The sequence below is a fragment of the Bufo bufo genome, chromosome 8 (genome assembly GCF_905171765.1).
Source record: "Bufo bufo chromosome 8, aBufBuf1.1, whole genome shotgun sequence".
NCBI classification, from domain to species: Eukaryota; Metazoa; Chordata; class Amphibia; order Anura; family Bufonidae; genus Bufo; species Bufo bufo.
In genome coordinates this window covers 128887869-129131661 of record NC_053396.1, presented here as the reverse complement: position 1 = coordinate 129131661, position 243793 = coordinate 128887869, and the positions used below count along the sequence as shown (strand labels likewise).

The 243793-nt window shown below is 46.0% G+C and overlaps 1 protein-coding gene across 3 annotated transcripts; it reads right to left on the bottom strand.

The window, feature by feature from the left end:
• Positions 1-953: 953 nt before the first annotated feature.
• On the bottom strand, positions 954-172134 carry PAK3 (p21 (RAC1) activated kinase 3). Of its 3 annotated transcripts, none has more exons than XM_040442366.1 (15): positions 171977-172134; positions 64602-64795; positions 58534-58634; positions 33531-33684; positions 32784-32821; positions 30999-31127; positions 27860-28034; positions 18147-18210; positions 10862-10910; positions 10608-10720; positions 9784-9901; positions 8788-8887; positions 8386-8582; positions 7259-7396; positions 954-4065 (listed from the first exon to the last, which is right to left on the bottom strand). In XM_040442366.1, exons 2-15 carry the CDS (start codon positions 64771-64773, stop codon positions 3976-3978), a joined length of 1638 nt encoding a protein of 545 aa, XP_040298300.1. In that variant the 5' UTR covers positions 64774-64795; positions 171977-172134; the 3' UTR covers positions 954-3975. The 3 variants fall into 3 exon arrangements, with proteins under 3 accessions (XP_040298300.1, XP_040298301.1, XP_040298299.1); XM_040442367.1 differs by lacking the exon at positions 171977-172134 and adding an exon at positions 95858-95903; XM_040442365.1 differs by lacking the exon at positions 171977-172134 and adding an exon at positions 93514-93650.
• Positions 172135-243793: the final 71659 nt, after the last annotated feature.

The following is a 243793-nucleotide window of genomic DNA, read 5'->3' as shown; positions in this document are numbered from 1 at the left end:
TTCTGTTACAATTGTACCATTGGTCATATGTAGCAAATGTCTGCTAGTAACATTTGGCTCAGTATGATGCTGCACATATACAAAGTTCGGGTTACAAAAAAATCTGGATACTACAGGGGGCTTTCCCCCTATTTATAGGTGTTTAAATTATGGTTAAAACTTCAGGGGCAACTGGCTCAGTGACAGCCCTTCACACAGAGCAATATATTTATTAAAACCAATGTAAAAAATCAACTGAATTGGTCTCTTTTTTGGCCTATTTTCTTGCGAAGTGTAGTCAACCAGTAGCATTAAGGAGTTCTGCTCTCCAATATATCTTTAAAGGGGTTTTCAGAGATATTTTTACCGATGACCTCTCCTCTGGATTAGTCATCAGTATCTGATTAGTGCGGGTCCAACACCTGGGGCCCCTGCTGATCCGTTTGAGGGCACCAACGCTCTATGCAGTGCGGCGGTCTTCTCCAGCTTTTCCTAGGCCATGTGACGTCACGCTCACTGCTCACATACCCTAGGAGCAGCTCAGCCTCACTGAAATGAATGGGGCTGAGCTGCGATACCAAGCACAGTGACATGGATGGAGATGTGCTTGGTGAGCAAGGAGAAAGCCACAACGCTACTGTGAGTGCCGATGGCTTTTCAAACTGCTACTCACCGGGGGTCCCGGGTGTCAGACCCCAACCGATCAGATGCTGATGACCTATCCAGAGGTCATCAGTAGAAATATCTCAGACAACCCTTTTAATTGCAAGAACAGGAAGGTTTCCCTTCTCCTCAAGATAGGTTCTGTCCCAAGAGGAGAGAAGCCCAGGATGCATGTGTGCCTGGTGCCTAAATTATGAGAATAGACTGACAGTGCAATTGGATGTGTAAGACTCTTGCCTAGTACTTCATTAATTGGACCTAATATGATGTTAGGCATCTTATCTATAGTCCCATCTCTTTTTATAATTGACCTTCAACATTACCAGCATTTTACTGGTAAATAACCAATCTAAATGAACTGGAAACAGGCAAATTTCCAGATACAGTACCATTCTTCTATTTTTCTAAGTTTTATTACAACTTATCCATAAGGAACATCAAAGTGCTTTGACTGTTCCTGAGGTCTAGAATGTGGAAAGCAATATATTAAAGCAGATCTGTTAACAGCAATATTGGAACTGTTTAGATTGCTGCTTTCTTCACTTTCCACCAATCATGTCATAACTCCACATTTGTCGGGCTGTTAACAGTGATGAAACAGAAATCAGAACCTCTGGGGCGGAGAGAGCTGCTCACATGACTAAAGAATAGTGCTCTACCACAGTCATAGCGGGACAGGCAGGAAATATTTTAGAGAATTTGGTCTGGCTGCTTTCTCCTGCCCTTTTTGGTGTCATTTTCATTCTTTTGATTCTCATAGAAAGCCTGCAATCTATGTCGGAAATAAAAAAAATAAGCAAAGCCGAACATTCAAACAATACAGAACTGTGCAGAACATAGCATAATAAGAACCAAATAAAAGAAACATAAGAAAATAAGTCATAAATAAATATAGGATGAAACATCTGCGCTGCAAATCCGCAAAGTGAATGAGATGGAAAGAAATCACATTCAAGCATTGCGAAAAAAATCTGCAACATAAATTGACCTGTGGTGCAGATTTAAATCTGCACAGGTTGAAACTTGCAGTAAATACACAGCAAAACTCATGTGAAATGTGGAATTTCTGAAAATGAGGCAAAATCCACAGCAGCTGCTATGTGTGGCCATAGCCTAAAATGTACCGGTAGCAAATACGGTACACAAGTGGGAATATGAAGATTCCAGACAAAACGTACCATCCAAGATCTAAAAATCCTTTTTATTTTTATCTTTTTCATTTTGTACCGTCTTCAAGATATCGCTCACCTTTTTAAAACTGCCATGCTCTTCTCTTTGTGCTATTCCAAATAAAATTCCAGTATACCTTGCAGATTAACCCTTACAATAAGAGTAACTCCTTCTATGTTTCATTTTAACTGTAAAATATTACATTAAGCAACAATAGATTGAATTTTGTTCTACACTGCCCTAGAATAAAAAAATTAAAAAAAAAGGACCCCTTTACGCTATGACCCATAGGGGAGAGCTGCATAGCATCAACTGCTCCTGCGACCGTGGAGCGGGCCTGTCCATGCCCTGCCAAACTATACACAATGACGTTGTATATGATATCTACTATGAGCTCGTCTTCATTCCCTGCAGTACTGAATATGGAGATCGATTAACGATTATGGGACTAAATCCAGCTCATCCTTTTCACATAATGGTCTAAGTAACATCCGTCAGTTGAAGATGTTACAATTTTTTATTTTTACTGTAGCTCAATAGATTTTAAACTTCATCCATACTTGCCAACACATTGCTGTGGACATACCACTTTTTTCAAAGTCCATGCCCCTTTCCCTTGCAGGCTATGTCCTAAGGAGAGCTGCTTTCCAAGAGCAAGCAGCTCTCAATGCGCTATATACAGTAGGAGGACTTGCCAGTTCTTCCAGGAGATAACCCCTAGTTCTAGAAGCCTCCTGGATGACTTCAGCTCTACGTTCTGTCACTTATACCACCCACCTAATCATCTGGCAGAACTAACATGGCACTAATGGTTCCCCTACACATTACAGCTAGAGGTTAGTTGATGGTCGAAAAGCAGTTGAAAAAACATCTGGTGAACCTTCCTTTCACAGACATAGCCATAAATAGTTTAGTCCATGCTGGCCTTTACAGTTGTTCAAAGGCCCATACACATTCAATGAAACCAGACGATGGATGAACGATCTTTCTGGGAACATTCTTTCATCCTTGTATGATCTGCTGCAGTAGGAGACAAGACCATTTTGATACAGGAATTCCTCAAATTATGACAAAAAAGGTACAGCATTTCAGTAGGTGGATAATTACACATTTTTTAGCCTATTTTTGTCTTTGGTGCTTAATAAAAAAAAAAAAAATGAAAAGTAATAACAATTAGAGAATTTTTTAATTGCTGTTTAGCATGATTCACCAAAGAGTCACCTTCACACAATGCATGCAGCCTATACATGGTGTCGTCAGCCATTTTGTAACTTCACTGACCCACTTCGTGACTGGTGTGGTAGCGTATTATATAAATATAATTTCTACCCCTAGGCAATTAACAACCTGGAAAACCCAAGCCCAAGATGGCTGCGTCCCCTGAGTTTGTAGACTATAGGTGCCTATTGATTATCTTTTAAAAGTGAACGTTTGGCCACAAAAATCTTCTTATATGCTAAAACAACAGCACTAAGAAGGGTGAACAGTATCAAACTGAGCCACATATTTCCAGACAATATTTGTGCCATATTCCTTCCTCTTTATTAACCTCTGCAATGCTTCTTCGGAGGCGCAATGGTCTCCATGTTGTATGATCTAATCTGGCTGCGTCATGGACAACACAATGTACCTTCCCTTGTTGAATGGTTGCTCTTACATGCAAATTGTACCGTAAGTAAACAGACCCTGTGGTGAAAAACAGGAACGGGAGACCAGGAGAATAAGGGGGATTCGAGGCCTACAAAGACCATCAGACCTGTTACAGATGCTGCATATTTGGAGATGCAGAAACATTTTTTTTCAGTTTTTTTTTCTCTTTTAATACAAAGCAAAGAAGTAACCAGACAGAAAATGAATCGTCCGTTATGAAAGAACCCATCTACGGAGAGTTTCTGCAGCGGATTAACGTGCGGACGTGCAGCACCATTTCTTTGTAACGTGCCATGTAGAATTTTAAGTCCTGTTCCTACTTACAATAAAAAATAAAATTGGAGTTTGAGGAATCCAAGAGGGCAGGTAGAAGAAGACACGAGTAGGTGCATCATGGTGGGGTAAGTTTCCCCAGGACAGTAGCTGGTTAATCCTGCTGTGAGGGGATGAGGTTTGCAGATTCTGCTGAGTTCTGTGTTCTCACGTGAAGGCTACAGCTCGAGTCCGGCGTAGCTAGCGGCTGCTGTTCTTAATGGCTTCCTTTGCTGCTATAATCAATGGAGTCAGACTAGAAAGAGGCTTGGCTAGTTTTAAAAATGGATGCTGCAAGGCAATCAGAAAGAATCCTAGTTATACAATTGCAGTCTGGCTTTGGACATACCATAATTTGTGGTGAAGGTCCCACTGGCCCAAGAACGGTGTGCCAGCTATAGCACAAAAGTATAAGAAAAGTCCCCAAATGAAATGGAAGGTTTCATGAGACACTAAACTATTTTACAATGACTTTAGGAAAAGGTGCTGACTATGCCAACACAACACATTACTTCATAATTCAGCTTTTATGATTCCCATCATACTTTTACGGCATCCTGTCTTTAGATTTTATGACATAACAGCTGCTTGAAAAAGATTCAGTCCCACAAACTAAAAGAAAAGTCCTGGAGTGAGATCATAACTGTCCGCATCCTACTTTATTAAATACCAGCATTATATGCCTGGCAGATTAAACGTAGTAAATTCACCAGGTCGTACACTGGCATGCTGTCTTACATGGCTGCCCAGCCATATGTGAAGCAACCTGCAAAACTGACCTGACCTAGGTCCTTTTTTCCACAGAGCTGAAGCACAGTGTATCGGTGTAAGAGGGAGATTAGTGCTGATCTTGTGTTTGGTTCACAGAGCAATAGTTAGACCACAAGACTGTAATAAACCCCAAGGTCTCCTAGATTCTCAGCCTGGGCTATCTGTGCCCCAGGGGATACACATCACATGCCTAGGGGTCTCACAGTGTTTTACTGCTGTGTTTTGCAATAGGTAAAGCACAATACATGAGAGAAGCCCTACTGCAAAAACAAAAGAAAGTCAGTCACCAGTGAAAGCACATGTGTGGGTCGCCTTAGCTGAAATGACAAAAGTTCGAACAAACACAATGCAATAGCACTCTGCAAACATAAAATATATAAAACTAATGATATATTCACTATGTAGAATGAATATGAGACACTTTGCAAATATATTTGCAATCAACATTACTTGTGCCCATCCATCACAGCAAGGTGATCTCTTTCTAGATAGGATCTACTCTATGATCCCTCTCTCTCTGCCAACCAAAGGGCCTCCAATTAATTCAGGGAAAGCAGCTTCCATATGTATTCTGAATCTGCTGTATGTGACTCCTCTCTTTGCCAGCTGGTGTCAAAATTAATTTGAGGCCCGCTGGTTGGCAGAGAGAGGTATCATATAGAGTAGCTTCCCATCCATAAAGAGATCACTTTGCCGTGATAGATGGGCACAAATGATTTTGATCAAATTATATTTGCCAAGTACCTCATATAAATTTTTACAGAGAATATAGCAGCATTAATTTCATATATTTTATGTCAGCAGAGGGCCGTTGCATTGTGTTTACCTGTACTTGGCGTCGCACACCTACTCACTCACTTCATTATACAGGATCTGCTGATTAACTTTGTCTTTTGTTTTTGCAGTATGCATTTGGAGGTGTGGCTGCCACCATTTTGGTCATGCACACCTAGCAAACCCATCTTTTCTATAGGCCGTTTTCAATTAGTGCAGTAGATAGCTGTAGTCTGCTCTCCCTGAATTAATTTGAGGCTGACATTGCCTGATACTGGGACAGGACGAGAACTGATCAAGAATAAACACATTGATTGATGCTGGTTTGTTTTGGCCTACTACATAGGCCAATACATAGTATATTGGGAGGAAGGATTGATCTTTCCCCATTCAGTTGTATTCATGATCAGAAGCAAATTCCTGAGTACATCGGAAGGTGTGCTGCCAATAATCAATGTATACATGATTTTATATTAGTGGTTGGTGAAAGATGGAGGTTCTCTCAAATTATTGCTTTACTTCTCCCTGGCAGTGTCTCCACATGGACTTTCAATATGGTATATGGTATTTATGGTCTTATTATGGTGTCTTTTTCACACAAGTAACTGCTTGCCAGTCATAATGATTGGAATTTTGCATTAAGTTTTCCACTGTAATTTTGTGATAAAGTGAATAAGCAAGTATAAAATGTATGCTTTCTGTGCATTTTTTCAGTTGAATACAAGCTGCGTTGGCATAAAGAGTGCATGGACCTGTGGTTGGCTGCACCAGCAATGGCTTGGATTTATTGCTTCTAGATGATGACAATCTCTCCCGGTCATGTAGGGATAATACAGGGGGCACAGCTTGTTCAAGGCTGTGAAATGTGTACGGTAACAAGCTGTTCACAAGTCAGTACATGACCATGGACAGATTATCATCTGGAAGTAAACTATGGAGGTTCTCATACAATGGATGCAAGCAGAGATCTTTGAAACCAGGAGAAATTACACAAGCATAGACTTTTATAATACAATGAACAAGCTTTTGTAGGCTTGAGGAATCACAAAATATAAACTTTTGTATAAAAGGGGAGATCAGTGAATACTATTGGCATCTTATAACTAAGGCTACTTTCACACTGGCGTTTCTGGGTCCGCTTGTGAGATCCGTTTCAGGGCTCTCACAAGCGGCCCAAAACGGATCAGTTCAGCCACAATGCATTCTGAATGGATAAGGATCCGCTCAGAATGCATCAATTTGGCTGCGTTAGGTCTCTGTTCCGCTTTTGAGGCGGACACTAAAACGAAGCTAGCAGCGTTTTGGTTTCCGCCTGATGATGCGGAGCCAAATGGATCCGTCCTGACTTATACTGTAAGTCAATTGGGACGGATCTGTTTTCACTGACACAATATGGTGCAATTGAAAACGGATGCGTCCCCCATTGACTTTCTTTTGAATACAAGCGTTTGCATTATCGGTGTGGATCCGTCTGTGCAGATACAAGACGGATCCGCACCGAACGCAGGTGTGAAAGTAGCCGTAAATATTTGATGTCCATTACAAGAAAAGAATATGAAGCTTTTCAGCATAACCCCCACATTAATGACAAACACAAACGCTACCTTTACTGATAATGCAATGTCTTTGCAGCAACGATAACTGATGCTTCAATCTGCTCTGATAAAACCTACCTCTGGATATGACTGTGCAGAGCTCACACAAAGTAATATTTTATAATAATCTCAGATAGTGATGGCCTATACTGAGGATAGGCCATCAATTGTAAAATAAATGAACCTATCGTATGTACACGCTGAATGCCGATTTGATTAGCATGGCTGATAATATCAATTCATTTTGTTCCCATGCCACTTAAACTGCCCTAAGGCTGTGTTCACATGCTGCGGCCACAATGTGCGGTGAAATAATATCGGCATTACAGAGCATGCAATATCACCTGTAGAAGCTCCTTGGCAGAACCTCTTCTGTCCACATCCATCTCTAGGCATCGGTTGAGGAAATCTCTGAAAACAGCTGACAGTCTCTCAGGATTTTGCAGTTCTGGAGTTCCATTGGTTGCTATCAGGTACAACGCCTTTACACAAAAGAAACCAGTAGTATCATTAGAAAATGGAAAGTTTCCAGGAGGAACATCCAAGGCTGTGGTCACTGTGTTCCATCAGGGACATACTGCAAGCTAGGGGAAGTTCCTGATGTATACCTCTCACAGAAAGCTCCGCTTAGAGGGACACAATGGCATGTTTTAGCAACTGCTTGCTTTCCCCATGTAATAACTGGAACATCTATTCTTATGGCTCTATGTTGTGCCATTCCTTTATTATTCCTGCTAGAAGTTATGAATGAATTAGTAGCAGTCTGCAATGAAGGTCCAGATAAGTGTTACCAGTTTGGGGGGGGGTGTCCCTGCACAGTGTGGCACTACCCAATCAGTGCTGCCAGTGTCAGACTGTGTGTGGGCACCGCCCCAACTGGTAGCACCCATCTGGACCATCATTGCAGACTGCTAGTAAATAATTCTTAACTTCTAGAAGGAATAATAAAAGAATGCCACTACATACAGTCATAAAAATAGATGCTCCAGAACCTTTATTCCATGGGGAATGCAAGTAGTTGCTAAAACAGATATGTCAGAAGAGGTGACAGCTCCTTTTCAACCATGATTGAGTTTAGCAAATAGAATTAAATTATTTAATGTGTAAGAAAATGTAATGTTAGCATCAAAAATGCAGTAGGACTATACTACTTATAGACTACTCATATCTCTACTTCAAGTTTTTTTGGATTGATGGGCAGATATGTGAAGCTTTCTTTTTGTCAACTGGGCTGCTTCCATTTTAAAAACCTGTATATTCCAGAATTCCTCGGGTTTAGATAATATCTTCCTCTGCAATCGCTTGATCATGGTAGATCAACAAAGCCCCAACCCATCCTTTTAGGTATGTCCCAAGTGGAACCTATAAAAATCTGGGCCCCAAGTACTGACCTGTAGGGATTTCTCGGCAGCTGCCAAATGGACAAATTATGTGCAACAAACACAACAATGTAGTAATAAAGCAAACTTACTCGGAGAGGGTTTTCATTAAGGTAAGGCGGTTCTCCTTCAACCATTTCTATGGCCATTATTCCTAAGGACCAAATGTCCACTTTAGGTCCATAGGCTTTTCTCGTCACCACTTCAGGAGCCATCCAGTAAGGTGTCCCCACCATTGTGCTACGTTTACTTTGCTCAGGCGTAATCTGAGCGCAGAAACCAAAGTCAGCTGAAAATGAGACATAAAAAAAAGCACAAAATGTAAGTCCACTATGTCTCTAATAGCTTCAAAACTCGACTGCCACGTGTCCTACTGCATTTTACCAAAACGGCATCTCCTCATTAAATAAAAAAGAGAGCAAAATTGTTATATTTAGTCAAGCGACCTACATTTAAAATGTGTTTTCACTGGACACCGGGCATCTGATACTCACTAAGTTTAACTGATCCATCCATCCCAAGCAATATGTTGTCACTCTTGATATCTCGGTGTATAACTTGATTTGAATGCAAGAAGTCCAAGGCTTGTAGGCACTGAGAAAACGAACACACGTTAAATAGGCAACAAATCCAGTGTATACAAAAATTCATTGTGGAAAAAGCAATCGTGCTGTTTGCAATAGTCACCCCCAAGCCATAAAACACATTTGCATTTTCAGAATCCTTGCCAGTGAAAGGAAATATCTGCTCCCACAGTCTGAGTACCCCCCCTTCCCCTTCACTTTTCTACTAGCTATCTGCGCTTATTTAAAGGCTATGAACACATTTGAGGCAATTCTTTTTTATTAATTCTGCATTTTACTCATTTTGGGCTAAAAATCTTTTTTTCAAATGATGAAGTCAAGAGATAAGAGCAACACATGAGCCATCAGATGATGGGATTCAAAGAAAACAGAAACAGACAACCTCAAGATTGATTTTTAACCCTGTATTTAAAAACAGCTGAACATTATATATATATTTTTTTTATAAAGGCCAATTGAAAAAAATAAAAAAAAAGATTTTTAGCCCAAAACGCAATCATAAAATTGCCCCAAAGGTGTCCGTAGCCTTTAAGCCATATTCCTATTAGTTTGATAAGAATTGAGCTATAATGAAGGTTTATAGGGTCGGGAGATCAGAGATAAAGAGCTGTACATGAGCTGTCAGATGACGGGATGCAAAGAAAACAGTCTGCAAACAGGACAGATTTTTTTTAAACCCTCGTTTCTCAGAAATGAACATTTCTAAGAAAGACCAACTGAAAAAATTATTAACCCCCAAAATGAGTAAATTACAATTATAAAAAAATGCCCCTGAAGGAGTACATAGCCTTTAAGCTGTGATTACTGTGATGCAGACATGTTAGCTCAGGGATAAGGTTACTGGACTTTAGCAATGATACCACATAGAAAAATTTGTAAATTATAGAGGTTAAATCTGCATCTTACCTCTCGACAAACAGCTGCAATCTGTCCTTCATCCATACACGTTTCTGTTACGACATCAGTCAAAGAACCCCCAGCCAGGTACTCCATCACTACCCAGAGCTCATCCCCAACCAGATAACTGCAGCGCAACAATTATACAGGCAGTTAGAGCAGTCAATGCACAGATATTACAGCATTTCTACTGGTGTATCCTGCAGGTTTTTTTACTATGTATATTTAGTGTAAAACTACATTTTTAGGTTTCTTTCACACTAGCTTTAGGCATGCTCTGTTTTTTGTCCGGCTGCCTCTCGGCATGTTTGCCGTGCTGCGGCCGCATCTCCCGCCTGTCCCCATTATAGTGAATGGGGCCGGGCCGCACATGTGTGCAAGCGTTAGTACGGATCCGGCAGGCTGTTCCCCTGCCAGAACAGCCTGCCGGACAAGCCTAGCGCCAGTGTGAAAGAAGCCTTAGCCAAAGCACCGAGAAGACGTAAAAACTAGTGCAGCGTATATCATGTAACAAACATAAAACCCGCAATCTAATGCATCTTCGTACAGTTTACTACAAATCCCAGTTTTGCTTCGATGAAGCTGAAGGGTGCACATACCAGATACTAGAATGTGACTCTCAGAGCTGTCAGGCAGTTTTTGCATGTGGTTATAGTGGTCTCTCAGATGCTTTATAAGACCCTAGTAGCCCTTTTATGTGCTGTTTTGGCCATGAGTAGTAATGTAACATGCAGCCCTTACATATGGCAGAGATAGAAATGTAGTCCTGTCTGTCAGCTCTGCTCCATCCGTCATAGATATGGAAATTATCTCATTGAGGCACGGCCACTCACCTGTCTAAATAATTCACAATGTTAGGATTTTTATTTTCCCTCATGACCAAGATCTCATTAATAATTAATTCTTTTTTGGGCTGCTGTTGAAGGTTCATTTGCTTTATTGCTACCTGAGAGAGACAAAAGGGATAAGGAGCCTCATTAGCACATTGGATGCTTACAGACGAAAAAAACTGCCATAGAAAGGGCAAAATCCAGCCGCAAAATGGAGCTGCTCAGACACGTTCACCACTGTGTAGTGACCGGCTTACCTCTTGTCCTGTAGCAATGTCTATAGCTGTGTACACTGTACCAGATGCCCTGTGCACAGACAGAAAATCAGATAGTAAGTCTTAAGAGGAATCTAGTTAAAGTATACACGTGTACATAAGTCGTAAAATACAGGGCCCCAAACACTGGCAAAAGCATTTAGTTCACAGACAGGGGTTCATCACCTATGATATCACTGGTACTACAGGAGGAGTGCCTTGTATTTAGGCATTTCACAACCTTAGCCAATGATCGCTATACTGAAAGAAGCACAAGAGGCCATCTAACCACTTAACCACCTAAGGCCTCTTTCACACGAGCGTGTCCGGATAAGGTCCGGATGCGTTGCAGCATACCCGCGCAAGTAGGTACCCAATTGCAGTCAGTTTTGATTGCGTTCCGTTGTTCAGTTTTTATCGCGCGGGTGCAATGTGTTTTGCACACGTGTGATAAAAAACTGAATGTGGTACCCAGACCCGAACTTCTTCACAGAAGTTCAGGTTTGGGTTGAAAGGTTGTGTAGATTGTATTATTTCCCCTTATAACATGGTTAGAAGGGAAAATAATAGCATTCTGAATACAGACTGCATAGTACAATAGGGCTGGAGGGGTTAAAAAAAAGATAAATAATTTAACTCACCTTAATCCACTCTTCTGTCTTCTTCTTTGAGGAATAGGACCTTTGATGACGTCACTGCGCTCATCACATGGTCTATCACATGATCTTTTACCATGGTGATGAATCATTTGATGAGCGTAGTGACGTCATCAAAGGTCCTATTCCTCAAAGAAGAAGACAGAAGAGATGAAGGCTGCGCAAACAAGTGGATTAAGGTGAGTTAATTTTTTTTTTTAACCCCTCCAGCCCTATTGTACTATGCATTCTGTATTCAGAATGCTATTATTTTCCCTTATAACCATGTTATAAGGGAAAATAATAAAGATCGGGTCCCCACCCCAATCTTCTCCTAGCAACCGTGCGTGAAAATCACACAGCATCCGCACTTGCTTGCGGATGCTTGCGATTTTCACGCATCCCCATTCAGTTCTATGGGGCCTGCGTTGCATGAAAAACGCACAATATAGAACATGCTGCGATTTTCACGTAACGCAAAAGTGATGCGTGAAAATCACCGCTCATGTGCACAGCCCCATAGAAATGAATGGCTCCGGATTCAGTGCGGGTGCAATGCGTTCAACTCACGCATTGCACCCGCGCGGAAATCTCACCCGTGTGAAAGAAGCCTAACTGTTTTGCCCGAGTCCAGCTTGGGCAGTGGGAAAAGTAGCTAACTGGAGGGGGGAGGGGCTGCTTTAGATGCTGCTATCTCCTGAATGGTAGCAGCTAGAAACATGCAACTGGTCTTTTTTGAAAGCCGACAGTCCATGCTTTCCTACAAGTCCAAAATACAGCTAAAGTCCAAGCAACAGAGGGGAAATCAATGTTAGAAATCGAAACCTGCTTTTACTTTCACTTTCAGCTGCATTCACAGCATCCTGAATTCTATCAGTGATATCTTCCCCTGTACTGAACATATTGCTGTCATTCTGTATTGTCTGAAAGCTTGGAATGTCAGCTTTCAAACAAGACCAGTTGTATGTTTCTGTTACCATTCAGGAGATAGCAGAATCTAAAGCAGCCCTCCCCCCTCCAGTTAGCTACTTTTCCCAGTGCCGGATTTGGGCTCGGGCAAAACAGTTAGGTGGTTAAAGTGCACCTTTCAGCAGATTTGTATCTATGAAGCTGGCTAACCTGCTGCCTATGTACTTGGCAGCTGAAGGCATCTGTGTTGGTCCCATGCTCATATGTGCCCACATTGCTAAGAAAAATGATGTTTTAATGTATGCAAATGAGCCTCTAGGAGCAACGGGGGCGTTACCATAACACCCAAATGTTCAGCTCTCTCTGCAACTGCCGCGCCCTCTCCCCTTTGATTGACAGCTCCAGACAGTGTAAATATCATCCCACCTGGCCCTGTCAATCAAAGGGCAGAGTGCGCAGCAGTTGAAGAGAGAGCTGAGCCTCTAGGTGTAAGGGCAACACCCCAATTGCTCCTAGAGGCTCATTTGAATATATTAAAACATCATTTTTCTCAGCAGTACGGGCACATATGAACATGGGACCAACACAGATGTCTTCAGCTGCAAAGTGCACATGTAACAGGTCAGCCAGTGTCATAGGTAAAAATCTGCTGACAGATGTCCTTTAATAACCAACCAGGAGCAACAGAAGCTCGAAATCTACCTCAAACAGCACTTCTCCTGCTCTGTTATAAAGCCTCTAATGTACAAACCAGATTTATACTGTACACAAGTGCAATTCCTGTTACTGTACACAGCAAATTTTATTAGTTGCAATCTCCTTTTAGCCACTGGAGGGCAGTAAAAGGCCATATTAGACTGTAATATATTATAAACTGACATCATCCTCTGTCCGACTAGTGTTATGTGGCCTGTTTTTTTAAGATCCCACTAGTTGGACCCCTACTGATCAGAAAGTGATACGCCACTGTATGATGGGAGAATGAACCACAGCAGGCTTCAAGAGGTCTAGAAAAAGACCACCTCATCTGAAGCAGATCGCCTGCTAGGATCATTGGGGGTGATTTACTAAGACACCGGTCTTAGATTTACCCCTGTGCTGCTGTGTGCCTCGTCATAAATTGGGCAAATCTAAGGCAAGCCCGGGCCCCAGGAGAGAAAAACTACTCCAGCCTGAATGGAGTATTTTTTTTTTGCCAACATTCACACCTGTTTCCAAGAGTAAATATTCGTAAATTTGCCCCAGCATGCCCCCTCTCCAACTGCCGAACACAAAGTAAAACCCGGTGTGCGACAAAATATTGCCATACGGGTGGTTACAAAAAAGGGACTTGCGACTACTTTTATGACTAAAATAATCGCAAGTTCCTTAATAAATGACCCCCTATTACTTTTTGGCGTTAACACACAAACAAGTTATTCATTCTTTGACCCACGTGAGCAACAGTAACAGAAGAGTATGCAGTCCTAATGAGCGGAACATACAAGTGTTGTGCATCACTGTGGGATGGGTCATTAGGGTGACGCCCTATGGTAGGTATAAGCTACTCAAGTTTGGAGTGAAACTTTACAAAAAGTGATCAAGAAAAAAGAAAAAAAAACTTGTGGTTTTGTTTCCTCTTGCGCTGTGCCTCCTCACAAATTTGGCTAATCCTCTGGCAGCTGTGCGCCTGGCGGGAAATCTATGACCGCCCCAGGCTGGCGTGGTTTATAGCCAACGTGTACATCTGTTTCCAGGTGTGCATGTTAGTAAATTTTACCGGGGCCCTGACACGTTCCCGTCCCACCCAACTGTCGAAAACTTTTTGACACCAGCTGTGCAACTTGATATGGTCTCACAGCCGTTCAAAATGGGGACTTGATACTATTTTTACGTCTAAGATAGTCGTAACTCCCTTGATAAATAATCCCCAGTATCTTATCTCTTTCCAAGTGTGTATGCCACCGCTGTACCTCATCGATAAGGCACACAGTGAGGTCATGGGTAAGGCTACTTTCCCATCTGCGTTTTTGCTGAATCCGTCATGGATCAGCAAAACGCTTCCGTTAGAATAATACAACCGTCTGTATCTGTTCAGAACGGATCCGGTTGTATTATCTCTAAAATAGCCATGACGGATCTGGCACTAAAACCATTGTAAGTCAATGGGCGCCGGATCCATTTTCTTTTGTGTCTTGATCAGTATCCCATGACGCACTCAAAAATGCTGCTTACAGCGTTTTTCTGTCCGGCACGGGAACGTAACCAAACGGAATGCATTCTGGTGCACTCAGCTCCGTTCAGTTCTGTGACCACTGACAATAAATGGGGACAAAGCTGAAGCGCTTTCCTAGGACAGATCTCCATTACGGAAGCGAGGTACCGTATATACTCGAGTATAAGCCGACCCGAGTATAAGCCGAGGCCCCTAATTTTACCCCCAAAAAATGGGAAAAATTATTGACTCGAGTATAAGACTAGGGTGGGAAATGCAGCTATAATGCAGAGTGTATGTGTATATAATGCACACACTCTACATTATATACACACATCTGCAAGAGGGTGACTCAGATTGATGGGAGTCTGACTCTGACTCCCTGTATATAATGTAGAGTGTGTGCATTATATACACATACACTCTGCATTAAATACAGGGAGCCATGCACAGATCCCCCCCTAAACAGTGCCATTCACAGATCCCCCCTAAACAGTGCCATCCACAGATCCCCCCTCCCCTAAACAGTGCCATGATGGCACTGTTTAGGGGAGGGGGATCTGTGGATGGCACTGTAGGGGGATCTGTGGATGGCACTGCCATCCACAGATCCCCTTACAGTGCCATCCACAGATCCCCCTACAGTGCCATCCACAGATCCCCCTACAGTGCCATCCACAGATCCCCCTCCCCGACGCTCACAGCAGTATATTTAAACTAATCAGTAACCTTTAACTTTGGATATCTTACTTTGTCTTTGCTCCGGTAATAGCAGGCAGTGCGGGGAGCGGCGCTCACTCACTGACGTCACACGCCTGCTCCCACTAGGCGGCGCAGGCGCGTGACGTCAGTGAGTGAGCACCGCCCCCCGCACTGCCTGCTATTACCGGAGCTAAGACCTAGACTCGAGTATAAGACGAGGGGGCTTTTTGAGCACAAAAATATGTGCCAAAAAACTCGTCTTATACTCGAGTATATACGGTAAATATACTACCTGTGAGGGGACCGGGACATGGGGGGGGATGTTGGAGATATTGGATAAGTCTCGCCTCATGAGCATTATGGCAAGTGGCAATTTCCAACGTTACATAAAAATGTATAAAACTAGATAAAGCCATATGTTCTGAGCAGACAATATAAAACCAGGGTCTTCCGCTTCTCTTTCAATGTCATATTGCTCATTCCGTTAACCCGTGTGGTGGTGCACAGATAAGAAGTCTACCATTTATCAGTCTCCCATCCTACCCATTATATTGCCTGAGGATTTCCTTCATCTACATGACTGAAGCAGTGATTAAAGTGGAATCTCCATCCGGATCTCGGGGACTTCCTGATGAAAGGAGTCCTCATAATGAGCGTGTCCTTTGCTGCACTATATGACCACACTGAAGGCCGGCTCTGTGCCGTCCTACACTGGATGAAGGCTCCCGGCTTTCTTGAATACATTATTTCTTATGGCTTTAATAACAAACGATCTCCTATGGTCCGAGAGCACCGTCGATGAGGTGCTTCACATGGTGACATCTCTGCGGCTCTTAGTCTTCTGGAACAGACTCGATAAATCTGTTTCTAGATCAGCTCTAAATATACATCTTGGCGGTCTCACAAAACCTCATTACCTGCTTCACCCTGCCAAGACAGACTGCACAGGGAAAGCTCGAAGAAAGAGCTTGCCTGCTGTCAGATGATGCCGCATACAAGGCTAGACCGTTGCTCTATGGATAGTGACCGATTAGAATCATCAGTCTGCAAATTTTCTGAATTATAGCAGAATCATAAAATGCAGACAATTAGGGATAATGTGACCTGGTCATATACTGGTAAGTTGCAAGAATGAAAGCCTACCATAGTAAGACATCTTATAATTCCAGTATTCTGCACTGATGCAAACAACTCCTTTACAGTGGTACAAGCAAGATGATGGTACACAGACATAGCAGGGCTAAAATTAACCCCTTAGTGACCAGCGCGTGTTCGGCCTAATGAGATCTTTTTCATTGTCGCCTTCCAAGAGCTATAACTTCTAAGTAGCCATATGGGGGCTTGTTTTTTGTCGTTTTTAATGGCGCCATTTTGGGGTACACATAACTTACTTATTAACTCTTTCTGGAAGAGGGATGGGGAAAAAAACAGCAAAACTGCCACTGAGTTTTGCACTTTCATTTTCCAGCATAAATGGCACTATAACTTTTATTCTCTAGGTCAGTACGATTACAGCGATACTAAATACATATACTTTTTTTGCATAATAAAAAACTTTTTTTAAAGAAAGGGTTTTTGCATCACTGCATCCCAAGCCCCATAACTTTATTATTTTTATTGATTTTTGATCAATATATTGATTTTTGCAGGATGGCTTATAGTTTTCACTGGTATCATTTTGGGTACATAACTTTTGATCACTTTTTACTTCAATTATTTGCGTAGTGTGGGTTGCTACAGATGTGGTGATACCAAATATGTGGAGATTTTATTTTTGCAATGTTTTCCATTGGAAAGCATTTTCATTGGTAAAACTGTGTGCTTTTTTTTACTTGGAATTTTTTTTATTTAATAATTTTTTTTAACCATTTAAAAGCTCCTTACACTGCACCATGATATAACTGTACATCATGGTGCATGTAAAGGTTATAGACTATGGACACATTTTACATGGAGAAATATAATTTTTTTGTTGTTGCAGAGTGTGTTTAACTCCTTCACATAGCTGTATCTGCTGTTGCTTGTGACAGATCTGACAGCATTCCAGGTCCTCACAGCTCCTGGCTGTGTTCTTTCTGTTTTATTCTCCATTCTCTGTATCAGAGATATTAGCAAGAAGAGGAAGGACGTTGTACACGACAGATCAGAGATTGGAGAGGTGGAACATTTTCAGGGAGGAAAGAGAGGAGAGCATCCACTGAAGACTCAGCATGGGGTAAGATAGGGAAACTCACACACTTCTCAGCAATTTCCATAAGTCTCTCTCAGTATAAGGCTACATGCACACAAAGCTATTTTGTTTCTGTGTCCGTTCCGTTTTTTTTATTTTTGCGGATAGGATGCGGACCCATTAATTTCAATGGGTCCGCAAAAAATGCGGACAGCACACCATGTGCTGTCCACATCAGTATGTCTGTTCCGTAGCCCCGCAAAAAAATAGAACATGTCCTATTCTTGTCCGTTTGGCGGACAAGGACAGGCATTGTTACAATGGGTCCGCAAAAAAAACGGATGGCATACGGATGACATTCTTTTCTTTGCGGATCCGCAATTTGCGGACCACAAAACATATACAGTCGTGTGCATGTAGTCTAAGGTTACATTCACACTTGCGTTGGTGGATTCTGGCAGGCAGTTCCATCGCCGGAACTGCCAGCCGGATCCGGATGCGGATCCGTCTCACAAATGCATTGCAATATCGGATTCGTCTCTCCGGTTGTCATCCGGAAAAACGGATCTGGTATTTATCTTTTATCTGACGGCATTCCGTCAAGTGTTCCGGAGTTTTGGACGGAGAAAATACTGCAGCATGCTAGATAGAACTAGATAGAATTCTTTATATACTCACCCTTGGCCAATCTTTTCAAACCTCGTGTACTTCTTTTTGGGATCACCCACGCTTACAATGCTTCCTGCAGACAAATATTTTTTTTAAAAATTATATATATATTTTTTTTAAAAGTATAACTAAATAGATAAATGGTATTACTGATTCAATATGAAATGTAAAGATACAGAATCACAAAAACAGACAAACATCAGTTTCTGTTTTCCCCCAAAATTATACAAAATCTTTAAAGGCTATGTACACCTTTGAGGGCAATTTTTTTATTACTGCATTGTACTCATTTTGAGCTAAAAATGATTTCTTAAATTGGTCTTTATTAAAAAAGATGGCATCCTTTTTTCTGTACAGAGCTGACATGCTGCAGTGGCACCCTTTGTATTTTCTGTCTTTTCCATCAGACCAGGAGCTGACGGGCTCCTTATCTTTGCTCTCTGACCTCCTAAACACTCATTATAGCTCAGTTCTTATGTTACTGATAAGTATAAGTGTTTATGACCTCTCTAGTTTAGAGATCAGGGTTATTAGATGAGCGGCACAAAGTGAAAGTTAACATACCAGTCACACAACTAGAAAAACAGTTTAAAGGGCTTCTGTCACCCCCCAAAAGTAATTTTTCATTTTTGGGCTAATTAAAATCCTTATAGTGTGATTATTCAATATATAGGGCTCTTACCTTTTTCTGTGGTTTAGTTTCTTTAAAAACCGCACTTTTATAATATGTTAATTACCTTTCTACCAGCAAGTAGGGCGGTTACTTGCTGTTAGCAGCCGCATCCTCCTTTCAAAACGCCCCCTCCTCCTGTTGATTGACAGGGCCAGCGAGCGCTCTCCTCCTCCGGCTGGCCCTGTCAGCATTTCAAATCCCGCGCCTGCGCCTTACGCGTCTTCATTCGGCGCAGGCGCTCTGAAAGGACGCTCACTTCCTCAGCACTCCCCTCAGTGCGCCTGCGCCGATGACGTCACCTCTAAACCCGAAAGAGAAGACGTCATCGGCGCAGGCGCACTGAGGAAGTGCTGAGGAAGCGAGCGTCCTTCTCTCAGAGCGCCTGCGCCGAATGAAGACGCGTAAGGCGCAGGATTTGAAATGCTGACAGGGCCAGCCGGAGGAGGAGAGCGCTCGCTGGCCCTGTCAATCAACAGGAGGAGGGGGCGTTTTTTTGAAAGGAGGATGCGGCGGCTACCAGAAGCCCTTTAAGGGAACCTGTCATCAACTTTATGCTGCCCATACTAACGGCAGAATAAAGTAGAGACAGGTGAGATGATTTCAGCGGTGTGTCATTTATAAGTTAAAAGTAAGTGGTTGCCGAGAACCAACATCACAATCATTACAGACTGGGCCTGGAAAAGAGTCCCGGACACCTGAGAAGAGTCCTGGTTATCCATGAATTCCTGCTCTCCTGCTGATGACTGACAGTCTTCTACCTAGATTTCTCCCTTTCTCTCTAGGAGAGAACTGCCAATCAGCAGCAGACGGGTGAGAGCAGGAGATTATGAATAACCAGGACTCTTCTCAGTAGATTTGACTCTTTTCAAGGCCTGGGCTGCAATGATTATGTTGCTGGTTCTCGGCAACCACTTACTTTTAGCTCATAAGTGACACACCGCTGAAATCAGCATTTCTGTCACTATTGTATGCTGCCCTCAGTGAGATCAGCATAAAGCTGATGACAGGATGACTTTAACCCTTTGTGACAAAACGGCTCAACATTTTTAGTAAAGGATAAATTAAAAAATTTATTTTAGCCAAAAAATGAGTAAAATGCAATCATAAAAAAATTGCCTCCCAAGGTGTACATAGCCTTTAACACAGCCAAACCTGAGATAATGTTTGGCTGACAGCTATCTCTCACTATTCCCCCCCATGCACACGTATGGACGGGCACAGCAGGCATGAGTTGTCAATAGGAGAGCCCAGGAAGCCACAGCTAGAAACCTCTAGTAGACACCTTATCCTTCCAAGGACACAATAGACTGAGCATGTTGGAGACATCTACCACTGAGGTACAGTTGGGAGGCCGCCATACACATTCGATGATTGGGCATTCTCACCGAAATTGAATGGTATGGTTGACATACTTCTGGTGTTGGTGTGTATGGCCATCTTTAGTCTTTATCACCTGATTGTCCAGCAGCAAGAGAAACTCATCTCTCCCACCAAACATCACAAATTAACAGTGACTCTTATAGGAGGACAGGTGGCAGGATGGATGCAGCTCATAGCACTGATGATCATTAATCAATAGTCCATCCATCCCATACTTCTATAGAATGCACTGTATAAATGCACTGAAAGGGACAGCTTATAGGAAAACTATTAATGCCCACACTCTTAATCATAAGGTTCTTAAAGGGGTTGTACAGAATTAGAAAAACAAGGCTGCACAACTTTAGAGTGGCATGACAGTCATGTCCAAAATCATTGACGCTTATTTTACTTTTTTCTTATTTTTAAATGATTTTTGTTTGTTTTTACAGTAACTGTCCTGCACTGCAGCCTTCACAGAACCCCACAATACATGTAAAGGCACGTTTACAGCAATTTCTTATATTGTGCGCTTGCCATTCCCACAGCCATGACGAACAAATGAGCAGGCCTCCAGTTGTCATTACAGGAGCTAAGGCCCTATTCACAAGACAGATGTTACGAAGACAAAAACCGCCACGTATTCGCTGGCAGAAATCCCTCCGGTTTCTGCTGCAGTTTTTTGTGAATGTTGCAGACCTGCTCATTGATTTACTCCCACCGACTGCCCCATGGTGCGAAATTCATGCCAAAAAGCTCAGTCTGAACAGGGTCTAACATTGCCTGGGCAAAAATGTTCTACAGAGCAGGAAAAAAGTGTCATTCAAGAACGCTTCCCCTGTAAACTCGTTGGCAATCGTCCCTGTGGCACACACAGATCCTGCTTGTGAATAAAGTGGCCCAGTAGTACAGAATGATGTAATGTCATGTATTATACACCATGGGATAGCGCTTTTATAGTAAATAAAACTATAGGAATATGCATTTTCATTTAATAACATCATAATTTTTTTCTTCCTAAGCTCTAATACGGGACCCAGGAAACAAGCACATGCAAATCCACAGTTTGTCCTGAAATCTGCCTTAAATTACAGCATGATTTTGAAAAACCACATTTCATGTGTATTATAATGCTGTATGAGGCAGATCTACAGCAAAAAGGAGACTTTTGTATTACTTACCAGTAAAGTCTCTTTCTCCCTCTTCCTTGGGGGACACAGGAAACCATGGGTATAGCTCTGCTCCCTAGGAGGCGTGACACTAAGTGAAAGCTGTAAGCCCCTCCTCCATCAGCTATACCCTTCAGCCTGGAGAAGAGACTGCCAGTTGCGTGTCCAAGTAGTGAAAGATAACCACCAACCGGAAAAAAGAACTGTCGAGCCCCAACGGGGGCAACCAAGCCGGAACCACAACTGTAACCCAAATGAAGGGCGGGTGCTGTGTCCCCCAAGGAAGAGCGAGAAAGAGACTTTACTGGTAAGTAATACAAAAGTCTCCTTTTCTTGCCTATATTCCTTGGGGGACACAGGAAACCATGGGACGTTCCAGAGCAGTCCCAGAAGGGAGGGACCAGAACAAACTAGACCAACACCAGAGGCATCAATCAACTGCCGCCTGCAACACCAGACGGCCTAAAGCAGCGTCAGCCGACGCATGAGTATGCACCCTGTAGAACTTGGTGAAGGTGTGCAAGGAGGACCAAGTGGCCGCCTTGCAAATCTGCTCCGTAGAAGCCCGATTCCTCTGAGCCCAGGAAGCCCCGACCGCTCTAGTGGAGTGAGCGGTAACACCGAGGGACGGAACCTTGCCCTTGGCGAGATAAGCCTCAGTAACAGCCATCTTGACAAAACGGGCGATAGCAACTTTGGATGCCGCCATCCCTCTGCGCGACCCCTCCGGAACCACAAAGAGCGAGTCAGTACGCCTGAAAGAGCTGGTTACCTCCAGGTAAACCTTGAGCGCCCTGACAACGTCCAGGCGATGAAGCTTCCTCTCCCGCGGGTGGGAAGGGGAAGGACACAAAGAGGGGAGAACGATGTCCTCGTTCAGATGAAAGGCGGAGACCACCTTAGGAAGGAAGGAAGGGACCGGACGAAGAACCACCTTGTCCTGGTGGAACACTAGGAAAGGTTCCAGACAGGAGAGTGCAGCCAATTCGGACACCCTCCGAAGAGAGGTGACGGCTACAAGGAAAATAACCTTGCAGGACAGAAGTCGCAAGGAAACCGTCCGCAGAGGCTCGAAAGGAGAAGCCTGGAGCGCTGAGAGAACCAGGTTCAGGTCCCAGGGCGGTACCGGAGGGCGGTACGGGGGAACCGCGTGAGCCACGCCCTGAAGGAAGGTCTTGACAGGACCAAGGGGGGCCAGTGGGCGCTGAAACAAAATGGACAGCGCAGACACCTGACCCTTCAAAGAACTAAGGCCCAGACCTTGGGCAAGTCCGCTCTGCAGGAAGGACAAAACGGTGTGGAGAGAAAAGCGGAGCGGAGGAATCCCCAGATCGGCACAGAACCCCAAATAGGTCCTCCAGGTCCTATAATAGATCCTAGAAGAGGACGGCTTACGGGCGCGGATCATGGTGCGGACGACGTCCGCAGAAAAACCCCTACGTGTCAGGACGGTGGTCTCAACAACCACGCCGTCAAACGTAGGGACCTTAAACGCGGGTGGAAGATTGGTCCCTGAGAGAGAAGATCTTTCCTGGCGGGCAGCGGCCAGGGTGCGTCTGCCAGGAGCAGCATGAGGTCGGCATACCAAGACCGGCGGGGCCAGTCCGGAGCGACCAGAATCACCGAGACGCCTTCCGCCGCGATCTTCCGAAGGACCTTGGGCAGGAGTGGGATGGGAGGGAATATGTATGGACGCGCGAAGCCTCGCCAAGGAAGAACGAGGGCGTCGGCTCCGCAGGCTCCCGGATCCCTGGCCCTGGACAGATAGGCGGGTACCTTGTGATTGAATTTGGAGGCCATGAGGTCCACGTCCGGTATGCCCCAACGAAGGCAAATGGCCTCGAACACCTCCGGGTGAAGAGACCACTCGCCGGGGTCGACGGTGGTGCGACTGAGGAAGTCCGCCGCCCAATTGTCCACCCCTGGAATAAAAATTGCAGATAGGGCCGGGACGTGGGCTTCCGCCCAACGGAGAATGCTGGTGACCTCCCGCATTGCTGCAGCGCTGCGAGTGCCCCCCTGGTGGTTTATGTACGCCACGGCCGTGGCGTTGTCCGATTGCACACGAACTGGATGACCCTTCAGCAGATGAGTCCAGTGTCGCAGAGACAGAAGGGCCGCTCTCAGCTCCAGGACATTGATCGAGAGTTTGGACTCCGATGGAGACCAAATGCCCTGGACGGATCGGGGAGGAAACACGCCTCCCCAGCCCAAGAGACTGGCATCGGTTGTAACCACCAACCAGTTGAGCGGCAGAAAGGACCTGCCCAGAAGAGGGGACTGCAACCACCAGCGGAGAGATGACCGCACCGGAGACGATAGATGGAAGGGATGATCCAGAGACTCCGGCGATTTGTCCCAGGAGGAGAGGATCGCCCGTTGGAGAGGGCGGGAGTGAAACTGCGCAAATGGGATCGCCTCGAAGCAGGCAACCATCTGCCCCAAGACCCGCATGCAGAAGCGGAAGGACGGTCGACGGTGGAGAAGGAGACCCCGAATCGCCCGACGGAGGATCAGTCGTTTTTCCGAGGGAAGACGTACCTCCGCCGCTCCCGTGTCTGAAAGCATTCCCAGGAAGACCAGTTGTCTGGAGGGAGGAAGGGAGGACTTGGGGAAGTTGATGACCCAACCGAATCTCGCCAGAGTCTCTAGAGTGAGATCCACGCTGGCAACCGCTTAAGAAAGGGACGGAGCCTTGATGAGGATATCGTCCAAGTACGGTAGCAGAAAAACACCCCTGGAACGGAGTAAGGCCAAAACCGGGGCCAGGACCTTGGTGAACACCCGGGGGGCTGTTGCCAGCCCAAAGGGAAGGGCGACAAACTGGAAGTGGAGGTCCCCCACGGCGAATCGGAGGAAGCGATGGTGACACCGGGCTACCGGAACATGGAGGTAGGCATCCTGTATATCGATGGAAGACATGAAATCTCCCTGCTCCAGGGAAGCCACCGCGGAACGGAGGGACTCCATCCGAAACCGTCGAAGGAGGAGAAAACGGTTGAGCTTTTTGAGGTCCAAAATGGGCCGCACCGAACCTCCCTTCTTGGGAACTACAAAGAGGTTCGAATAGAACCCTTGGAACCTTTCCTCTAGAGGAACGGGGGTAATCACCCCCCTGTCCAGTAAGGCTTGAACAGCCGCGGAGAACGCAGCCGCGCTTTTCGGGTCCCGCGGTGGGCGGGAGCGAAAGAACCGATCTGGAGGGAAGGACGCAAATTCGATTTTGTATCCGGAGGACACAATTTCGAGAGCCCAGGCGTCGGAGACGTGAGCCATCCAGATGTCCCTGAAAAGGAGGAGCCGGCCCCCCACCCGGGTGGGTGGGGGCGCGCCTTCAGGCAGAGGACTGCTTTGCTGCGGGTGTGCGGGCAGCCTGCGGCCTGCGCCAGGAGGGCTGCGCCCGAAAAAAGGGCTTCCTACGCTTATCCTGGGGAGGGGCCGAAGCGGCAGCTGCGGGGGGAGCCCCAGAGGTCCTGCGGGAGGACCGAAAACGAGACGCACCAGGGCGTCCGCGGGGGGCGCCCCTGGCTTGGGGTTGAGGAAGATGGGTGCTTTTACCACCCGTGGCCTCCGAAATAAGCTCGTCTAGGCGGACCCCGAAAAGGCGGGAACCCGCAAACGGTAGCCCCGCCAAGGAACGTTTGGAGGCAGCGTCCGCTTTCCAAACCTTCAGCCAGAGCTCCCTCCTGACGGAAACTGCCAGGGCGGAGGAGCGTGCAATAAGGGCTCCCGCATCAATGGAGGCCTCACAAACAAAATTCCCGGCCCGAATAATAAGCTGGGCCAAGGAACGTAGGTCCTGGATGGGGACGTCCGAGTCCAACTCCTGTTCCAGCTGCGCACCCCAAGCAGAGATTGCTTTACCTGCCCAAGCAGAGGCAAAAACCGGTCTGAGAGCAGAACCGGAGGCAGCAAAAATGCCCTTGGAAAGGGTCTCCATGCGACGGTCCTCCGCTGACTGAAGAGAGGACCCGTCGGGAACAGGGATGGCCGTGTTCTTTGACAGACGGGCCACAGGGGGGTCCACCTTGGGTGGGGACGACCAGGTGGCCACGACATCGGCTGGAAAAGGATAGCAAATGTCCAGCTTCTTGGGATTGACAAAACGGGCGTCCGGGCGAGCCCAAGCCTTAGACACCACGGAGGAGAAATCAGAGTGGATTGGAAAGACTTTTGAGGCCTGCCTGGGTCTGATAAAGGAGACGCTAGCTGCGTCAGAACTAGGGGGGTCATCTTGCACCTTAAAGGTGTCACGAATATCAGAGATGAGTTGACCCATCGCTGAGGCTAGCTTGGACGGCAGGGCCGAGTCCATTTCCAAATCTGAAACCGCCAATTCACCTTCAGAGAGCGAATCCTTTGGAGAGGAGAGGCCCGTCTGAGTGCGCACGCGTGGCGGGGAGAGGGAGGCATCCGAGGAGGAGGCTCGCTCTACTCTAAGACGCTTCTGAGAGTGCCTAGCTCGGGAGGGGTCACTAAGAAAGGGTGAACCCGCTGCAGCGGCAGAAGTGGTGGACTCGGAGGGCGCGACAGTAAGAGTGGCGTCCTGCGGGGTAGGCGGCCTGTCTATTAGGCGGCCCACGACATGAGTGAGGCTTTCCACGGCCTGGGACAGGGATCTAGCCCAGTCAGGCGGGTCAGAGGAAGCAGGGAGCGACACAGCGGGCGACTGAGGCTGCGGTGGAGCTCGGCATGCAGGACAGTGCGGATCAGACTGCCCCCGGGGAAAGGGTTCCCTACAAGCAGTACAGGCATGGTACCAAGGCTTGGTGGCTGCAGAAGGGTCTGACATGGTGGAAAAAATGTTGCACTTAAAGTGGGAGACCCCAGGGCAAAAGCGGAACGGGGATTACACCCAAGCAACAGTACTGGTGGCACGGAGGGGGTTAACAGTCCTACCAGACCCGGATGATGCAAGCGGCAGCAGCAAGGGGAGCAGACTGAAGGAGGCTGTGGAGGAGAGGCAGCAGGCACGGAGATGAATAGCTTCAGGATCGGACGGCAGAGAGGATTCCACGCAGCACTATGAGATGTGGAGCCCGACGAAACCGGAAGTAGCGGAGCGCATGTAGGAAGCTCCACCCCCCCCTGCCGCGCTGAAGGAGAAGCAGAGCCGCGCGCGCGCGGCAAAATGATTTTAACCCCTGAGGTGGATGAAGTGCCGGCCAAGATGAAATGGCGCCGTTCGCGCCAAGTAAGCGGCCCCCGCCGCGCCTGGATGTGGCAGACGGCCTCCTGCCTACAGCCGTCCCCTGAAGGCAGAGTCCGTGCCCTGCCGCTAAATAAAGGACTTGCCCAGACAAAGTCCCCCCCAAATGATACCCGGTAAGGTTGCCGGTCCGATATGCCCATGGGGGGGGGGGGGGGATGTAGCAGCGGTGGGAGGAAGGAAGGGGAGGCTGGAGCAGCCACTCTCACCATACGCTGTCTTCGCCCTCAATCCATCCAGCAGGGTCGCCCCTTCAGCTACTGGCACCGCAGTGGCAGGAAGCCGGGGGAGGGACTTGGCGTGCGGGCGACCCTTGAGCTGGCGGGACGCAGGGGAGCGAGGCTGCCCTGGTCCACCTTGTCTTCTGTGGGGGAGGCGGCAGTGCGGAATTACCGGCACTGGCGCAACTCAACCCCGGGAGAAACAGAGGGGTCTAATGCGCCTCTGTTGTCCCTGTAAGTAGAAAAAAATCGAATTAAAACAACAAAAAACGCAAAAATAAAAAATTATAGGAAAACAACCCTGCATAAGCAGGGGGTGTCTTGCCTCCTTGGACACTAAGCAAAAACTGGCAGTCTCTTCTCCAGGCTGAAGGGTATAGCTGATGGAGGAGGTGCTTACAGCTTTCACTTAGTGTCACGCCTCCTAGGGAGCAGAGCTATACCCATGGTTTCCTGTGTCCCCCAAGGAATATGGGCGAGAAATCTGCATGTGCAATGTGGTGCGGATTCACCAAGAATTTCACCCTTTCTATACTGAAATTGGTGAAATTCAAAACAAATCCACTACAGTTTGAGAATGCTGTTGAAAATCTTGTAGCATGCCGGCTAATCCTTACAGAAAACGTGTGCACCATGTGGAAGCATGTTTAAAATCCCCTTCACTTGCCTTGTGCTGCAATCTGCTGCGGATTTTACCTCCACATTTCTGCAGGTAAAATCAGTGTGAGCTCTTCCTTAGGCCTCATGCACACGGCCGTTGTTTTGGTCCGCATCCGAGCTGCAGTTTTGGTCCGCATCCGTTGCGTGGTCCGCAAAAAAATATATAACCTGTCCTATTCTTGTCTGCATTTTGCGGACAAGAATAGGCAGTTATATTAATGGCTGTCCGTGTGGTTCCGCAAATTGTGGAACGCACACAGACACCATCCGTGTTTTGCGGAAACACGGTTTGCGGACTGCAAAACACACAACGGCCGTGTGCATGAGGCCTTACTGTGTTGAGATCTGTGAAATGTTCCTGCCTATTTTGTCTTTTCTTAGATGGTGTCTTTTGGAAATATAAAGATGACCTTGTGCCCAGGAAAACATACTTAATTTCTCCAGGATTTCTTCATCTGTCATCTTGGATTTTTTGCGTTGTCGGTCGGTATTCCTGTACAAAGTGCTCGTGCTTGAGTTTTCTGGTTGGGTGGTTACTGGGGAAGTCGAGGCCTCTTTAGCTGGTACAGGTACAGCTACTGGTTCAATTACAGACCGCGTATAAATCTGCATGAAAAGAAAAATATACACTTTTTAACTAAAAATAATAGTAAAAGAAGCAATTTAAAATGTATTAATGTGAAGAGAGCAAATGCAAAGCAGGAGGTTTATAGGGTAGAGATAAGCAAACTGATTTGTCTCATCAGCATTTCCTGCTGCTTCAATTATCCGAGAAAGGGCACGGGCTCGGCTTCGGCACAGGAGCCACTTTCTGAAAGGGTAGCAGCGCCTGCAAAGTCGCTGCGCCAAAGCAGAGCTTCTAACTTTGCTCTGCTAACTGAAGCAGCAGCGCAGGCAAGAAATTGTCAGGGCCGGGGTAAATGCGCTTCTTCCCCACAGGTGCAGAAGTCCTGCTAAGACCAATCAATTCGCTCACCTCTAGTATACAGTATGTGCTGATGTTGCCACAAAGCAGGTACAATACGAAGAAAGAGAAACACATTACAGGTAGGTAATACTTTGAAGTTTAGGAGAACGACTCCTCATTACAGAGGACCTGTCACCTCTCATGACACGTCTCCTACTTCCCCATGTAAAAAAAAATCTGGAACATTTATTCTTCGTCTACGTCTATGTTGTGCCATTTTTCTAGAAGTTTATGAATGAATTGCTAGCAGTCTGCAAGATAGGTCCATCTGGGTGTTACCAGTTTGGGGGATGTCCATGTACAGTCTGCACTGATTGCATAGTGCAGACTGTGCAGAAACACCCCACCAACTGGTAACCCCAAAATGGACCTTTATTGGAGACTGCTGGCAACTCATTCATAAACTTCTAGAAGGAATAAAAGAGAAATGGCATAACAGAGTTACATTAAATGATGCTCCAAGGCTGATCTCACATGTCAGGAGAGATGACAGTTCCTCTTTAAAGGGCTTCTGTCAACCCCAAAACACTTTTTTTTTTGGGGCTTGTTAAAATCCTTATTTAACGACTATTCCCTATATAGGGCTCTTACCTTTGTCTGTGGCTTCTTTTCCTTAAGAATCGATCTTTTAAAATATGCAAATGACTTCACTACCAGCAAGTAGGGAGTCTACTTGCTGGTAGCCGCCGCAAAAAACCGCCCCCCTCCTCCTGTTGATTGACAGGGCCAGCGAGCGCTCTCCTCCTCCGGCTGGCCCTGTCAGCATTTCAAATCCTGCGCCTGTCTTCATTCGGCGCAGGCGCTCTGAGAGAAGGAGGTTCGCCTCCTCAGCACTCCCTCAGTGCGCCGATGACGTCTTCTCTTTCGGTAACGTCATCCGCGCAGTCGCACTGAGGGAGTGCTGAGGAGGCGAGCCTCCTTCTCTCAGAGCACCTGCGCCGAATGAAGACAGGCGCAGGATTTGAAATGCTGACAGGGCCAGCCGGAGGAGGAGAGCGCTCGCTGGCCCTGTCAATCAACAGGAGGAGGGGGGCGGTTTTTTGCGGCGGCTACCAGCAAGTAGGGCCCTACTTGCTGGTAGTGAAGTCATTTGCATATTTTAAAAGATCGATTTTTAAGGAAAAGAAGCCACAGACAAAAGATAAGAGCCCTATATAGGGAATAGTCGTTAAATAAGGATTTTAACAAGCCCAAAAAAATAAAAATAAGTGTTTTGAGGGTGACAGAAGCGCTTTAAGGCAAACATTTTACTTTTAGGTTTTAAACCTAAAGAAGATAGATATTTACAGACAAAAAAAAAAAAAAGTTCTGAAATGCCACCACTGGCATCATCATTCACATAGTCGACATAAGGAAACGTGGTGGGAAATGTATTACTGGGATGTATATGTATTTACCAGGAAGCAGCAAGGGAAAAGTGTCTGTATGTTAATGGTCTTTATAATAAACTCTGAAAAAGCAGCCTAATCCCTAGATATTACCAAGCAGCTTTTCTCTGGTGTATCGGCCTATAGTTTGGGTTGAACACTGCAATAGATCATTTCGTATAGCTCATATATAAAATGCCTTAAATAGACCAATTCACAAAGCCTTCTGCCTGTAAGACATTCCCACAGGAGCAGCTATTCATATGCTGAAGTATCTCTACATTGTATGTATGCTTCTTTATTGAAGTCTTATGCTTTTGCATCAGTTTACTCTGACAACACATTGCACTTGAGTGGAGGACCACCTTTAAGATTATTTTACAGGCATTAGTACTTATTTTATCCGAATATATTACCAAAGTGTTTAGCTTTATATAGGAATGATAAAATCCTGAAAATAATGCACATTGGATTTATGGGCACAATAAACATGTAAAAGGCTGCGGTGAGTAGAAACTCCCCTAGAGCTGAAAGCCTGGGGGTGTCCATTCACAACAGAGGACCTTGTGGGACCCACGAACCGAGAAGGGGTCGTCCAAATACAATACATCTGTCTTAAAAGTGATGTTGTGCGTGCTGGTCCATATGAAAGGTATACAGCTACTTATTAGGAATTGAATGTCCTTGTATTAGTACACTGGATCAGTTTTGATAATTTAGCCGACACTACAGATCAAGCTTCAAGAATTAAAAAGACCCCCCTGCTCTTATAACCACGATGTAATCCCATTAGTTCCTTACTGTTAGCTGTGAATGGCAGCCAGCAGTCTCTAGGGGGCAGCCAGCAGTCTCTAGGGGGGCAGCCAGCAGTCTCTAGGGGGGCAGCCAGCAGTCTCTAGGGGGGCAGCCAGCAGTCTCTAGGGGGGCAGCCAGCAGTCTCTAGGGGGGCAGCCAGCAGTCTCTAGGGGGGCAGCCAGCAGTCTCTAGGGGGCCCGCCCCTTGAATTTAAAATTGCTGCAGCTCATAACTTTGACTAGACTGCTATAGAAGACAACTAAAATAAATATGTGCCACAAGATTTATCTTTTATTTAGAAACTCCTGCTTGAAGGCAGAACTGCTATGTGACAGTCATTTACAGTAGGAACAATGAGGCCCTAAGGTGTTTGATGCGTTATCTACGTGAACATCATAGTCATTATTTACAACCTGGAAAAAAAAAAAAAAAGATTCTTACAGATTTTGTATGTTCAGGACGTGGGGCTATTACAGGTGGGGGCTCATCCTCCTCCTCCTCTTCCTCTTCTTCATCCTCCTCCTCGGAGACAGGAGGGGCTAGAGGGGGCTCTGATGCAGTCTTTGTGTTCTGCAACAGAAGTGATGAAATAAAGAGGTCAATGTGCTGTTCTCTTTGCTTCTGGCTGTGACCAAGTAAACGGAGCAATAAAAAAAACAGCTCCTTCTATGCCCTCCGCTGAAAACAGTACACCAATTAACTGCGGCATCCTTAAAAAGTACCCATCATCATGGACTTCTTAATTACCATTACTGTATTAGGGTCAGAACTGTGTCTACAACATACAGGGTCCCAAATCTACTGAATAGAAGCAGTATACTTCCATAATTAGATGAGCAGGGAATTCAGAGCTAAATTAGAAGTCTACCTTCTGAAGGCTCACCAAATCGGACATCCATAAACTTCTATGGTATGCCTCCGATTTCATATGGAGCTATAGTATACAGAAAACAATGTGTGATATCCTTCATCAGACATAGTATTGCGGCGCTATTCTCCCACTCATATGGCACTGTACAGATCACTATATAGCACCACAAGTAGTGCCTATGGGTCTGTACTCCAGCACGTCGGGCGGTACAATTTTAGAGACCACTGCACAACACTCTCCGAGGATCATGACCGTACCATCATCTTACAACTATAATTACACCGTTCAGAGAGCAGGAGCGTCTCTTCACACGCTACGTCAGATCGGACAAGAGAATACACATGACATGAGGAGTGCTGGTCTTGGAATTAGATTGCTCTTCAGTAAATGCTTTAGGGTTGTATTAGACCTGCAGATAGTCGGCCAGATCATTACTAACAAGCATTCTTAGCAACACTCATTAGCGATATACCTGTATAAAAGTGCCGCTCGTTCCTCGGGCAATCGCATTTTTGACGCAGGCTAAAAAAATCATTGTTTGCCGGCGGCAGATCGTGCTGTCTAATCATGCTCTGCTGCCAGCAAACAATGATTCTGTATGGGGACGAGCGATGACATTAGCAATCGCTCCTTCCCATACTGTGGAGGAGATCGCTGCATGTAACAGAAGCGGTCTCCTTCACTGATGAGCAAGCGACTGTTGGGAAGGAACACTTCCTTCCCGAAAATCAAAATGCTGATCTGCAGGTCTAACACTGCCCTTATTCTCTCAAGGCCATCTAGCAGCTTCTTCATCAGGAACCTGTCTGGTGGGTACAACAGGCACTAACTCAAAGCCTCGACATGGAAGTATTCTGGTCAGTATTTTGCATCAGTATGTGGAAACCAAAAACAGGGCTGGTCTCAAACGTGGGAGGGGAACACATCTTTATGTTGTGTGTATTTTCCATTAACAGTTTGAAATACAAATGCAAAATAATGAAGGAAATACATGCATCTGTGGGCTTTTTGACATTAAGTCCCAGGCAGTTGCTTCCTTGCATGCTCTCGGTGTATATGTCGAGTCTGTCTATGTGGTATAATGCCCCATATGCAGCCTGAGTCCGGCCAGTGTGCGCCAAGTACGCTTCTAAAAGCAAAGGGATTCAGCAAAAAAAAATATATAACCTATACCGCAAAAAACTAGGCGCAATGCATGCAAGTGCCCAGCATACCGTTGCATGCGTTAAGGCCCTTGATTCCACATATTTCCCAGCATACACTCCACGAATGGAATAAAATGGGGCGTCAACTCTGCCTACTTATGTACTATTAAGCTATGTTTATATGCCATATTACGTTAATACTCTACTTACCAAAGAGTGAGCAGCTATATATCCGTGTGCGCTTTTGTCTGCAATAAAAAAAAAACTTGCAATTTCAGATGCAAAATATAAATGCATATCAGACAATAATCTGTACTTTTATGGTTCTGAACATATAAAAATCTAAGCATTTTTGTACACAAAAAAGTATTTAGACAACGGTACCAAAAAAAGGCTGAAGGCAATGGGCTACATTTACTAAGGTGACTGTGCCTAGACAGGGCCATAAAATGCAGAAGAATTTGATGCCACCGTTTGACTCATCTGTGTCTATCCAAATCATGTCCAATCCTCTGAATTTATCGTGTCGTGTCACGGCCAACTGCGCCTATACATATAGATCGCGACAAGTGCACGTGCAATTGGTACTAGTCAGCATTTTCTTTTATTCTTTTTGCATCTTGTAAATGTAAACCAACTTTGCACTTGAATTACATTGTTAGCCCAACAACAGCTCTGTAAGATGGATGGAGCAGAATTATTCAACAACTGCACACGGTTGGATCGTGTTTTGCGGTCCGCATTCGAGCCGCAAAAAATGCAGCTTGGATGTGGACCCAAACAAGGTTCGTGTGCATGAGGGCTTATCCTTATGCTTCCACCTCCTGATTTACATTACTGAAATACTGGACTTTTGCATATACACTACATGTTTTGACAAGCAATAAGGTCACTGAATAGTAAGGAAACTTGGATATGTATCCACGCAAAGAAAAAACGAAATTCTTGTTACTGTACCTCCAGATGTAAAGCTCATATACTTCTGGTTGTTCACAGTCTCTTTGGAATCGTAGAATTTGAGAACATCTAACACAGCCTGAGGATTCTTCTTCTGCTCCAGTTTGGTAATATTTGAGGTCTGCAGTAATCTAGCCCATTGCTCTGGGATTCCCTGTGTGACAAACGACAGAAAACAGTATTTGGAGTTGTCCATCATCAGCCACTTCGGTATGAAAAAAAAAAAAAAAAACACTGGAAGAAGGGTTGGGTTGAGACCTTGGTTTTGCTAGGAGTGCATTCATTGCCTTCATAAAAACAAAGGATCCCAGATGGAGACAAGAAAAGAACATTATGGTTGTGAGGGAAAGAGATGAATGAATCATGTCTGGTAATCAGGTCTTTTATGAAAGATGGTGGAGGGGTAAGCTTTACTTATGGTGGTCAGGTGCAAAACACAAATGACTACATACATAGTGGAGCTGAGATCTAGATATGTGCCCTTCTATCATCACCAGCATGGTAATATGGCATACTCAGCCTTGCCATTAGTAGGTATGGTGAAAGAGTTAAAGACCATGTCTAGATAAGGGGGCAACTAGTCAGCACAATTACTTTGTGTGAGGTCAACCTGTTGCCTAGTCGCAGTTTACACCTCTAAAAATAATATAGGAATGATAAAAGTGCCTTTCACATCTAGTGTAGATCCCTCGAGACCACATACACTGCAAGAAAGAGTGGCTATAAATGTTAGCCGGCAGAGCCGATTACTAGTATGTTCAAAGCAAATATGGAAATATCAAAACAGTGTACAAGTATCTGCTTAGGTTTCAGAATTTCATGGTATTAGCCTTTGAACAAGCAAGTCAAGAGAAACTGAAAACTGCAAGAATTCTTATCTCCAATTGTAAATGAAAAAAATAAAATAAAAATCACACACTGTAGTAATTACTACAAGCTATAATGCGATTGTTCACCTAAGGCCTTTCGGGAAGACCTCCCAGAGTTGTCGGACCTGCAGAGGGAATCCTACTTACCCAAACCCAACCACTTAGTTCCGGCCCCTTTGCTTCCCCGGTGCAGATCTCCAGTCTTCCCATGTCAACCTCCGCTTTGACTGGCCGCAGAGGTGATGTGTCCCCCATGCATCACTTGACCCAGTGACATAACGCATGGGGGACATGTCACTGGTTGCAGCCGCCACCCCTTGTCAAACTGGATGTTCACGAAGGGAGACGCGCAGCAGTGGGGAGGAGAAAGAGCTGGAACCCAGCGGTGAGGGATCAGTGAAGTATGATTTCATCTACAGGTCTGGCCACATTAGATTTCTGACCGAAAGACCCCCAAGGGTGAAAAAAAAATGGTAAATGAAAAATATTTGAAAATATCTATTTGGCAGTTCCCCTTGAAGGCTGCTTTCACATATAGTTTTTTTTTTTTCTGTGGTGTATCTCTGCACTTCTGCATGTTTTAAAAAAAATTTTTACAAAAAGAACATCAGCTTTAGACCGTTTTTAGGGTCCGCATCCGAGCCGCAGTATTTGCAGCTCGGGTGTGGACCCATTCACTTCAATGGGGCCGCAAAAGATGCGGACAGCACTCCGTGTCTACAATGGGTCGCCCATTCCGTTCCGCAAATTGCGAAAGGCACAAAGGGGCTTCAGTTTTTTTTTTTGCGGACCGCAATAAACGAAACGGTCATGTGCACGAGGCCTTAGATGTTAACTTAAAGGGGTTGTTCAAGTTATTTTTATTGATGACCTATCTCAATATCAGATCGACGGGGGTCAGATTACCGGCACCCCCACAGATCAGCTGGTTAAAGAGAAACACAGCACACAGAGTTTTTTGCTACTGATGTTTTTGCTAATTAGGTAGCGTATTTTGGTCGTTCTAGCTTCCTTTAAAAAACAAAGCATGGAGTTGTTGTTTTTTTTTTTTTTTTAAGAAGTTTTGGCATCACCATCTCTATAGTTGAAAAATGCCATGAAGAAAACGCTTGTGGTAAGACATCTATCAAGACAGGTGTTCCCACACTCCAGTCTTGATCCCTGTGTGCCTGAGATGCCTATTAATAAATTAGGCATATCTCTGGCAGTCCGTTGGCCAAAAACTGAAGTGTACGCTAACTAGGGGGCTGGCTCAGACTTCAGCTTTAACTTATGCTGGAAACTGGCGTAAATTACACTAAATCTGGCACAGGCCCTGTGAAGCCCACCCTCCCGCGAGAAGGTTACAAAGTTGCAAATTATGCTGCACAAATGGTGAGCGCCATAATCTGAGACTTCTTTACGTAACAAAAGGGGCAGAAATGCATTGATAACTGCCCCTCACTGTGTGCAGAAAACGTTAGAAATAAAAACACAAAAAACAGCAGCAAAACATAGAGGTGCCAAAAAATGTGTAAGTTACATTGGTTTATACAAAACATTTATTTTACACGTTTTCACATTCCTGTTAATGGATTTTTTGGCTTATATAGCTTGTATACAGAATTGCTGCTACTGAATACTCTCCTGCAACCAGACACTAACACATTGTTCATTGTTGCCCACAAAAAAAATAAAATAATTATAATTATATATATATATTTTTTTTTAAGTAGCAGAGAAGCCTGAACTTCATTAGAATCGGTAGCTACTGTATGGCAAGCGTTGATGCGATTTATTAATTTGGTAAGGCTACTTTCACACTAGCCGCAGCCTTCTCCGGCAGGCTGTTCCGGCGGATGAACAGCCTGCCGAATCTGTACTGCCGGAGGTCCGCTCCGGCCCCATTGCCTATAATGGGGGTGGGCTAGAGTTCCGGCGGCCGGAATAAAACTACGACATGTAGTTTTCACCCGCCGGAACAGCCTGCCGCTAGTGTGAAAGTAGCCTAAGTCTTACCCCACCGATGAAATAGGTCATCCCCATTCTTGTGGTGTGTAATAGAGTTGGCTGGTTCTCACGAGGTACAGAAGTATTAAAGAGGTTGTCCAGTCCCAAGATCAAAAAAATGTATGTGCTCCTAACACCCCTCACCATGCATACACATGCCCCTAATACCTGTATTTCATGTCTGAGCTTCTATTCCCCCCTGGAAGACATCACATTATCCTGGCAGATCTGTTTACTTTCTCCCCTTCTTGTTTTGTTGAATACATAACTTTATTGATACACAAGCCTGGCTGCAGCGCACAGAGATGAGTCACAGGCTGGACACGCCCCCCACTGCTCTGCCTGCAGCAGCTACTCCATCTATAACTCCTGTGTCTATCTTTCTACACCCAGACCGGAATCTACTTCTCACCCAGTGTCTAAATCCCATCACTGACTGTCCACATGCTCTGCCCTAATTTGTATCTAATCCTATCCTGTGTGATACAGCCCGCTGTGTATTTAATCCCATCACTGACCGTCTGCAGGCTCTTCCCTCACAGCTGGTTCAGACCTGAGCGTTTTACAGCGCGTCCCTAACACGCTGTAAAACGCTCAACAAGGAGAAACCAATGCTTCCCTATTGGCATGGTTCTCACCTGAGCGTTTTACAGCGCGTACGATCGCGCTGTAAAACGCCCAACGCCCCAAGAAGTTCAGGAGCTTCTTTGGGGCGTAGTGTCGTGCGTGACAACGCGACAATGGGCGTTCGCTTGTCTCCGCGGCGTGATTGTAAATGCCCGTACAATCGCGCATACAGAGCATACGTTCAGTACGCTCTGGTGTGAACCCAGCGTAACTATCTCCAGAGTGTTATAAACAGCTGGAATCAGCAAGCATATCCAATCACATCTGTATCTAATCCTATCCTGTGTGATACAGCCTGCTGAGCGGTGTATCTAATCCCATCACTGACAGTGCATAGGGTCTTCCTTCACTATCTCCAGAGTGTGATAAACAGCTGGAATCAGCAAGCGTATCCAATCACATCTGTATCTAATCCTATCCTGTATGTGTGCCTGATACACATGCTGTTGTGTGCGATACTGCCTGCTGATGTGTGTATCTAATCCCATCTTCTATGATACTGCGTGTTAAAATGTGTATCTAATCCCATTTCTTATGATGCTGCCTGCTGAGCTGTATATCTAATCCCATTTTGTATGACACAGCCTGCTGAGTGGTGTATCTAAGCCTATCTTGAATGATCCTGTCTGCTGAGCTGTGTAGCTAAACCCTTATGCACACGACCGTATCCATTTTGCGATCCGCATTTTTTGTAGTCCCATTGAGTTCTATGGATTTGAGGTCCTCATTTTGAGGACCAGAATAGGACATGTTCTGTCTTTACTGGAACTGACATATGGATGGAAAAAAACAAAAAAAAAAAAAAAAAAAAAAAAAAAAACACTGATGACGTCCATGTGCTTTCCACATCCGTATGTCAGTTCTGCGAAAGATAGAACATGTCCTATTCTGGTCCTTATAATGCAGATCTAAAACCCATAGAACTCAAAAAAATGTGAACCGCACACGGACAGTAACCTTATTTAGTGGTTCCGCGACTTGCAGACCGCAAAACAGATACGGTTCTGTGCACAAGCCCTATCACTTAGGGCTCATGCACAGGACAGTATGGCTTTTTCAGTGTTTTGCGTTCCGTTTTTTTACGGATCCGTTGTTCAGTTTTTTGTTTCTGTTGTGTTTCCGTTTCCTTTCCGTTTTTCCGTATGCCATATACAGTATACAGTAATTACATAGAAAAAATTGGGCTGGGAATAAACATTTTCAATAGATGGTTCAGCAAAAACGGAACGGATACGGAAGACATACGGATGCATTTCCGTATGTGTTCTGTTTTTTTTTGCGGGCCTATTGACTTGAATGGAGCCAAGCACCATGATTTGCGGACAAGAATAGGACATGTTCTATCTTTTCACGGTACGGAAATACTGAAACGGAATGCACACGGAGACACTTCAGGTTTTTTTTTTGCTGAACCATTGAAATTAATGGTTCAGTATATGTACTGCATACTGAACTCAAAAAACGGCCAGTATACTGAACGCAAAATACTGTTGTGTGCATGAGCCCCTATACTTAGCGCCCATAACAGTGACGTCCACAGTGGCCCCCATAACAGTGACGTCCACAGTGGCCCCCATAACAGTGACGTCCACAGTGGCCCCCATAACAGTGACGTCCACAGTGGCCCCCATAACAGTGACGTCCACAGTGGCCCCCATAACAGTGACGTCCACAGTGGCCCCCATAACAGTGACGTCCACAGTGGCCCCCATAACAGTGACGTCCACAGTGGCCCCCATAACAGTGACGTCCACAGTGGCCCCCATAACAGTGACGTCCACAGTGGCCCCCATAACAGTGACGTCCACAGTGGCCCCCATAGTGCCCCCCATAACAGTGACATCCACAGTGCCATCCACAGTGCCCCATAATAGTGCCATTCAATACCCCCTATTTGTCAGCCAGTGCCCCCTTGTGCCATGCATTGCCCCCTTGTACCATCTAGTGTCCCCTTGTGTCATCCACTGTACCCCAGTGAAATCCAGTGCCCTAAAGTTCCACAGTGCCCCCTCCCCATGTGACAGTCAGCGCCCCCAGTGAGATCCACAGCATAGCAATCAGCCACTGTGGCTGATCGATGAGCTGTCACTCCTGCACAGCGCTTACATCGCGCTGTGCAGGAGTCAGTACAGGCTTCTCCTGCTCAAGAAAGGAAGAGAGGACAGGAAGATAAGAGGACGGACTTCGGCCGGAAGCAAAGAAAAGCCATCTGGAGGGACCACGTGACCGGGAGGCAGATCCTAAGAACAGCTGCACTCTGGAAGGCAAGTATGGGATCAATAAATCTTTCTTCCACAGGTTAGCTTTTAATACCCAAAAAAAGGTGTCAGTCACCCGAAATTCATCTTGTTCTCACTAGTGGTTTAGTAGTCTCTACTTTTAATCATTCTGCCCTTGCCGTCATAAAAATTAGCTCTCCGTGCACTGACCAGCTTGTGACACGTGTTTACACACAGCAGCCAATCAGAGAAGACAGAGCTGGAGGGAACGGCAGCCTGAACCAATGAGGAGACAGGAGGTGTGTTTCAGACTACTTCAGAGTCCCCGAAGACACTGTAGTTTAGCTATAGTCACAGATTACAGCTCTGGCCTAATGTAGCTGAGCCAAAAAGCAGTCCGCGTCAGATCTAAGGAAACTACACAGCAGGCAATCACCCCCCTTTTACTTACATATAATTTTAAGCTGCTGGCTGGACAATCACATAAAAAAAACGAGAAGAGAATGGTTATCAGTTACATTTTTTTTTTATCCTTGTGAATCCTACTTTATTATTTTTTTTCTGCCATTTAGGATAGAAAGGGTGGGCAGGTGGCTCGGTGGTTAGCACTGGTGCCTTGCAGCGCTGGGGTCCTAGGCTCAAATCCAACATCTGCATGGAGTTTGTATGTTCTCCCCGTGTTTCCTCCGAGTACTCCGGTTTCCTCACAAACTCCAAAGACATACTGATAGGGAGTGTGAGTGATTATAACGTCTAAAGTGCTGCAGAATATGTCAGCGCTATATAAGCAAGAGAAATAATAACATATAAAGCCTACCCATAGAATACCCACATGTATCATGTCTATGTAATTGTTGCTACCACCTTTTTTAGCATCAAAGATTTTGTGTTGCTTTCTATTCATGTCTATTATTGCTGGGTAACCATTGTATTCATCCCCAACTCTATAAGCATATACCATTAACTAGATTTCCCTCTTTACTGAGCTAGCATCTTATGGCCCATTAGGCCACACTGTATAGGATCAATGAAAGAGGCCTATAAAACACCTTACTACTTCTCTCTTGCTAGTATTGGGCAGGAAGGGTGGGGGATGCATTACAATGGTCATCCAGGATTAGAAAAATGGGTGATTTTTTGGGGGAAGCATAGCCATTCTTGTGTATGGGCTGTCTGGTATTACAGCTCAGGCCCTTTCACCTGGAAAACAGCTGATCTGATGTTGTACATATAGCCCTATACCATGTGTGTATCGTGATTCTGCAAAACATCCTGTCTTCTATTTAGGTTTTCAGCTTCCTCAAACTATTTACGTACTTATGTCTTCAGGTGACCACACATAAGAACAAAGTTGATGAACCTGCTGTTTTCAGCAGGACCAGCTGACTATCTCATGTGCATAAGTGTGCGCCGACTCTACCCTGATGGCAGATATTGGGGAAAAGAAGGATCGGCCATAATGTTCTCAAGAGAGATAAGTGGTAGTGGCTTATTATTCTCTCCACACAGAGAACACGTGCATGTTTATCTGAACCAACCATGCATACGTATGGGAGAAGAGCTTAGGAGGAAGAGATATTGGGCAATCTTGGCCAACAGTAATTGAAGGTGTATAGTATGTATCTTGCTGGAAATCCTTCTTTCGCTTTCCTCTTCAACATAAGGCTGTCAATGCGTGCTTCAAGGAGAAATATACTTTGGTTTAGGATCCATTTGTGTGGCTTCCTCGCTAGCCCTGGCATTCCAAGGGTCTTCTCAAAAGCAAAAAGCTTTACATTTGTTATAAACATTATATTTCACCTTTTATTTCATCCTATAAGATGCAATCTTATTTGCTCATCATGTGATATAGGAAACAATTACCATAGATGTAATTTCTTCCCTTGAAGCTACAGTGAGGAACAGAAGTATTTGAACACCCTGCGATTTTGCAAGTTCTCCCACTTAGAAATCATGGAGGGGGTCTGAAATTCACATTGTAGGTGCATTCCCACTCTGAGAGACAGAATAAAAAAATAAAAACTTTTTTTTTACGAAATCACATTGTATGATGTATAAAAAATGTATTCGTCTTGCACTGCTGAACATACGTATTTGAACACCTGAGAAACAGCAAGAATTCTGCCTCTCAAAGACCTATTACTGTGTTTTTAAAACGTCCACCTCTACTCCTCTTATTAATCTAATTTAGTAGCACCTGTCCACCCCACAATCAGTCAGACGCCAACTACTACCATGGGCAAGACCAAAGAGCTGTCAAATGACACCAGAGACAAAATTGTGGACCTCCACAAGGCTGGAAAGGGCTACGGGGCAATTGCCAAGCAGCTTGGTGAAACTGTTGGAACAATTGTTAGAAAATGGAAGAAGCTAAAGACGACTGTCAGTCTCCCTCAGACTGGGGCTCCATGTAAGATCTCACCCCGTGGGGTATCACTGATGATAAGAAAGGTGAGGAATCAGCCCAGAACTACAAGGGAGGAGCTGGTCAATGACATGGAGAGCTGGGACCACAGTTTCAAAGGTCACTGTCGGTAGAAAACTATGCAGTCATGGTTTCAAATCATGCATTGCATGGAAGGTTCCCCCTGCTCAAGTCATCACATGTCCAGGCCTGTCTGAAGTTTGCCAATGACCATCTGGATGATCCAGAGTAGGCATGGGAGAAAGTCATGTGGTCAGATGAGACCAAAGTAGAACTTTTTGGTCTAAACTTCACTCGTCGTGTTTGGAGGAAAAAGAAGGATGAGTTGCATCCAAAGAACACCATCCCTACTGTCAAGCATGGGGGTAGTAACTTCATGCTTTGGGGTGCTTTTCTGTAAAGGGGACAGGACAACTGCAGTGTATGAAGGAGAGGATGAATGGGGCCATTTTTTTGTGAGATTTTGAGCAACAACCTCCTTCCCTCAGCCACGACCCATCTTCAATGCTCTGACTGAGTCTTCCAACATGACAACGACCCGAAGCACACAGCCAGGATAACCAAGGAGTGGCTCCGTAAGAAGCATATCAAGGTTCTGGAGTGGCCTAGCCAGTCTCCAGACCTAAATCCAATAGAACATCTTTGGAGGCAGCTGAAACTCAGTGTTGCTCAGCGACAGCCCCGAAACCTGACAGATCTAGAGGAGATCTGTGTGGAGGAGTGGGCCAAAATCCCTGTTGCAGTGTGTGCAACTACAGGAAACGTTTGACCTCTGTAATTGCAAACAAAGGCTTCTGTACCAAAAATTAACACATATTTTCTCAGGTGTTCAAATACTTATGTTCAGCAGTGCAAGACAAATACATTCTTTAAAAATCATCCAATGTGATTTCCTGATTTATTTTATTTTTTATTCTGTCTTTCAGAGTGGGAATGCACTGCACCTACAATGTGAATTTCAGACCCCTCCATGATTTCTAAGTGGGAGAACAAAATCGCAGGGTGTTCAAATACTTCTGTTCCTCACTGTATGCATCTCTGTAAATCCTAGGACCATGTGCTCATCAATAAATCCATCCAAGTGTTGAAATCACACACATTTTATTTCATAGATGCTTAAATGGGCTTTGTTGTTGCACACAAACTTGCATTTATCAATAGTACAGGCAAATATAAGGATCTTTGTAATACATATTATCAGAGAAAAAAAGCCTTGTTCTCCCAGTTATCAGCTCCCCACCTCCCCCCATCAAAAAGACAGCCATTATTTCACAGCTAATAATAATAATAATAATAATAATAATAATGTGTTATATCTCACTTCAAATGCTATATTCACATCTATACTGCTCAGTACTTAATAATATCCTATATGGCTTCTAAGTTAGAAGGCAGTACCTCCTGTCTTTATATGTAGCCTTAGGACAGTCATAATTACAGCTTGCCTCCACCCACCAGCTCATCAATAATTTAAAATTAGAGATTGAGCCTGTAGTGGAGAAAACTGCTAAAAAATTCCAGATACAAGTAATATAATAGTCAGATATTGTGCTATCACTCATGTGCACACATGGCTGCCTATGCTGAAACATCATCTGAAGCGATGGCTATGCTTTAAATAGTGTGCCTACAACAGATGAAATGTTAGCTTCCTGTCGTTCCACAAGAGTGTACTCACAAATGCTTTTTTTGCCAGGTATCTGCTATAGAACAGTGTAATCAGTAATTCCCTTTTCCTTCTTATAATTTTCTCTCTTTCGGACTCAGATTGTGATCTGGGTGTGCAAGACATTCCTAGATTCTCTTCCAGGAATATGTTTTGTCTGAAATAAATTTTATCATTTTATTATTATTTTACTTATTTATATAGCGCTGACCTATTCTGCAGCCCTTTACAGACATTATTATCACTGGCTGTCCCCAGTGGGGCTCACAATCTAAATTCCCTATCAGTATCTCTTAGGAATTTGGGACAAAACTGGAGCACCTGGAGGAAACCCACACAAACACAGGGAGAACAAAGAGACTCCATTCAGATGTTCTCCTTGGTCTGATTTCAACCTAGAACCCCTGCAAGGCACTAGTGAGCCAGCATGCACCAACCCATACCTACTGACTGCTTTGCCTTACCCAAAGACAGCATCTTCAGTGGTAGCTCTAGATCAGGCATGCCCAACCTGCAGCTCTCCAGCTGTTGCAAAACTATAACTCCCAGCATGCCCAGACAGCCTACAGCAGGGCATGGTGGGAATTGTAGTTTTACAACAGCTGGAGAGCCGCAGGTTGGCCATCCCTGCTCTAGATTATGTCTGGATTCTAAGAAACAGAACCCCATGGTTCAGAAGAGATGAAAATTGTACAGGACAGAAGACTGTTTTATGCGATAATCATATCTAATTAACTGGAATTGTAATGCCGCAGCGCTAATATTGCTATTTTCTAGCACAAGCTGACGATGAGGAGTCTTTGTTCTATTAGGTCTTTTTCACACATGAGTGAATCATGGATGTGCACTGTTTGTGTTCTCTACAGAAAGTACAAGTACCCACTGTGTTTAATGTGCGCATTCATACATCAGTGGTTTTCCACAAACTGTGGTGACACTATGGAAGCATTCCCTATTTTTGTCTGACATAACGGCTCCATCACGCACATTAGGGTCCATTCACACGTCCGCAAAGTGGGTCCGCATCCATTCCGCAATTTTGAGGAACAGGTGCGGACCTATTCATTTTCAATGGGGCCAGAATGTGCTGTCCGCATCCGTATTTGCGGACCTGCACTTCCGGATCCGCAAAAAAATAGAACGCACATTGCCAGAGTCTGTGTTTTGCGGGTCCGCAAAACACATACAGACGTGTAAATGGACCCTTATATGTAGTCTACAGGTTCATGAAACCACAGACACAACACGGATGCCATCCATGGTTTTTACAGAACATTGGTAGGAGATGTTCTGGCAGTGTATGTGGAGTACTGATGACAGAGGGCAAAAAAAACTAACACACGGACCAAACACATTCTCCATGGACATCTTCATAGATGAACCACTGACCATCTTGTTACTGAAGTCATCCCGAACATGTGAAAGAGGCCTCAATTTGATCATAACAGAACAAAACTATCTTTTAGAGTTGGTCAGCTGGAAAATTAAGAGAAAATGTACCGAATGGCATAAAAGCAAGAAGGAGCACTGCTGGATGCCTACATGGGTGTGAGAGAGTGACTGCTGTTCGGATGCTGCTCGGGTCCCCGATGATCTCTACTTCCAGCTCCTGTCTCACTGAGCAGCCTCAGTCAGTGATCGGCTGAGAGGGCATTGAGGCATTTGCTGAATGTGAAAATGGGAGTTCCAACTAGACAGCAGCGGGGATCTGGGCAGTGTTGGATTGGTGTGTGTGTGTGTGTGTGTGTGTGTGTGTGTGTGTGTGTGTGTGTGTGTGTGTGTGTGTGTTTGGACCGGGTGGTTGTTGTCTTTTAAGTTTTTAAGCCCCCGCTGCAAAATAGGTTTTGTTTCGCTGGAAAACCCCTTTAAAATCAAGAGACATTTAGCAGACGGAATAATTGCAGCGCACACTAAGGCTACTTTCACACTAGCGTTTTTGCTGGATGCAGCAGGGCTCAGCAAAAACGCTTCCGTTACTGATAATACAACCATCTGCATCCGTTATGAACGGATCCGGTTGTATTATCTTTAACATACCCAAGACAGATCCGTCATGAACTCCATTGAAAGTGGGGGACAGATCCGCTTTCAGAGTGTCAGAGAAAATCCCAGGACTGAAAGCAAACCGCAACATGCTGCAGTTTGCTCTCCGGTATGAGAATGGAATGGAATGCATTTTGGAGCGTTCCGTTCAGCGTTTTTTTCCGCTATTAAGACCCTATGATGAATCTCAATACCGGAAAATATTAACGCTAGTGTGAAAGTAGCCTAAAAGGTCTACTCAAAATAAATATTGTCTTTGTAACTTACTACACTAATATTTGTATAATACAGTGAAATTTAATTTTTTTAATGGATTGACAAATTTGTAAACTAATCTGTCACCGGATAAATTCACAGGTCAAGATCAGACTCTCTGATTCCTACCGTGTTGGATACTCCAAACAAGCTTCACACTTCTTCTTGTTGTTGTGCACACTACGGTGCCTTGCCTACTACACGCCAAATATATTTTTGTTTTAAGATCAACGTAATACTTTATAGCTAGTAGAAATGTAGTAGTATAATAAGCGGCAAGTGTAGACTAGATGGGCATGTACAGCACAAGGAAAAACATCAGGAAATCTCATCCATCACCACCCTCTAGAGAGGCACGATAGAGAACACTGCCACAAAGAACGTTACATTATCATTTTTTTTTATTTACCATGGTATTTTAGCGACATCATACCCACCTCTGCCATGAGGCAGGAGGACAGAAGTTTGCCACCATTCAGCCTCATAGAGCTATGAGGCTGTAGAACGGAGCAGGCGGTTGCGATGACCTAATTGCAACCTCTTTCTCTGGGTCACAGTCGGACGTAGGCACAAGACCACGTCATCACCCCGCCCGCGACCCGGCGCAGGAGGTCAAGGTGATGTCATCACCCCAATACAGTATAATGTCTCCTTGTGGCCCCATACTGTTTATGGTCTCCTTGTGTCCTGCTGCCCCATACAGTATAATGTCTCCTTATTCGTTATTGCAATAGATTTCTTAATATAGTTATCGTGGGAATAATTTTTGATATCGCCCAACCCTGGTGTCCTCCAAAATTGTCAGGTGCAGCCAATGCTTATTCCGAGTACATGGCCAGATTAAGTGGATACCATACACTGCATGCTGTGGCTTATCTCCCATAGGAAATCAAAAACACCCGAGTGCTCTTTCTTCCCAACACCTTATGCACTTTAGGTCAGGGCTTAAACTTTTTTTGCCATCCAGAACCCAGTATTACCCAGGGTAAAGTCAAAGCCAAAATTAATAACAATGCAATGCTCTATATCCTTTTCACCTGCATCTTAAAGGGAACCTGTCATCAACTGAGGGCAGCATAACATAGTGACAGAAATGCTGATTTCAGCGGTGTGTCACTTATGAGCTAAAAGTAAGTGGTTGCCGAGAACCAACATCATAATCATTGCAGCCCAGGTCTGGAAAAGAGTCAAATCTACCTGAGAAGAGTCCTGGTTATTCATAATCTCCTGCTCTCTCACCCGTCTGCTGATGATTGGAAGTTCTCTCCGAGAGACAAAGGGAGAAAACTAGGTAGAAGCCTGTCAGCCATCAGCAGGTGGGGAGGAATTCATGGATAACCAGGACTCTTCTCAGGTGACTCTTTTCCAGGCCCAGTCTGCAATGATTGTGATGTTGGTTCTCGGCAACCACTTACCTTTTAACTTATAAATGACAGACCGCTGAAATCAACTCACCTGTCTCTACTTTATACTGCCATTAGTGAGGACAACATAAATTTGAGGACAGGTTCCCTTTAAGGAATAAGTTTAGTTGCTCAACCAAAGATTTCTGTAGTCAGAGAAAAAATAATCCCATCAAAATCAAGTTCTGACAACTTTTATCCAACATGTCTGGTTAAAATTATCGGGGTTTTCGGGGAGTAGAATACTGATGACCTATCCTCTTGATCTACCACCAATCAGCTGTATAAAGAGTACGTGGGGCTCCAGCGCTGTACATTGTATAGTGGCTGTGCTTGGCATTGCAGACCATGCCCATTCACTTGAACAAGACAGAGCTACACATAAGCCACGCAGCCAGTGAATGTAAAGTCACTAGCCTAAGAAGAAGCTGCAGTAATGAGCGGAGCACTGAAGCCTCTTCAAACGGCTGATTGGTGGGGGTGCTGGGAGCTGAACCCCCACTGATCAGATACTGATGACATATCCTGAGAATACGTAATAAATGTTGTACTTCTGGACAACCCCTTTAATGGTTCCCAACACTGGACATTTATCACCTATCCAAAGCATAGCTGACAAATGTGTGATCATTGCTGAGCTCCTCACCGATCACTAGAATGAAGGTCCAGAGGTCACTAGTAGATCAAGAAAACACATGTTTGTACAAAGAACCTAAAGGAAAATCATCTGCTTGCCACCTGGATTGTGATAAAGGACACTAGTTGTCAAGAGTCAAGGCATTTAGTTTGATATTTCTGAATGTTGCATTCTGCATATCAATCATAAAAAATAAAAATAAAAGTACAAAGCAACAAAAATGATAATTCATCAAGTAACATATATCTGAATGCACTTTTATCATCCTGTGGTTACAGCGCTAGTCACACAAAATTCATAAAGTGGACAGTGAGGAATTTTAATCATGAGTATATGCTTCTTCTTTGGTGCCACCCCAATCTAGACATACAGTCTGTGCGGAATAATACGATTGTATAAAACAGATTTGGAATGAGTGACATGGGCCCCTGGAGTTTGGGATTGAATGACAAAAGGATGATCCAAGCAACATATCTACAGCACACGCATGAACTTGCAGCTGCAAACGCTAGGACATCTCAAAGAAGCACTTTTGATGCAAGCTTCTTTTTGGGCCTGTGACGCACCTCTGCGAGTTTCCCTGAGCCCATCTGTGAACCACAGAGATCTGGCTGCAATGGACGTAAATAAAGAAAGAAAAAGAAAAGTTAAAATAGGATGGGGAGAACTCAGAGGGTGGAAAGAGAAATGACCTTATGATGGGGGAAGAGGAGGGGGTTTCATGGTATGTGGCAGAAGAACACTATGAAGTGTCCAGGGGGCAGGGTGTAGTGCAGGTTGCAGGAGGACAGGTTTTGGAAAACAGGTTTAGTTGTCTTCTGCTCTAATACAATCTTGAATAGGTTCTAGATCAGGCTTAGGGAACGCTAGATCTTTACAATTGTTTCAGCCATCTTAGAGTACATTATTATAACCCTACATTTTACCATAACATTCTGGATTTTGCAAGTGTTTGAGCATGCATGTTTATATGTTTTAGCTCATGAAAAATGTCTGCATTTCATTAGTTTTCATCTGCATTTCCCTTTTAAGGGGAAAGGAAGCCAATAACAAAATAAGGGCTGCAATGTATTTTCAGTTTCTTGGGCTCTGTTCACACTCATAAGAAAGAGAGAAAGAAATTGAAATGGAATATGCAGCACATAGATTGAGAAAATCTGATCTAGAAAAGATATGTATTGCCTGACCTAATAGAGTGAAAAAAGCTATGCCAATGATATGATCAAATGACGCTACTTTGGAATGTGCTGGGCCCAATATATCATCTGATCATATGGACATGTTCAGCATGGTGAGGACATCTGCCAGGATGGATCCAGTCTACAGTATTTTCCATGGCCCCAGCAAAACAAAAGCCATGACACCGATGAGAACGTGAGCAGACCTATCAGTGGGGCTATAGTTCCTCTGACAAATCAATACAAAGATCTTAGAAGGCTGGTACAATAATCTATTTTGAGTAAATTTTAACTAAATGAAAAAAAAAAGGCTAAATCTTGTAGTTAGTAATATATTAATGGCATTTACAAAATTTCCATGTTCCCATATACAGTGACATAGCCACTTCCCACTTTTATTACCATTTAATGCGCAACTGAATAAGTGAGTATTGTATCATTACTTGCAGTATCTACAGGTGGCTGGTATCAAACAGATGTGTTATTCTGGAGATTTAGTGCTGCTGTTTTGACAATCAGGCTCATTTTCCAAAAACTAAAACTCCGGGGACATGCGTCTTAACATTGTGGAACAGCTCCACGGCTCCGAATCAAACTGAAGATTGGTTAGTACAAGCCGAGAGGTGCTGGCATGCAATGGTCAGTCGTGTCATGTGAAGCGTAAAAAAAGTCCAACTCAGGAGCCCATGCAGACTTTCCAATTGTGGCTCTATATTAATCTAGTAGCAAACACAGAGCGCAGCCAAGGTGAGGTGATAACAAAGGGATTACAGGGGGCGTATATGAAGTACATGTCACCAAAAGGAGCAGACAATTGTTATGGGAACTGGTGTAATTATTATCATAGGAAAAATCATCATACAGTGTTAGAAATCCCAATGGCACTTCCAAACTTTCCAGTAAGATAAAAGTGAAAGAGAAGGACAAAGTGGTCAATGAAGTCAAATTGTACAAGAAACCAGCCCCAGGGCCTCTCACATTAGAAGTCATTTACCATGCACCTGTTGCCTTCCGTACTGTAGTGCACAATAGGTATTCGGCGGGCCAAAGCACTAAAAAATGAACAAGGAACCAGTAACATCTCTAAGGGTTGCATTCAGTAGTGGCTTGGCGCACAGAATGACTTATGCCAGGCAACAGGTGCTGAGATGGCACAAACTGGTAACCAAAGAATTGGTTGCTATGCTTAGTGATATTGATCTTATTCATTTCTGTAAAATATGCAAGTCATGTATAAAACGGTCTAATTATTTTTATTCAAAAAGCCTAGATACACCTTTACAAACCATTTTTATTATCTCAATGCAAATAAGAAGTGAAGCAAATCCCAAATAGTCTTGATTAAAACGTTCTAAGCATTTTGTTTCTACTGCTCTTAAGCAGACGTGTGCGTCTCCGTGGTAACAGACTACAAACACTCTAGGCAGTCTGATTCTGTAGTCACACTCCCCCATCTGTTCCCTACTTGTCTCTAAAAAGTAGGCGACAAATGGAAGAAAAGATTTAGGCTTTAGGATAAATTCCTTAAAAAAAAAAAAAAAAACTGGTTTAAAAGGTGGATATAGCCTTTAAGTAACAGTACTACAGTATTATCATTTACCAAGCACAATAGAAGCTACAATTTTGGCCACTTTTTTTTTTTTACATAACTCAACTTTTATTTGAACTTTAGATGTGTAAACTATGGTCTCCTCAGATTTATACAGAGGTTTATGTTTGAGCATATAGGGAGTATAAAATGAACAAATATGACTTGCTAGAGCACAAAAGAACATTGCCAAGTTGGACCTTAATGTATTTACTGACAGAATTCCTCCTTAATTGAAAAAATATAGAAACAACTGCTCGTCTGGATTCTTTGCTATATTATTTTACTTTCATATATATACATTTACAGAAGGATGAACTACCAAAATAAGGCCAACGGTGTGATTTGTATGTCCCATGTCCTACTAGCTTTGTTGCACTTACCAACATGTCTACATGTTATCTTTCTTTGCCTCTAACAGTCTGACTGCTGGGACCCCCATCTATCGTGAAAATAAGGGTCCTATTCCCCAGTTATGATGGAATGGCAGGCCACACATGTGCCCTGGTGCACCTTCCATTCTCTATGCAACTACTGAAGATATCTAATCCCATAACCTGGCTATTTCCAGTGGCCCCATAGAGAATGAATGGAGCAGCAGAGCGTATGTACAAGACAAGGGAACAGGATCCCCGATCTCGGGATCGGTAGGGGTCCCAGCAGTCAGAACCCAATGAGTTAGTTATCCTGTATTCTGTGAACAGGGGATAGCTTGAAAACTTTGGCTCACTTAAAGGGGGTTTACCACAATTTATCACCTATCCCACCCTGCTGGGGGGTGGCGGATCCCCATCCCTCCTCACTGCACTACCACAGTAAGGAGAGCTTTGAACGGAGCGGTGGTCAAGCATGCACGTTGTCACTCTAATCAAAGTCTATGGGACTGATAGAGATAGCTCGTGGCTCCTGTTCCTGTGGATAGGTGATAAATGTCCATAATTGGATAGCACAATTAAATGGTATGTTCACAAGAGACACATTTGCAGCAGAAATTTAGCAGCTGAAGAGTCCATTCCATATGTCTAAATGGGTTTCTGCAAGCGCCATCCAGATGTACTGTAAGAGTACTTTCACATTAGCGTTTTTGCTGGATCTGGCAGGGTTCAGTCAAAACGCTTCTGTTACTGATAATACAGCCATCTGCATCTGGTATGAATGGATCCGGTTGTATTATCTTTAACACACAGCCAAGACGGATCCGTCATGAACTCCATTGCAAGTCAACGGGGGACAGATCCGTTTTCTATTGTGTCAGAGAAAACGGATCCGTCCCCATTGACTTGCATTGTGGGTCATGACGGATCAGTTTTGCTCCGCATCCTAGGATGGAAATCAAACCGCAGCATGCTCTCCGGTATGAGAACGGAATGGAATGCATTTTGGAGCATTCAGTTCTGTTCAGTTACGTTTTGTCCCCATTGACAATGAATGGGGCAAAACGGAAGCGTTTTTTTTCCAGTATTGAGACCCTATGACGGCTCTCAATACCGGAAAATAAAAACGCTAGTGTGAAATTAGCCTTAAAAAAACAGTTGCAGGAATTTGCTGCATATGAATCAACGCCTCAACTGCTGCAACATAAAAGGAAAAGCAACTGACTAATGCAATCTTCTAATTCTTCTTCCTTCTCAAAATGTAGAAAGAGGGGGAGTCGGATACATTTAAACAGCTGTGGCAGAATATGTCAGTCATACAGGATCGCTTGCAAGGCCTTCTGTATGTATGAACAAGCAGGGTAAGCTATGGATTCAGTGATCTTGTGATCAATGACAGGATAGATCTATTTAGACTTATTCATTACTTCACGGACTTCTAAATTGGTCTGTAAATGATCTTCACATTAATCTGTCAGAAACAATGGAAACTTGACTGAAAAGTGGGAGACAGTTGTCTCCCAATGATAACCTCTTTTGATATGCGCTATCCGTTCCATTAAAGGGGTTGTGCCAAGTTTAAAAGGGGATAACTAAAACTACCATTAGACGAGGCGATGATCGGTACGATTGAGTGACAAACGAGTCGTTTCTTGGTGTAGTGAACGTTTCACCAATGACCCTTTAGACGCGCCGATTATTGTTCACAAAATCGTAACTTCAATGATATATTCCATCGTCTGTAAAGCAGACTGTACATTTACATAAATGACCGATTCCTGTGAAATCGTTAACGTTCAACAATGATTTTTATGTCCACACAAACGATAGAACCAACGAGAAATCTACCGATTGTCAGTCTATCGTTTGCTTTTACAATAGCCGATTATCATTGCTTTTACAATGCTCAATAATCGTGCAGTTTCGCTCGATTTAACAATAATTTACACGATAACCGGCTTGTGTAAGGGTACCCATACTGATCACGGGCCAGTGACCACTGAGACCCCCACCAATCCCAAGGATCGGTGTCCCATTCCCCCGATATGATGGAGGGGAAGGTTGGGTATGCACCTTGCCGTTCCATTCATTCTCTGTGAGTACAGGCCATTTCTGGTGGCCCCATACAGAATGAATGGAGCGGCAGGTCACATGCCCGATCTGCTGCTCCATCGGATCAGGGGAACAGGATTTCCATTCTTGGGATCGGTTGAGGTCTCAGGTGTCAGACCCAGAGCGAACCTGTTGGTAGAAGAGGACTTCTAATCTTGGCACAATCCCTTTAACTCTGGGGGTCCTGTCCCACCATTCAATGGTCACTGTTATATTTTATAAAGTGGTATGTGTATGGCTGGCTGAAGTAACTTCCGATGATAACAGCTGACAGCCAGTGGTATCAAACCCTAAACAATCAGCTGATTGGCAGGCTGGCCTTCACTTCAGAGGTTGTATTCATCAGACAGCCCCTTTACTGGGGCATTGTTTACAAGGACTGTAAAGAGCATCTATTGGCATGATCAACCCTATTAAACCAGACACACTGACTGTTTTATAGAAATATACACTTTATTGAATATGTTTAATAGGTGTCCAGAGCACAAAGGGGTTGACCTAGCTCCTTGGAGCACCACTTAACCACCGCCGTTCTCCCTTAGCCACTCCCTCTCCTCTTTAGTGACAAAGCCAGGCAACCTCACTGCCTTTCTGCAGGGGCCTGTAACACTGACGCATGCACAGACTGGATCTCGGCATCATCCCCGATGCAGAGATCCAAACTGCGCATGCGCTGATGGATGTTGAATCGCAGCAGCCACAGTTCAGATCTCAGCATCTGGGAAAGCACATTTTGGTCTGTGCATGCACCAGTGAACGTGTCGGGATTACAGGGCCAGGAAGGAACACAGAAAGGATCCTGGCCCTTCCACTCAAGGGGACAAGGGAGTGGCTAAAGGTAAGGTAGAAAGGCGGTGGTCAAGTAGTGCTCCGAGGACAAGGCCTACCTCTCGATATTCAGAATACCTAATTACCATATTAAATAAATAGCACATTTCTCTAGAACATGGCCACAGATTTGAACTACTCAGTGATCATTTAACTCAGCATGATCAACCCTAACAGGCAGTATACCTGGTTTGATAATGTTGATCATGCTGACAGATGCCCTTTAAAATTTGCCTTCCTCTGGATCAACACAAAACATCTGCACCCAAAGACAAGTTGGCCTTACTCTGTTTAACCTAAGAAACACTATACAATCAGTTTAGATTTATTTTCTAAGGCTATAGGTATAGATAGAATATAGCAAAAGTTATCCAAAAGAACGTGCAACTGCAGGAACGAGAACATGAAAGACGTGTAAAGATGTTACTACAGAAGAACACGTCTCTTATTCTGCTGATGTATGGCTCTCCCAGTACAGAGGTGCAGGGCTGATTGATGAGCTCCAGGCATTTCTCATCTATAAAAATCCATTTCTCAAGTCATGTGTTGAAAGTCATGCGACTGGATATAAACTATACTCTGTACTTAACCATCAACCACAAGTCGGGTGAAGGATTGTGAGTGCGTTTTTACAGTTACCAGACCTGCTGATCTAAGCACTTTCCACTACTCGTTCCATCAAATAACATCTTCTACACAGGTACAGAAAAACCATCACTTAAAAGTAGCCTTTGTATTCCAGCCGGTAGGAACACTTTAAAAGTGTTAAAAAGCTACAAATTGCTGACAATTTCTTCAACTTTTTTTTATTGGTGTTAGCATATTACTTGCTATCTGTGTGTTACAGACAAGTCAATAGAAGCTTCATTTCCATCTTCTATGGATGCTACAAGGCTATGTACATTGTACAAAATGGCACGTACTTCTTTATTGGCAGCATCGCTTGGTGATGTAATGGACTAATGTGTGTGATTCACACGCCTAATACAACGCATAGCACTTTGTTCTCGGAGTGCGGTTCATTTTATAAGATGTTAGGTCACGTCTTTATAGACAGTTTGGTTTGTCCTATATAAACGGTGATGTGTCAGTGACTTTGAGACCATCATCATGAGACAGTGGACGCTTTCAACAAGCTTTTGGATCAAAGATTAGGAGTGCATCCAATTACAGTAGTGTCCTTCCGGAAGGACTGTGGAATTATTGTACCGCACCTGAGCCCCAGTGTTCCGAAACCCTAGAAAATGGTTTTATTTACCCATTTCTGCCAAGGATTTTTGGGGTTTGTTTTTACGCCATTCATTGTGTGCTAAAAATGGCATGACACCCTTATTCTGCGGGTCAGTACGATTACAGCCATGCCAAATTAATAGCTACACCGTATTATGTTTTACTACTTTAACAAAAATTTTAATCTATGAAAAAACTTTTTTTTTCTTTGCATCACTATTTTCCAAACTTTTTTTATATTTCTGTCTACAGAGCTGTATGAGGGCTTGTATTTAGTGGGGCAAACTGCATTACCATTTTGGGGCACTATTTGATCACTTTTTATTCCATATTTTTTGGGGGATAAGATAAAAAAAAATTTAAAAAAATCTCACTTTTTTCTCATTACGGCATACACTGTGCAGGAAAAATATTTTTATATTTTAATAGTTCAGACACTTTCAGACCGGTTATGTTTATTTTTTTATTGTTAATTTATTTTTTTATGTAAAACTGGAAAAGAGGGATGATTCAAATTTAAACTTTTTACATTTTTTAAAACTTTTTACATTTTTATTCCCATTAGGGGACTTGAACATGTGATCTTCTGAATGCTTGTCCAATAGACCACAATAGAAAATTATTGCGGTCTATGGGATTCTGACAGCTTGGCCTGAGAAGCCATATCATGTGCAGACACAGTTAGCCATGAAAGTCCTGGGAACTTCCCCAGGAAGTTGCTATTGACCACAGTATCTGATGGAGTTACATAATTAGGATCGGTGTCCTCACTAAATCCAGTCATTGTGGCCGGGTGCCTGCTGAATTACACAGCCAGCACCCACTGTGTATGCAACAGCCTCCATACACTCTCTACACTACACCACAATGTAACTGTACGTCAAAGCAGCAACAGTCTCAAATCAAAACCGACGACTGACCCTTCTAGTTCAACCAGCCATGATGTCTGTGTCAATCCTGAGGAAGGCAAAACAAATGTTTGATTCTCACCACATAAGGAGGTAAAAACAATAAGAGCCCTAGGATTCTCCATGTGGAACATAATTCCTAGGCCTGACAATATTGCCTATGCACTTTGGTGCTCATGTATTTTCTCATATAATAGTCAAAAGTAACAGAATAAAATTTGTCCTATACATTATAACCAACATCCACATTTCCACCACTGGAAATGTATCATATTAAATAAAAGCAAAACGGTGCTACCAATCGTTAGGATATGGCATCAATGTCAGTCAATTTCTTTCTCCAGGACGGACCCCCAAAGTGAAGAAGAGCACACCACACATGTGGCGTCCTCTACATTCACTGCTATGAGAACTCCAAAAATAGCTGAGTGATCATACTCTATTTTTGCAAGTCCCATAGTGGTGAATGGCCTGAACACCGCGCATGCACGGCCATTTTTCCATTCACTGCTATGGGATTGCCAGAAAGAGCCAAGCCATTTTTGGAACTCCTATAGTGACAAATAGAGGGTCACTGCGCTCTCTACTTCGGGGGATCCATGCTAGAGATAGAAGTGGGTACCAGAGATGGGACCCACACCTATTCAAGGGCTCATTCAAACAGCTGTATGTACGGGTCCGCATCCCTTCCGCAATTTTGTGGAACGGGTGTGGAACCATTCATTTCAATGGGACCGCAAAAGATGCGGACAGAACACTGTTCCATTCCGCGGCCCAGCAAATAATATAAAGCATGTCCTATTCGTGTCCGCAATTGCAGACAAGAACAGGCATTTCTACATAGTACTGGCCCTGTGCATTCCGCAACGCGCACTGCAGGTAGCCGTGTTTTGTGGATGCGCAAGCTGTGGACCGCAAAACACTTACGGCCGTCTGAATGCGCCCTAGCACTGATGTCAGGGAATCTGTCATAGATGAAAAAGCTGCATTAAACTGCTCCCCAACTGATAAATGTATGTCTATGTATACTGGGTGTCACCTGTTTTCGTGCACCATAACAACTCAGCTGGTTTACTTGCAGTTTTATGGAGGACTGCATATAACACAACTAGATATGAAATACTATAATGCTATACCCATAATGCCATATCCATATATTTATATAAAACAGTCCATATACTGGTGCACTTCACATGCCATTTACACTTTATGTCATCTGTTCATTTTTAGATTCTACTATTGCCACCTTCTTTCTATAATCTGCTTTCCTACAAGGCAAGGGAGTTGCAGGATAAGGGAAAATGTACAGTTACATAACCGTGCTCTCCTTTTAGAAGACTATACACAATCAACCAACTGATCAAACTTCTTGCTTATGTTTTTCTTAAAGGGGTTCTCCAGGAATTATTTAAAATGGTCACAAGCAAGTAGTCCTAGAATATGACATAGTGGGTTATTTATTAAGACTGGCGTTTGAGACGCCGGTCTTAATATCCACTATAGCTGCCGATGGATCCGTCTGAGTTATGTAGAGGTGCCGGTCTCTACATAGCTTCGGTGGATCCACCGCCGCTTCTAAATGTAAGGCAGCTTCCTAGCCGTCTTACATTTAGACCATTTTCTACGCCTAAAAACAGGCGTAGAAAATGATGAATGAGGCAGGCCGACTTCCCCGCCACGCCGCTTTTTTAGACCTGGCATGAGTGAGGAAAAGTTGCAGATTGTGGCGCAAAGGACCTTTGAGCCGCAATCTGCGCCAGAAGTACGCCTAATATAGGCGTATTTCTGGTTAGTAAATGACCCCCATAGTTTGTAAGGCTGAAAAAAGACATACTCCCATCCAGTTCAGCCTGTTAGCCTATAAGAGAAAGGCAAAAAAATAAAAAATTTGAGAAAAAAATGTTTTCCCGACTCCAATCAGGCAATCACATCTAGGACTAGTTACCTTCCACTTGCAGAGTTGCCTGACAGGGGGGCTCACTACACTTCCATTTACCACATATTGGTGAGTGTTCCTGTCAGGCTGCTCATCCATGATGGCTTATCATAGGAAGGATCGCTTCATAACCATCTACTGAAGGTGGTCAAACACATTAGATAAATGTTGGTCAAACATCTAATGTGTAAGGGGGTGTCCCGACTCTCCCCAAAGGCAGATATGAGGATGGAAAGAAGGATCAGGCAGATGGATTTTAAGGAAGACAAGCTGCCACCAGAGCTGTATGGAAGCAGCTTTTTCCTCTCTTCCTCCTGAGAATATAGTATGTGTGTAGGAAAGGAACAGCTGTAAGTCCATTCAGCCTTCTGCCAAGTTACCTAGTGTGTATTACAAAGAAAACTAGATGTCGTCATGAAGGTTTTTGTTTTGTTCAACTTCAAGCTCAGCAGGTGCTACTTGATGGCTCATAAAATGGAGGACAGCATTTTCATATGGGACCTATAATCTCAGAGAAAAGCAAAAGTAGCTAAATCCACAGGATAAATCCTCACTATGTCTAAAGCTCGCAATAAACCTGTCACCTCCGTCAACAGCTACATTTTTTTGGCAGTTAATGGAAAATTCTACAAAGCCTTGTATATTCTTCCCCTGAACACCGGCTGAAAATAGTGCGTTGTGTGCAGACTGGCAGGGTGTATATCAGCGGTACTCACAGTGAACTCGCCCGTCACCGCATCAAAGCCAACATGGATGGTGTGCTCAAAGTCTGAAGGGAGGGAGATCTCTGGACGCTCCTTCTCTTTCTTTTTGTTGGCTGGGGACAACAGTAACATAAAATACATATTAGGGTTTAAAGAACAATTATAATAAGGACCTGATTTCTTCACCAAGCATGGAAGATGGTAACCAATCTAATTCTCTACATATGCCACAGGAGCTCTACAATCCTGGTAAGGGACGGAATCTAAGGCCTCTTTCACACGAACGATACGGATCGGCTCCGGATGCGTTCAGCGTATGTTCAGTAAAACTCGCACCATTTTGGAAGCAAGTTCAGCGAGTTTTGTCTGCGATTGCGTTCAGTTTTTTCTGCACGGGTGCAATGTGCTTTGATGCGTTTTTCACGCGCGTGGTAAAAAACAGAAGGTTTACAAACAACATCTACAAGCAACCATCAGTGAAAAACGCATCGCATCCACACTTGCGTTTTTCACTGATGCCCCATTCACTTCTATGGGGTCAGGGCTGCGTGAAAGACGAAGAATATAGAACATGCTGCGTTTTTCACACAACGCAGAACTGATGCGTGAAAAAAACATGTACACAGACCCATTGAAGTGAATGGGTCAGGATTCAGCGCGGGTGCTATGCGTTCATGTCACACATTGCACCCACGCGGGAAAACTCGCTCGTGTGAAAGGGGCCTTAGGAAACATCAGGCACCTTCACATTGTACAGAGTAAAGGAGGTCCAACTTTTTGTAGGACATAAACCACTTTCGAATATGGTGGACTGGACATTAAAGGGGTATTTCCATCTAAAAAAAAAGTGATAACTGACACGGAGAAAGAAGGGGCCACAGTGGTCCTAGGCTATGCAGGAAACTGTTCACTTGAATAGTGCCAAGATCCAGTCTGCAGGGGCCACACAGCTGAATCCGCACTGCAGCCCATTTGTTCTCAGGATCAGTGGGGGTTCCACAGGTCGAACCCCAATAATCACAGCATTATGAGATGGGAATACCTCTTTAAAAGGGAACGGTCTATTAAAAGATACGACACTTACCGTACTTACTTACTGTTAACGGCCAGTGATATGGTTTGACCCTGCCGTTAAGTTCTAGTAAACCCACTGGGGGAGACTTATCTAAAGTGGTGTAAATGAAAACTGGGTAAGGCTACGCTCACATCTCTGGTAACCTGATCCGGCAGGCTGTTCACCGGACTACCGGACCCCGTAGACTATAATGGGATCTGGCCGAATCCTGGCACTCATGCTGGAAAGCAGATGTGAACATAGCCTTAGTTGCCCATAGAAAGGAATCCGATTCCACCTTTCATTTTCTAAAGGAACTCTGAAAAAGGTTATCTGGTTGCTATGGGAAACTAAGCCAGTTTTCCTTAACACTAGAGATGAGCGAACTTCATAACACAATTCTATGACGGAATGCCTTTAGAGGCATTCCGTTATTCATTCCGTCATAACAGAAGTCTATGGGCTGCGAAACGGATCCGTCCCGTTCCCGTTATGCAGGGGAGTCCTCCCTTATCTTTTGGACACTGGACGCATCCGTTTTGCAGCCTATAGACTTCTGTTATGCCTTTAGAGGCATTCCGTCATAGAATTGCGTTATGGTCGGTGGTAACAGATTCCATAACACAATTCACCTTTTTCCAGCAAGTGAAGCGTGAACGAATTTCAAAATATGAAAATCGCTCATCTCTGCTTAACACCCTTTTTGATAAATCTCCCCCGTTACGCTTACCACATTCATATGTCTGTCCCGCTAAAAGACAGAACATATCCGATACCTGGCCACAAAAGGCGGACCATGGAACTATTGATGTCAATGGGTCAGCAAAAAATGCAGGTGCAAAACAAAAACACAAACGGTATCTGTATTTTGGCGATCCTTAAATTGTGGACCACAAAATACATATGGTCTTGTGCGTGAGGCCTTCATCTTGGAACAATCACTTAAAACACAAAAAAAGTATACTGGAAAGTTTATGCCCATAGCCGGACATAATCTGCCAGGTTTTACCACAGCAGTCTGGACTTTAGGGATAATGTGTGTGTGGCAGCATGAAGATTTAGAGAACACTATTTAGTGACATTTTGAAGGGTAAGTCCAGATCATATTTTGCTTTATGGGGTTGGCACACATCTCCGGTGTCACCATAGTTGGCACAACAGCACGTCCATTTTTCCTCTGTAGAATATTCCCATCTGCATGGTAGGACCTCACTAGATTTCAGATGGTGCTCACATCTAGTGTTCCATCAAAGAGGTCAGATGAAACTCCAGAAACACTGCCACTCTTGTCCATAGGACATGACTGGTATTGCAGCTCAGCTTCATTCATTAGTGGGGCATCAATGGGAACATCAGACTTTTCTTCTAATCTCAAACAACCCCACAAAGCTTTTTGGGTTTTTGCACTGAGTTCAACTTTACGACACTATCCTAAATCCTGGGAATATAAACTTCACCGCTCTGTTCCCCAGTGATCCGTAAATAACCCCCAATGTGGTTGGAAAGTCAATTCCAAGTATATTTCCGTTGGGTTCGGCGCGGTCCCTTGGCACGTGCAAGAGGACTGAAATCTAAGCTGTTCTAATGAAAAGCAGCCTAGTAACGCTACACGTAATGGCAGATACCCCAAATTGTTAAAACATGTGGGTATGATTTACAAGATAACAAGTAAGACTAAGTAGACTGTGTTTCATTGCTTAGTCTGGAGCGATCCTTGTAGAAGGCATTTCCTTTCTGAGAGTCTGTTCCACATCATGGTAATTGAAGGTGCAGTCCCAGGCACTCAATTCACACAGGCGGAGGATTTCTCCCTGCATGCTTCATTTATACCGTTTTCATACTTTTCTCTAGATCGTTGGCCTTTCAGGTATATTATACACATTGCACAGATATACCTTGCCAACCCAAAGTGCTTGCACTCTTACACTTTTAAAGGGAATCTGTCACCTAGTTTGACTCCATGTAACCCTTGGCAATGCTATGTAGAGCTGCTTAACATAATCAAAAACATTCCGTACCTTTGTTAGCATTATCCTTAGTTTAGAACTCCAGAAATCGCAGCTTAAATAGTATTCTAATGAGGCCTCAAAGTGCCCAGCGGGGGCGTGAATAACAACTTGAAGAGCCAATGACCACCTTCAGCAAGAGCCTAAGACCGCCTCTTCACTAGATCCAAGTACCTCCACTCGCTCCATGCAGTCTGCCTCCTACTGCGATGCCTTGATCAGCATAGAACTCCTGCACCCTGGTAAATCGACATCACAGGGTTTGGCATATGCGCAGTAAGGAAAGTGAGGTCAAAGGCCACTGCAGGGAAGTCAATGTGCAAGTGCAGACAGTTTCCCCGAAAGACACGAGGACTAGGCAGGAGGAGTCCTATGCTGATGGGGATGTGGCAGAGGAGGGGGTGGACTGGATGGCACAAAGGGAGGTACTGGGATTGAGTGAAGAAGCCTCTTGCTCCTTTGGCTCCTGGAACTATTATTCATGCCCCGTTGGGCATTCTGAGTCCTCATAAGCATACCAGTAAAACTGCGATTTCCAAACCAAAGCCCTATTACACTGGCAGATAAATCGCTAAGATAATCGCTAACATGAAAGCTCATTAGCAATAGTCTGGCAGTGTAATACTGCCGCCAATTACCCGAAGAACAAGCAAGCGCTCGTTCATTGGGAAATCGGAGTCCTTCAGCATGTTTAAAAATAATCGTTTGCCGGCGGAAGATCGTACCATGTAATCAGCACTGTGCTGACAGGAAACAATGAATCAGTATGGGGCCGAGCGATGGCATTAGCTATCACACGTCCCCATACTGAGGAGGAGATCCATGCATGTAATAGCGGTCTCCTCCGCTAGCGAGCAGGCGATTGCCGGGAAGATTGCCAGGTGTAATAGGGCCTTAAGGTCTAACAAAAGGTATGTGTTTGATTATTTTGAGCAGCACTACATTGCAATGCCAAGGGTTAAATTGAGTCAAACTACGTGACAGATTCCCTTTAAAGTTGATCTGTGGTGGATTAATTTGTATGATTCTCAGCCTTTAGAGAAACAACTGCTACATCGCTCCAATAAAACTCCTACCGGATCACACAATTGTATACAGCAGATGGTATTCCGGCAAAAGGGTTGGTCCATGAAGGACATATAACACCTATCCACAGAAAAGGTGATGTCTGATCACTTGGGGCCCCACCTTGGTTTAAATCCCCCCTCACTGCAGTTATGCAAGGAGGAGGAACAGGGGGCTCAGAAGCCCTGGTTCTAGTGGAGTAGTGATCGAGCACACACCCTCCTGCTTTATCCATATGTCAATGGGGCTGACCGAACACCGCCAAGTACAACACTCGGCCCTATACACATGAATGGATAGGATGCGCGTATGCGTAACCTCTAGCCCATTCACTTCCTCCTCACTGAGGTGACGGTCACACCCAGTGATGCAGTGGATAGGTGATCAATACCTTTAAAATAATTTGTTCTATTTAAAGGGGTTGACTAAGTAAATACATAAAATACCTACATACATACACTAAATACCTTCAGATAAAAACCAAAATCATCATATACTCACCTGTTTGTTCCCCAAGGTCCTCTGTGCCTCCAGTCCTCCTCATCACAGTGTTTGTATACAAAGACTGCAGCAGTGCGTCAGACTTGGGAAGACAGTGACTGGCTGCAGCAGTGCGCAAGACTTGGGGGCACAGTGAATGGATGCAGCAGTGCGAGAGACTTGGGAGGAGAGTGAATGGCTGCAGCAGTGTGCGAGACTTGGGAAGACAGTGACTGGCTGCAGCAGTGTGCGAGACTTGGGAAGACAGTGACTGGCTGCAGCAGTGTGCGAGACTTGGGAAGACAGTGACTGGCTGCAGCAGTGCGCAAGACTTGGGGGCAGTGTTACTGGCTGCAGCAGTGCGTGAGACAGTGACTGGCTGCAGCAGTGCATGAGACAGTGACTGGCTGCAGCAGTGCATGAGACAGTGACTGGCTGCAGCAGTGCGTGATACTTGGGGGAGACTGTGACTGGCTGCAGCAGTGTGCAAGACTTGGGAGGACAGTGACTGGCTGCAGCAGTCATGAGCCATATACCTCGACATCATACCTGAACTCCCTGAATTAAGAGGTCCGTTGACACAGAGGTGTCAGAATAGGTTCCCATCCAGAAAGGGTCACCTTGCCGTGGTGGATGGGCACAATTGATTTTGATCCAAATATATTTGTTAAATACCTCACATTCATTCTATATAGTGAACACAGAATTAGTTCATGTATTCTTTGTTTGCAGGGTGCTGTTGCAATCCATTTGCTTTTACGTTTGTAGTGTCTGCCATGGCGACGCGCACCTGTGCATTCACTTTATTTTACAGGATGTGCTGACTAACCTTGTCTTTTGTTTTTGCAATGTACCTCTACATCACTGCTGCAGACTTTCTATACAGACACTAGGAGGAAGAGGAAGACAATTTTTTATTTTTTTATTTTAGGGACATATTTTATTTAGTTTCACAAGGGAAAATTTTAATCTACTTTAAAGAGCACCTGTCAGCAGGCTTAGCCCTATCAAACTAGACATACTGCCTGGTAGGTTTGGTCCTGCTGATTAAAATGATACCTGCCTTGTGACAGCGCCAGCTGAGATGATTATTCAGGAACCTGGTCCTGTGATTTAAAAAAGGAGAGGGAGGGGCTGACAAAGGAAGCAAGAGGAGCAGTGCACAGAGAGTCTTGGGCCCACCCACGGTGCACTTAACTGTTAAGCGCGGGGAGGGAAGAATCACTACTTCTTTGCTCGCTTTCTTTTTATGCTTCTCCTTATAGTAAAATTGTGCAACACCAATTAGCCGTGTATTACTTCACTTTGGAAATTCCCCAAGGATGTGTCGGTCATAGTTCCTAATAGAAACCACATGAGCCTCCATCTTGCTCTGTACAATATTGAAAGGCCACATAATCCAATAAACAGCATACAAGCAAATCAGGTCACTACAGCCATGACTCCTATTCTACTGTTGTACACAGATACTTTACTTTTATCCCCTCCTGGGAAAATAGAGCGCAGCCTGGCCTTCTTGTTCTTCTCCTCGGGTGCCATGGGTAGTGGTTTCGAGCAGTGATTTAACGCTGAAGAATCGCGGTTATTACTGTTCATTCTAAGAGGGGGGGCTGGAGGTTTCTCTTCAATATCCACACTATCGGACATCTTCAGCAGTCCTCACAGCCTCCTGTAGATAGAAAAATAAAAACCAATGATGAAAATGCTGATTTCAAGGAAAAAGTCTGAATAAAAGATGTGCCATCATAAACCATCCAGAAACAGAGAGAAGGGTGGGCATGCAAAAATAGCCATAAGTAAGGCTACTTTCACACTGGATCCGGCAGGGATCAGCAAAAACGCTTCCGTCATCATAATACAACCGTCTGCATCTGTTCTCAACGGATCCGGTTGTATTAGTCAATGGGGGACGGATCGGTTATCTTTTGTGTCCGAGAAAACAAATCCGCCACCATTGACTTATATTGTGTGTCATGTCGGATCAGTCTTTCTCCGCACCACATTGCGGACAGAAAAACGCTGCTCGCAGAGTTATTCTGTCTGCGATGGGGTCACGGCCAAATGGAACGGAATGCATTCTAGCGCCCTCCGTTTCGTTCAGTTCAGTTTTGTCCCCATTGACAATGAACGGGGACAAAACGGAAGGGTTTCCCCCGCTATTGAGATCCTATAACGGATCTCAATAGAGGGAAGGGAAAGCACAGATGTGAAAGTAGCCTAAGCTTGTCTATTGTTGGAAGTCTCATACCAGTGAATGTAAAAATGAAAATCAGATATCATATAGTACACAACACTCTCTAACAAACTGAGAACCAGCCCGGTACCTCACATGGATCCAGAGATCCCCCTATTCATTGCTGCAATTGTTCAGGCTGGCAGATCAGGGGACGTGTCCTTTCTGCTGCAGGATGGAACTGAGCATGTATGTAAACCTCAGTGAGCTGGACAGCAGGTGGCGCTATACAGATGGATTTCAGTGAATAACTTAGCGGCTATACTAAGTTTTTAATGACATACAATTACAAAAGTTTTCATATCCAGGTGCTGATTTGAAAAATGTAGAATATTTTCCGTGGAACAACCAACCCCTTTAAGTGCGGCCGACTCTCCATCAGTTCCAGAGGTGGGACCCTCAACTACCGGACATTTATGGCTCATCCGGTGGGCAACCCCTTTATGTGTCTTATTGGTGCGAGTCTGATTGCTGGGACCCCCAGCAGTTGCCCTGGGATGTTTAGATTTTGAGACAAACCCTTTAACGTAGACTTAACGAGGCCCTGTCAGCTCTCCTCACTTGTCTGTACAATAAGATCGTACTGGAGCATCTCTGTGTTGTGCCATTCCTCTGCCATTCCTAATAGAAATTTATGAAGAAATCGTCAACCGGGTGTTACCAATTGGGGGGCGCGCGTCCCTATACACTCGAATACCATCCAAACAAAGCTAACAGTGTCACACTTTGCCAAGGAAAAAGTGATGCCCAGTTGTCCATCCATTCATAAATGCCTAAGAGGAATAACAGAGGAATGACAAAATAGTCATTTCATGGGAAACACAAGAATTTATAAGACATGTCAGGACAGGCTTAAAAACTATTTCTCACACTAGTGACTAAAGTAAAAAAAAATGCTTGATACTTTAGCCTACTTAGCCCCAGGAGGAAGCATCTAGTATGGTCGGTGAGACCATAAAACAGGACAATTGCCCTACATTAGGACACGTCAGGCGAACAGTGACATGTACTGTATGTTGTAAGATACTAAATTACTGGATCATATTATTGGAAATCCATCCCGTCACAATCATAACGAGGATCCCACACTGGACCTACACAATGTTCCTTTACGTTGTCTTAGAGGAACATTAGGACACACAGTAAAAACGTACTCTTTGTATTCCAGGCTACAGGATATGCATTTAATAGAAGAAACAGAGATCTCTTGTATTACGAACGCCGCTTCCATTCATTAACGCTGAAGGTTACTCCATGTCGTTCCAGGTCGTCACGCGTTCTCTATGGAGACTCGAGTCATGTTCCTGTGACATTCAGCAGTAAGTCAGAGCTTTGTAGACCACGGAAGAATACAAGCCTCATTTGGCTGCACCCACCAATTACCGCATCCTAAATGGCTTCATTAGGAATAATGTTGGTTTTAGAAACGCCAGAAAGAAGCATAATGGCCCAATTCAATGATCTACGTCCAGTGTAAACTGCATAAGAAAATAGCAGCATCAATGTGGAAGTGAATCCCTGATCAATGACTATATTCACACACTTTAATTATGACCAGCCGATGCCCAATGAACAGTCCGGGTACGGCTATTCTCCGCAGTGGAGTGCTTGTGACGGTCTATAAAACACACAGGGGGTCAATTATTAAGACCGGCGTTTTAGAGACCAGTCTTAATATCCCCTATAGTTGGCGGTGGATCGGCCAGAGTTATGTAGAGGAGCCAGCCTCTACATAACTTCGGAGCATCCACCGCCGCTTCTAAATCTATGCCAGCTCTCTTGCTGGAGTAGATTTAGACCATTTTCAACATCTAAGACCGGCGTAGAAGATGATGACCGAGACGGGTCTACCGGCCCCTCCCCTTTTCCCACCACACCCACTTTTGTAGACCTGGCGTGTGCCAGAAATTCGCCTAATATAGACGTATTTCTGTTAGGAAATAACCCCCACAAAATTTAAAACCGGAAGTTTTCTTTCCTTCTTTTAAATAAGTGATATATTTGACACTAAAAGGGATTTCCCACTAAAAGATGTGATAGCATTTGGCTAGGATATGGTCCCTCTAATCTGCGCAGTAGAGCAGCTCAAAAGCCGTCCCCATTTAGAGAAAGTCTGCTCCCGTGCAGCAGACTACCTGAGTTCTCTCTGAAATGATTGGGTAGAGCACTCCGAAACTGTCTGATCATAGAGACAGCTGTGCAGCCATACAGCTACAGCTGCACAGTTCTCTCTCAGAATCATCAGTGATCAGCCTGAACAACAGAGGTGACAGGAGAGGTGAGTAACCACTGATCCCCAGTTTATGCTGCATTAATAATCTTTCCACTGCCACTCACCAGAAATCTAAAACAAGCATCTGACTGCCCACAATCGCCAGGACCCTCTTACTGCCCTAGACCACCAGTTATATTTACATTAAGCCCTTGAAGGTGTTGCCTCACTTCTGCAATTGGCATTTCACATGTAGACAAAGTAAATACAAAGACCTTACTAATGTACTGTTATTGTCCATATTGCTTCCTTTGCTGGCTGGATTAATTTTTCCATCACATTATACACTGCTCGCTTCCAGGGGTTACGACCACCCTGCAATCCAGCAGCGGTGGCCGTGCTCGCACACTGCAGGAAAAAAACAGCAGCCTTTCTTGTGACCAGGACCATGGGAGGACACATAGGAACGCATGCACAGCAGCTGCTGTTCCTGTTCTCGTAACTGCGTTGCAGTCGTAACCCCTGGGTGCAAGCAGTGTATAATGTGATGGAAAAATGAATCCAGCCAGCAAAGGAGGCAATATGGACAATGACAATACATTAGTAAGTGCCTTGTATTAACTTTCTCTACGTGATAAATGCCATTTACTGAAATGAGACAACCGCTTTAAGGAAGCAGTCAAGGGGGTCTGGCATAGCTGGAGCACCCTGACTGCTGACTATAAGACGCAGGCACTTTTAATTAAGAGTCTTATGGTCCAAAAGTACTGTCATTTAAAGGATGGAGTCTGAAATACATTGGTTGGCGAGGAAATGAGGGGAACTCAAATAAAAAAATAAAAAATGTCAACATTTGTCTTGCAAACCCACTTGCAGGATGCCGGCTGCGGTTTATGAACAATGCAATGGTATAACAGATGAATATACCCGCTAAAGCAGTAACTAATACAGTAATTCGAGAATTGCGCTATGTATTTTTATTTACAATTACCGTATATTAAATGCATTGCCCTAGTGAAATACAGTGAAAAATACTTTATTTTATTTAAACATTCTATAGTTTATTAATTTTTAATACGCTCCACAGTAATACGGACACAGCGGTCTGAGCGGTTCATCTGGCGGCACACTCCGTTAAACAGTAATCAAGTTTTTTGCAGCCAGTAAGAGCGACTTGTCCTTGAGTGAACTGCGATACTACCTAGAAAGGAGGGCAAGCGAGCTCCTGGATGGAAGGGGTAAGGCACAAAATGAAGAAAAGCCTTCCGGATGACATTCAGACCGGGACTCATCTATGAAAACTTATCATAGGAAACCATTCAGGTCACTCTTTCATTTTATTACCCATATTAGAAAAACGACAGCTGGAATGGGATTTATGCTTCATGCCGGCAACACTACCACTCATTTTATAAATGGATCTCATTGCAAACCACAGAGCTCCTTACTTTTGAGCCAGCTTTTCCCCAGCAAAAGATATTTGTATGGGAAAGGGGGCAAATAAGAATTTTTTTCTTTAAATGGTCACAAGTCGCTTTTTTATGCCACCCTCACCACATTTCCAACAGGGAACATGGCAAGGGCAAGAAGGGGGCTTGGCCAGCTGCAGGAGCAAATTTACCTTTGTTTACACCAGTTTTTTGGCGCAAATGAAATCAGAAATCTACGGCAGCTCAGAGCTGTTGTAGATTTCTGTTTAGGCGCATGGACTGCCGGAGGATGCGCCTAATTTATGACGAGGCCTTTAACTCATCCTAAATTAGGTGCATCCTCCAGTAGCACAGGGGGTATTAAGACTGCTGCAGAAAGCACTGGTCTCGATAAATCTCCTTCATCAGACAACTCAACTGGGCATCACATTTCTGCAGCTCTTTCCCATTTTGCCTCATAGAACAAGGTCATTGGCATCAAAAGCACATCACGCTATGAAAAAACCAGCAAAACGTGTGTGTTCATATCCTTTTCTCATTTATCCCTTTAATGTCACCTGATCTATAGCAAACAGACAGATGCCCTCTGCCGAGCGGGGAGTAAGTTACACAGTGGACAATGCCAATATGAATGGGTATGTGCAGCTCTTTTATATTTTGCTCCACTTTATCTAGGATAAAATAACAGTGTTGTTCAAAATGATTCAACCAATTTGTATATACAGCTCCTATGAAGGCTAATAGGGAGCCTGTCGCCAGAAAACCCTATTACACCAAGCACAATGCCTTGTATGGCTAGTTCAGCTGAATGTAACAATACCTTATTATGCAATCTCCTGCTTTCATCTGTTGAAAAAGTACTTTTAATCCATATGGAAATGAGCAGTTAAGTGCACTAAGGGTGGGCACCAGCCTTTGTGTGCACCCTTGCTCCTCCTGCTTCCTCTGTCTGCACCTCCCTCTCCTTCTTGATTGACAGGGGCAGGTTCCCGCATAGTCATCCCTCCTGGCCCTGTCACTTGAGTGGCAGGGGCTGGCAAAGGATGCAGGAAAAGCAAGGGTGCACAGAGTGGCTTGGGCCCACCCTCAGTGCACTTTGCTGCTCGTTTGCTTATGAATTAAAGGTACTTTTCCTCTAAAATAAAGCAATGTCTCACTACATGCAAAGGTATCACTGCATTCAGATGACAGATTTAAAGGGATTCTGTCACCTCTTTTTACCCTATAGAGATGCGGACATGCACGGCTAGATCGCCGTTACATGTCCGCAATATACCGGTCCCATAGCTCCGAGTGGTTTTATTAGGTGTAAAAAATTATTATATATATATTATATATGAATCAGCCTGGTAAGGAGCCCAAGGGGCTGCACTAACCATTCTGGAGCCCAGCCATGCCGCCCTGTGAAGGAGCCCAGCACCGCCTATATCCAGGAATCTCCTCCTTGCTCACGAAGTCAGATCGCCGTAATCTCGCGGTGCGCAAGCTTGCGCAGTTCCTTCCCCGAGGCGGATGCCAGCACAGGGAAGGAACACTATGCCGGCATCGTGCATTGCGAGATTACGGCGATCTGCCTTCGTGAGCAAGGAGGAGATTCCTGGTTACAGGCGGTGCTGGGCTCCTTCACAGGCGGCATGGCTGGGCTCCAGAACGGTTAGTGCAGCCCCTTGGGCTCCTTACCAGGCTGATTTACATATATATATAAAATCATTTTTTACACTCAATAAAACCACTCAGAGATATGGGACAGGTATATTGCGGACATGCTAGTCGGCGATCTAGCCGGGCATGTACGCATCTCTATAGGGTAAAAAGAGGTGACAGAATCCCTTTAAGGGCTCATGAACACGGCTGACAGCACATTATACGCAATCCACATCCGTAAGTCCATTACATAGCCCCGCAAAAAAAAATAGAACATGTCCTACTCTTGTCTGTTTTGTGGACAATGATAAGACATTTCTGCAGGAGTTTAAAAAAATAGCGGCGTGCACTTGGCCGGTATCCATGTTTTGCTGTGTGCATGAGCCCTAACTGAGAATATCCTGGTGACCGACTCCCTTTAAGTGCACCATGTTGATCCATCTGCTGCTCTAGGGCTATAGCCTGCGGCACAGTATAAACCATTATCTGTATGGTTCTCCTTGTTATTATTCTTCTATATGTTACATCACTTCAAAATGCATTAAAGTAGATTACGAATAATTTATTTCCATCCTCTGCAGATATCCTTTGAAGGTTCACTTCATTCTGATTATGTAACCTTAAAGGGGTTATGCCCAATCAGATCTGCAGTCATCCTTTATCCATAGGATAGGGGATAAGTAACTGATCGCTGGAGGTCAAACTACTGTGACCATTGATTCATAGACTGGGGGTTCTTTCCCCCTGATCTGATGAAGCTGCAGGTAGAGAATGAGCCCCGCTGCTCTATTCACTCTCTATGGGACTGCTGGAGATAGTACAGTGCTCAGGCTATTTCCAGAGAATGAATGGAGCTGCAGGGCCCAGGCTTGACCAGCCGCTCCATCAGATCAGGGGAATGGAGGGGTCCCAGAGGATCAGTTAGCTGGTAAATTGTCTGAAGGACTTCTGTCTTTTCAATCTCAGGATGGCTCAGAGATAGGACCTCCACCAATCATAAACTCTTGGCATTTCCTAGCAATATGCCATCTTTTAACAAGATGGCCATACCCATAAATAACAAAACCAACTTGGATCCATGAAAATTGACATACGCTGGCCAAACATTGCATCTTTTAGGAGTCCGTTATGCCACATGTTAGTTCTTTGAAGCAAATTTGATGGTGGTTTTTACAGAGGTCAATGGGAAAGCAGAAAAACCTCACAAAAACCTGTATTCAGCTGCTGATTGAACTATCCACCCCTTGTGACTTTTCTGCTGCCGATTTTAACATGTAAACCTAAATTTAACATCTGAGCATTAGGGTACTTTCACACTTGCGGCAGAGGATTCCGGCAGGCAGTTCCGTCGCCGGAACTGCCTGCCGGATCCGGCAATCTGGACGCAAACTGATGGCATTTGTCAGACTGATCCGGATCTGTCTGACAAATGCATTGAAATACCAGATCCGTCTCTCCAGTGTCATCCAGAAAAATGGATCCGGTATTTTTTTTTTGCATTTTTAAAAGGTCTGTGCATGCGCAGACCGGAACGCCACATCCGTTTTGCCGGAACACTTAATACCTAATACACTTCAATGTAAATGAATGCCGGATCCGGCAAGTGATCAGTATTTTAGGCCAGAGAGAAACCTGCAGCATGCTGCCATATTTTCTCCGTCCAAAAAACGTAAGAGGGACTGAACTGATGCATCCTGAACGGATTGCTCTCCATTCAGAATGCATTAGGATAAAACTGATCAGTTTTTTTCAGGTATTGAGCTCCTGTGACGAAACTCAATACCGGAAAACAAAAAACGCCAGTGTGAAAGTACCCTTAGTGAGATGCTCTTACATAATTAAAATAGTCTGTGTACATGGATCCATAAAATGGCTTAAAAAAATAATAATCTGCCATAGCGGCTCAGAACCAGCAGTCACAGACTCCGTATTTGCAGACAATAAAGAGCTCTTCAGACGCTGAGGATTTTGTTGTAGAATTTTCCGCGACTGAAAATCTGTTCCATTCACTTGAATGAGTCGTGCCGACCCATCCAGGTGGATGGAACTGATTTTCAGTCACAGAAAATTGTGCAGCAAAATCCCCAGCGTGTGAAGGCACCGTAAGAGAACTACCGGTGATTGTTTGTTCCTGATATCTGCCTGCTCTTCAGAGGGGGTGAGAGCTGCATTAACAGGTAGCAATCGCCTCTGCTACATGGGGACCATTAATTGCTACTATGATCGCTCACTGCCATAAAGAAACACTATTTCTGAGCAACAGATCCCTATTTACACAGGACGATCTGCTGCCCGGAAACTACTTTGAGCTAGTTCATTGGGTGATCAGCAGCATCTTTACACAGAGGAACATACCATATTGGCAGTGGTGGCTCAGTGGTTAGCACTGGTGCCTTGCAGCGCTGGGGTCCTAGGTTTGAATCCGACCAAGGACAACATCTGCATGAAGTTTGTATGTTCTCCCCGTGTTTTGGTGGGTTTCCTCCTACACTCCAAAGAAATAATGATGGCGGTGTTAATTCCAGCAGGCAATTCCAGGAATCGGCCGGACACAAACCACAGCGTGCAACAGTTTCTGTCTCCGCATTATGGCCGGATCTCTGCCAGACCCCATTATATTTAATGAGGCCAGCGGGCATTCCCTCTGCATCCGGCAGCGTCAGAACCGGTGAATTCCCACCACATGTGAGGGATGATAATCTATATACAGCGCTGCGGAATGTGTCAGTGCTATATACAGTTGCAAGAAAAAGTATGTGAACCCTTTGGAATGATATGGATTTCTGCACAAATTGGTCATAAAATGTGATCTGATCTTCATCTCAGTCACAACAATAGACAATCACAGTCTGCTTGAACTAATAACACACAAAGAATTAAATGTTACCATGTTTTTATTGAACACACCATGTAAACATTCACAGTGCAGGTGGAAAAAGTATGTGAACCCCTAGACTAATGACATCTCCAAGAGCTAATTGGAGTGAGGTGTCAGCCAACTGTAGTCCAATCAATGAGATGAGATTGGAGGTATTGGTTACAGCTGCCCTATAAAAAACACCCACCAGTTCTGGGTTTGCTTTTCACAAGAAGCATTGCCTTATGTGAATGATGCCTCGCACAAAAGAGCTCTCAGAAGACCTACGATTAAGAACTGTTGACTTGCATAAAGCTGGAAAGGGTTAAAAAAGCATCTCCAAAAGCCTTGCTGTTCATCAGTCTGTAAGACAAATTGTCTATAAATGGAGAAAGTTCAGCACTGCTGCTACTCTCCCTAGGAGTGGCCGTCCTGTAAAGATGACTGCAAGAGCACAGCGCAGACTGCTCAATGAGGAGAAGAAGAATCCTAGAGTGTCAGCTAAAGACTTACAAAAGTCTCTGGCATATGCTAACATCCCTGTTAGCGAATCTACGATACGTAAAACACTAAACAAGAATGGATTTCATGGGAGGATACCACAGAGGAAGCCACTGCGGTCCCAAAAAAAACATTGCTGCACGTTTACAGTTTGCACAAGAGCACCTGGATGTTCCACAGCAGTACTGTCAAAATATTCTGTGGACAGATGAAACCAAAGTTGAGTTGTTTGGAAGAAACACACAACACTATGTGTGGAGAAAAAGAGGCACAGCACGCCAACATCAAAATCTCATCCCAACTGTGAAGTATGGTGGTGGGGGCATCATGGTTTGGGGCTGCTTTGCTGCATCAGGGCTTGGACGGATTGCTATCATCGAAGGAAAAATAAATTCCCAAGTTTATCAAGACATTTTGCAGGAGAACTTAAGGCCATCTGCCCACCAGCTGAAGCTCAACAGAAGATGGTTCTCGCAACAGGACAACAACCCAAAGCATAGAAGTAAATCAACAACAGAATGGCTTAAACAGAAGAAAATACGCCTTCTGGAGTGGCCCAGTCAGAGTCCTGACCTCAACCCGATTGAGATGCTGTGGCATGACCTCAAGAAAGCGATTCACACCAGACATTCCAAGAATATTGCTGACTGTGATTGTCTATTGTTGTGACTTAGATGAAGATCAGATCACATTTTATGACCAATTTGTGCAGAAATCCATATCATTCCAAAGGGTTCACATACTTTTTCTTGCAACTGTAAGTGAGGAAAACAAATAACTACATATGGATATTTCCAGATTTATTCCCAATAACCGGCCCATGTAGGTAAGAGATCTATATGCAATTGTACAACAGTTCTGTCGAGGATAGCTGATCCATAACACAGTAAATGAGCACAATAGTATGCCCTGTTACATACCGGTATATGGAGAACAGTATGTTTTACAGCTAGAGGTACACTTTATATTACCTCTGGTTTTACTGGCAGCCAGTAAGCAGGTCATAGGCGGTTCTATGACAATATACAATCTGCCTGCTACATGTCGATGCTACGCAGCTTACCAAGGAGAACCCAGAGCAGGTCAGAGGGTTTAGTTCAGAGTACCGGTGGCGTTCCTATTTCCATTATTAATAATATACCTACCGTTAATTACAACTTATTTTATGCAAAGCGCCTTAAACCTGAAGCTACTCCTCTGGATTTACGTCTTACGGGCTGTAAATCCACAGAGAACACCTCACTGCTCACTAGCCCGGCCAGACTGGTTTTCTTCTGTCAGTGTCATTTCACTGAAAAATCCTAAAAGATTAACCCCTTCTATCCCCGGCCATTTCCGATTTCTGTATTTTCATTTTTGAATCCCTGCCTTCCTAAAGCCATAACTTTTTTTTTCATTTTTCCGTTCACAGATTACCGAGGGCTTGTTTATTGCGGGAAAAGTTGTATTTTCTAATGCAATCCTTTATTAATTATTCTATACAATGTAGTAGGAAGCTGGAAAAAAAAAATATTCCACATGGGGTGAAATTTAAAAAAATAAAAAACTATAATTCCTCCACAATTTTATGGGTTTTGTTTCTACAATGTTCTCTGTGCGGAAAAACTGACCCATGACCTTCATTTTCCAGGTCAGTACAATTACAGCGATACCCGATCCATGTAGTTTTTCTTGTGTTTTATTACTTAAAAAAATAAAATAAAAGTTTTTTTTACAGTTTTATCTACAAAGCTCTGTCATTTATACCATTTTGGGGTGGGTGACTTTTTGGTCACCTTCATTTTTTATTTTTTTTTGGGGGGGGGGGGGGAGTAAAGAAAAAAGAAAATGATGTATCGGCCAATTTGATGTTTGATGTTTTTATTTATTTTTATATTTTTTTCAGTTACGCCATTTACCGCATTTTTTAATCTGCACTTTATTGAATTTTTTTTGCGATAAAATCACTGACTCCAGATGTTAGCTGCAGATCTATTGGAAACACTAATTTTTGTTCACTAGGTGGTGTTTTTTGTCATTCTGGCTTCTTTTCAATAATGCAGCCTGGTGAAGCTCTTGATGTTTTTTTTTTTTCAGGCATTTTAAAATATCCTTCTCTATAGGGGAAAAATAACATTTAAAAAAAAACGCTGGTGGTCAAACACACGGCCGGCTCATTTCATTGAGAAACTGCTGTACACCTGGAGGCTGGTTGTGCCTCGTTTAGGCCTCATGCACATGACCGTGTGCTGGCCTGATCTGTGCTGTGGACCGCAAAATTGCGGTCCGCCACGCACGGGCACGACCCTGTGCCCGCTGTCTGTGGATGCGGACCCATTCACTTGAATGGGGTCCGCAATCCACACCACAACATGCACTACTTTTTTGCGGGTGCAGAGGCACGGACAGAAAACTGTCCAGCTTCCGATCTGTGCCTCCATTCCGCACCGCATTGCCTGAATTGTGGACCCATTCAAGTACGGTCGTGTCTATGAGCCCTTACAGCTATGCTCAAGTGAATGAGGTTGGATGTAATGCACTTTAAAGAGGTTGTGTCCTCTCAAATATTGGTAGCATATCGTTAACGGATGCCGCAGACAGATGCTATACAGTGGCATCTGTTCAGCATTTCCCAACGTGTACATTAAAGGGATGGCAAAAACATGATGTGAGCCCACCCTTAGACACTAAGCCCACCCTTAGACACATGTTGTGGAATATGCATGTTTTTTCCATGCAAATCCCAGTGTGTAAACCGCAGCGTAGTACAGTAGCAGCAAAGTGTATGAGATTACCCAAATCTTATCTACACTTTGCGCAGGTTTCCGTGCGGAAATTGACCTGCATTGCGGATTTCCTAATTCTCTAACTTTGGGTTTTGGTGCAGATATGCTGCAGAAATGCACATGATCTTATGCGTGTTCACCTGCAACTCGTGCGCAGGGGAATTCATCACGTTCTTTATGAAGACTAAGTCACAACTTTAGGTGCCTTGGGTGTTTAGGTGTTTTATTTGTGGAAAATGTTGTGATTTTTGGCCGTTTTCCACCAATCGACCCACTTCACTGAAAAGTAAGTGCGGTCTCGGAGAGGGGGCCAAAAACTGGTGTTAATTGCAGCTAAAATCTACAGCAGCTTCTAGCGCAAGGGGGCTTAGAGATATGCCTAATTTATTATGCCTCTCGCTCCAGCACAGGGGCTAAAGACTGGTATATCAAACATCCACTTTGATAAATTAACCCCTAGAGGTTCATGGAGGCGCCCTCCAGTTCTATGGGTGTGCATAGTTACCCAAACTATGTAAAAGGATGCATGTCATCTTGCAGTGACACACGCTGATGGGCAGACACCACCCTCCTCTGCCGGTCACAGAGACAGATTTCATTTTTATTAAAGGAAGACTTTTACACAAAAACAAATAGTCTTCGGATTTAGAAAATGACACATTGTAACAAAAATAAAAGCGCCATATCCTTTGGACTTCCGCCATACCTGTCAGCTAGGACCAGTTCTTCTCAATCCATAATAACAAAACTACCGCGATGAAGCGGTTAATCTGTGACAAGCCCTAGAGCCATCCATGTCAAATGTGAGAAATATGATGTGACACCGCCGAGAGCACAAATGTAAAAAAACAAAAACGCACACAACTGAATAATGCAACAGAAATGGTCTGTATTGCATCATCTTTGCTGGTCCGCCTATAATAACTCCAGACACCCAAAATTCTTAAAAATATGTTTACCATAAAAAGATGATGTAAATAATGGGTCATTTTCTGATGACGCATTCCCTTTGAAGGAACCTGCCACCATGAAGGCTGCAGGTTATAGAGCAGGAGGAGCTGAGCAGAAATGGCTGTCTGTCACTGAGCAGGAGCGCCCACATGACTCCTTAGCTCAGAACGAGCAGATATTTAGATAAAATAATTGCACGTTTTACTGAATATTTTCCCACAAAACTATTTATCAATCTGCTCAGCTCCTCCTGCTCTATAACCTGCTGCCTGCAGCTCAGACATCATGTCCAACGCAACAGGTTCCCTTTAAAACCAGAAGTTTTTTCCTTCCTTTAAGTAAGTGTTATATTCAGGGGCAGTTTGGGAACTTAAAGTGGCCCTAAAAACACAAACCTAAAAGTGGCCCCATGTTGTAGAAGTGTCTAAATTGACAGGAGGAGGACCAACATAAGTAGGAGGGGTCAGCAATACCATCTACCACAGTGCAGCACCATATATTGCCCCAAAGGCTGTCCCTTTGTGGTTGCCATCAGTAGCTGTTCTCCTCCTCCAGTTGTCTCAGATTAAGACATAAAGCGGGGGGCTTAGGAGGTGATCTGCCGGCCACAAGAGTTGAATTCAGGAGGACACATGCGGTCATTGGCTGGGTACATGAGTACTTGATTCTCACAGCGTTAATTACCGCTGAGAGCTCTTTATGTACCTGGCCAGCAGCAGAGAGGGCATCGGCCCACTGGAAAATTTCCCTGTAAGGTCTATAGCCAATTGCCCCCTGGATATATTTGACCCTAAAAGGTCACACTGCAGTGTCAAGGTGCCTTTAGGCTAGGGCTACAGGCACGCGGGGTTCCCTATGTCCTCCAATAGGAGCCTCTGCAGTGAAATGGCTTAACAGGAAGCCTGTCAAAATTCCATAGAATGCAATAGTATTCTATTCCAGTCTATGGTACCGTTTCCCCGAAAATAAGACAGTGTCTTATATAAATTTTTGCTCCCAAAGATGCGCTAGGTCGTATTTTCAGGGATGTCTTATTTTTCCATGACACAGGGGGATCAGAGGGGGGAATCAAAATGACACAGGGGGATCAGAAGGGGGAATCAAAATGGCACAGGAGAATCAGAGGGGAGATTACCATTTTAGTACCCCCTTCTGATCCTCCTGTGTCATTTTGATTCCCCCCTCTGATCCCCCTGTGTCATTTTAAGTGATCCCCTTCCCCTGTGCCAGCGGACAGTGGATTATTTAGTCTCTCCCCCCCCTCCCAACTTCACCAGACATCCCCAACCACTTTATCAGATATTTCCCCCCTACTTCAGTCACCCCTGTGTGTCCATGCTAGCCAGATTCCACACAATGTGCCAGACTCCTGCCCTGCGCGACTCACTCACTGTCTAATTGTGAGTCAGCCAGATTCCGTCAGGGCAGAGTGAGCAGAAGGCGGCAGCTTGTCCTGGCGGCGGCGCGGGCTCTCTGATTTAAAGAGACCTCGCACTGCCTGAACAGCTGATCAGTGAGCTGCGCGGCGGCGCCCGCCGCTACGGTCCATAGGAGTCAGACGCCTTACAGTAGCTTCGGGGGCCTTTTTATCGGGGAGATGCCTTATATTACAGCGAGAGGCAAAACTGGAAGTAGGTCTTATTTTCGGGGGATGTCTTATTTTTGGGGAAACACGGTACCTATGATCAGAAAATCACATATTCAAGATCCCTAAGGGGACTAAAATTACAGTAAAAAGAAAAATGTTAAAAACGCACCAATATTAAAAATGAAAATCACCTAATCTTTTTCCAATTTTACATATAAAAATAAATATACAATAAAAATCATAAACCTAAGGCCTTATGCACATGACAGTATGTGTTTTTAGATCCGCAAACCACGGATACCGACTATGTGCATGCCACCATTTTCTTTCTCCCTTCTGCAGAAATGTCCTAGCCCTGTCCACAAAAACAACATATAAACCAGAAATCTAAAAGTTAAGTCTGGTCCAGAAGGTAACTTCTTGCCATAGTGTTTTTGGCCTACATACACACTCTAAAAAGCCATGAAAAATGTGTCTGTTCTCACAGAAATGCTGATGTGTAAAACTAGCCGAAGGCCAATGCACACAACAGATGCGGTCTGTGCTTGACTTCAATGGGTCCATGGTCCATATTCTGACGATGCATTGCAGAACGGACATACGGATGCGAAAAGCATAAGGATGATCCACGTGCTTTCCGCATACGTATGTCCATTCCACAAAATGGTAGAATAGGCCACATACTTGTGAGAGGTACATAGAGTAAGCACAACATTAGCAGCCAACTTCAGGAAAGGTGGGTATCTAGGATGCATGTGCCCTGACAAAGTCACCATCGAGGTGACAAAACGCGTTGCCCAATAAAGCCTTCAAGCACATACCTGGTCATCTGGATCTCTGTCTATACTAACTATCTGGCAAGAGCTCCTCTACAGTTATCCCGATAATAGGTCATCAATATTAAGCCACTGTGCTACCAAAAGACCCTGGGTTTTCAGAACTATAAGAACTATATAATTACTAGAATTGACGCAAACCCTGGGAGGTCAAGTTGTACATTGCTGGCCATCTGTCAAATGTTTTCTATGTAGACATCAGCCATCTGCAATTTTGGGAGCTTTCTGAAAAAGGTGAAGATAAAAGGAAGATAGGCTTCGTTCACATCATCGTTCAGGAGAACGGAAAGGACGGATTTGGCACATAACTGAGCCGAACGGAACCTAAGGACCCGACAGACTATAATGGGGTGGGGTCCGTTATGTTTCCGCTCAGAGGAAATCATCTTCTGAGCGGAAACCTAACGGACCCCATTATAGTCTATTGGGTCCTTAGGTTCCGTTCGTCACAGTTATGTGCCGAATCCGTCCTTTCCTAAACGGAGCAGGAGAACGGAAAAGGCTGAACGGTGATGTGAACGAAGCCTAAAAGGTGTCATCCCATTGTCACTAATCTCTGGATTCGGACCTAGAAACATACCACCTCTGTATTAAAGTTAATTAACTCATACATCAATCAGTAATTATTTCAGCATTCTGTGTCTACAGCTTTCAGTACTGCCCACAACAGCTGGAGGACTCGCTATGACCCTGACTTGCTGCTAAAAAAAACACACAACCTAATTTCACATTCCGCTTGCATACAAGAAGGCGGCTATAATTGTCTGTTTAAGCCAATTTGTCAAACAATTTCGATCAAATTGAATTTTATCTCCAAGCAATCCCTGTGGAAGAAAATTAATAGCTATGAGCAATTCATGGGTAAAGCCACATGAAAAGGCCATGAGACAGAATGACGATCATCATCATGAGATACATAAGCTACTCGGTATCTGTATGATAGCTACAGCACACACTATGACAATGGGTCTGGGATGAAAAGCTACCAATGACATATAGTAGCGGCTACAGGATATTTAGGGTCTTAAGAAATATAATGATCGGCACATGACTTTATTGGTGCTGGCTTTACTTTTCTCCTATCTCTTGAAATGTATTCAAGGAAAGCATCAATTTTAGGACCAGTCATAAGGAGTCCGAGAAGCCAACTTGTTAAGGAATGCAAAACAATTTTCAGAATTTCATTTAAATATTTTCTAACATATGTTATTAGAAAAAATGCCTCTCTCTCTACTTATCAGACACTTCTTCCCCTGCCTCCTGCACTGATCATCTCTCTCATTGCAAAGCTAAAAATTGTCTTAGACAGATTATCAGCTCACTGATACATCAGGTTACATGCTGCTCACAGAAGTCTATGAGGGGGGAAGCTACAGAATCAGAACGAAGCAGAGACACTGGAAGGCTGCTGCTGGCTCCAGTGAGTATTTTACTGTCTTAATCCAGTGCTGGATTCACGGTTACACTGCTAGGGGAGCAGAATCTGCTCATTTCGGTGAACTGTGCATGGGAGAAATCATAGCAGGTAGTCTCTGCTCCCTTTGGAGATGTGCTCAGCAAAAGCGAACAATAAGGGATGGAGACTGAAGATGGGATTACTAGTGAACGGGCCATATAAAAGTCATATGATGGTCAGATATACACAGACACCAATGAACACTAGTTTTTTGCTACATAACACATACTTTTTCCCCCTCAAAAGTGGGGGGAAAATGGCAGTGCTTATTATGAAACTAATACTAATGAGCGCCTTCATTATGGAAGTGCTCATTAGTACACAGTAGGACTAGGGAGCGGTGAATATAGTGCTCCTGGTGCTGGCTTCACTCATCACTCCCTGGTCTGCTGCCAACGTAGTGCTGTACTTTGACTGCGTACAGCATAAGGACGTAGTGTACGCGCTATGAACTGATGCTGTGCGATGTCAGGTCACAGTGCAGCGCTGCAGGAAGAGTGTTCTGGATCTCCCAAGTGGCGACACCGTCTGGAGCAGTAGAGGTAAATTATTTTATTTTCTGAGGTCTGGTGAGGATTTGGGGTCTGTTCTGAGGTTTGATGAGAACTGGGGGCCTGATCTGAGGTTTGATGAGGATTAAGGGTCTGATGAGGTTTAAGGGTCTGATCCAAGTCTGATGAGGATGGGGAAGGAAGGAGGGGGGAATCGGATCTGATGAAAAAAAAATTTTTTTCTTATTTTCCTCCTCCAAAGCCCAGGTGAGTCTTATGGTTAGATGGTTACGTGTGTCTTATATAGCAAAACAAAGTAAATCAGAATACAAAGCAACAGTACCCAATAGTAAAGTTACCCCCAATAGATTTTAATAAGGTACACCACAGTTAGAGAAGTACTAACCAGACTGAGATATGATAAAAAAAAAAACACTAAATAGCTACCTCAAAATCAGACATTGCTTTTTCTTGTGACTTACCCTATACCTAATCTCACATGCTATGACAGTAAACTCTGTGGCATTCAACTATAGCAAACAAAAAAAAACTATTATAACATATTTAGTCTTTCCACTTTCTCACTAAAAGTTCCCCATTGATGTTTCTCTTCTCTTATGCTGAAGTTTTCACCAGTTTATAATCATCATGTTTAATTTATTGTTTTCTAGCTAAGCCAAGCTGCACAGTTCTAACCCAATCCGATTTTGGCAGATTAATAATGGCTGCACAATTTTGCAGGTAAAAAGCATTTTTACCCCCCAAAATCTGGAAGCCGCTATATAAGGGCTCATGCACACGACAGTATGGCTTTTTCAGTGTTTTTTGGTCCGTTTTTTACGGATCTGTTCCGTTTTTTGTTTCCGTTTTTCCGTTCCGTTTTTCCGTATGCCATATTCAGTATACAGTAATTACATAGAAAAAATTGGGCTGGGCATAACATTTTCAATAAATGATTCAGCAAAAACGGAACGGATACAGAAGACATACGGATGCATTTCCGTATGTGTTCCGTTTTTTTGCGGACCCCTTGACTTGAATGGAGCCAAGCACCGTGATTTGCGGACAAGAATAGGACATGTTCTATCTTTTCACGGTACGGAAATACTGAAACGGAATGCACACGGAGACACTTCAGTATTTTTTGCTGAACCATTGAAATGAATGGGTCAGTATATGTTCCGCATACTGAACTCAAAAAACGGCCAGTATACTGAACGCAAAATACTGTCGTAAAATACTGACGTAATACTGTCGTATACTGTCATGAGCCCTAACCCATGTGAAAACCATGCTAATTTGGTGTAAAACAGCAGTATTTGTCACTTTGTTGGTGCATCTTGGCAGCTTCAGGTGAAGACACTCTACAAGAAGAGCTTATAGGGCGAGAGACCAACCCTAACCCAGTTTTCATTTGACCAGAGTTTCACTTCAAATTTAAAGATGAACTGAGTTGTAGACAGAGCTGTGTAGTTTTAGTGTCGAAACTTGTGAAAACAGCAGATGGGTGGTGAAGCCAGAATTCGGACCCCCACCAGCCTGATAGTAATAACTTCTCCTAAGGCTGGTCATTGGATAGTACAAGTTGTCCGAAAAAAACAAAAACAAGCCCGTGTATGGCTATGTGAACAGGAAAAAAAAAAAAGTTAAGGTTTTTGGAAGGTGTAGAGTAAAAAAGGAAAATGGCTGCATTGAGAAAGGGTTAAACAGATTGGTCATAAGGAACCAGAGATGCTGGGTGTTGGGGTCAAGTTTTTTTTTTATCACTCTTTTAAATAAGGAGGCCCTGAGGCTCCAGGTCAAGGCTCCTTAATGGGAGGACCCTGTGGCAGGTCACTGATCAATGTGGCAGATGTTATGGTTTTACAGCCAGTTAAGATGCGATCATCCCAGTGCCTTTGTCTTTTTTCAGCCAGACCTTATCTTTGGATCTGGCTCATTACACCCTGATGTTAAAAAGCAGAGGGTGCTGTCTGGTTGTGAGAATAGCTCTGTGAGACCAGTACTTCAGATTTTTTATTTTGAGAAAGAATGTAACATTTCTATAAAAACACAGATTCATGTCAAAAAGAATTTTAAAAACAACCTAAAAAGGCAAAACATCAAGCAATAGGTGAAAAAAAACAAGCCAAACTTGATACCAAGTGTGTGGACACAATGCCCACTAGACCAGCATCAGGCAACAATCCCGACTGGGTTCTTCGTATCATGTTCAACTTCCACTTCTCTCTTTCCGTCCACAGTCAGCAAAACAGTAGTTAGTAATGTAAGTGCGGTGCAACACATATCCCAGAATACTGACTGTGTGACTGCTGCAATAACGTAGCCCTCCTCACAGTGTTGGTCAGCTTGTCACGGTGTAGAAACCAGCCTAGAAGATCATGTTGCCGGGCTGCAGTACAGAAACCACCTCCTATTGTTTTCAATGGAACACCGAGCTTCTTCCACGGTTCATCGTTGTAAATACGTCAAGAAAGGACATGGCCCTCCTTGGCGCGATCATAAAATATATAGTTTCACACCAAAAGAAGGCAGTTTCGGGACACTCATCCAGTGATTTTTTTGGTCCAGAATTGGCACCAAATTCAGCCTACAACAAACACCATGTGAATTTCACATAATGGAAAGTATTTCTCTTCTTCTCTGTTTTGGCCCACACATATTGATACAAAATGCTGACCAAATACGCAAATGTGAATGATGTCTAATGAAGATTTTTACTGTTTCCAATAATTTTCTATAATTTGGGATACATTATGATCATCCTCGTTTCTGCATGTGAGGGTCCGCCAACCCAGGTGTATTTTAACATCTGTATTCCGGCCACAGCACAGACCCCTGTGGTGCTATTTTGAAGCTAATGTCGGGTCAGGAGTGGATTGTAATGGGAGGGGAATTATAAGAAAAATTGACTTTTTATTTTTATTTTTTTTTATCCGGTCAACATTTAAAGGGCACATGTGAAAATCACCATAAAAGAAGTATAGTAGAAAGAGGAGTTTTAAGAGAAGAATATATTTTATGGGTAATACACATATTTACAAAAATAAAAAATAAAAAAAAAATCAGTAGAATGGATATCTAGCTATCTATCAATCCCACTCAGACCCCCAGTGATCAAGAAAATAGAGTTGCCAAAGTGCCTTATGAGAATGTAGTGGTGGGACGAATGCAAAACCACTGGTCCATTCATTGAGATGCGGCTCTCAAGTACAGCACCTGGTGTATCTCGAGAAGTCTCAGAAGTGATGGTCGTGCACGTGCACCACCACTACATTCTCATAGGGGGTCACGCACGTGCACCACCACTACATTCTCATAGGGGGTCACGCATGTGCATTACCACTACATTCTCATAGGGGACTTCAAAACCTCTATTTCTCTGATCACTTGGGTCCCAACAGATGTACCCCAGGCAATCAGATAGTTATCCCCTACCCTGTGTCCTGTGATCCTATAATGAGGAATGAGCAGTTGGACTTACAGGATACAGGGAGACCATCATCGATGAATTATTAGGATGAGAGAGAAGAGCATAGATGTGGATAGCTTCAGAGAGAAATGGGCCATTGTACTGTATGCAGCAATTGTGCCATAAACAACGGTGTTAATTAACACTTTTCCCAAATGCAGCAAGAGAATACGCTGCTACAGAAAGAAAGAAAATGGAGAAGTCAAGGACATGGAATCCCGTGAATTGTGAAGGGCTACAGAAGAGTGTCATCCATCTATAAAGCCGCCTTTGCTATACAGAAGAAGAACACACAATGAAGAGATGGAACGCCGCTCCTGAAGAAGACCATGACTCTAATGTACTCTACTTTGACGTTTAATCAAACCTGTTTGCCAAGCAGTTTAGAAACATTATTCCAGTGGTTGCAAATAAAATCTGTTGTAGATATAAATGTATCTATGCTCGGCTGAAATAGTGACCACAGAGTCAAGTGGGTTGCAAACAGGTATTCTATATTACTATGGCGTTTCCTCCTTATCTAAAGCAGGATCAGGGACAGCTAGAGACCTTCCAATGCAAAGACACTACTACAACTTCATAGATGCCTTACCTATTTGTCCTACTGCAAAGGCAAGAGGGACAATGGAGTTAAAGGTAATCTGTCAGGAGTTTTGACCATGCTAAACTGCTTACAGCACTGGGTGAGACTAATAACCTTTATTCTACCAGATTCTGCTCCTGCAAGCACCGAGGAGGTGGCACTTCACTGCAGGGTGCTCTCTACTCTGAGTGGCAGCTGTAGTGGTCTCCTGGTTGGATCCTACAGCTGTCACTCACAGCAGAGGGGAGGAGCTATGAGGCAGCTCAATGAAGAAGGCACTTGATAGTGAAGCTAAGTCTTTAGGACACTTGCAGGAGCAAAGTCTGGCAGAATAGCAGTTCAAATTCACACTACTCCTAATAATAAGTAAGCCCCACAAAAGGTATGTTTGTCTTGATCTCCCCTGCCTTGTGCTGTCAGCAGTTTAGCATGGTCAAAGTTGCTCACAGATTCACTTTAACTGTTGCCTCACTTGAATTTGTATGGTTTTGAATGGCGTAAGGCAACACTGAAAAATTGTTGCTGAAAAAAGCCTTTACTTTTAGTATTGTTTGCCCATTGACACTTGGCAGAAATATACTGGACCTTACAATGACCACCAATGCGAACCATTCACAAGGACACCGACCTGACAGCCCTCCTTGCTAAAGAAGAAAACCTTTGCATGTCTGCAGGCAGATAATGCAAGTCAGGGGATATTCCCGGCAAACAAAGCAAGCACTGGCTTCTGAATCTCTGCACTATGTGGAGCTAGCAGGGGCTGGGCTAAGCTGGCACTGTGGCTGGCTGCCTGTGATAAATACAGCCTGGCATCTAGACACTGCAGCTCCAACCAAGATTAGCTGCAGGCGCAGAACAGGTCAGAAATGTCACTTAGGAAAGCGTTGTTTAGCTGCCCTTTCCTAGAAGAAGCAAAACGCTTCCTTACTGTCTGGTATAGCCCTAAAGGAAGCAGGATCAGGGTTTTCATCCATCTCAGGGTACTTTCACACTGGCGTTTTTGTTTTCCAGTGTTGAGTTCCGTCCTCAGGGCTCAATACCAGAAAAAAACTGATCAGTTTTATCCTAATGCATTCTGAATGGAGAGCATTCCGTTCAGGATGCATCAGTTCAGTCCCTCTTACGTTTTTTTTTGACGGAGAAAATACCGCAGCATGCTGCAGTTTTCTCTCCGGCCAAAAATCCTGAACACTTGCCGGAATGCCGGATTCGGCATTAATTTACATTGAAGTGTATTAAGTGTTCCGGCAAAACGGATCCGCATGCGCAGACCTTTAAAAATGCAAAAAAAATATCGGATCTGTTTTTCTGGATGAACCGGAGAGACGGATCCGGTATTTCAATGCATTTGTCAGACGGATCCGCCTGACAAATGCCATCAGTTTGCGTCCGGATTGCCGGATCTGCCTGCCGGAATCCGCTGCCGCAAGTGTCAAAGTACCCTCAAGGGTTAATTATACGCCATCACATACATATTTCTGTTATCCTATACATAAGATCAAAGCACTAAAACACATCCCTCGTAAAATGCTAATTTACGTGTCAATATAGTGACTTTACCGGGAAACACAAGGTAGTCATCATGATGCTATGACTAACAGAGGAGCACCGGCTCAGACACCGATTTATCCTGTATTTGGCGCTATTCACACTAGAGCAATGGTTTCTGTTCACAATAGGTCACAATTTGATCAGTTATAGCTGCCATGTATCGACTTATAATTGCGGAACTTTAGGAATCCAGTATTTTTTTATGTTATTGGTGCTGCAGAATATGTTATTCTTACCATCAAAAATACTGGCACCTTGATGGGACGGTGAATAATTTCAGTGTGAACGGCGCCATTGCGCATGATGCTCCTCAACTGAATTGTTCATTAAAGGCGTTTCTGGGTCCGCTTGTGAGATCCGTTTCAGGGCCCAAAACGGATCAGTTCAGCCCCAATGCATTCTGAATGGATAAGGATCCGTTCAGAATGCATCAATTTGGCTGCGTTTGGTCTCCGTTGCGCATGTTAAACGGTCACTAAAACGCAGCTTGCAGCGTTTTGGTGACTGTCTGACAATGCGGAGTCTAACGGATCCGTCTAGACTTACAATGTAAGTCAATGGGGACGGATCCGTTTTTCACTGACACAATATGGTGCAACTGAAAACGGATCCGTCCCCCATTGACTTTCAATGTAAGTCAAGACGGATCCGTTTTGACTTAGACTTTTTTTTGAATGAATAATGCAAACAGATCCGTTATTAACGGATACAAGAGTTTGCATTATTCGTGCGGATCCGTCTGTGCAGACACAAGACGGATCCGCCCAAAACGCGAGTGTGAAAGTCGCCTAAAGGGGTCCTTTCTTCTGCCCTGTGGAAGAAAGAAAGTTTACTTACCCCTCCGTCTCTGCTGCACTCACGCAGGCTGCGGACTCCGCTGCTCGGGTTTCAGCCAGATGTGTGCCCTTTGGCTCCTGTTCATGCAGCTGCACAGGAAGAGGACACACACAGGGTCGGGACCCAAGCAGTCTTGTGCGAGTGCGGCGGAGACGGCAGCATCGGTGGCAAGAGTATTAACCACGGGGCAGAAGAAAAGATGGGGTTTGTAAAAAGTCCAGAGAACCCCTTAAAACAAGACCAGTCACAATTCAATCCTGATAAAACGTGTCGGGCACAGGTCCTCTCTAGAAAAGCCCAGTAGCACATGTGGTACAATGCACTGTGAGGACATCAGTAGTTTCCCGCAGCACAAAAAAAAGCTAAATTTCTAGTTTTAACAATCCCATCTCAATTCTCCAGAACCATCTGATGGTAGTGAGGGATCGCCTTTCCATCGCCCCATCTGTATTTTTTCCATGCAGAAGGTCACTCTGATTACTATACAACAGCGTACGGGTTTCCGAGGATCCATAGGGATCCCAGGGATTGGAGCAACACCGATACCATCTTAGGGTACTTTCACACTAGCGTTATTAGAATCCGGCAGGCCTTATACAAACTGATAGCCTTTCTTTCCGGATCCGTCTCATCCGGAATAACGGATCAGGTATTAAAAAAAATTCAAAGATTAAAAGAGAAAAGTAGCTATTCCTCTATCCCGGCGCATGCGCAGACCAGAAAACCGGATCAGCGATACGGCAATTTCCGGAACACTTGGTACCGAATCCGGCATTAATACATCTCCATGGAAATTAATGCCGGATCCGGCAACTGCGGTATTGTTCCGGGATTTGGGCTGGAAAAAATACTGCAGCAAGCAAATACCGTATAAGGGACGGAACAGAAGACATCCTGATACATACTGAACGGATTGCTTTCCATTCAGAATGCATTAGGACAGAACTGATTTCAATACCGGAAAAGAATAACGCTAGCGTGAAAGTACCCTAAGTGATATGCCATCCATTAACATGGTGGGAATTCCTTCAGTTACAAGGAGGAAGCCGAGCAGGTCAAACCCTGGGAGCCAGGTAAGGTTCGAAATCCTGATTTCTCTCACTTTTGGTTATCCTTTTATTTAACCTTTAAGGAACTGTATTATATAGTGTCCGAGCTTTCCCAGTTTACTCCAGTATTGATGTCACTGGCATCAAATTAATCAAAGATAAATTACCATTAGAAAGTTTTCATAATACAGCATTATATCGAGATTTTATAAAATGAAATCAACAATCATCAGAATGATAATAAACCTAGTTTAGCTGATCCATATTTGCGGGAAAGCCGAGTACATGTAGTCTGTAGTGGTAGATCTGACTATCCAAAGGGTGAGACTTATTAGGGTACAGCTACACGGCTACATGTGTTGCGTGACTTCAATGCAACATGCTGCGACGCTGTTTGAGGAGGGTGCAACACTATGGCCTCCTCACAGCGCCATACATTGTACAGTGGCTGTGCTTGGAATTGCAGCCGAGGCCCCTTCATTTGACTTGGACTTGGGCCATGAGACCAATAAACGTGACGCCATTGACCAAGGAAGAGGTCGCTGCGGCTACAGCGGGAGTGTCGGGTGTCAGTCCCACGCCAATCAGATATATAACACCTATCCTGAGAATAGGTCATCAATATAGGAGACCCAGAAAACCCCTTTTATAATTAGTATGCATAAAATGTACATCACATAGGGTTAGATCACAGTCTGTGACCCCTCCGGAGAGCTGTAATATTTGTATGTTACCATTCTCCACTCCAAAAAAATATTCCAACGTGACCACACGTGGAGGAGTTTTTGTCAAATCTCATACACTTGGCTGGTACCATAATACGTTGAGGATTTGCCCCATTTAAATTTACAGCTGCAAATCCACCGTGTTTTCATTCACCGTGGGCATACCCTAAGGCCTCATTCACAAGGAAGTTTTCAGAACCTTTGCAGTCTATAGCGCTATTCAAATTACCTTATTTTTTTTTATGGCCAGTGTATAGTGGCTGTCAAAAAATAGGACATGTGCTCTTTTTGGCCACAAGGATCCCACCAAAATCAACATGCCCGGGACATTATGAAAAAAATATAAAATAAAAAAAATACCACAGGTGTGTGTGGGAACACTTGCTCCATATTGGAAGCAGCAGGACCTGACGCTCCCAGCATTGTGATCAGGTCCTGCTGTCTCCAGTGCAGAGAATGTGTTCCCAGCATGCCAGAGATGAGAGGAGTACTGCATTTTATTTCGTTTGTTTGGAATTATCTTGTGTTGGGGGCCCCTTATATATATTGGGGCCGTTAAGGTGGCATTTACTACGCAGGGGGCACTATGGGGACCATTTAAATACTGGGGCACTATGGGGGCTTTTATATGTGCTTGGGGCATTATGGTGACCATTAAATATACTGAGGGCACTGTGAACAGACGCACGGAAGCAAACAGCACACCGTGTGCATCTTTTGCAGCCTCATTGAAATGAAAGTGTCCGCAACCAATCCGCAAAAAATGCGGACACTTTAATTTCAATGAGGCTGCAAAAGATGCACACAGCACACGGTGTGCTGTTTGCTTCCGTGCGTCTGTTCACAGTGCCCTCAGTATATTTAATGGTCACCATAATGCCCCAAGCACATATAAAAGCCCCCATAGTGCCCCGGTATCTGTGATAGCCACCATAGTGCCCCAGTATTTAAACAGTCCCCATAGTGCCCCCTGCGTAGTAAATGCCACCTTAACGGTCCCAATATATATATATAAGGGGCCCCCAACACAAGATAATGCCAAACAAACGAAATAAAATACAGTACTGAAGATATGGTCGTGTGAATGGTCCCTAACCGTTTCGTTAGTCTGCAGCACCACCACAGGAGACTTGTAGCATTACACATTTTCCATGCAAATGTATGTGTTGTCTGTGTAATGCAGGACAGGACGGGTCCTCCAGAGCAATAGACACTCTTTATAATCGCTCTCTACTCTGGCCAAGAGGTGAGGATCCTGATCAGAGGTCTCTCTTTTTATAAACAGAGAATTCACAGGCCATATAACAAAGCATTTTCTAAACTGTAACCCCTTTAAGGAGGTTGTCCCATGCATATGATCATCAAAGATGGGAAGGGGGGGCTCTCTATTGGGAACATCCTGTAGGAGCCAGATCGGCAAGACGCTAAAAAGTAGACTGTGGTCACCCATGTATTACATGGACTGCCAATCAAGAAAAGCTTGGCTGACTTGGGAGCTGGACTCATAGCTGATTGTCGCTTATAAAGGGGCCGCCTATAATAAAATGATAAGGGCATGGGCCCTTTTTTTTAATGAAAAAGAAGAATTTTTTGTACTATCAAAATGTGATTCCATCTATATTCCCCATGTATATGATTACTGAACTCTCAGAATTATTTATGGCCTCTCTGGATACATAACAGCTCCAGAAATGCAAAATACATCCAACCAAATATATCATCGCTTGGCACCGAGCATCTGCAGTATTTGTATGCATGAAGGAAGGTCCCACAGATTAAACAGGCACATTTGGCAGAATTGTCCCAAGGACAACAATAGTCACTGCTGAGATCTTTTGAGTCGGCAGGTTGATGACAGAGAGGAGGCCGAGTGTGTATAATGACAGCCCCAGCACTGGAGCAGGGAGCAGGGCTCGGACAAAGGCTAATATGCATATGGGGCCTATTACTGAGCTTCCCAGTCACAAGAGCAGGTGTCTTCACGGGGAGCACAAAAGGGGTAGAGGATAATATATGCAAAGGGGATTTATTGCCCTCACCAGCAGCATACAGCAGATGGCACCGATTGCAAGCTCTTTGGACAGTGAACCCCCCTCTTTCCATTTCTTTCTATCCCTATATTTCTAGGAACCACATAGCAATTATCAGTGAGGGTGAGTGGCCTTTAATAAGTTTACCATTCAAAGAAACCATAAATGAACCTCAGTCTGGATCTTCTGACCTTCATTATAGCGACACTCGAATGCAGGGCGCCGTCATACATCAAACAGCGTGTAAATATTAATAGCCACAAACACTCACAGTCAGCTCTCCAGCTACACCGCCATACGTCTCCCAAGGTATACACAGATCCCACTTCTAAGATATACAAAGCCCCATCCCTCCAGACGTAAGAGGTGCACAAATCCCGAAATCTACAAATGCAGATGTAAAACACAATGTACTATATTATAGACAGAAACATATATACCTCTACTACACAGAAGGTAGATTAGATAGATGGATATGAGAGAGATATCAGATGGACTGAATGATAGATATGAGATAGATAGATAGATAGATATGAGATGAGATAGATAGATAGATATGAGATAGATAGATAGATATGAGATAGATAGATAGATATGAGATAGATAGATAGATATGAGATAGATAGATAGATATGAGATAGATAGATAGATATGAGATAGATAGATAGATATGAGATAGATAGATAGATATGAGATAGATAGATATGAGATAGATAGATATGAGATAGATAGATATGAGATAGATAGATATGAGATAGATAGATATGAGATAGATAGATATGAGATAGATAGATATCAGATAGATAGATATCAGATAGATAGATATCAGATAGATAGATATCAGATAGATAGATAGATATCAGATAGATAGATATCAGATAGATAGATATCAGATAGATAGATAATCAGATAGATAGATAGATAGATATCAGATAGATGATATAGACCTGCATCCATCTATGTCACATGTAACATCCATATAACCAACAGAAAGGCAGTATAATCATTCCTCCAGCCATAACATACCAAGCGTGGACTAAAATCCTATATTCTAATGAAATGTCACCGCCACAACCCATCAGGCACAATCCTGCAGGCTGCGCTAGAATTGGGAGAGACCAGCACAGGCCATTGCTAGCAGGGCTGAACATAAGGCAGCATGGAAGATGGCATTACCTGGCACACACCCTGGCATGCTGTATCCTCTACGCCTTCTTGATACAAGGGAAGCCCTGGATTAGTCCATCTGCAGAAACGCTGCCATCCTTTCTCCAGGTTCTCCTGACCTCCAGTGCTCACATTAGTGGCTTGGATGCTTCAGCTGCCTCCTTGCTGTTCCCTAGCCCATGATGTCACCGTCCTCCTGCATCCCTGATTGGCCGCCAGGAGGCTGATAATACTACTACTAATAGCACGGGGAGGGCCGGGATAGGCAAATCTTTTGTTTCGAAGCAGGAAGTGCACAGAAACCTTTCAGAGCCAGAGAGGGAGGGAGCCTAAAAATGTGAAGCTTCACTGCCACCGACATAACCCTGTGCAGCACACACCTGGCGGCCCATACCGCAAACGTGTAGAATTATAACGGACATATAGGTGTTTGTTTCCATTTTCATACAGTAATGTACAGTATATTCCAGCATCTAAGCACATGTTCACACTAGCAATTCATTGCTGTTGAAGGGAACCTGTCATATTGAACATGGTGTCTGAGCTGCAGACGGCACATTATAGAGCAGGAGGAGCTGAGCAGACTGATATGTAGTTTTATTGGAAATATTTAGTATAACTCATTTTTATTATTTATTCATTTATTTATATTTCTGCTCCTTCTGGGCTTTGAAGTCGAGGGTTCGGTCCTATCAGTCACTGACAGCCTTCCCTCTATGACTGTGTATACAGAGAGCTGTCAACCCTTCAAAGCCCAGCACCAACAGGAATGTAAATGAATGAAACACAAGGTACGACTGTATCCGTTTTGTGGATCTGCAGAATACGGATGCGGTCTGTGTGCATCCCACACTTTTCGCAGGACCCACTGAAAAAATGCCTAATCTTGGCCGCAAAACAGACAAGAATAGGACATGTTGTTATATCATTCGCAGCTTGGCCGCACAGATGCCCGTGTATTGCAGATCCACAAATGCGGTCCGCAATACGGCAACGGGCATCAACACGAGCCCTTACATTGATTTTTTTTTTCCAACAAAACTATATATCAATCTGCTCAGCTGCTCCTACTCTATAATAAGTTGCCTTCATATTTTCATAGTGACAGGAGCAGAAAAAAAGAAAATCAACAGAAGTGCTGGATTTGGCACATAACTGAACCAAACCGGGCAAACCCCAATGACTGTAGTGGGATCGGTACAGTTTCCCCTCTGGAGGAAAAATGCATGCAGGACTTTGTCTGCCTTAGTGGCAGAATCTGGGGTGAGGCCCCCGAAGCAAATGTGAACACCCCTCAAACTGAACGTTTTACATAGTTTTCTATGACACTCTGAGGCCCTGTTCACATTGCCATATGCTTCTTGTGTATACATAAACCATATCCATAGGGCTCACCATACAGATGCCAAGACGGTCCTTTTTAAGATTATGCTATTCTATGCCAAGGTATCCGGTGAAAAAAGCATATAGCGGACAGTAAAGTAATGTCAGCGTATGGGTGACATATGCCAGAAAGGTCAAACATGATACAAACTGATTTTTGTATTGTATATCTTGATTACTGCGTGAAGGCAGGGGTTAATATCATGGAAATCATTCGGGACTTTAAATGGGTATTCCATGACATTATCCTCCATCCACAGTATGTGTTAGGAGCTGGTGCTAGTGAGACAGATATTAAAGGGGGGTAACTATCAGATCAGTGGGGGTACTACCGCTGGGATCCCCACCAATCACGAGAAAGGGGGCCCCCGTACACACTGCAGCCCTCCCTAAAATGAACAGAGCAGCCAGTCGGGCATGCATGCGGCCCCTCAATTCATTTCTATGGGAATTTCAGAGATAGCCAGGCGCTGTACTCGGCCATCTCCGGCACTCCATAAAAATGAATGGAGCGGCCATGTGCATGTGTGATCAGCCGCTTCGATCATTTGAGGGGGGCTGCAGGGAGTACAGGGCCCCTATTCTCTTGATTGGTGGGGATCCCAGCAGTAGGACCCCCACCGATCTGATAGTTAACCCCCCTTCCTGTGGAGGGGCGATAAATTCAAACTGCCAGAATAATCCTTTAATATCTGTCTTACTAGCACCAGCTCCTAATACATACTGCAATCTACTTTACATTGTAGGCCCTGTCTGGTTGGTAGGTATCGTACACTGCCGAAACCTGTATATATGGACAGTCCCATACAGCCCTCATCACACGCCCTTGGTAGTTACAGCACCCTCCCCAATATTACAGCTGACCCCAGCAGTTCTAATGTCCCCATTACACCCATACCACTGCCACAGTGACCACACAGTACCCCAATAGTGCTACCACAACTGCTCACAGTCTTACCCTACACCTTACCGTGCCTCATGGTACCCTGCCTCCCATTAATAACAACCACCAGCTATGTGGCTCCCATAGCACCCTCAAAGTGCAAATAGTGTTCCCTCGATAGTGAGAAACTCAAGCACACAGCAGAATGTAATGGCAAGCATTTCATGATTTCACAGTTTTCTCAACTTTTTTTATTGCCTTATTATTAGATATTTTTACTGTTTCCTGTATATGATTATTTGGGCAGCTATGTTGCCAAAGCAGTTAACAGCATATGGACATATGTTTTACAGCAGCTACAGGGGACATAGCCACAAGAGAGACTGTTCTAGACATGTTATGTGACCTGTGTAGAGGTCATTGTGCAGGGAGGGGGAGTAGGTAAGTTGTGACCATCACCTCTTGTGAATGATCCTATGTAAAGCCCCTTTTACAACCCCCTTTTAGATTTCTGTTGTTCTGAGCCATTAGAGGAGCAGAACTATGAAAATAATGGAAATGCAGAGTCTGCACCTAACTGAAACAGAGTAAGCTTGGGAATTCATTTTTTTTTACCTTTTCTTTGGTCTTTTTAATGGAATCTGCAATAGAACCCCCAAACTGAGTCTCCAACGCATATCTGAACTTGCCCTTATTTATACAGAGGTTTTTTTCTCCCATTGTAATCTTACATGTGATGATAAAGAGATGACTATTGAAAAGTCTTGACATGTTAATTAGGCTTCGTGGCCGATGCAAAAACATCAGGATTTTAGGATTTTTTTTCTAAATATAGTAACATGGAAAATTAAAAAACAAAATCATCAATTCTAATATATATATATATATTTATTTATTTTTTTTTTGCCTAAAAAAAAACCTTAATTTCAACAAGTCGTTTTCTGGTGTCACATTCCCTTTAATGCTCTACTACTGTATATAAGCCATACAAACTCTACACAAGTCTTATTTTAACAGATTCTATACAAACTGTAGAGTCCTTGCCCTGGTAGTGCCAGAATGCAGCACCCTGTTGCTCACAAAGCAAGGACGCCAACTGCTCAGGTCTTATGAACAGCCACCTTGCCATGAAGATCATTCACCAGTCCTAAACAGATCCACCTAATAAATGACCCCTAATGTGCTCCTTTCCCCACACCGAGAGCAATTATCTTACTGCAAAAGGGAAGTCATGTCAAGGAGTGAAACCACAACATGAATCTATGAGCGGAAGTCACAACATGACACCTAGCATTATGGAAAATGGATTAACCCGTTGTGTGCACTTCTCTGGGGTAATATCACATCTGCACATCTTTTTAGTGCATACTGCCTACCAGAACATGTCACCACATACACTGCTAATATAGGGATATCTATTTGCTTTAAGAGAGTTTGCTTACTGCCAGGAGACCAAGATACTCTATGGTAGTGATTCTCAAACTAATTTCCATGAGAGAACCCCTGGAAAGTTGTCCTACACCCAAGGGACCCCAGTTCTCATTTCTACCTAAAAGTGCTTACAGTAGGGGAGGGTGAAGCATTCTGTAATTCTAAATTGTAGCCCAGATTTGCTGACTGTTTTGCACTTTGGTAAGAATGTATAATACCAGTTTGCCATCAATACTGTAGAAAAAAAGAAAGAAAAAAAAAAAAGAAGGTACTTGTTGGTTGGGAACCATTGCCCTACAGTAACATGTACTGGACATAAAGGAGAACCCAAAGCCTATTTAAGCATTAAAGAGGTTGTGTGATTTCAGCAAAAAAGCATTTATGTAGATAAAGTTACTACAAGCCACTTACTAATGTATTGTGATTGTCCATATTGCTTCCTTTGCTGGCTGGATTCATTTTGCCATCAGAGTATACACTGCTCGTATCCATGGTTACGACCACTCTGCAATCCATCAGTGGTGGCCGTGCTTGCACACTATAGGAAAAACACTAGCCTATGTGCGGTCCCACAGTCCCAGCCACCAGAGAAGCCGACGCTTTTTCCTATCGTGTGCAAGTAGGACCACCACTGGATTGCAGGGTTGTCGTAACCATGGATACGAGCGGTGTATACTCTGATGGAAAAATTAATCCAGCCAACAAAGGAGGCAATATGGATAAAAACACTACATTAAGTGGCTTGTATTAGCCTCCTCTGCATGATAAATGCCCTTTGCTGAAGTGAGACAACCCCTTTAAATTATATTTTGAAAATCAAGTTACATTTGTAAAATTACTTTCCGTTACAAAAATCCTCCAGTTGCGAGAGATTCCCATTACTTCATTATAATGGGGCCTCCAGTGTTTAATCTGTATATTAATGTCCACTGAGGAGGTCGCACATGCTCAGCTCCATCCAGCTGTATGTACTGTTAGAAGCTGTGACAGCTACAGGGAGAGAGCTGCAGCAGAAAGGACACGCCCCCTGAGCTGGAAGTCTGAAGAAAATCTAGCAGAGCAATTGGAGCAATAAATAGGCAGAGCTCTGGATCCATGTGAGGTACAGGGCTGGTTCTAGCTTTGATAGAAAGAGATTGCCATGTACTATATAATGTCCGATTTTCATTTTTTCCCTCATAGCTCAACATTTTTCCATCCTTCTAGCTTAGGTTTAGTACCCTTGGTCTTTGTGCATTTTACAATAGTTGACAGAGTTATACTATACATTAATAATAGGGATGAGCGAATCGAGATCAGATAAAACATCCGAAGTTGATTCGCTCATCCCTAATTGATAACAATAATGGCTTGGTATGCCAGTACACAAAACAGCTTTAAGCCATTACCTATTTATATGGATTTAAATATATATGAAAAGACAATTTAGGGTACATTACGGGAAGGTGGACAACCCCTTTAGAGTATAGGCACATCTTGCCAGATGATGCTGGGAATAGACATTTAATAACAGTCAACAAGTAGTAATATCTCACAGAAATGATAAAAGCCTTTAGTCAGAACAGCAGAATGCTCAAAGGGCTGTCTCACTCAGCAAATGGCATTTATCATGTAGAGAAAGTTAATACAAGGCACTTACTAATGTATTGGGATTCTCCATATTGCCCCCTTTGCTGGCTTGATTCATTTTTCCATCCCATTAAACACTGCTCGCATCCAGGGGTTATGACCATTGCTGCAGCGCAGATACGAAGCGGCAGGGATGGAAGCCTATGCACACTCCCGTGGTCCTGGCCACCAGAGAGACCAGCAGTCACGACCACCGCTACTGGATTGCATTGTGGTCGTGTGATGGAAAAATGAATTGAGCCAGCAAAGGAGGCAATATAGACTATCACAATACATTAGTAAGTGCCTGGTATTAACTTTCTCTACATGCTACATTACATTTTATGAAGTGAGACAACCCCTTTAGGCTACTTTCACATTAGCGTTTTTGCTGGATGCAGCAGGGTTCAGCAAAAACGCTTCCGTTACTGATAATACAATCGTCTGCATCCGTTATGAACGGATCCATTTGTATTATCTTTAACAAAGCCAAGAAGGATCCGTCATGAACTCCAATGAAAGTCAATGGGGGACAGATCAGTTTTCTATTGTGTTTGCATTGTGGGTCATGACGGATCCGTTTTGATCCGCATGCTGCGGTTTGCTCTCCGGTATGAGAACGGAATGTATTTTGGAGCATTCCTTTCTGTTCAGTTACGTTTTGTCCCAATTGGCAATGAACGGGGAAAAAACTGAAAGTTTTTTTTTCCAGTATTAAGACCCTATGACGAATCTCAATACCGGAAAATATTAACCCTCGTGTGAAAGTAGCCTTAAACATTAGGAGAACACTGACGAATGGCTAAACACTGCCACTGGGACTTTCTTAATGGAAATGGTAAATGATTCTGGGAGAGGTGGTATGTGAGCTGTGCTCTGCACACTGCAATGTGGTCATTATAAATCTACAGCCATAGCTAGGTGACCACAAACCACCCTGGCAAATGATGGACGTCACCAACAGGAAGCAATTATGCCCTGCTGCCTCCGCCATCCACAGGCCTTCAGTACCCTGCGGAGCACAGGGGACCATCTATACATCCAGATTCTCAGGATGTCGGAGCAGATGGAGGAAAGGACCCCAACTGGTTTGGACCCCTCCCTGAACCTTTCTGTAAAACAGGGGTGTAAACTTCCCTGTCATGTCAATTTTCAGGACCCCAACACTTTGGGGATGTTGATTGATCCAGAGATTTATTTCGATTTCCATGTTTAGAATTGGAAGGAATTTTTCTTCAAACATGGGGCAATTGGTGACCACCTCATAGTGGGTTTTTGCCTTCTTTTGGATTGACACAGTAGGGCTACAGGTTGGAATAAATGCAGATTTTTTAACCTTATTAACTGTGTAAATATGAATATAATGTGCTGCTGTGGCTAAGATAGTTCATTTGGGCACTGTATGGCAATATTTGGTGACTATAGGTGGCACTACAGTAATCGCATACCTCAAGTCTGGTAAAAATGGCAATAATGCCATATTTTTATAAATCTCTCCCAGATAAGTCTGCAGAAGCTCTCTGCTATTTCTACCATACATACAGACAGGACTTAGGAGGAGGCCTGATCGCCCAGCTGAACAGATTCATTTGGTCCAGGTGCTCGCGGTGGTAACACAACATTCCCTGCTGCACATAAACCTTCAGATTAATGCACTGTAAAATTTCTTGGCAGGTTGCAGGTTAGACATGAGATGTCGGCAGTGAAAGCCAAGCCTCGAGTTCTCAGCGGCCGCCTTTACCATCAATGGTCAAGGGAAAAAATAAAATAGTAAGGCTGGTTGCTAAATAAGGCTACTTTCACACTCGCGTTTTGTGCGGATCTGTCTTGTATCTGCACAGATGGATCCGCACCAATAATGCAAACGCTTGTATCCGTTAATAACGGATCTGTTTGAATCATTCAATAAAAAAAAAAGTCTAAGTCAAAACGATCTGTCTTGACTTACATGGAAAGTCAATGGGGGACGGATCCGTTTTCAATTGCACCATATTGTGTCAGTGAAAAACTGATCCGTCCCCATTGACTTACATTGTAAGTCTGGACGGATCCGTTTGGCTCTGCATCGTCAGACAGTCACCAAAACGCTGCCTAAAAAACGCAACGGAGACCAAACACAGCCAAATTGATGCATTCTGAGCGGATCCTTATCCATTGGGGCTGAACTGATCCGTTTTGGGCCCTGAAACGGATCTCACAAGCGGACCCAGAAACGCCAGTGGGAAAGTAGCCTCAGACAGCTTCCACAAGAAGGGGAACATGGCAAACTTATTTAAATTGCAGAACTTGTATTCATTTGCACAATTACGGCCTCATGATGGGAAGAGCACATGCAATGCAGGAGACATTGGTGATATGGGATAATATCTATATAAAACAATATAAACTTGTCCCACAGCTATGAATAAACCTGCTGAAATATTCTACTCTGCCAAAATCAGCTATTTCATGTACAGCAAGTACAGTGAGACCTCTGAGACCACCATGCAAAACTGCAGTGAAAAATGGTCTTATGGGGAGGTAGTTCAAAGAAGGCGCCGATATAACCAGAAGATAGGGGAACTTACATTCTACTAAGCTAGATGTGGGGGGGTAGTCCTCCCAAAGAGGTGGTCTTCTGAAGAGATTTCACTGTATACTCCTCTCAGCTGCTTTGGATGCCAGGGAGTCTACTACAGAGCATCCTTCACCCAAAGTCACCAAAAGTCACCAATAAGGAGGTCCCCTGTTAACTAGAACAATCAGTAGAGCCATACTTTAACTTGTATGATCTGGACTACATGCAAGTGAAGGTAAGGAGAGCGCAGCGAGAAGCCGATGAATGAAATCCTGCCTCTCAGCTTTTAGTAGCTAAAAGCAGAAAATGGAGGCATCAAATGCCCTTGATATTTTAGGTTCCACATTTTGGCAATAGTTAACAAAAAGTGGAGTTTAACTTTACGAAGAGTAAAGCAAATGTTACAAAAACATTAATTCAGGAGCATTTAGACTATGCTAGTGACACAATTTCAAGACATTTGTCATTTTATTTGCACTTGCCATACAGCAGCGAAAGCATAAAGCGGAGAGTTGGCGTGACCGTCATGGTGTAAAGTGGGCTGCTAGAAAAACTGATGTCACAGGAAGTTGTGGGGGTGGTTACTAAACCAATTCTGCGCTTCCGCCGCAAACAAACGCAAAAAAATGCATGTATTACCCGCAACAACCCTAGTAGACAATAAAGAAGCAACAACAGAGTAATAAAAGACAAGAAACACCATACACGTCTCATTCTGCTGACTACTTGTACAGTTGTCAGGGAGGTCAGGTGGTTTCTGGCTACAGGACGGTTATGTTGAAGCATTTTACTCGTAAGAAATGGAGTAAAAGAACAATTGTGAAAGTAGTGTCTAAGTCTCTATTCACACGTCCGCACTTCCGTTTCGCAAAAAAATAGAACATGTCCTATTCTTGTCCGCAATTGCGGACAAGAACAGGCATATTCTATTAGTGCTGGCAATGTGCGGTCCGCAAAATGCGGAACGAACATTGCCGCTGTCCGTGTTTTGCGGATCCGCAAAACACGTTGCGGACGTGTGAATGGAGCCTAAGTCACCATTGGGCCTTCGTCCTTGGCAGCTTTCCCACTCCATGTGCAGGTAGTACAGTACATAAGGATTAACACTGCCTGGTGCTAGGCAATAACAAAAATTACAAAAATTAAAAATTATCTAAAAGAGGAAAAAGTATCCCAAACCAAGTCACAGAAAGTCTTCATTCTTACTGACACAACAGCCAACAGGAAAACTTAGAGGACCCTTTTAAATGGGTTTTCTGGGAGTTTAATATTTATGACCAATCCTGAAGATAGGTCATAATTATCTGACTGGTGGGGGTCCATCTCCTGGTACCCCTGACCATCAACTGGTTTAAGAGGCTATGGTGCTCCATTGAGTAGGTAGCTCAATTCTTCCTAGGCCAGTGACATCCATTCATCGTTCATATTCAGTGGCAGATTGGGAACTTAAAGGGGTCTTCCGGGTTCAGAGCCGAATCCGGACATACCTCCATTTTCACCCAGGCAGCCCCCGTGACATGAGCATCGGAGCAGTTCATGCTCTCCTTTGCCCTGCGCTAAATCGCGCAGGGTAAAGGTATTTTCAGGAGTTCCGATGACGAATCAGGCTCTCCATGGGGCTGCCATGAAGCCCAGCGCTAAAGCACGCCCATCAGAGCCGGTGACGTCACCGAACACATTGCTGGGTGGAAGCCTCCGCCCGGCAGCGTGTTATTGTAAACAAAAAAGCCTGTGCCCTGCGCGATCTGAGATGCTCCGATGCCAACATCAGGGGGGCTGCCTGAGTGAAAATATAGGTATGTCCGGGTTCAGCTCTGAACCTGGACAAGCCCTTTAAAAGGTGGCCCCATATAGTATGCAGGACCAACAGAAGTAGGGGGGGGGGGGGGGGGGCTAAAATACCACCGTGCAGCACAAAATACCATCCTAGAAGAACCAAATACTACAGTGCAGAACAAAATACTGACTCCGCAGAACCAAATAATACATTACTACTGGTTAGGTACACACTGGTTAGGTACATAAGTACCTGATGCTCCTAAATGAATGCCAAGATCATCAGACCATTATGTACCTGGTCAGCAGCCATGAGGGCTCAGACAGTCCCTTGGGCATCGGCCCACCAGGAAATTTCCCTGTAAGGTTTTATGGCCAGTTCAGACCTGGTCATATGACCAGGGCGCAGCTCAGTTCCATTAGAGAGCATGATCTCAAAAAAACACCAATCAGAAATCCCCAGAAAACCCCTTTAAAAAGGGGTTGTCCCACGAGAAATATTCTACAGTTTTCAAACAAGCACCTGGATCTGAATACTTTTGTAATAGCATATAAATTAAAAATTTCACATAGGCACTGAACTATTCAATATAATGTATCTGTACAGCGCCACCTGCTGTTTGTTTTTCTGGTTTATTTGACCTGCTCACTAAGAAGGCCGCACATGCTCAGTTTCATCCCTCAACTGCATCCTGAGCAGTGATTGGGAGAGCTGAGACACACCCCCTGAGCTGCAGCAGAAAAGACACTCCCCCTATCAATATTTGGAGGGTAAGGGTTACTGCTAACCACGCATTTTAGAGATAGACTGCCCAATATCCGATCTCCCCTCTGGGAGGAATGTCACGCCCTCTGCACTTTGACCGACAGGGCCAGGCAGTGAAAAAGTCATCATGCAGGGCTGGTCCTGTCCATATAAAAGTAGAGGGTGCAGCAGTTGCAGAGACAGTGGAGCCTCTAGGTGTAATGGTAACCCCCCCCCCCCCCCCCCCTTGGCTCTGAGAGGCTCATTTGCATATATAAAAAGATCATTTTTCTCAGCAATGCGGGCACATATGAACATGGGACCAACACAGATGTCTTCAGCTGCCAAGTACACATGTAATAGGTCGGCCAGTGTCATAGGGACAAAACTGCTGACAGATGCCCTTTAAACGATGCAAAAAAAATGCAAAGGCAAACGTTTACACTGACGCTTCAGCAAACCAGGTCAATATCTATTTCATTTTACTGAAGTAACACATTAACAGGCGGTATGCATGTTCTATACTGTTACCCAAGACCCTGTTCACACATTGGAGTCACAGCTATGTAATAATGTAGCTCATTCACAGACCGAGACCCCCGTACAGTAAACACACTGGAAAAAGCGTCAATTGAAGCAGAAAGACAACTGGCTGACGTTAGATCCCTGTGAAAGAACAGGGCCTACCCAGGCGGCAGTGGAAGGGTTAAGACTGCAGGAGCAGCTGGCGTTCTGCTGTGACATAAATATAAAGGAGCAGGAAGGGAACTGCAAACCAAGAATTAAGCTTTGGGCCCGGCTGGAATATGATGTCATAGTCTGCCAGCTCGCCTGCGATTGGCCCGGCTAGCCAGCATCTGCTGGGAGCTCAAGGCTGCCCATTTGCCCGAGGTACGAGGCTTTCACAGCGGCTCACAATCGTGCCTCGTTGTCCTGACAACCCCCGTAGTGTCAGCCCCTGATAACAGAATAATGAGGTAGTCTGGTGGAGTCGGCTGAATCGTGGCCTTAAAACATGTGTAATTATTAATACATCTTGGAAGGCACTGCTTTCAAAGAACCCAAACCCCATTCATAATGCATTCCTCCCACCGAGGGGAGGCTGGAGCCAGGCGGCAGGCTTACCACTGCATGGGCTAGACCGGTACATGGAATATGTACGCAGAACTAGATCAGGGCTTCTTTATAGGGCAGCCGTCAGCAGATTTGTCCCTATGACACCATGTGCACTTGGCAGCTGAAGGCATCAGTGTTGGTCCCATGTTCATCTGTGCCCGCATTGCTGAGAAAAATGATGTTTTAATATATGCAAATGAGTCTTTAGGAGCAACGGGGGCGTTGCTGTTACACCTAGAGACTCAGCACTTTAGGCAACTGCTGCACCCTCTCCACTTTGATTGACAGGGCCAGATGTGATGACGTTTACACTGCCTGGCCTTGTCAAAGTGCAGAGGGCGTGGCAGTTGTTGCAGAGAGAGCCTCTAGGAGTAATGGCAACGCCCCCGTTGCTCCTAGAGGCTCTTTGCACATATTAAAACATACATTTTTCTCAGCAATGCGGGCACAGATGAACATGGGGCCAACACAGATGTCTTCAGCTGCCAAGAGCAACAGGTCGGCCAGTGTCATAGGTACAAATCTGCTGACAGATGTCCTATAAAATACTCCAGCTCTAGGGCATTTGATATATCGGCAGCATGTTATAGAGCGGGAGGAGCTGAGCAGATAGATTTTTAGTTTTAAAGGGAAAAGATTCAGTACTGTATATTGTGTAATCATTTAAATCTCTGCTTATCCTGGGTTTATTAGTCCTGGGGGTGGTCCTCCATCGTGACGGACAGTCTTTCCTTACTATGCACACAGCAGTAGTTTACGAATCATTGAAAAGGACCACCCACTGGACTCCTAAGCATAGAAAGAGTAGAGGTTTAAATTAATAAATTACGTTATACACGTCCGGTTTCAGATAAATTGGACAACACTTGGGATGTGCCTGCAATAAAGAATAGATAATGACTTAAACTACTTTCACACTCCCGTTTGGTGCGGATGGAGCTGCACAAACGCTTCCGTTCAGATAATACAACAGCATGCATCCGTTCAGAACGGATCAGTTTGTATTATCTGTAACATAGCCAAAACGGATCCCTCTTGAACACCATTGAAAGTCAATAGGGGGGGGACGGGGACGGATCCGTTTTCTATTGTGCCATATTGTGTCAGTGAAAACGCATCCGTCCCCATTGACTTACATTGTGTGTCATAAAGGATCCGTTTGGCTCAGTTGCGTCAGACGGACACCAGAGCGGAATGGAGACAGAACGGAGGCAAACTGATGCATTCTGAACGGATCCTTATCCATTCAGAATTCACTAGAGCAAAACTGACCTGTTTTGGACCGCTTGCGAGAGCCCTGAACGGATCTCACAAATGGAAACCAAAACGCCAGTGTGAAAGTAGCCTAACTTAGCAGCTCCAGAAATGCCTCTCAGGCTCTGTGTTACCTGGCTGAAGCGGGGACGTCGCAATGATAGCAACTTACCACTGCAGCCAATCACTGGTCTCAGCGGTACACCAAAGAAGCTAGTGATTGGCTGCAGTGGTCACATGTTGTAGCCTGCAGCCAGGTAAACAGAGCCTTGACAGGAGAGTCAGAGTGGCTGAGCAGGATCTGCTAGGCAAGTCATCACAAAGTCCTGTTTCTTCCTGAAATTGGCTAACCCCATTCAGCACTTAAATACAAATCGGTCACTTTTATAAGTATCACTCCCCCCATCCCTGACGGAGTAGTAAGACTAAGAGTTTGTGTAAATGGGAAGAGATAAATTCCCACACGCAGGGCAGTTGTCACCATAATAAATCTTACCCTATGAGGATTGCCAGGCACACCTGACAACTTAGTGTAACCCTATGTGGGTTGGCAGGAGCACCTGACAACTTAGTGTAACCCTATGTGGGTTGGCAGGAGCACCTGACAACTTAGTGTAACCCTATGTGGGTTGGCAGGAGCACCTGACAACTTAGTGTAACCCTATGTGGGTTGGCAGGAGCACCTGACAACTTAGTGTAACCCTATGTGGGTTGGCAGGAGCACCTGACAACTTAGTTTAACCCTATGTGGGTTGGCAGGAGCACCTGACAACTTACTGACTACACATCACCTAAATTAATGTGGTTGTAGCAATAGTGACACTTATCATCTTAACCACAGAACAGAAGTGTGTCATTGTGGGCATCTGATCACTGAGACACCCACCGAGCCCAGAATGCCCACTGCCAATCCATCTCATGGAGACAAAAGGGGATGGAAGTGCAGATGCTCAACATGGGCAAAGAATCCTCCAATCTGTTTTTAGTAAATACTGTTGTACAGTTCCACTATTATTTCTACTAGAAATGAAATATAAAATAGAGAAATGGATGCTACCACCCCTCATCAAGTGGACGTGTCCCTATACATTGTGACATTGCCCAATCAGTGCGGACTGTGTCAGAATATGTAGGGACATACTCTATCAACAAGGGTAGTGCTGACACTCAGTTGTCAATTTATTCCTATATTTTAAGAAGGAGTTACAGAGGAACAGCACAACGCATAAATCCAAAGATAAAATAAAAAAATTAAATAAAATAAAGATGCCCCAGCATTGTTCTATTATGGGGGATACAAGTACTTACTAAGACAGAAAGGCCAGGAGATCTGCAGCATGACAAATTTGGGCACATTTATCAATGAAAATGGGTCAGTGTTTAGCGTACATACAATATGGCTTTCCGGCAGAGCGCTATCTGTGAGGCGCCTGTACCACTTTTTTTCAACACATTAGAACATATCAGAATAAGTGGTGTTGTGTCATATGCAATTTACTGTACTAAAAAAAATATGAAGCTAACAGACCTTAAAGGGTTATCTGGGAAATAATATTGATGACCAACCCAAGGCCGTTTAGGGATGCTGCACCGCTTATCGGAGTTCTGAGCACAGCGGCCTCCACATTGTATAGCAGCTCAGTCCCCTTCACTTCAATGAGGCTGAGCTGATAGTAGGCCATGTGACCGGTGTCCCAAGGAACACCCGGCCTCTTCAAAAACCTGATATTCATCACCTCTCCTGAGGATAGGTCATCAATATTGATTCCCAGATAACCCCTTTAATCTATGAATAAATCAGGTGAACTGAAGGGACTCTGCACTGAGAACACTGGATCAATGGAATGGGTAATGCCCGGGGCAAGCAAAGCAAAGGATCGGGAGGCCTAAAGGCTAAGCTCTGGCCCTGGATCAGGGAGGTCCTCCTTAGGACTTGCACTGATGTAAATATTACTGTAAATATTACCTACTGTACCTCAGAGAGAGAATGCACCTAGGGAGAATCGCTATGTGCCTTTAAAAGATTACTGCATGATATTATAACCTGTGTTGAGTGATTGCAATCGGAAGCCAGTATTGTAGATGTGTACATGCATCCTTACAAGTGTGTGTGCGCGCGCCATCCCACGGAGAGAGATAGATATATAGAGATATAGATAGATATATATATATATATATATATATACACACACACACACACAGTACAGACCAAAAGTTTGGACACACCTTCTCATTCAAAGAGTTTTCTTTATTTTCATGACTATGAAAAAATTGTAGATTCACACTGAAGGCATCAAAACTATGAATTAACACATGTGGAATTATATACATAACAAACAAGTGTGAAACAACTGAAAATATGTCATATTCTAGGTTCTTCAAAGTAGCCACCTTTTGCTTTGATTACTGCTTTGCACACTCTTGGCATTCTCTTGATGAGCTTCAAGAGGTAGTCCCCTGAAATGGTCTTCCAACAGTCTTGAAGGAGTTCCCAGAGATGCTTAGCACTTGTTGGCCCTTTTGCCTTCACTCTGCGGTCCAGCTCACCCCAAACCATCTCGATTGGGTTCAGGTCCAGTGACTGTGGAGGCCAGGTCATCTGGCGCAGCACCCCATCACTCTCCTTCATGGTCAAGTAGCCCTTACTTTCAAAGTTTTCCCAATTTTTCGGCTGACTGACCTTCATTTCTTGAAGTAATGATGGCCACTCATTTTTCTTTACTTAGCTGCTTTTTTCTTGCCATAATACAAATTCTAACAGTCTATTCAGTAGGACTATCAGCTGTGTATCCACCTGACTTCTCCTCAACGCCACTGATGGTCCCAACCCCATTTATAAGGCAAGAAATCCCACTTATTAAACCTGACAGGGCACACCTGTGAAGTGAAAAACATTTCAGGGGACTACCTCTTGAAGCTCATCAAGAGAATGCCAAGAGTGTGCAAAGCAGTAATCAAAGCAAAAGGTGGCTACTTTGAAGAACCTAGAATATGACATATTTTCAGTTGTTTCACACTTGTTTGTTATGTATATAATTCCACATGTGTTAATTCATAGTTTTGATGCCTTCATAGTCATGAAAATAAAGAAAACTCTTTGAATGAGAAGGTGTGTCCAAACTTTTGGTCTGTACTGTGTATATATACATATATACATATATACATATATACATACATACATACATATTTGTACAATAAAGTTTAAGTTTGCTGCAAAGATTTCTGTACCTCCGCCTGGCTTATTCTGCACCACCCACAGAACCCGAAGAGCGTGTCCGGGCCGCACACCGCTGGGTGACTGACTCACACACAGACTTTAACATTAGAATATTGTAATGCAGAAAGCACTTACAGCTTATTTCCAGTAACCGTATGATGAGAAAATGATGCTTTATAAAACTCCGCTTACAGGCTACAGACCTTGCCCAGTATTATACTGGACATTCCACTTAGGGCTGCGTTCGCACCAGTGTTGTTGTTTCCATTGTTCTGTTTTGTTAGAGGAGCAGAAAAATGAAAATAACAGAGGAGCCGAATTCAGCGCATAACTGACTTAAACTGATCCCATGGACTATAAATTTCCATTCAGAATCCTGCTTTTTTTAAGAGAAAAAAAATAAAAATATCCCACATGCAGGACTTTTCGCTCCGCTGCTTTTGACTCGAATGGAGCCTCCAACACAGATGTGCACAAGCTTTAAGGCCACCTGCACACGAGAGGAGGTGAACACACAAGATCCGCACAAATTTACGTGTGGATTTATGCGCATTTGGATTGGATGCAGCAAAATTCATTTCAATGGGCCTGCAAAAGATGCAGACAGCACATAAAGGGCTGTCCCCATCTGGAGTTTCGTTCCGCCGCCCCGCAAAAAAAAAAAATAGAACGTGTCCTATTCTTGTCCGTATTGCAGGCAGGGCTAGGACATTCCTAGAGCATACACTCGGTCGGGATCTGTGTTTTGAGGATCTGCAGTCGTGTGCATGAGCCTTAATGCAGGTTTTTGCTCACAACCACTGATGGAAATCACTGATCAGACAAGGCCTACAAGTAGTATTGCATGGCTGCCATCCAAATGAATACAGTACATGGAGTAATACAGTACATAGAGAGACCAAGTGACACTCTTTCAGCAGAACATCACTATCTGATTGGTGGGGGATTTGGCAACCAGGACCCCCGATCAGCTGTTTGAGAAGGCAAGGACACTGAGTGCCGCGGCCTGCTAAACAAGCACAGCGCCGTACACTGTATGGAATCACAGCTTAATCCCATTCAAGTAAATGAATGTGTCATCGCTGGCCTAGGGCAAGCTGAGAGAAGGCCACAGCACCCAAAAGGCACGGGCCTTCTCAGCTGATCGGCAGGGGTCCCAGGTGTTGAAACCCCACCGACCAAATACTGATGCCTTGTTCAGAGGATAGCCATCAGCTGAAGGGAATGTGTCATCAGAAAGTGACTTAGGGTTTTTATCATCATGTTTAACACAGGTTTGATGATATTTTACATTTTCCATGTCAATATTTATATTTAAACTAAAATCATAAAATCCTGCAGTTTTTGCACAGGCCACTAAGCCTTGGTCTGTACCAATCACTTTACTCTAGTTATCTTCTTATCTGTCATTCTAATCCTGCCTATAATGATATCACCTCTGTGTATAGATAATGCAGGATCCATCATTCACAATAGGTGATTGTCAGATCTCATCTATTCTTTCCTTGTACAGTGACCTCTGCACAGGTCACATGCCTAGAAAACTCTGCCATAGACATCAATGAGGTCCCCTATGGCCCATGGGCCTGGCGTAAAGCAATTTCCTTAATCCTTTCTAAATGCTGGAAAGAACAGCTCTGGCAAGATAGCCGCCCCCATAATCATCTTGTGGAAATCTGACATGGACTTACAAGATACCTACCTATATGAGCCACAAGAGACACCGTTTTCTTTCTTCTGGAGGAGAGCTAACTTGCATACCAGTAAGGCCTCATGCACACGACCGTTTTTTTTGCGGTCCACAAAATGTATTTCCGTTGTTCCATGACCGTTTTTTTTTTCGTGGGTCTTCCTTGATTTTTAGAGGATCCACGGACATGAAAAGTGAAAAAAAAACTAAGTCAAGTTTGCATTCAAAATGATAGGAAAAACGGACACGGATCACGGACGACTATCTTGTGTGCATCCGTGATTTTTCACGGACCCATTGACTTGAATGGGTCCGTGAAAAAAATAGGACAGGTCTTAATTTTTTCTCGGACTGGAAAAAACGGATCACGGACGTGGAAGCCAAACGGTGCATTTTCCGATTTTTCCACGGACCCATTGAAAGTCAATGGGTCCGCGAAAAAAAACGGAAAACGGAACAACGGCCGCGGATGCACACAACGGTGGTGTGCATGAGGCCTAAAAGAGGAGTTTTTTCCACTTTATCCTATAGGAATTGACACTGGTGGAGGTAGAAATCTTATAACATCCATCTCCTCCTAAAGATATTCTTAGTACAATGCTATCACCCTACCTTCTCAGCGCTAATGACAGTGTGCTGGATCTGCAGACAGATGGCACTGATTATGGTGGCGGAGACACAATCTGCCTAATTACCAAGTAAGGGGCAAATCTCAAACTTCTCTCTGATTAAAAAAAAAAATTATATAAAAAAAAAAATCTTCTAACAAAAATGATGTTAAAAATAGATGAAACCGACGACACACTCCAAGAATAGCATACGGAAACTACAGTACTGAGGTGTCCTATAATACTGCAGCGAGACAGCACATTGTCCAGGGCAGGGGTATAAGACTACAACTCCCAACATCATCTGCAGGTGTACACTCCATACTTCAACTTTTACGTAAAACTTGTACAGTAGCAGGTCTACCCTAAAGTGGGCAGAGCCAGGGTGTTACACTGCTGATCCCTCACAATATTAACGTGATCAAACCCGGTATAATTCTTTCTTAAAGGGGTATTTTCCATGTCAGACATTGGGGGCATATCGCTATGGCCACCTCTGGGACCCGCTTCCATACTTAAAACAGAGCCAGAAAAGTCCCGGAGGGCGCACCATGCTATTTTCGGAAGTCCCAATTGAAATAAATGGGAAGAGTACCGCACAAGCGCGGCCACCCTCCATTCATTCCTATGGGAGCAGTGAAAGTAGCCAAGCGCTGTCTGTTTCCATCAGCCCCATAGACGTGAATGGGGCGGTGGTCGCACTTGTGCGGTGCGCTTCCCATTTATTTTAATGGGACTTCTGAAAATAGCCTAACTATGAATGGAGGGCAACTGGGCATTCATGATGCGCCCTCCGGGACTTTGCCAACTCCGTTCTAAGCATAGGTTTGGGTCCCAGATGTAGGATTCACACCTATTAGACATTGAGGGCATATCCTAGTAATACGCCCCCAATGTCTGAGATGGGACAACCCCTTTAAATTCAACCACTCATATATGGAGCAGCAGCAGTCCTGCGGTAGGACCCCCGCCGATCTAGTATTCTATGGATAGGTTGGAAAACTCTTAGAAGGAAATTAATTTCCAGAAAGCAGAAGACGTGTGCAAGTGGAACTTTTCTTTCTAGATGTTGGGTATATAAGCCTCCGCTTGGGTCATCATATGGTACATGACAATCTCCTTCTAACATAGCTAGAACCAGCCCTGTACCTCCCATGGGTCCAGGGATCTCCCCATTCATTTATCCAATTGCTCTGCTAGATTCTCTTCAGGCTGCCAGCTCAGGGGGCGTGTCCATTATCTGGCAGCAGGTGAGGGATGTAATGGAGCATGTGCGACCACCTCAGTAAGTGGACCTGCATATTACCACACAGATTAAACATAATATATAATAGTATATATAGTACTGGAGACTTTTTGTAACTAAGTAAATTACAAAAAGGTATCTAGCTTTTCATGTTATCTCAAAAAAAACATTTAATGGCGGCACAACCCCTTTAAGAATAGAAAGTGCACAGTGCTGACTGGATCTCCACAATATAGTAGTAGAATAGGATTTTTCTTTCCATTTTATAATTCTGGCAGTAAAAGGGTTAAAGAGGGCCTTATGCAGAAGAGGGGGGGGGGGTCTGGCGGAGAGCCTGGCCTGTCCATTTCATAGCTATGGCATGAAATGGTACGGCTGCTGTTATGGGCAGGCTTCCCCTGCCCATAACAGCTGACCGGGGTGGACCTGGAGAGGGTCTGAGACTATGCTTTTGTTTTATAAGCGGTTTTCTTGGCGCCACATTGGTGAATAAAGCACATGTCACTTTATTGGAGGTGCCGCGGAATTCATATATATATTTTTTTTTTTGGGTGTTGGTGAGATGTTAGCGAGTCTGCCACCATGCCAGTCCACACTCAGTTCTGGGTCTAATGATATTGGGCAGCCGGAAACTACTATGTTTAATAGCAGCAGCAGGGGTCAAGACAATCCTCAATACATGGATCGATCCTACTCCCCCACCATTTAAAGTTATTATTAAACTCTCCTTCTTAATGAAGATGGACTGGGTAGAGGCATCTTTAAAAAAAAAAAAAGGGAGGCTCACGTGAAGCAATTTTTGGCGTGCTGGGAGAGTTTTATAGACATATTGCGCCTCTGGGTTAGGAGATGTATTCAGGAATGCTTGCAGCTCACCTCCTGGTACCAGACACGAATCCTATTAAATGACCCGCCTATATCAGGGATGTGATTTAGGCTACATGCACGCGACCGCGGATCCGCAAAACACGGATGGCGTCTGTGTGCGTTCCGCAATTTGCGGAACGGCAAGGACAGCCTTTAATGACCCACTGAAGTGAATGGGTCCGCATCCGAGACGTCAAAACTGTGGCTCAGATGTGGACCAAAACAATGGCCATGTGCATGAGGCCTTAATCTGAGTGCTTAATGGGGGTCCCTGCGCCGCGTGCATGTTTAGATCTTCCATGTACTGAATATGGAGAGGAGATGATTGAGCTGGGCTAATGTTATGTTTTATTGGCTCCGCGGTTTGCAGAGAATTTAGTTATGGTTCTTCCACCTCTTTTTCCCCACACCCATCCTTTCCCCCTCCCCTTCCCTCATTCCCACTCTAAAAAAACTGATGGACGTCGGAAGGTTGACGAAAGGACTTTTAATATATTGCTCTATTTACTTGTATTGGGACCATCACCAGAGACATGTCTTTAATAATACTGACAAATATTACTGCTCCTTAGTAAAATTTATGTTACTCTTTCTTATGTCAACCTAAAATAAAAACATTTGAAAATGATAATAAAATCAGACATTGCCGATGTGAGCAAATATGGTTGTAAAGGCCACAGCAAGAAGGCGTTCAGTAAATGTTCCCATTATTCTTCTGCCAGCACAGTCTCTATTACCCGGCCCTCTGCGTCTGTCACTAGAGGTATCACTTTGCCCAGTGACGCCATTCACGCGGCACTTAAATATTAAGCAAGCGACCCACTCAGCTGTCACATTAGATGCCAGTGTTGGTCTGGGTGAAAGGATGGGGTTACAGAGAAACTCACCAGATAACAAAGAAGTCATACCTGTGAAGCCGATATCTGCTGAATCATGAATACCATAGGAGTCATTACCGAGGGGACTAATTACTAGGTTAACCCTGTACTCCCTGGAAGGTACAGCGAGATTACAACTCGCAAGAAAATGAATAGCCCCCTAGCAAAAGTCACTGTACTGTATAACACCATACCATAACTCACTGCAGCCAAGTGTGGGGCAAAATCTCACGGCCATCATGAAAAGACTGCTTTCATATTGAAACCCGTAAAGACAGCAATAAAGCCGCAACGTCAGGGCCCAGCCTTTAGCATCAGATCAGGACACACATACAATTCATTCTGCTGTCTGGACCAGTGCACCCCCTCATCACAGAAAATCAGCACCCAAACATCTAAGGGGGTATTCACAGCCACAACAACTTTTATAACTACTGCATTGTAAGCAAATGTACAATAGAGTAGGGGGCCACATGCAGCCTATAATGCAATTTCGTGCAGCACCTAACCATCTGGTCATAGACATACTCATACCTATATGTGATGGCTACTCAAATGCAGCCAGAGAGGGGCGCTCAGGAGCAAAGGTGGTCAAGTACTAACGGGGCGCTGTGCAGCCATCTGGGGTTCCCCCATATATGAGCCGTATGGGGTCTCTTGACTCCTGTTTTGCATTACAGAAAGGAGTATAGGAGTTAGACCACGTTCACACAACTGTATTTTTGGTCCACATCTGATCTGCATAATTTCACACAAGAATTACTAGCGGTGGCAGCCTGCCAGAGCTCTCTGCATCTGGCATAGCCGATGTTACCACAATGCTTGCCCCATAGACTAGAACAGGATCTGGCCGCTATGGTTTTCATCCAGCTGAATCCCAGCATATTTACTGGGTAACGGCCAGATCACTGCCGGATCCTATTATAGTCAATGGGGCCGGCGGGCACTGCAGTAAACATTCAGCAATGACGGATCCAGAGAACAGGCTGTTCTGGCAGGACGTTAATGTGAAGGAGGCCTTAGAGGCAGCAGTCTATATATGTATGCGAGGGTCTCTCCATTGTAGCTTATGGGAGATGTGAAATACTAGGCTGTTGTGTTCTGAATGGGGAAACCCCATTTCCCATAGTGGGAGTCTTGTAAGTGGAACCTGTACCTAACTGACATTTATCAAAAGTAGATGCCAGAAATCTCTGCTAGGTGCTGGTTCCGCCTGCAGTTCTCCCCAATCAGCACTCATGCACTATGGGTGTGGGGGTGACAGCCTAGCATTTCACATCTCCTATAAATGCCTCAGATGGAAATATCCCTTTCGGTTATGCTGCTCGGACCAGAAAATATTGTGCACCCATGCAACAGATGGCCGGATTAGCGGAGCTGAAATTGTATATGAAATTATGCTTTCATTCGACACTTTCTGCCTCTTTTATTCTGTGCCGTCTTGTGTAATAACCGGAAGATATTTCCTGTCACTTTTACACTGCAGCGTAGTACAGTACCAGCAAAGTGGAGACACTGCAGCGTAGTACAGTACCAGCAAAGTGGAGACACTGCAGCGTAGTAAAGTACCAGCAAAGTGGAGACACTGCAGCGTAGTACAGTACCAGCAAAGTGGAGACACTGCAGCGTAGTACAGTACCAGCAAAGTGGAGACACTGCAGCGTAGTACAGTACCAGCAAAGTGGAGACACTGCAGCGTAGTACAGTACCAGCAAAGTGGAGACACTGCAGCGTAGTACAGTACCAGCAAAGTGGAGACACTGCAGCGTAGTACAGTACCAGCAAAGTATGAGATTAATCGGTGCGGAAACTGACCTGCCGTGCAGATTTCCTAATCCAGAGCATGTCAATTATGTTTGCGGGTTTTTGCTGCAGGTTTCACCTTTTTCCAATGAATGAAGGGTGAGATCTGCGGCAAAAAACACATCACCAAAATCCGCAATTACAAAGTGCGGATTTTGGTGTAGATCTGGTGTAGAAACGCACATAAATCCACACTGACATTTGTGCATTGACCCGCACCCTGGTGCAGGCGTCCTAAGGGTCCATTCACACGTCGGTAAGTGTTTTGCGGATCCGCAAAAAACGGACACCAGCAATGTGCATTCCGCAATTTGCGGACCGTACATCGCCGGCACTATAATAGAAAATGCCTAATCTTGTCCGCAATTGCGGACAAGAATAGGACATGTTCTATTTTTTGGCGGAAACGGAAGCACGGATGCGGAAGTGCGGATCCGCAAATGCGGATGCGGACAGCACACTCCAGCCCCAATGAAAATGAATGGGTCTGCACCCGTTCCGCAAAAATTGCAGAACGGATGCGGACCCATTTTGCGGATGTGTGAATGGACCCTAAGGATGCATTCACACGTGACAGGTGTCTTGCAGAAATGTTACATTCATCTGAAAGGGGCTTGCAGCGTGCCATGCACATGGGCAGAAACAACCCCTTTCACACGTTTAGAGCAGACTTTTCTTTAACATGTCGGCTGCATGTGAATGTGCCCTTGCAAAAAACAGGGCAAAATGGCCTAGAATATAAAAGTATCACAATATAATGGTAGTCGACAGTGAAACGGTAATGTCAAATTCAGCACTTCTACATCAGTATGCGTCTCTCCTACGGTTCTATGCTCCAGAAATGTCTCTATTTTGGGATTGTAGGCCCCGCGGGGGTGGGGGGTTCACGTTGTTTTGACTGGAGGAAAAACACTGCATGCATTAAATGTTACTGGTTGTCGTTCAGTGTACAGGTTGAGGCAGGAGCACTGCACCCATACAGATCTGCGATTTTTCTTCTAAATAAAAAAAAAAAAGTTGACCGCTGCATAATTAAATAAATGCATATTTAGGTATAATATTAATCAAAGGGCAACACTGAGACATGCCTGGAAGGATCTGTACCGCTATAATGAGGCAGCGCTTGGCTGGGACTTCCCTTTATCCTGCTCTCGAGCTTCTTCTGGCCTTGAACATGTCATTTTGTGTCACTGTGTTCAGTCTGCCACACTAGGCTATAACTAGGCAAGCAGAGCTGTAGAGACAATAGCATGATACCGGGCACACTGGAGATGAAAATTCTATACGACCAAGAACTTGTTAAAAAAGGGAGATGCCATGATTGATGTAAAAAATGAAAATCAGACATCAGACATCATACAGCACACGACAGTCTCTTTCTAGCAAATCTAGAACCGGCCCTGTACCCCCCATGGATGCAGAGATCTCCCCATTCACTGCTCCAAATATTCTGTTAGGTTTATTGCAGGCCGGAAGCTCAGGGGCGGATCCTTTCGCAAGGGGCGTGTCTTTTCTGCTGTAGCTCTTTCCCTTTAACTGCCGCAGCTTTTAACAGAATACAGGGCTGGTGACGGACCACTTCAGTGACGGGGACAAGAAAATAAGAAACAGCAGGTGGCGCTATACAATACCTTTTATTGAATAACTCAGTGGCTAAACTAAAATTTTAAATTACAGATTATTCAGATCCAGGTGCTGGCTTGAAAAACGTAGAATATTTTTTGCGGCACAACCCCTTTAATAAGAATGTGAAGGCTAGTAATATATAATTATAGAAATTGTTACCTTTCAAGTAATTGCTGCACGTGTCATGTTGCACAGACTCAACAGTGTCTGTTCATACTTCATTTAAAAAGGAATCTATCAGCAGTTTTGACCATGCTAAAATGCTGACAGCACTAGGTAGGAGCTGGGGATAGCCGCACAACATACTTTTTGTGGAGCTTTTATTGTGGTGAATTTTTACAGAACTTGCACGCGTTGTGGATTACAATTTTTCCCCGCAATGGATTCTTTGCAGAAAAGCCACGGTAGTTGTACAGTACCAGCAAAGTAAATGAGATTAGACAAAGCTCATGTACACGTTGCTTTTCGCTTTTCCTTCTTTCTATGCGGAGACTGACCTGCCGTGTGGATTTAGAAGTCCGCAGCATGTCAATTTTGCGGTTTTTGTGAGGATTTCACAAGGGTGAGATCTGTGGCAAAATGGCATCAAACCCACAAGTTACATATGCAGATTTTGTTCTGGATTTGTTGCAGAGGAGCTTCACTGTGCAGTGCTCCCGGCACTGAGCTGCTTCACAGCCCCTGCCCTCTGCTCTGTGTGACGGCTGTAGTGTCTCCTGATTGGATGATACAGATGTCACTCATATCAGAGGGGAGGGGCTGTGAAGCCGCTCAATACAGAGAGCACTTCAGTGAAGCTCCGCCTTCAGTGCACTTACAGGAGCTTAATCCAGCAAAATAAAAGTTCATGTTCACACTGCTCCTGATAATCAAAGCTCTACAAAAGTTATGTTTGTACTGCTCTCTATAGTGCAAATCAGAAGTTTACCACAATCATAACTGCTGACAGACTGCCTTTACTGGAAATTGTTACAAGAACAGACCCCTTTACTTGCAAAGGATTGGCAGGCAGGGATGAGCCTCCTTAGCATCGCGGGTAACGCTAGGGAGGCTTGTGTGTCCCCCCATCCCCCCCCCCCCCAAACACCGGATGTTTTAATCCGTGTACAGCGGTGGCGGTCCAGAGACCAGGAACGGGGTAAGTATATTACCTGTGAGGGGTCCGGCACATGGGGGGGGGGGGGGCTGTTGGAAACGTTGGATAACCCCTTTAATGGGAATCGCTCACCAGGTACCTCCGTCTCAAACTGTCTGCACAGACACATAGTTGCGGTTCACATGACTAAGACCACTTTCACACTTGCGTTGTTAATTCCGGTATTGAGATCCAGAAGAGGATCTCAATACTGGAATAAAACAGATTTGTTTGGATTTTGCACATGAGGGTGCATCCGTTCAGTTAGGATTTGGTTGTGTGAAATAAAAACAGGAAAAAAACGGATCCGTCACTAAATACATTGAAAGTCAATAGGTGACAGATCAGTTTTTTAGTCTCCATAAAAAACGGATCCATCACCATTGACTTACATTGTTTTCAGTGCCGATTCAGTTTTTTTTTGTTTTTGTTTTTATGACCGGACACAAAAACACAGCTTGCAGCGGAAGACATCCCGATGCATCCTGAACGGATCTCTTTCCATGCCGAATGCATGAGGACTAAACTGAAACATTTTTTCCCCCGGTATTGAGATCCTCTGCAGGATTTGAATACCGGGAAACAACAATGCAAGTGTGAAAGTAGCCTAAAACACAGTTTTTCTTCTGCTGATCCGAGGCTCCATTCCCGAGCTAAGATACTTTTTCTTACATGAGGCCTTTAGGCTCAGTTCAGACCTGAGCGTTCTGAAAGGAGCGCTCTGTATGCGCGATTGTACGGGCGTTTACAATCGCGCATACAGAGACAAGTGTACACACAGTGTCGCGCGTTCCCGAAAGTCTATGTACGGGAATGCGCGACAAGCGCCCAAAAAAACGCTCCTGTACTTGTTTGAGCGTCGGGCGTTTTACAGCGCGATCGTACGCGCTGTAAAACGCCCAGGTGAGAACCATTCCCATAGGGAAGCATTGGTTTCTCCTTGTTGAGCGTTTTACAGCGCGTAGGAACGCGCTGTAAAACGCTCAGGTCTGAACTGAGCCTTAGTCCACCACAGCCTCTACCTAGCAAGGTCACTGCCGCCTGCACAGAATACTGCAGTCAGATGTTTCTTTAAAGTTTATAGCAAATTGTTAAAAAGGCTACATAGAGTTGTTTTTGGCATTTTTGAGGTTTGTGTTTTGTTTTTTTTAAATGGCATATTTCTAGAGTCCATATAGAAAAATTCCAAAAAAAAGCACATTTTAAATGTTAAAACATAAATACCACCACCAAAGAAACTTACAAAAACCTATGAAACGCCTTGAAACTCACAGGCCCCGATTACACTGGTTCCCTCTTGTGATTTTTCTGTGTTCATTATAAGGCACATTATGCATAGGCCAATGTTATGTGTTTCAGTTTCAGAAATCCAGCTGGTTTTTGGGTGTTCCTATGGAATGTGTTGGTTTTTGGCCTTCCTTATTATAGGGAAAATCTCTGAAAATTTTTCTCAAGTGCTCTCCACTCCCGACATGCTGTAGCAAGTCCGAATGTAATCATTTGTGTACAGAGGTCACAATAATGCCTGTGCAGGTGTCAGAGGCAATTTTACTCTCTGAAGAAAGACTTTCATGCTCCAAAGTGCTGCATCGGCGCAGCCTGTCTGGCCTTTACATTCCCCAGCACTACTAAACCCGATGCGGGTGGCAGAAAATGAACAGGCCTTACAGATGCTGCGCTCATATAGCAAATGACAGCCGCTTCACTCCCTAGATGCCACAGTCAACACCACCGCGGCATCTAGGCAGTTAGAGGGAGGGGGCTCCCTGTCACAATCAGATCCCCGTGAATATAATAGTGGGGTCCCTACAAGATATCATTGGAGCCTCGAGCCTAACAAAAAAAAAAAAAAGCCCTCATATGGCTACAAAATCTTAGAAATGGGTTTGGACTCTTGGAATGCACAAGATGTGTTAGTACCGTGCAAAAGTTTAAAAAATAAAATATAAAACGCATAACCCATACATATTTTGTATTGACTCAGGATAAAAAGTAACACACTAATTATGCCACACGGCAATGTTGTAGATTTAAGGTGCACAATGGCAGAATTGTTTTTTTCCCCCATTATCATGGCAAAAAAGGTAAAAGTTAATATGTTATATGTACCCCAAAATAGTGGCACTAAGAAAGACAATTCACCTTGCGTCATATGGCTACATTGACAGAAAAAAAAAAAAAAAGTTATGTCCGGAAAAAAGAAAAACAGCCGCCGAGCGTCTTAATTTGTACTCCTCCATGACTAAAGTAATACTTAAAAATACCAAGTACTTTTACTCTTCCGGAAAATGTACTGGGACCTCTGGCTGTGCGGCAATTTCATAAATTTGGCGCACAGACCGTTACCTTGACACAAATAGACAAATGTGAAAAGAAACTTCAATTTGTCCCCTGTTAATAAATCAGGGCCATGGTGTATGTGAACGAGGCCTTACACTGCTGCCCCTTTATTCCTGACCCTGTGGAACCTCAGTGATTACTCACCGAACCCAATGTCCGACTGGCTTGAATAAGTACCGGCCTAGCCGTCTTCTGAGCGCTGCGATACTTCTCCGATAATGTAGTGAATTTACCGGATGTCCCGTGTAAAGCCACAAATGACATATTAGGAGACCACAATAAGCAGTGTTAACCCTTTTATAGTACATGTTATTACTGTTTCATAGGCTGAGAAGGCACATGCACCCAATGCTTTACCCTTACCTGGACATCTTGCAGACGCTCAACTTTTTGCCAATCCCCCCTTGAAAGCTGAACATATAGTCAATTTTTCTAACCTGTCCTGCATGTCTGAAGCAGGAAGACAAGCAGAATATGCTCAGTAACGTCGGTGTGGAGTTAGGGACCTCTAGTGGCAGACATACTTAAAGGAACCTGTCCCCGTCTTCTCTCCATTAGAGGCATAGTATCTTCTAATACCTACAGTAGCACCTATGGAAAATATACAATGGTGAGCTGCAAGGAGGCTCCAGTGCTCTGTGGAGTGCTGTGGTCTCTTCAAACAGCTGATCGTCAGGGGCGTTGGGAGTCAGACCCCCTAAAGGTTAAGCAGGGAGAAGACCGCACTGGAGCTCCAAAGGAGTACAATGGTAAAACACAGAGGGACATATATACCGTAATCGGCATCACACTAGAAAAGTGGGGTATAAAAGTGTTCTCTCTCGTTGTTTTCTAGGTGAAGGTTTCGGACGCCTGGTGCAGCGGCTGTATAGCAGCAGACCTGTTTCTGTCTGCCTATCTTTGGCTATGGACGCCGGACCGGCTATCGGCTCTGGCATTGAACGTCAGGGGACAACTCACCCTGGCATTTACACTTCATCTACCAACCTTTAGCTCTGTGAGGACCGCAAACAACATGGACGCGTGGCACTGCTGTAGTCTGCGGAGCGACGTGTCTGGAGAGGACACCGGTGACTCACCGCACACGGCTCCATCGGGCGACTTTTTATTTCTAACCGCTGTCTGCACAAATGCAGCGGTTGCCATGGAAACGCAGAAGGCTTGCTCTTAATGAGCGTATAACCTAAGGACGCCTAATTACTGTAAGTGCCAGGAACCTGTAAACCGGGCTGACTTGGCTTCGGTCCCCAAAGGCCAGTAACATGTTGGAAAATTATTCATGTACCTGCTAATGGCAGGTAAGTCACATCAGGCTCTGCTAATGAAGGACCTACCGCTACCAGCACTTACAATGGATTACATGATCTATGCCACCCAGTTCATGATGGTCTCCGATTAGTTTCATATGAATTAAGAGTGCATTCACAAAGCCAAGGAAAAAAAACGCGGATCCGCGTGACGTCTGTGTTGCGTCCATTTATTTTTATTTGCTGACCTGTCGGGACAATGCCTATTCTTGTCCGCAAAATGGACAAGAATAGGACAGGTTCCATCTTTTTTTGCAGGGCTGCGGAAAGGATGTGCGGACGCGGACAGCCACCCACTAAAATGAATGGGTTCGTATTCGATCCGCAAGAATATGTGGTCGTGTAAATGGGGCCTAAGTGTGCCTTCACACCTGGGCACTGAAAACAGCGTGGGCGATAGGTTCATGCAGATTTTGATGCACATTTTATTGTCGATTTCATGGTGGATTATGATTCTCATTGAAATCTATGGAGAAATTGGGCTTCCCAAAATGCACCAGAAATCTGGGAAGATTTATCAAGACCGGCATTTTCTACACCGGTTTTAATTTCAGCCGTGCTGTCAGAGGATGCGACTAATTTACGGCGAAGTGCAGGCCTGGTCACATATTAGGAGCATCCTCTGGCAGTCCTTGCACTTAAACTGAAATCTGTGGTAGCTCGGGGATGCTGTAGATATCAGTCTTCATTGACGTAGAAAACTGGAGTGCTACTTTCACACTGGCGTTTTGGCTTTCCGTTTGGGAGATCCGTTCAGGGCTCTTACAAGCGGTCCAAAACACAATGGCACACAATGCAAGTCAATGGGGACGGATCTGTTTTCTCTGACACAATAGAAAACGGATCCGTCCTCCATTGACTTTCAATAGTGCTCAAGACGGATCCGTCTTGCTAAATTAAAGATAATACAAATGGATCCGTTCTGAATGGATGCATGCGGTTGTACTATCTGAACGGGTCTGTCTGTGCAGATCCATGACGGATCCACACAAAACGAGAGTGTGAAAGTAGCCTAAAAAAAGATAAATGGCCCTGCCACCTACCAAGCGTAGAAACGACACAATTTTATTAATTTTTTTGCAGCAGTGGCATTTAAAAAGTCATGGTGGTTTGCAACTTTTTTTGGCCAGAAAACTGGTGTAGGGAGATAATGGGGGATATTTATCTAAACTGGTGTAAAGTAGAACCGGCTTCGCTGCCCATAGCAACCAATCAGATTCCACCTTTTATTTTTCAGAGCTCCTTTGGAAAATGAAAGGTGAAATCTGATTGGTTGCTATGGACAACTGAGGCAATTTTCCGTCACAACAGTTTTAATAAATCTCTCCCATTCAATCTCATTTATCAATACATTCCTATTAGGGCTGCACGATATATCGAAAAAATTATCGAATCGCGATAATCGCCAAATGCGATATGGCCAAGCCGAAAATGCTGCGATTATATATGAAGGGGACCCGTGCACATAACTGGCTTTGTGTGTAAAGTATTTTACTCCTGGCTGAAACAAGCTCTCTCCTATTGATAAAATGGCCAGCCTCTGTACTCACTTTCACGATAAATGCAGTCACTGCAGCGAGCGGCAGCGAGCAAGCCGGCGCGTGACTGACGTCACTTAGTCACGCTCCTGCTTCCTGAAGTGGGAGGAGCGTGACAGTGACGTCAGTCACGCGCCGGCCGGCCCGCTCGCTGCCGTGCATTCATAGTGAAAGTGAGTACAGAGGCTGGCCATTTTATCAATAGGAGAGAGCTTGTTTCAGACAGTAGTAAAATACTTTACACACAAAGCCAGTTATGTGCGCAGTTTAGGACACATGAGGGGACACATAGGGCCATGAGGGGGACCAGCATAAGATGCTTTATGTGTGTCTTATGCTGGCCCCCCTCATGGCCCTATGTGTCATAGCACACATCCCCCACATAACAGCGCCCTCCACAGATCCCCCACATAACAGCGCCCTCCACAGATCCCCCACATAACAGCGCCCTCCACAGATCCCCCACATAACAGCGCCCTCCACAGATCCCCCACATAACAGCGCCCTCCACAGATCCCCCACATAACAGCGCCATCCACAGATCCCCCACATAACAGCGCCATCCACAGATCCCCCACATACCAGCACAATCCACAGATCCCCCACATACCAGCACAATCCACAGATCCCCCACATAACCGCGCCATCCACAGATCCCCCACATAAAAGCGCCATCCACAGGGATCTCAAGTCTCCCGGAGGTTCAGGGAGTCTCCCGCTATTAGATAGCGGCTCCCTGACACGAGCATGTGAGACAATATATCCCCGGAAAGGTTTACTGATAGCAGAGCAGAGAGATAAGAGAAGTGACAGATGATACAGAGTTTAGATTACAGGTTGAATTAACCCTTTAGGGTCAAATTGGCTTCTCAAGGAGATATGTATGTTAAAGGCATCCCTTCTTCTGTCTCATTCAGTAGCTATAGAACTATTTAGAGAGATGTATTTTTTTTTTAATACATTTACACATTTAACCCTCCATTTTAATTATATTATTTACCCCAGTGTTAAATTCCCCCCCCTGGATGCTTGATTTTTTCCTACAGTGGGGTAGATAATTACACACAGGGTTTTAAAGAATAAACTTCCTGACTCAGACCAAGAGCCGACTCAGCGAGTCAGCAAGTGAATCGAAGCATCCGCGCATGCGCATTGCGCATTGCGCATCCTAAGCTTCGGTTCACTTGTTTCTTGTCAGCTCAGCGAATGAACCGATTCATGTGAAAGAGCCGAACCTTTCCGGCAACCTGTAGCAGTGTCCCCTTCTCGGCGCGTGCGCACAGTGCAAGAAGAAGGCGAGGCCAGCAGTCCGCAACGGCGCACCAGGCTGAGCCTGTGCGCACGTGCGGGATCTCAAAGCGGGAGGAGGGGGAGGGAGGGAGGGAGAGGAGGCACTGAGGAGTAGAAGGCGGCGGTGGGCACGAACGGCGATGCGTGCGGCCGGGCACCATGCTTCCACAGACCACCCCTGCTTGGGCACCTTAATTCAGTGATTGACAGGTTAGTAAAACCTGTTTTTCCGCAGAATAAAGCCACAAATAGCTTTTATAAGGCCACCTTAGAAATCAGAATGCTGCCCTGGACATGAGCATATGTTTAGCTCACAGGGCTGATAGGTGGTGACAGAATCCCTTTAATCATATACATAAATATGATAATTTGGGGCAGGGTAATGAGCCCAGTCATCCACACCATAGAGCAAAGTGTGCAGATACTGCATATGTTTGGAAAATGTAATAAAAAGTTTGTGAAAGAAAAAAAAAAGAAAACCTCCCTGAAATGAGAAGTGCACCTCCCTGAAATGAGTTTTTGCAGGTTGGGATGTCTGCATCCACAGATCCCCCACATAACAGGGCCATCCACAGATCCCCCACATAACAGGGCCATCCACAGATCCCCCACATAACAGGGCCATCCACAGATCCCCCACATAACAGGGCCATCCACAGATCCCCCACATAACAGGGCCCTCCACAGATCCCCCACATAACAGGGCCCTCCACAGATCCCCCACATAACAGGGCCATCCACAGATCCCCCACATAACAGGGCCATCCACAGATCCCCCACATAACAGGGCCATCCACAGATCCCCCACATAACAGGGCCCTCCACAGATCCCCCACATAACAGGGCCCTCCACAGATCCCCCACATAACAGGGCCATCCACAGATCCCCCACATAACAGGGCCATCCACAGATCCCCCACATAACAGGGCCATCCACAGATCCCCCACATAACAGGGCCCTCCACAGATCCCCCACATAACAGGGCCATCCACAGATCCCCCACATAACAGGGCCATCCACAGATCCCCCACATAACAGGGCCATCCACAGATCCCCCACATAACAGGGCCATCCACAGATCCCCCACATAACAGGGCCATCCACAGATCCCCCACATAACAGGGCCATCCACAGATCCCCCACATAACAGGGCCATCCACAGATCCCCCACATAACAGGGCCATCCACAGATCCCCCACATAACAGGGCCATCCACAGATCCCCCACATAACAGGGCCATCCACAGATCCCCCACATAACAGGGCCATCCACAGATCCCCCACATAACAGGGCCATCCACAGATCCCCCACATAACAGGGCCATCCACAGATCCCCCACATAACAGGGCCATCCACAGATCCCCCACATAACAGGGCCACCCACAGATCCCCCACATAACAGGGCTATCCACAGATCCCCCATAACTATGTCATACCCAGCCGCGTCAGCGGCTCATATGGGAAAATCCAAGCAAATAGACCTCTAGCGCAATTTTTAGGGCCCTAAACGCAATCGCACAAAATTACCATATTGTGCAGCCCTACTTCCTATAGAAAAATTAAAGGGGTTCTCCAGGCTTTTTCATATTGATGACCTATCCGTCGGGCGAGTGGGAGGAGCGAGAGGTTCGCAACACACAGGTCAGGTGACCGGGACGAAGTTTGGTGATGTGGAGGCATGAACATGTGATCGCGAACCGGATCTCGCCAATTCCCACGATGCTGGACTCACATGCAATGTTGCCATGTACACGCAGGAACGCTTTGTATTCTGACATGCGCGGTAGCGCTTGACGGACGCCAACAGGTAGCTAGAAATGTACCGTGACATTCCGCCATGACAACTCCTTTGAGGTAAGACCCCAGGTGCAAATCATTAACTATGCAAAGTAAGCATTGAGATTTCTACCCAATGAGAAATTTTTGGGATAGCAGGTATCTACCCACACACTGATGATTGGAGAGGATTGTTGGGGGCGGTATATGTGTTTTACTATTTATATGTGGGATCAATTGACTTGTATTGTATGCTTGACAAAGGCTGAGGAAAACCGAAATGTTGCATTGTCTGGTTGCACATATGCTTTGAAGGAGATCGCTGGAGATGCTGCTGTAATACCCTTTTTTTCCCTTTAATTATCCTGAGGATAGGTCATGCATATGAAAAAGCCTGGAGAACCCCTTTAAGGGTCCATTCACACGTCCGTAAGTGTTTTGCAGATCCGCAAAACACAGACACCTGCAATGTGCGATCCGCAATTTGCTATAATAGAAAATGCCTTTTCTGGTCCGCAATTGCGAACAAGAATAGGACATGTTCTATTTTTTTCAGGAATGGAATTGCGGATCCCGAAAAAACGGATGCGGATCCCGGCAATGCGGATTCACATCCATTCCAGCCCCATTGAAAGTGAAAGGGTCCGCAAATTGCGGAACGAATGCGGACCCAAATTACGGACGTGTGAATGGACCCTAACTGTCTGTACCCAAGTTCAACTTAAATTTTTTCTGCCTTAACCACCTCCCGACCGCCTAACGCAGGGATGCGGGCGGCCGGGATATTCCTCCTGGACGCATCGGCGCGTCATCTCGCGAGACGCGAGATTTCCTGTGAAAGCGCGCTCACAGGATTGCGAGGTAAACGAGTTGATCTTCAGCCTGCCAGCGGCGATCATTCGCTGGCAGGCTGCAGATGCGATTTTTTTTTTTAACATCAGAAAGGTATATCAGACGCTGTTTTGTTAACAGCGTCTAATATACCTGCTACCTGGTCCTCTGGTGGTCCCTTTTGGATCGACCACCAGAGGACACAGGCAGCTCTGTAAGTAGCACCCCATATAGACTCATTGATCATCCCCCTGTAAGGCTCCATTCAGACGTCCGTATGTGTTTTGGACACCGGCAATGAGCTTTCCGCATTTTGCGGATCCGCACATTGCCAGAACTATATAGAAAATGCCTTTTCTTGTCCGCAATTGCAGACAAGAATAGGACATGTTCTATATTTTTGCGGAACGGAAGTGCGGACCCGGAAGTGCAGATCCACAATTCCGGATCCGAGTGGGACAAAATCTGTCCCCATAGAAATGAATGGGTCCGCAATTCCGTTCCGCAAAATGCGGAACAAAATTGCGGACGTGTAAATGGCGCCTAAGGGTCCCTTATCACCGCCAGTTAGTTAGCCACTTGTTAGGTAGTTAGCGCCCAGCCCGCAGTCACTGATTAGTCGCTGATTAGCGTCATCGCTGTTGCTAATCAGCACTAGTACTATATAGTATCTGTAAGTGATCAAGACTGATCGCAATCAGATCTATATCAGTACATTAGGGTCACCTTAGGCTCTACAAAAAACGCAGTGTTCGCCCGATCAGGTCTGATCTTGTGCACACACACTTGCGTTCAGTCAGCCCGACCGCAGTGACAAATGGTTTTTTTTCTGATCACTGCAAAAACACCGTAAAATCGCTGTGACGCTATAAAAGATCACTTTTGAGCTTTTTGGATCTTTATTAGCGATCGCAGCTTTTTTTTTTTTTGCACATTTTTGGGCAGAGATTTTTTCATCCACATTGATCGATGCGAATGAAGAAATCTGTGCCGTTCATTTTTAATTTAAGCCCAGAGGCTGAACGGAAAATACAAATATCTCATTACCCGTATGCTCAATATAAGGCCTCATGCACACGACCGTGCCGTTTTTTAAGATCCGCAAACGCGCAAAAAACGGAAGGCGCCCGTGTTGACTTCCGCAATTTGCGGAACAGAACGGGCGCCAGCAATATAAATGCCTATGCTTGCCCGCAAAGCGCGGACAAGAACAGGACATGTTATATTTTTTTAGCAGAGCCACGGATGCGGACAGCACACTGAGTGCTGTCCGCATCTTTTGCGGCCCCATTAAAATGAATACGTCCAAATCCGAGCCGCCAAAACGGCGGCTCGGATGCGGACCCAAACAACGGTCGTGTGCATGAGGCCTAAGGAGAATAGCAGCAACTCCTAATGCTGGCCATACATGTAATGATTGCGGAGACCCTCAAATGCCAGGGCAGTATAAATACCCCACAAGTGACCCCATTTTGGAAAGAAGACACCCCAAGGTATTCGCTGAGGGGCATATTAAGTCCATGAAAGATTGAACTTTTTGTCACAAGTTAGCGGAAAGGGAGACTTTGTGAGAAAAATAAATAAAAAAAACAATTTCCGCTAACTTGTGCCAAAAAAAAAATATATTCTATGAACTCGACATGCCCCTCACGGAATACCTTGGGGTGTCTTCTTTCCAAAATGGGGTCACATGTGGGGTATTTATACTGCCCTGGCATTTTAGGGGCCCTAAAGCATGAGAAGAAGTCTGGAATCCAAATGCCTAAAAATGCCCTCCTAAAAAGGTACACGTTGGACTTTCGGCCCCTTTGCACATCTTGGCTGCAAAAAAGTGTCACACATGTGGCATCGCCGTACTCAGGAGAAGTAGGGCAATGTGTTTTGGGGTGTCTTTTTACATATACCCATGCTGGGTGAGAGAAATATCTCTGTAAATTGACAACTTTGTATAAAAAAAAAAAAAAAAGTTGTCATTTACAGAGATATTTCTCTCACCCAGCATGGGTATATGTAAAAATACACCCCAAAACACATTGCCCTACTTCTTCTGAGTACGGCGATACCACACGTGTGACACTTTTTTGCAGCCTAGGTGGGCAAAGGGGCCCAAATTCCAAAGAGTACTTTTAGGCTTTCCAGGGTTGCTCACAATTTTGCCCCGCCCAAAATGCCAGAACAGTAAACACACCCCACAAATGACCACATTTCGGAAAGTAGACACCCCAAGGTATTCACTGAGGGGCATAGTGAGTCTGTGGGAGATTTTTATTTTTTTTGCCAGAAGTTAGCAGAAATGGAAACTTTATTTTTATTTATTTTTTCTCAGAAAGTGTCATTTTCCGTTAACTTGTGAATTTTTTTTTAATCATACATAAACTCACCATGCCCCTCCGCGAATACTTTGGGGTGTCTTCTTTCTAAAATGGGGTCATTTGGTGGGTATTTATACTATCCTGGCATTCTAGCACCTCAAGAAACATGACAGGTGCTGCTTCAAAATGCGGAAATTCACATTTTTGTACCATAGTTTGTAAATGTTATAACTTTTGCGCAAACCAATAAATATACACTTATTGATTTTTTTTTATCAAAGACATGTAGCACAATAAATTCTGACACAAACTTGTATAGAAATGTAACTATATTTGAATTTAAGGAGATGGACATATTCTCATAACAAGGGATTTAATCCAATACGTGACATTCCCAAGCAGCCCCTTTTTTCCAACAGGCGGCTCGACTTACCATCCTATAATCCCTATCAGTTTGTTCACAGCAATACAGACACTGAATGCAACAACCAGGTTTGCTATATGTGTCAGATACTGCTCGTACATCAGAGCATTTTTCAGCAGTCCACTCCTTATATGAAATTTTGTGCTGATGTGCCAATAATCCATTTGATTTTATATTATCATTTACTCCATTTTATTTGTTCTATGGTATTTTTAGTGGAGTACAATAAATATTGATTTATAATATATATTGTTTTCCAGAGCTCTCAGATATTTGAGTACCCCTCATATACTAGATTTATTTTATTTTTGGAGTTGGGTGATTCCAGAGGAGTGCACCTAGTCCATAGGAGTCCCTCAGGTGAGCCTCTAATTTGTATATTCTAGCTTTACTTATTTAAATACACCATGGCAATATGACCTGGGAAGAAGGCTTCAAACATATTTTGCTCAAATGCAACCAAAGACCTTCTTGCCCACAGCACACATTGAATTACGGCACACTAATATCCTGTCCTGGGCAGTACAACGTTCTTGAAGGTTTGTACTGAACTATTCCGCTATCTGGTGTAACTAAGCTGGGACCTGAGCAGTTGATGGCAGCCGTCAGCTTTTCTGTCATTACCAGCAGCACCAATGGGCCTGAACAGATGACTTCCATAACCCACAGAAGAAAACTGCTCGTTCCCAAGGACAAAGCGCTATTCTGTTGCCCCGTGACCGCAAGTCTAAGGTAACCTGAGAAGAAACAAGAGGTTCTCTAGAAATAAGATGTCCATCACCATGGGCTATGGTGAAACTGTAACGCATCAACATCTGGAGTCAGCTGGAGAGATACAGCTATGACTAAAGGAAACCCAGTACACATTCCTAATCTCCAGCGAGCACCAAGCTTGTGGCCCCTAATATGTTAATCTGGTAACATCTCCTGCTGAATACTGCAGACACAGGAGTACCCTGTGGTGTAAAACCATTAATGGGGTTATCTGTGAATTCAATATTGAAAGCCCACCTTCAGGTAAGGTAATGAATATGAGATCGGTGGGGTATGACTACCGGCACCCCCTGTCATGAAAGGGTAGGGAACAGTGCAGCCCTGTACTCCACCCGCACCACTGTCCCTACCTTCTTGTACGATCTGTCCTAAATAGCAGCCCACAACGACGGTCCCTGACTTGACTAAGTACAGGAGCCTAAACCAAAATGGGTAAAGAGTAGTCGGACAGAAAGACGGTACCAGGATGGGAGCAGAATCCAAAATCTGTTTCAAATACAGAGCAAAGTGAGACGAGGAGAGAACATCAGAGATAGATGAAGTCAGCAGGTAAAGGCAAGGTCACAAACTAGCAGAGTCCAATACCAAACCGTGTCAAATATCAAGCAAGGTCAAATAACAGGCAGAGTCAAATGCCAGGAGGTCACGTCAAAGGCAAAAATCAGTACACAGAAAGTCATAAAAACAGGCAAAAAGTCAGCAATCCAGAGAAACTGACAAAAAACTAGTTAGTGAGGCAGGAATATCACAGGCAACAACTGCCTGTTTAAACAGCCCACCCTCAAGAAGCATGTGACGCGGCATGCTTGCTACCTGATAGGTCGACCAGCCCCACTGACAGTAGCTGTAGCAACAGAGCAATGCCAGTGGTGCCACCATAGTGCAGCCAGACTTGCTGAGGGAGCGCAGATGGGTAAGTACGTGACACCCCCATCGATCAGCTAGGCAAAGAAGCCACAGAGTTTCATGAGCACTTAGTCCTCTCCCTAGGCCAGAGACGTATCGTACATCGGTCATGAGTTCTAGGCGAAGCTCAGTCCCATTCAAGTGAATGGGCCGAGGCTGCAATACCAAGGGCAATCGGTATACTATGTATGCTGTGATTGGTAAGCAGAGAGCTTCAGGGAGTGCAACGGCCTCTTCAAACAACTGATCGGTGAGGTGCTGGGAGTTGGACCCCCGACGATCAGATATTGAAGACCTATGTCATCATGTCCTATCTTTTGGCGCATATTGTGGATCGTGGACCCATTCAAGTGAATGGATCGTGCCACAATACAGGATTCACACGGTCGGTGCCGTGCATTGTGGACTGCAATTTGCGGTCCGCACTGCGGGGCACACGTGGTTGTATGAATGAATGCTAAACCTGTAGAAGAGAAACAAACCATGCTACATGCTCCACAAAAGCAACGCTCCTCACTATGATGGTGAAAAGGGCATGATTTGGATGCCAGCTCTGGGTGAGATCAAGCACAATAATCTTTAATCAAGGAACGTTTAACCTTCCCTCACATAATCGCGCTGTTCATAAACCACCAAGGTCCGGAATAGAAACCTTTGCTGTCACAAGAGATGAACAGCGTCTCTGCACCTCTGCCAGGGGCAGAGCGGAGGAAAGAATTAGAATAACTGGCACAGGCTGAGTCTTAGCAGAGCTGGCATTGCCACACAAGGGAGCAGGCACTGTCTGATGATGTCAAGCAATTGTCTGAAAAGTAAAACAGACATGCATTGTGCTCTGCATCTCATGCGCTCGTCGCCGTGTGCCCGGGAACAGAAATCTCTTTTACTGACAGGACAACAGTGTACTTCACCTGCGCTGCAGCTGTACGCCATGCTTGTGAAGGACAGGGTCACCCCAAATCCATCCAGAAGGGTGGGAAAGATGAAAAAGGCTGTAGACACCACAAAAAAAAGCAAATCCTCAATAACATGAAAATTCTGCACAGTCAAACTAAGCGGAAGCCAATAACGCAGCATGAACGACCCTTACGGGCACAAATCACCATTGTTTGAGTCACCAATCACGGCTAACGAATCAGGGCGTAAGGTGCAGCCGCCGTACAGGAGATTTATCTCCAGCTGAAGGGGTCCAGCGTGTTCTGGTCAAATTCTGCACAAGAAGTACTACATTGAGGAACCAAAGAAAAAAGCAGCGGCTAGGCGACGCTCCCGCATATCACAGACCGCATCTCCTGCCCTCTGCCTTTTTTACATAACATCCTGGCTTTACCACAGAATTATGTAAAAATAATTTCTGCAAAACTGAGAACTGGCTTTTTAAGGAACTAGCAGACAGTATTTTTCAGCATTAGCTTTTGATGATCTAAGCCAGGGATCAGCAACCTTCGGCACTCCAGCTGTTGTGAAACTACAATTCCCAGCATGCTCCATTCATTTATATGGGAGTTTTAAGAAGAAAAGAGCAAGTAGGCATGCTGGGAGTTGTAGTTTCACAACAGCTGGAGTGCCGGAGGTTGCCTACCCCTGATCTAAGCAATTAGAGGGAGACCCTAACCCTAATGATTAAAGAGCAAAACAGCAGAGATTCACTTTCACAGTTCACCAGTCTGTGGCCGACTGTAAAGGCTGGCGGACAGTGATGGAAGGGCAGAAGTGCATGTCACAAGAGGGGCACCTATAACATTATACTAGCAACATCCAAATAGCAACATAGCAGTGATAAAGGGGTTATCCAGGTCTTATATACTCATGATCTATCCTCAGGTCGTCCGTTGGGTTTCAGGAAAGTCATAAGTATACACTGGTCTAATCTGCAACAGAACGCACCAAAGTAGTGTTGAGCGAACTTGTGTTTTAAGTTAGGTCCGTGGTAGCGGAATCCATAACGCGATTCTTCGATAGTTTAAAATCAATAGGCCGCAGCACGCTTTCCAAATAATGGCAGGGGTGGGTGCACGTCCGGGTTAAGAGTGCTACCAAAGAGATTAAGAAGACGAAGGATGAAATCACCACTTTGGAACATAACCTATTCCAGGAAACACCTACGGAAGAAGCATCATCAATTCGAACCAACCTCACCCAAAAGAATAATCACATTAGACGTAATCTAGAAGAACGTAAAACGTCCAAGTTCCAAAGAGATATCCAGGATTACACCACGAACCAGGTGTATCGTACGGTTCCCCGGAATTTTTCCACCTCAGGCACTGTCGCTGCACCTCAGGCTCCTCAAGTGCCAGTGATGCCGATTTTTTTGACACAGACGCCGCCAGGAACAGAGGCAGAGGCCGCCAAGGAGGGGGGGAAGAAACATAGGAAGAGGCGGACAGAATTACCGCTCACAATCACGGGAACCAATCCAGACCAGATCAACATACAGGAATTAGACAGTTATTCTTCATATTCTGAGGATCTAACCATAAACCTATCAAAAAGAGTCCTCTCAACGGATGAAGTGTCTGCACTGAATTTGGGGCTTGGCTTTGTTCTGACTAATTTTACTAACCCATACCTATTGGACAAAAATGTCTCGCTTCTTCCGCTCTATCAGATTAAGGGCGTATTTGGACATTGAGAAACCATCTTGGATGAATGAACTACCACCACTATCTTCACCATTCCAAGTACGGACCAAGGGATGCAAACCACCAAGCAAGTACATGCCACCGAAAAGATATGACATGATTGAGAAATATATATCGAAGGTTCAGGACGAGGTGAATAGCCTTGAGAAAAGACCATCTTCAAGAAAGGTGAGATTTAACCTGTCCAAGGGACAGAAATGCGCTTTAAAGAACCTTTCTAGTGATAGGAACATAGTAATTAAGCCGGCCGACAAAGGCTCGGGGGTAGTAATAATGGATCGCTCTAAGTATAAAAATGAAATTCTGGGACAACTGAGGGGACATGGGACTTATCTACCACTGGATCAGGACCCCACTAGAGAGTTCCTGACAGAGCCATCTGTGATTGTGGGAAATGCCCATAAAAATGGTATCCTGACCAGTAAGATGGTAGAATACCTGATCCCCCAACACACTCGTATTTATACCCTACTAAAGGTCCACAAAAATAAGAAAAAAAAAACCTGGGAGACCGATCGTGTCCAGGTGCGATTCTATGTTCCAGGCGGCAGCAAAAATGCTTGACAATCTGCTTAGACCCTATGCCCTGAGTGGTAGATCGTACATCCAGGATACCACAGATTTTTTGAATAAAATCCAAAAGGTCCAACTAGGGGATAATGCCCCATTTCTAGTAACCATGGATGTTACGAGCCTGTACACCAACATCCCTACGGATGCAGGAATTTAATGCGTCAAGGCCGCTTTGCTAAAACAGGTGGAATTCTCCCCGGGTGAACAGGAATTCATACTGTCCCTGTTGTCATTTGTCCTCAAACGCAATTACTTTCTATTCGAGGACCAATTCTATCTGCAGACATCCGGGACAGCGATGGGGTGTAACTTAGCACCTACGTTTGCCGTCATCTATATGAACTCCTTTGAACAAAAGGTGGTGTATCCCCATGCTATGTTCAATGATTTTGCCTATTGTTGGATCCGATATATCGATGACATTTTCTGTATTTGGCAGGGTACACAGGAAGATCTCCTTGTCCTTCATCAGGACATCAACTCTAGCGTCTCCTCCATCTCTCTCTCTGAGCTCCAGCCGGTCCGAAATCTCCTTCTTAGATGTCTGTCTTAAGGTAAGAGATAACACTATCATTACTGACTTATACACTAAACCGACAAACAGAAATAGTTTACTTAGGTTTAATAGTTTTCACCCGCCAGGCCTAATCCGGTCGTTACCTCGATCACAGCTGATGAGGGTGAAACGCATTGTTTCGGATCCATCGATTGTAGACTTAAGGTTAAAAGAAACGTCATCTAAATTTATTGCGAGGGGTTTCCCGGCCCATATCCTACACACATACTCAAAGTAACTGATATGTCTAGAGGTAATCTACTGACACCTAAACTACGTACTCAAACACCAACTCAGAAACGGATCCCATGTGTGACTACATTCTCGCACCAGAGTATGGATATCAAAAGAATTGTAAACAAATATTAGCATATTCTTACCAATAATTTTCACAATGTCTTCAAGGAGATGCCCCTAATGTGTTACAAAAGGGCCAAAAACATCAGAGACCTACTAGAAAAATCTGACCTTGGGAGCAGTAAGGGCAACTCCATTCAGACCATCATCACAGGTTCTCCTATTAATGGCACTTACCCTTGCCTCTCATGCGCCCAATGTAGCAATGTCACCAAGGGCCCGACTTTTACCCACCTGACGTCAGGTAAAACGTATAACGTCCAGGGCCATTTTTCATGTCAAACCAACTTCGTCATTTACCTCATTAAATGCCCTTGTGGGCTTGGCTATGTTGGTCAGACTATCCAGAAAATCAAAGAACGTATCTGCCAACACAAGTCCAATATCCGTACCAAAAAGACTGACGCTCCACTAGTCAAACACTTCATTGAACATAAACACGCCATCAGCCAATTACGATTTCAGGTAATTGACTGGATTCCAACTCTGAGAAGAGGAGGTGATCGCCAGGAGGTGCTGCGGGAGAGGGAGATGTCATGGATTGTGTACCTTACAATCGATTGGACTTAATAAGGATTATCTTTAGGATGATTAGTATTAAGCATTGCTTTTCAATGTGTCCTGTGTGTTACTAACATTTCTCCTGTTTCCCTTGCAGGACCAGAACTGTCCAGTAGCGGGTGGCGACATCCGTCAAGCACATTTTACGGTCCCAGCTTCCTCCATGGCTTACCATTGTTTTAAGCATCCAATGCGTCAACTTGAAGTGACCTATTGCTTATGTAGAGTGTGTTTCATACAAACGGTAGTGCAGTAATCTTGGCTCTTTCCATTTAGCCGTTTGCTCATATGGCCCTCGGCATTTCAACTGTGGCTGACCCTGGAGTTACATATATGATTATGGGAGCACTAATCATTATAACTCCACGGCCATACTAATTCATATGTTCCAATGATTTCCTCCTCTTATGTTGGCCCTGGAGCTATATATTTTTGCATAGGTTTTCATAAATAGATAGTTCCACGGTTATATACTCTCATCACATGTTTTTGCACTGATTTTTGTGTTATATCTAGTATTATTAGGAGTCTCTCCTGATGCCAGTAATTTGCCATATTGTAAGATGGCTGCCCATGAACTTCTTGGGGGGTAGCGTATGCGCCAAGTAGATATTTTTTGCACCCCGTGCACCGCTTTTTTGCACCCCGTGTTTCTAATTCTAATATAGGGCGGCATAACATTCATGCATAGTGACATGTCCACCGATATGAACTATACTATTTTTCTTAGTGGCACTCTGACAGACGCGTCACATATTCTAGTTGCCTCCCCCACTCACCAGTGGTTCCGCCTACCTGCTTTGTATAGGCGCGGTCACGTGACGGGTTAGTCACGTGGCGCGCACGTCACTTCCGATCACATGTCGCGCACGTCAGATCCCCCCTGCGCTAGCCACCTGCGTCCCTAGCCTCGGTTTGGGTATGGTACCGCCCACCAAGGGTGTCACATGCCGCTGAACCACCAATAGAGATCCTTTAGCTACTATTTAACATGGCGCCCCGCATCCCACAGCAGCGCCGGCTGCATACCAACTGTGGTCTCGATAGTGGTCAGCCTGACATTACTTACATTTTTCTGCATCAGTAGGGACTCATCTAGGTTCTATTTTAATAGAGTATTGTTTGTTCTTGGTCTCCTTTCGGTTTCTTTCCCATGCTTTGGAGCATCGCTCCATAAGTATGAGCACCCACTCCCAGGAGTCTTTTGCTATTTATTATTATTTTCTCATACGATTTCAGCCTGCCTTCAGTGATGTGGCTTAGTACTTCGAGCAGGCCTGAGGTAGGTTTTTGCCGCACGCCTGGTCTGACCTCTCATATCCACATGGATTACCCCATGGCCTGATCCTACAGCCTGTTCATACACTTTAAGGCATGGTACTATACTTAGGGCCCATGTACTGTCCTATTCCTTTGGACCCATTCCCCTGGACCCTGCCACACTAATCAGGTTCTTCATTTTGAATAGATACGGTATAATCATGTCTTATTGAATGTTTAATACTGTATCAACTATCAATTCATGTACTCTATGGCATACCATGATACGTGGGGCTCAACCTCCCCTGCTTTATACTTTGACTAATTAATTATGCCACATTGTTGTATGGATCCTTTTACAAAATTGTATAATCATGTTTCATGTATTTATGATGTATTTCCATCCTATGAACTATTTTTTGTATATTATGCTTTGTCAGCCTAATGAAGGGCATATGTTAGCCCAAAATGTTGCACGCAACCGATATACCACTGTCTCCGGCTGAAATAATATGAAATAAATCACTATTTATCATCACGGAGTGCTGTCTAAATATTTGTGCGATTCTTCGATAACCCGAACTTAAAACACAAGTTCGCTCAACACTACACCAAAGCTATTCAGTGAGTCCATAAAATCCCCAGACAGGACCTGGATGCCATCCAGGACCCTGATGCCTTGCATAGATAGTTCATTAAAAAGGGTTGTCTCACATCAGACATTGGCGGCATATTACTGGCATATGCCACCAATGTCAGATGGGTGCCGGTCCCACACCTATGTCTAGAACAGAGGGCCAGAAATGAAGGAGAGTGCACCACGCATGTGTGGTCACAGCTCCATTCACTTCTATGGAACTGTCTGGGCTATTTTAGGAGATTAGCGAGGGGGTGAGACTCCCAACAAATCAGTTGGATGAAGAGGCCGTGCCACTGTGCGAGTGCTTAGGCTTCTTCCTAGGCCATGTGACATCACGTTTATCGGTCACATGGCCCAAGTGCAGTTTAGTCTCATTCATGTAAATGGAGATGAGCTGCGATACCAAGCACCAATGGGCGGCACTGTGCTTAGTAGGCTGCCGCACTCCCAGAGCTCCGGTAAATGCCGTGGAGCCTGCAATGCAGTAGTGGTGGTCGTGCTTGCACGCTATAAGAAAAAAAGTCAGCCTATAAACGCGCATTTTCCATATGGTGTGCAAGCACGACCACCACTGCTAGATTGCAGGGTGGTCGTAACCCCTGGAAATGAGCAGCGTATAATGTGATGGAAAAATAAATCAAGCCAGCAAAGGAGGTAATATGGAGAATCACAATACATAAGTACGTGCCTTGTATTAACTTTATCTACATGATAAATGCCATTCGAGAGAACCCCTTTAATGGGCATGAGGCATCTGCAATACTGCGTGATCATTAAAGACACAGAACAACTTAAGTGAGGTCCTAATAAAAGCATTATACAGTAATTTAGATTGATGACCCATCATCTGGATAGGTCATTAATAGACTGGCAGGGGTCCAACAGCCCCCACCCCTTCCGATCAGCTAGAAGCGGCCAGCTCTCCATGAGTCATGGCGCCTCTTCCTAGGCCGTGTGACATCGCCGTACATCAGTCACATGGCCGAGTTGCAGCTGACGTGAATGGCGCTCAGCTGCTATACAATGTACAGTGCTGGCCTTGGATAGCTGCCTCAACAGAGCTGCGGTGAGAGCGGTGGCTCCCTGTAACAGCTGATGTCATAATTAGAGATGAGCGAATTTCCGCTTATGAAATTCGTTCACACTTCGTTTGGTGGTAAAAGGTGAATTGCGTTATGGATTCCGTTACCACGGACCATAACGCAATTCTATAACGGAATGCATAACAAAATGCCTTTATAGGCATTCCGTCATAATAGATGTCTATGGGCTGCAAAACGGATCCATCCCATTTCTGTTACGCAGGAGAGGACTCCACTGCGTAACGGAAAAGGAACGGATCCGTTTTTGCAGCCCATAGACTTCTATTATGACGGAATGAATAACAGAATGCCTCTAAAAGCATTTTGTTATGCATTCCGTTATAGAATTGCGTTATGGTCCATGGTAAACCAAATTCATAACGCAATTCACCTTTTACCACCAAACAAAGTGTGAACGAATTTCAAAATAGCTCTAGTGATAATGATTACCTACAGTAACTGGAGGATAGGTAAATATATTTACCTGGATAACCCCTCTCATTTAATCAGAGCCCTCTGCTGTCGATACGGCCATGTAGAACTCAACCGCAGTATGGCGACTGTACCATGTGGTCATACCCTAAAAGGCAGATTTATTTATATTTAAAATTTAGTTCCCTTCATTTGTAGATTTAAAGGGGTTATCCAAGGCTATAAACTGCCCCCCGCCACACACACTGAATATACTTACCTGGCTCCACGCGACCCCACAGCTGCATCTCCCTGTACATGCAGTGTCCAGGGGAGCAGCCAATGGCAGGCGGTGAGGGGGACGAGCCTCCCTAACATCTCGGGTGACGCTAGGGAGGCTCCCGCCCCCCCCCCTTCCCCCCGACACCGGATGTTTTCATCTGCGCATTAGGGACCAGGAGCGGCACAGGGAGCGGGGAGCCAAGTAATAAGTATATTCAATGTGAGGGGCCCAGTATGTGAAATCACATGCAAGTTTATGAAGCAATTTAGCAGTAAATTCTTGCTGCGTGATAAATCTTAAGGATAGTAAAAACCTCCTATTATAACAATTTCCTCTCTACTAGCAGCACCTTCTCACTTCTGCATTCTTGCTCCAGCTCATCTGCTATTATAAGGAACTTAGTGGCGGTTGTGAACCATCTCCTGCTTATAGACTTCCCTATACAATACAACAGATTGGTCAGGAGACAGTACCCTGCAGTGTGCAGCATCTTCTAGCCCCCTGATTGTAGTGACTGACAAGGTTTTCATAATAGGTTAAAGGGTAACTGTCATATTTTCATAAAATAAATTTTAGCATATGTTACTGCTGCAGCAGCATTATGCATAAAGCAATCTTTAGTTTCTTCACTTAGCATAGTTTTTCTTGAGTTTTCCCCTTAGTTACAGCTGTTTTGAATCCTACATTATGAGGATCTTCTCAAGATGGCTCCTCTGCCAGTTCTCTGAGGCCAAAACTGCATTCCCTCAGGTCACATACAAACTTGCTGTAGCCAGCAGCTTCCTGCCAGCCAATCAGATTGGATTACTGAGAGACACGCCTCCTCACTCTGAAGCCTAATGCAGGCATGCAGTGTGAAGGACCGCCCCTCTGTCTTCCTAGCCAGAGACAGATGAGCCATAGCAACGGTCTTTTAAGAGGAGCAGTGGAAAGGGACAGGAGACATTAATGAAATCTATTATTATAAGGTAATTACAGATCTTTTGGCAATCATTGACAGACTAACTCAAGTATACATGCCTAGCTGTAATTAACCAGCAAATAAAATAAAAAAATGTCAGTTATCCTTTAAAAGGACACAGGTCCATCAAGTTAAACCTCTCTCACATCAATTATACAACATTAAAGGGGTTTTTCGGGCATTCAATATTGATGACCTATCCTCAGGATAGATCATCAATATCAGATTGGAGGGGTCCGACACCCAGCAACCCCACCGATCACCTGTATGAACTTCCTGCTCGCTGCTGCTATGTCTATGGCAAGCAAGAGGAGAGGAGGGAGACAGCATGCGTGCGCCTTCCCATCATACAGCTGATTGGTGGGGGCGACAGGTGTTGGATTATATATTGAATGCCTGGAGAACCCCTTTAATTGCTGGATTAATTATAAACCTCAATGCCATTTGATATTAGATAAGCATCCAGTATCTGCCATTACTACCTCTTGGGGCAGGGTATTCCATAGTCTGACAGATCTAACTGTAAAGAACCCCTCCACGTGTAAAGAACGACCCCTGGTCCTTTGTAAATTCCTTGGAATGAGCAAATTATGTCCTGGTTCTTTGGACTGACTACACATGTATTTATCATGTAAATTAGATCACCTCTAAGGCGTCTTTTTTGCAGCTGCTGTTTGGCATTAATAGGGTTGTCCAATATGGCCATTTCCACAGCAAGATGGGACTAAGTGCCAGCCCCAGGTGGCCAAGCTTACAGAAGCAGCCAAGCGGGCTAGCGCTCCACTGTTACGGAAAGTAACTCCCATTGTAGCGAATGGGAGCCATGTGTAGCTGAAAGTTACAGAAGCAGAGTAGCGTGTTCTGCTGTGCTGTATGATGGGAGATATGGAAACAGTGGAGCGCCTGCCCGCTTTCCCGTCTCCGTAAGCCTGGACACCAAGGTGTGGCGAGTGTCGCATGTCCTGCTGATGTGAGGACATAGCTCACTGTCCTAAGGCATGATGGGGCAGAAGTCACATGACAAACCAGGAAGTAGGATTTAAGCAAGGGCGATAAGAGAAAACTGCAAGTGAGGAAAAAAAAAAAAAAATTATTAAAAATAAAATATATCACAATCCAAAGAGGAAATAAACTACTTTTCATTCTAAAGTGTATGGCACAACCCCAGTACTGCTGCTTGGTTTAGGCTATTTTCACACTTGCGGCAGTGTGATCCGGCAAGCAGTTCAGTCGTTGGAACTGCCTGCCTGATCCGCCGATCTGGATGTGACTGAAAGCATTTGTGAGACGCTTCCGGATGCGGATCCGTCTCACAAATGCATTGCAAAAATGGATCAGTCTCTCCGCTTGTCATGCGGACAGACGAATCAGTCTTGTATCTTTTTTTATTTTACATTTTTACCGGTCTGCGCATGTGCAGACCGGAAGGACGGATCCTGCATTCTGGTATTTTGAATGCCGTTCCGGCACTAATACATTTCTATGGGGAAAAATACCGGATCCGGCATTCAGGCAAGTCTTTTTTCGCCGGAGATAAAACCGTAGCATACTACGGTTTTATCGTTTGCCTGATCAGTCAAAATGACTGAACTGAAGACATCCTGAACGGATTACTCTCCATTCAGAATGCATGGGGATATGCCTGATGAGTTATTTTCCGGTATAGAGCCCCCGTGACGGAACTCTATGCTGGATAAGAAAAACGCAAGTGTGAAAGTACCCTTAACTGAAATCAAAATACCCAAACTATTCTCTTCTACATATATACTGTAAATGTCAAATCTCCTAAATTACCATTCAGTAGGACAATGTTTCTGATAATATTTTGGAATTGACTTTCAATGGCCTAGAACTGCTGAAATGAAATAGAAAAACTGCCCAAAATTTTGAAAACCATAGCATTCTATGAACTGGAGAATTTCTAATAAAAATGCACCAAAATTCTGGTGCAATGTGCATCAACAAACTGGCGTACATGCTTAGGCCTCATGCACACGGCCGTTTTGGTCCGCATTCGAGCCTCAGTTTTGGCAGCTCGGATGCGGACCATTCACTTCAATGGGGCCGCAAAAGATGCGGACAGCGCTGTCCGCACCCGTTGCTCCATTCCGTGGTCCGCAAAAAAAATAATATATAACCTGTCCTATTCTTCTCAGCGTTTTGCAGACAAGAATAGGCAGTTATATTAAAGGCTGTCCGTGCCGTTCAGCAAAATTGCGGAACACACACGGACACCATCTGGTCGTGTGCATGAGGCCTTGGTAGAGGATTTACTAACCTGTTTTAGTCATTTTTTTGCCCTTTTTTACAACCTGGGTGAGGGCTTGAGAGTGAAAGTGGGCAAAAAAAAGTGCCAAAACTAAAAGATTAGCCGTGGGCAGCCAGTTAAGGCTCTGTTCACACTTTGTTTTATGAACTCTTCTGGCATAAAGGGGGTCATTTATTAAGACTGGTGTTTTCCACACTGGTCTCATGAACCTCTGCGATGCCAGAGGAAGCGCCATGTTAATGTACAGTAGTATACAATCGAGACAGCAGGAAAAAAGGAGGGTGGCGTGTGACAGCTGGCGTAGAAGAGTGCAGTGCATGCTGGGAAATATACTTCCAGTATGGAGATGACACTACTGACATTCACCCCGACACCACTGGGATGTCAACAAATGACGTATGTTAGAGAGATGGATATCGGCGGAAACATGATTCGCAACAAAAAACGGTAATGAGCATATTACAGATGTTGTTTTTTTAAATCAGCCCTTAAATAAGATATTGATGATACATCCATAGGACAGTCATCAGTTCCAGATCGGTGGAGGTCTGGCACCCGTCACCCCACCGATCAGCTGTTACCTGCAGTTGCAATTCCAGGAAGTAAACAATGTGTGCAGCGGGAACAGCACAGCGCCAGACACTGTGAAGTGGCCGCTGTAAGGTAATGCAGCTCAGCTCCTATTCACTTTAGTTGCCAGTAGAAAACTGGCACCCTGGCTACCTGCTCTTTTGAACCATCCAGGTTCAAATCTATGCCAGTCCATAGTATTCTGCCATAAAATTATATTAAAGGGATATTTTGGTTGTGACAAGTTACCACAGGGGACTGGTTGAGTTTCAACTGCTTGGACGCCCTCCGATCACTAGAACAGAGACCCTGTACCCCTCAGGACCCCTAAAATAAACAAACAGAGTGACAGGACAGGCATGCACACGTAGCTCTATTCATCTCTATAGGAGTTCCCAAAAAAGCCAAGCCCTCTACTCTGCTGTCTCCTGAACTCCCATAGAGATTTATTAAGGAGTAGTGCACATGCTCAACATGCCACCCCGGTCACTTCAGGGGTCCCCGAGGGGGTATCGGGTTTATGTTCTAGCGATCACGGGGGTCCCAGCAGTAGGACCCCCACCAATCTAACAGTTATCCCCTATCCTGTGGATAGAGGATAATTTGTCTCAACAAGGATATTGCTTTTAAGGGGTTGTGTCACTTCAGCAATTAGGATTTATTATGTAGAGAAAGTTACTACAAGCCACTTACTAATGTATTGTGATTGTCCACATTGCTTCCTTTGCTGGCTTGGTTCATTTTCCCATCACATTATACACTGCTCGTTTCCATGGTTATAACCCCACTGCCATCCAGCAGCGGTGGTCGTGCTTGTACAGTATAGGAAAAAGCACCAGCCTATGTGAGCTCCCACAGTCCCGGCCAGAGAGGCGGCACTTTTTCCTATAGTGTGCAAACACGACCACCGCTGATGCATTGCAGGGTGGTCATAACCATGGAACAAGCAGTGCATAATGTGATGGCAAAATGAATCCAGCCAGCAAAGGAGGCAATATGGACAATTACAATACATTAGTAAGTGCCTTGTATTAACTTTACCTACATGATCAATGCCACTTGCTGAAGTGACACAACCCCTTTAAATATGTCGGGCCAACACTGGCCCAACTACTTATGCCAAGCATGCATTTTGTAAAAGTGAAGCGAGCAGCAGAAAACCATCAAAAGTCACCCATTTTTTGCAGAAAAATGCTGATTGTGCAAATGTACTGATGTTGCACTGCAGTTTTCTAGCCTATAAGAGTCGCAGACATGTGTCACAATGTGTATCAGACGGTGAAAGTTTCACCTGCGTTTTTTCAGGTCGCCGGGCGGCCCCTGAACGGCAGGCCCTAAACAGTGTAGCTCCGTGCCAAACTGACAGTCAAGAAAGATATTGTCAAATATTTTCTGCTTCACAAAAAACGCAGAGCAAAGACAACTTCATAGAAAAAGGTAGTTTTTGTAGGTCAATGAAAAGTGACAGGTTTGTCTCTCTGCGAGAGTCTTCAAGTATTACCACCGCGGTCCTCATTCATCACAATGAGCCCAAGAATGGAACAGTCACTTTCAATTTTCTCTCGCCCACAAAGCAAATGTATTGAAGGGGAAAAAATAAAAATGATCGCTATTATACCGCAGAAAAAAGTGGAATATCATTAACAGGGGTCACAGTTTAAATTGTAAAAAAAAAAAAAAAAAAACTCTAATTAGAGTTTTCAGGTCTTGGAGATATTATTAATGTTATCATGAAAAGTTAGTCTTCATTCACACGTTCGTGATGATCCGTGACAAGATGGCGAGTGGTTCAACCGTGACCATGGCCGTGAAGGACCCGTGTATCCATGTGTCATCCATATTCCATCTACACAGCTTCAATCAAAATTTATTTCCAGAGCATATCCTACCATTGGACAGTGAAAACCACGAACCAAACAAAGATGGCATCCATGCAGAGTCTGTGGTCTTCAAGAACCAATAGACTATAAATGTGTATGAGGGACATAATAGGGCGTGCTTCTGTGGCGTCAACACTGACCCCCAGTCCACGGAAAATCACTGATGTGTGAATCAGACATTAAAAGTCAGTGGGTAGGTGTGCTGTCCTTGGAGACCACGGACAGTGCACGTCTGTGATTGACTGACGTGTGAGAGGCCTTATGCAACGTTCTACTAGATGTGGTCTCAAGGTTTTTCCTCATCATAGTTCACATTTGATAGCACCTTTTATTATGCCACAAGTACCACGGTATGAGGGCTCATCCACACAACCGAATCAGTTTTGTGACCCAATTTTCTTTTTTGCAGGGCCGCAGAACGGAAATGCAGATAGCACACGGTGTGTTGTCCACATCTTTTGTGGCCCTGCTGCAACGAATGGGTCCGCATCCGATCTGCTAAAAATGCGGATAGGATACGGACCAAACATACGGTCGTGTGCATGAGTCCTAAAGGGTAGAGCTGTTTTTCTACTAGAGCCCAAAATCCTGACTCCCCTTCGGGTGCCTTCCTATGTGGCAGACAAAAAAAATAATAATGAACCAGAAAATACACAGTTGCAGATCTGTACGAGCGGATAAGGAGGAGGATTTCTTTGTAAATGTAATTTTTTTTACTTTGCTTTAGAAAAACTGCAACACGTCATTATTTATGCAGCATGTGCCACCTGTGAAATCCGAGGCACAGTAGACGTGCACCCGTAGGGCAGCCCTTTTACCGTTCCTGGTATTTGAACGAGGCACGTGAATACAGCATCAAAAATCATTTCTCAAACCTCCGGACCGCAGCATATTAAGCCAACTCAGCATAACAAAGGATTACCCTGAAAATAATGAAGAGGAACACATGAGGGGGTAACTAATTCCCTTCACTATGACAACTAGAATACACATCTGACCCACGTCCCTTCTCTATTACAGTCAATGAGAGGGACTGAGAGGAGTCGTCTCACCTACAGCATGGAGAACTAGGAGCTTCACAAGTATAAAGTAAGGTGGACACATGAAGCTCCTCACTTCAGATGTGTAGGACATAGGATGGGGGCACACGAACAGGGACCTGCAGCTCTGAGGCCTTGCAACGCTAGAACTTCTGTATACAACTGCTCAATTTACTTCATATAGGGGTGTACAAATTAAAGTATGGGCCACTTTCGCCCTCCTACTTACCCCAGCCATGGGAGCGTTCGGCTACCTGCACACGTTGCATATCTGTATGCAGAAAAATCCACATGGAAACCGCATTAAAACACGCAAGGAAATGGACATAAAATCGGTACTATTTCTGGCAACCACACGTAATCCGCAACGTGTGGAGGTTACTTTAGATACATTTATCAACTGTAACCTGTGAACATACCCTTACGCCTCCATCATACACAAGTTTTTCACTATGAGGAATTTATTCATGAATTTACACAGATCAATTTTTGTGTAAAAAATAAGTGTAAATCAATATCTGCAGCTTAGGCATGCTTTGGAAGCTCAATCTAGGATAGCCCCGGTGACATTTATATCAAATCAGACATTAAATATAGTGGTTGCTGCTGGATCAGTAAAGGGAGCAATCTCCATGGTATACCAAGCCCTATTGGAAGACTTTCTTAAGGGATATCCACTAACAAGTAGACGCCAATCGGAAAAAGATCTAGGTGAACTTACGGATGAGCAGTGGGTGGAGGTAGTGGAACTTACCCCTACTTTATCCCTTAGTGAGGCAGCGCGGCTATCCCACCCGTACTTAATACACAGGGTATATAAGACCCCAGTGTTTTTATATAAAATAGGATACAGAGACAGCCCTGCTTGTCCGAAGTGTGGAAGTGCTGAGGCTGATCTATTGCACATGTTATGGTCGTGCCCATCACTGACATCCTACTGGAAGGCGGTACTGCATCTAGTGAACAAGGTGTATAGTGCTAATCTTAAGTTGGAACCCAAAGTGTGTGTACTGGGCTTGATACCAGAAAATAATCTACAATCGGTTATAATTACTGGAATAGAGAGGATGCTATATCAAGCTAGGAAAACATTAGCAGCAAAGTGGATCCAGCCCATACCCCCTGATATATCGGAATATGTTGCTAGACTAAATGTAGTGATTCGCTTAGAAAGGGGAGTATATCAAAAAAGGAAATGTCTGTCCAAATTTGAAGCGATCTGGGGCAGCTGGATTGATAATTCTGGGTGCTGCAGCTCCTGGTTGGCGCTTACAAGGAGTTTTATATGAAAAAGGGCAGTAAAGTGAAGTTGGAGGATAGTTATGATATTGAAGTGAATCTCAAAAGGGGGGGGGGGGGGGAGGCCATAAATGGTAGTAGGGGTGTGGTGCATGTATAGAAGCCTGTTGGAAATTGGTTTACGTGGAAATATAAGGCGGCTGTATGGAAGAATGGATGCTGGAGGGTAATGTTTTGTGAACATATAGATGGTTGAAACTTGTTACGAGGAGACGGTTGACTATTGAGTATAGAGGGGCCGACACCCCAGGAGTAATAATAAAAAGAAGGCTGTTATAAATGTGTCCTGCTCTTGTAGGGTTTGGGAGGGGGGTGGGAGTTTGGGTTTATTTGTCTATGGAAGACATTTATTTCCACATTGGAAATGTCCTTGATACTTGAATTTGTATGTACGGTAGATTCATGTCATGTCCTTTGTAGATATATGCTTCATAAATATATATATTGTATTGTATATATGACTGATAAAAGTGTAATGTTCATGTGATTTTTTGGACACAAGTCATCAACATCTGATCGCGATGGGCCTTCTCCTGGAAGCCCTGCTGATCAGCTGTTAAAAGGAGCCATGGTGTTTGGGCAACTGCTTTGGGCTTTTCCTCAGCCTGTGACATCATACCCATCGGTCACATGACCTTTCTGCAACTGAATGGGCCTGGGGTGCAGCCGCTATGCAATGTGCTACACTGTGCTTGGTATACTATGAAAATGTTGCAGCGCTCGTCCATGCACTATGACCTCTTCACCAAACAGCTGGTCGGCGGGGGCGTGAGAAGCTGGACTCCCATCAATATGACTTTTAGGGCTCATGCAGAGGAACATGTACCGGCCGAGTCCACAATGCATGGGATCCAACCACAGGACCGCTATATGCGGACGCAGGATGGACTCACTTGAATGGGGTCCACGAGCCACACCGAAAAAAAAGTAGTACACGCAGAAAACCACGGAAGCACTCCGTAGTGCTTCCATGAGGTCCTGTGCCTCCGTTCCACAACGCACCTGCCGCATTGCGGAATCCGTGAGTGCAGCGCACAAACAGCTGGTGCCAGTCTATTGTGGACCCGCTGCTTGCGGGCCACAATATGGGCACGAGCCAACAACGGTCGAGATATATATAACCCCCTTAACCCTAGCAGAAAGTCCTTCATGCTATAAAGACTGTTCGCTCTCATCACTGGAATCCCTTAGGGTAATCTCACCCAGATGTTTTCGGCTCAGATTCCCGTTGCCCCCAATTCGCACTGAAAACACACACAATCCACCTCACATTGACTTCAATAGGAAAACCATGCGGTAGTTTGTTTACACAGCACTTTTTCTTTCTGCTTGTGGTTTTAAAAATTGCAGGACTGAAAAAATAATAAGTAAAAATGTCCGTTCTTGGTGTGGATTTCCCATCGAAATGGGTAGGCTCAAAAAACATTTTTCAAAAACTGCATAAACAAAAAAAGGTAGCATTTTAAAGTGGATTCTGCATCAGAAAAATCTCCATGTGAACGCACCCATGAGATGAAACATCTAAAAGCCTCACGACCTCAGATTAGCCACATACAAAGCATCGTCCCGGCTAGTTCTCTGGATTACGTCTCTACCATTGCGGCTTCCGCAGCCGTTACTTCCCGAAAACCAAAGTAAATGATAACATATGGCGACTGAAAATACATCCTTATTTATGTTCTTCCTCATTATAAATCTGTCTCATTTTCCTGAAGCAGATGAGCGGAGGTCATCAAAATGTCTGCGACACATCGCTACTCGTAAATTATCTCACGTAGTTATAGCATCTATTCTAAAACGTGTCCAAAGCTCATAAATGATAACACCTGTCCAAACAGATCTTACCAGGGTTGGATCATTTCCGCTGCTTCTGCCCTTGAAGCCAAAGTAGACAACCTGGTTTTCCTTGGATGTCTCCGACACGGGTACTTCCGTACAGTCCTAAGGGTACGGTGAAGTAGAAGTGCTGAAGGAATATAAATCAGCTTGATTAAAAAGGCCCTACCATTTTGTTTCTACAGCTCCTGTGGAGAACTATGTGTCACCATGGTAACAGACTCCAAAAGGCCCTGTGTAGTCAGACCCTACAGCCACACGCTGTTGCCCGCTTCTTGGTAGGATATAAATGTATGTAAGCAAAAAGTAAGGGAAACGCGGAATGGATTGAGACTGCAGGGTCAATCCACCCAAGATCTGCGCTGGAGCTGTAGAAACAAAACAGGGCATTTTTAATTAAGACACATCACAACATGGCCTCTGGATAGGTCATCGGTATCGCAGTAGTGGTTTATGAGGGTTACGGTAGCTGCATAGCACTTCACAACAACCATTAACTATGATGGAGATAGATTTACTGTGTGTAGATGGTTGGGGGCCACACAGAATGGCATCAAGGGGCACATGTGGCCCCCGGGGCAGTAGGTTTTGCACCCCTGGTCTACATTAATCTATTCACGCCTGAAGTATGTGACAGTGAGCTGATTGTGGGAGGCCCTGTTATTGGAGGGCACATTCATGGTACCCAATAAAAACAATATCCTATTGTACAGGGGATACAAGTTCTCCTTGCATAGACTCTCCCCTCCGGCTAAGGGTACCATCACACTTGCGTTAGAGGATTCCAGCAGGCAGTTCCGTCTGCCGGATCGCATTTGTTTCCGGATCCGTCTCACAAATGTATTGCAATACCGGATCCATCTCCGGTATTTTTTTTTTTCCCACTGATTTAAAGGTCTGCGCATGCGCAGACCTGGAAACCGGATCCGGTTTTCCGGAACACTTGGTACCGGATTGCGCATTAATACATTTCAATGGAAATTAATGCTGGATCCGGCATTCCGGCAAGTTTTCCAGAATTTTGGCTGGAGAAAACATGCTGCGGTATTTTCTCCGGCCAAATATCGTAAGAGTGACTGAACTGAAGACATCCTGATGTATACTGAACGGATTGCTCGCCATTCAGAATGCACTGGGATAAAACTGAAGTGTTTTTTTCCGGTATGGAGTCCCTGTGACGGAACTCAATACCGGAAATCTTTAACGCTAGTGTTAAAGTACCCTAACAGAAGGGGGTCTATCCCAAAAAAGTTAATACTTAAAAGGGTTTTCCAGGCTCCTGATATTGATCACCTATCCTCAGAATAGATCATTAATATCCGATTGGTGGGGGTCTGATGTCCTGCACCCCTACCTATCAGTTGTTCCCTGCAGCCTCCGGGGCCGGAAAAAATAATATATTTTTTTTTGCAGTAGTTTTCACAAAACCACTGTGTGAGCGGCAGCCAAGTGCTGGAGTCCTATGAATGATATGTGTGTGCTCTAGAGTCCTCAGTGTTAATAGGCTGCCATCTTTTTCACAACTGCCATAGAAATAAATGGAGAGCAAGCAGCGCTCTCTCCCTCACTTTCGGGCTCCCGTTCTGGAGATAGGTGCGGGTTTCAGAGGTGATGGCATATCCTAGCAACATGCCAGAGGACACAACCCCTTTAAAGGGAACCTGTCACCTGGATTTTAGGTATTGAGCTGAGCTCTGTGTGCTTTTATTGTGTCAAAAAAACTATATAAGGCTACTAACGTTTCCAAGCCCAGCAACACCCTGCATCCTCCGAATCTCCTCCTTGCTCCCCGACATCACAAAGCTACAGTAGAGCGCCATAATCTCACAATGCGCGAGCTAGTGCATGCGCAGTGTCGGCATACTGTTCCTTCCCTGTGCTGGCAACAGCCTCAGGGAACGAACTGCGCATGCGCTAGCTCACACATCACAAGATTACAGCGCTCTAGCTTTGTGACGTCGGGGAGCAAGGAGGAGATTCGGAGGATGCGGGCGGTGCTGGGCTCCTTCACAGTGGGTGGTGCTGGGCTCAGAGTCAGAGAAAGCTGGACTCATCTCTGAAGCACGGAGGAGACAGGACTCATCTAAGGTTCATTTACATCTCTATAAAATCGTTTTTTGACACAATAAAAGCACACAGAGCTATGGGTATTGCGGATATGCTAGCGGCGATCTAGCAGCCCAGGTCCTCAGCTCCATACCCAAAATCCAGGTGACAGGTTCCCTTTAAGTTCTTTAACAAACCATAGACCCTTACAAGTGACAGACCACTGAAATCGCTGCATCTCTCATTACGCTACACAGCCCTCAGAGAGAGCGGACAGCTTCCCTTTAAAGTCTACTTGTTATACATCAGGCAGACTCCAGATTATGCTTTGCATCTTTTTCCTAATTTGTATGTGTTCCGGATTTACTGTCTTCTGCGGTTTGGCATGCCTCATTAGCTACCCTAGACGAATGCCTAAATATCTACATATTCTTCACACATCCAATGTAATACGCCATGCCCTTTCCCCGTGCAGACCTCGTTCTGTATTCTGCTTTAGCCTCTTCCCTGCCATGTAGCTCTCACTGGCAAGGAAGAGCTTACGAGGCTTGAAGTGCGCCGGGCGAGACGGCTCTGTTTGGTACTGAAGCCCCTCAGATGTTGTGATGAAATACTGTAAACCCAACTGGTTATTTGGAAAGAGAGTAAACTAATTATATGTGTAAGCCCATGGATGCTGGCGATTTTCTGCACTGTACCATCTGCTCGGCTTTTGCCCAGAAGAGTGACGTCCCTGATCCTTCATGCTGTTTATTACTGGGCGACACCAGATTAAACCCTCTTCATCCTTCACCCGTGATAAGGGATAATGCCTGCTGCGTATCTCATGCCACCCTGTGATTAAGTGGATGCTGTGGACTTCTCGAACGTCTCTATGTGTCATGCAGACATCTGTTCGGACAGGACGGCAGGGTGCACCAGAGCTGATCAGAATATACAATGAAGTCGTTTAAAAGGGTTATAGTGCCTGTGGCCCTGGTAGATAAAACTGAACCTAAACTAGTACAGACTACCGTAACCCAGCATTCGCAGGACCGGCGAGGCGGCACATTATTGGATTTTGAGGTTTGATCAGATTTGGTCTTTTAATGTCATTTGCGCGGGTCATGTCTATAGTCATGACCCATATGTTTCTGCGACTGAGTAGCTACCTTCTTAGATGTGCCCAGGCTTTATACTTTGCCATTTTCACCTTAGAAATCCAGTTGGTATTTGTTGGGTGGAGGATTCATAGAAATGTCAGACTATCAGATTCATTTTATTTTAATAAATCTCAAGTGGCCTGATATTTTCTTTACCCACATGGCTACCTATGGCTGGACTCATAAAGGGACATATCAACCCTGCCCACCAGGAAACTGGCATCAGAAAGTCACGATGTTTGGCGCACATCCCACTTGCAGAACGTTCTGCAACTTTTTGGGTGTTTTGCACCCTGCTCACCACTTTTTCAAAAAGTGCCCTGAATGGGTCAGGGAGTGGACGTTGCAGGGTCAGACAAATTTATTATACGGCTACTTTCACACTTGCGTTAATAATTCTGGTATTGAGGATCTTAATACCGGAATTAAACAGATCCATTTTGATTTTGCACATCAGGATGCATCCGTTCCATTAGGATGCGTTGTGTGAAAAAATAAAAAATAAATAAATACAGATCCGTCACTAAATTGAAAGTCAATGGGTGATGGATCCGTTTTTTTAGGCTCCTAAGAAAACGGATCTGTCACCATTGACTTTTTTTTTTTCAGTGCCTGATCTGTTTTTATGACAGGACACGCAACCGCAGCCTGCAGAGGTTTTGTGCCCGGTCACAAAACGGAATGCTGCCGGATCGGAAGACATCCTGAACGGACCTCTTTCCATTCAGAATGCACGTTTTTTTTCCGGTATTGAGATCCTCCACTTGTGAAAGTAGCCAAACCTACCACTAGGAAAATGGTGTAGATTATACCTGGAACTTACACCAGCTCCTGGTTTAAGCCACATTCACAATCCTGGTGAATGTTTCTGGCAGGCTGTTCCGGCAAAGATGATCCTGCAGGAGTTCACCAGATCCAGATTCACCAGATCACTGCCAGATCCACATTGACTATAATAGGATTTGGCTGCTTTCCGATATAAATGCTGGGTTTTGGCCGGACAAAAGCCGCTGCATGCAGCAGTTTTTGGTCCGTCCGACAGCCGACATTTGTGCCGGATCAGGTTGATGGAGATATGAACGCGGCCTTAGGATTTCAGTTCTAGTGCATAGCTTTGCACAAGCAGGGCAGAGAATAAGATAGCCGTATAAAGCATCGGTCGTAACAGATGTTCCTATGCTTCATACTTTTTCTAAGGAGTTTTTACTGTTTTTTTAGCATTATTTCATGCATTTTTTGCAGGAAAAACACCAGCGCCAGTTGTTAGCTGAAAGTCTGCGGTAATTTTGAAACTCAAGACACACGTTTTTTTGGTGTTTTTTTCAACTGGGTTAATTTTTTTGTATTCATGGCATTCTTTTTTATTTAATTAGCAATGGCATTGGTTTTTCAGACTCTATACTCTATAGGGAAAAAGAAATCCCCCCCCCCCCCCCCCAAAAAAAAAAAGGAAGCGCATTTCACTATCTTGTAACGAAAAAAATAATACTTGTGACTTGTTAAAAAAAAAAAAAAAAAAGCTCATGTCAAAAATGTGCTGGGTCTAGTGAGCGGCAGTCTCTGAGAAGTGGATTACCAGGGACCGTGATCACCAAGCTCTGTGTATGCGAGAACCGCTTCTGTCTTCTCTCTTGGGTCCCCCACCGTCTTGACAGCGGGTGACCTGCTATTCAGCTGCCCGATTGCTTAGGCAGACGGCTAAAGCCCGTGCTGTGACTATACTTAAGGCGTAAGCGTTAAAGGGGTTGTGCAGTGCTAAAGTATTGATGACCAATCCTCCGTAGACTTTAGGGAACAGTTAGGGTGCCTGCAAATAAATCCACACTATTTATCGCATTTTTCGTGTGCATTTGATATCGATTTTCTGCGGATCTCAACCTTCCATTAAAAAGCGTGAAATCTGCACCAAAAAGGTTAAATTCAACATGCTGCAGATTTCAACCCACACAGCAGGTCAATTTCCACACCTAAGGGGGAAAAAAAAAGAAGAGCAAGAGTGTATATACGATTTGTCTGATCGCATACATTTTGCTGGTTCCGTATTACGCTGCGATTTTTCTGCATGAAAATCAGAACGGAAAAAAAAACACAACATAATCCGCATCATGTGCAGCCACCTTAGGAAACAAGGAGACATTTTTTAATAGCCACCAACAAAAACTTTTCTAGTGAAAGTAAAAAAATAAAAAAATATAATATATAACCTCAAAAGCCGGGCTCCAGTCACATATTTCTAGGGCTATGGGAGTTGTCAGACCTGCCATTTCCAGTCTGTATGTATCACATATGATGTAGGAGGGTTACGCCTCTACTGGATTAACTGGACCACATATGCATGTTTTGCACCAATTTCATGTATTCGGATAAACTTATCAGTTATAAATCTCTAAGGTCATTTAGCAAATCATTTTGTGCATTTATGTGGGAATGCCAGATCTGAATCCAGAAATGCCGCAGACGTGAGCGTACCCTTACCCAGGAATATGCTTTCTAGGAGTTGCTGTGGCCTCTGTTCTCCACGTTACCTGTGGATTATACACCTTGGAGGACTAAAAACGATGGATGGGAGACATTAGACGCAGCCGGCTGTACTAATGATGGCCGCAGCGTACAGTACTGAGCAACACTTCATGAAGAAGCAAAATCCTATTATTTTCCCTTACCAACGTCTTCAGGCCACAGCTGTGAAGATCAGGACAATGGGGCACATTTACTCAGCTCTCCTTTTGCTCCATCAGTTTCTGTCCATGCATTTATGGTTTGATTTATTATCTGGCGCACAGCTGTTCATAAATGAGACATATTTTGTCTGCAGCGCAGGTGTTTTACGCCTGATAGGACTTAGCAATTGTGGTGCCAGACTATTGCACCGACATTTATTATTGTGGCGCATGTGGCCAAGTGTCTATGTGGTCCTGATTGTTTTTGGCGCATCCATTACCCATATAAAAGGCAGCCTCTGTGGGGGACAATTATTTTGTCCTGTCTTTCCTGCAAGTTTTCTCCTATAAATAAAGGTTTTCCCTAAATAAAGTATATTAGAAAAACATTTCCCATCACTGTGCTTACACATTAGCAAAAAAATTAATAAAACTACCGGTATAACAGTAAAACTACGTTTATTAGACCAGTGCTTCTCGAATAGTGGGTCGCGCCCCCCCAGGGGGGGCGCCAGGCTCCGTAAAGGGGGGCTCGTTCAGGGCCGGCCTTTGGGGTGTGCGAGCTGTGCGGCCGCACAGGGCGCCATAGCAACAGGGGCGCCGGGCGGCCGACAGCTCGCAGTGTAATATGCGGCAGGGAGATGAGCGCTTCCACATCTCCAGTCTGATCAGAGGCCGGCGCAGGCGCTGGACGCGATGTACGGAGCGGGGGCCGGGGGAGGGATTGGGAGGAGGAGCTGGGGGCCTGCAATAGCGGTGGGGCGGTGCGGTCACTGTACTATAGCCCCGCCCCACCGCTCCCTCCGGTATACTAATATAAAATGTATTATTGAATTAAAAGTTATTAAACATGTCCCCCTCACTCCTAATAGTACCGTATATCCGAATTTCTTCTGTATAATGCCGGCAGGCAGGCCGGGCGGCCGGCGCGTCCCTCAGTGATGTCACGTGCCTGCGCCGCCTGCTTTATGAATGAAGAAATGCCGGCATTATACAGAAGAAATTCGGATATACGGTACTATTAGGAGTGAGGGGGGCATGTTTAATAACTTTAAACGGCGGCGGGCACACGGAATCTGTGGATGGCACAGTTAAGGAGTGGGGGTCTGTGGATGGCACTGTTATGGGCTGGGGGGGCACTGTGGATGGCACATATATAACAGTGCCAGCCACAGATCCCCCCCATAAGTGTCCGTCATCCACAGATCCCCCCCATAAGTGTCCGTCATCCACAGATCCCCCCATAAGTGTGTGTCCGATCCACATTTCTTTCTTTTTTTATTCTCTTATACGTTAATAAGGATACAGAGTTATGCAGAGGTGTACTTATAACAATTTTATAGACAAATGATACTATTTACAGTCGCGCGGGGGGCGCAAAATGTTTTCTTCTTGATAGGGGGGGCATGACAGAAAATAATTGAGAAGCACTGTATTAGACAGACAAAAAAAATAATATGTTTGGAAAAGGTCAAAGATTACATTGTAAAACACATCCGAGCTAGACATGTGGACAATAATAGACACCCCCAGAGTGTCGTAGTTTTAAGCCACTTTGTACGCCAAAAAGCATGGACAAATAGGCGCACATGTTAAATGTCCGTACCCAAGTGCGCCTAAAGAATTTGTCGTAAAATCAGAAAATGGGGCAGGCGTTGCAAAAAAAAACTACAAAACAGGCGCAGCAATGTTAATGAATTGTGTGGAAACAAAAAACAAGGGTATTAAGGAGAGAATACGACAAAAAAAAGTGTGGCCCAATCTGCATCCTCAAACTTGGATGAAGCAAAGACGGACTCATTTCCGATCAGAGAATCGGAGTGTGAACACACGTTAAGGCCTTGTTCACATTTCCATGTCCGTTTGATATACGTGAAAAAAAATAAAATAAAACAACAACTGTCTGTTTCTTCCATGAAGGATATGTTTGGTCCATGTGTCCGTTTTTTGTCCTCCAAGTGTCATCCATATTGAACGGACGCTGCTCAGCTGACAATTTCCAAAGCATCTACCAATGCTCAGTGAGAACGGACACAACAAGGATGACATCCACTTTGTGTCTGTTTTTTAACAACCTTTAGACTATAATGCGCATGTTTGGTCCTTATCACGGACCAAAAGTAGTACACGTTTCCATGATTTTTTCACTGACACACAATCGGGTAAAAAATACTGATATGTGAACAGACACAATAAAATCAAGGTGCTGTCCGAGAACAGCCTACAAAGTGTGCATGCTGGGCGTGGTAGTTTTACAACAGCTGGAGGGCCGTAGGTTGGTGACGCCTGCCTTTGTCTCCTCTTGTATCATCTGAAGCACAAGGTCAATTCACAGACGTGTCCCCCGCTTTGAAGTTGGTTGAAAAACTGTTAAAATACCAAGAAATTTCCCCCATCCCACAAGATGTGTGAATAAAGAGTCAAGCTTTTTCCGACAATGTAATATTTCCAATACTACTGTACTGGCCGCGTCCCAGATTCCATCATATAAGGCCGCATGCACACGAATGTTGCTTGGGTCAGCATCCGGACCCATTCACTTCAATGTGCAAATGCAGAAAGCACACAGCCGGTGTCCATGTTTTGCAGACTGCAAATCAAGGCACGGCCATGAGTATACAGTGATCAACTATATTCTTCCAGTCAAAAAGGACAGCTACAACAGCAAAAGCCACTGGCCCCTACAATAAATTAATGGGGTCTGTCAACTGCAACAGTTGTCCACCATGCAACAGCAAACGCCACCCCCTTCTTCAAACGTTGAACGTTTTTGTTTAAATCCTGATGGTCTATTCTCAGTATAAGTCAATAGGTCATTAAAGGGGTTCTGCATTTTCATTTAACTGATGATCTACCCTCCTCTATGTACCGTATTTTTCGCCCCATAAGATGCATTTTTCCCCCTAAAAGTGGGAAGCACTCATTAGTACCGGAGGACCAGGAAGCGGTGAAGGCTCAGGTCTCACCTCTTCCTGGTCCTTGGCTGTGCACAGCGCAAGCGTGCTCTGTGACATCACGCTGGGCGCATCAGGTCACAGCACAGCCGACAGCAGGAAAAGCAGGAGCGCCGAAGGTGGGGAGTGGTGGTGTCCAGTGCAGGAGAGGTAAGTGTTTATATTTAATTTTATGTGCTCTCTGTGGCATGGGGGCTGATATGAGGCAATGGGGCTGATGAGAGGTTTCATTGGGGGGGGGGGGGGGGGGTCTAATCTGAGGTCTTATTGGAGTCTTATTAACATTGGGGGGTCTGATTGGTGGTCTGACCTGAGGTCTAATGAAAAATAAATTGTCCTCCTCTAAAACCTAAGTGCGTCTTATGAGCCGGTGCGTCTTATAGGGTGAAATATATGATACTTCATGTCTCCTCATGATCTTATCTGTATTCAGGGTTAGGGGCTGAAGTCGTTTTTTCGCCAGGTGCAAAGAATACCATAGATAAGTCTATAATGAAACAATAAAAATTATTACATCCACACATTAATGTGGTGGGGATGTATATTACTAAAAGACCACGTCAACCTCAAGAAAAAATTACCCCAAATTCACACCAATTATGAAACTTACATTTTAAATCATCATTTAAAATATTACTGGTATAATAAAGAAAAAAAAAAGAAAAAAGGAAATTGAGGAGAATTTCCTTTATTATACCAGTACTATTTTAAATGATATTAGTAGTGTTAATTTGGGTTAATGAGCAATTTGGTCTCTTAATTTAGGGTTCATTCAGACGGCCGTATGAATGAGTCCGCATCCGTTCTGCAATTTTGCGGAACGGGTGTGGACCCATTCATTTCAATGGGGCCGCAAAAGATGCGGACAGCACAGAGTGTGCTGTCCGCATCCATGGGTCCGTTCATCAGCACTGAGCCGGAGGATCCAATTGGCTGTCCGTCAAGACACTGGACAATCCTATTGACAACCTTTGGGGGATGGATGGCAAGGGAAGTTTACAAAAATGGACAACAGTTCCAGACAGTAGATGGCCTTCGTGCGGCCGTCTTCACCACTTGGAGAAATGTTCCCACTCACCTCATGGAAACGCTTGCATCAAGCATGCCAAAACGAATTTTTTAAGTGATAAACAATAACGGCGGAGCTACTCATTACTGAGTTCATGTTTGGAAGTTGGATTTCTGTTTTGGTGGGGGGGGGGGGTTAGTTTTTTTTTGGAGGTGTGGTCCTAAACATTTGATCAGCTGAAAAACAGCCTGTTTCAGTTTATTCGTTGTTTTCATTAAATTGAATGCTCAAAAAATGTTTTGTCTCACTCCCATTTCTTCTTTTTGCATGTTGAAGCTCTACTTGGAACCTTGTTAAGATCCAGCCATGCTAAATATGATTTTTTGCCATTTTTCAAGTGGTCTTAAACTTTTGATCAGGACATATATATATATATATATATATATATACACACACACACACACACACACACTGCTCAAAAAAATAAAGGGAACACTTAAACAACATAATGTAACTCCAAGTCAATCACACTTCTGTGAAATCAAACTGTCCACTTAGGAAGCAACACTGAGTGACAATCAATTTCACATGCTGTTGTGCAAATGGGATAGACAACAGGTGGAAATTATAGGCATTTAGCAAGACACCCCCAATAAAGGAGTCGTTCTGCAGGTGGTGACCACAGACCACTTCTCAGTTCCTATGCTTCCTGGCTGATGTTTTGGTCACTTTTGAATGCTGGCGGTGCTTTCACTCTAGTGGTAGCATGAGACGGAATCTACAACCCACACAAGTGGCTCAGGTAGTGCAGCTTATCCAGGATGGCACATCAATGCGAGCTATGGCAAGAAGGTTTGCTGTGTCTGTCAGCGTAGTGTCCAGAGCATGGAGGCGCTACCAGGAGACAGGCCAGTACATCAGGAGACGTGGAGGAGGCCAACAACCCAGCAGCAGGACCGCTACCTCCGCATTTGTGCAAGGAGGAACAGGAGGAGCACTGCCAGAGCCCTGCAAAATGACCTCCAGCAGGCCACAAATGTGCACGTGTCTGCTCAAACGGTCAGAAACAGACTCCATGAGGGTGATATGAGGGCCCAACGTCCACAGGTGGGGGTTGTGCTTACAGCTCAACACCGTGCAGGACGTTTGGCATTTGCCAGAGAACACCAAGATTGGCAAATTCGCCACTGGCGCCCTGTGCTCTTCACAGATGAAAGCAGGTTCACACTGAGCACATGTGGCAGACGTGACAGTGTCTTGAGACGCCGTGGAGAACGTTCTGCTGCCTGCAACATCCTCCAGCATGACCGATTTGGCATTGGGTCAGTAATGGTGTGGGGTGGCATTTCTTTGGAGGGCCGCACAGCCCTCCATGTGCTCACCAGAGGTAGCCTGACTGCCATTAGGTACCGAGATGAGATCCTCAGACCCCTTGTGAGACCATATGCTGGTGCGGTTGGCCCTGGGTTCCTCCTAATAAAAGACAATGCTAGACCTCATGTGGCTGAAGTGTGTCAGCAGTTCCTGCAAGACGAAGGCATTGATGCTATGGACTGGCCCGCCCGTTCCCCAGACCTGAATCCAATTGAGCACATCTGGGACATCATGTCTCGCTCTATCCACCAACGTCACGTTGCACCACAGACTGTCCAGGAGTTGGCAGATGCTTTAGTCCAGGTCTGGGAGGAGATCCCTCAGGAGACCGTCCGCCACCTCATCAGGAGCATGCACAGGCGTTGTAGGGAGGTCATACAGGCACGTGGAGGCCACACACACTACTGAGCCTCATTTTGACTTGTTTTAAGGACATTACATCAAAGTTGGATCAGCCTGTAGTATGTTTTTCCACTTTAATTTTGAGTGTGACTCCAAATCCAGACCTCCATGGGTTGAAAAATTTGATTTCCATTTTTTTACTTTTGTGTGATTTTGTTGTCAGCACATTCAACTATGTAAAGAACAAAGTATTTCAGAAGAATATTTAATTAATTCAGATCTAGGATGTGTTATTTTTGTGTTCCCTTTATTTTTTTGAGCAGTGTATATAAAAGTAAAAGAAGGCCAGCAGCACACCACGGATTTCAAAGGAAAACGTGCAGTTTATTCACCCAGTGTCAGCAGCGACGTTTCAATCGCTTCTGACACTGGGTGAATAAACTGCACGTTTTCCTTTGAAATCCGTGGTGTGCTGCTGGCCTTCTTTTACTTTTATTGAAATGTACCTTGGTGCTGGTCCACAGTGGCCTGACTTGCACCGGAACATAGCATTAATTCTGAAAATAGGCTTGGGTCCACACTCGTGCAGAAATGTGGTTTTCATTAGCCTAGCTGTACACTAATTTACGGTTAGTTAGGCAAACTGATATGAAGGAAGGTGATCAGATTCCTGGATAATTTCCTCTCTGCCACTACACACATCTAAGGCTGGTTTCACATCACCGTTTAGTTTGCCGTTCTTCGGATCCATTGGATGAACAAAACAAAAAAATAAAAACGATCCTGTGTTTTAAGCATCCGTTATGCACATTTGGTATCCGTTTTAGTGATTGCTGTCTGAGATACAAGACTTTTTTTTTTCTCTGTGTAAAAAAACAGATCTCAGACGGAAACAGCTAAGGCTACTTTCACATCTCCGCTTTGCCTTTCCGCTATTGAGATCCGTCATAGGATCTCAATAGGGGATGAAAACACTTCAGTGTTGTCCCCATTCATTGTCAATGGGGACAAAACTGAACGAAACGGAATGCATCGGATCGGATGCGGCCCAAAAATAGGTTTGTGTGCATGAGCCCTAAAGAAGCCGTTTCAAAGACATCTCCTTTCGAAATGCGGCTCCTGGGGCGATCAGCTGATTGGGACGCATCCCATTTCCTGGCTTTTTTCGTCAGGGGAAGCCACAGCCAAAAGAACACTGCAAAGGAAACGTAGTATTACACGGCAGCCATTCAAACGAAGCCTGCCAAAGCCAGAGCTGCTCGTACCGAGGGGCTCTCCATTCTGGCTGCTGAGGTGGGGTCCAAGCAACCACAGCCATTCATCCCAATAGGGCGGCTTTCCTCTTTTGTATACTGAAATATCTCTTTCATCTGTTTGTGGGAAAGCTGGGTAGCAACAGATGTAGCTGCTGTTACATCTCCTATAGAGGTTATAATCTAGCATGATAATGGCCAAATGTGCCGCCAACCGCGCAGCAGAAACCATCAGCATGCGCTTTACAATTTTTAGTATTTTTTGCTTCCCCCCCCCCCCCCCCCCCATCAACGTTTTTGGGGGAAGAAAAGACACAAATCCACAACAAATCAAGACTCAGGCTGCACAGAATGCCCTGAATGGAAAGGGTTAACGTTGCATGTTGGTCCAGCATTAGACAGGACAATTACCACCATATAAATAGCCCATATTATATTAGGCATCAAGCGTGCAGCTGATGATCCGGAAGGCCCGTCGCTAATAAGGCAGGCGCGCTCTCAATGCTCCCACTTTAGGAGTAGCAGATGGCAGTGGAGATACCGCTTCCAAATTAACATGAAAATACCAGGATATCGAGCGCAGATTGCCTCCGAGCAGTGAATTCTTTTCATCGCCTCTGCTCCGCTCATACCTCCGAGTTGCTTTCATTAGGTCTTCATTAATAACGGCAAAAGCCACTTAGTACGGTGCAGCCATCTCCGCGACCCAGGAGAGCATCAATACCAACACTCCTAGCATGTTTGCAAACAGCTACAGCCGGGGGCAACCCATAGTCCAGGAATCTAGTTATTTTCTCTACGTTGTTCCGAAATGTTCTGGTTAACAAGCTCATGGATCTCAGGTGGCATATGCCCTCAACTGGCATCATGAAGCCTCCATTTGTGGGGAACGCAATAATCGGACCTGCTGCTTCATTGTACCCAGTGACACAAACAGGGATCTGACACCTTGTTCTGTGGCGCTGGATAAAGGCTCATGCACATGGGACAGTTTTTTGTTTGTGTCAATTCGGTTTTTATTGTGGCCTGTATGCGGAACAGTTCATTTCAATTGGGCTTGGAAAAAAAAAAAAAAAAAAACTGAAACGAAACCGTATCCGTAAGTCCACAAGTCCGTTCCGCAAAAAAATAGAACAAGTTCTATTTTTGTCTGTTTTGCGGACAAGGACAGGCATTGTTTCAATGGATCCGCGAAAAATACGGATCTGACACAGACGGCACCCGTTTTTTTTTGCGGATCCGTGCTTTAGAGACTGCAAAATACATACAGTCGTGTGCATGAGCCCTAACAGTATGGGCTCATGCACACGAACGTATATTTCGGCCGTATTCGATCCGCATTTTGTAAATGAGTCAAATGAGGACCCATTCACTTCAATAGGGCCGCCAAAGATGTGGACAGTACACCGTGTGCCGTCCGCATGCGTATGTCTGCTATTCTTGTCCATATTACGGACAGCCTGCCAGAATTCACACAGCTCACCCAGTGCTTTGTCTGGCATGTAGTATGTAAAACACACAGGCCCAAATTTACCAATGTGTCTGCACCTAGAATCGCTCCAAATTGTTCAGCTCGTCCAGAATGGGGAAATGAAAGGGGCGCGGCCCAAGATGACACTTCCTGCGAAAATTCTGCCACTATTCTAAAGTAAAATTCTGTCTCAATCTAAGGGCTCATGCACACAAACGTATTTTTTTGTCCGTTCCGTTTTTGTGGCATATATGCGGAACCCTTCACTTCAATGGGGCCGAACAGAAAGCGGAAATGACTCCGTGAGCAATCCGTGTCCGTATTTCCACACTGAAAAAAAAAGAGAACATGTCCTATTATTGTCCACATGACAGACAAGGATAGGACTGTTCTATTAAGGGCCAGCTGTTCCGTTCCGCAAAATGCAGAATGTTCACGACCGGAATCAGAGTTTTGCAAATCTGCGGACCGCAAAACATCCGACGGTCGTGTGCATGAGCCCTAAGCCAACCAGCATTTGGTACAGAGTCAGAGAACAGTGTCTATCCCAGCGTCAGATTTATCATCCAGCCTGAGCCCCTGGGAGAAATCTTCCGCAGGTCTAAGGGGATCATTTATTAATATGTAACTTTTTGCACTTTATCTTTCAGCGCATCTGCTCTGTTTGCCATTTGTTATACTTGTTGTATGAAATGACTACTGATTTTTCAAGTCAAATCATAACTATTAGGCTCCATTCACACGTCCACAAAACACGGAAAGCAGCAATGTGCGTTCCGCATTTTGCGGACCGCACATTGCCGGGACTAATAGAATATGCCTGTTCTTGTCCGCAATTGCGGACAAGAATAGGACATGTTCTATTTTTTTGCGGAACGGAAGTGCGGACCCGGAAGTGTGGATGCGCAATTCCGTGTCCGGGCAGCACATCGTGCTGCCCCATAGGAATGAATGTGTCCGCAATTCCGTTCCGCAAAATGCGGAACGAAATTGCGGACGTGTGAATGGAGCCTAAGGCTACTTTCACACTTGCCGTAGCCCTTCCCGGCAAGGGGAACAGCCTGACGGATCTGTGCTACCGCAAGTCCACCGTACAGCCAGAAGTCCGCTCCGGCCCCATTCACTATAATGGGGGCAGGCCAGAGGTCCAGCCGCACCACGGCAAACAAACCGTCAGCGTGGCGCACACATGATATTTTCAAAAAGTTGCGATGATAAATCTGGCTAAAAACTTAGGCTCACCGTCAAAACATCTGGGCACGTCGCAAGCCACCGTAAAAATGGCCAAAATAGGTAAATCTGGTACAAATGCTTATTCCACCTACAAAAATCACTCCATTACCCTCTATGTTTATACCATCCACAGGCTTAGTAAATCTGCCCCACAACGTGTGCATATATGATTAGTCAATCATTAGGATGGGCCATCAATATTAGATCATGGAGATCCAACTCCAGCGCTCCTGAAGAGGCCACATTGCCTGGCAAGCGTCGCAGACCCTACATTGCGTACACTGCCCCACACTGCTTGTACTAGCGCCTGTGCCTGGTATTACAATTCAGTGCTACGGTGAAGCGAACTGTAATACCACGCACAGCCACAACTGAAAATATGGAGCCCGCTAATGCAGTGCTTGCTGGCGCACCATGGCACCTTCGACCGCCTTCAGCGGAGACAGACCTCCATTGATCTAACAATAATGACTTACCTTAAAGGGGCTTTCCAAGATTATTTTTTTTTAAACTGATCACCTATCCTCTGGGGATAGCTCTGCGGCCTTCCAGCTTTTTCTAGGCTATGTGACGACCTTGCTTGAATATCTAGTGCGAATTTTCTTGCGCGGCACGAGATGACATTACGCCGGCTGGCGTGGTGACATCATACATCACCACACACAGGATTTATGCCGAGATCTCAATCAACATGGCGGCCTGTCGCGATCAAATGGAGGAGGTAAGCATGATTTTTTTTGTTTCTTACACTATTTCAGTTTAAATCAATTCGCTACCACGAAGCACGAGAAGATTCGGCTTCACGCCAAATTGAATTCATCCTGAAATTTGGATAGAATTCCACTTCGTTGGATTGGATTCGTTCATCTCTACTCAGATAATAAACACATCCGCTATTCACTGGATGGCGCTGTGGTTGGCGAGCTAAGAAAAGGCTCTGGCGCCCCTGTGAGCATTGGTGCCTTCTCAAACAGCTGATCGGCAGGGTTGCTGAGTGTCGGACCCCCGCCGATCAGAGGATAGGTCATCCGTTAAAAAAAAAAATCTCAAAGTCCTTTAAGGTCATCAGACTTAGGCTACAACGCTTCCGTTACCGATAATACAACCATCTGCTATGAACGGATCTGGTTGTATTATCTTTAACATAGCCAAGACGGATCAGTCATGAACTCCACTGAAAGTTAATAGGGGACGGATCCGTTTTCTACTGCATTGTGGGTTATGCCGGATGCGTCTTCCTCCGCATCCCAGGACGGAAAGCAAACTACAACATGTTGCGGTTTGCTCTCCGGTATGAGATCCGAATGCATTTTGGAGCACTCCGTTCTGTTCAGTTTTGTCCCCATTGACAATGAATGGGGACAAAACTGAAGCGTTTTTTTCCGGTATTGAGACCCCAAGTCGGAAATCAATACTGGAAAACTAAAAGGCTAGTGTGAAAGTAACCTTAAAGAATGCAAGAACCCTTTTAAGGCCCCTTTCACACATCAGTGAAGCACATTGGACTGTAACCCCACAGAAGCACGCCCTATTATTAAGATCACGGGTCCTTCATGAACATCTACAGGTCCATGAAAACCGCAGACAAAAAATGGATGCCATTGAGTTTAGTTCACAGTTTACATGGACCACTGGCAGGAGATGCTCTGGAAATTCATTTTCATCCTAGCAAGGTTTGTGGAATACGGATGACACATGGAGAGCAAAAAAACGAAAGCAAGGACAAAACGCAGATCCCTCATGGACATCCTCAGAGATGTCATCACGGACATAGTGTGAATGAGACCTGACAAGTGTGTGTATGGTGTACTAGGCCTCGTCCACATTTCCGTGTCAGAGACACGTCCGTGAAAAAAAAGCATACGCGTTTTATCCATAAAAATGTCTATGAAGGACCCATGGTTGGCCCGCGTGTCTGTTTTCACCATCCGTAATTCACTGGCGTTGCTCAGCTGAAAACTGAATTTCCAAAAGAATCTCCTATCAGTCTTCAGTGAAAAACAGACGCACTCAAAGTAGTTCATGTCTCCATGATTTTTTTACTGACCCGCGGTCAGTAAAACGAAAATACTGAAATGTGAACAGACAGTTAAATCAATGGGTACGTGTACTGTCCATGGAAAATGCGGACAGCACATGTCAGTGAAAAACGGAGAGGTGGGGGAGGCCTCTTGCACACGAAAGTTTTTTTTCCATTTAGGTTCCGTTTGCGGAATAATTCATTAACATTAATCCGTCAAAAAAAAAAAAAAAAAAGTTACTCTGTATGCCTTCCATTTCCGTATTTCCGTTCTATTCAAAGATAGAACATGTCCTATTATTGTCCGCATAACGGAAGAGGATAGTACTGTTCAGGGGCCAGCTGTTCCGTTCCGCAAAAAAACTGAATGCACACGGACATCATCCGTATTTTTTGCGGATCTGTTTTTTACGGACCGCAAAATACTGAAAAAGCCATACGGTCGTGTGCAAGAGGCCTTAGAGTGTTGAAAGTTGCATGCAGCATATTAACCCAAAAAAGTAATAGGTCTGGGAGCACGATGGCGTCCACGGCACGTACCGTTACCTCACATTTCTTGAGGCCGCCCCATACTGATGAATCGCTGGCCAACTAGAACACAATGCACATTAGTGATGTCTGCTACCAGCTGCATGCAGGAGTAGCAGATACATGGCACGGTTCATATACCGCTGGGAATAGGCAGATGATTAGTCAGGTCTGTGACATGATGGATAACCTTCCCCGACGCCATAAACTCCGCCACTAATCACCAAGAGCGTTCTGTTACTACTAAAATGTAATCAGCGCAGAATCAGGCAGATTAATTTACTGCCTGTTGCTATGGAGACAGCATCGGTTGCTATACATATGTAACGTAGTGATCCAATGAACATGGCGTAGACCGCTGCACTGAGCAAGCAGATTCTGCACCACGACCTCCCATACAGAGTAAATGATGGCGACATCTCAGAGCTCCGCACCAGGTAACACATCTGTAGTGTCACACAGGATGCCAGGTACACTTACTGCACATCAGCTCTGCTACATCTGGATTGGTAGGCTGAAGGCCTGGTCTACGGCCATCAGTTATATACAAAATATACAGCATCAAAAACCAATCAGAAGCTTCTGGTATAGAAACATCCTGCAGCATCCTCTCCATACCGTACACTACAGGAGGGGGGCACATAGCGTACAATACAGGAGGGGGGCATATAGATAGCGTACAATACAGGAGGGGGGCACATAGCGTACAATACAGGAGGTGGGCATATAGCGTACAATACAGGAGGGGGGCATATAGCGTACAATACAGGAGGGGGGCATATAGATAGCGTACAATACAGGAGGGGGGCATATAGATAGCGTACAATACAGGAGGGGGGCATATAGATAGCGTACAATACAGGAGGGGGGCATATAGATAGCGTACAATACAGGAGGGGGGCATATAGATAGCGTACAATACAGGAGGGGGGCATATAGATAGCGTACAATACAGGAGGGGGGCACATAGCGTACAATACAGGGGGGGGCATATAGATAGCGTACAATACAGGAGGGGGGCACATAGCGTACAATACAGGAGGGGGGCACATAGATAGCGTACAATACAGGAGGGGGGCATATAGTGTACAATACAGGAGGGGGGCACATAGATAGCGTACAATACAGGAGGGGGGCACATAGATAGCGTACAATACAGGAGGGGGGCACATAGATAGCGTACAATACAGGAGGGGGGCACATAGCGTACAATACAGGAGGGGGGCATATAGATAGCGTACAATACAGGAGGGGGGCATATAGATAGCGTACAACACAGGAGGGGGGCATATAGATAGCGTACAATACAGGAGGGGGGCATATAGATAGCGTACAATACAGGAGGGGGGCATATAGTGTACAATACAGGAGGGGGGCATATAGCGTACAATACAGGAGGGGGGCATATAGATAGCGTACAATACAGGAGGGGGGCACATAGATAGCGTACAATACAGGAGGGGGGGCATATAGATAGTGTACAATACAGGAGGGGGGCACATAGCGTACAATACAGGAGGGGGGCACATAGATAGCGTACAATACAGGAGGGGGGCACATAGATAGCGTACAATACAGGAGGGGGGCACATAGATAGCGTACAATACAGGAGGGGGGCACATAGATAGCGTACAATACAGGAGGGGGGGCACATAGATAGCGTACAATACAGGAGGGGGGCACATAGATAGCGTACAATACAGGAGGGGGGCACATAGATAGCGTACAATACAGGAGGGGGGCACATAGATAGCGTACAATACAGGAGGGGGGCATATAGATAGCGTACAATACAGGAGGGGGGCATATAGATAGCGTACAATACAGGAGGGGGGCATATAGATAGCGTACAATACAGGAGGGGGGCATATAGATAGCGTACAATACAGGAGGGGGGCATATAGATAGCGTACAATACAGGAGGGGGGCATATAGATAGCGTACAATACAGGAGGGGGGCATATAGATAGCGTACAATACAGGAGGGGGGCACATAGATAGCGTACAATACAGGAGGGGGGCACATAGATAGCGTACAATACAGGAGGGGGGCATATAGATAGCGTACAATACAGGAGGGGGGCACATAGATAGCGTACAATACAGGAGGGGGGCATATAGATAGCGTACAATACAGGAGGGGGGCACATAGATAGCGTACATCTGATCCAGGCCTCTGCATTTCTCCCCTGCAACCCAGTTCCTCAGTCCACAGTCTGAGCCAATGGCAAGTACCAGCAATCTAGCCAATCAGCCGCTGGCCCTCGTGTGCCGCCATCCACACACGGTATATATAGGCCGTCCGCACACCGCATCCAGGTATCCCTTTATACATGAGCTCAGCATTCTCCATCTAAATCTGACCCTGGGGATGACATCTGGAGCGTTGGGCCAGGTGGAGGGACAAAGGATCAGATGTGACCCTCCCAAAGCATTTACCCCATTAACCCCTGCTGGTCTGCAGGTGAAGCCTGACAATGCCCCATACATCACCCAGAGGGGCAGGCATGTACACAAAATGGGCATCTGTAATCTGCATCATATTCATGGGCAAACGGTGGAACGCGTCAATATAATGATGAGGCGTGGTATATAATATATTACAGCGATTAACAATCTATACGGCAATCACACACTAATATCTCAGCACTGTACAATGTATATCTTGGCAAATATATATATATATATATATATATATATACACACATACATACATACTATATACACCACAGTGCTATACAATCTATATGGTGACATAGACATATATGCTCTTCATAGTCTAGGAGCAGTGAGCCTGACAGCCTGGCACCATTGTGTAGTGGGCAGCCCTGGCAGTATGGGGCGGCTGCTGTCTCTCACACACAGAGGATGCTTCCATGTCAGCCATGTCCTCACCTCGGCGAGTGTCTCCTGCCCTCGCTCCTGTGGAGACGCTGGTCGCTGGTGCAGAGCCTCTCAGGGGCGGCTCATCTGCTCTCCATGACACGGACAAGGAGCTGCTCGCTGGAAGAGATGCTCCTGCTTCTTGTTCCTGCAGCCAGGCGGAAGTGATCCCCCGCCGCACACTCTCACACAGGGACGGGCGGCTGCTGCACTCGGCTTGTACGGCCGCCCCCTCCTCCTCCTCACACCGCTCTCCCCCCAGCCACAACTTCTTCTTTTTATTAACCCCTTTCTAACGCCATAAATGTACAGCAATGACATAAAGCAGATATATAGGGATTTGTGTGCGGTTGCCCATAGCAACCGACCAGGTTTTACCTCAGGTAATACCATGCCTCCCAACTTTTTGGATGGTCAAAGAGGGACACTTAGGGTTCATTGTGTGAAAAATCCTTTTTACCTGCATATCTATACACTTCTATAGTTTTCTCTTACAAAATGGCGCAAAGCAATGACCTTTTTTCCATTAGGTTAAGTAAATAATTGTTGCGCCATTTTTCAGCAATACACAGAGCTTTTTTGTGTTGTGTTTATTTTCATATTTTTTTATAACTGTAAAAAAAATCTATGAAAAATAGTTGTTTTTAAAAAATTTTTTATTTTTTTTGTTAACCACCTCAGCCCCCAGTGCTTAAACACCCTGAAAGACCAGGCCACTTTTTACACTTCTGACCTACACTACTTTCACCGTTTATTGCTCGGTCATGCAACTTACCACCCAAATGAATTTTACCTCCTTTTCTTCTCACTAATAGAGCTTTCATTTGGTGGTATTTCATTGCTGCTGACATTTTTACTTTTTTTGGTATTAATCGAAATTTAACGATTTTTTTGCAAAAAAATGAAATTTTTCACTTTCAGTTGTAAAATTTTGCAAAAAAAACAAGATCCATATATAAATTTTGCTCTAAATTTATTGTTCTACATGTCTTTGATAAAAAAAAATGTTTGGGTAAAAAAAAAAATGGTTTGGGTAAAAGTTATAGCGTTTACAAACTATGGTACAAAAATGTGAATTTCCGCTTTTTGAAGCAGCTCTGACTTTCTGAGCACCTGTCATGTTTCCTGAGGTTCTACAATGGCCAGACAGTACAAACACCCCACAAATGACCCCATTTCGGAAAGTAGACACCCTAAGGTATTCGCTGATGGGCATAGTGAGTTCATAGAACTTTTTATTTTTTGTCACAAGTTAGCGGAAAATGATGATTTTTTTTTTTCTTACAAAGTCTCATATTCCACTAACTTGTGACAAAAAATAAAAACTTCCATGAACTCACTATGCCCATCAGCGAATACCTCCTTGGGGTGTCTTCTTTCCAAAATGGGGTCACTTGTGGGGTAGTTATACTGCCCTGGCATTCTAGGGGCCCAAATGTGTGGTAAGGAGTTTGAAATCAAATTCTGTAAAAAATGACCAGTGAAATCCGAAAGGTGCTCTTTGGAATATGGGCCCCTTTGCCCACCTAGGTTGCAAAAAAGTGCCACACATCTGGTATCTCCGTATTCAGGAGAAGTTGGGGAATGTGTTTTGGGGTGTCATTTTACATATACCCATGCTGGGTGAGAGAAATATCTTGGCCAAATGTCAACTTTGTATAAAAAAAATGGGAAAAGTTGTCTTTTGCCAAGATATTTCTCTCACCCAGCATGGGTATATGTAAAATGACACCCCAAAACACATTCCCCAACTTCTACTGAATACGGAGATACCAGATGTGTGGCACTTTATTGCAACCTAGGTGGGCAAAGGGGCCCATATTCCAAAGAGCACCTTTCGGATTTCACTGGTCATTTTTTACAGAATTTGATTTCAAACTCCTTACCACACATTTGGGCCCCTAGAATGCCAGGGCAGTATAACTACCCCACAAGTGACCCCATTTTGGAAAGAAGACACCCCAAGGTATTCGCTGATGGGCATAGTGAGTTCATGGAAGTTTTTATTTTTTGTCACAAGTTAGTGGAATATGAGACTTTGTAAGAAAAAAAAAAAAAATCATCTTTTTCCACTAACTTGTGACAAAAAATAAAAAATTCTAGGAACTTGCCATGCCCCTCACGGAATACCTTGGGGTGTCTTCTTTCCAAAATGGGGTCACTTGTGGGGTAGTTATACTGCCCTGGCATTTTCCAGGGGCCCTAATGTGTGGTAAGTAGGTAAATGACCTGTGAAATCCGAAAGGTGCTCTTTGGAATGTGGGCCCCTTTGCCCACCTAGGCTGCAAAAAAGTGTCACACATGTGGTATCTCCGTATTCAGGAGAAGTTGGGGAATGTGTTTTGGGGTGTCATTTTACATATACTCATGCTGGGTGAGAGAAATATCTTGGCAAAAGACAACTTTTCCCATTTTTTTATACAAAGTTGGCATTTGACCAAGATATTTCTCTCACCCAGCATGGGTATATGTAAAATGACACCCCAAAACACATTGCCCAACTTCTCCTGAATACGGAGATACCAGATGTGTGACACTTTTTTGCAGCCTAGGTGGGCAAAGGGGCCCAAATTCCTTTTAGGAGGGCATTTTTAGACATTTGGATACCAGACTTCTTCTCACGCTTTGGGGCCCCTAAAATGCCAGGGCAGTATAAATACCCCAAATGTGACCCCATTTTGGAAAGAAGACACCCCAAGGTATTCAATGAGGGGCATGGTGAGTTCATAGAAAAAAAAAATTTTGGGCACAAGTTAGCGGAAATTGATTGTTTTGATTTTTTTTCTCACAAAGTCTCCCTTTCCGCTAACTTGGGACAAAAATTTCAATCTTACATGGACTCAATATGCCCCTCAGCGAATACCTTGGGGTGTCTTCTTTCCAAAATGGTGTTATTTGTGGGGTGTTTGTACTGCCCTGGCATTTGAGGGTCTCCGCAATCATTACATGTATGGCCAGCATTAGGAGTTTCTGCTATTCTCCTTATATTGAGCATACGGGTAATGAGATTTTTTTTTTTCCGTTCAGCCTCTGGGCTGAAAGAAAAAAATGAACGGCACAGATTTCTTCATTCGCATCAATCAATGTGGATGAAAAAATCTCTGCCAAAAAAAGAAAAAGGAGGGGAAAGGCGTCTGCCAGGACATAGGAGCTCCGCCCAACATCCATACCCACTTAGCTCGTATGCCCTGGCAAACTAGATTTCTATATTCACATCAATCGATGTGGATGAATAAATCATTGCCGGGATTTTTTTTTTTTATATATATACAAAGTGTTTGCCAAAGTATATGAACACCGCCACCTCCTCAGCTCATATGCCTCGGCAAACGTATCTTTTACTGCAGAGGAGAAATCTCGTCTTGCAGCGCCGCATACACCGACTTGCGTGTAATCTGACAGCAGCGCAATGCTTCTGTCCGAATGCACATCAGTGCTGCAGCTAGTCGATCGGTTGGTCCACCTGGAAGGTAAAAAAAGAAAAAGAAAAAACCAGGCCGCAACGCAATAACTTTATTAACTTTTGAACAGAACATATTAACTTTTTTTAACTTTTTTACTTACCAGTATTTTTTTTTTTGTTTAGTTTTTTTTACCTTTATAGAACAAACCTCTCCTTCCCCATGGGACAATGTGCAAAGCGCAAATCGCCCAAAGATGTGGCGAAGTACGTTATGCACTTTATCCCAAGTGAAAGGAGAGGTTTGCAGCAGCTGTGAGTAAAAGGGCCCTAATAGCCCTATGTGCCTGTCCTGTGAGATGCAATCCCTATGCTAAGTGTACCTGTGTGTGGTACTTCCGGAAACACTCTCCAAAGCATAGGGCAGAGTAGTCAGGACAGAAATAGCGGGTGTCACGCCTTATTCCACTCCTGCTACAGACACGACATCTTTTTCGGGGTGACGGTTGGGTTGAGGTACCAGCAACGACACTGGGGAAATGTCGCTCGTGTAGACGGCTAACTACACTGGTGGATGGGGCCACGGAACCTCCTGGATACAGGAGGTTCTCGATGATCTCTTCCTGGAATTTGAGGAAGGATCGTGTTCTCCCAGCCTTACTGTAGAGAACAAAACTATTATACAGCGCCAATTGAATTAAATATACAGACACCTTCTTATACCAGCGTCTGGTTCTGCGGGAAACTAAATACGGAGACAACATCTGGTCATTGAAGTCCACCCCTCCCATGAGCGCATTATAGTCGTGGACACAGAGGGGCTTTTCAATGACACAGGTTGCTCGCTCAATTTGGATTGTCGTGTCTGCGTGAATGGAGGAGAGCATGTAAACGTCACACTTGTCTCTCCATTTCACCGCGAGCAGGTCTTCGTTACACAAGGCAGCCCTCTCCCCCCTTGCAAGACGGGTGGTTACAAGCCGTTGGGGGAAGCCCACGCGACTAGTTCGCGCGGTGCCACAGGCGCAAATCCGTTCTAGAAACAAATGCCTAAAGAGGGCCACACTTGTGTAGAAATTGTCCACATAAAGATGGTACCCCTTGCCGAATAAGGGTGACACCAAGTCCCAGACTGTCTTCCCACTGCTCCCCAGGTAGTCATGGCAACCGACCGGCTCCAGGGTCTGATCTTTTCCCTCATAGATCCGAAATTTGTGGGTATAGCCTGTGGCCCTTTCACAGAGCTTATACAATTTTACCCCATACCGGGCACGCTTGCTTGGGATGTATTGTTTGAAGCCAAGGCGCCCGGTAAAATGTATTAGGGACTCGTCTACGCAGATGTTTTGCTCTGGGGTATACAAATCTGCAAATTTCTGGTTGAAGTGGTCTATGAGGGGCCGAATTTTGTGGAGCCGGTCAAAAGCTGGGTGGCCTCTGGGACGGGAGGTGGTGTTGTCGCTAAAATGCAGGAAACGGAGGATGGCCTCAAATCGTGCCCTGGACATAGCAGCAGAGAACATGGGCATGTGATGAATCGGGTTTGTGGACCAATATGACCGCAATTCATGCTTTTTAGTTAGACCCATGTTGAGGGGAAGGCCCAAAAAAATTTTAATTTCGGAAACTTGGACTGGTTTCCACCGGAAAGGCTGGGCATAAAAGCTTCCCGGGTTGGCGGATATAAATTGTGTGGCATACCGGTTTGTCTCTGCCACGACTAAGTCCAAGAGCTCCGCAGTCAAGAACAGCTCAAAAAATCCCAGGGCCGAACCGATATGAGCCGTCTCAACCCGAACTCCAGACTGGGCGGTGAAAGGGGGAACTAATGGTGCGGCTGAAGTTGGTGACTGCCAATCAGGGTTTGCCAGCACCTCAGGGATTCTAGGGGCTCTACGGGCCTGTCTGTGCGGTGGCTGCGACGGGGTAACTACTGCACGTGCCACCGTACCAGCTTCAACTGCCCTTCTGGTGCTCGCCACGTCACCATGTTGTACGGCAGTGCTGGTACTAGGTCCAGGGAGGGCTGCGCTGCTGGTGTATGCCTCACCACGTGATCCGGCAGCGACCGCCCCACTCTGCTGCTCTTGAAGCGGATCCTGCATAACCTGTGGTCTAGCGACACGGGGCCTGGTACGCCTGGTGCTATCAGGGACCTCCACCTCCTCGTCCGAACTTTGGGTCAGAGAGCCACTGCTGTGGTGGGCTGGGCGCTAACTCACGCTAAACTACCTAACCAAGGGGCCTAAACTATCCCTAAAACCTAACAGTCAATACCAGTGAAAAAAAAAAAGTGACAGTTTACACTGATCACTTTTTTTTTTCACTAGTGATTGACAGGGGCGATCAAAGGGGTGATCAAAGGGTTAATTGGGGTGCAGGGGGGTGATCTGGGGCTAAGGTGTAGTGTTTGGTGTACTCACAGTTCAGTCTGCTCCTCTGCTGGATCCAACCGACGAAAAGGACCAGCAGAGGAGCAGACAAGCCATATAACAGATCATATTTACTAATATGATCTGTTATATGACTTGTGATTGGATTTTTTGAAAATCGCCAGCCTGCCAGCCAATGATCGTTGCTGGCAGGCTGGTGACTAAATTGTTCTTTAAATTTTGCCGGCCCGCGATGCGCATGCGCGGGCCGGCTTTGAGTGAAATCTCGCGTCTCGCGAGATGACGCGTATATGCGTGACTGTGCGCAGCGCTGCCACCTCCGGAACGCGAATCTGCGTTAGGCGGTCCGGAGGTGGTTAATAGCACACGGTAAACAGAGAGAAGGCCGGGGCGCTGCTGGAGCGCCACTGCCTTCTTAATCAGCTGATCAGCGGAGAACCCCCGGAGGCTGTTCTCGGAACTGCCTGCTCCCGGAGACCGCATTTCATTTCCAGCTCGCGCACAAGCACAGGTAAGGGCTTACCTGTGCCTCGCGGGACTTGTCAGTTAAGATGGCAGATCGCATGTGTTCGCTGGCAAACACTGCGAACTGGCCATCACTGGTGGCCTGTATTGGTATAGTCCTAAAATAAGCTCCAAAGCCTGCTTGAGGCTTCAGGCTATTTCATAGATATAACAGGTTCCCCGATCTCAGTCGGGAAACGCTGTTACCGGAGTGGAAGTGCGCGACTTCCGCTTCCGGACAGCGAAAATGCCGTTGTCACATTTGACCGCGGCATCTGAAAGGGAAAATGTATGCGATCAGCCTTATGGCTGATCGCATACATGTGCCGCGGGTCTCTGCTATTTAAAATAGCAGAAACCCGGCGGCATTGGCGCCCGCCGCACGACATATACGGCGGAGGTCCTTAAGGGGTTAATGTCTGTAACAAATGATTTAAAAGTCTACATACAAAGCCTAAGTGCAGGTTCACTGGAAAGCCAGGGTCACCAACTTACCTGTCCGGGCTCCAGTGCTGCGGTCTGTGACACCCTCTGGTGACGCAGTCGCATCCATGGCAACGGAGCGCAATGGAGATTAGGTAATTATCTTTTAGGTGTGCTTGTTCTGATGCGACTGAGTTACAGCTCAGTTTTCCTATTGTTTGGCAACTTGTGTTCTGGTCCAATGGGGCGCCGAGTCCTTGGGCCTGTCAGGATCTAATCCAGGGACTCGGTGCTCTATTTAAATCCCCTGCTGGCAATACACCCTTGCCAGTTATAGTTTCTCCCTTCCTAGCTGTGCTCCTGGTTGTGTTCTGCGTGCGTTTGGATTGCTTATACAGTATATTTGACCTCGGCTTGCCTTTGACCATTCTCTGTTTCGGGATTTGGTGCTGTGTTTCCTGTCTGGTTCTGACTTCAGCTTGGCTAATCTGACTATACTTTTTCTTCTGACTTGGTAATGCATTGTTCGCCCAGTTCCGACCCATTTCTGTACGACTCCGTCTCTGTGTTGTTTTGTCTCTGTGTTTAGCAGGTGAGGGAACGTCGACCAGTTGAGGGGCTTGCACTGCAAGTAGGCAGGGAAAGCAAGCTGGGTTCCAGTTAGGGCTCATGCACACAAACATGTGTGCCCCGTGTTGCAGATGTTTGATCTGCAAGATTCAGTCTGCACAGCAAAAAAAAATAGAACATGTTCCTTTTTTTGCAGTGTGGAGACACAGACGGTCAGTGCGCTCAGTGCCTCCGCTCAGCACCTCTCTGTATCTTGCAGATTGTGGACCCATTCTGTAATGCGCCAAGCCAGAACCGCAGGGGCGACACGTGAGGTGCACGGTGGGCCGATGAGGGGGAGTAGTAAGGCTACTTTCACACTAGCGTTCGGGTGTCCGCTCGTGCGCACCGTTTGAAGGGGCTCACGAGCAGTGTTCCCTCTAAGCTGCGCGGGTGGGCGGCCGCGCAGCAATTATTGTGGCCCCGCTCACAATTTTTTAATGCCCGCTCACTCAGCTGTGCCGGCCCCCAGCTGATTCCCCTGTCTGTTTTGCAGGCTGACGCCGCCCGCCGCACGGTCAGTTCATTTACAATACCTGACTGTGGGCTGCCGGTGGGCGGTGGCTAGTATTCAAATAGGGGGGCGGAGTCCCGGACCCGGTGGAGGCAGAGAGGGAGGGAGTGCGTGCGTGCGTGCGTGCGTGCGTGCTGTGCGGCGCAGGCTATGTTGACGTCACGTCACGTCACGCTGCATCTGATCTGAGTACCCTGCGCGCCTGGCCGTCTGCTAGCTGGTGAGGTGAGGGCATATAAAAAAAGAAGTATATACCCCCCCTGTCCCACAGTGCTACGAATCCTCTGTTGTCCCCTGTATTACCCTGATACCCCTCAGTTATATAATATATCTGAGGGGTATCAGGGTAAATTATACAGGGGGTAATATAACTAGGGGTATCAGGGTACATGAGGGGTAATATAACTGAGGAGGGCTAGGCTACTATCAGACATTATACAGGGGTAATATAACTTATCTTACCCCTCACCCCTGTATTATGTCCCTGATAGCCCTCCTCACTTATATTACCCCTGTATAATGTACCCTGATACCCCCTCAGTTATATAATCTAACTGAGGGGTATCAGGTTAAATTATACAGGGCGGGGTAATATAACTAAGGGGTATCAGTGTACATTATTATACAGGGGTAATATAACTAAGGGGTATCAGGGGACATTATTATACAGGGGTAATATAACTTAGGAGGGCTATCAGGGGACATTATTATACAGGGGTAATATAACTTAGGAGGGCTATCAGGGGACATTATACAGAGGTAATATAACTTATATTACCCCTGTATAATGTACCCTGATACCCCTTAGTTATATTACCCCCTGTATAATTTACCTGATACCCCTCAGTTATATTACCCCTGTATAATGTCCCCCATAACAGTGTGTCCTCCACAGGTCCCCCATAACAGTGTGTCCTCCACAGGTCCCCCATAACAGTGTGTCCTCCACAGGTCCCCCATAACAGTGTGTCCTCCACAGGTCCCCCATAACAGTGTGTCCTCCACAGGTCCCCCATAACAGTGTGTCCTCCACAGGTCCCCTATAACAGTGTGTCCTCCACAGGTCCCCTATAACAGTGTGTCCTCCACAGGTCCCCTATAACAGTGTGTCCTCCACAGGTCCCCCATAACAGTGTGTCCTCCACAGGTCCCCTATAACAGTGTGTCATCCACAGATCCCCATAACAATACCCAAAGGAAAAAAACTATTTTAAAAACCTGCTGTTTCTCTAGATGGCCTTATGTTTATGGTAGTGGTAATAGAGTCTCAAGGGTCTATAAAAGCAGCTACACTATTTTTACAGACCTTTGAGACTCTATTAACATAAGGTCATAGAGGAAAAGCAGGTTTTTAAAATTCTTTTTTTTCCCCCCTTTAGGTGTTAGAGCAATCTAATGAAAGTTATGTTTTAACACCTAAAGAGATGAAAAAATAAATAAAAACCTACGGTTTCTCTAGATGACCTTATGTTGATAGTAGTGTTAATAGAGTTTCAATGGTTTGTAAAAATAGTTGCTTTTATAGACCCTTGAGACTATTACCACTACTATCAACATAATGTCATCTAGAGAAACAGCAGCTTTTTTAAATAAATAAATTTTTTCCTTATTAAAGCAATCAAATGAAAGTTATGTTTTAACATAAGGGTCAGAAACTGGGTTTTGTTTAGCCTCTTGGTTATTAGTTTTTCTATGTAAGTTCTCTGAATCAAAGATTTTTTTTCCCTGTATGGTTTATATATGGAGAGCAATGTCCAGTGATAACAGAGAGGACTATACTGTATATTGTACGGGATGGTGCAGGGGTTTGTATGCTCTTTGAAGTGACAATTATCTTAGGTTTTCCTATCGCCCACCTTTGATGGCGCTGTGCCCAGCTCTGAGCCGACCCCACTCAGCAGCTGCGAAGGCTTAGAGGGAACACTGCTCACGAGCGGCCCCGAACGCATCCGTCTGGCCCCAATGCATTCTCAGTGGAGGCGGATCCACTGAGAATGCATCCGCCTGCCAGCGTTCAGCCTCCGCTCAGTGAGCGGACACCTGAACGCTGCTTGCAGCGTTCGGGTGTCCGCCTGGCCGTGCGGCGGCGAGCGGATCCGTCCAGACTTACAATGTAAGTCAATGGGGACGGATCCGCTTGAAGATGACACAATATGGCTCAATCTTTAAGCGGATCCGTTCCCCATTGACTTTCAATGTAAAGTCTGAACGGATCCGCTCAGACAACTTTCACACTTAGAAAATTTTCTAAGTTTTAATGCAGACGCATCCGTTCTGAACGGATGCGAACGTCTGCATTATCGGAGCGGATCCGTCTGATGAAACATCAGACGGATCCGCTCCGAACGCTAGTGTGAAAGTAGCCTAATACAGTTCATCGGTTTACTCACGGTTAGCAGAAAGCCTCCCTGGGCCAGCAGCACAGTGATGAGGAAGACAGCACGAAACGTTCCGGGGCACACTCTGTGGTAGGAGAGCACCAGCCTAGATGGAGGTTGAGGTGCCCTTGATGGCAGCGGTGTTTAGGGTGCTTATGGCGGCTGGGTCCCTCGGTGGTATTTGTCGTGACGCTAGTAACGTTTATGGTGGTACAACCAGCTGCAGTGGTGGTATTGAAGAATGAGGTAGACAGTGGTAGGATACAACTCACAACTTTTACTGCAGCTGGTTTTAGTTGCAGCATAAACATCCAGACAGAATACAGTCTCTGGGTATATAGAGGAATTCTGTTGATCCACTGTTAATAGGTTTTGGCTAGGTCCTGGCTCAGGCTGTGGTTCAGTATAATTCCTACTGGTAGGTGACTTTGCTTCCGGTCCCTTTTAAATCCAGTGTAGTTTGGTGAGGTTGTCGGTGGCTAAAGAATCCTTCACCTAGACTCCCAAAGGTCTTTGATGCCTGCGTAGTGGCTATTATCCTTTGGTTTAAGTCCTTTTTCTACTTTGTCCCTTTTTGGACTAGACTTCACTCCTGAGCAGACTTGTGCTTGATCGCCCACTCACTAACTGAAAGGATAACTGTCACACTTAGACCCTAATTTCAATTTTCATATATGTAGTTACTAATAACATGATATTCCAGAATCAGTTACTATTAGACTGACTTACTCCATATTTAAGCCCTTAGCAACCAATCTGCATAAAACTGCAATTTCACTATTCAGTTAACATGGCCGCCACTGCCCTCACCCTGAGGCTAATCCCGCCTGCCCCCACTATCCAGTAACAATAGCCCCCCAAAAGTGTCAGTAACCAGAGCCCTCCCCCTAAAGGGTTAATCTCCTGCAGCACAAAGGGGTCCTCTTACCACATGTTGCTTTCATTTATACACTGAGCAGATGGCAGATCTCCCTTCCCTGTTGTGCGCTGCTTCAACTCTGCCTTCTCCAGCTCTGCTGAGTGAGGGAGCGTCTGCCAAGCGCAGGGACAGGGAGAAGTGCACACAGCCCAGGCACTGTTATCAGCTGCTGGGGAGGACCTGGCTTTGATCATTTACTTAGAGTCCCTGGCTGTCAGTAATGTGACCTTGCACGCAGCCTGCTTCTGCGTCCTCCGTCCTTCAACAGATAGACGGACCATGCCTAGCAACCCTATTTTAAGCACAGGTAAAAGTAGGCAGTACAGGGAACAAAAATGTGGAATTAAGGGGTAATTGAATACACAGTGAAAAGTTGAAATAGGGCCACCAAGGAGATATTAATCACCACAATCCAATACTCCAAAAAATATATATACGACAGTTATACTTGAACACAGATTAGACCTGAGCTGGACTAGATATCCCAGAGTGGTGCTATCCCCATCTAGTGGTGGGATGTATAAAGCACACTTGACCAGCCTATGAACAGGGATACAACAGATGTAGCAATGCAAAATGACATGCAATACAGCAATGACAATGAAGCAATACATTTGCAGTTCCCACGTGTCCTGAGTGGGACGCTGCAATTCCAGTGAATGGGTCCCCATCCATGATATAATACGTTTGTGTGCATGAACCCTTAGAGCTCACTGTCTTTGTATTCCTGCCTACTGTGGTTACAGCCAGGAAGCAGATATGGAACAGCGGGGAGAAGGTGAATATGGATTTTTCCACAAGTTCCACAGCAGGGGTTGAAAAAATTAAATAGAAAAAACTCTTTGAAAGTACAGATGGAGCAGGGTTAGCACTCCAGCTCTTAACTCAAATTTCTTAACTCATTGCATTATCTTGAGACAAAAGCCATTGAAAAGCAATTAAAGGTGTTTGCTTAGATTAGATAAAACAACTCAGAAAACAGGGGTGTTAACTCTACTCCATCCGTAACATCTGCAGCATTTGTGACAAAAAATCCCACCAAAAATACTACCAAGTGCTGTGTGTGAATCTAGCCTAATAATAATCAGAAATGGTAAAAAAAAAAAAAAAAAAAAAGTTACTGCAGCGTTATAGAATAAGCCCCCTAAGGTTTCCTTCAAGCGTAGGGTCGCCAGACGTCTGGTTTTAGGCCAGAGAGTCTGGTTTTTGGACTCCTGGTCCTTCGTCCTTCACAAGGCCAGGAAGGGCGGCAAGAAGTCCTCCTTTTTTGTGGTTATCGGCGCAAGTCCAGCTACTAGTAGTGCGGGACACTTTAAGGATTCACTCACGTGTCACACACGGTCTCCGGATCATTAAAAGTGCAGAGCGTGACGTCCGGCAGCGCTGCCTGCAAATTCGCGGCAGTCAATTCTAGTTTGCAGGCGCAGCAGACTCTGACTGAGGAGCGCATCTGCGCTGAGGTAGTCCTAGCTTGAACCTACTGTGCTCTTGTTGCTGTGGCCGGGCAGGGCCCCAGGGATTGGATTGCTGAAACTGAGGGGGGAAGTCCGGGGACTGTAATATAACTGCTGTGAAGGGGTGAATAACTTATAAGAAAGTAAATGGCTAGTGGCTACTGGGCTGGCGCTGCTAATTTTGAAAGGGGTTAATAACTACTGTGGGAGTTGAAAGGGGGAATAAATAACTACTATGAAGAGGGGACTGAAAGGGGTTAATAAAATTTATACTGTGAATAAGGGACTGCTGAAAGGGGTTAATAACTACTGTGAAGGACCTTCACAGTAGTTATTAACCCCTTTCAGCAGTCCCCTCTTCACAGTAGTTATTAACCCCTTTCAGCAGTCCCCTCTTTGTGGCAGGCGCAGCACTATGAAGTGACTTTTGCGCTGTTGCATTTGAAGAATTTTGATATCTCTGACTTTTTAGTCAAACCAGACTGTTACTCTGTATTTTCTCTAGTGCCACTCTATGGAAACAGTAGGTTTAAAGAGCACACCAAATGCTTGAAATAACTTCTTTATTAACTTAAACTTTTCTTCATATATAACACTGCTGCCTCCTCAGCAGATAGTCCATGTACAGAACACCTGTTGAAAAGATATCACAAAATGGCGGTATGCATAAGATGGTGGTTCAACTGTTCAATCTTGTCATTCAACATAAAATGGTGGATATATTTCTCTCTTCAGTATCTGTACTCTCACTTTAAGTTATTTAAGCACTTTATGATCTCTGTGAGAGGTCTATCTAAGGTCAACTAATAGTACTTGCTGAATTTGGTCACAATTTGCAATATGCAGTTAGCAGTAACTATTTGCAGATTGGTTGAGTATGATCTGGTATCAGGGCCGGCCTTAGGTGTTCAGGCGCCCTGTGCGAGCTAACCTTGTGGCGCCCCCCCCCCCCCCCCCCAAAAAAAAAAAAAAACACTGCTTGTTGCTGGCATCATGGCATAGGCTGGCTGACTATCCAACCAAGTAGTTACCAGCCCGCACACCCCAAAGGCCGGTGTAATGTTATACTTCCCTACTTCGTGAGATTTCCCTACCCTCGTCACTTCCAGTCGCACCGGACATGACGTGAGGAGGTGTGCAGCGCCGCGCAGGCGCACAACGACAGGTTAGGGAAGTTTCACAGCAGAGTGCGCATGCGCCAGGAGCCTCGCCGGCGGTTAGGGTAGGGAAAAATTACGTACGGGCCAGTGCTTTTTCCCTACCCTAACCGCTGGTGAGGCTCCCAGCGCATGCGCAGTGTCGGCCGGTGTCCAGCTGAGAACATCCATCCGATCACTGCACCTGTGCACTGGCCCATAATTCTTCCCTACCCTAACCGCCGGCGAGGCTCCCAGCGCATGCGCACTCTGCTGTGAAATTTCCCTAACCCATCGTTGTGCGCAGTGCGCCCCCCCAATATAATAAACATTGGCGCAGTGCGCCCCCCCAATATAATAAACATTGGTGGTGCAGTGCGCCCCCCCCAACACCCCAGTATAATAAACATTGGTGGCGCAGTGCGCCCCCCCCAACACCCCAGTATAATAAACATTGGTGGCGCAGTGCGCCCCCCCAACACCCCAGTATAATAAACATTGGTGGTGCAGTGCGCCCCCCCCAACACCCCAGTATAATAAACATTGGTGGCGCAGTGCGCCCCCCCCAACACCCCAGTATAATAAACATTGGTGGTGCAGTGCGCCCCCCCCCAATATAATAAACATTGGTGGCGCAGTGGGCAGTGCCAATGAGGGTTAAAAAATAATTAACTCACCTCCTCCAATTGATCGTCTTCTGTTCTTTCTTCATGACCTGTCAAAGGACCTGTGGTGACATCACTGTGCTCATCACATGATCCATCACCATGGTAATGGGCCATGTGATGAGCTCAGTGACGTCACCACAGGTCCTGAAGAAAACAGGAGACCGGCAGCTATGCGATCAACTGGAGGAGGTGAGTTAATTTTTTTTTTATTATTTTTTAACCCTCACTGGCACTTCCCACTGTGCCACCAATGTTTCTTATACTGGGGTGTTGGGGGGGGGGGGGGGGCGCACTGTGCCACCTTTTCTTATACTGGGGTGTTGGGGGGGGGGGGGCCGCACTGTGCCACCGTTTCTTATACTGGGGTGTTGGGGGGGGGGGGGGGGGCGCACTGTGCCACCAACGTTTCTTATACAAATACAGGAGGCGGGTGCCGGAATCAAATAGCCGACACCCGACCTCTGTGACAGGGAGCTGCGATCAGCGGCAGTTAACCCCTCAGGTACCGCACCTGAAGGGTTAACTCAACTGCAGCTGATCGCAGCTCCCTGTCACAGAGGTCGGGTGTCGGCTATTTGATTCCAGCACCCGCCTCCTGTATTTGTATTTCAGGTCAGTTATCTTCATTGGTGGCGCAGTGGCCACAGCCCCTCCCCTCCTCCTCCTGTCTCTTCTTATTGGCAGCGGCGGGGGCAGCAGGCAGGTCAGGCACAGGGGAGGAGGAACAAATCAGGTCAGACAGGGGAGGGCTAGATGGAGGGGGCGCCCCGAGGGAGAACACAAGTTCAGCCTCGCCTGCCGCATATTACATTGCGAGCTGTCGGCCGCCCAGCGCCCCTGTTACTATGGCGCCCTGTGCGGCCGCACAGCCCGCACACCCCAAAGGCCGGCCCTGTCTGGTATGGTTGCATGCAATTTGGATTGCAATATGGAATTTAAATTTGGATTGTGAACTTTGTAGTTTGCAATTGTATGGTATTTGCAATTGGTGGAACTGTAAGTAAACATACTGTACATATAACCAGTTCAGTATACAGTTCTAATCACTATATTAACAGTAGGAACATTATATAACTGTTTTAAATACCTATTTTGGCCTCTTGTTTCCATAAAACACAGCTCTTAGTGGAGTGAATGTCTGTTCAGCTTCTCTCTCTGGTGAATAATAATTTCTAGCAGCTCCTGCTAGAGAATTTCCCACACAGGCTGTGTGTGAGGCTGGCTATGATTGGCCAAGACTCCTGCTGTGTGTGAGGCTGGCTGTGATTGGTCTAGACTCCTTCCCAGCAACAACAGTTTAAAGGGGTATTCCCATTGTAACGGTCACGTACAGGTTGTGCCTGTTAATCTGTAACGGTCACGTACACACACACACACACAGGGGGGAGGATAGTGACCACTGCGCTCCACCCTCACCCCTGGCCCTGCCTACTTGCCTCACGAGTCCTGATTACAGGGGACAACTGGACGGCAGTCCCTAACTTAGTATACGTGCGGGAAGGACAGACAAGACAAATAACGGATAGTGAACGGACCGGGTCAAAACCAAGAGGACAATGCAGTACAGAGGGATAAGCAAAGAAAGGTCAGGAGAAGCCAGGGTCATAAATACCAGGAGAGTCGAGAAGTACCAAAGGAGTCCGCAAAGAATAGTCAGGTGGAAGCCGAGGTCACTATACCAGGAAGGATGCGCAGTACAGGAGGAGCAGGCAAAGGATCGTCAGGGAACAGGATCAGGTAAGTACACAGGTATCCAACAACTGCCAGGAACCTAAATTAACAGGCAACCTGTGGCCAGCAGGCTGCCTGTATTTATAGTGAGGAGTGAGGGTCATGTGACGTGGCCAGCGTCACATGACCGACAGACCGACCAGTCGAGCACCGAGTGATCAGCTCGGCGCTCAAGGTAGACCTAGGAGCAGGGAGCCTCCCAGCTAGCAAAGCCGCCCTGGGAACGAGGTCAAACACAGATCCTCGCTCCCGAAGCTAAGCAGCAGGTCTGCGGCTGATGGGAGACCGAGTGTGCCTTCGGCACCCCGTTACAGTACCCCCCCTTTTACGAGGGGCCACCGTACCCAAGACTTCAGGCGATGGCCTTTCATGGTGTTCTAAATGAAATTTTCGAACAAGTCTAGGAGCATGAACCTCCCTGGCAGGTACCCAAGATCTCTCTTCAGGTCCATACCCCTTCCAGTGAATCAGGTACTGCAAGGAATTACGCACTTTCCTGACATCCACTATTTTAGACACCACATACTCGACAGCATCATTAACAAGAACCGGCAGAGGCAAGGCTTTCAATGGTACTACCGGTTCAAAATATTTTTTAAGTAGAGATTTATGGAACACATTATGAATGTGGAATGACTCGGGCAGCTCAAACCTAAATGATACCGGGTTAATCACCTCCGTGATCTTATATGGTCCAATAAAACGAGGAGCAAACTTTTTAGAATCTACCTTAAGAGAGAGATTCTTGGAGGACAACCATACCTTATCTCCAACCTGAAAATTCACCCCCCTTGAATGTCTCCTATCGGCCTTGAGTATCTGAGAACTTTGAGCCTTTTCTAAGTTCGATTGAACCCGAGCCCAAACTGTGCACAGTTCAGAGGAGAGCCAATCCGCCTCAGGGTTAGAGGAGGAGACGGATGACCCAGAATGAAAACGGGGATGGAAACCATGGTTACAAAAGAAAGGTGAAACCCCAGCAGAAGAATTGACACGGTTATTCAAAGCAAATTCAGCCAAATGGAAGAAATTTCACCCATAATTGCTGGTCATCAGCAACATACAACCTCAAGAATTGCTCCACAGACTGATTAAGGTGTTCAGTCTGCCCATTACTCTCAGGGTGGTAGGCAGAGGAAAAAGACAATGAAATTTGACATTTTTGACAGGAGGCCCTCCAGAATTTGGACACAAACTGCACACCCCTGTCAGAAACAATATTTTCCGGGATACCATGCAATCAAACAATTTCTTTCACAAAAATAGACGCCAGGGTTTTGGCATTTAGAAGTTTAGACAGGGGAATGAAATGGACCATCTTGCTAAACCTATCGACCACTACCCAAACTACAGTCTTACCCTCCGCCGGCGGTAGGTCAGTTATAAAGTCCATCGAGATATGGGACCAGGGCCTACTGGGAATTGGTAGGGGTCGTAGGTTACCAGCAGCGCGAGTCCTAGGTGTCTTGGACCTGGCACAAACCTCACAGGCTGACACGTAGGACTTGACATCCCTAGTTAGAGTGGGCCACCAATAAGATCTAGAAACCAGATCCTTAGTGCCCTCAACACCCGGATGTCCACAAAAGGCAGAATCGTGACACTCACCTAACAGCTGGAGACTAAATTGTACGGGAACAAACAATTTATCTGTTGGGGTGGATACTGGTGCCAGATGTTGTTCAGACCTAATGCGAGCCGCGATATCCTGGGTTAAAGCTGCTATGAAGATTTTTGCTGGTAGGATGGATTCAGGTGGTACCTCAGTAGGTTAAAAAGTAGTTAAACAACTGAAGCTCCGAGATAATGCGTCCGGCTTGACATTTTTACTTCCCGACCTGAACGTAATGGAAAAATCAAAACGAGTAAAAAATAGAGCCCATCTGGCTTGACGAGGATTCAACCTCTTAGCAGACTCGAGAAACATAAAGTTTTTATGGTCAGTGACAACAGTTAAACAATGCCTTGCCCCCTCCAGAAAATGCCTCCACTCCTCAAATGCCCATTTAATAGCCAGCAGCTCCCTATTCCCTATGTCGTAGTTTCTCTCCATGGGAGAGAATTTCCTGGAGAAGAAGGCACATGGTCTCAGGTTAGTGAGGCTAGCAGGACCTTGTGAAAGGACTGCTCCTGCGCCGTCCTCGAACGCATCCACCTCCACAATAAAAGGTCTCTCCTGATCAGGCTGGATCAGAATGGGAGCGCTACTGAATGCCTTTTTTAATTTTTCAAATGAAGAAATGGCCTCAGTAGACCAATTCTCCAAATCCGCCCCTTTCTTAGTAAGGTCAGTCAATGGTTTAGCAATTACGGAAAAATTCATAATAAATTTACGATAGTAATTAGCGAAACCAAAGAACCGGTGTAAGGCCTTTAAGGATGAAGGTCTTACCCATTCCTTAATTGCTAGTACCTTACCAGGATCCATCTTGAAGGCGTGAGGAGTCAGAACATGCCCTAGAAACAGAATCTCCTGTACACCAAAGACACATTTCTCTTGCTTAGCAGATAGCTGATTCTCCCTCAACACTCTAATACTTGTTTAACATGAGACACATGGGATTCGAAGTCAGGATAGAATACCAAAATGTCGTCAAGATAGACAATAACAAATTTACCTAAGAACTCCCTAAGAATGTCATGCATGAAGTTTTGGAACACAGCTGGGGCATTGCAGAGTCCAAAAGGCATCACCTGATATTCAAAGTGTCCTGCCGGAATATTGAACGCCGTCTTCCATTCGTCTCCCTCCTTGATTCGGATTAGATTGTATGCCCCTTTCAGGTCAATCTTGGAAACCCAGGTTGCCCCCAGAACCTGGTTAAATAAAACCCGGAATCAATGGGAGGGAGTATCTATTCTGGACAGTGATTTTATTTAATCTCCGGTAATCGATACATGGCCTAAGACCACCATCTTTTTTCTTAACGAAGAAAAACCCTGCCCCCATAGGAGAGACAGAAGGTCTAATATGCCCTTTACCAAGGCTCTCCTTAATATAATCTTCCATGGCCTTGCGTTCGGGCTTAGAAAGATTATAAATTCGCCCCTTAGGAAACTTGGCCCCCTCTGCTAGCTCTATAGTACAATCATAAGGTCTATGGGGGGGGTAGAACCTCCGGGGTTGGTGATGAGAATACATCAGAATATTCCCTAACAACAGTGGGTAAAGTATCAGACTGATTTACTGAGATCCCAGCCTGTACCACGGACAAGCACGAGTCACACTTAGGCCCCCATCTCACCAACTCCCCCTTGGACCAATCTATAGTGGGGTTATGTAGTCGGAGCCAAGGCAACCCTAGTACCACCTCAGCCAGTAGGTTCTCCAGGACTAAAAGGGAACATCTCTCTGAGTGGCACACACCCACGGTTAGAGAAATCTCTGAGGTACATGAGCTCACCGTACCACCAATAAGAGGAGTAGCATCAATAGCCATGACATGGATAGGAGTTGGTAAAGCAAACATTGGAATACCCAATCTTACAGCGTACTCAGAGTCAATAAAGCTGGCCGCTGAGCCAGAATCAATAAAGGCCTTACCCGGCCATTTATCTACCTCCAGAGAAATCGTAATGGGTACCAAAAGCTTACATTTAGAAAAATCAGGGTATACCTGGTCTTTAGGTTGCCTTGCCTTAGGAGACTTGACAGAGGACCTTCTTAGGACACTGGTTGATCCAATGGTCAGGATCTCCACAGTAAAAGCATTCTCCACGTCTGCGGCGAAGATTCCCTCGGGTCATGCCAACCTGCATGGGTTCCTCGGTGGAGACCTAAGCATTGTCTCTGGGATAGGCCTCTGGCTGGATCACCATCTGGGAAGAGAACTGTCGTTCCTGTCGTCTCGCTCTAACCCGTCGGTCAAGTCGGACAACAAGGGTCATCATCTCCTCTAAGGTCTCTGGAAGTTGATAACTGACCAGAAGATCCTTTAAATTATCAGACAGACCTGACCTGAACTGACTCTTCAGGGCTGGTTCGTTCCATCCTGAGGGGACACACCACCTTCTGAATTGGGTGCAATAATCCTCCGCAGGTAGATTGCCCTGAACCAGTGCCTTTAGAGCCATCTCGGCTACTAGAGCCCTGTCTGGTTCATCATAGAGGGTACCCAGGGCCTGAAAGAACCCCTCCACAGAAGTTAAACAACTGGCGCCAGCAGGTAAAGAGAACGCCCAGTCCTGGGGATCACCCTGTAGTCGGGAAATGATAATGCCCACGCGTTGACTCTCGGGGCCAGAGGACACGGGGCGCAAACGGAAGTAAAGTCTGCAACTCTCCTTAAAAGAGAGAAACTTCTTCCGGTCTCCAGAAAAGGGTTTTGGGAGCTTAATCTGGGGCTCAAAATGCGTACTGGAGGCCTGAGGAGTGGAAGAACCTTGCCTTAACTCAAAAGAACTGAGTTTTTCCCCTAGCTCCTGCACCATCTGCGTCAGATTAGAGACATGGTCAGTCAAGGTCACCAGAGGATTCATTATACAGTGGTTATTGTGCCTGTTAATCTGTAACGGTCACGTACACACACACACACACAGGGGGGAGGATAGTGACCACTGCGCTCCACCCTCACCCCTGGCCCTGCCTACTTGCCTCACGAGTCCTGATTACAGGGGACAACTGGACGGCAGTCCCTAACTTAGTATACGTGCGGGAAGGACAGACAAGACAAATAACAGATAGTGAACGGACCGGGTCAAAACCAAGAGGACAATGCAGTACAGAGGGATAAGCAAAGAAAGGTCAGGAGAAGCCAGGGTCATAAATACCAGGAGAGTCGAGAAGTACCAAAGGAGTCCGCAAAGAATAGTCAGGTGGAAGCCGAGGTCACTATACCAGGAAGGATGCGCAGTACAGGAGGAGCAGGCAAAGGATCGTCAGGGAACAGGATCAGGTAAGTACACAGGTATCCAACAACTGCCAGGAACCTAAATTAACAGGCAACCTGTGGCCAGCAGGCTGCCTGTATTTATAGTGAGGAGTGAGGGTCATGTGACGTGGCCAGCGTCACATGACCGACAGACCGACCAGTCGAGCACCGAGTGATCAGCTCGGCGCTCAAGGTAGACCTAGGAGCAGGGAGCCTCCCAGCTAGCAAAGCCGCCCTGGGAACGAGGTCAAACACAGATCCTCGCTCCCGAAGCTAAGCAGCAGGTCTGCGGCTGATGGGAGACCGAGTGTGCCTTCGGCACCCCATTACACCCATCCTAGACAAATAGGATATGCCCCCATTGTCTGATAGGTGCGGGTCCCACAGAGCGGGGAGCACTGTGGCTAGAGGACCCCAGATTTCCCGGGGTCCGTCCACCACCAAGCGCTAATCCCCCCCTCTCCCATAGAAGTGAAATGGAGCATGCTGCGCATGCGCGGCCCATGCTCCCATTCATTTCTATGGGGCAGACGGCAATAGCCGAGCCAGCGCTTGGCTATTTTTGGTGGCCCCATAGAAATGAATGGAGGGCGGCTGCTCATGCTCAGTGCGCTCTCCTTCACTTTCGGGGCTCCGTTCTCGATATAGGTGCGGATCCCAGCGGTGGGACCCGCACCTATAAGACAATGGGGCATATCCTAGCGATATGCCCCCATTGTCTGAGATGAGAAAACCCCTTTAACTCTATGCTTTCTGTTGTTTCTGCTGTGTCATTGAGCTTACCTCACAGCCATATAATGATGGCATATTATCTTTTCTGCTTCTTCTGAGAACACAATATACACTCACCTAAAGAATTATTAGGAACACCATACTAATACGGTGTTGGACCCCCTTTTGCCTTCAGAACTGCCTTAATTCTACGTGGCATTGATTCAACAAGGTGCTGATAGCATTCTTTAGAAATGTTGGCCCATATTGATAGGATAGCATCTTGCAGTTGATGGAGATTTGAGGGATGCACATCCAGGGCATGAAGCTCCCGTTCCACCACATCCCAAAGATGCTCTATTGGGTTGAGATCTGGTGACTGTGGGGGCCATTTTAGTACAGTGAACTCATTGTCATGTTCAAGAAACCAATTTGAAATGATTCGAGCTTTGTGACATGGTGCATTATCCTGCTTGAAGTAGCCATCAGAGGATGGATACATGTTCTCATTCTGTTTACGCCAAATTCGGACTTTACCATTTGAATGTCTCAACAGAAATAGAGACTCATCAGACCAGGCAACATTTTTCCAGTCTTCAACAGTCCAATTTTGGTGAGCTCGCGCAAATTGTAGCCTCTTTTTCCTATTTGTAGTGGAGATGAGTGGTACCCGGTGGAGTCTTCTGCTGTTGTAGCCCATCCGCCTCAAGGTTGTGCGTGTTGTGGCTTCACAAATGCTTTGCTGCATACCTCGGTTGTAACGAGTGGTTATTTCAGTCAATGTTGCTCTTCTATCAGCTTGAATCAGTCGGCCCATTCTCCTCTGACCTCTAGCATCCACAAGGCTTTTTTGCCCACAGGACTGCCGCATACTGGATGTTTTTCCCTTTTCACACCATTCTTTGTAAACCCTAGAAATGGTTGTGCGTGAAAATCCCAGTAACTGAGCAGATTGTGAAATACTCAGACCGGCCCGTCTGGCACCAACAACCATGCCACGCTCAAAATTGCTTAAATCACCTTTTTTTTCCCATTTTGACATTCAGTTTGGAGTTCAGGAGATTGTCTTGACCAGGACCACATCCCTAAATGCATTGAAGCAACTGCCATGTGATTGGTTGACTAGATAATTGCATTAATGAGAAATAGAACAGGTGTTCCTAATAATTCTTTAGGTGAGTGTATATAACTAGAGTTGAGTGAACCCGAACTTTAGGTTTTTCGGCACCCGGACCCGAACATTTACGTAAAAGTTCGGGTTCGGTGTTTGGCGCTTTCTTGTCGCTTTTTGAAAGGCTGCACAGCAGCCAATCAACAAGCGTCATACTACTTGCCCCAAAAGGCCATCACAGCCATGCCTACTATTGGCATGGCTGTGATTGGCCAACTGCAGCATGTGACCCAGCCTCTATTTAAGCTGGAGTCACGTAGCGCCGCCCGTCACTCTGCTCGGATTAGTGTAGGGATAGGCTGCAGCTGCTGTGAGGGAGAGATCAGGGAGAAATCTTATGAAGAACTGCTTCTTTACTCAGCGATCTACAACAAATGTGTTTTGTGGGTGCAGTGCACAATTGTTTTAAGCCTGCCCTGAGTCAACTACTACTGAAAACGAACTTTTTTTCCTTCAGTTAGTCAATATCAATACATAATCGGCAGCCATTTTATGCAACGATAGTGCACCAGCACAAGATATCTGCATGTCTGCAAGTCCAGAAATACTGCTTTGAGACACTGGGGTTAAAAAAAATTTTTTTTTCATATAGTGCACATCTAGGATTAGACGTGCATAAGTGAGTGTCACATTTAGGCCAGAAATACAGCTTTTTGCTTACTGGGGTTAAAAAAACCTCTGATATACTGCACATCTGGGATTAGACGTGCATAAGGGAGTTTCACATTTAGGCCACAAATACGGCTTTTTGCTTACTGGGGTTAAAAAACCCTCTGATATACTGCACATCTGGGATTAGACGTGCATAAGTTACTGTGAAATTTAGGCCACAAATACCGCTGTCATATAAAGTAAAAAAAAAAATTTTTTTAGTGCAATACCCTACATCAGGGTTTTTATTGACGGTTAATTATTTTTAACAGACTTAACCACTTTTTACTTTGCTTGGTGAACGCTAACTATGAGGCAAACATCTAATAAGGGACGCGGTCATGGTCGTGGTGGTGGTGTTGGTGGAGCCTCTGGTGCAGTGAGAGGATGTGGCCGTTCTGCCACAGCTACACATCCTACTGAACCTACTACCTCAGGTCCCAGTAGCCGCCAGAATCTACAGCGATATTTGGTCGGGCCTAATGGAGTTCTAAGGATGGTAAGGCCTAAGCAAGTACAGGCGCTAGTCAATTGGGTGGCCGACAGTAGATCCAGCACGTTCACATTATCTCTCACCCAGTCTTCTGCAGAAAGCGCACAGGTGGCGCCTGAAACCCATGCCCATCAGTCTGTCACATCACCCCCGTGCATATCGGGGAACCTCAAGTCATGCAGCAGTCTCTTATGCTGTTTGAAGACTCTGCTGGCAGGGTTTCCCAAGGGCATCCACCTAGCCCTTCCCCAGGGGTGGAAGACATAGAATGCACTGATGCACAACCACTTATGTTTCCTGATGAGGACATGGGAATGCCACCTCAGCTTGTCTCTGATGATGACGAAACACAGGTGCCAACTGCTGCGTCTTTCTGCAGTGTGCAGACCGAAAAGGAGGTCAGGGTGGAAGACGATGCAGGGGACGATGAGGTCCTAGACCCCACATGGAATTAAGGTCGTGCTACTGACTTTCAGAGTTCGGAGGAAGAGGCAGTGGTGAGATCGAGCCAACAGCGTAGCAAAAGAGGGAGCAGGGTGCAAAAGCAGAGCAGCCATCGCCAAAACAGTTTGCCTGCTACTGACCACCGTCACCAGGGACCGAGCACACCAAAGGCAGCTTCAAGGAGTTCCCTGGCATGGCACTTCTTCACACAATGTGCTGACGACAAGACCCGGGTGGTTTGCACGCTGTGCCATCAGAGCCTGAAGCGAGGCATTAACGTTCTGAACCTTAGCACAACCTGCATGACCAGGGATCTACATGTGAGACATGGGCTGCAGTGGAGTAAGCACCTTCAAAACCAAGAAAGGGCTCAGGCCCCTCCTGCTCCCTCTTCTACTGCTGCCTCGGCCTCTTTCTCCGCCTCTGGAGGAACGTTGGCACCTGCCGCCCAGCAAACAGAGGATGTGCCACCAACAACACCACCTCCATCACCAAGCATCTCCACCATGTCACACGGAAGTGTTCAGCTCTCCATCTCACAAACCTTTGAGAGAAAGCGTAAATTCCCACCTAGCCACCCTCGATCCCTGGGCCTGAATGCCAGCATTTCTAAACTACTGGCCTTTGAAATGCTTTCATTCAGGCTGGTGGAGATGGACAGCTTCAAACAGCTCATGTCGCTTGCTGTCCCACAGTACGTCGTTTCCAGCCGCCACTACTTCTACAGGAGAGCCGTGCCCTCCCTGCACAACCAAGTATCGGATAAAATCAAGTGTGCACTGCGCAACGCCATCTTGTCACGGCGTCGTGACTCTTAACCGCAGGCTGTTGCCTGCGGTTTGGTTTGGGTGTTCAACCACAGGTGAGGGCCGCTAGTGTGTTGCCTCACTTGTGTTTGCCGTGGGCAACAAGTTGTTTTGTGTTGTCGCAGTATAGCAGCCTGAGCTGATGCTAGGCAGCTTGTTGTAATGTGCATGCGGTTGCACCTGGCAACCTGTTTGTTAGGTGTGTCTTCTGAATGTCTGGTGTGCACTGTGTTTTATGTTTTGTATGCACTTTGACATTTTCCCTTTGTCTGTGGCTGCCCGTGGCAACGTTTGGTGTTTGTACATGTGGTGGCAGTGTCTCGGCCTTTTGGCCTGCTCCCAGGACACTTTGCCACGCATGTCGTTGTCAACGGTAACAGCTGCACTGAGAGATTGTGTGTATTCCCCTTTATGTGGTTCCACTACACTCCCTGGTGTTGGAAGGGTTAACTTCCTTCCCTGTGTGTCTGAACACTGGGTGTGTCTGTGTGGATGTGACTACTTGAGCCAATATAGCCTCAGTTAAGACCTGATGTCTGAGGGGTACTCCAGCCTTGTAGTAAGCTGGAGGTACTCTCCTGGTCACATATAACATCTGCCAGTGAGGGCCACCCTTGTGGTCATAAGTTTATGTCTATGTGATGTTCTGTTGATATTTTCCTTTTGTTATTTGGTGCAGCTATGGATCTGGGTTCCTGTGTGTGGATGTGAGTTTGCTGGGTTCATTGAATGTTGTGTGGACATCAGCTTGCCAGCACAGGGATCCAGTCAGCAAGGCTGTGGCAGGTAGGTGGAACTAGTTCAGTTCACCTGCCATATCCATAGGACTGTTTGTGTTCCCCTTTTCCCTGCAGCTTGGCCAGTGAGACTCCTGTTCCTCCGTGTCCAGAAGGAACAGGTCATCTTACCCTGCTCCTAGTTTAGGGCCGTCCTGAGGGCTAGCAGGGACAACAAGGTTCCAGAGCATGAGCCCTCCTACCATCAAGGTCGGCTCATGCAGCTAGGAGTCAGGGTCAGATTAGGGATGCGATTAGGAGGTGACCTGCTCCCTAAATCTGTCCTCCTGGTCGAGCAGCGACCACCATCTCCGATCATCGCACGGCTGAGGGTTTTCCCCATCCTCAGCCGTGACACATCTGTGGAAAGGTCCACCTAACCACAGATACGTGGACCAGTAAGCACGGCCAGGGACGCTATATCTCCCTAACTGCACACTGGGTAAATGTAGTGGCGGCTGGGCCCCAGGCGGAGAGCTGTTTGGTGCACGTCCTTCAGCCGCCAAGGATCGCAGGGCATCATTCTTTGCCTCCTGTTGCCTCCTCTTCCTACTCGCCTTTCTCCTCCTCTTCTACCACCTCAGCGACAGACCTTCACCACCAACTTCAGCACAGCCAGGGGTAAACGTCAGCAGGCCGTTCTGATACTGATGTGTTTGGGGGACAGGCCCCACACCACACAGGAGTTGTGGCGGGGTATAGAACAACAGACCGACGAGTGGTTGCTGCCAGTGAGCCTCAAGCCCGGCCTGGTGGTGTGCGATAATGGGCGAAATCTCGTTGCAGCTCTGGGACTAGCCGGTTTGACGCACATCCCTTGCCTGGCGAATGTGCTGAATTTGGTGGTGCAGAAATTCATTCACAACTACCCCGACATGTCAGAGCTTCTGCATAAAGTGCGGGCCGTCTGTGCGCGCTTCCGGTGTTCTCATCCTGCCGCCGCTCGGCTGTCTGCTCTACAGCGTAACTTCGGCCTTCCCGCTCACCGCCTCATATGCGACGTGCCCACCAGGTGGAACTCCACCTTGCACATGCTGGAGAGACTGTGCGAGCAGCAGCAGGCCATAGTGGAGTTTCAGCTGCAGCATGCACGGGTGAGTCGCACTGCGGAACAGCACCACTTCACCACCAATGACTGGGCCTCCATACGAGACCTGTTGCACTGTTTCGAGTACTCCACCAACATGGCCAGTGATGATGACGCCGTTATCAGCGTTACAATACCACTTCTATGTCTCCTTAGGGCAATGATGGAAGAGGATGTGGCCCAGAACGAGGAGGAGGAAGAGGGGTCATCTCTAACACTTTCAGGCCAGTCTTTTAGAAGTGGCTCAGAAAGAGGATTTTTGCAACTGCAGAGGCCAGGTACAAATTTGGCCAGCCAGGGCCCACTACTGGAGGAGGAGGAAGAGGATGGGGCTGAAGCATGTTCACAGTGGGGTGGCACCCAACGCAGCTCGGGCCCATCACTGGTGCGTGACTGGGGGGATACGGAGGACGCAGACGATACGCCTCCCACAGAGGACAGCTTGTCCTTACCTCTGGGCAGCCTGGCACACATGAGCGACTACATGCTGCAGTGCCTGCGCAACAACAGCAGATGTAACGGTCGCGTACACACACACACAGGGGGGAGGGAAGTGACCACTGCGCTCCACCCTTACCCCTGGCCCTGCCTACTTGCCTCGCGAGTCCTAATGACAGGGGACAACTGGACGGCAATCCCTAACTTGGAGTAAGTGCAGGCATGACAGACAGACAAACAACAGGACGTGAACGAACCGAGTCAATACCAGGAAAGCTGCAAAGTACAAATGGAGCAAGCAGAGAATTGTCAGGAAAAGCCGGGGTCATAAATACCAGGAGAGCAGAGAAGTACAAGAGGAGTCCTAAGAGAGTAGTCAGGTGGGAGCCGAGGTCATAATACCAGGACGGAAGCGCAGTACAGGAGGAGCAGGCAAAAGGATGGTCAGGGAACAGGATCAGGTAAGTATTCAGCAGTCCAACAAATAGCCAGGAACCTAGAAATTAACAGGCAACCTGTAGCCAGCAGGCTGCCTGTATTTATAGTGGGGAGTGAGGGTCATGTGACGTGGCCAGCGTCACATGACCGACAGACCAACCAGTCGAGCACCGAGTGATCAGCTCGGCGCTCAAGGCAGACTAGGAGCAGGGAGCCACCCAGCTAGTAAAGCCGCCCTGGGAATGAGGTCAAACACAGAACCTCATTCCAAAAGCTAAGCAACAGTTCTGCGGGCAATGGGGGACCGAGTGCACCTTCGGAACCCCGTGACAGTACCCCCCCTTTTACGAGGGGCCACCGGACCCAAGACTTCAGGCGATGGCTTTTCAGGGTGTTCTAAATGAAATTTACGAACAAGTCTAGGAGCATGAACCTCCCTGGCAGGTACCCAAGATCTCTCTTCAGGTCCATACCCCTTCCAGTGAATCAGGTACTGCAAGGAATTACGCACCTTCCTGACATCCACTATTTTAGACACCACATACTTAACAGCATCATTAACAAGAACCGGTGGAGGCGAGGCTTTTGATGGTACTACCGGTTCAAAATAGTTTTTAAACAGAGATTTATGGAACACATTATGAATGTGGAATGACTCAGGCAGCTCCAACCTAAAAGATACCGGGTTAATCACTTCCGTGATCTTATATGGTCCAATAAAACGAGGAGCAAATTTTTTAGAAGTTACCTTGAGAGATAGATTCTTGGAGGACAACCATACTTTGTGGCCGCGGCCAGTAATGTGACAGGAGGGGGCTTTAACAGTGGCTGGTGTGTGCCTGGAGCCACGGGACGTGGGCCTGCCTAAAAGAGGGCCAACCCTAGGGAGAGTAGAAAGAAAGGGGTTGGAAAAGGGGGGGGGAAGTGCGAGTCGCCCGGCGCGGTGCGGTGAGCTGTATGAGGGGGTTTAAGAAGGGGGACCTGGCCCCTCCCACAATTACAGGCTGCATGCAGCCTTAACTATTTGTGGCCGCGGCCACGGTCAGTAATGTGACAAGAGGGGGCTTTAACAGTGGCTGGTGTGTGCCTGGAGCCACGGGACGTGGGCCTGACTAAAAGAGGGCCAAAAAGACACCGAGTAGGATAAGTGCTGCTGTTTAATGCATGTTGGAACAGTATTACAAAACCAAGGAAAGGAATACCTGCCGGGTTTCAGTCAGCGGATCCGGGATGTACCGGGAAAAACAGGCAGACCTCCACCTACCCATGTGACGGATGACGTGCGGAGGCGTCCCGTGCTTGGAAGCTGCTGAGGCAGCTCCGATGCGGAATGAATGTCCTGATATAGTTTTGGGGTCCACCCCCAACCCTGCGACCAGGGATCTGATGTGAGAGACGAACTGTGGCGTGGACAGAGGTTTCCCTTGGAATGGAAGCAAAGGAGACTCTGGATCTGGAGATGGTGTGGAAACAAGGAGACGTTGGAGTACCACCACTGGACACCAGGCGTTTTCGGACTTGAAGAAGCGGATCTGTATGGGAGGACCGGTTTGGGACGTCTTGGTGGAAGGAAGGCTTAACACCAGATGATCCTGGCTCCAGGATAGCTGCTTCTTCTTCAGGAAGATCGTCTTCTGGGAAGAAACTGAGAATTCTCCTGGACGAAGGAAGCCGTAGAAGCTTAGATACATAGCGGCCTTGATGACCAGGCTAATGGAAGGGCCAAAAGGATTGCCATCTAGGGATGCAGTCAGCTGCCTGAATAGCTCGCCGGAGACCGGCCGACGGGACGGGTTGGAGTCTTTACTGTTTTTCTCAATGCCCCTGAGTGTGGCCTTGACGGCTTGGGATGTGAACGCCGCGCGAACTTCTGGATTCTGTAGGACCAAGAAATGTTGCGCCCCGGCTAGGTACAAACGGATGGTGCTGGGTGCCAGCTTGAGGTTAACATGGCAATGGCCCATGAAAGCCATGATGTAAGAAATGAAGGCCGTATCCTGTTGGGGATGGTCCCTGGAAAATTTTTGAAAGAGGTTCCAACCCTTAAGGCAAAGTTCAGCCGACCCAGGATGGACTGTAGCTCGACCTTGGTCACCTGGGAAGAGGTGATGGCCCTGGCCACGACTTCCCGGATTTGGGACAGCTTTGCCTCTGGAAGCCTGGCTTCCATCCTGTCTGAGTCCAGGACAATACCCAGGAAGGTGATGGAAGTGACCGGCCCCGAGGTCTTCCCCTGCGATATTGGGATGGAAAGGGCGGCAAAGATCTCCAGGAGGGAGTGCAGCCCGAATGGCCGACATAGCGGAGGTTCTATGAGGAGAAAGTCGTCCAGGTAGTGGATGACCGCTGGGGCGCTGCCGTGGTGGATCAGGATCCAGTGTAGCGCCTGCGCCAGTTGGTCAAATAACCACGGGCTGGTTTTCGAGCCGAAAGTCAACCTGTTGGCAAAATAGAACCTGCCCTCCCACCGAATACCATAGAACTGCCATAGGTGAGGGGCGATAGGCAGCAGTTTGAAGGCGTCCGCTATGTCAGTTTTAGAAAACCAGGCACCTTTCCCGGCGCTAAGGATGAGGGCAATGGCTTCGTCAATGGATGCATACTTCATGGCAAATTCTTCGGAGGGAATGAGAGAATTAATGCTGGGGATGACGGAATCATGGGGGGCGGAGATATCGTAAATCAAACGTTTTTTATTTGACTCTTTCTTGGACACTATGCCTATGGGGCTGATCCGCCAGCGAGAGAAAGGAACCTGGTTGAAAGGGCCCAGGAGGAACCCTTTCTCCACCTCCGAATTCAGGAGTTCCTGCACAGTGGTGGAATCTGACCTGGCTGACTGCAGATTGTTGCACTCCCAGTTGGAATGGGGTAGTGCCACCAACCCTGTGTCAAAGCCGGAGCAGAGGCCAGAGATCAGGAAGTCCACGAATCCCGGCACCGGATGTTCCCGTAACAGGAAGGCTAGGAGGTCAATGTCGCAATCGGCCAGTCATAGGCGCTTGTACGCCTTCTTGGGACATGTGGACCTGGGGTGAGCCCTGAAGCAGATGGAGCAGATGTGCAGGGCCCTGCAACCGCTGAAGAGACAGGAACCAAAGTTAAAGTTGTTGCAAACTTGGCTGTTGCCAAGGTAAACAATGGGTCTGCCCAACTTATCAGTGGCGGAGGGACTGCGGGGGACCCCGGAGGGGCCTGGAATGACCTTGTCTGGTTGGGCCGTGGCAGTTTGAGGACACCACTCAGTGGAGTGAAAAATCGACTGACAAGTCGAACAAGCGGGGGCCCGGAGACCGGCGAAATGCTGGCAGAACAACTCCATGTCCAGCGTAGCCCAGTTGACGGAAAACTGAAACTGGGTAAGCGCGGCGGCGGCCTTGGCTGAAAAGGAGCGGTGATAATCATAAAAAGCCGTGCCGCCGTACTTGTGCCCAAGTCCAGTAACCTTGTGTAGATACGTGTCCAGCTCCTCCCGGCGAGCCGGAAAGGCGGAGCAGAACACGTCTCTAAACAGGCCAAAGGCCAAAACAAACTCAGGTACCGAGAGCTTGCGGTTGAGACGGCCATCCTTGGCCCGAAGGACCACCGAGACCTCCCCGCAGTCAAAGGTCTTGTTGTCTGCGGCATCATGGGACGCAATCAGGATGGACGCGAGGTTCACGTCCTTGCCCGCTAAGATGTCCCTCCTGATGTGGTCCGGCACCAAGTGCGCAGGAGCCACCACCGGAGCAGCCGGGGACGTACCTGGAGATGAGTTGAGATAGAGGGGGATCAGTGAAGGGGACCACCGCCTGGGATGACGCCGGTGTTCTGGACTCCAAGTCCACCACCCTGGTCCTGATGTCGGCAACGGAAGAGATGAGCGAATCCAAGGAGGCCTGTAACTGTACCAGGGACTGCTGGATGGCTGGGGGTGGATCTTCTCTTTCAGGAGGGCTGGGCTCGGTCATCAATAGCCAGTATAGCTCGGCCTTCTTGGCTGAAGCTGGGTGCCTGATACCTCTTCTGCCCAACTCCGCAATGAGCCTTGGCACAGTCCATCTTCGGAGGGCTGCTGGACCGCCTTGGCCGGAGACTGAAGTACCCGGGAGGGACAAAGCGTCGTCGGCGTCTGAGACCTGCGACATGGCTTCGCAAATAGCAGAGACCTTGCGAGACCTTGAATTAGAGACAACAATATGGCAGCTGGAGAGGTCATGGGGACGTGTACCATGACTACTGAGATCGTGGGTGGACGTATTGGAGGACGTACCTGAAAGCGTGGAATCAACACCCTTGCCTTACCGTCTGAGGAACGACGGGAACGACCCGGCTGGCCCTGAGGACTGGAAAAGTTAGGAGCGACGTGAGAAAATTGCAGCGCGGGACCTGAAAACCATTGCGGATGCGTGCGGACACACCGCAGGGACGTCTAATAGCGGAAACAGGGAGACGTGGATGAAACATGAACCAAAAAGAAGGGGTATCTGGGGAGCCAGGAGGCGGAGTCTAAGGACTGCGAAAAGAAGGAGGCCTGGAAGTTCCAGGACGGGCGGCGAGGGGTGACCTGAACGTCTCAGGTTGGGGACGTGAGCCGGGTGCCTGAGTGCTGCAAGGTACGTGGAGCTGGGAGACACCTGACGCACCGGCGACTACCGTAAGGGTGGCTGCACCCGTGGCTGAAGAGACCCGGACCGACCCTGACGCTACAGGCCGCCGTGGACGGAGGAGACACCTGAGCGCTTCAGGGTACCTGGCAGGGAAGACACCTGAACGTCTCAGGCTGAGATGGACAGAGGAGACACCTGAACGCTTCAGGGTGCTAGGACAGAGAAGACACCTGAACGCCTCAGGCTAAGATGGACAGAGAAGACACCTGAACGCCTCAGGCTAAGATGGACAGAGAAGACACCTGAACGCTTCAGGGTACCTGGACAGAGAAGACACCTGAACGCTTCAGGGCCCTGGACAGAGAAGACACCTGAACGCCTCAGGCCAAGATGGACAGAGAAGACACCTGAATGCTTCAGGCTACCTGGACAGAGAAGACACCTGACTGTCTCAGGCCGAGATGTACAGAGAAACCACCTGAACGCTTCAGGGTATCTGGGCAGAGAAGACACCAGAACGCCTCAGGCTAAGAAGGACAGAAAAGACACCTGAACGTCTCAGGTTGAGTGAGAGAGAAAACATCCTTGCGTGCCTCCGGGGAGGCAACCCGGGATGTGGGTAAGAGGAACTGCTGGGAGCAGCCCAGGATTACCTACCAGAACCCTCAAGTTTGAGAAATCCCGCGAGTGGCCGGCAGCGACCTTCTGCAGGACCTAAACCTGACGTCAGGAAGTCGTGACAAGACACGTCGGGGACCACGAACGCTACTGGCACCTGGGAAAGGAACACATATGTGAACATTGGGAGCAACAAGGGCCGGAGCCCCCGAGGGCCCGGCTGGAAGGCCGTGGGTAGGCCGGGGTGTGAACGGGCCTGGAGGGGCACGGGTCCGACCTGAGTGTGCGTGGCGGAGCCCGTGGCACATGCCAGCCTGGCAGGAGCGGGTGGGCTGGAGGTGGAAGCCCTGGAGCCAGGAACGGGCGACCTGGATTGAGCAAGGTGGGACGTAGGGGGGTGCGGCCCGTTAATTGCCCATCAGTGGGCCACACGTGATAGGCAATTAACGCATGTCAGGAATCATGACCGCCCGGATGTGGCGGTCATGACCTAAGCGCTATCTCTGCCAGCCCAACTCTGTGCCTCTATGATCGTGACCTGGCCTTCCTGCACCACTGCAGGCTGGCCACCACGATGTCCATGGGCTGGCTGGACGGTGCGGGTGGCAGCTGACCTGAGCACACCCAAAGGCAGAAGGCTGCCAGCAGCCCCACCGGAGTGTGGTGCACTCAGGACATGCTGGTCTCGGCCCGCCCCCTGGGGGCATGGAAGTGCGGGCAGCTGAAAAGCAGAGCAAGATACATTCATAAATATATATATATCTTGAGGACCACAAGCACACATCCACCGCCACAATGTCCAGCTCCCCACCACAACACTCTCCATTCCGAACGGCCCTGACAGGAGCGGCCGTGGTGCGGCCGGACAGAGGCAGAGGGACGGAGGCAGTGAGCGGAGCTCCCCCTCGGTGTCCCCCCCCCCCCCCTTAGGCGGCCAGCGGCAGCCGGGAGCTGGACCAGGCCGGCTGCGCATGCGCCTGACCTCTCGCGACAGGGCGGCGGTGAAGGGAGCTCGCGGTGGCCGAAAAGGTGAGGGGGAGCAGGCCAGCGGCCGGCCACGGCCCTGATGGCGGACCGGAGACTCCAGGCTGGCGGCGTGCGGCGTGCGGCGATACTTACCTGGGGAGCGTGCTTACCGGAAGTGACGTGAGTCACAGGAAGTGCGAGTCGGCGGGCGCCGTGCGGTGAGCTGTATGAGGGGGTTTAAGAAGGGGGACCTGGCCCCTCCCACAATTACAGGCTGCATGCAGCCTTAACTATTTATCCCCAACCTGAAAGTTTACCCCCCTTGAACGTCTCCTATCGGCCTTGAGTCTTTGAGAACATTGAGCCTTTTCTAGGTTCGATTGAACCCGGGCCCAAACTGTGCACAGTTCGGAGGAAAGTTTATCCGCTTCAGGGTTAGAGGAGGAGACGGACGACCCAGAATGAAAACGGGGATGAAAACCATGGTTACAAAAGAAAGGGGAGACCCCAGCAGAAGAATTGACACGGTTATTCAAAGCAAATTCAGCCAACGGAAGGAATTTGACCCATAATTGCTGGTCATCAGCAACATACAACCTCAAGAATTGTTCCAAAGACTGATTAAGGCGTTCAGTCTGCCCATTACTCTCAGGATGGTAGGCGGAAGAAAAAGACAATGAAATTTTACATCTTTGACAGAAGGCCCTCCAGAATTTGGACACAAACTGTACACAGAAACAATATTTTCCGGGATGCCATGTAAACGAACAATCTCTCTCACAAAAATAGACGCCAGGGTTTTAGCATTCGGAAGTTTAGACAGGGGAATGAAATGAACCATCTTGCTAAACCTATCAACCACTACCCAAACCACAGTCTTACCCTCCGCCAGCGGTAGGTCAGTTATAAAGTCCATCGAGATATGTGACCAGGGTCTACTGGGAATGGGTAGGGGTCGTAGGTTACCAGCAGGGCGAGTCCTAGGTGTCTTGGACCTGGCACAAACCTCACAGGCTGACACGTAGGACTTGACATCCCTAGTTAGAGTGGGCCACCAATAAGATCTAGAAACCAGATCCTTAGTGCCCTCAACACCCGGATGTCCACAAAAGGCAGAATCGTGACACTCACCCAACAGCTGGAGACGAAATTGTACGGGAACAAACAACTTATCTGTTGGGGTGGATACCGGTGCCAGATGTTGTTCAGACCTAATGCGAGCCGAGATATCCTGGGTAAGAGCTGCTAAGAAGATTTTTGCTGGTAGGATGGATTCAGGTGGTACCTCAGTAGGTTGAAAAGCCTGGAAGCTCCGAGATAATGCGTCCGCCTTCACATTTTTACTTCCCGGCCTGAACGTGATGGAAAAATCAAAACGAGTAAAAAACAGAGCCCATCTGGCTTGACGGGGATTCAACCTCTTAGCAGACTCGAGAAACATAAGGTTTTTATGGTCAGTGACAACAGTTACACAATGTCTTGCCCCCTCCAGGAAATGCCTCCACTCCTCAAATGCCCATTTAATGGCCAGCAGCTCCCTATTCCCTATGTCGTAGTTTCTCTCCGTGGGAGAGAATTTCCTGGAGAAGAAGGCACATGGTCTCAGATTAGTGAGGCTAGCAGGACCGTGTGAAAGGACTGCTCCTACGCCGTCCTCGGACGCATCCACCTCCACAATAAAAGGTTTCTCCTGATCAGGCTGGATCAGAATGGGAGCGCTACTGAATGCCTTTTTTAATTTTTCAAATGAAGAAATGGCCTCAGTAGACCAATTCTCCAAATCCGCCCCTTTCTTAGTAAGGTCAGTCAATGGTTTAGCAATTACGGAAAAATTCATAATAAATTTACGATAGTAATTGGCGAAACCTAAGAACCGTTGTAAGGCCTTTAAGGATGAAGGTCTTACCCATTCCTTAATTGCTAGTACCTTACCAGGATCCATCTTGAAGGCGTGAGGAGTCAAAACATGCCCTAGAAACAGAATCTCCTGTACACCAAAGACACATTTCTCTTGTTTAGCGGATAGCTGATTCTCCCTCAACACCTCTAATACTTGTTTAACATGAGACACATGGGATTCGAGGTCAGGAGAGAATATCAAAATGTCGTCAAGATAGACAATAACAAATTTACCTAAGTACTCCCTAAGAATGTCATTCATGAAGTTTTGGAACACAGCTGGGGCATTGCTGAGTCCAAAAGGCATCACTTGATATTCAAAGTGTCCTACCGGAGTATTGAACGCCGTCTTCCATTCGTCTCCCTCCTTGATTCGGATTAGATTGTATGCCCCTTTCAGGTCAATTTTGGAAAACCAGGTTGCCCCCAGAACCTGGTTAAATAAATCCGGAATCAATGGGAGGGAGTATCTATTCTGGACAGTGATTTTATTTAATCTCCAGTAATCGATACATGGCCTAAGACCACCATCTTTTTTCTTAACGAAGAAAAACCCCGCCCCCATAGGAGAGACAGAAGGTCTAATATGCCCTTTACCAAGGCTCTCCTTAATATAATCTTCCATGGCCTTGCGTTCGGGCATAGAAAGATTATAAATTCGTCCTTTAGGAAACTTGGCCCCCTCTACTAGCTCTATGGTACAATCATAAGGTCTATGGGGGGGTAGAACCTCCGGGGTTGGTGATGAGAATACATCAGAATATTCTCTAACAACAGAGGGTAAAGTATCAGACTTTACTGAGACCCCAGCCTGTACCACGGACAAGCACGAGTCACACTTAGGCCCCCATCTCACCAACTCCCCATTGGACCAATCTATAGTGGGGTTATGTAGTCGGAGCCAAGGCAACCCTAGTACCACCTCAGCAGGTAGGTTCTCCAGGACTAGAAGCGAACATCTCTCTGAGTGGCACACACCCACGGTTAGAGAAATCTCTGAGGTACATAAGCTCACCGTACCACCAATAAGAGAAGTAGCATCAATAGCCATGACATGGATAGAAGGGTCATCATCTCCTCTAAGGTCTCTGGAAGTTGATAACTGACCAGAAGATCCTTTAATTTATCAGACAGACCTGACCTGAACTGACTCTTCAGGGCTGGTTCGTTCCATCCTGAGGGGACACACCACCTTCTGAATTGGGTGCAATAATCCTCCGCTGGTAAATTGCCCTGAACCAGTGCCTTTAGAGCCGTCTCGGCTACTAGAGCCCTGTCTGGTTCATCATAGAGGGTACCCAAGGCCTGAAAGAACCCCTCCACAGAATATAAACAACTGGTGCCAGCAGGTAAAGAGAACGCCCAGTCCTGGGGATCACCCTGTAATCGGGAAATGATAATGCCCACGCGTTGACTCTCGGGGCCAGAGGACACGGGGCGCAAACGGAAGTAAAGTTTGCAACTCTCCTTAAAAGAGAGAAACTTCCTCCGGTCTCCAGAAAAGGGTTCTGGGAGCTTAATCTGGGGCTCAAAATGCGGACTGGAGGCCTGAGGAGTGGAAGAACCTTGCCCTAACTCAAAAGAACTGAGTTTTTCCCCTAACTCCTGCACCCTCTGCGTCAGATTAGAGACATGGTCAGTCAGGGTCACCAGAGGATTCATAATACAGTGGTTATTGGGCCTGTTAATCTGTAACGGTCGCGTACACACACACACACACAGGGGGAGGGAAGTGACCACTGCGCTCCACCCTTACCCCTGGCCCTGCCTACTTGCCTCGCGAGTCCTAATGACAGGGGACAACTGGACGGCAATCCCTAACTTGGAGTAAGTGCAGGGATGATAGACAGACAAACAACAGGACGTGAACGGACCGAGTCAATACCAGGAAAGCTGCAAAGTACAAATGGAGCAAGCAGAGAATTGTCAGGAGAATCCGGGGTCATAAATACCAGGAGAGCAGAGAAGTACAAGAGGAGTCCTAAGAGAGTAGTCAGGTGGGAGCCGAGGTCACAATACCAGGACGGAAGCGCAGTACAGGAGGAGCAGGCAAAAGGATGGTCAGTGAACAGGATCAGGTAAGTATTCAGCAGTCCAACAAATAGCCAGGAACCTAGAAATTAACAGGCAACCTGTAGCCAGCAGGCTGCCTGTATTTATAGTGGGGAGTGAGGGTCATGTGTCGTGGCCAGTGATCAGCTCGGCGCTCAAGGCAGACTAGGAGCAGGGAGCCACCCAGCTAGTAAAGCCGCCCTGGGAATGAGGTCAAACACAGAACCTCATTCCAAAAGCTAAGCAGCAGTTCTGCGGGCAATGGGGGACCGAGTGCACCTTCGGAACCCCGTGACAGCAGAGTTGCCCACATTTTAACGTGTGCTGACTACTGGGTGGCCACCCTGCTGGATCCCCGTTACAAAGAAAATGTGCCGTCCTTAATTCCCTCACTGGAGCGTGATCGTAAGATGCGCGACTACAGGCGCACGCTGGTAGACGCGCTCCTGAGAGCATTCCCGACTGACGCCGGGGGACAAGTGGAAGCACAAGGCGAAGGCAGGGGAGGAGGAAGAGGTCGCCAACGCAGCTGTGTCAGCGCCAGCACCTCAGAAGGCAGGGTTAGCATGGCCGACATGTGGAAAAGCTTTGTCACCTCGCCGCAACAACCGGCCCCAACTGCTGATATGGAGCGTGTTAGCAGGAGGCAGCATTTAAACAACATGGTGGAACAGTACCTGTGCACATGACTACACGTACTGACTGATGGTTCTGCCCCATTCAACTTCTGGGTCTCCAAATTGTCCACACGGCCAGAGCTTGCCCTGTATGCCTTGGAGGTGCTGGCCTGCCCTGCAGCCAGTGTACTCTCTGAACGTGTATTTAGCACGGCAGGAGGCGTCATTACAGACAGACGCAGCCGCCTGTCCACAGCCAACATAGACAAGCTCACGTTCATTAAAATGAACCAGGATCCCACAAGACTTGTCTGTACCTTGTGCAGAATAAACAGTTCTAACAGCCTCAACAATCCATCCTTGTACTCAAGTGCACTTATTCATTTTTTTTATTTTTTTATATGTCCCAATATTTTGGGGGATACCCCTATGTAAAAATGCAAAATAACACACATCTGTGTTGGCTACCTATTCCTCCTTCGCGGCCGCCATGTGAGCCTACATGGCCACATCCACCCATTCACCGCCTCCTCAACTTCTTCCTTCTACATCATTCCTAATTTTTATTTTTTTAAGGTCTTTTTTGTTTCATTTCCCTATCCACATTTGTTTGCAGGGCATTTGCCATGCTCTTAAGCACATTTTGCTGCCTTTTGCAGCCCTCTAGCTCTTTCCAGGGCTATTTTAGAGCCATTTTAGTGGCCAAAAGTTCGGGTCCCCATTGACTTCAATGGGGTTCGGGTTCGGGGTCAAGTTCGGGTCCCGAACCTGAACTTTTTTTTCAAGTTCGGCCAAACCTGCCGAACCCGAACATCCAGGTGTCCGCTCAACTCTATATATAACAGTTATATGACATCCAAACATGAAGTCACTGTAAATAACTCTGCTTTTGTCTTTAACACATAAACATAGGAACTGTATTAGGTTATTGGCAGGTCTAGCTGTATAAACACACAAAATCCAAAAACGAGGCAGCACTCCGAATCGTTTTTTGGATTTAGTATCCAGTGGAAGAGACGCCTGCCTTCCCTGAGGATTTGCACCCTATCTACGCTGTCTAACTGTGCTGCTGCTTTATCTGTGTTTGTGTATAAACACACAAGCTATATTAGCAACCTAGGACAGGTCTTAGCTGGCCAGCTACACCCTTCACTGTAGTTATTAACCCCTTTCAGCAGTCCCCCATTCACAGTATTTATTAATTAACCCCTTTCAGCAGTTCACCCCCACTGAAGGGGGGACTGCTAAAAGGGGTTAATAACTACTGTGAATGGGGGACTGCTGAAAGGGGGGAATAACTACTGTGAAGGGCGGACCCGTGTGGCTTCACGGGGGTGGGAGTGGTTATTGGTTTGAGGGCGTGGCCGGTAAGGTACGGCTTTCTTGGGTGAAGCCAGTGGCCACCCTTTTCAAGCGTCATTTTTTTTTTTTTTTGCATTTTTTTCGTTCAAAAAAGCCAGAAAAACACCAGCATTTTTTAAATGTTACAAGCTTTTTATTGTGGGATTTTGAGGCATTTTCGTTTATAAATAGCTAGTTTTAGTACATGTGTTTTTTTGTGGTCATTTTTTGTGAATCATGCATTTTTAAACAAGAAAGTATGTACCCCCTCCGAGATCCCCTCATTTGTAGATCTCTATAAAAAGCCATTGTGGAAAAAAAAAACTATTAACAATTAAAAATGCCATAAATAGGCAAAACATATAGCAGTTAAAAACCGATGTTATTCCGCACAACATCAGATGCTATAATTTTAGATCCTAAATTAATAAAATATCTGGAATGTGGAGGCTATAGGCAGCGCACTCTATTTGTACTATTATTAACCACATGTTTTCTTGAGCTGTTATGGTTTTATGACACATAATACACTGTCTTAGGCCTCTTTCACACAAGCGAGCTTTCCGTACGGATGTAATGCGTGTTGTGAACAGATAGCATCTGGACTGAATCCTGATCCATTCATTTCAATGGGTATGTGTACATGACTTTTCACTATTTTGCGTTCAAGAAAAATCACAGCACGATCTATATTTTGCGTTTTTCACGCAGCCCTGACCCCATAGAAATGAATGGGGCTTGTGTGAAAAACGGAAGGCATAGGGATGCAGTGCGTTTTTTGCTGATAGTGGCTAAATGTTGAGTGTTATACTTAAGTTTTTCTTATCACGCGTGAAAAACACATAAAAAATGTATTGCATCCACGTGGAAAAAACAGAAACACTGAACACAATCACAGACAAAACTGATTGAACTTGCCTGCAATGCCTGACAGAATCTGTATCGCTCATGTGAAATAAGCCTAAGCAGGTAAAAAAACTCTGGAGCAATGGACATTGTGTCACATCTATTTTAACACACTGTGACAAATCTTACATACAGCCAGTGATGTGGTACAATACACCCACCAGATGGGCACAGCTTGGGACTGAGTGCGGGGCCTCTGCCGGAAACATATATTTGCATAGGTATCCAGATGGCCCTGTATTTTTCACATATATACAAACACATATACTTGAAAAACTGATTAAATTATTTTTTTGTGTTATGTAGTTTTTGATATGTTCATATGTCACTGCATGTATGTTATGATTTTAAATGCTTGGTCCACTGGATTTTAGTGTATGAGAAATATATATCCTATGTACAATGTTGCAGGAAAAAAGAAAAAAACGTAATTCACTGATCAAACCACCAAACTAAATGTTTATACAGTAAAAGGCCTCATGCACACAACCATTGTTCTGGTCCACATCCGAGCTTTTGCGGCTCGGGTGTGGACCCATTCACTTCAATGGGGCCGCAAAAGATGCTGACAGCACTCCATTTGCTGTCTGCATCCGTTGCTCAGTTCCATGGCCCCGCAAAAAAAATATAACATGTCCTATTCTTGTCCGTTTTGCGCTACTGTGATGCGTGTGCGCTAATACTAGTTAGCGAACACGCCCTCTCTTGCTTTGTGGAACGTAAATGTGTCCCACGGGCAAGATAACTAGTATTAGCGCACGCGCATCACAGTAGGGCCGGCAGTGCGCACCTCCTTCCAGAGTAGACGTCGGAACGAGGAGGAAGTGACGAGGGGTATTGAAAACTTCCCGGGCAGTGAAATCTGCCAGAGACAGAACACCGCAGCCCGCATCATGGACCCATTCGCTTCAGCATGCGCTTCCTTCCTATATATTTTAGTTTTTAAAAATGTGGCTCTCAAAAGAAATTTCAATCGTGGTTTTGGCGATATTTGGCTCAGTTGACAAAAAATTTTGCCCACCACTGGCTTAGACAGAACACAAAAAGGAAACCAAAACCAACTTATCTTGTAGCAGAGCAAAAACAGCAAATCCACCTTTCCTCAGAGCAAGCTATCTACTAATATTTTTAGTAGATAACAACACCAGATCACCCACACACAGGTCCGGACCAGTCATAAGTCTCCTGTTAGCCATTCGCTTATACCTTCCACCCATCTTCTCCAAATTCACTTGGATCCTCCGCCAGAAAGAAGACAAGGCAGAAGAAAACCAGAGGAACCAGTCCCAGAAAAGGTACCAAACTGATGATGAAAACCGTATGCGCAAAAAAATGGTGACTTCCCCTTGGACTCCTGCCTACGGTTATTCAAAGCAAACTCTGCTAGAGATAAGAATGAGGACCAGTCCTCCTGGTTCTCAGCCACAAAATACCTCAAGTAGGTCTCCAGGTTTTGGTTAGTACGCTCTGTCTGCCCATTCGACTGCGGATGAAAAGCCAAAGAGAACGAAAGTTGAACACCAAGATGAGAGCAGAACGCCTTCCAAAACCTGGATCCAACTGCGTGCCTCTATCAGAAACTATATCCGAGGGAATGATGTTATCAACAAAAACCTGAGCAAGAGTCTTAGCATTGGGCAGACTAGCTAATGATACAAAGTGAGTAATTTTACTAAAACGGTCCACAACCACCAAAATTACCGTTTTCCCGGAGGAACTCGGCAGATCAGTAATAAAGTCCATAGACAAGTGCGTCCAAGGACGAGATGAAATAGACAAAGGAAGAAGTGAACCAGAAGGTCGAATGTGAGCAACCTTTGACTGTGCACAGGTCTCACAAGCTGCTACGTAATCCTCAACACTCTTACGTAACCCGGGCCACCAGAACCTCTGAGAAATAAGATCAAAGGTGGACTTGCCACCAGGATGTCCAGCAAGGACAGTATCGTGATGTTCCTTGAATACCTTGTATCGCAGTCCAGCAGAAACAAACAACCTCCCTGGGGGACAAGAATCAGGAGCCCCTCCTGGGCTCCCAACACCTCCATCTCCAACTCGGGGTACAGAGCGGAGACGTCCATCCCATCAGCCAAAATCGGAGCAGGATCCTCTGAATCACTTCCCCCAGGAAAACTACGAGACAATGCATCTGCCTTGACGTTTTTAACCCCCGGGCGAAAAGTAACCACAAAATTGAACCTAGTAAAGAACAGTGACCATTTAGCCTGTCTAGGATTCAGGCACTTGGCAGATTGCAGGTAAGCCAAATTCTTATGATCAGTATATACCGTAACGCATGGGTGTCAAACATGCTCTGGTTACGCTTCCATAACAGGCAGAGCGGACGGCACCAGTAACGTCACTCACTGACGTCGCGCGTCTGCTCCGCCTGCTTCATTCATAAAGTGGGCAGAGCAGGCGCCGGTGAGTGACGTTACTGCTGCCGTCCGCTCTGCCTGCTATTGAAGCTTAAAGGGACACTGACAGGCCAAAACAGCATATATAGTTAGATATATCACATTACAGGTCTTATACAGTCTTTTAAAAGCATATAAGTATCCCCCCTGTCCACCTTATAAAGAGCGAAATATAAAGTTTTATAACCTGCTTCTCCGGTCAGCAATCTGCCCAAGGGGCGGCGTTTCATGTGAAAATGCGCCCAGCCAGCCTTCCCAACTGCCGTTTGAAGCCCCGCCCAGCTCATCAATATTCACTTCGCTGGGCGGCGGCTAGAACTCTCCCCAGTCCCGATCCTGCGCCTGCGCAATTCAATCCTCCGGGCATCGTTCATGCCCAATCTTCTGCGCCTGCGCCCCGCCGTGCCGTTAGATCGCGCCTGCGTACACACACCAGCCTGCGTCTTCGAGGCAGCTGCAGCCTCAGCCATGCACTGTTCAGAGCAGCCCGGAGGATTGAATTGCGCAGGCGCAGGATCGGGACTGGGGAGAGTTCTAGCCGCCGCCCAGCAAAGTGAATATTGATGAGCTGGGCGGGGCTTCAAACGGCAGTTGGGAAGGCTGGCTGGGCGCATTTTCACATGAAACGCCGCCCCTTGGGCAGATTGCTGACCGGAGAAGCAGGTTATAAAACTTTATATTTCGCTCTTTATAAGGTGGACAGGGGGGATACTTATATGCTTTTAAAAGACTGTATAAGACCTGTAATGTGATATATCTAACTATATATGCTGTTTTGGCCTGTCAGTGTCCCTTTAAGTAAGTGCTTTATTTATAAACGTGAATCCTTATCTTGTTATTAAGTTGAACTAACGCTGCGCTCTCCCATGTTCCCATGTTCCCCTGTATCCCCATAGCACTTACTTAAGCTTCAATAGCAGGCAGAGCGGACGGCAGCAGTAACGTCACTCACTGACGTCGAGCGCCTGCTCCACCCACTTTATGAATGAAGCAGGCGGAGCAGACGCGCGACGTCAGTGAGTGACGTTACTGGTGCCGTCCGCTCTGCCTGCTATGGAAGCGTGTTCGTAAGTGCTGTGGGGATACAGGGGAACAGGGAAGAGCGCAGCGTTAGTTCAACTTAATAACAGGATAAGGATTCACGTTTATAAATACTTCGGTGAGCAGAGGGCCGGTGTATTGGGGGACACTGTTATGAGGGGGATCTGTGGATGACATATAGCAGTGTCATCCACAGATCTCCCCATAACAGTTCCATCCACAGATCCCCCCACCTCATAACAATGCCATCCACAGATATCCCACCCCATAGCAGTACCATCCACAGATATCCCACCCCATAACAGTTCCATCCACAGATCCCCCACCTCATAACAATGCAATCCACAGATCCCCCATAACAGCACCATCCACAGATCCCCCACCCCATAACAATGCCATCCACAGATCCCCCCACCCCATAACAATGCCATCCACAGATATCCCACCCCATAGCAGTACCATCCACAGATCCCCATAACAGTGCCATCCACAGATCCCCCATAACAGTGCCATCCACAGATCCCCCATAACAGTGCCATCCACAGATCCCCCATAACAGCGCCATCCACAGATCCCCCATAACAGTGCCATCCATAGATCCCCCATAACAGTGCCATCCACAGATCCCCCATAACAGTGCCATCCACAGGTCCCCCATAACAGTGCCATCCACAGATCCCCCACATGACAGTGCGTCATCCACAGATCCCCCATAATAGTGTCATGCACAGACCACCATTAATTCAAAGCCCACCAAAAGCACAACTTTTGGTTAAAAATATTTTTTTCTTATTTTCCTCCTCAAAAACCTAGGTGCGTCTTATAGTGAAGTTTAATATTTGTATATATATATAGGTCTCACTTGTGTTATTGGGCAACGGGATGTTGGGGGTCAGCAGTCATGAAACAACAATGTTGTTCTATGAAAATGTACGATTTTTATTTATTTTTTTGATGCGGCCCACATAAACTAAAATTTTGTTTTTTTTGGCCCATGTTAGCCTTTGAGTTTGACATGCTTGCCGTAACGGGATGAGACGCCCCCTCCAACCAGTGACGCCATTCCTCAAAGACCAATTTGATGGCCAGCAATTCCCTATCTCCTACATCATAATTCCTCATCATAATTCCTTCTTGGAAAAAAAAGCACACGGAACCCATTTGCCAGGAGATGAACCCTGCGACAACACTGCTCCAACCCCCACCTCTGATGCATCCACCTCCACCACGAATGACTAAGACACATCGGGCTGCATCAGAATGGGAGCAGACGCAAAACATTCCTTAATAGACGAAAAGGCCTGCAATGACTCATCTGACCAGACAGAGAAGTCGATGCCTTTCCTAGTCATATCGGTCAAAGGTTTTACAATGGTAGAGTAGTTCAAGATAAATTTTCTGTAATAATTGGTAAACCCCAAAAACCGCGTCAAAGCTTTCTGATTCTCCGGTCGGTCCCATTCCAGAACCGCCCGGACCTTTTCGGGTCCATACGAAAACCAGAGTCAGAAAGCAGATATCCCAGAAACGGAAGCTCCTGAACAGAAAACACACATTTCTTCAATTTAGCATATAATTTATTCTCCCGAAGGATCGACAAAACCTGTCTCACGTGATCCTGGTGGGTCTTCAGATCAGGAGAGTAAATTAGTATGTCATCCAAGTAAATTACAACAAACCTTCCCACAAAATGATGGAAAATGTCATTGACAAATTGCTGAAAGACCGCTGGCGCGTTAGTTAACCCAAAAGGCATAACCAGATTCTCGAAATGACCCTCGTGCGTGTTGAAGGCCTTTTCCACTCATCCCCCTCATTGATTCTGATCAGATTGTAGGCCCCTCTTAAATCTAACTTGGAGAACACCTTGGCTCCAACAATTTGATCAAAAAGGTCTGTGGGGATGTGCTCGTGGTAGGCTACGGTAGCGGCGACAGTATTGAGGCAATCACAGACAGTCTTTACGATACACCGTGATTTTATTCACACCAAAGGCAAAACAGGTAATGTGCAGACCAAACGGGTGCATATCCACATGGTGCATAAAACAAAAGTCCTTCCATAGAAAGTAAACAGCAGGTTTGAGTCACCTTGTTTCTGGACAGACCACAGCGGTCCTGCAGGCTTGTAAGCTACCTGCCTTTGTCTCCCTCAGGCCAGAGCCCTTTCGGCTAGTAGCACCACAGGTCCCAGGGCTATCCTTCAATGTGTGCTGCGCCCAAACTCTCCTTCACCAGCACTGACTCTGTCTGTGGAAATCTCCAGCACAACAAGACACACCCCACCCCCATCTTCAGCAGGCTGGGTTCTTTAAAGGCCCAGATCCACCAAAAACCTGGGCTGGCCGTGGGGAACAGGCACCCACCCAGCTCTTTACCTGTTCCCAATAAGGACCGGCCCGGACACGCTGTGCCAGCAGCATTCGCCGCTGTAACCGCAATGATCTGGTTCTTACTCCACCGAGGCCAGGAACTCTGGTGGCTCGTATCATCCGTCCATTATTATCCCGGGGACTCTCCTACATATCCCCCCCTTTGTTCACCCCTGAGGGCTTGAACATACTGTTCAAGCCTGAGGGGGTGAACACATGCACAGCAGTGTACCCGGGACAGGGCATCTGCGTTCCCCTGTAAGCGGCCGGCCCTGTGCTCAACAGTGAACTTAAAGTTCTGGAGGGACAAGAACCACCTGGTAACACGAGCGCTCCCCTCCTTAGCCCGACTCATCCACTGGAGAGGGGAGTGGTCGGTCACCAGACGGAACTTTCTCCCTAAAAGGTAATAGCTGAGAGACTCAAGTGCCCACTTGATGGCGAGGCACTCTCTCTCCACAAAGCTTTACCGGGTTTCTGCTGGGGTAAGCTTGCGGCTTAGAAAAACCATGGGGTGCTCTTCCCCGTTGAGCTCCTTGGAAAGCACAGCCCCTAGTCCTACTCTCGAGGCATCTGTTTGAACTACAAACTCCCGCTTGAAGTCGGGCATCACCAGAACCAGGGACTCACATACAGTTGCAAGAAAAAGTATGTGAACCCTTTGGAATTATATGGATTTCTGCACAAATTGGTCATAAAATGTGATCTGATCTTCATCTAAGTCACAACAATAGACAATCACAGTCTGCTTAAACTAATAACACACAAATAATTAAATGTTACCATGTTTTTATTGAACACACCATGTAAACATTCACAGTGCAGGTGGAAAAAGTATGTGAACCCTTGGATTTAATAACTGGTTGAACCTCCTTTGGCAGCAATAACTTCAACCAAACGTTTCCTGTAGTTGCAGATGAGATGTGCACAACGGTCAGGAGTAGTTCTTGACCATTCCTCTTTACAGAACTGTTTCAGTTCAGCAATATTCTTGGGATGTCTGGTGTGAATCGCTTTCTTGAGGTCATGCCACAGCATCTCAATCGGGTTGAGGTCAGGACTCTGACTGGGCCACTCCAGAAGGCGTATTTTCTTCTGTTTAAGCCATTCTGTTGTTGATTTACTTCTATGCTTTGGGTCGTTGTCCTGTTGCAACACCCATGTTCTGTTGATCTTCAGTTGGTGGACAGAAGGCCTTAAGTTCTCCTGCAAAATGTCTTGATAAACTTGGGAATTCATTTTTCCTTCGATGATAGAAATCCGTCCAGGCCCTGACACAGCAAAGCAGCCCCAAACCATGATGCCCCCACCACCATACTTCACAGTTGGGATGAGGTTTTGATGTTGGTGTGCTGTGCCTCTTTTTCTCCACACATAGTGTTGTGTGTTTCTTCCAAACAACTCAACTTTGGTTTCATCTGTCCACAAAATATTTTGCCAGTACTGCTGTGAAACATCCAGGTGCTCTTGTGCAAACTGTAAACGTGCAGCAATGTTTTTTTTTGGACAGCAGTGGCTTCCTCTGTGGTATCCTCCCATGAAATCCATTCTTGTTTAGTGGTTTACGTATTGTAGATTCGCTAACAGGGATGTTAGCATATGGCAGAGACTTTTGTAAGTCTTTAGCTGACGCTCTAGGATTCTTCTTCACCTCATTGAGCAGTCTGCGCTGTGCTATTGCAGTCATCTTTGCAGGACGGCCACTCCTAGGGAGAGTAGCAGCAGTGCTGAACTTTCTCCATTTATAGACAATTTGTCTTACCGTGGACTGATGAACAGCAAGGCTTTTGGAGATACTTTTATAACCCTTTCCAGCTTTATGCAAGTCAACAATTCTTAATCGTTGGTCTTCTGAGAGCTCTTTTGTGCGAGGCATCCTTCACATCAGGCAATGCTTCTTGTGAAAAGCAAACCCAGAACTGGTGTGTATTTTTTATAGGGCAGGGCAGCTGTAACCAACACCTCCAATCTCATCTCATTGACTGGACTCCAGTTGGCTTACACCTCACTCCAATTAGCTCTTGGAGATGTCATTAGTCTAGGGATTCACATACTTTTTCCACCTACACTGTGAAAGTTTACATGGTGTGTTCAATAAAAACATGGTAACATTTAATTCTTTGTGTGTTATTAGTTTAAGCAGACTTTGATTGTCTATTGTTGTGACTTAGATGAAGATCAGATCACATTTTATGACCAATTTGTGCAGAAATCCATATCATTCCAAAGGGTTCACATACTTTTTCTTGCAACTGTAGGGCCGACTTCAAACGGCCGACTCCCCCCAGCAAACCATCACCGACTTTCTACCCTTCAAGAGTCCGGTTAACGGGGCTGCCAAGGTGGCAAAATGGGGAATGAACCTCATTTAGTACCCAATCATGCCCAAAAATGACCGTACTTGCTTGGACGTACGAGGCCTGGGCCTATTCAGGATTGCTTCAACTTTATTCACTTGGGGCCTAATGACTCCGTGTCCAGTCACATACCCCAAGTAGCGAGCTTCCTCTAGTCCCACCGAGCATTTTTTGGGGTTGGCGGTTAACCCCGCCTTCCTGAGAGAATCTATCACTGCCTGAAGTTTTGACAAATGACCCTCTGTCATGGTCTTACCTTCTTGCTGTTCTCCTTCGTTTGACATGTGCTGGCGGCCATCTTGGTTTCTGGGTTTCTTGTAGCCTCCCACCCTGCGGCTCCTCCTTCCCACTGGGAGGAGCTGGATGCCTAGCTCATATATATAGGAGGTCTGTGGCTTCAGTTCCTTGCTTGGTCCTCCTGTGTTCACATGCTTCTAGACTGCTGCTGCTTCTGGTTCCTGATCCTGGTTTCGTCCGACTACCCTGCTGGTTCCTGATCCTGGTTTCGTCTGACTGCCCTGCTGGTTCCTGATCCTGGCTTCGTCTGACTACCCTGCTGGTTCCTGATCCTGGCTTCGTCTGACTACCCTTCTGGTTCCTGACCTCTGGCTTCGCAAAGACTCTGCTTCGGTTTCGCCATCCGTTTGGACTTTTGCTTTACAGCTTTATTTTCAATAAAGCCTTCTTATTTTCACTTATCCCTTGTTGTACGTCTGGTTCATGGTTCCGTGACACCCTCCCAGTCCGGGCTGAACACGACTATATCATCCAGATACGCGGAGGTATACTGGTGATGGGGCTTGAGGACAACATCCATCAGACGCTGGAACGTAGCCGGAGCGCCATGCAACCCAAAAGGCAACACCCTATACTGAAAAAGCCCCTCCGGGGTGACAAAGGCCGTCTTCTCCTTTGCCGCCTCCGTCAGAGGTACCTGCCAGTAGCCTTTCGTGAGATCTAGGATCGAAAAATACCTGGCTTTTCCCAGCCGCTCTATCAACTCGTCCACCCGAGGCATGGGATAGGCGGAAATTTTGATACCTCATTTAATTTCCTAAAATCATTACAGAACCGTAATGAACCATCCGGTTTGGGAATAAGGACAATCGGGCTAGCCCACTCGCTGTTTGACTCTTCTATGACCCCTAGACGTAGCATCGATCTTACCTCCTGCGAAATGGCCTGTCGCCGAGCCTCCGGTACTCGGTATGGTCTTAGGCGGACTTTCACCCGGGGCTCGGTGACAATGTCATGCTCAATCAAGGTGGTACGTCCAGGAAGGTCAGAGAATACGTCACTATTCCGACTAACGAATTCTCTCACCTCTTGTGCCTGTTTGGTCGACAGTCCGTCCCCTATCGTCACCCCAGCGGCGTTCTCCGGAACCCCTGGTGACCTCGGGTCACTCCCTGCCGTCCAGACAGAGGGCGGGCTGTCTCCAAACAAATTCTCTCTGTCTCTCCAAGGTTTTAGTAGATTCACATGATATACCTGTTCGGGCTTCCTTCGCCCTGGCTGGTATATCCTGTAATCAACTGGGCCCACTTTCTCCTTAACTTCATAGGGTCCTTGCCACCGGGCCAAGAATTTACTCTCGACCGTGGGCACGAGTACAAGAACTCGGTCACCCGGGTGAAATGTCCTTACCCGGGCGGATCGGTTATATACCCGACTCTGGGCCAGTCGTGCCGCTTCCATGTGCTCACGGACGATCGGCAACACGACCCCTATTCGGTCCTGCATTTTTCCTATGTGCGCTATCACACTTTTATGAGGCGTAGGCTGTTGCTCCCATGCCTCCTTAGCGATATCCAGTAGCCCACGGGGATGTCGCCCATACAACAACTCAAAGGGCGAGAACCCCGTGGACGCCTGGGGCACTTCCCGTACCGCAAACAAAACATAGGGCAACAGTAAGCCCCAATCTCTCCCGTCCTTAGCCACGACTCTTTTTAGCATGGACTTCAGGGTCTTATTAAACCGTTCTACTAACCCATCGGTTTGGGGATGGTAGACGGACGTGTGCAGGTGTTTAATATTTAATAGTTTACACAGTTCCTTTGTTATTTTGGACATAAAGGGTGTCCCCTGGTCCGTCAGAATCTCCTTTGGTATCCCCACCCGGGCGAACATACTCATGATGAGCTCTTTAGCTATTACCTTGGCCGACGTATGGCGCAATGGGACCGCCTCCGGATACCGAGTGGCATAGTCTAACACTACCAGGATGTGTTGGTGACCTCGGGCTGATTTAATAATGGGGCCTACCAGATCCATGGCGATCCTTTCGAAGGGCACCTCTATAATGGGCATAGGTTCCAGTGGCTGCGATACTGATGTTGGGGGCTAGTCACCTGACACACTGGACAGGACTGACAGAACCTCCGGACTTCCTCATATATCCCAGGCCAATAGAACCGTTGTAGAATTCGCTCCAGCATTTTCTTAACCCCCAGATGACCATCCAACACATGCGCATGCGCTAAATCCAAGACCATTCGCCGGTAAGGCTGGGGCACCACCAGTTGTTCCACCACCTCCTGCCTCACCTTGTCTACCCTGTATAACAGGTCCTGGTTATAGGCCAGATGAGGAAATACAGTATCAGCGCCGGGACGCTGGGCAACGCCATTAATCACCGACACACCTTCTTTAGCCCGCAATAACGTCGAATCCTGGAGCTGTGCGGTCCCGAAGGTTTCTCGGGGCACCTCCAGATCCAGGATGGACGAACTTTCTACTGTCTCACCCACCAATACTTCTAGGGGAAACTGGTCAGGGTTACACTCTACCTCCCCTACGGTGACCCCTACAGCTGGGGCCCCTGCCTCGGGGTCCCCGGGCTCGGGACCCGGACATTTTTCTTCCCCACAGGTAGGCAACCCGTTCCTCCACAAAGTCCAAAACAGGGGAAAGTCCCTCCCCAATATTGCGGCATAAGGGAGCCGTCTCCCCACTCCGACGACATGTGGTACCTCCTTTCCACACACCGCCAGGGTAAACTTAGTGGTGGGATACTCCCGGCGATCCCCATGTATACAGACAATGGTAAGGGTTCGCCTTTCTGGGAGTTTTTCCGTTACCAGCAACTCATGGACCAGAGTTACCAGGCTCCCAGGTAGGCAACCCATTCCTCCACAAAGTCCAAAACAGGGGAAAGTCCCTCCCCAATATTGCGGCATAAGGGAGCCGTCTCCCCACTCCGACGACATGTGGTACCTCCTTTCCACACACCGCCAGGGTAAACTTAGTGGTGGGATACTCCCGGCGATCCCCATGTATACAGACAATGGTAAGGGTTCGCCTTTCTGGGAGTTTTTCCGTTACCAGCAACTCATGGACCAGAGTTACCAGGCTCCCAGAGCCCAGCAGGGCCTGCACGGAGTGTCCATTAACAACGACATCACACACCGGAGGCGTGTCCGCAGCCAGCAGGGGGTCAGCTATATACACCGGTTGGGCATAAAAAGAGGACCGGCGAGCGAACCCGCAGTCCATGGGTTCGGATGCCCCTGGTGTCACGAGGGTATCAAGAGCCACGTCTGACTCCGTTATACCCGGGGTCAGGAGGTCGCAGCGGGTGGCTGCGCGCTCTATATCTAAAGATCACGTTGTTTCTTAGTGATTGTTTTCTGTGTTTGCCTTGCTATCCTTTTTGTCTCAATCAGGGATCCGTAGCTTCTCCTCCTCAGCTGTTTCTTGTCTGCCACTCCCAACCTCCTTATAACTTCTCTAGTTGCCAGTTATAGAGCTTCCTGCCTGGACATCTATACTGACCCACTGGAGTTGTGAATCCTGGTTGTCGTTCCAGAGTGCTACCCTCCGGATCCCTGTTGGGCTTCTTGTTGTCTCCTGTTGTCGCCCACCTGGGATTATATGTTGAGTTTGTATTGTCTGTCCTTCCCTTGGTGTTTTCCTTTAGAGCTAGTGGTGCGGACTAGTGTTCCCACCGCCCTGTTCACTATCTAGGGCTCAGCTTAGGGAAAGCCAGGGCTTTAGGCACGTGATCGGCGTACGGGTGAGGAACCCGTCTAGGGACGTCAGGGCAGCCAGGTGCCAGCCGCTAGGTGAGTCAGGGGTCACCACCTTCCCTCTCACTTGGGCAGGGCCTTCCTTGTTCCCTCCCTCTGTGTCACGTATGTGATAGTCACGCCGACCGTGATATTATAACTGGCCTTTACTTTTTGAGAAAAAAAAAATAAATATTTTTTTTCTCTACTTAGAATCCAATATGGATCCTATTGCTGCCTTGGCAAAACAGCTTCAAGGCCTGTCTTTGTAGGTGGCAGGATTGAAGGCGTCTGTCCTCCAACAACAGCAGCAAATGCAGCAGACCGCACCCCCAGCGGTTGCTATGGGTAACCAGGTTGTTACAGAACCCAAGGTTGTTCTTCCTGACAGATTTTCTGGGGAAAGGGACAAATTTGCGACGTTCCGTGAGGCCTGCAAATTATACTTTAAGTTGCGCCCTTACTCCTCAGGTAATGAAGAACAGCGGGTTGGGATTGTCATTTCCCTGCTTCAGGGGGACCCACAATCCTGGGCGTTCTCGTTACCCCCTGGTTCCCAGGCTCTCCGGTCAGTGGAGGGATTTTTTGGGGCTTTGGGTCTCATATATGATGACCCTGACCGTGTCGCCCTGGCTGAGTCGAAGTTACGGAGACTCCTACAGGGAGATCGGTCAGCAGAGGAATATTGCCCAGAGTTCCGTAGGTGGGCTACGGATACTCAGTGGAACGACCCAGCTCTCAGGAGTCAGTTCTGCTCTGGGTTATCTGAAAGGGTTAAGGATGCACTGGCGCTGTATGAGACCCCCCTTTCCCTTGATGCTGTTATGTCCCTCTCTATCAGAATAGATAGGCGTCTTAGGGAGAGATCGAAAATTCCTGAGCAATTGGTTACCTCTCCCAAGCAACAATTAGTCTGTACTGACTTAGATGAGCCTATGCAGCTAGGCGGAACTTCTCGTCAGGTCCGTCCTCCTGAGGTTCGCCGTAGGGGGGGGGCTTGTTTTTTCTTTGGGGGGAAGGGTCATTTCATTAATGTCTGTCCCTCCTTTCTCAAAAACAAAAGACCGTCGGAAAACTACTAACCCCAGGCTGTGCGGAGGATGTCAGCCGGGGGGTATACGTTTCCTCCATACGAACATCTCAATTTGGGTTTGTCTCTCTGTACGCTGCAGAGACCTATTCCCGTATTCGCTATAGATTCGGCTCCTCTGTCTCAGAGAAACCTCACCCACATTGTTCATAATTTACACCTTCGGGTAGGGGACCACCATAATGAGTGTCTTTCATGTTACGTTCTGGAGGGCCTTCCCTCTCCTGTGGTATTGGGTCTTCCCTGGTTGGTAGCGCACAATCCAGTGGTGGATTGGCAGGCCAGGGAGATATTGGAGTGGAGTGAGCATTGCAGAGAGAATTGCTTAAATAACAATTGCTTAATCGCCTCCATAGCTTCCCTACCTACATTTATTTCGGACTTTGAGGACGTTTTTTCTGAAAAGGGTTGTCAGAAGCTACCACCTCATCGTCCTTATGATTGCCCGGTTAACCTGATTCCCGGTGCAAAATTACCCAAGTCCAGGTTGTATAATCTTTCGGGTCCCGAGAGACAAGCCATGAAAGATTATATCTCCGAGAGTCTGGCTAAGGGACACATCAGACCCTCTTCTTCACCCGTGGCTGCAGGGTTTTTCTTTGTTAAAAAGAAAGATGGGGGCCTGCGTCCTTGCCTAGATTTCCGTGAGCTAAACCAGATAACCATCCGAGACCCATACCCTCTTCCTCTCATTCCTGACCTTTTTAATCAGATTGCGGGTGCTAGGTGGTTCTCCAAACTTGATCTTAGGGGGGCCTACAATCTGATTCGTATCAGGGAAGGGGATGAGTGGAAGACAGCTTTTAACACCCCTGAGGGGCATTATGAAAATCTAGTTATGCCTTTCGGTCTGACCAATGCCCCCGCTGTCTTCCAACATTTCGTTAATGATATTTTTAGTCATCTCATCGGCAGGTTTGTAGTCATATACCTAGATGATATCTTAATTTATTCGGCTGATCTGAAAACACATGAGGTGCATGTCAGGCAAGTACTGCAGGTCCTACGGACGAATAAATTATATGCGAAAATTGAAAAATGTGTCTTCGCCATTCAGGAAATACAGTTCCTGGGATATCTATTATCTGCTTCAGGTTTCCGTATGGATCCTGGGAAGGTCCAGGCAATTTTAGATTGGGATCTTCCTGAGAACCTTAAAGCCCTACAACGGTTTTTGGGTTTCGCAAATTTCTATAGAAAGTTCATTAAAAATTATTCTGTGATCGTTAAACCCCTTACCGACATGACTAGGAAGGGGACTGATTTTTCTAAATGGTCTGACGCCGCTAAAAATGCATTTTCCTCTCTAAAAGAGAGGTTTACCTCGGCACCTGTTCTAATTCAACCTGATGTCTCCCAGCCTTTTATTGTTGAGGTAGATGCGTCAGAGGTGGGAGTGGGGGCTGTATTGTCTCAGGGTCCGTCTCCTGGCAAATGGCGCCCTTGCGCTTTCTTTTCCAAAAAATTATCTTCTGCAGAGAAGAACTATGATGTTGGAAATAGGGAACTGTTGGCGATTAAGCTGGCGCTTGAAGAGTGGCGTCACTTCTTAGAGGGAGCAATCCACCCCGTCACGGTGATTACGGATCACAAAAACCTTCTGTACCTAGAATCGGCTAAGCGTCTCACCCCTAGACAAGCTAGGTGGTCGCTATTCTTTACCAGATTTAACTTTGTAATCACCTATCGTCCTGGGGCAAAAAATACCAAGGCAGACGCGTTATCTCGTAGTTTCCCTGGAGGGGGTAATGCTAGTGATCCGGTACCTATTTTACAAAGAGGAGTGGTTGTCTCTGCTGTACACTCTGTTCTAGAGGGAAAGGTGTTAGAGGCCCAGGGGGACGCCCCGGCCTCTTGCCCCTCAGAGAAATTGTTTCTACCGTTAAACCTGCGTCTTGAATTATTAAAAGAACATCATAATTCGGCACTTGCTGGGCACCCGGGTAGTAAAGCAACCTTGGAGCTATTATCTCGTCGTTTTTGGTGGCCAAGGTTGCGTCAGGATGTAATGGATTTCGTGTCTACTTGCTCTACTTGTGCACGCGCGAAAGTCTCTCATACACGTCCAGCAGGGTCTTTATTGCCTCTTTTTATCCCCAATAGGCCATGGACACATCTGTCGATGGATTTCATCACTGACTTACCGTTGTCTGCGGGTAAAACAGTTATTTTGGTAGTAGTAGACAGGTTTAGCAAAATGGTACACTTTATTGCGCTACCCGCACTTCCTAATGCTAAAACTCTTGCTCAGGTGTTTATCAGTGAAATCGTGAAGCTTCACGGGGTCACTTCCGATGTGGTTTCGGATCGGGGAACCCAGTTTATTTCTAAGTTTTGGAAAGCTTTTTGTTCCCGTTTGGGGGTACACTTGTCCTTTTCCTCAGCTTTCCATCCTCAGTCGAATGGACAGACTGAGCGTACCAACCAAAACCTAGAAACATATTTAAGGTGTTTTGTGTCTGAAAACCAAGAGTTGTGGTCATCATATTTACCGTTAGCTGAGTTTGCCCTAAATAATCATTATCAGGAGTCCACTGGCAAGTCACCATTCCTTGGTGCATACGGTTTTCATCCCCAATTTTGTACTTTCAAAGAGGGGGGGTCTTCTGGGGTTCCCGAAGAGGAAAGGTTTTCTTCATCTCTTTCTTCGGTATGGCAGAAGGTGCAAGTTAACTTGAAAAAGATGAGTGGTAAATATAAATGCATGGCCGATAAGAAACGGTCGCCAGGTCCGGACCTAGGGGTGAATGACTATGTGTGGTTGTCTACTAGGAATATTAAGTTGAAGGTTCCCTCTTGGAAACTGGGCCCTAGGTTCATTGGTCCTTATAAAATAGTAGCAGTCATTAACCCTGTGGCTTTTCGCCTGGAGCTACCTCAGACTTTTAAGATCCATAACGTCTTCCATAAATCGTTACTCAAGAAGTATGTTCCACCTCTAGAACCATCACCGCTGCCACCTCCTCCTGTTATTGTGGATGGTAATCTGGAGTTTCAAATAGCCAGAATTGTTGATTCTCGTCGGGTCCGCCGCTCTCTTCAGTATCTGGTGCATTGGAGGGGTTACGGTCCCGAGGAAAGAATGTGGGTTCCAGCGTCAGAGGTAAACGCCAACAGGTTAATTCAGGCTTTCCATGCCTCTCATCCGGAGAGACCTGGTCCTGAGTGTCCGGAGGCCCCTCATGAAAGGGGGGATACTGTCACGAGGGTATCAAGAGCCACGTCTGACTCCGTTATACCCGGGGTCAGGAGGTCGCAGCGGGTGGCTGCGCGCTCTATATCTAAAGATCACGTTGTTTCTTAGTGATTGTTTTCTGTGTTTGCCTTGCTATCCTTTTTGTCTCAATCAGGGATCCGTAGCTTCTCCTCCTCAGCTGTTTCTTGTCTGCCACTCCCAACCTCCTTATATTCTCCCCTCACTCTTCTCTAGTTGCCAGTTATAGAGCTTCCTGCCTGGACATCTATACTGACCCACTGGAGTTGTGAATCCTGGTTGTCGTTCCAGAGTGCTACCCTCCGGATCCCTGTTGGGCTTCTTGTTGTCTCCTGTTGTCGCCCACCTGGGATTATATGTTGAGTTTGTATTGTCTGTCCTTCCCTTGGTGTTTTCCTTTAGAGCTAGTGGTGCGGACTAGTGTTTCCACCGCCCTGTTATCGCCACTATCTAGGGCTCAGCTTAGGGAAAGCCAGGGCTTTAGGCACGTGATCGGCGTACGGGTGAGGAACCCGTCTAGGGACGTCAGGGCAGCCAGGTGCCAGCCTCTAGGTGAGTCAGGGGTCACCACCTTCCCTCTCACTTGGGCAGGGCCTTCCTTGTTCCCTCCCTCTGTGTCACGTATGTGATAGTCACGCCGACCGTGATACTAGGGCAGTTGGCTGCCACATGTCCCCAGTCCTGACAATGTCAACATCTGATCCCCGCAGCCTCCCTCCTCCCCAGGGTATTCCTCCCACGGACTGGGGATCCACTCCCCCCCTTACTAAATGGGATCCCTTTTTCAGGATCCCGGGTTGGCAACGGGGGCTGACGTGACTTCGGTAGTACCGCTGAGTCCCGCACAAAATCCTGAGTGGCCATATACCTCTCCACTAGGCTAACCAGTTGTTCCAGGTTGCCTGGATCGCCTTGTCCCACCCAGCGCTGAATGGGTCTCGGGAGGGTACGCTCGAACCTGTCGACCACGACCCTTTCAACCATCTGAGAAGGGCTCAACATTTCAGGCTGAAGCCATTTTTTTACTAGGTGAAGTAAGTCATAGGCTTGTGACCGGGCGGGTCGGGACTCGGCAAACACCCACTGATATACCCTGTGCGCTCTCACATAGGTGTTTACCCCCAACCTGGCCATTACCTGACCTTTTAGCTTCTCATAGTCCTTGGCCTCATCGCGGCTGAGGTCAAAATAGGCCTTTTGTGCGTCCCCCACCAGAAAGGCGCCACCACCTCAGCCCACTGCTCCAATGGCAGCCTCTCTTGCTCCGCGGTTCTTTCGAACACCGTCAGGAATGCCTCTATATCATCTTCCGGACCCATTTTCCTCAGGGCGGATTGGATTTTGTCCCTGGCGGTAGATACAGTCGGGGCTGTCGCAGTTGAAACTCCTTGCAGGGATGTTCGCACCGACTCTTGCATGGCTACCAGCTGCTGCATTAGGAGATTGTTCGTTTGCTGCTGTGCACACATAGCCTCCTGATGTCTTTTTTGCTGTAGCTCATTACTTTCCCTCTGAGCCTGCAAAGCCTGTTGCTGCTGTAAATTACTCTGAATCAGGTGCTTAATGGCCTCCTCCATCTTGTCAGCAACCATAAAACTTGCAGGCCTGATATATGACATGCAGTCCAACACAACTTTTACCTCAGGCCTGCCTCACTGCAGGAATGCACGCATCCTCCACCAATTGTGGGGATGTGCTCGTGGTAGGCTACAGTAGCGGCGGCAGTATTGAGGCAATCACAGACAGTCTTTACGATACACCGTGATTTTATTCACACCAAAGGCATAACAGGCAATGTGCAGACCAAACAGGTGCATATCCACATGGTGCATAAAACAAAAGTCCTTCCATAGAAAGTAAACAGCAGGTTTGAGTCACCTTCTTTCTGGACAGACCACAGCGGTCCTGCAGGCTTGTAAGCTACCTGCCTTTGTCTCCCTCAGGCCAGAGCCCCTTCGGCTAGTAGCACCACAGGTCCCAGGGCTATCCTTCAATGTGTGCTGCGCCCAGACTCTCCTTCACCAGCACTGACTCTGTCTGTGGAAATCTCCAGCACAGCAAGACACACCCCACCCCCATCTTCAGCAGGCTGGGTTCTTTAAAGGCCCAGCTCCACCAAAAACCTGGGCTGGCCGTGGGGAACAGGCACCCACCCAGCTCTTTACCTGTTCCCAATAAGAACCGGCCCGGACACGCTGTGCCAGCAGCATTCGCCGCTGTAACCGCAATGATCCGGTTCTTACTCCACCGAGGCCAGGACCTCTGGTGGCACGTATCGTCCGTCCATTATTATCCCGGGGACTCTCCTACAGGTCAGAAATCAAAGGAAGGGGATACGGATCACGGACCGTAATGAGGTTCAATTCCCGGAAATCTAAACAAGGTCTAAGCGATCCATCCTTTTTCTTTACAAAGAATAAACCAGCTGCGACCGGAGACTTAGATGGCCTAATATGACCCTTTGCCAAACTCACGGCAATATACTTTTGCATGACCTCAATTTCGGGTTAAGAAAGATTGTAAAGCCGAGACTTTGGCAACTTAGCCCCTGGGATGAGATTAACTGGACAATCATATTCACGATGAGGAGGCAACTTATCCGAAAAGACATCCACAAAATCTGAGAGATACTGAGGTAGAACCGTAGTTGACACCCCTGAGATAGATGCACTATAACAATGGTCCGAACAAAATTCACTCCAACCAATGATCTGCCTTGCCTGCCAATCAATAGTAGGGTTATGTTTTATCAACCACGGTAAACCTAAGACCATAGGAGCGGGCAAGTCCCTCATGACAAATCAAGAAATTATCTCAACATGTGAATCACCCACCCTTAACTGAATACTATGAGCAATATGAGTGAGACTCCTTTGAGAAAGAGAGGAAGAATCTATTGCGAACACCAGAATCTCTCTTTCTAAAGTGCAAGTACTTAAGCCCAGATTTTGAAGAAAAAGACAATCAATAAGGTTTACCCCAGCACCACAGTCAATGAATACTTCAAAATTTAATTTTCCTGAGTCTAGCACCACCATAGCTGAAAGGAGAAAACGAGTATTGCAGGGAGATTGCATACCTGCTTGCTCTGACACCCCATTCACACTACCAAGATGTCACGGAACCATGAACCAGACGTACAACAAGAGATAAGTGAAAATAAGAAGGCTTTATTGAAAATAAAGCTGTAAAGCAAAAGTCCAAACGGATGGTGAAACCGAGCAGAGTCTTTGCGAAGCCAGAGGTCAGGAACCAGAAGGGTAGTCAGACGAAGCCAGGATCAGGAACCAGCAGGGTAGTCAGACGAAGCCAGGATCAGGAACCAGCAGGGTAGTCAGACTAAGCCAGGATCAGGAACCAGCAGGGTAGTCAGACGAAGCCAGGATCAGGAACCAGAAGGGTAGTCAGACGAAGCCAGGATCAGGAACCAGAAGCAGCAGCAGTCTTAGAAGCATGTGAACACAAGAGGACCAAGCAAGGAACTGAAGCCACAGACCTCCTATATATATGAGCTAGGCATCCAGCTCCTCCCAGGGGAAGGAGGAGCCGCAGGGTGGAAGGCTACAAGAAACCCAGAAACCAAGATGGCCGCCAGCACATGTCAAACGAAGGAGAGCAGCAAGCAGGTAAGACCATGACAGTACCTCCCCCTCAAGGGCCCCTCCTCCGCGGAGCACAAAACGGTTTCTGAGGGAAGCGTGCGTGGAAGGCTCGGAGCAAGGCAGGAGCATGGACATCTGCGGAGGGAACCCAGGAACGCTCCTCTGGACCATAACCACGCCAATGGACCAAAAACTGCAACCGACCGCGGACCAGGCGTGAGTACAGGATATTGCTCACCTCATATTCCTCACGATTGCCCACTTGGACCGGACGAGGCCGAGGAACCGAGGAAGTGAAACGATTACACACCAGTGGCTTCAACAGGGAGACATGAAACACGTTGGAGATCCGCATGCCAGGAGGAAGCGCAAGGACATAGGCTACCGGGTTTACCCTGCGAAGCACTCGGAAGGGACCAACAAAGCGAGGCGCCAGCTTGGGAGTGGGCACTCGAAGGTTGAAGTTGCGGGTGGACAACCATACACGGTCTCCGACCTGGTAGGAAGGAGCAGGCGCTCGTCTGCGATCAGCCTGGAGTCTCTGGCGCTGCGCAGAGACCTCAAGGGACTTCTGGATCTGTACCCAAGAAGCACGTAGGACGGAAAGGTGATCCTCCACAGCCGGAATATCCTGGGGAGAGAATACCTCCGGTAACACGGCAGGTTGGAACCCATAATTGGCCATGAAGGGAGACGTCCCAGAGGAAGAGTTCACCGCCGTGTTCCTGGCAAACTCAGCCCAAGGCAGGAGGTCAACCCAATTGTCTTGGTGATCGGAGACATAGCAACGAAGGAATTGCTCCAAGGCCTGATTGGATCGTTCTGCGGCCCCATTGGACTGAGGGTGGTAGGCCGAGGAGAAGGAGAGATGAATGCCCAACTGGGAGCAAAAGGCGCGCCAGAACCTGGACACAAACTGACTCCCCCGATCCGACACAATCTCCTTAGGCAAACCGTGCAACCGGAAGACCTCCCTGGCAAAAATCGTGGCCAACTCTTGTGCAGAGGGTAACTTCTTGAGAGGAACACAGTGGCACATTTTGGAAAACCGATCCACAATCATGAGAATGACCGTATGGCCTCGGGATGCAGGGAGGTCCACAATGAAATCCATCCCCAGGTGTGACCATGGACGCTCCCCGGTGGCTATGGGTTGCAGAAGGCCCAACGGAAGGTGCCGAGGGGACTTACTCTGGGCACAAACGGAGCATGCCGCTACATATGCGGCGATGTCGGAACGTAGGGAAGGCCACCAGAACAGACGTGAAACAGCCCAGGACAGCTGATTCTTTCCAGGATGCCCCGCGGTCTTGGAGTTATGGTAGGTTCGCAACAACCGAGTGCGCAACTCCTCAGGCACAAAACATCTGCCGTTGGGTCTCCCAGAGGGAGCACCAGATTGAGCCGCCAAAATCTGCTCACCCAGGGGAGAGGTCAGGCTGGTGCGAATGGCTGCCAGGATCTGATTCGGAGGTATGACCGAAGTCGGAATCGACTCCTCCCTGGACAGCTCGGAGTACTGCCGTGATAAGGCATCCGCCCTGATGTTCTTGGAACCGGGTAGGTAGGAGACCACGTAATTAAAACGTGACAAGAACAGAGCCCATCTGGCCTGACGTGGTGTCAATCTCTTGGCCTCAGAAAGGTAGGTCAGATTCTTGTGGTCCGTCAGGATGAGAACCGGAACCACCGAACCCTCGAGCAAGTGCCTCCATTCTTTAAGGGCCTGCACGATGGCCAATAACTCCCTGTCACCAATCTGATAGTTGCACTCCGCGGAAGACAGTTTCCGGGAGTAAAACCCACAAGGAAGCAGAGGACCCTCTGGTGTTCTACGCTGAGACAGAAGGGCGCCTACTCCCGTCTCAGACGCGTCCACCTCGAGGACAAAGGGCAACCCAGGGTTGGGATGCGACAGAATCGGAGCCGACACAAAGGCGGACTTTAGGGCCTCAAAAGCTCGGATGGCCTCGAGCGGCCAGACCTGGAAATTACTGCCCTTCCTGGTCAGATCCGTGAGAGGCTTGGCCAGCATGGAAAAGTCCCTGATGAACTTCCGATAATAATTGGCGAAGCCCAAAAAGCGCTGCAGGGAACGAAGACCACTGGGCTGGGGCCACTGTAAGACAGCCGAAACCTTCTCAGGATCCATGGAGAACCCCTCAGCGGAAATGATGTAACCTAAGAAGGTTACCTGGGATCGGTGAAATTCGCATTTCTCAAGCTTACCGAACAGCTTGTTCTCTCGTAACCGTTGCAACACTCGTCTGACATCCAGAATGTGGGCCTCCATGGATTCAGAATATACCAAGATGTCATCCAAATAGACTACCACACACTGCTGCAACAGGTCACGGAAAACATCGTTGATGAATTCCTGAAAGACTGCGGGCGCATTGCACAACCCAAAGGGCATAACCAAGGATTCGTAATGACCGGTCCTGGTGTTAAACGCGGTCTTCCACTCATCGCCCGCCTTGATCCTTACCAGGTTATATGCCGCCCTCAGGTCGAGTTTGGTAAAGACCGTGGCCCCTTTAAGGCGATCGAACAGCTCGGAAATCAAGGGTATCGGGTAAGCGTTCTTGATCGTGATGCGATTGAGACCCCTGTAATCGATGCAAGGCCTCAACTCACCGCCCTTCTTTTTCACAAAGAAAAATCCAGCCCCTGCCGGGGACGAAGATTTGCGAATGTGTCCGCGTGAAAGCGCCTCCCTCACGTACTCCTCCATGGCCTCATTCTCCGCTACCGACAGTGGATAGACTTTGCCACGAGGAGGAACGGCACCAGATTGTAACTCTATGGCACAATCATATGGGCGGTGCGAAGGTAGGGCAACCGCGCGCACCTTATCGAATACATCCCGGTACTCCTCATATTCAGGAGGCAACAGAGAGTCCGAGGAAGTACACAGCAACTTGACAGACCCATGGATGCAACTAGCCCCACACTGCGGTGACCACGAGAGGATCTCGTCGGATTATGCTTCTGGAGCCAGGGGTACCCCAAGACCACCGAGTAGTGTGGAGACGAAATAACCTGGAGGCAGACCGACTCTCTGTGAACGGCACCAATGGCTATCCCCACTGGAAGGGTCTCATGAGTCACGTGTGGCGGCAGAAGGGGTCTGCCGTCTATCGCCTCAAGAGCCAGTGGGGAACCTCGAGCCTGCAGAGGAATGGAATTGGCGGCAGCGAACACACTATCAATAAACAAACCACCAGCACCAGAGTCCACCAACGCCTGGGTCGTCACCGAGCCCCCGACCCAGGAGAGGACAACAGTGATCAGTGGTTTGTCAACACGGGAAACCTGGGGACGAGGAGACTCCACCCAAGATCTGCCCCCGACAGGATCTCAGTGTACGAGCGTTTCCCGGACGGTTCGGACATGCCAACCGAAAATGCCCACCGAGACCACAGTACATGCATCGGCCCTCACGTCTCCGGAGTGCCCTCTCCCCCTCGGACAGGCGAGCAAACCCCAGCTGCATGGGTTCACCCCCAGACAAGTCATCCCCAGGAGGCGTGGGAGGAGAGGGAGGCACGGGTGGGACAGCAAACGTAGGCACCAATCTGTTAGAAGACCTCCGCAGGTTCTCCTTAAAGGAAGGTCTCTCCCTGAGTCTGGTGTCAATCAAAATCAGGAAAGAAATAAGAGACTCGAGCTCAACTGGTAGGTCCTTAGCTGCAACCTCATCCTTCAAGGCATCCGAGAGACCATGAGAGAAAGCAGCGACCAGAGCATCATTATTCCAGCCCACCTCTGCTGCCAGGGTACGAAACTCAATGGCGTATTCAGCTACGGATCGTGAACCCTGTCTGATGGACATAAGGAGCTCCGCAGCAGAGGCAGCACGAGCCGGCACATCGAATACCTTCCGAAGAGAAGCAACAAAACCGGAAAACTCGGCAACCACCGGATTGTTGTTCTCCCATAAAGGGCTGGCCCAGGCCAAGGCCTTGTCCGAGAGCAGCGAGATCAAGAAGCCCACCTTTGATCTCTCAGTAGGAAAGGCATGTGGCAGCAACTCGAAATAAATGCCCACCTGGTTAAGGAAACCTCGGCACTGAGTTGGCTCTCCCCCAAAGCGCTGTGGAAGAGGGGCAGAACCGGTCATACCCCGAAACACCGCAGGCGCAACAACAGGTGTCGGGGTAGACTCTGGCGCAACAACCGGAGCGGCAGTAGGAGCGAGCCCAGGAGCGACAACCGACCCATCGGCAACGGGAGCGAAATGAGCCGTGCGTTCAAGCAGGGTTTGCAACGCCACAGCGAACCGACCCAACAGGTGATCCTGCTGATCAAGTCTGGCAACCAGCGTGGGTAGCGAGGATGGCCCTGTACCGTCAGAATTCATGGCTTGGTCCTAATGTCACGGAACCATGAACCAGACGTACAACAAGAGATAAGTGAAAATAAGAAGGCTTTATTGAAAATAAAGCTGTAAAGCAAAAGTCCAAACGGATGGTGAAACCGAGCAGAGTCTTTGCGAAGCCAGAGGTCAGGAACCAGAAGGGTAGTCAGACGAAGCCAGGATCAGGAACCAGCAGGGTAGTCAGACGAAGCCAGGATCAGGAACCAGCAGGGTAGTCAGACTAAGCCAGGATCAGGAACCAGCAGGGTAGTCAGACGAAGCCAGGATCAGGAACCAGAAGGGTAGTCAGACGAAGCCAGGATCAGGAACCAGAAGCAGCAGCAGTCTTAGAAGCATGTGAACACAAGAGGACCAAGCAAGGAACTGAAGCCACAGACCTCCTATATATATGAGCTAGGCATCCAGCTCCTCCCAGGGGAAGGAGGAGCCGCAGGGTGGAAGGCTACAAGAAACCCAGAAACCAAGATGGCCGCCAGCACATGTCAAATGAAGGAGAGCAGCAAGCAGGTAAGACCATGACACAAGAGTCAGGGATGTTTTTTTTTTCTTTATGTAAACCTCTTTGTGGTTCTTTATCATCAACTTGCGGTTTAACAAAAGGACAAGCATAAACAAAATGACCACTTTATCCACAGTAATAACATAGCTTATGCAACCTTCTAAAGTTCCTATTACCAGAACGGAAAGACACCTGACCCAGCTGCATGGGTTCCTCCCCTACCCCAGAATTACATGTCATATTACCCTGGGGAACAGGTGAGACAAAACCACTCACAGAAGGGATCCCTCGTGCGGAAGGAACCTTACACCTCTCTCTAATGCGTCTATCTAACCGTACTGCTAAAGACATAGCATTCTCCAACATATCCGGATACTCATGAAAAGCAAGGGAATCTTTCAATCTCTCAGACAACCCCTGACAAAACTGACTACGTAGCGCGGGGTCATTCCACACAGACTCCGTAGCCCATCTCCTAAACTCAACACAGTACACCTCTGCAGTATGTTCTCCTTGAAATAAATTACGCAACTTAGATTCCGCCATCGAGACCCGATCTGGGTCATCATAAATTAATTAATTCATCCACCGACCGGAGGGCCAGAGAACCAGTCGGCAGAGAAAAGGCCCAGGACTGCACGTCCCCTTTAAGCAGGGATATGATTATCCCTACTCTCTGACTCTCATCACCAGATGAAGACGGCCGCAGCTGAAAATACAGCTTGCATGACTCTCTAAAGCGGATAAAGTCATCCACACCCCCTGAAAATCTATCAGGGAAAGCGACTCTAGGCTCCCCATAAATTTGACTTCCTCCTATAGCACCTGATGCCAGAGCATTCTGACACCATGCGACAGAATTACGCAGATCAGCAACCTCTAGGGATAATCCCTGCATGCGATCAACTAACGCATCAATTGACTCCATCTCAAAGCAGCTGAGAAATGGCAGTCTAGGTATGGGCGGGTTATAATGTCACGTGGGTAGGATACAAGATACAATAAACACACAGAAAACCTCAAAACAAGCGTCTAGGTCAGAGGCTGGGGATAAAGGTCACCTCCTGACAATTCCCTACCAGCTCTCCCTGGACTTCTGTGCCCACGTTCAGACCCTAAAGGTGGGAATAAACGTGCCCCCGTGCCTAAGGCTGAAGATTCCCTAAAGTCCCTAAGATTATGGAAAGGGGAAAAGAGGCAGCCTCCTTCCTCAGATCCTGGAGGAGGCAGGTGTCTCTTTAAAAGCCTAGACCAGGCATCTTCAAACTGCGGCCCTCCAGCTGTTGCAAAACTACAACTCCTAGCATGCCCGAACAGCCTACAGGTATCAGCCTACAGCAGGGCATTGTGGGAGTTGTAGTTTTACAACAGCTGGAGGGCCTCAGTTTGAGGATGCCTGGCCTAGACAGAACACAAAAGTAAAACAAAACCAACTTATCTTGTAGCAGAGCAGAAACAGCCAATCCACCTTTCCTCAGAGCAAGAAATAAGCTATAACCCGCACAGGACACTGGGAAGGGGCGTCATTTAAACTCACACAAACGACCCCACCCAGTGCACCTGAAGGGAGGCGGATACAACTCAACTCCAAACCCAAAACAAATAAAAAACTACACACGTGCTGCTAACCTGGCAGACCTCCGCACATAACCTGAGCAGGGCATGACACCCTATCAGTGTTTTAGTCACAATGCCATAACAACCTGCTGTATAAAAATATCACATGATCTAACCCCTCAGGTGAACACCGTAAAAATATAAAAACTGTGGCAAATTTTTTTTTTTTGTCACCTTACATCACAAAAAGTGTAATACCAAGCGATAAAAAGGTAATATGCACCCTGAAATAGTACCAATCAAACTGGCATCCCATCCCGAAAAAAATGAGCCCCTACATAAGACAGTCGCCCAAAAAATAAAAAATAAATATGGCTTTCAGAATATGGAGACACTAAAACATCATTTAAAAAAAAATGCTTTTGTGATGTAAAACTGAAACAAACCAAAAAATTTGGTATTGTCGCGTCTGTAACAACCTGCTCTATAAAAATAGCACACGATCTAACCTGTTAGATGAACATTGTAAAAAACAAAAAATAAAATCTGTGCCAAAACAGCTATTTTTTGTTACCTTGCCTCACAAAAAGTGTAATATAGAGCAACCAAAAATCATACTGTATGTACCCTAAAATAGTACTAACAAAACTGCCACCTATCCCATAGTTTCCAAAATGGAGTCACTTTTTTGGAGTTTCTACTCTAGGAGTGCATCAGGGGGTCTTGAAATGTGACATGGCAGCTTAAAATTATCCCAGTGAAATCTGCCCTCCAAAAACCATATGGCGTTCCTTTTCTTCTGTGCCCTGACGTGTGCCCGTACAGCAGTTTACAATCACAAATGGGGTGTTTCTGTAAACTACAGAATCAGGGCAATAAATATTGAGTTTTGTTTGGCTGTTAACCCTTCCTTTGTTACCGGAAAAAATTGATTAAAATGGAAAATATGCCAATAAAGTGAAATTTCATCTACATTTTCCTTTAATTCTTGTGGAACATCTAAAGGGTTAACAAAGTTTGTAAAATCTGTTTTGAATACCTTGAGGGGTGTAGTTTCTAAAATGGGGGCATTTAGGCCCCTTGCAGATGAGCGTTTGTCATGATGCGAGTCCGCAGCACAGCTCCTGGCCTGAACTCCCAGCGCTGCCGGGGTCACATAGCATTAGGCCCCTTTCACACTAGCGTGACGGATTAAGTCCGGATGCGTTCAGTGAAACTCGCACCATTTTGCAAGCAAGTTCAGTCAGTTTTATCTGCGATTGCGTTCAGTTGTTCAGTTTTTTCCACGGGAGTGCAATGCGTTTTGATGCGTTTTAAAAAACGGAAAAAAAAAACGGATAAAAAATGGAAGGTTTACAAACAACATCTCCTAGCAACCATCAGTGAAAAACGCATTGCATAATTACTTGCTTCCGGATGCAATGCGATTTTCACTGAAGCCCCATTCACTTCTATGGAGCCAGGGCTGCGTGAAAAACGCAGAATATGGCCTCATACACATGGCCGTTGGGAGGCCGTGGCCGTATTGCGGCCCGCAAACAGCGGGTCGGCAATCCATGGCCGCTGGCCGTGTGCACCCCGCATCACGGATGCGGACCCATTCACTTGAATGGGTACGCAATTCCAGAGATGCGGAACGGAACACCGGAAGCACTACGGAGTGCTTCCGTGGTGTTTCTTTCCACTGTTCCACAGCGCAAAAAAATATGACATGTCATATATTTTTGCGGTGCGAACTGACCACGGAACCATTCAAGTTGAATGGGTCCGGCCAGCTGCACGGATGTTGCCCGTGCATTGGGGACCGCAATTGCAGTCCCCAATACACGGAACGGCCTCACAACGGCCAAGTGCATGAGGCCTATAGAACATGCTACGTTTTTCACGCAATGCAGAACTGATGCGTGAATAAAAACGCTCATGTACACAGACCCGTTGAAATGAATGGGTCAGGATTCAGTGTGGGTGCTATGCTTTCACATCACACATTGCACCTGCACGGAAAACTCGCTCGTGTGAAAGGGGCCTTAGGCTCCTTTCACACCAGCTTGACGGATTAGGTCCGGATGCGTTCAGGGTGAGTTCAGTGAAACTCGCACCATTTTGCAAGCAAGTTCAGTCAGTTTTGTCTGCGATTGCGTTCAGTTGCTTTTTCCGCGTGGGTGCAATGCGTTTTAATGCGTTTTTCACACACATGATAAAAAACTGAAGGTTTACATAAACAACATCTAGCAACCATCAGTGAAAAACGCATTGCATCCGCACTTGCTTCCGGATACAGTGCGTTTTTCACTGAAGCCCCATTCACTTCTATGGGGCCAGGGCTGCGTGAAAAATGCAGAATATAGAACATGCTGCGTTTTTCACGCAACGCAGAACTGATGCGTGAGATGCAGAACAGAGTCACGGAACGGAACACCGGAAGCACTACGGAGTGCTTCCGTGGTGTTTCTTTCCGTTGTTCCGCACCACAAAAAAATATGACATGTCATATTTTTTTGCGGTGTGGACTGACCACGGACCCATTCAAGTTGAATGGGTCCGGCCCGCTGCACGGATGTTGCCCGTGCATTGGGGACCGCAATTGCGGTCCTCAATGCACGGAACGGCCGCACAACGGCCGAGTGCATGAGGCCTATAGAACATGCTGCGTTTTTCACGCAACGCAGAACTGATGCGTGAAAAAAAACGCTCATTTACACAGACCCATTGAAATGAATGGGTCAGGATTCAGTGTTCGTGCTATGCGTTCATGTCACACATTGCCCCCGCGCGGAAAACACGATCGTGTGAAAAGGGCCTTATATTGATTTATGATGCTATGTAACCAGTGACGTGCCCAGGGGGGTGCCAGAACAGAAGCAATGAGCGCTTCCATCAATACACATGGTCTGGAGGTCTGACTGGAGGGGTCTAGAGGTCTGACTGGGGGAGTCTAGAGGTCTGACTGAGGGGTCTGGAGGTCTAATGGGGGTCTGATTGGGGGTCTGGAGGTCTGATGGGTTCAGGTATGGGGGTCTGGAGGTCTAGTGGGAGTCTGGAGGTCTAATGGGTGTCTGAGGTCTGATATGTGGGTCTGAAGGTCTAATGGGGGTCTTATCTGAGGTCTGATATTGGGTCGTGGTCTTACTTGGAGGTCTAATTGAGGTCTGATCTGAGGTTTAAAACTGGGGTCTTATATGGAGTCTGACATAGAGGTCTAAAGCGGGTTTGGTCTGAGATTGGGGGATCTCATTTAGGGTTTTATATGGGGGTCTGATCTAAAAGGAAGGTGTTTTTTTTATTACTAGCGCACAATATAAAGGGGTGTTTTTGTACTGACGTACTGTGTGGTACCAGTATTTTCGGGGGGACTGTTTCTGCAGGAAAGTATTGGGGAGCACAGTGGACACAGTATTGGGGGTGGCAGGACGGGGTGTTGAGAAGGTGGGAGGATGATGGAAAAGTAAGAAAATAAGATGTCTGTTTGTTAAACTCTGCAGAGATGAGGCGCGACTGAAAGAGGTCACCATGGTTGTCTGGTCTAACAGGAGAAGTAGAGGAAAGAGAATGTCTACCGTACATCAGAGAAGAGAAGTGGCGCTGTATTACCCTGTATGTTCTATAACGCTGTATGTAATGTTTTCCAATTATGTCTTTAAAGGGGTTGTCTGCTTTTTTTTTTTTTGTACGAGTGCTGCCTTCTCTGCTCTGTTTACCTGCTCATCACCGCAAATGCTACGGCGAGCAGGTGAACAGAGCAGAGAAAGCACCTCTCATATGAGCGCTGCCCTCTCTTCAAACAGCTGGGGGCACAGAGGGCATTACTACTATGAGGGGGAACAGAGGGCATTACTAATGTATAGGGGGCACAATGGGCATTTCTACTATGGAGGGGGCACAGAGCCAGAGGGCATTACTACAACGAAGGGGCACAATGGGGATTTCTGCTATGGAGAGGGCACAGAGGGCATTACTAGCACAGTGGGCATTACTACTATTAAGGGGGCACAATGGACATTATTACTGTGAAGGGGGCAAAAGGGGCATTATTACTATGAAGGGGGCACAGTTAGCATTATTACTATAAAGGGGGCACAATGGGGATTATTACTGTGAAGGGGGCACAATGGGAATTATTACTGTGAAAGGGTCACAATGGAGATTATTACTGTCAAGGGGGCACAAAGAGGGCATTACAACTGTGAAAGTGGCACAGAGAGGGCATAACTACTGTGAGGGTGCATACATCTGCACAAAACTACTGTGAAGGTTGTACAATGAGGGCAATACTACTGTGAGGGGGTA

Bases quoted from the DNA above. Each gene is read 5' to 3' on its own strand.
- PAK3 (XM_040442366.1), bottom strand. From the start codon at position 64,773: ATGTCCGATAGTGTGGATATTGAAGAGAAACCTCCAGCCCCCCCTCTT. The intron at 10,911-18,146 runs GTGAGTATATAA...GTCTGTGCACAG, and splicing joins TTTGAAAAGATTGGCCAAGG to GGCATCTGGTACAGTGTACA. The intron at 9,902-10,607 runs GTGAGTGGCCGT...GTTGCGCTGCAG, and splicing joins ATTGTGAATTATTTAGACAG to TTATCTGGTTGGGGATGAGC.